Source organism: Buteo buteo, chromosome 1, assembly GCF_964188355.1.
Source record: "Buteo buteo chromosome 1, bButBut1.hap1.1, whole genome shotgun sequence".
Classification (NCBI taxonomy): domain Eukaryota; kingdom Metazoa; phylum Chordata; class Aves; order Accipitriformes; family Accipitridae; genus Buteo; species Buteo buteo.
This window is the reverse complement of record NC_134171.1, coordinates 68,323,517-68,611,874: the sequence shown is the minus strand read 5'-3', so window position 1 is coordinate 68,611,874 and position 288,358 is coordinate 68,323,517. Positions and strand designations below refer to the sequence as shown.

Sequence of the window (288,358 nt, the reverse complement as noted above, 5' to 3'; positions counted from 1 at the left end):
TGTTGTTTTGTAACTTTTATTTTCAGGTAAAAATTTACCTGCTGCAGTTTAGAGTAGGATTGAATTACGCACTTCTATAACTAGGTTTCAAGTGACCATTGACACATCTGGCCTCCATATTTTTGAAAAGGAGAAGGCATCTCTCCAGTTCAAAAATCCAGTAGTATGTCTTTACATCTGTGACTGAACACGGGGCATACTCTTCAGTCAGCTTCATCAGGAATTATATTTTTAGAAATACCATATATCTTTATGGAAGTAGAAGGATGGACTCCATGTTTTAGATTGAAACCCAGGTACTAAATCATGCCTGAAGATGTATCTGATTAATTCATGTCACTTGAAGCTTCCTCACTCCAGACTGAGATACTACCTTGTCATTCCTTTCCAGATGCCTGTTCCTGCACAATTTAGGCTATGTTTAAGCTTAAGCTGGCTTGCAGTTTGAGAGAACAGGTTGAAGACAGACAGTAACACTCAAGCTAATTGTCTTCTAGTGATAAAGGTAGGAGCAGCCTGAAACAGCACAGCTCACTGTGTGTTGCTGTGCTGCTTTGCTGTCTTGGCTTACTCTCGTTGGCCTCATCTGAGGAACATGACTGTGGTAGAGTAATAGTAGCTGCCTCTTGTGGTGGAGATGAGCCTTCAGATAATGCCTTTCACAGTACAAAAACATGGGGTCAGCTTTTAAAGACATTTAAGCATGCTGAGATTTGGACAGGCAGAAATGAGATTTTAAAAATTCATAGGTACCTCATTTAGATATTTAGAAGCTTTTGAAAAGTCCATTTAGGGACTGTCTGCCCAAATACACCTTAAAAGTCAGGTCCTTAGGGCAGGACAGACTACTGTTTGCAAACAATTGGTTTCTCAAATGTTAATTTTTTTCCTCCAATTTGTAAGTTATCCAGAAATATGGCTCTTTTTAACAACAGCAAAAAAGTAATAAAGTTATTTAAAATAGGTTGGTGAGCAGTTTTGTGGACATTTTTGAGTTATGAATTGCCATTTGTCAGCTGTTTGTAGTAAATATTTAGTTGTCTCTTTGATGTAGGGTTGGTGTTTGGCTTCCTAAATCACAAGTTCTGCATTATTTTCCTGGAATGGATGATGTAACCTTATAAATGATTTCTGTTTCTTTCCATAATGAATTTTCAACATATAATACATTTTGTTTGTTTCGTTTAAAAGGACTGCAGTAAGTGGGGCTTAAATTAGCTGTTTGGGATCGGTTATAGAGGCAGCACTTTAGTCATTCAAAAACTAGTAAAAACTCATTAGCAAAGGCACAGGGACAAAGTGATTTTAAACCTTTTTCCTTTTTGCCAAATGTTTTACATCTTATGGTTTATGACTACCTTTATCAGTTCTGTACAAACATTAACTGATCAGTCTCCAGAGACTGCTGAGAAACCAGTAAGCCTGGTGTTCGTCATCCAGTTTTACGGTGGGAAACACCTGGACAAAGGCACACAGAGGTCCTACACCGAGGGAACAGCAGGGACAGGTTGAGCCTGTGGTAACTAGTGCCGTACCTGCCCAGGGCAGGCTGCTGTGCTGTTGTGTGGTGCATGACATGCTGCTGGTAGGTCTCTGATAACATACAGTCACGTAGAAATGTTCTGCCGAGAGTCTAAATTTTCTTCTCACTGTGTTAACTTCCCACATTTTTGGAAACTGGTCAGAAGACAGTAATTCTCATCCTTGAAAACTAAAGATGTTTTATTATTTTAAAAATAGTCTTTTAACGGATCAGAAAGCATAACCTCTTTTTACATCGCACGTAGAGAAGATAAATCATTGGATGCCTTAATTTATAAGTACCCATTATATTCCAGCTTCATTGCCAGTATCTATTTACACATTTCCCACAAAGAAATTAAAATAGAAGAACATATTGTTCCCCAGACTTGTTGATTGACTTACTGATTTATGAGCTCGGTTTCTGAGACTCAACCAGAGCCTTTCCCATTGCACCACACTAAGAGTCATGAAAATAATGGAACAGAAATACCACATGGTTAAGCCATGCATGCTTTCTGTTTAAGCAACGTCAGTCTGACCTTGAAACATTTGAATCTCCAAACCTTGAAATCTCCAGCAAACCACACAGGAAATAGTTGCTCTACACCAACCAAGACATAGAAGAAAACCGGTGTTAAAAAGAAACATCAATTTATTTTTCTTTCAGCACTAACAGTTAAATTAACTTAAACATAGTACAACATTAACAAAATGTATGCTGACATTGAATGTTTTGAATTTGAATTTCACGGTAATCTTCAGGTCCTACTCTGCTTTCAGACACGTGGGAGGAAATGTACGGTAGATAGCCTGTGCAATCCATCCTGTTTCCTTTGCCTACAGCATGAACACCATTCCAGGGTATGTCTTGTCTTTTTTTTTTCTTTTTCTTTTTTTTTTTTTTTTTTTACTTAGCAGTGTGTACTTTTACTATATAGGTTTTCCTGCAGGTAACGCCTATTTATTTTTAGCACAGCTAATGGTGTGCTTACTTACAACATAACAGCCCTGCCTTCTGAATAAGGGGAATGACTCACATTCATTAAAATGAATCTTGATACATTTGGCTACTCATACAAAACAGAGGTGCATAATGTGGGGGAATTAGAGGACACAGAATTCATTAATCCATGAGGTGGCAGTGATGCCAAGCAGAGACAGGCATAAATTTCTCATATGTGTCTTGGTGACAAAGTGATTGTTTTGGGGAAAAAGAAAAGAAGTCTGGAATTTGTGAACATTTAACTCTTAGAGGGGGATGTTCCACAGGTTGAAAAGAAAAATGGACTGTGAAAATCAAGCTGATAGAGATTTTTAAGAAGAACATTCATGTGACGTCTTTGTATTTTTAATTTCATTTTGAATTTTGTTAATCCTTCAGACTGTTTTGATTCAGTAATTTCTTTCCTTTGGAACAATTTTGCCTAGGAAAATTTGTACTGGTGCACAGACTGAGAACAAAATCCATTATATGAGTAGCAGCAAGAGGTGACATCAGCTTTATGCTACATGGTGATTTTGATTGTGTGTGGGCTGCATTCAAGTCAGCCCCTTCTGTTTAAAATAATGGTGTGGCCAATACAAATAGTTGCTGATGTTGACAGTTGGGGAAAGCAGAGGAAGGGACAGAGAGAGCAAGTTCTTTATGTAACTTTTACCTAAGAAGAACACAGATCTCAGGGCAGCATTTCTTTTAGGACCAACCACCCACTGACTTCAAGAGGAGTTTGCAGTGTACGAGGGAGATGAAAGTGGTCCAGCGTTTTGAAACTGGGATGCTTTCCATAATGCCAGTCCTTCAAGGCTGTGTTAGTGTGGGAGAGGGTCATCTCCACACACTGGTGGTTGTATGACATCTACTGAAACAGAAATGTTTGCCTCAGTTAACTTTTATGCCAAACACATGGTATTTTATAAAGACAACTTGCCTGTGTAGCCCTCTCACGTCCTCCAGTAGCTATGACAATATGTTCAGTGTTGATATATTTTAATACAGACAAAATAATACATAATCACTAATAATTTGCATGGAAGTAGCACGTTTTATGCAGTGTCTGGTAGGCATAATACTGATTTGAATTGACTGGGTTTCCCAAGTCTTTTTTGAGACAAGTAAGTGAAAGCTGACATTTACAAAGTTGGAGGGTTGAAGTTAGACATCTAAATCTGTACTGAAGGCTCAGAAAGACTGTTGGTTTATTCAAAAATTCTGTGTCTCTGCAGTTTCCAATACCTACAGTATTACGTGAGTCATATAGCAAGTCAATGATACAGAAGGAAAAGGCGTCCAGGAAAAAGCCCTCATGCTCAGATCCAAGTCACTCACGTGCATATCCATCAAGCAATTACCATGTGCCACAATAATTAGAACTCAAGAGCAGGATTCCTCACACATCCCACAGGTTTCGTTTCGGACTTGGACTGCGGCCATGTCAGACCTTCTACAAGGGTCATAAGCATCAAGTCCTAAAGCATTCAAGTAGTTTGTGGAAGAAATTTGCCAGCTTGAGATTTGGGATGTAGTAACAGCTTTGGGAATCTCCATTTGATCTTTGTGTCCCAATCCATCTGCAGATACAGCCTTGATGGGATGGCTATGCAGGTAGATGACATCCATTGTGGACAAAACCCACCCCTGCTCTTCTGCACTTCCCTGCAGTACAGAGAAATGTAAAGCTGAGAAAGAACAGGCTGACTCTGAGCTATGTAGCAGCATGGTGGCACCGGTGGTGAGCTCTGAGATGTGGAAGTCACTTCTGCTGTGGATAACACTGAACCCAACTTTTGCAGCTTTCCTATTGCTGCCCAAGATTTACCACTGGAGCTTGCATTTTACTCAGCTTCTAGTGGCCAAGCCAGGGGGCTTCTGGCCTAACAAATACATCGGCAGTGACGTATAACTCGGCATCTTCAAAGTCTCCTTTATCCTGAAGGATAATTGTTTTTATTATTTTAAATTATGTAATAATGCCAAGACACTGCAGTAATAGATCCCCTAAAACACACACACTGTAATAATGATTCCCCTTTTATTATGTCTCTCTAGGATGCTTAAACTAATAATCTCTGGAAAGCTTTCCCTGCACCAGATGCAGCTAGCGAATGGTTTTATTGTTATTCCCACACTACCAGCATCTAATCCATGAAGCCAGGAAAGACTGTCCAGAGAAGAAGCAAATCAGCATTGATCACTGAGGGACTAATTTCCAACAGAATGGATAAATCCCCGTTATCTCTTCTAATGTTCTTCCTGGCCCAGGGCACCCTGACGAACCGCTGGCCTCCCTCCAACCGGCTGCGAAAGGAAGTCAGAATCACAGTGAGATGATTCAAGGGAATAGTCTCATCCATTGCACCCAGACTGCTTAATTTTATTGAAAAGCCCAACACCAGCTCCCACTGCCAAATCTGTCTTGCTGAGATATACATGAGCTGAAGTTGAGTCTGATTATGTGTCAAGGACAATAGCAAATCTGTTTCAACTGAAACTGTGAAATATCAGGAGTTGGCTGGGAGTGGAGTTAGGTCCATCTTCCCCCTCCCAATGCACTCACACCAGGAGCAGGTCCCTTCGTGTTGGCGTTAGCCTCTGTGGCAGACGTGATGCCTGTGCCAAAAGTTATCTTGGGAAAGAGGAGCCGTACAGACCAAGTTGCTTCCAAAATGTGAGCAGGTGATGGCTACAACTTGAGAAAACATGACCTCTGTTCTTCCAGCTCCATCTGCAGGGGCTGGGTTGGTGCTGGATGCCCTGGAAATGGGTGAGGGCGCCTGGTGCGGGAGGAGGCTCTCCATGGCATTGCTGAAATGGGTGCTGCAGAAGTGTGCCCCCTTGGCTCTTCAAATGTGTGCGGCAGCGTCACACACAGAAAGACAACGTTATGGATAGATGTTATCCCAAGGAGTCCAATTCTCCATTTTGGCCTTAGCATTGTTATGTGTGATTTGCAAAGTAGGGACTTCCAGGAAATCACATGCTAGAAGCCCTTCATCTTTGCATATGAAACCAAGAACAAGCTTTTTGTAACAGGACAAAATGCCTTTTTTAAGTGCTAGAGCAAGAAATACCCCACAGCTGTAACTCACTTAATTTTAATAAATTCATGCCACTTTTTGTAAGACTGTGTTTGACCCTTTCTTTTTTTCTGGGGTTTGGCTCTGGGTCTTTAGAAATTTTGAGAGTCTAAAGCTTTTCTTTTCATTTTTTTCTTTTCTTTTTTCTTTCTTTTTTTTTTTTTTTTTCCCTGAGCAGCATGTAAGAATCTGTGTCTAGCTCAAGGATAATTTTGAAAATAAAATATGGATGAATTTTCTGACCTTTATGAGTATATTGGAAAGAAGAAAGTCCTCTGAACAATGTGGTTTGACTAAAAGACTGATATTTTAGTGAAGCTGAAAGAGAGCTACACACGTATGAATACGACAGCAACTGTAGTCATACTAGCAAGAATTAAATGATAAGGTCATTAGTCCTCAAGCTATGAGGCCCTCCCAGAAGATTCTACCATGCTTAACTCTCTTACCAAAACCACTACATAATAGAATAGAATAGAATGGAATAGAATAGAATAGAATATGATATATAGACATTAAAAGGAGAGAGGAATTTGGATAAAAGTGCGTCCTTTATAAGTCACGCCACCGTTTGAATCTTTCTCATTGAGAAAATGCCATTTACATTATGATAGTCTGAGATTTCCTACCCTAATCATGGAAGCATGGGAAAAACCGCACAAACTAGAAACACAAGGGGGCCAGAACCTTTTTAAATTGCTCTGGCATATGTTAAGGAAGACGGTTAGCCTTTCAATATTGAAATTTGGGGCTGTCAAAAAAAACTCAGAACCTGCCTTCTGGAAGCTAACAGCTGCAACCAAGCTAAGTTAGGCACACACAGAGGAGCCTTCGTAAGAGAAACGTTTGGCTCGGATGCACCACAGGCTCTCAGGCCAGTTACTCCCATTATGCCTCAAAGCATGGATGCATTTTCCTCCTCCCACAAGCACACTGACATTGCTGAAAAGATTTGTTTAGCCCAGTTGCTGATGGTAATTTTTCCCTGCCTAGCCGCTGTGGACCCGTAGGTCTGTTTTGTAATTAAGAGTTGTTGCTCTTTCAGACTCAGAAGTAGTAAGGGATAATTGGGGAAATGTGTTAAACTAGCCCTATTATGTCGAGACTATTATGACTGGTCTATTACGACTTTACGCTTCTGTTTTCCCTGGGACACACTTAGCTGCGAGTTTGAGCTCCAGAGGGCTCCGCTGATTGCCTGACACCCAGTGATGGATTTTACCCATCCCGGACAGCAAGGCAGAGCTCTGCTTTTATTTGCAGCTAACCTTCCTAAAACAATAGCCCGTCCATTGTTTGCAGGGATTGCAGCTCGTGTACAAACAGGATGGCACGACAGTGAGAGGCCAAAGGGACAGCCTGCTCTCTATAAGTTCATTGGGGGTGGTAAACACAAGAGAGGGAGAGAAGCTATTTAAGCTACAGAACAATGTTGGCACAAGAACAAATGGGTCTGAATTGGCCATGAATAAATGTAAGCTGGAAATTAGAAGAATATTTCTAACCCTCAGCACAGTGAGGCTTGGGAACAGCCTTCCCATTGGGGGCAAGAAACTTAACTGGGTTTAAGATGGAACTTGATAAATTTATGAAAAGGATTATATGTTGTGGTTGCCTAAGCCAGCAGGGGACTGGACACAATGACGCAGGATGCGTTTTCCAAGCCTATGTTCTTCACAGCAAAACCAACAATAACTCTTTCATATGTGTGTTTTTCATGGCCTTCTTTTCCAGTCTAGGGCTGCACTTCTATTCATAACCACATTGAAGAAATTCAGATTCAAATGTCGACTCAACCTGGCACCTTTCTTGCAGCAGACAGTGGTGCTGTGTTGTGACCATGGCGAAACTCATTCTGGGAATGAAACCCAGCCTTGATTTTTTTTGGAAATTATTTGTTGCAACTGGAAAATGCCAGAGCCTTAATTCTTACAGTGCTCTTACTGATGCAGAGACTGCTATGCAAATTTGGCACAGCTTGTTGTTTCTCATCAAGAAAAGCCTAAGACTGGAATAATAAGGAAATTCCCAATCAGGGTGAAGGTGCATTGGCAAAACTGTTTTGGGCGGTTTAAACAGCTTATCACACACTGTATACCTGGAGGATGTGATAAAAATAGTTGTTCATGCTCATAAATTGAAATTGTTGCATAGCATTGTTAAAGACTTCTGTATTAACCAGCTGAAATTTAAGATCAATATTTCACATTAGGTTTTCTCTAAAACAAACGTAAGACAAGCTCATCATAACATTTTTACAGTAGGAAACAGTGGTGGTATCATTCCAATATCTATTATTTTGTTTCAGGAAATGCAGTTATCACATTGTTTTTGTGCTAAGTCATGGGCTAGGGATAGCAAAGACATTTCCTTAATCCTATCGGACTTCCTCCAAATTATGGCTATGTTCAATACAGTCAAAGTCACATTACCTGAATGTCAGGAACTGCGTAACAACGCATTCCTATAAACACTTGAGCTGTTGGGTAGAGCTTCAGTTCACAAAGAAGGAAGATGATCGCTCCTTAGAGGAACTTCCAATTATATGTTGATTATTGCCTGAACAAACTACTTACAGTCCAAAAGGGTCACTTCAGCCTCTTTACATGAGAGCTGTTCTTCTGCAGTCTTACAGCATTCAGCAGGTGTAGTTGGCTTCAGATGTATTTTTCATGACGGGATAGCTTGCCAGCCTCAGCATCCTGCTCTGGACAAGAACGGGGAAATATTTTCGACAATAGCAAAGGTGTCTCTTTCTGGTGACTTCCTCCGTGGGTAATGCGGTACAGCACACCCATGTCACATACGGTACCTTATTAACCACTTTAGAAATCCGAGATGGTTGCATATTATAGTTATCCATTGTCCTCTCACTGAGCTGTGTTTGATGTCAGTTGCTTAGCTGGTATTTGTAATCTCTGTTTTGGAAAGTGTATAAAAGCTTCATGAAAAACTTGGAAGCTGGTTGGTCTTACTTCTCTGTCTGCCAGTTGTGCCATTCATAAATTAGGGATAATGATATTTACCTCCTTTGTAAAGTACTTTGAGGTGCAGCAAATGAAAAGCAGCAAATAAAAGAGATTGTGATTAGTTGTTACTTTATGTTATAAATACAACCGGTTGCTTCAGAGCTGCATTAACTTGAATCTGGAGTTCTATAAAACTTTATTAAATCAAGAAGGCAGGTAATCATTTTACAAACACTATCTTCTACAAGTCTACGCTCACTCTTTACAGAGATGAATTCCAGATGCTTCTCCAAAAGAGCTACATTGTGCTTTATCTCACAGAACCTGGTGTTCAAAATGCCAAGGAAAAAAGTCTTCCAAGTACTAAGGGCCAAGCAAGTAGAGATATTTGTTGGATAGGGGAAGTGTATATGGACCAGTTCCAAAGGAAGTGTCTCAAAAAGTGATGGACTGCACCAGACCTCGAAGCCATTTTTGTCTGGAAGACCAGTCATAAGCAGCAGTGATGATAGCCAGAGAAAAAACGTTCAAATGTCGCAAGCTGGTTTGTGCATTAGAAAATAATTCACCCAAGAATCCTGCTATTAGGAATCCAGATTTTACACCAGGAATAAATGTAAGCTGCCATATATACCGTATTGCAGTATAAGCAGTAGTTGTGTATGACTAATTTCCATACCAAAGTGCAAAGTATTCTCTCGTGATTTTTGGAAACAATCACTTGAAAGCCCTGGGTGTTAACAAAACCTTTCTGATTGGCTCAGTGGTGCTGTGTCTCATTTCCTTGCTGCAAGATGGGTACTTAGATCTGTGCATTTCAAGACAATTTTTCTGTAAACTCAGTTATTGTTACTATATTTATATTTGTTTGGGTTTCTGTTTGCAGGCTGCCTACAGTTACTATGTCCATCAGTAAATAAGATACTCACAGGCCACAAAAGTGTCAGAAATTGTACAAGAGTAACACTACTGGTTTCAGTAAGATGATGCAGTGTTACCAGCTGGCACTAATGCCTTCATCAGCCTTTGCACTGTTGCAAAAAACAGACCGATGCAGTAGGAATGTGGGATTTACCAAAGCAGATTAGCGCTGTGATTCATCAAGTGCAGGATAGACACTCTGGTGGAGGCACAATATTACCCTCATTATTCAGAAGAAGATGAGGTTTGATCCTGCTTTTATTGGAGTCAAAGGTGAAATGCCATGTGAGAGCTAAACTATAATTCACCCTGTGAACTGCATCATGCCAGAGTGGGATTTGAGCAGTGTCATAAAATCATCCAGTTATTTTTTTCAAAATCTAGAGATAGTGTTTAACTCTCTGACCTCCAGCAGCAATAAATTACAGAGGCAGGAGGAAGAAGTGGACATATTTTGGTTGGTACATTTCGATTTGAGGTCATTGTCAGGTTTCCATATTTGTGGCAGGAGGCTTAAAAGCAGAATGTGCATCCCTTTAAAAATAAGTAAAGGGACATGTGCGAAATGCTGTCCCTTGCATGCTGGCTATTGACTTTGTAAAGAAATCTCTTTTGCACATTTAAAGCAAATGAATTTCTATACAGTTTAGGATTGTATCCTGATGGACGAAAAAGATGAAATCAATGTGATATACAGAACTATTTGGACAAGCTCTATCAGCTTTTGAAATTTATATGACATTAGCAAGCAGTCAGCAGCCAGAGGCTTTTGCCTTTAAATGCCATTTTATGCTACCTGTGACTCACAGAAAGTACTAAACTGTTCTAATAAGGTGAATTTGGTACTATACAAAAGGTTCTTTTAATATTTTTCTTTATTCATCAACATCCTGTATTTATTAGTAAGGACACTGCCTGGTGACAGATCTCAGCTGCAGATTTCTTGAGGTGATACGGTTGCTTGTTTTCAAAACAGCAAGTGAACAGACAAGAGAACAAATGCTTTTGCTGTACTTTGAACTCTGTTACCCTCCCCAAATTTCACACTAGCATCATTTCTATCTGTGTGTCTGCTAAGCAGAATCAACATACTTTTTAATACAGCTTAACAGTTGTCACTTGGCTGTTAATTTGCATTCTTAATGTTTCGACTTGCAGTCATCATCATTGAGCTGGCCCTTCACAATCTTAGGGCACTGATGTGATCTGAAGTATTTAACCTCTTGGATCAAGGGAACTGAAGCTCTGAATTTAAAACAGGAAAAAGAAGCTTTGCTAAGATTAAGCAGAATGGGGGGGCATGCTACTAAAGTATTTGTATTAAGCGCTAGTTTCCTTCCATTAGAGGCACACTGGGAATGGCTTTCTCAGCTGGAAGTGTTGTTATGTGTATGTAGCACACATCCCCAGGGAGAGATGCTATGTATGATTTACTTCTAGTTTTACAGTTAGATTTGCTCAACATAGATTGGGAAGCTGCTTCCAGCCTCAGAGCCATGCCGCAGTGGGGAAATGCCCCTGACCGGAGCAGAGCAGCGTCAGAGCAGGATCCCATCCTGGGGTGGCTCCTCACTGCCTCTGACTACACGGTATCCTACACATTTCATAAAGCTGAGATAAATAGAGTGTCTTCTTCCCAAAATCCCAGTCGTATTTTTTATGACTCTCCTATTTAATGTAGAATATTATGGTTGAGATAGGCACATAGAGAATACATTTACGTACCCAGTAAGGTACCTATGATATGAAACACTATACAATGGCAGTAGGTGAAATGTCAGGCGGGTTTGGTTTTTCTGTCTTTTTTTAAAGTTGCAGATTAGAAAGACATTTGAGCGGCATCCTAACGGAGACCTACGAATGGCTTTAACCTTGGCAGAACAGTGTCAGCTGGCGTTAGGCTTTATCACACAGCGATAACATTGACGCAGAGGGAGTCACCTCGCCCGTCCCCGCAGTGCCTATTATGTAAGATGCTGTCTGCCCTCCTGAGCAGTTTGGAATTCTGCCCCCATAGAGAGTGGCAGGTCCTGGGCCAGGTGACCCGGGGGGCAGAAACGCAGCCAGGCAGCTGCCGGCACCCGGGCAGCACAGTGGCCATACCTCCCATGGCAGGGAAAGTCATGCTGCAGCTGTACATTCCAACCAGAAAATGGGTATTACGGGAGGGTGAGAGTTTGCTGAGGAAGCCACTTGTAGCAGGTGGAAAAATTACCGAATAAATCTTTCATCACCGGTGAGATTTCCCTGTGCGATATGCATGTTTGAAGGTCACCTTAAGAAACCCAGAGGGCTGCAGGACGCAGACATTCCCGAGAGAAGTCTTTCCCTTTGATGAAGTTTCCTGCTTATGAGCTTATTTTCCCTGGGAGGCAATTTCTCCAGACTCCCTGTCTAGCCCCTGGCTCTTGGCAGGGATGGAAGGGGCGAGTTCAGTTTTTTGGAGCTGAATGTTACTAATTATTCCCCGAGTGAAGTACAGCTACAGGTACCATCTATCTTCTCTGTTTCTAAGTGACTACTCTACAAGACCCAGAAGGCTTGGAGAAAAGTTTCAATAACCTACTTCAAAAACGGCACTAAAAAGTATATATTAATACTCAAATTACACATTTCAACTCAAATGATGCTTTTAAGCTTCAAAGAATTTGAGAAACCCCTCACTCACCTACACATCAAGCCTCCTAGATGTGACTCCCACTGTTCTATAAAGACTGGAAAGGAGCAGAGAAAACCAGACTGGTTCTACCTGGGGAAGTCCGTGAAGGGTCTGTCCCACGGCAGCTTCCAGCAAAGGCCCCAGAAGGTCTGCTGTCACTGGGCAAGTGTACTCCTTTACTGCAGGTTCTTTCAGCTGAAAGTCTAGCCTGCCTAGTGTGCAGTTTCATATGTACTAATCCCGCAACCTCTGCCATGTTTTTCTTAAGCATTGCCTATAGATAAAGTGGGGGTTTTCATATTGCCTTATTCATATACGTTAACCAGCCCAATTTAAAACTTGTCTTATCCTAGCATGGAAAAGAACAAAAAGTTTCAGTGAGTTATTTGACATCTTTCATTAAAATAGTGGAACAATGCATCAGACTGAGTTCTCCAATTCTGTGCTTCTTCTAAACCTCCTCATCAGTAGACTTACGTGGATTTTAGCCTAGACATGGTCTTCTATGTCTCCTTCTAACTTCATCATCCAGAAATAGCTATTATCAAACAAACAAGTGGAGCATTAGCCCTCAGTATGCTTTTTCAGAAAAACAGCACCAAGTGTCATCTCTGTCACAGGACTTTCACAAATAATAAGCAGCCTTCAAAAAGCCTAATTTTGGACAAAGCAATGTTAAGTCACAGCAGAGAGGAAACTGAATGGTATTTCAGCATCATTTGCACTAAACTACTTTTACAAAACTTAACCTGAAATGTTGGAATGTTTTCTGAATTTTCTCTTGCCGTCCTTATGTACAAGGATGTCTGAAAGCTGATTTTATGGCCTCTTTGCAGATGTTGCTAACATCCAAAGAAGAAACATCGCGCAATGTAGTGGTGGGATAAAGGCCTGTTTTCTTTTAAATTAACAACTATTGGACAGGCCACCAACTATCCATAAGGCTAGTACTGTTAGTCAGAACTGATCTTGTCAGGATTGAAGATGGTGGACCCACAGTCTCAAGAATTCTGGTCACGTCTTGCTGCCGTTGAAGGGAAGCTACCTCTATGATTAGTTACACTCACATAATGTAGTGTCTAATTGCTAGTCCCAGTCCTCCTTTGCATCTTTGAGGGCTTATTTTGACTCTTAATGCCTCATAAATTATTTTCCCTGTGAGATCATGAAGGAGAGCAAGAGACAGAGGGAGAAGTCCCAGATAAGGTGACATAATTGCTTTCTCTGCAGACCGAGCTTTAAGAGAGCTGCACAGTCACAGGTATTATTTAAAATTTGTTATAAGAGTCCCCACTGTCAACAAAGGGAGAGGAAAAATGATTATTCGTGAACTTCAATATTCTAAAATAAAGGAAGCTAATAAAATAGCTGACAAGATGCTAAAAGCCTATTGGCCTTTTTGATGGATCACCAAGAACTTGCTGAAACACCACTTGACAGACATTATATAAAATATAAAATCATCAAATAAGTGAAGAGCAAGTTGAGAATCTATAACACTGAAATCAGCAGAAAAGACCCATTGACTTAAGTGGAAGGAAAACGTGGCCGTTAAACAGCAACTTCCCACAATCATAATATAAAACCTAATCAAGAAATCACAAGGCCCCTTACATTTTATTGCTCTTGTATTTCTGTCTCCTTCACTGACCCACAAATCTGACAACAGAATAATTACTATTCCTAAATGCAGTCCTTGTCGATAATGGAGTTGATGTAAGTTTTCAAACCGGGTCCTATGACATAATTATGAATTATAGCATTTTTATTCTTCATCTTCCCCCCCACCCCCAATCTATCAATGTGGCATTCCCGTGGTCTCTGACAGAGGTATAACCCCCCAGCACGGGATTAGTCTGCAATTGCTGCAGATGCAAAGTGCTTACTGAAGGGATGGAAGTAGTAGCAGACAGGAGGAGGAATACCTCCACCTGCACCCTACTGCAGAATAAATTAGTAAGATACTTTTAGTGACAGAGATAAGTCAACTGATATGTTTTACTTTGTCTAAATGGCTTCCTAGTTTCTTATTATGAGTAGCTCTTGGGGACATCTGCAGGCTTTTTTTAAGCAGACGATGGTTAGCTGCCTATTGACATCATTTTTTCGGTTGCAACAGAGTGAAGATAGGTCTCTTGGAAAGGGAGAAGAGTTACTATGGGACAAACACAAAGCTTTTTAAAGCAGCCTTTGGAGACTGCCCTTTAGTGTCTGGGCTCAGGAAAAGGTGAGAACCACAGCCCAGGATGCAATGAGGATGGGCTGAGGACACTCAGAGAAACATCTCCAGAGGCTGGTGGGGTGGTGAACAGTTGCTCCCCCTGGACTCGTAGGCAGCATGAAGCATGGCAACTTCATGGTCCTCACTGGGATCAAGCAACTCTGCTTGAGACCAGGCAACTCTGAGAGCCAGGGAGGGCCGTCTGCACAGATTGCTTAAGTTGCAGCTGGTGCTTCTGGCTACCGAACCTGCACCTTTGGGATGGAAACGGTGTAAGTTTAGCTCAGAGCCTTGCAGCCTAACTGCTATCAAACTGCTTCATCTCATGGATTTAATTCTGCGACAGTCCAGGACTGTGCACAAAGTTTCTTAGAGTCTTGGTCATCAACAAACATGCCACCGTATACTTCCTTCAGAACGGTGTGAACCCCCCCTGCCTGGCATGGAGGGGAGAAAACTCTCATGCTGCAATTTTGAGAAAAAGGACAATTATTACAATACACTAAAATGTTCTTGACCTGAAAAAGAAGAAGGACAGAGAAACATTTACATCTTATGCTACTATACAACCACCAAAAGCTAGGCCTTTTTCCAGATCCTGATACAAGGGAAACTCTCCTGCAACCTCACTGCTGTTTGGTGAAGACCATCTGCAGCTCACAGGAGCATACGGGCCTGTAACAAAGTGCATGGATTTCAGTCCTTGCCCTGGTAAAGAGGCAAGACATCCCTTTCTATGGGATGCCTCCTCCTATGAAGAAGGGACCACACCAGAATGTCTCCCTCCAGAGGAACACTGATGATGTTGCAAAAATACTGGAAAAACACATTTCCATTTTTCCTATCGTCTCAAGGGGAGAGGATTAGATCTTTTTGTATTATTATGTTACGCTGGTATGTTGTGTGAAAGTTAGTCCGAGGGAAAAAAGTGATATAAAGTGATTTTAAAATGTATTCCTATGTTATTGTTATTGTTGTTATTTCTAACATCTGTAGCAGGTCCGCAAAGCTACTCAGAGAATAGCTACCTCTTGTCTAATATCACAAACAGTATTATAATTTTAAATTTATGATTGCTTATCTTTTCAAATTTCATAATCACATCATCAGTAGAAACACACTGTTTATACCCCAGAGATAAGAATAATGTTCCCACCCCAAATGACATGATTGTCAATTTGTGACAGTAACAGAAGGTTTCATGTATGTAACTTCCACTGCTCTTGCTATTTTTCATTTTGAGAGCATGCCATTGCCTTGTGTCAGGCAGGATTTTCTTCTTTCAGTTCAGTTCCTCAGCAAAGCAACCATCTGAAGCAAGCAAATTATGTATGTAGCCTACTCCATCCACCCTTTCAGTTGGCAATGGAAGAGAAATAGATGGTTTCCCAAATGCATATGAAACTCTGTATTTCTGTAATTTCTGAACATCCTAATGCCATCTAAATGCAATCGTGTAAGAAAAGTTTATTTTTGGTCTTTCAGACCTGAGAATGGAGCATCACATATTTTAATACCTTGAAACAGTTAATATTTTACAAAATACTGAAAGTTGCTGCTGTCAGACAAAACTAGATTGAAACAAATATAAACCGGTTTTAAATTTGGAAGAAAAGCACCTAATTCCCATCAACTTGCAGGTTAAAGAAATTGCAGAGGATAAAGTCTCTTAAAGAGTGTTACAAAATGCAAAGAGCAGGAATATGTCAGTTATTTGCTTACTAAGTCTGTTTTTATATCGAAGTGGAAAGATGTACAGACTCACACATACACACGTTTGTCCATTTATTTTATTGTAGTTGTAGTGTTGTAAAACCTATGGAGGGATGGTAGATCAGTCTGAAGGTAATTATGCCATTACAATCACATACGGAGCACGAATCTGCTTTTATTTGGAATAACTGCATGGTGAGGGTTGTGGTACTTCAGCTATTCTGGTCTAGTTAAATCTGTTGGGTAGACAAGTTGTCTTGTGAACCATATATTGCACCTTCCTCAGGTAGACAGCTGTGTTGGAGGATTTTATTTGCCACTGCTATGCCTTGCATTGTAATTCTCCTCACAACAACAGAGCACAAAATAGTTGATGAAAATGAATGAAGTAGTATTTTATAACCATATTTAATGTCTTCCACCCACATGCATGGGAGGCTGTTCAAGAAAGAGCAAAAAAGAATAAGGTCACTACATTAACTAGATAATTTGAAACTAAATATATATTAATGAATCAATGAGCTTGTAAAACTAGTAATTCCCTCGCAGAAAGAGGTCTCCTATCCCCACTCCCCTTCAAAACGTGTTCATGTTATACTAACAAGACATATTGCAAAGATGCCTGGAAGACCTGGCCCTTTGCATATGTCCTGCATGCCTGTTTATAAAGTCACTTTAGAAAAGTCAGGAGAGTCTCCGTTTAAGAAAGTCCTCTCAAAAATAAGTTAATAGTAATAACTCTTCGCAATTACTCTTCATGTCACAATTTAACTTGTTGGATCTTGGGGATAAGCCAGGTGCAGGGGTTTGTAAATTCATGCACTCAGTAGTGTGCTTCCATCCTACATGTAGGCCAGCTGTTAATATGGATTTTCCTTTGATTATCAGAAATGGACCATCTGGGACTATTCTTTGTCACTGCATTTTCTACATTTCATATGTTCCCATTTTCCTTCATTTACTCCTGTCATTTCACCTCATCTTCTACTTGTACTGCCAGTGAGATAATAATTTACACACATGATCTTTTATCCTTGCAGTCATATTGAATCAGTATGCTCTTTTACTCATGCTCAGCCATATTGAATCAGTCACTCAGTCATGTCACATCATTTTCAGGTGGGCAGCCAGGCATATTTACTTCCAGATGTGTTCCCAGTCATATTTCCTGACCTGTTCACTTGCACTCATTCATTACCGCTAACACCTAAGCAGCAGCATTAGCTCAAGAGAACTTTGATTTGTAGAATTACTTCACCAAACTCTCTTTTATAGTTGTATTTCTCAGGCTTTTGTTAACTACAGGTTGCTTTATTTTTATCTCTTTGAAGGAAACAAACAAAGCGATTGTCTTTTGTAGATACCTTCTGTGCTCGTAACTTAAGCATGTTTATGAGACCACAGGATTTGTCTTTTAGTGGCTATATCCAGATCTGCATTAGCTTCCTAGCCAACACGACTGGGACCAGACTGATTGCAACTCTGAGGATGGTGTATAATATGTTTATATATGCATATACACATGCATATCTACGTGTACATAATTAATGGTGTCCAAATAAGAATTCTTGTTCTTTTCCTTTATTCCTCATCGATAGACAAGACAGCCAAGATTTGTCCAGGGAGATAATACATGTGATTTGATCAGCTGATATATTTGGAAAAAACCTGAAACTTTCTGAGCCACTGAAGCCCATTTGACATTCCCTCAAGTTGCCACTTCTTCCTGTGCTTTTCCCTGTAAATTCATCTAGTGAACAACAGCAGAGAGAGAGCAGTGTACGTGTAGTTTTGTGAAGTATGTAGGGATTCAGGGCAGACGACTGTTACCTATTTCTGTTCCTTGTGCAAACAAGGTCTGTGTTTTATGAGTGATCCCATGGAGAATATTTCAAAACAGGAATTAATTCATTAGTTCACTGCTCTGCTCCAGCAGTAGCAGCTACACTAGAAGCCCAGCAGCAATTCTCTTTGCAAAGCTCTGCCACAACGTATTCTCAGCAGTGCTAATGAGTGCACATTTCTCTTTAACAGAGGAGCTCTATGTGATATTGCAAATCAACTGAAAATATAAAGCTTTGATTATGGATAACATAGATAGCATCATATTAGTAGTAGCAGCTGCTGATACAAGGCGACTGATGGAGTAAGAGAGCTACTGCCATTTTTCTCTGCCTTGTACTTTGCTCATCTATCTTGTCCGGGTAAATGCTGTGATCACATCCATTTGCCATCTCTTGGCAACCTTCATTTCTCTTCTACATCCACGACTGGTATTCTGTGACTTAATTTTGTCCACTGCATGTCCTGGTTTTGAGCTAGCTGTCCTACTTAGTTGCAATTACATCTCCATGTATCACTGATGAATAATTTCCTAGATGGATGTTTGTTACAAACCCATTCATTGATCTTCCTGACTTGCCCTGAAATATTTAACACCTTATATATTTCTCTGTGCTAAAAAAAAAACATTCTGTAGAGACCTTTTATTTCTGCTCTATACATCATTGTTAGCAGGATGCATTTTTTAAATACTTAAAGAGAGACATGAGCTGATTCTTCAGAAAGTTACAGAATTTATTAGACACTACAACCCAGCTTTGTTCTCTGATCCCCTTTCACTCAGGACCTGTGCCTTGGACACCTGTATTACATTTATCCCTGGATTTGCTGGTTTCTCATTCTACAGAAACCAGCATTTCCAATGAGATGTATCTAGATTGTCCACGTTTGCTTCACGCTCAGACTTTAATTTCCGTGCAGCAGTTCCCTTACCACAAACACGAACCTCCCATCATTATCTCCTTGTATATAAATATAGTGGGAACTGTAAACATCAAGTGCTTGACCACTGTTATGCTTATGAACCACTCATGGAAATGCAGGTGGCATTAATATTTCTCACAGGCTTGCATTCCTACTTACAGTAGCTTGAATGTTTCTGCCTTCCTTTGCTGTCATTACTGGGACAATTCATGCTTGATATGGTGCCAGGAACCGTCTAACCCCAAACCAAGATACTTCAAATGTGAATGTTATGAACACAAAGTCAGGGAATCACATCCAGTATACAGGTAGAGAAGCTGCAGTTAAACAGTATATTTATTGGCCAGTGCGGGTAAAACCCACCCTGGCCTCTTCATTAAATATAGGAAGCAAACTGCAAGGACTCTTGCGATATTCTGCTACCACTTGCAGTGGCAACATAAGATGTGGGCACCTTTTGTGCAGCTAATCTCTTGAGAGGAGCTGAAAGGGGAAGGCTGAAAGAAGGACCTTGCATACAGCCCTTCTCCTCACCAATACACACACTATGATAGCTGTCATTGTGGTAGTAAATCTAAAAATGGGATATTGGCAGTGCCTGAGCATCAAGGTGAATTCTCAACTACTCCTGTAATTCCCATTCTCCAAATATTATCCCACTGCAAAGAGATTATGGGCTTGTGACAAAGAGCTGATTTCAAGGGTATCACTGAATCCTCTATCAGTTAATTTACAATGTTATATTCAAGTTGGGGCCATGACTTATGTAGCTGAATTTAGGGTTTTTTCACCCATTTGCAATGAAGCTTCCTATTTGTTTTTCAGGTTCTTCCATTGAAGAAATGTTCAAAAAGAAGGATGTTGCTGAAGTGTGACCTAACATGTAAGAATGAAGTCAAGATTTGCAATTTATCCAATAGGTAAATAATGTTCTTAAGTAGCATTGACTGCTGTTCTGCACCTGGAGGAGAAGAAACTCAAGACTGTCACTGTCCAGCTTCTCTTCTTTCTTCTCCCATTTATTCTGCAGAAGCCAAACTCCCTCTATACTCTAATTAAGAAAATGGTAGTTATCCAGATTTTACAATAGTTTGGGTTCTATGGTAAAAAAAAAATCTCTCCTATGCAAGTCCCTATGCAACACTGCAATATAGATTGTTACGGTCTGGATAGAAATATCAGTGATAGTAGTTGTGATTAATATACCCCATAATCAACATAATAGAGATATATTCAGATCAGTAAGACAACCTTGATGATGATGAATGGTTAACAGGAAGTTTTTCTCAACTCCAAAATCATGAAATCTGACCTCCTGTGCATTATTGTTTTCTTCATTCTCCTGGGTTGTATGCTGCTCAGGGCAGGGACCTGCTATTCCTCTTTGCTTTGTAAAATCCCAAGCATGCTCATGGGTCTTATAATAAATAATGCAAACCAATCCAGAGCAATAGAATTGCTTTCAAACAAAGATTTTTATGCTTTGCATAGCACCAGCTACCATGTGTTTCTGAAAGTATTCCTTGTGAACTTAGTTGCTTTTCATATTTACATTGTAGGAAAAGGAAACAGTATTCATCTGGCTACTGTGCAAATGTAAGCTAACGTAACAAATGCAGACTTTCTCTTCTTTTTACAGCATCTTTTTTAACAGTTTATATGCAGTTGCTGTTCTTCTATCCTGGCATAAATTAGCATTGAATAATTGCTGTGTGAGGTCAAAAATCAATTAAATGGAAATTACAGTTATTTGTTTAAAAAGTTCAAGTAGTATTTTATATCACAAGTATCTCAGGTGACAGGTCAAACAGGTTAATCAGCAACCAGTTTTCTCTGCAATCCTGACTCAAATTTGCCTTTAGCAGGAGTGATAGAAGAGTCTCAAATATCTACTTATGGTCAGTGGCAAAGATGTGGGGATTTGGGGGAAATTGCAAAAGTTACTGGCATCTACCACTGCTTTGTTATTAATGCTTCTTACTGCACCTGGATAGCACAGATTTTAAATAGTGGAGAACTATAGTGTGTGCTCCTGAATGAACACATCTAGCTTTCCGGCCCATTCAGAAGTTTGAAATGTCTCAGGCCAAACACTGTGTTACACCATCTTTTAGGATCTGGATTTTTCAGCTAAACCCCAGGTTTTCCAAGCAATCCTTTCCTGTTAGCAAGGCAATGCCTTCATTTCTTTTTCTCCTGTCTTTTGCAACAAAAAAATTGTGGTTTTTTCCAATTCCTCCTCATTTCCTGTAATCATCAAAATCTTAAAGCAATTATTGTAGTGCCAGAAGCAAAGATCCACACCTTTAATTGTAAAATATGATATTGCTATATCCATGATACTTGTATTGAAAGAGTAATAAAAATTTCACTAACTTCATGTTTGGCTTAAAAAGTGATTTTAACTAATCCAGATCTTGTTAAGAAGATGAAAAAGTGGCACCTTCCACAAACAACGAACTTAAAACAAAATATCTTTTTATAAAAAACAAAACAAAACTAAACTAACAAGCACAACTAAACCTGGCTTACACACTGTTCATAGAAAATTCATAAGATTGCTACAGAATAGTGTACATGTATTTCATCCTCTCATTTATAACCTCACTCTTTAAAATTGCTGGCTGGCAACAGCCAGCTTGGTTATTTCTGCACTAGTTTCTGATGGGATAAAAGGGGGTAAAACCTTCCCATGCAGTCCCTGGGGCAGAAGCAGAACATTTCTGCAGCTGCCTGTGCGGTAGCGGTGGCAGTCTGTTAGATGCTGCATGATACCAGCACAAGGAGTTTAAGCAATACCGATTCTGGTGACAATTATTATTATTATTCTAAAAACAAAGCTTTGACTAGTAGTTTGAATGCTAGGAGGCATTTTGAATTTAACTTCTTCCACATTGTGTCTCCTTGCTCTTATCATTGTATCTGCAAAGTTCAAAAGTAGAGGAGAACGTGGCCCTGCCTTTCAAATGATACGATGTCCACCAAAAAGGCTGCCAGTGCAGGCAGTTGGTATAGTTGAAGGTCTCAGGTGTGGTGCTGTTCGATGCCATAACGTCCCTGGAGGCAGGTCCACGGAGGCTGCCTTCTGGTTTGAGTCTGATGCTCCCCAGGTTTGCATGGCCAGGAGGACTGCAAGAAATAGTGCCAGGCAGCAGGAGAAAGACACGACCCAGGCTGCATGTGTACAGGGGCATAGGGTTGTAAACAGAGTCTTTCCAATCTGGTGTTACCATCTAGCCCTCTGTCTTTGTCTTGACCAACGTTTTGCCTCCACTGATAGCAAAGATGAATCTTAACACTCTCAAATCCACTCATGCTGGAACCTTCTATATTAATCCTCCATGCTTCACCCTCAGCTGCCATCAAGCCTCCCAGTGAAAGTACTGCCAAACTTGCATTTCCAAGGTGGTCCACTTCTGTTATGTGTTTCCAATATATTGGAGCACAGTACAGGAGATGCCTTGCTGAAGGCCTTACAATGTGCTACTCTTGATTTTGAGCCCCTTGTACTCCCCTGTCCTCCTTGTCTCCTCCATAGAGTCATGGTAAAGAGAGAAGATTCCGGCACCTATAGGGGATCTATCTGATATGGACCCCAGCAGCAATCTCAGTGTCAGCAGCTGAAATAGAAAATTAAAAGTAAACAAGGTGTTGTCTAGATGGTAGACAACTATTTTCCATGTGATTCTTGGGAAGATGTGGTGGTGGGATGTCAGGAAGTTTGTTTGATTATGCTAAATTGTTTACTGGCTATTATTCACTGAGTTGGTATATATTTTTTGTTGTTGTTGAAATGCAATTTGCAGCTGCAGACGTAATTACTGATGGTAATACAACTTTTTGTAATGAGTTGCTTCTCTCTAAATAAATAAATAAAGCATAGAGTTCTTTGCTGTACTGTATTAATATGATGGTGACCTCAGCTAGGTGCACAGTGAGATGGTTTCAGCTTGATTCAAAACACCAATAAATGTTTAAGATACCCAAATAGATTAGGGCTCAGAGGGATCTCCTGCATCAGCAAGTCCAGCCTACTGTCTTGGGTAGCCATGACCTCTGGAATACCAGCTCCATCTCAAAGCTTGAATGGCTTCTTGCCCTATCTGCAGCTAACAGGGTGATGCTCTAGAACCTGACACAGGAATGCTGCTCCAGTTATTGGAAAACTTATGCTATTTTTTAGACTATATTTGTTTTGGCGTCCTTTGCCTTAAATAGTGTTTCTCCGACTTACACATTTACCCAGAAAATAATTTCTACTATACATTACCGACCTTAACTGTCCACCCTAGGTGGGCAGCGCAGTTTTCTTTTTAAGCTTCTTGTTATTAATTTTGCTTTTCACTGTGGGTATGGAGAGGTGGTTTATAAAAAATAAGAGGGAAGATCTAAATTCTGTGTTATGGTTTAAAAGATAATGGAGTGATGCTTAGCTCCTCCCTTGCCTGTAGCCCCAACTGCAGTTGCTTTTCTATGCTCATCCTCTTAATCGTTTAATTTGTTTATTTAGTGGCCAAGAACATAGGCTTAAAATATGAAACTTGCATCAGTCATCAGGGTTTTCATTCATTGTTTCCTATAAAGGGAAGAGGACAGGTATGTGTAATATGAATGGGTAACTATTTGTAAGATTCACACACTGAGATGACAAAAGAATTATGTTAGTTATTTAAATATTAATAGCTAGGCTGTTATGGGTTTCCTTGTTTGCAGACTTCTTGGTTTTGCTCCCCTTTTCTTTGTTTAACATGAATCATTTTTCCTTACTCTTCTTTCTTCCTCCTATTTTTCAATTCCCTTTGCTTTGCTGACTTTACTTTTCTGCAAGACAATGCCTTAGCTTCTATTTATTTGTTCCTTTCTCTTTAAAAAAAAAATAATTTATTTTGCCATATTCTTTCTCTTTTTAGCTGGACAGCAGGAAAAAAAGCACATGGACTGGTGAAAAGGAAGAGCAGCAACATCCTCTGTGAAAGTTGCTAGCGAGGAATCCTCACTCAACTCAGTTTTAGACTGGCCCAAGAACGTAGAGGAGCCACGAAGCATCAAATTCCTTGCTTTTTCTATCATTCAGCTACCCACATGTTTATAGGTAATAGTGTTAAAATATTGCTGTTTTCTCCTTGTTCTTAAATATTCAAACAAATAACTATGTCAACTAATTTTTCCAAGGGTTTTCACTGAGCTACCACATAACAATAGAGCATTTCACTGCTTATCGTATGATCAGTTTTCTAAACTGTACCTTACATTCACAAGTACTGAATAAAATGAACAAATTTCACTGATAATATAATTACTTATGGTCTCTTATATTGTCACACATTAAATTAACTGAGAATATGTAATTGCTGTCATTAATACCTCCTGTCTCCTTAATGAAGCAAAAGGCAGAGGCAAAAGCTTATCCATTGTGTCTCCGTAGAAGTGTCTGGACTTGGCAGATGGATTGGGTCCCAACTCCAGGGATGCCTCCTTAAACCCATCAAGTCTCACTATTTCTACTTTGCTAAAAATGCGAAGATCTTAATCCCTTTAGAGAGGTCCCAATGTCAGCGGTGTCTTGCAAAAGGTGGTGCATCTCATAGCCACGTAGGGTGTCACGGGGTGTCAAACAGGATGATTTTCTGTCTGCAATAATACCATCGAGTAAAGCAAAGCAGAATTAAATGTGTGTTGCCTCTCCTCAGAGAATACATTTTCTGTGCACCAGACCATAGAGGGAAGTACAATAAGACCTTTTTACATGAATACTCAATAAAATAATAGACTTACTGAGGTAAGTTATTTTGAGGACACTAACAGGTGAAATGATACAAGAATGAACCCACTTAAAGAAACACCTGAAAAATAAATTCTGCATTGCAAACTGATATAAATTTCACATACCAGCAGGGAACTTCAATGAATATTAGTCTTGTGCAACATGCTTATGTGTGTAAAATGGGTTTCTACTGTACTTTGGCTTTAAAAACATTATTCACTGTTTCCTAGTACAAAGCCCCAGCAGGCATGCACTTGGCTAGCTAGTGAAGAACTCTGCCCCAGTTTTCCATAATGCATTCATGAAGGGATTTGTAACAACCAGTGGTTACTGCAGCAGAAAGACTAAAATGTTGTACTGTGGCACTTTTGAACGGAACACAAAAGTTCAATCGCTACAGCTCTTACAGGCTAATGATGTGCTATAAACAGTGGCATATTGCTAGCAATGTATAATCCATGCTCAAAGCAGCCATTCATTAAGACTTATAATTTCTTTCTATATACTCCGCTCTTCAGGTTAAAACTATGGGTTTCAGAAGCCTCTATTGGTGACTCAGCCTCACTGCAGTAAGTACCCGCACCCTGCAGGGCTCAATTTACTGAAAGCTTTATGGCGAGTCCCCAGCACGTATACCTCTCGGCTCCCTACATCACTCAGCTCTTTTCTGCACAGAACAGCTGTTGTCTCAGCTTCTGCGATGAGGCCAGGAAGGTCAAAGGGCTCGTTGGCATATCCACAAAATGTAAAGCCTGGGGCTGCAGCAAACAAGCCTGGAGAGCAAGCAGCAAACTGATTGCACTCAACACAAGGCTCAGGGCTGGGCTACGGTACTCTAACTGTTAAGCAAGAATAATTAGGTCATTAAATACAAGCTGGGCTTAGTTTAGGGTGAAGAACGGCACCTCCTCAGCCAAGAAAACTTGGCTTATCAGAATTGGTGTCGTCCCCAACCCTCCTTTCTTTCTCCCTCACTTGAACAGTACTGAGAGCTTGTTTCTCTCACTTCTGGCTGTTTGTTTCCAGCAGTTTGCAAGTCTCTCTTCCCTAGTTTCATGGTCTCCTCTTCTATTCTTGGATTTTCTTCTATCTTTCCAAAGCTCTCTGTATTAAGTAAAGGTGTGGCCTCAAGCTGTATTAGGAAGAGTGTGGAAAAAATTTGGAAGAAGACTATCGTACAGAAGATCTTTTCTAAATCGATATGGGAAGGTATATACAATCACAGAGAAATAGATGCCATTTATGGGCATGTCTCTCTTCACGCAGCTTAGATCTCCCTTTGAACCTGACTTCATCAAAAATAGAGCTCAGAAACCTGCTGAGATGGTACGGTACTCAATTACAGAAGAACACGTCTTACAAGTGACAGCATTGACAAGCTCTGTTATTGCAAACTCAAACAGTTGGTATAATGCAAAAGATGGCCACTCTTCTAGAACTTCTGCCCATGACCCCCAGCAAAAGAACAAGAGCAACATCCACCCCAGGAGGAGTCTGGCCACTACTCAGAAGCTCAAACTGGCCACGGCAGTGTTGGTCAGCATCCCCATATGCAAAGACATGACCAAGAATGGCTACACTGGTAGAATTTCATTCTCAGTATCAGAAGAAAGGCACTAAGCTGGATTGAATGAGCTTTATTCCTAAAAGAGGAACTAACAATAAGGATCGTCCAATGCAACTACTGTGGGATAAATACATAATGTTATAATGAAGAACTTTGTAATGACAGGCTATGCAGTTCCACAGTATTCACCCTGAAAGATGCAAATTCAGTCATTTCTGCCTTTGCAAGATTGGATTTAATCTATAATGACTGTATTTGTATTTGATTTCAACCCTTGCAAGTACTAGATAACAGCTTTTATCTGTGCTGTTTGCTGGAACTGACCTATTCCACCCTTCTGGAGAACCCAAGATTTAGATGAAGAATAAAAAATACTGAAATGTGTAAAAGAACTAAAAACTTCCAGGTGTGTGTGCATTAACACTGGCATTAGTGCAGACAGTCTTTCTGGAAACTTGAAATATGTGTGTATCTCTGGAGAAAGAAGGCTTGAATTAGAGGGAAACTGCCTGTGAGGAAAGCCTTTTGCTCTTGAATCTCCAAGAGGAGATGAAACAAATGAAAGGAAATTAAGGAAATGAAACAAAGTGTTTGTTGCTGGTCACATGTGGCAGCTATGGCAGAAATCAAGCTTCTTAATGTACAAGTTTTATGAGCTCATACCTTTCTCACGAGCCAATCTCAAATCAACTCTTTCATACCCTGCAATTCATACACAAAAGATAGTTTGAAACGTCTTATGTGTACTATTTGCCTCCATAACCCCTGTGTCGTTTCTGCACAGCCTGTGTACAGACTTTATTTTTATGGCAGGATGAGAATATGACAGTCATGTATTGGGACAATACCATATATGACGTGTTCAACTCTGAGTCATATAATTTATGAAGCAGAAATATAAGGGACAAGGGTGGGCATTTGGGGGAATTGGGGGAGAGGTTCAATCCAGGAGACTTAGCTGGGCCTCTTAATACTACTGTTATGTCAATAAATCCTAATAATAGCAAAAATGAACCGGTTGGGAAAGCGTTATTATCCTTTTTCACTGCAGGCCAAGGAAGTTATTAGTTTGATTTGCAGTCAAATCTTGAGTAGAGCTGGATGGTTGCCTGGATCCAAAAGCATTCGCCAAGCACATAGAAGGAGGGACACGGGGCCCAGGAAATGTGGAGACCCAACTGTGTGCACACCCTGTGGGGACTTCAGGCTATAGCAGTGGAGATGTTTAAAAGTCACCTTGCACTAATATCCACCTTGCACACACGCCTTTCTGACCTGAGTCACTGAGTCTTTTGTGGTTTTTTCCCTTGTGATAACAAATTAACTTTAAAGTGATAACAGTGCAGGGTGAAGTCCATCCCCAAGGCTTAGCGAAGAGTGGTAAAACAGAAGAAAATGCTTCTGGAAAAAGACAGTTTGCAAAAGTCAGCTTACATTTTTCCAAATGATTTGGTGCTTGTTTAATTATGCATTTCTGTTCCTCCCTTGGTGGATCTGAACTCTGCTGACTGAAATCCAAAATTATCCCTCCCCAATAGTGAAATGAACCCCCACATACTGAAGCTTAACAAAACCAGCAAAAACCTACAACTGGATTTTCTTTCCCTAAAATTACTCCTTACCTTTTATAACTCCTACACGAATAGCTGTGATATTGTAAATATGATAAATCCCTCTATGTGAGCTGAATAAATTGATTAGGAGCAAAATAGTCATGTAGGCTGGACTAGATTGGCTTATTAAGGATTCAATAGCTAATTGTTTGCAGAGTGGGATGAAAAAGAAGGAAGAAATAAATACAGAGAGAAATATATGTTTGTTTGTGGAACGGTTGATGGGCTGCTGGCCAGGGCAGGCTGAAAAAGACTGCAGGAGTTTTGGATACAGTGAGAACCTATTACCACTGGTTGCATGGAGCAAAATTCAAAGGAAGACATCCACAGACTGCGGTGCCTGGAACAATATAGCTGTGGTTCAAGGGTTTCTCTTTTATAGCCTGATTGCAAATGCAATATAATTAACCGCACCACATACTTGCACAGCTCCTTTAATCCAATGATTTTAAAGAACTTTACGGATTAAGTAAGGAAAGATATTTGACCTGGGAGCAAAATTTGCAGATGGATCTCCCAGCTTCCCACCCTTTCCCATCTTCTTTGTTAGATTCATCTCTGTTTACTAGATTGTGAATAGTAGAGCTTGGAGGCAAAGACAATAGAAAAAACTTGTTCGTGTGAGGTAAAAAGTGTAGGAGTATGTGCATTTGAGTGGTAGTCTGAAAGACAGAAGGTGTCAAGCAAGAAAAAAGAAACAGGTGAGCAAAAAAGGAGAGCTAGAGGCAGAAAAGAAGCAGAATGAGTTCATATTATTAAAGGAACTAAGGTGAAATGCGGCATCCTTGAAAGAATGCTGGGGAGACTGTTGCACGTCAGGGTGGGTTTTGTAATATTCATTGTCCACGGTAGCTCAGAAGAAGTCCTATCCCCTTTAATAGTAAACATGGTTGGTTTTTCTTCCTTCTAAATAAGAGTTTGGACGTAAGTGTAACTAGTTCTCACCAGCCAATGCAAGGCAAAAATCTTGAGCTTAAGGAAAATCTTTAAGTCCTCTCCCTACTATTCATTTTCTATAACTTTTTCAGCAACAAGCAAAGGACCATACACAATGTGCAGAGAGAAAACGATAGATTAATTAGCTCCCAGCAGATCTGCAGTTCCCCGGCCATGCAAAGCCTTCTGTTGAAAAGAAGTGCCCAGCCATTCTCCTAGCCCGAGCAAGCGGAAAAAGGAACAACTTAACACCTTCCACATTTTAGACAAAAATGAATAAAGCAGAAGCGAGCTGGACTCTTAATAAATGAGGAGGGAATTTAAAAGTAGCACAATAGTAGTTGAGAAACTGAAGTACATTTGAAAAATAAGTGGTCAGTTTTCACCAGGTAAAGTAAAATCCTAGGACTGTGGATGATTTAGGTTTTATGCAGGAGTAGCAATTGCTATTGCTGCAGAACAGCTGAAGAAACTGTCAAAAACTCTGAGCAGTTGCTAATTGGTTGATCTGATGAGACAGGCCACAAGTCACTGAGGTCTCTGTGTCACTGAAAATCCAGCTCAAATAAGGACAGTAGCTTTTTTCTAAAATGAGCATTCCAGGACCATAGGCTGCATGGCTTCTTCAGCAAACTGTCCCAGTGAAGCAAAGCAGAGCTTGAGCAGCATAAATCTGTCTGCAATACAGTCAAAAATATGGAATAAATATCAGGATAAAGGTACTACTGCAAACCTAGAGGAGTGCAAACTTACAAGCTGTAGAAAAATACTGTGTCATTAATTTTTAAATCTAAAAATTGAATGATAAAAAAGAGGCCTAATTCATAGCACTAGGACCTTAGGAAATTACTGAATAAAAAGTCTCAAGGAACCCAACCCAAAAAGTAAAGCCCACCATGCAGCCAGTGGAGCTGCAGGCAGCAGGGACATGCACACATCTGCTTGGAGCCAGGTGTGCTCCTGCAGGACTCTCTCCAAAAGTTCTCCCAGGAGGAGGTATCATCTGCAGCAGGAAGAGGAGAGTCACTCCATGGAGATGGACAGGGATGCTCCATTCAGGAATGCTCACAACGGGCTTGGAGATCCTTGATAAAAGGAGCAATGCAATATACACGTGAAGTGTTATTATTTCTGTTACACAGGTTTATTAAATTTAATGAGGACATTGAGGCATTCCATTAATCCTAACCACGATACCAGTGTCTCTCAACATTTTCTTGATTAAGCCATTGCAAACATAACAGCTCTGAGTGCCTTGCATTTTTATACCGTGAGATTGTTAAGTGCACTCTACGTAGAACTGCATTTACTCATTACACCTGAATTCTATTCTGGTACGTACTTTATCTGCTCGGCTTCTTTCACAGTAGAATAGGATCCTACGTAAAGTCCACAAATATATTTTTCACGTAACACTTTGCAATAAGTGAACATTAATTCATGCTAAATTACAATGGAGCTTCCATAGAATTACATATTACATCTACACGAGTATCCAGGGAGCAGCTTGATTAATATCATTATTACAATGAATAGTAGAGGAATTAATGTGATTTGCTGCTAACTATAACAGAGAAGCATTTAAATTTTACTTTTGGAAGACATTTTCCTTCTTTTCCTATACAAAGTCTTTCTAACTTGCAGGTAGAAAGTGTGGAAGTGATAGTCAGCTGAGTAAGGTCTTTCAGGAGCAGAGCTGTTGGATTTTCTTTTGGTATTAGGCCTTGCTTTTTTTAAAGGCCTGCTGTGAATGTATGCATGTCTTACAGCTACAATTTTTTCTGTAACTTGAAATACATTTTATAATTAAGTTTGCATTTGCTTATAGTGAATTTGAAAAAAAACTTCTCCAATACACTTGGAAGTAGTGATAATGACTTCTTTCCCTGTTATTAAAAAGTTATAAAAACTAAAAAAAATTAAAATGAGATACAATCCTGAAGTCATAAATAACAAATAACCATTAAAAAAATTCCTAGTAACCAACCAGCAGAAGCACATTCCAGTAAAATACACAATTACTTATTACTGAACATTTCTGTTCTGGTGGTACCCACAGAGCTCGGTTTGACTGGGTAACATACACTTATAGAGACACATCTGCAAACTAAGTAGATGAGCCCCATAAAAGTTTAGGAGAAAGGAATACAAATGAAAATAAATTTTAAATAATTTTGCTGCTTAAAATACCTTTTAATGAACAAACAACTTCTCTTAATATGTCACAAAACTAGGAAAATTTTAAGAATTTAAAGAAAATAAGGATACACAGCTTCAGTGTACAAAAATATTGGCTCTGAGATACTTAGTCTTCTTTTCAGATACACATAACCAATGAAAAAAGTGCAAGGGGTGGAGTGAAGATTGTAGAAGATGCTACAAGTTCTTGTTTTCTCTTTTTTTTTTTTTTTTTATTTTACTACATTCAAATTTTGAAGAATACTACTAGCTCATTTCTCCGGACTGTCTTGCTTTTGAAAGGTGAGAGGGCTGGCATTTGAGCAGTCTGGAGCATTGGTAACACCCATTACAGCTACAGCAGAGGGAACAGCTACTCCTGTCTTTTATGAATGACATAAATATAGACTTAAAACATCCTAAAATGGTGATCTTGGGGACATTATTGACCATGCTTAATCTCACTAACCCCCACCTACTTATGACTAGTGGCTGCTGACTTTCTTCAGGGATAACTGCCATTCATTGGTGAATTTGATAGGAATACCACTAACTACAGGGTTTATAAGTGTAACTTGCTCACTATGAATGTGCTCACTACTGACGAAGACCACGTTGTCTATTTAGGGATGTGTCAGTCATGTATGCCCATACTTTCAAAGCAGCATCCAAACAGGAGCCCTCACAGTCTCCTTCTGCAACACAGACCCATAAATTAAGCTATAAAAATAATTCAGAATTTTTCACAGGTCTTAGAAGTGTAACATGATGACAATCAGCCTTCTGCTTACCACTTCAGGGCTTACTTAGTTCACCTAGTACCTAGGTTTGTATCTAATTAAAAGGTCTTTGCACAGTTTTAAAGGGAGCTACTGCAAGAGGTAGTGGTACTGGAGCAGTGTCCTGCTGCATGTAGCATGGACATGTGGATTCACCTCCTGCAGAAATGCCCAGTTAGCCTGGTTCTCCTTCATGTGCTTGGGGTGAAGCTTTGCTGCCCTGAACTGCAATTTCTCAGTTACTGGTTTGCCTTCCCAACTCCAGGGATCTATGGAGTGAAGGGCCGCAAAGATGAGTAAGGCACTGGTATGCTCTTCTATTAGGAAAGGCTGAGAGCTGGGACTGTTCAGTGAAGAGAAAAGAGGAGAGGAGAGGAGAGGAGAGGAGAGGAGAGGAGAGGAGAGGAGAGGAGAGGAGAGGAGAGGAGAGAAGAGAAGAGAAGAGAAGAGAAGAGAAGAGAAGAGAAGAGAAGAGAAGAGAAGAGAAGAGAAGAGAAGAGAAGAGAAGAGAAGAGAAGAGAAGGCAAGGCTCAGGGGTGATCTTATCAATGTGTACAAATACCTGAAGGGAGGGTATAAAAGAGAAAGAGCCAGGTTCCTTTCAGTGGTGCCCAGTGCCAGGACAAGAGACAGTGGGCACACACTGAAACACAGGAGGTGCTGTCTGAACATTAGGAAACATTTTTTTACTGTGAGGGTGACTGAGCATGGGCACAGGTTGCCCAAAGAGGTTGTGAAATCTCCATTCTTGGAGATATTCAAAAGCCATCTGGATGTGGTCCTGGGCAACCAGCTCTAGGTGGCCCTGCTTGAGCAGGGGCTTGGACCAGATGACCTCCAGAGGTCCCTTCCAACGTCAACCCCTCTCTGATTCTGTGATTTTGTGGTCCACAAGGTACAACAGGCACATAGAGTCCACAAACAAAATGAGAAAAACAGGTAGTCACTAAGATAAAGGGCAGTGGGGCACTGGAATCACTGGAGACCACCACTCTAGAGACGTGTTTGGCCCATTAAGCAGTATGAAACTTTTTTTGTTGGTATGTTGGCAGAGCAGGAGTAAGGAAAAACTTTCAGAGTGCAACTGTTGAGACTAGGAATAGGAAATACAAATGCAGAGTGTTTAAAATGCTTTCAAAGTTTATGGTCATAAAATTCAGAGCCTGCAAGTGAAACATGCAGAAAGTCTACAAGCTGAGCTTCTATGCCTTTTTTTTTTCCTGAGGTGAGCTCAATAGTTATTTGCTTTTACACAGATTAGAGAAATGTCTTACAACAGATATTAATTTTCCTCCTATCACAATGACTATCAAATAAAGCAAGTTTCTGTATCTATTGCCAACAAGTAGTGGTATGTTCCTCTATCATTATGTGCTTTAAATATCTTCCCAGAGAAAAATTAATGATGGATTTTTAAAGCAGGTTTGTGTCTTAAGAACCAACATGATAAAAAATCCTAACAGTGCCTTCCTCCTAACAGGACTCCTATCCTCTCACTGCATCCATTGTGAGTTGGGTAAGCAAAGGCTAAATTAGCTCATGAGTGCACTAGATATTATTTTGTGTGGTAATAAGGAGTGAAACTGAAAACAGGATAAATTAAAGCTGAACTTCAGGAGACATACCCTGACTACAAGGTTTATTCAGCTCATTTTCCAAAGCAGAAGGCAGAACTGTTTCACAATTTTAGGCTGCATTTGGACAAAACACTAGAAAATATGATGTAATAAGCAACTCCGTCTTCGCAAGGAGACAGATCTAATGTGTTTTACTGATCCCCAGCTTCTCTGATAGCATGTTTACTTGCAGTAAGTTTTTGGTGGCGGGCAAAGAATGCCATTTACTTAGTTCATGGAATGTCTTCAACTGAGTGAGCTTTAGGTGAAGCTTCTGGACATTGCAGACATGAGTGGTTAGTTAGTTCACAGTGTCAAGGCACTTGCATTATCCAGCACAGAAAAAACAGAGAATCTTTCCTGTCCAGCCGAGCAAACACTTTATACAGTCCTACGCTTCGCCAGGGCAATGAAGTTTGCTGGCCCTATTCTTTTCTACCAGACGTGAATATTTAGTCTTAACACCGGGGTTACAAAGCCTTGACAGAGAGGCCGTGGGTGATCCCTGGCAGTGGGCTGGCTCTCTCGGGCAGGGTCTGATGGCAGCCTGGCAGCCCCAGGAGCAGCCTGCTCCGTGCGTGGACTTGTTGAGTCTCCTGGTGTGGCTACTCTGCTGCCCAAGCCGGGGAGAAGCAGGATCTCCGTTTACTGCACCTCGGCTTGAACAGCCTATCTGCGTCAGGATTTTATGAATGCTTTTATTAAAAGCATTAAAGGAAACTTGAAATTAGATAGCTCAGTGATGTGAAATGTTCTATGCACAACAACGGACTGTGCAACATTTGAGTTTCCTTTCAGCTTTTTCTTTTGTCAAAATGGATTCTGGGAAAAGAATGGGTTTTTAAATAAGGACAAAAAAAAGAGTCTTTATTAGTGTTTTTAGAAAAGGCTTGTCCTTTGGTAAAGGCATTGTGCCGTGTTTATGCAGCAAATAGTGTATTAATGGGTTTTCATGTACATTTCCCTGATAAATGGGCAGTATTGTCCATAAAAACGAGCAACTAAAAACATATTAAAGAGATACCTAGAAACAAAAGCCTAAAGCTGAGCATATAAGTTATCTTCCTGAAGCAGGATTGTTAGCTAGGAAATGATTGTACAGTTCCAAATGTAAAAAATACGGTCTACTGCCACGTCCCTCTTGTGGACTCCTATTTATAGTGATGATTGGATGGCAGATAGCTATTTAGCAGTTTGATGTCATAATTTATATTCCAAATGAGGTAGATAGCTTTTTGAATGTGAATAAATACAAATGCTGATTCCCATCTATCAACATGTATACATTCATTATCTCCCACGTTTACCAGAAAGCACGCGTGCTAGGATCACTGCCACAGTAGTAATTACTAATATGCAGCAGGCTCTGAAAGACCTAAAAAGTTTGCTAGTTACCATGAGAAATATTGCCCCCAGGAAATGCATGATTCAAAACCAGTTTGTACATGGTGAATGCCTACCCATAACCATGCATAATTCAAGTAATTCATGAACCATAGGAGCCTCACTTGTTACTCCTGAGACAACCAACAAATGTCATGGTATGAATAATAGAAGAACACGTATATTTGTATAGCACATTGAATTATCTACTGTAACTCTTCAACTCATTGCAGCTACTGGCAATTATCTCTGTGTTAGCAGACAGAGAATAAGCAGAATATTTACCTGGTAAGCTTTAAAATTCTGAAACCACTTGTCCTGAGCAGTCTCTGTTGCTTTGCCCTGCATAGGGGGCTCATCGAGTGCTATCTAATGCTAAGTGTTCATTTTACAGCTTGCAGCTCCGAGTGAGTCCAGTGCTCAGTTTCTTTTCCAGTGGGCTATTTTAACTTTGCAACTGTGGGTATAAATTAAATTCAGATTACATCATTGGGATGCAGCCACCATTATTTAATTGTGTAACTAAGCTGGTGGGGAGGAATGTATAAATTGTCAGGTGATCTACCTGGGGTATAATAAGGCTCTGATCTAGTGCACATCAGCACTCTGTGAGTTCGATCACTTGTATTGTCCTGGCTGGGTTTCATCTTCAACACTTCAGATTTCTGCAGTGTAGACATCAAGATCCATGTAGTTGTCTAGACTCCTTTTTACCCAATGGAAGAAACAGATGCTATTTGTTTCCACAGCTAGCAAACATAATGAAATAAAAAATATTTATCTTGAAGGTAGGTGGCTAACATAAGACAAATTAATTTCTCTCCAGATATGCCTATTCCTTCCACTGATTAGAAAGAGTCTAGAAAGAGCCCAGCTTAGATGCAGACATCAAGCTCGCAAATGTACAAATTTAAGGGAGATAAATCATACCTTTATGGTATACAGAACAATTATTCCAGGTGTGCTATGCTGAATTTGGATTTGTGTGTACTTAAGATCACAACTCCACTTTCTTTTTTTGGACTGCCTGTTTCTTTTCTCCAAACATAGGCCAGATGTTAATTATTCTTCTAAGTTACATGAATATGAAAAACTATATAAAAAATCTTTTTAGAAGTCAGGTCCTCAGTGTCCCAAAGTCAATTGCTGGTTGTGAAAGTGTTCTTCATTTTCTGTTTAAAAAAACCTGAGCAAACTTAAATTATTTTCCTTGGGTTTGATTTATAGAAAGCACAAAAAGAGGATGTATCTTCATATTTTGTTTCTTTTCTAATCAAGATGTTGATCTAAAAGAGTGTATTTTCCCAAAATTGAAAACATTTTTAGCTAATCTATATTTTTCCTGGTGTGAGCCATTTGGTGTTTTGAAATGAGAAAAATAGAGGTATTTGCTAGAAAATCAATGGAAAACCTTAAGCATTTGAAGAAACTAGTGTATTTGCTGCTTAATAAGACACAAAAGCTTGCCACTTGGCCAGATACTTCCTAGCACATCTGGGCTTTTCTCTGTAAATGCCAGGTGAAGTTGCCAAGGTACAGTAGTGTTTTGTTGTTGTTGCTTTTGTGTTTTTTAAACTGATTAATAAATGTATACAAACAGCCTGCCTGTGAATGCAAGTGAACCGTATTCCCTGGACATTTTTCAGCCTTCCAAAAATAGTCTCAATTTAAAAAAAATATGTGTATCTAAAGCAGCCCAGCAGTATCCGGCATATTCAAATGTGCAGAAAAATTGCAGTACGCCGAGTCTCAGGCACAGAAGTTGCACAGGGTGGAGTGATGCAACTGATAGGGATTTTGCCCCATCAGACTCGCAAAGGCCAATGCAAAGCCTGTTTGGTGACATGAAAAACCCCCCCCGCTACACACTAAGGAGAAACAAAGACGTCAGAGCAAGCCCTAGATTCAGGCCTGTAATATCTACTTGATTGTAAAATAAATGGTGCAGTCTCTAGAGTAAGAAAGGTTTTTTCTGATGTCTAACCACACATTCCATTACCCATTTTAAGCTTACTATTTTTTTTTGCTGCTGACAGAGGATGTGAAAAACAGATTATTTTCTACATGCCTTAAGTATACTTGAAGATAGCCATCAGGTGTCTGTCAGTCCTCTCTAGGAAAAGCCAAGTCCATATATTCATACAGACCATGTTTCTAGATTGCTGATGATTTCTTCCTTGCTGTGTTAGTTTCATATTTTTCCTAGGAAGCAATGTCTCAAACTGGGCATGGATTTCATGAGTAAGGAGTAAAGTGGAAGGATTACTTTGTATTTTGTACGTGGCACTCCTATTTATGTGCTTCAGCATGAAACTTGTTTTATTCCAACTGTAACTATTGGTTGTTTTACTCACATTGAGTTTGCAATCCATCAGGTTCTTTTTTGCAGAGTTACTGCCTACCACATCCGTACTTTTCCTGTAATTGTGTGCAGCTGATTATACCTATTTAAGTGGAATACTTATCACTCATCTCTACTGAAACATTTCTTATTGTATTTCAGACCATTTATACAATTTGGCAAGAACTCTTTGATTCCTAAACCTATACTCTGAAGTTTTTACCCCCTTTTGCCTTGTCTGAAAGTTTAATAATAGATTTTGTCACACAAGCAGTGAATGAAAACATTCTTCAGTATCAGATGCAGGACAGCTTCTGCAAAGAACCTGGCTTGATACTTGTTTCATGACAAACCATGGACAATTTCTTGTTGACTAAAGTTTTCAAATTGTTGCTTTTACTTTACAGCAGTTTCAACTAGACCATTTATTTCCAGCTTCCTTAAGAAGAATGTTGTGAGATGTTTCCCCTATTCACAGGCAAGTTACATTGGCTTTGAGAGGCAACCTGACAGGCCAGAGATTCTGAAACTGAAAATAAACGTTCATTATGGTATTCTGGAATCATTTTCTGTCTGGTTCCTCTTGACCCTGCAGATTTTCCTAGCAGGTTTCTCTTCTGCTTATGTACAGGACACGTGGCCTAACTCTACTGCTTTCATGTTTGGCATGTAAATGGCAGGAAGTCTGCATTTTGGCAAGTGTTTTTGTGCAATATACACATAGGAAAGGTAGATACATAAAACCAGGATTCCCAAGAGGGCGTAGCCAACAAATTGGCCGTTTGCTGAGGTTTGGGATGTGTCGTTTTCCTTTTGAGCTGCAGTTAGTTAGGTCTTCATGTATGTTTTTTTTTCCTGGTCTAGCCCTATTGTGTCAGTTGGGATTATAAATCTCTGGGGACAAGAATGGGCTGTTTCAGGGTGGTTGTGCAGTGCAGAGCACAGAGGTCACCAGCACTGCCTAAGGTGTGTAAGTACTACTTGAATGCTGAATTGATAATAATCAACCATGCTGTATATTTCCTAATGTTTTTCCAGGTCCTATTAAGCGGATCATGTGTCATGGTATCCATAGCTTTTCTTAAGAGATTTCTTAAGTAATCAGTTCTTCTTGTCTAGAAGATTTCCTTTATATTTAATAAGCACAAAGGTTGCTCCTGTGTAGCAGATAGCTTACAGGATTGGGGCCAAGTGAAATCCTGGCAGTAGACGCTCATTTGTTGGTCAAGATTTGGTGTTTGTAAAATCACTCTGCTTAGCATTCATGTTTCCACTACCCTCTAGTTGCATCCTCATTATCTAACATTTCATTTCCATATTTACTATTTCATTTTAAAAGCAAAAAAATTTTATTTTAAGGGACTTATGTAAATAAAGACTTCAAAATAGTTTTCTTGTGAATCTTTTTCTTTTTCTTAGAAAAACAGTTACTATAGAAGAAAATTAACAGCTACCACTGTATAGTTTATTTCATATGATAGTGCTTTTAAATGGTAGTTTTGGATTTACATCTTTCTCTGCTTTATTTTGGATAAGCTAATTAACTTTAAAAATAGTCTCTGTAAGATGCAAAACATGGGAGAAAAGATGGTGGAAGCCAAAAGGTTGACTACAGCAAGAGTTGTGTTGAATTAAATTAAACTCCAGCACAGAACAAACTCTGTGGAGTGCAGGAGGACAGTCTAATTTAAAAGGGTGTGTCTTGCTGTGCAGTCTCTTTAAGTGTGATCTGCTTTTGGCCTAATTTTCTGTGACAGTGTATTTAATAACAGTGGTCCCTTACTGAGAATACCTTCTGCCTGGTCTGTCACTGTAGAAATTTTGGCTCTGTAATCAGCATATCTTTGTCAATTCAACACTTAAACTTCCTTAAGGGAATTAAGAACTCTTAACAGTTAGTCATACAGCTCCAGATGAAGAAATTTTATGCTGTTATTAAAGCACCTCAAACCTAAGCCATTCTGGATTTGTTGCTCCTCTACTTTTTAGCTACCTGTTAAAAAATTAGGAATTTATAAAATAAGAAGGCTGCCTTGTAAGACCGATTATTTAAAATCCTAAAAAGGACTCTCAAGGGCAGATCAGGAGTTTCACAACAATATGGATTAATGTGATTTTCTTTTTTCTGGTGTGCTAAAAATAGGTGGGCACCACTGTTTGACAAGCTTTTTATGGGGAATGTGCATTTTTCATTTATGAACATTCATCATTAAGTGGCTTTATGTTTAAAATATTGCCTAATGGAGCTGCATGGAGTCGAAAGCCAACATGTAGATGTACTTCAGAGCTACTTGGTTTCCAAAGCAGCAGTCCTATTTAAATGTGTACATGCCTTCTGTGACCTGACATATTAGAGGTTCTGAATTTAATTTAGTTTAAATGTGCAATTTTCTCTTTTTTTTCTCCACTGCAATTATGCAGCATATGAAGTATATAGAGTAAGTCTATGAACACGCTGTGTCTGAAGAGCCCAGCAGACACGCTAAAGGATTATTTTTCTCTCTCCTCGCCATTGTACAAATAATTGTAGGATTAAAAATCAAAAGCATCTGTAATAACATCTAAGGGTCTTGAGTCTTGATCTTTTAGACTTCCTATAGATACAGCAGTATAAAAACGATGCTTGAATTAAGACAGATTCCTTATCTTAAGGAGTTCTGCATGCTGTATCCAATACAGCACTTTATGTACCAGTAGCACATAACCATTTTTGCCACTAGAGCCATTACATGCACAGCTCCCAGCTCGCAGCAGGAGTGCAAAGTACGGTGTCTCTTGCTGTATGAGCATCCTTGGTAACAGCAGTGGTGAGAGAGGAGGCACACTGGGAGACTATCCCTTCCTCTGAGGACAGCAGGAATGTCCCGTCCCCTCCCTCCAGCCCTTCACCCTCCTCCAGACTCGTGCTTTAATCCTTCAGCAGATTGTGGCCGCTCGCCTCAAAGAGGCTTAAGAAGCTGAAGAAGGTGGACCTTGGGCATGTCCCCTGCCAGCAGGGGATGGCTCTTGGTCCTGTAGGCAAAGGTCCGTGTTTGCAATCACGGCTGCAGAGCAATCTCCATCTGTGTCAGCAAGTCCTCTGGCGTAATGTATAATGGGAGCAGGCGCACTGGTGAAAGACCAGTTTAGTGGTTTCCCATAAATGCTGTCATGGGCAGGCATATAGCAGGCACCTAACTTGACAGCACCACTCAAGCTAAACTGTTGTCCATATTTTTATGGTTAAAAACCATTGTCACATTCTTAGTTGAGGACCAGAGTGAGATTTGATCAAACGAAATTGAGAAACGTAGATTGCTTAATTTCTGTATTTTCACTTTTCATTCCCTGTGCACAGGAGTGGAGGCCATAACAAACTTTATCTTGGCCTAGACCGGAGAAAACAGATTTCAGCACAACCCCATTTTGTCAAAGGGGATTTCAGTTCCTGCACTCTGAAGGCTTGTGTTCTTGTTGCAGACTAGAGCAAAACTGTGAAATGGCATAGTCATCCTCACATCAACTTTACCTGTCGCATGTCACTGTCACAGAAGGCTACGTGGAGATAGAAAACGAAGATGGCAGCAATCCTGTAAGCGAAGGTAACAGGTAGAAAGCACAGGCTTGGGGGATCCCAAAGGGAGGTCTAATTTTAAGAGGGTTCATTATGCTACTACATTTCAAATAATAGTATTTGGGCGGGGTTGATGTTATACACAATGAATTACTTCACATTCTTAAACCACTCTACTAATTCAAGCCAGACACATGAAAACTATATGCATCTTTTTATGAAGCTTGCATCTTGTCCAAATTATCTCTTTATTGCTCTCGCTAAGAAGTATATGTATGCAGTTCGGAAAAGAGAATGCACATAGCCAACAAGAAGGGGGAAAAAAATTATTGCGGGGGTTACTTTGTCATTTGCTTTGTTCTTGATGCATATGACTCAAGCAAAGACATAGGATGTTTTTAACACTTCCTGCAGTGTGTATGTCCCAGTGTAAAATAATCAAGGTGAGTTCAAAGGTGCACTCATCTACCTTCGGCACCATTATTTACCAATGAGTTTCACTCAATCTCAATCTTTTAAATATCTTTTCTAGAACAGAGTGCAATGACTTCTGGCTGGAAAAGAAAAACCTGATCACTCTGAGCTGTCAGCAATCATCTCTCAACTGAGAAGAATTTTTCTGTTATCTGTTCTATAGTGAATGCTGGCTTTATAATGACAGTCATAGCATGCATTAAATTTGCTTCGTGATACATTTGTATGACTGGAATACTGGCAATTGTCTCCCTTGTCCACATTGCCCCTATACTCTGACATTAACTAAGCCATGTCTTTATACACTCTTTTCTCTAGCACTGATTGTCTGCAATTGACACCTGTACTATGTGCCGTGTTCAAAAGTTAACAATAAAATTTGCAGGAGTAGATTGATGTGAAAAGGCACAAAAGTCAAATGGAGCCATTTCTGATTTTATCTTGCTGTCAGAACAGAGGGAAGGCTGAGATTAGATGAGAATAGTAAATTGTTTTTTGACAACTGGTTTCTAACTTTACGTTTCACACACATTCCTTCCTCAGCCCTGCAAAAGTGTGCTTACTGAATTCAGCACATGAAAATATAGGAAGCTAAGGCAGTGTTTTCCTGAAGCAGAATGAGGAACAAAGAAGCTGTATACAGGGACATAGCTAATGTAAAGCCCAACAGGAATTTTCAGCTCCTGCATTTTTTAATGCTTTCTTCTTGTTTAGGGGTGCTTTATTATAGTCAATTGCTCCTCCTCATTAACTTATAGTCTGGTTCTGATAGTTCTATAAACTGCCCTAACAGCCCCCATGAGTACTGCTGTAGTGAAGGATCTGGTTGTGTTTCCATTATAAAGCTAGTTTCAGAGATATTTATAACTCAGCCATTTTAATTTGCATCAGGCTTTGGGGAACTTGGCTCACAGGTCAAAGAGTGAAACAATTTTCAGCTTATGTATTTGAAAAGAAAAGATTTTAGCCAAGAGCAGTTTGCAGTACAGAAAATTTCATCATGATTTAGAAGCTTCCAGGATAATAAAATTTATAATATCTTATGCAGCAATTATATAATGTGAATTATATTTGTGTGTATAAATTCAGATTGATAAGAGACACTGTATTAATTGTTTAAGGTGTTTTACTACTAGCATCAAAATATGCTGGTTTTACAAGTTTTCCAAAAGGTAAAAGCATGGATAGTATAATTTCACCTTCAATTTTGAAAATTTGTAAAAAATTTTGCATTTATAACTGTTTCACAAAATGTAGAACAAGAAAATGTTGAGGAATATAAAAAAAAAAAACCAAAACAAAAAACTGTGAGGTCATCTAATTGATTAGTTCATATATTATCATGGTAACCCAATGCATTTGTACAAGAAAAAACTCTGACATTTCCTTTTTTGGGATCCTTACATCTGCCTTGAATGTATACAGTACCACATCCAGTCTGTATCCTATTAACAAGGAAATGAAAGCTGCTTACATCTCCCTTTAGTTTTGCTCTGGCTGATAGTTACCTTTACAGTTGGAGTGCTCTTCTAGTGTGGATGTATTTACATAAATATATTTGTAACACACATTCAAAGATTTGTTTGAATATTCAGTAATATTTGTCTTCTGGCAAATATTATTCTAACTTATGTTTATGGCAATTTTCTCAGTTATTTAACTTTAGAATCTAATAAACAGAATTTCTATTCTAGATTACTTCATTGAGATCCTTCTCTTTATTAGAGTTTTCTATTGCACATCTGCTTGATGCGTGTATTTCATTTCTGTCACTAATAGTCTCAGCTCTACTCTAAACCACGTAGTTTCTAGTCTAAGTCAATTTTCACTTGATAACAGGTCTTTCACTGTAGCTCCTACACTGACAGCGAGTTGCATTACCTCTTCTAGGTCACTGATATAAAAACTGAACAGACTCATCCTTAATGATTACCTTTGTAGAGGTCCATTAGTTGCATTCCTCTTTCTGAAGTTCAAAATTACCCTCTGTCTTCTATCTTTAAGCCTATTTTGTATCTGTGCAGCTACTTTATCCTTTTCACCATACTTGCTGACCTTGTAGATTAGCATTTTTTCCACTTTGTGTTGTCTGTCATGCTGCCTTGAAGTCCATGCATATTGTGATGATGGCTTCCTCTCTCTTTTTGACTTTACCTGCCTTTTCTTCCCCCTTTATCCTTACTTGCTCCACTAGCATCCCTTTTTAATACAACCTCAAATGTCTGATCAGAGTTGTTTCCTGCTTTATATGGAACCATCTTTAGTATTATGAGTGCCCTTTAGTTACTACCCTCTCTGTCCCTAAACATTGACCCAGCCATGAAAAAAACTTTTGTTCAATTTTATATATGCAGGGGCTTTCTTTGAAATAAAAGACCATATCCTACTGCTTTTAGATATGTGTACAAAAAATTATATTGCTAGTATTGCTAATTCCCAGGATAGTTTGGAAATTGTATATACTATTTGCAGATACTTTTACTTGGTTTCATTTTTAATGTGATTTTTAAATATGATATTTTGCAGTTCAGCACTGGTCAGTATTAAATACACTATTATCCATACTGGCCAGTTTTCAGTAATTACATATTAAATATTTCCCTGAATATTTTAAATCTGTTCAATAATATCTAAAATAGCTAGTTTCAGTGAGGAATAGTGTATGTATATCTGTTTTATCCACAGTGTCTGTGTGTTCAGGTTTCTGTGCACCTAAGCTTGCAGGTAGTGGTTGACATGGTGGATGTATGGTTTATATACAATTGCCAAATCATGCCAGAAAATATTGGTTTCATTTCAGATGGACAGGTTTTTTAAATTTCTGGAAAATCCCGATTCTGCAAACAAATATGTAATTAAGATCATGAGTTTGTCCATTGCCTATTGGCTACTTATGTGTTTAAAATTTAATGTATGCAATAGCATTTGCAGAACCAGGGTTGAAGTTCTGAAAACCTGATACCATAATTAACTCTGCTAAAATCTCAAATCTTTCAGTACTCAAAAGTTTAAAAAAGTTGCACTTCCTTTTCATCTTGAAATGTTACAAAAGATAGATAGCTCTTAGATCCCACAAAACTAAATTTCTGAGGATTTTCATTATCAAAACCTCAAAATAAACTTCTAAAAAATGGAGTGTCTGCTTTCATTAGGGTCAAAACAATTGTGTGACCCTCAGTTGGACTTCCATCATTCCTATATGGGCATATAATATGACCTGACAGCTGCAAAAGTCAAAACATGCACTTCAACCTTATCAACCCCACACACTCAACCTTATCAAGACTAATTTTTTCAAAGCCCATTCTCATTTTGACAAATCAGCATTTTCTGACTGCAAATCATTCCAATTGCTCTAGAAATAATCTAAAGTATTTTGCATAGTCACTGTGAAGTTTGATTCATGGCTACAGTGCTTTGAGATCCTCAAAGGAAAGTCTCTTTATAAGTGGAAGCATATTAGTACCACTGCAAAGAGTGCTACAGTTTCCTAGGTTCTTTTAATTTGGTTTTGAACAACTGGGGGGTTTTCCCCATGAAAATCCAAATTGGTTTTACAAATAGAAATTGGGGAGGACTTTATCTAAAACTTGGTTGAACTAAGTACTCATTTAAGAATTGTATGTAGCATCTTCCCTGGCTAGATCAGTGACAAAATGATCTCATTATCTTCACTCTATATCCAGTCCCTCTGTAACTTCCATTTCCAATGGGGATTTAAAATCTTTCTCCTTTGCCTCTTCCTGCTGAATTATAATTAAGCTTCAAAAGGACTGCAGAACTTGCCTGCTCAGAAAGCCCTAAAATAATAACATTGAATTTTGCAGGACTTCTCAGATTTTCTCTTCTGCAGTATCTTCTTAATCATTTCCCCAGCTGCACAAAGGCATTGGTGAGATAAAAGAGCCAATGATTTATTTTTTAAAGCTTGCTAGTCTTTTTTTTTTTTTTTTTTCTTCCATGACCATTCTTCAGGAATATGGTCTCTTTCTCACTACAATAAATAAGACTTCTGTAAATAAGATCTGTGTCTAATGAATGAGTGGACTGTATTATATTTTGACACCATAGTAAAATTTGTCTTCAAGGAGATCAAAAAAGACAAGAGGGAAGAAATGCCTAGTGTATGCATTTGAAGTTACTGCAAAAAGGGAATGTAAATAGTCATGGAAGAATACTATATTGTATCTTCACTAAATGGCAAGGGGCTTTGAGCTGTAGAAATGATGTACTAGACCACCCAAGAGCAAGTAATATGTACCATGTTCTGCGCCTTATGTATTCCATCAAGTCCTTAACATAAGGATATATTTACCACACAAAAATATAGCCACAGGAAAGATTGTTCCTACATTCATTTACTTTTTTATGCATGTATGTTGGAATAATTACTCATGTACTAAATATTGTAAACTAGAAAAGAAATGTTCAGCTGCAGTTATCTACAACCTAATAGCTAGTAAAATAAGCAACAACTAGATATCTTGAATAAACATTTAATTATAGTTAAATCTCTGGATCTTTTCAATATCAAATTAAGTTCAAACAAATGCAAATTCAAATAGGATAGCATTTTAAAAGCTATAGGAACAAAGATAAACAGCAATGGTTTGCTTCAAAAACTTAATCATCTGTTGAAGGAGAGCTATGGTGCTCACTGATGTCATTACATTTACAACAACACACAATTATTGAAGAGAGAATACATTTAAAAACCAAGCCATTCAGATGTAAAATGAAGTTTCAAAAGTAGCTGAAGGGAAAAAATAGAATGTCTTAGAATCAGTGAGTTAACATGGCAGACTGTTCTTTCACACCATGGGCTACAGAAAGAAGTCAAGCTGTGGAGAATGTTGTGCTCTAACAAGGTAACACAAATACTACATTATGAACCAAACTCATCAAGAACTCAAACATACTAAAAGAATATATGGTTGGCATTCTTTCCCCAATTAATTGAAAACAGGGTTGCAAATAAATGAAATTCTATTAACTGGTAAGCAGAGGGGAGAACATGCTGACCCTCGTCCGCAAGCCCCTTCTTTGACTCAGACACATATGGACAAACAGAAAAGCTATTGCATTTAAATGATGTAACGTCTTCCCAATATGAAACATCAACTTTTCAGAAACAAGCGTCCTTCATCTTGCAGATATGTCACTCAGAAACTCTCCTCCTGTCTACAGGGTCAGGATGCTAAACAGCTGATGCTCTTAGGAATAGTGTTGTCGTGAATTTCTGCAGCTGCTTAACTCTCATCGCAGGCTGCCTTTTCCCTATGCACAATCCTACTGGAGGTCCGTACATATTCAGAAACAATGAGAGCTACAAAGAGACATGAACCATGAGCATTGTTTGTATTTTCTGTGATATTTGCATGAACTCACCAAACCAACCGTGTCCCATTCCCATCCATTGAATCATTTGCTCCTACTCTGTACTGCATTATGTTTACATGGGATCACTCGCCAGTTTATTCCTCCTGTTTGGGTTGGTTTCAAAATTTTTCCTACTTCTATGCCCAGAGCCTCACAGCACCTTGTCCAGAGGCTTGCTAGTAGAGCAGCATCGAGAGGACTGAAGGGAGCTTTCTCTGATTTTGATGGCACCAGGAATGCACTGTCTGCTCAGTCTGCTTTAGCCCCTGGGTCTGCCAGCACAGTTTCTCCTAGGGATCCAGGGTGTTACACTCCAGAGCATCCAGAGAAATGCCCTGTATAAAAATGCCCAAGTGCTATACAGACCTTAAAACTGTCCAGATTTCCAGCAGGTCTCCTGGGGAATTTGTGTTTCCGTTCACCAAAGCTGATTCCTAATTGTACAGATTCCTTCCTTTAGAAACACCGCAGTGAGGATGGTGTACAGATAAGTCTGCCCGACATTTCCTCTGTTAGAAAAGTCTTCTTGATTTTCTTAGATTTTGCTCTGTGTTGCAAATACATCTCATTTATATGCTATGCACCACATACAACTGAAATGTGCATTAGTCCAAGCGAGATAATAAAAACTGGAATCCTTCAGTGTCCTTGCTCTCTTCATTTTTCACTATACTTTCAACAGAATCTCACCTGTCACAGTCTTCAGCATCCAGTTTATACTTTTTTTCTCTTTGCACGTTTAGACTGTCTCTATGGAAAAGGAGATCATACTAAGGAATACCTAATAAATGTAAGACATATTCTGTCTCTGTGATGAGGGACTTTTTCTACTTTCTTGTGGCTACACATTTCAAGAATAGTACTGCAAAAATTGAGATTGTTTCTGGTCCCGGGGGGCACTATAATACTTATATATTTTCATACCACTTTTCTTACTTACCCTTTTTTAGACTATATATATTACTCCCAGGTCTAACAACAATCTCATTTCTGTGTGTACACATACAAGCTCATGTAGAAGTCAGTTAGAAATTAATGTAACTTTTCATAATAAATATGATTTTCACCAGAGCTTTTTCATCTGAAATTTCAGGTGTGTATTTGAAACTATTTCTAGTAAATCAGAGAAGAAACTTCAGAAAGATTCATATGTCCATATGTTGAGATGATTTTAAATGATCTCTTTCTTTGGTGGTAGGTACTGCCTCTGCCTCAGATTAGCTCTGAGACCCCAGGTTGATATTAATTTTTTATTCCAAATGAAATGAGTTCCTTGAAAAGTGTTAATGATCTGAGTTGGGAGGGAAGATTGTATCTAAACCTCAAAGGACAAACGGACAAGGACTGCCAAATAAGCTAGCAAAGGGGAATTCCTCAAAAGGTACTTTACTACTTTATACCCTCCAGTTTGACAGTGGTATTAGAATGGAAGAAGAGTATGTCATATTCCCATAGGGAGGTAGCCATGGAAACACTACTTCTGGGTACCAGGAAGCTATGTGATCTCCCCATTGATAAAACTGGGGTCCATTTCATCCCTTATCTTGTACCTTCATGGTCCTTAAGACTCCTTCTTCTGTACCAACTGTTACACTCCATCCCTCCAAATGATTTGTCAGAGTCTCAGTCATGACTGCACAGCGTGAGGGTCACTTTTGTCCTTCCCGGTCCTGTCTCAGCTGTGCATCATGTAACACTGGAGGCTACTCTACTCCTGTTCACAAAAACTCTTATGAGCCAAAATAGCAGATGGAAAAGAGGGAGGCAGAGTCGGGTCCTTGCCTTCCCCTTTCTAATCCAGATACAGACTCTAAATCAGTAGCAGAAGACATGTTGTAGGAGAAGTTGCACTGGTTCTAATTTTGTACCGTGGTGGTCTTTTTCCATGGTTAGCAAAGAAGGCATTTCCCCACCATCTGGTTGTACAGAGTCTTAGAAATTAAGCCTCAGACAGATCCTAGGCTGGTTCTCCCCGTTCCCTACTAACTGCCTTCTCAAGCCCTTACTTATGAGACTCCTGGGAAGGCAGGAGTCTTCCAGGGTACTCAGCTTGGTCCAACACTTTACTGCACTGCCAGGTAAAAGTTGTTCCCAATATCCTCTACCTTATTATCCTGGGCTTTTTTAGAGTGAAGTAAATCTGCTTTCTCCTTGCCTGTCCTTTAGTCTGTCTGTCCCATGTCATCTCTATTTTATAAACATTTCAGGGCACTTTTATTCTCTATAATTCTTCTTGCTTGAATCCACATTTAACAATAAAAAAGAAATAATAATCATTAATTTTAATTAATGAGAGGTAGTTTCAAAATGGAAAGCTGTGCAGTCCCCAATTTCTCCCAATTTGGGACTGCACAGCTCTGGGTTTTGGCAAGTGTCCATATCTAATAATAACAATGCTCAATGACACAATGACTTTTAAAAATGAGGTTTAAAAAAATCTGTTTAAGCCAGTAGCCACATTTGTCACCAAAAATTCCCAGTATTACAGAAAAGATGGATTATCATGAGAAGAAGTAATCCCATCAAACTGACTGCTAATTCTATTAAAATTATGCAAGTGACAAGTACTCTCTTAAGCACTGAATATCCCTTTCAAAAGTATCCCTATCAGTCAGAGAATGTTGATTTTGCGCTAACTCTCAGCAGCAGGAGAATACATTACTCTCTATGTAGGTATATACAATGCTTATTTCTAAAAGGACCTAAAAGCTTTTCCCTTTACTGCTAGCATGTCATTGTCCGTTGAATTGCTTAAACTAAATGAATGATTTTTTTTTGCTCCCATGGCCAATAGATATGTGTTCCATATTTGCAAAGAGCATAACACTGCTTATAGTGTCAATAGGAACAGCTGAAGAATATCCTGCAATTGATATTTATCACATGGTTTTTTCTTGTGATCTGTGTGATTTTTATATTTTTTTTTACCTTTGGCATTCTATTTAATAGCTAGTGCTTTAGTTAACTTGATGAAATTTTATGATGATCTTATGGTCATAAGGAATAGAGAAGTAGGCATACATGAATTCAAGACCCTTCAAACGCTGATCTTGCCTCTTTTGTCATTGCATTGCCATTTCACTGAAGCAAAGTTAGTTAAAATGGGTGCAAAGTCTTACTAGCCCCAAAGCAATAAGAGTTTCCTATCTTGTTGTACTTGTCTAACTCCCACTGCTGCCAGCGGAAGGGCAGAGAGCCCTCAGACCATCAGTGGACTGAAAGCCATTGTGGTCTAGATCTGAGCGTGACCTCGAAAGGGTCATATTTGGAGAATATGCAATTCAGTAAGTACTTGTAATCAAAAGTTGTAGTATGCCTAGCTTGCATAATTTCAAAATAATTGGAAAAGGTGATTTATCTTCTGCCAACTTTTAAAGAATCTTTATAAAAGTATGCAATATATCTCAAAGTGTTAAACTGTGTCCTAAGGCTGTTAGATTTTACACATTTGCATGACTTTTTCAATCAGTCCTAAAGCTGTTACTTTTGGTTATTTTTAATGTAGTCCACAGAACAGATACTGTTCCATTTTTACCATTCTGTTTGGTATCTAGACAATGACAAGAATTGTATTTTTGACCTTTAATCGAAAGAGCATTCAGACAAGACTGAGAAAGTGCACATTTCAAAACATTTCCTTCAGAGATATGGGAGAGAAGAAAAAGAGAAAGAATATGTGTGAGGGGAAGAAAGAGAGAGACTGAGCAAGAGACCAAACAATAAAGGACCTCTTTCAGTCTCAGTCTCCAGAGTCTCTGCATTCAGAGAATACAGGCGTGCAAGTGGTCTCAGGCAAACATGAAAACACAGCAGACTTCTTGCAAATGAATCTATAAAAAGAATTAGAAAATGCTGTTATCTGCTGGTGCAAGGAAGTGGAAACAGACAAAATTACTAATCTAAACTCTCAATTCAGAGCAGTAAATACATCTTTTTTGAAAGTTGAGGATGTTGAGTTAGTTTTTTGCCACTGCAATCCTGTTTCCATCAGCACCTCCCCACTCTCTATTTCCATGCATTTCAGGCTTGAAGTCGGAGCGGGAGTAGAAGTATGGAAAGTCTGCTGGAAGAGCTCTGGTCTCATCCAAGGGTGCTTGCCTCATTTACTTGGCTCCAGTTGCGCACATCTGCTTTGCCAGCTCTTTCTCTGGTGCCTTGTTCAATGGAGCCCTCCTGCCTGAAATTTCCTTCCTGATCCAATCCACTATGCCTCCACTCCTTATTCTTTAAAGTCTCTTCTCAAAATACTCATCTCATAAAACCTCTAAGCCCCAGTCCTCCCATTGAGTCCATCAAAGAAACAGAGATAAAAAACAAACAACCCCCTGCAGACCTACTAAGACATGAAAATGAGCCAAGTGCAAGTGCTCAGTCACTCTTCCTTTTTAAACTTTCTTCCCACACTGTTTGTCTTTTTCTCTCTATCTAGGCCGATTGTTAACTGTCCTTCTGCACTTTTATACCCAAACCGTAAGTTTCCCAGAGCAGGGTCTTCCTTTTAATAAAATAAGTCCATAAAAGATATAACCTCCTCTTGGCACAGAAAGAATTTGTATTCAAGCATTCTCTTACCAATCACTCAATACCAAAAATGACTGAAAAAGCTCACGAAGGGCTATCACCACAAAATTACTATCACAATTTATTTAGCTGAGAAATGCAGATAAGCATCTGGGTTTTCGGATGCTTCTTGAGACAAAGGACTGTATTCATCAGATGCTAGGAGACACAAAGCAACCATAAACCCAACTTTTTCTGGCCAGGGAAACAGTTTTACAGCTGTTTTCTATTGTCAGAATGACTCAAACCATATGGGTGAATCTGGTCCCAAATCTTCTGAGATCAACCAATCACTTGCTTTCACCTAGACAGCTGCAGATTTAATAATTTGCACTTTTACTTCTGAAAATTTAAAACCACTACTTAAGTCTAGCAAGGCTCATTCTGAATCACCTCTTTTTTTCTCCCCTGTTTCAGGATAGCATTCACCTCTGCGCATAAGTCAGGCATAGGGCTGATTCACAAAGTCTGTCCTCCTTACTCTCCAGAAGGTTTCAGTAAGACTGACAGAAGTGAGGAAAAGGCCTTCTGCTGACCATTTGCAAGGCAACAAGTTCATTCTTTGTTAGCCCAGGATTTCATTCCAAATATATACAGAAGGGAAGCTGGAGTCAGACCGAGATCATTGCACTGTGATTTTGTTTGAAGATGGATTTTACTTCATGGTTTTGAAGAGCTTTGTGCCTTCTAGACTTGAGGCAGTTGGATTTCTCCGTAGTTACATGCTGCGGTTTGAAGGTAAATATGTTGATTTGTTCATTATTAAGAGCATAATGGAAGAAGATAATTTTCATGATCCTGGGTTTGCAGTTAATAAACATTTTGCTATTCTGTTTTTTAAAGATATAGGATCAATTCTCTAACCAACTTCAAAAAAAGTGAGCTTTAAATAGCAGTAGATTATGTCATAAGTCCCCCAGGCCATTTTGGGGGACAAAAGAGACAAATTTTTTGTTTGGTTTAAAAAGTGGTTTTCTCTGGTCATATATCAAAAACACATAAATCAGAGACCAGAGCTATAAAATCTACAAGCAAAACATGGAACTGTCTGCAAAATGCCATCAGATTTACAAAGGAAAAAATAGAGTCATTTCTTTAACCATTTCACTAATACTTGTATTTGTATTCCATAGTAATGTAATGCACAAAGTGTTCAGAGAAAATTGTGATTTTTTAAACTGATGAAGTCTTTGGGCTGAGTGCTAAATCAGTTATTGTTCTGAGGAGCCCATGTGCCAGATCGCAAGTGTGAAGCAGTGGAGAGCTTTCAGCAGCATGGTTCATGTTGATCTCTTCATAAAAATCTCCCCCCTTGGTTAGAGTTCAGATCTTTGTACATGCAACTCGAAACCCTGGTGGGCCTGATTGTTCCCCCATGGCACGTGTGCAACCACAGGTAATACTCATCCCACCAGTTGCAGGTCTCAGTGAGGCAGTCAGGAGGTGTTTTCACAGCTGCCTTCTGTCTTCTTCACCAGGAAAGATCAATATTCATACAAGGAGTCTGACTTAAAACCATCATTTCAGGCTACAGGTTCTGGTACCTTTCTCCTTCCTCTTTGCTCAGTCCTCTTTTTAAAACTATCCCAGCCTTCTTCTCACAGCGACCCTAAAGGTAAAATGTAAAATGATGATAAAATCTAAAATGCAAGTAAAATGTAGCTCTAAGACCAGATTAGATGGCAACATACTAGAGAAAACCATGGGGACGTCAGATGAAGCGAAGAGATCACAGTTCCTATTTGCTGTTCACCTTTGGCCAAACTCTTTGCAGGCAGATTTTGACATTGCCCAGAAGGCCAAGTTTCTTATACAACAGAGTAATTGGTCTGCCCAGCCTGAGAGCTGTAGCTCTGTCACATCTATCTTTAGAAACTGATGGATTTATTTAGTAATTCAAGACATTAGTTTTAAGGGGAGGTGGTTTACTGTCATGGGCCAACTGCTGCAGCATGTTGACTAGCTGAGCTACACAGTGTCTCTGGTAAGCTTGCCCGACTCAATGCTCTGTAAAGCTGGTTTTCAGAGGAATTTATCCAAGCCAAAGGCACAAGCAATGGGAAAATGGGAGGAGCAAACATCTTGTGCAACTGACCTGCTAGTCCACATTCCACAAAATAAAAAAAGAAAACCACTGTTTCATTAAAATACGGTACGCAAAGAAAGACACAAAGTCCCATATTCCCATGTAAACCGTCTCTTTTTTAATTACCTTTGCATAAAGTATTGTGTCTCTGTCCCCCCCATTGGGTTCCATTTCCATATAAAAGGAACTTCTTTAAAAGCACCTGCTGATCAGGTTCATTTTATTCAGAACAAAAACCTTCACTCAAGACAAACTCTCTTTTCATTTGGCTTGCAATGGCATTATTGACCGCTTTGTGCAGCCAAACGTATTGCACCTAACTGCTGTATGTGAGTGCACAAGGGTATATGTATTTAAAGTCTGCCAGTCCACTGGCAGGTGGGTAACTTTTTTCCTTTTCCTTGGCTAGGTAAGCCTGTTTTCCTTGTACAGGAAGAAGATAGAGATTCTGGTTATCTAAAACTGCACGGAGAGAAAGCCCTGGACCAGGTGCTACAGCTTTTTAATGCTCAGAAACCCTTCAGCTCCTGCTCTTCAGTGGCCAAATCCAAGCGTCTCAGGTGGCAGCACTGTGTTCTGTACCTCCCACGTTAGGGTCAGCCTTGCCAGTGGCTTCTGCCCACTGGTGATCCTGAAGTGCATTTGTAGCATGAAGAGGACATTACATGACACTGCATCATTCCCTTTCTCTGCGAGCTATGGAGATGAGACATAGTGAGGTTCCTGTGATGTGTTCCTGAACACCCCTGGTATTTCAAGACTGGGTAGGGTGAATGGAAATTATATTCTTAGGCATAACTACAAAACAGTTTGGGTTATTTGCCTTACTTTTCCATTATACTTTTCAGGTGCTTCTATTTTTTCCATCTTTTTTTCCACTGCTTTCCTACTGCCCAGAGGGCAAATATACAGCTAGTATAAGTCTTACATCTCTTTGACAAGGCAGTGACATTTATTTCCTATCTTGCTTTCAAAGCCTAGTTACAATAGCATCAATGATGCTGTGAACTTTCCTCAAGTTTCACTGATGTGAGAGAGATTAGTGGCACGGCTATTCATTTTATTTGGCCACCTCTTTGCCTAATTAGCCCTAGCTTGCAGCAGAAGGAGAACTGGTGGTAAAGTAGCTTTTTTGGTGTGTGAAAAACAATCTTTTCCAAATTTCACTTTAATCAAAATTTAACCAAAACCTAAAAGGTTTCACAATTTCCTATGAACTAGAAATTCTGAGAACATTTTTTTTTCCAAACCTAAGACATATGATACTTCCCTGATTAAATATTTTCCCCAGAACCTACATCTGCTCAATAAAATTGCCATTTTCCTCATTTCATTGATGCAAGGAAAGTCGGTTCTCTTGAACAGCTGCCTGAAACTCCAAGGTTTGTGGCCTATTTTATAGCCAAGGATTCCTGGGCTTTTCTGCTTCCCATGCCAAGCAGGGAAGAGCTAGCTTATGCTGAGCTGATGAACTTGGAATCCCAAGGTCCCCAACTTAGGAGCAGGACACCCCAGAAGTCAAAATTCCAAATGAAATCCTGGGCTGTATTTGGCAAATGTTTTGTGACAGAAATCTTTCGGGCTGAATGCAGCCGCATTTTTTGTTGGAAAATGTTATTCATAACACTAACTGAGAACAGCATGGGGTTGTCCTACTCCAGGGGAAATTCTGGGAGTTCAGAAGAAATCCCTGTAAATAGGTTACAGAGAAGAGCAAATACTTTCTTCCGTATCTGTGCCAGTGAAACTGGCAGGATCATGCCCAGGGCACATACTGAAAGAGAGACTGTCTGTGAAATGATGATAAGAGACTATTTTCTGGCGTCTATCATATGTCATGATCAGGGCTATAAAAATGATGCACAGAATACATGGCAAGTTTCCACAGTTGCTGAAGCCAGGCACTGCTGTTACACGTCTCATTTCCTCCCTGGCCTTTTCAACGATGGTAGGACTCAACCACAGTTGTGGCAGCATCCTCTGCAAAATTTCCACTGGGAAAGGTGGAGCTTTGCACTTTCCCCTTTTGGGATTACCCACACAACTGCCAGGCTTGACAGGGTCCCTGATCTCTAGACACCTAGGAAATGCAAAGACGTTGCTGATGGCACTGTTATAAATCAATTTTAGAATTCATTATTGTTTTTTTCTTCTGACCATGCATAAGAACAACCAACCATACCTGGAAAAAAGAATGTTTATACATTATTAATATTATCTTTAGCTAGTTTCATAATTGCCCACACCTAGTGGCACCATCAAGGTCATGTTCCTGTACTTACATATATATCATGTCTCTCTCCCTCTCTCCATACATAAATGTATGTATGTGTGTGTGCATACGTACATTTATAAAAGTACATACACTTTAAAAAAGCAGTCCTTGCCCCATACACCTTGTGGTCTGTTGGAATATCTATTAGTGAGATGGCACTTGGGTAATTTGGGGATGACATGCAGCTGCTATTTAGATGTGTACATACGCATGTGTGTGTGTGAGCCACCAGGTTCCATCTGCAGTTGCATTACTGAGACTGCATGTGTGATACCATGTGGCACTAATGGTGGTAGAGAAGCCCATGCCAGCCTTTGCTTCCCAGATCTGGGCCTGAAGGTGATGGGGAAGTAGTCATAAACTGAAATAGCCACAGTAGTAATGTGATCCTTGGAAAGCATGGCGTCGAATTTTCAAGGGACAGTTTCTTTTGTTTTCAAATGCGATTTGTGCTTGTAACTTCTGAGCTGCATTTGAACAAATGGGAAAAGGAGTCAATTTTCCCCTGTCTCTGTCTCAGAAGCTCCAGGCTCAATAGCTGGTCCTTCTGCAGGTACAGGTTTCTTACTATTGAGACTGGTGGTTAAAAAAGAAGGGATGTGCCTCAGTCTGAAGATGCCATACCCCTCTCCCACATTTTGTATGCCATCCGTCCCAGAAGAGAAACAGTAAACACTAAAACAGCAGGAACGTTGTCCCTCTCACATGGAGCTTTATGAGCTGCTGTAATATACTTTGAAGCCAATGCAAATCCCATTAGTAATTTCAAAATCCAGCTAGCACACAGTACAGTTTAGCCAAAAATTTTAAGTAGCCAAGGAAGTATCCATATTGAACTTGACTTTTCACTTCAGTAAGATGCCTAGATTTCATAAGAAGAATTATATTCTTAACACTAATTGTTATAAGGTGATGTTTCTTATATTCATCTTTTAATTATGTTCAGTAGTACTATTCTGCTTTATTCTGTTCCATTTTATCTTATTCTACACGTGAGACTTCTAGAGAAACATATCAACAGTGAACATGAATCTATGTCACCTCAAACTAGGGCTTCCTACCCTAGTTCCAGGGGTGAAGGTGAGTGTCCCACGTGTGCTGTGAATCCAGCCCTGGTTACACATCTCCAACATTCTTGACATGCTGGGGACAAATCCTGTGGAATTGGAGACTGACAATTCCCTTGAGTAGGAGAAGAGCCAAGGACAAGAGTGACTTTTGGGACAACAGAGAGGAAGGATTAAACATGGGAATGGAAAGACAGTAGCTGCAAGGGGGGGGAAAGCAGAAGAGGACTGAGAAAATCTGGGAGGATAAAATAAGAAGATACTATGTACACCAGAGCACACCTCCTCACAGAATATATAAAGAGCTCATAACTGTGTTAATGTTAAGAATTGTCATTGTTAATTATGTTCATTGTTATATTAATAATAATAATTGTAATCATTTTGATGGTAAGATTATTAGTGACATAGTGCTAATAACTCTGCTATTCAGTCCATTAATAATACAGATGTTCTAGCATCCTGAGCTCTGACATTGCTGTACTGCCCAGGAGATCACCCTTAAACCACTGCCGTGGTTTTGCTTGCCTCCAGGGCCAGTAAGTACCAGTTCATCACTGAGAATAAGCCTGTGTGGTGAATCCAGAAAACACAACTCTGCTGCTAAACTGATTTGTACCACACATTGAAATTTCAGGGTGGGGAATTCTTCATTTCAAGTTCTCCAGGTATTTAGGATCCAGCATTTAAATATAAGATGCTGAAAGACCTTTAGGCTTGCAAAATGCTTATAGAAGTGCCTAAATGGACAGATTTGTAGTTCTTGCTGTCCATCTAAGATACCTAAAGGGAACTTATTTTTAAGATAATGCTGAGCATCCTTCTAAAAGAAGGCTGTTCATCAGACAGCTCCCTGTGGCAGCAGCATACCATGAACTTCACAGTCCATGGAGGACACCAGGAGTAGCAGGTCAAGGTGGACACATTTACAATTATTTCAGGATGTGTTCTCCTGCATTTTTGACAAAGATAGTCTTGAATCTGTTAACCGTTTTGTAAAAAAAAAGTTGTCTTTAAACACTCAGTAACATTTGCTTTTTAAGGATAGAGCACCAGCAATGTCATTTCAAATTTCCTGCATATTCCCTGGGTTTCACTGAAGATCTGCATTTGTATAGGTTAATGGAGACTAGAGCAGCAGAGAGGTGCATCCTGCAACATCACTGCAACCATTACAATTGGGCGCCTGATTTTCTTCCCATGGTGACATAGTGCCAGAGGTAAAAGGGAAAAATAAGGAGGAAAAATATGCTTCTGGACTTCATCCTAAGATGGATCTGGTAGAGCATTGAGGGTCCCCTCTTTCAGTTATAGCCAGAGGTACCAAAACCTTTCCTTTTCTGAGATGGAAAGGCTGGGTGTGGGGTAAAAGGGAAAAGAAGGAGGATGAGACAAGAGCTCATGCAGAGACATTTCAGAATGTCTTAAAAGATGCAGAAAAATGAAGAGTTCATTTTTTTGTAGATCACGTTAACATTATTTTTAACCTCACTTCTTTTATAATGACCCCTCTGGAAGGGTGAAACATGCATTCTTACCAGCTCCTTTTATTCAACTTAAAACATGCGTGCTGAGTTGTTGTTGGCTTTTATACTCGGGAAATAAAAAGGAGCAGGATGTTAGGGGAAAATATATTTCTGAAGCATTATTTGTTAAAATGTCTACAAAGAATTTCACGGCCTTCACAAAGAGATGAAAGTGAAACAGCTCACAGTTTGACCTTCCAACCTTTCCTGGGGTCTCAGTAGGTGATACTGTAAAACCTGGAGCTGTCTGTTTCTGGCTGAAGCTGCATTATGGTAGATTTGCACTGTAATTTGCCTACTTGCTATCCCCTATATAAATGATGGGTTGCCCCATAGTCTCAGTGAGACTGTCAAAGATCATGCGTGCCAGGACAGCCCTTGTGAAACCCATCACCTCTGAATCTTGTTCCAGCAAAAATGAAAAATTTTTTAAAAAAAACAAAACAAAACAGTAAGTGAGAACAGGCAATGAAACTGGGGTTCCTGCAGCAGTCTGGGTGGAGAAGATGACAATAACATATTGGCGTATTTATGAGACGTGAGCTGAAAAAGAAGCAGAACTCTTCCTACCCACTCCAACCCCATAACCAAGCAGAAAACACAAGCACATTAGTGTTCATCCCTGAACAGCTGAAGACATTGTCAGACATATTCTGCACTCCCACGTGAGTGGAGACATAAAGCTTTGTGGTATTAATGGAGTAATTTTCATGCCTACACCCACGCTTTAAGGAACTGTGTTTTGATGATGTTGGCAGGCCCTTGAAGCTTGTAGGGCTTGGGCAGAGCAGAGCTGGGTCTACTTTCAAGACTGTCACTGGGAATCTAGACACCCAGGTATGTCCTCGATCCAGACTGTTTCAAAAATTTTTAAATTCTAAAGAAAGGCATAGTCCTGATCCAGGAGGCCTGTAGAGAAAGGTCTGTATAGAAAACTTGGTCTAGCATGTTTCCATATCAATGGGAACAGTGAAAAACAGAGGGAAAATTTATACACTGATCAGATATAAAGCCATGAAGACTTGCCAAAGCACCAAGTTTAAATATCAGTGAACAGAGTTATTTCTCAAAAACTTGGAAACTGAAGATTTTACTTGACTGTCTCAGACAATATTATTAACCTTTGATTTTCTAGAAGTTCAGATAAGATCCCTGGAGATATTTCATCAGTGTGGAATCTACAAAGTTTTTCCTTGCATGACCGTGAGTCAACAATACAATTACTGTAGCCAGAAATGTAGACTCAGGAAACCTGTTCAGCTAAAAACAGAAACAGTTACAACCAGGCATGAAATGTTCATAACATTTCATGTGTTTTTCAGCCACTAAGTGAGAAGAGGAAATTGAGACAACTCCAGATGCAAGCTCAGCATCCCCTTGTTCTGTTTTAAGATGGGGGTATTAAATACACATCACAATTACCCAAGCAGAATCCATAATGTAGATCAGTAGTCTTACTGCTTCAAAAACATTGGATTTGATGAGTGTGAAGTGTAGCTAATGGACAAATTTCACATCAATAAAATCTCCCCTTCTCCTGTCTGTATATGCATATATTAATTACTGATAATTAATATGTCAATTAACCTCTTAGAATTTAGCAAAAGTCATCATTCTTTGACATTTACATCATGTCTGACTATTTCTTTTACAGAATACAGGAAAAAATCCAGAAGCTGTAGAATCACAATGCTGGTCTGGCTTTAAGGTTTAGGGCAAGGCACGGTGTTTTCTTTCTGCCCCTTACCAAGGTCCAGAGAGAAAAGGAGAATCCACCGAGTGTAGGGTAATCACACAACTCCTTTAGTGGCTATTGCTGCTGGAGGTGAAACAGGGCATCAAGTGTATATTTTGGCAAGTCCAAGTGATTCTCTGTGCATTACATCCCAGCAAATAAAAACACACGGAATAAGATTGCCAATCTCCACCTGAAACTTAGTCAGTGGTATTTGAGGTGGAAAGAATAAACAGAGATGGTTGCAGAGTCCAGTCTTTGACCCCAGGAACGGTTGGAGATTTCTGGCTCAGATTCCGCAGGCACCTACTGCTAACCAGCCTTAGTATGTCTTTTAAAACATTGAAAGGTCTTCCAAGTTGAATTGGGTGTGTTTATTAAATGTACTTCTTGCCCACCTCTGTTTCCCAAGCACAGTAGCCTAGTGCCCTTTTTCAGCCTTGCATGGAAGGTACAAAGTTCATGCTCAGACTCCATGCTTTCCATTGATGATTTTTCGGTGTTGCATAATTCTACCCAAAGTTGCTCACGACAGACTTAAAGCATGTCCCTTATACAGAGAACTTTCAGTATGAATAAGAGAGAGAAAAAACATGAAGCCAGAAAAAGAGTACCAGAGCAAGACAGGAAGCACATGGGACAGTTGATAAAAAGGACTGTTAGCTGGAAGTGGCAAAGGAGCAGGTAATCAGACACTGCATCCTTGGATCACAGAATGTGCCAGGTGGCCACAAACCCTGGGGTTTTGGCTTGGCCACTGCAGAGATAAGGCCAGCTGCAAAGCTTGGATCCCAATCAAATGTTTGCAATCCAAACACCCTGAGAGTTGGGGTTATTTGGCGTGGGCCCATGTCTAGTTTATATTAATGTTTATTGCCCCTTGGCCATTTGGAAACTAACTTTCATAATTCACACCGCAGCAATGTATGTTTGGCTGTCCTGATGGCAGGCTACAAATCTGACTTCGCTATCTAGGAGCACTCCTTTCAGCTGTATGGAGCTGCCTTGCATGCGGCTTACATATTACAGCTGACAAGGGCTGAATGACAACTTCGTGGCTCACTGTTAGAAACTTAGCCAAAAAAGCACAAAAAGGCATGTCTCCTGCTAGGGCTTTCATCTTTCACATCCACTCAACACTTTTTGCAGTAACTCTTTGGGTGAGAAGATCAGTGTCCTCTTTGTCTGCCTTCCTTTCCAGAAGTCTCACTTGTCACCCACAGCTGTTTCATTGGTTCCTTGGTCACACAACTTAGAGGTTTAAGTAGGCTCTGAACTGACCTCTCTGCTCTTAAATATGGCTTAGACCTATTCTGTGATCCTGCAACCTTCACCTTAATGCTACTTAATGATCGGCATAGATTCACCAGCAGCTTCACACTGGTCAAAGAACAAGACCGAGAACAAGAGAGAAGTCTGGACTCAGCCTTCTCAGAGCGGGAAGACAAGCCAATCATCATAATGAATATACTTATTTCTTATACTTTAGAAGATAAAGAATTCAGCTCAAGATCCTCCTGTTTAATTTCACTCCTCTGGTAAAAAGTATATTTTATTAACTAGTCTTTTAGGTTTACGTCTGCTCTGTCCTTTCAAGCTGGGAAAAAAATCAGCAAAAGATGTATTTCACAGAGTCTATTTCTGGGAACATCAGCAGCCATTTCATGTATCAGACCATAATGATTGCTTGGATTCAGACTGCAGCACACATTTGCACTCTCTGTTAGATGCCCTTCCTTGATGCAGGAAAGCCAGAGTAAATGTTATCTTAATAATACTTTCTTCCTCTTTCCGCTCCTCATCTGTTTTGAGTATTTACCTGTCTTCCCTCCCCCTATTTATAGTATGTCTTACTGAGCATTGATGGGCATCTTCACAGACAGTGAAAAGTGAAGGAGGTAGTAATGCAGAGGGATACTGTTTTCTCTTGTGCTTCTAAGTCATCCCTGGAGATCACTTGCCTTTTAAAAAACGAGGTGTACTAGCCTGGGTAGTTGTGAGAGACTGAATTGTTGTCTGGAGCTGTTTGTCTCAAAGATTGTTAGGTGTGAGAGACTGGACTGTCATCTCAAGCCATTCATCTCAAGGATTGTTTGATGTGAGAGACTGAATTGTGAACTGCTTATCTCGAGCCCTTTGTCTCTGAGATGGCCTGTTTAAGCAGGACACTCCTCTGTCCATAAGGATGATTACCAGGCCACTGAGACATCCAGGAGAGGAAACGCCCGACGAAGCATGCAGGAATGTGCAGACTACCATTCTCATGGAAACTGTAGTCTTTGAGATAAGATACTGGTTTCTAGCGCTGATCACGAGAAGGTCGGGTGATAGACGAAACCTGCAGCCAGTGAACAGTGCATGAACAGTACGTATGTGTATGCATCATCGAACTATGCCCTATAAAAAACCGTGGAGACAAGCCGTGGTGTGCACCCACCACCAAAGAATTGAAGACTGACGACTAACAGGACGCCGCTGGAGCCATGGTGGTGACTATCTTTGCAACTCTATCCCAACTGCTTGCTTGATTTCTGCCTTTTCTTCCATTCTCTCCTATCACTAATATTTTCTACTTTTGATACTTTTGATAATAAAACTTTTGGGGGTATACGGCATTTGACCTTGTTTGTGTCTTAATCTCACTCTTGGGATCATATCGAAACCTTCCCTGACATTGGATCGGGACAGTAGTGCAAACTAAACTTACCTTAGTAGCTCCTCTACATATATCACATACTGGGGCCAGACTTGGCCCATTTCTGACCTCAAAGTCTATCCTAACTAGCATGACTACTGATGCTATACACTGTGTGAGATACCCACCATCTGAATCGTCCTGCCCCAACATTATCAATCTTTCCTTTAAGCACAAAAAAACCCCAGCCACGCCCAGTTCGGAAGAACTGATGTTACAATAACGAGCAGTTTTTCTAGTTATGAACACTAATACAAGGCAATTGCATCTCAGGCTCCAGAGGGCAGGATCTAAATAACCTTTTGATTGCCCTGTTGACTTCTGCTGTCAGGAAAGGGCACCTCCTCTGATTGGGGCACTGCTCAATTTATAGAGTCTGTTGAGTTTTCATTTTAAAAAAAGAGAGCCACCAGGGGCTAGATTTTCTTCTTTCTTGCCCATCTGGGGCCGCCTGCCCTAAGCACGACTGGTACAAAGGCCTCTCGGATCAGGCTTATGAAAGTGCTCATGTTTCACACCCAATCACTGGTGCAAAAACAACCGCACAACGTTAAAATCAATTTTCCGCTCATGGAAGTAAACTGGTGGGTGAGATGGACAGCTAAACCTTCATGATAAATCCCAGCTGAACAGCCCCGAGTGAAATATTTGCTACTCCTTTTTTTTTATCCTGAAACCGCAGTCCCAGAACAGCCCAGCGTCTTTTTTTGCAGGCCACCACCTTCACAGGCCTCTCTCTGCATCTGTGGCGTGGACTTGCCAGGCGCAGCTGAGGGCAGCTGAGGGAAATACCGCTGTGAGACATTTTCCTATTCTGATTACTCCAGCTCTTTCCTGGCCACAGGCCAGAACAGGCTCTGGCATAGTTAGGGTTCTCTTAAAATACTCAAGGATTCGACGTGTGTAGCTAACTGGTGGGAGACTCAAGGGGCTGCCAGGGCCCCGCTCAGCCCTGCTGGCTGCCTGCACCCCAGGCACCAGCCTCGAGATGCTTGGGGTCCCTCCAGGTACCCCCCAGGGCAGGGGCAAGGACAGGGCGCACATGGTGAGCTAGCCTGGCTTCACACCACCCTCTGGTGGCATTTCCTCAGGCTGAGGAGGCTTTTGGCTGCCCTCAAGTTCCACTCATCCTTTCACTGTCCCTGCAGCACAGAGAGGTCCCGAAGTGAAGCCCAGGGCACCTGGGTGTCTTTAGGATTTGGGGGGTAACACCCCTTTGGTACCGAGTACGATGAGTCTCCAGATAGTATTGATTACAGAAACCAATGGTTTGTAAATTGCATCTTTATATTCACTATTCATTTCAAATTCAGCATCTCTCTCTACACCACTTTCTGCAGCACATTTTCTCCACGCCTGGAGACAGCCCTGCTGCAAAGACCATCCCCAGATCGGACCCCAGGTTAGGTTTGGGTTGACAAGGAATACAACATCCTGAGAAAGGAAATACGACTTGACAATTACTCTTCTTAGATAGCTCCTTGTGAAGAGGACCCCTGCCTCCTACTTGATAATGAATCTCAGTTACAGAAAAATAGTGCTCTCCAGCATAGCATTGAGAGCTACATGGCGGTGTTTTCATTCAGCTCTGCTGAGGCCAGAGATTATTTGTACACTCTAAATACAAATTCCATCATGCTAATGAGTTCATAATAGTCAAAAGTACTCTATTCATAATAGATCTGAAAAGGCAAAATACATAATATTAGTATATTTTAAAGAAAATCTGTGTCAAGAATCTTGTAAACTGGAGTTAATTGAATATAACAATGCAGACAGTTTTAAAAGGATGCTTTCGACAATATTTACAAGAAATTTAGATTTTAACATTTATTTCATCAAAAGAATTCTTTACAATCTTGTGCAATGTACAGTCATTAGTGTCTTCTTTGCTAAGATGCTAAGCAATAAGTAGAGTTATAATTTTCCTGTTTCTGTCACAATGTACACCTACTTAGTTTGCATACAAAAGACTCCATATGTTGCGGTGCATAGGAGGATCAGGCCCTGCAGTAGAGGAGATGGTCTGAGTACTCATTAAACCCAATTAATAGTTAATTGGGTTGCTGCTTTATCACCAGCCCAACCTTGTAATCTCGAAGCCTCCTAATTTGTACGTGACCTCATAATCTCTTTCCATTAACATGTATAAGTTAATGATACATATTGTTTAACCAGTGTTTTAGCAGACTTTTCTTCTCAACTTAGGAATTTTTTTAAATAATTATATTTATTATTATTATAACTATATATAAAAGAATATGATTATTATGAGATTTTATGTTATTTTCCTTGTTTTATCTTTCTAGATCACTAATATACTTATATATAAAGGCCTAATTCCATCTTCAGTGACATCAGTGGCAAAATTTACCCTGGTATTGATAAGGACCCATAACATGTAGGGAGAAATATGACCCTGATTAGTAGGAGCCACAGAGGAATAAAAATATTCTCCCTGATAGGGAACTAGAGAGGGAGGAAGTAGAAAAAAAAAAGAAATAAAAATCCTGCATGGACCCCTTTTACTTACTAGGAGACTACGTTACTCTCACATATAAAACCTCAGTGAGATTTCTAAGTTTAAGCAAACATGTACCCTTCTGCATGCACACACAACCCCACAGAAGGCAGCTGAGCTGCAAATAGTAGCTATTTCAGATTAAAAATCCCTCCCCTTTTCCCTTGCTGATAATCCTTATTGCCGTTGTATATTCATAGGCAAATAGATTAGGTTCCTCTTATCCACCAGACGTTAACCTTTGGTAAGGCTGTTTTAATTTGTCATTTTCTTTCCTGATTATAACTTCCAGTGTAAAAAGCCTATCTTCACCTTTTTCCATAGACAAAATGGGACAAACAGGCAAAGTCTTACCAATAACTGTTTCTTTCAAAGACTATCTGCACTTGTTAAAGCAGTACAGGTTCTATGCTTGTTGCACCAAAAGATAACTTTGAATTAGAGTCTATGCCTCCTACAGCAAGGTCTCATTGAAACACAAGTTCTCAACTAATTTTTAGTTTTTGGGGCAATCAATGATGCTCTAATTTATAATGTAACCAGAACTATAAGAATTGCCAAAAAGGAGGGTAAGCATAGCATTCAGACAATTTTAGATGGATTAGCCCATACCCACTCTTTTACACAGACCTCCTCTATAATATTCCTTTATTCATATTACTAGGGAATTTGACCCTTAAAATGCATATTTCCTGCCCATGCTGTATGTCATTAGGTAATTTTGACATAAGATTCATGATTTTCATGTTAAGATGCCCACCCCCCAGTGTTTTGTGTTTCTTCTATTTTTTTTTTTGTAAAGTGAAAAGCATTTTCTTAATCGATGTGTCTGCAGTGGGCGAATTATCTTCCTTAGAAGCTTCTCCACTATCTGCCCATGGCTGAGACATGTCTACTCTTGATTACAACACAAAACAATATTTTAAGTGATCTATTTTTAACAAGGACAGTACATAAATGTTCTTGAATTTCCTGAGCATCTCATACTGGCACCTTTTTAATGAAATGATGTCACCAATCATAACCGTGTTTCAGAACTCATTCAAAAGAGACCCATTCCCTGCTTGGGACATTAAGGAGCACCCACACAGAGAGAAAAAAAGATGCAGCAGCTCTTAAAACATTGGCAATAGTGGGCAAATCAGGGGAACAGGGGTAAAGAGGTGTTAGGTGGGCAGCTTTGTGTGACTGCGTACAGCCTGGTGAAATCCTATCAAGTCTAAGCCACTGTGTTATCTCATGAAGCCCACAAAGGTACGAAGAGGCTTTGTTCTTAGCCTCTCCGAATGAGAGGACCTTCCTCAGCAATTATAGCTCACCTTTACATCCCCAGCATGCCTTTTTTGTGCATTGTGGCAGAATAGCTTCTGGTCTGTCAGTTCGTTATGTCCCCAAAAAGGTGGGAGCTGGGAAGAATGCACAAGTGTAAATCAGAGAAGCTGAACTAAAGCCCTAAGTTTGCAAAAGACTTGGCATTGATCACAGACTGTGTGGGTGGACAGTATCTCTCTTTAGGCACCAGGAACATGGAGTAATGATTAGGCTTCTGTTTTCTCCCCTCGCTTATGCTGCCTTGTTGGTACTGAACATGTGCTAAAATACTATGGTGCTTTACTCATAGTCATTCTCCATGTCATGCCACAGAAGGCAGGTAACCTGAAATCACCCAGGGGAGTGCACAACCAGAGCCGAGTTAAAATAAAGACTTAAAGGAGAAGACCGTTCTCTCTCTTTTTTGATGGTAGCAGAAATATTGGAAATAGCACAGAATATTAAAGTGGTTGATACTATAAAGACAACTGAGCATCTGCTTAGTAATAAATTCTGCACAGGCTATCCAGAAAAGGCTTTTATTTTAAAATGTATCTTTAAATAGAGCTGGACTACAGAACGAATTTTGACTCTACTCCCTTCCTTGAACTTTGGGCTGAGACACAGATCTAAACCACTCCCCAAATTATGGGCTACAAAGCCAAGAGGTGTCTATTTTCTGACCTCCACTCTTCTGGACTGTGGCTAAAGTCCCACAAAACCCATCATGAGTTTTCAGCATAATGGAAAGGTAGGAGCAAGGGTGATCATCTTCAGAACCCCAGGAATGGGTTTGCAAATGACCCTCCTGGCATCTTCTAAATTTTCAGGTAATTTGTCCAGAGCTGGAATTTACTGTGTTCCCAAAACTGCCAGGACCATCTGGCACTGGTCCCCAACTGTGCTCTGGATGTGGCCACGAACAGCTGGAATGTTTGGCCACTGTGTGACTTGCCTGCCTTATTTGTCCCCATGTATCTCTCATTTGGTGTTATTCCAGGATACCATGACAGTTGAATATTTAACAACATGGTTAATTTGAAATGTATGGAGCTCTTGATCTTGCTAGCTTCAGCCATTTTGGCTGGGGTAACTGTTGCATCTACATTATGGCTAGGGCACCGCTATACCATGGTTTGAGCTGATTCTCCTAATTTCTCAGCTGGGCTCTACTCTCTGTTCTTGAATCCCACGCACTGTAAACATATGCAGCCCTGCCCACACTGGCGATTCAATTCTCCTGACAGGTACAGCTTTGTTGGTACAAAACAACGTAGTCTTAGCTGTGCCCATTTTTCTAAGTCTTTGAAGTGCAGATCCTACCGCAAGTAAAGTGGTTGTGAGGAGAATAAGGGAACTGGCATTTTTTCTGTTTAAATCATATGCACCTAAGCATACCTGTTTACAGATAGATAATATCTTTCCTAAAAATGTAAACAGTTGAATCCAAAGAACATTTTGAGGGGGCTCCAATCAGTAAACCAATAGCTATTTGGGCACAGAAGGAATTAATCCTGCTTTCTGTGGAGCTTTTATAAGTGGTCCGTTCTGGCATGCATGAAACACAAACCCAGCTGAAGCTAACTCTGTGTTCGGGGCATTTACAGGGGCCCCTTTCCCATGTGGTTGTTCTAGTGCCTAATGATGTGAGATACCACTCTGCAGCTTTTCCCACAGTAAGGGCATTTCCAGCATCTGTCTCCTCTACCCATTTGTCTATTTTCATGACATTTATTACTTAATTATCTGGGAGAGCTTTAGCCCTCTGTCACATTTGGCTGAAATCTGCCACTGGGCTCAAAAAAAACCCCAAACCAACAGAGACGGACATCCAGGCAAACCCCACGCTCCTATAAGCCTCATCCCCTTAAGAAATAAATTAAAAAACAACAACAATGTCACCGACAACAGCAAAACCATACAGTGACAGAGATGACACACTTTCTAAAGCAATCCCCATGATTCTTGAGGAAAGAGTGGGGAAGCCAAGTGAGGGGCAGTGCCTCTTCCCTGTCCCATCGTCAGGGACTGCTGGCACAGAAACCCCAGGCACAAGGTACCGGGGCACCAGGTCTGGGATATGCAAGGGAGGGGGATGCATGAGAGCAGCTCCATGCGACCTGTCAGCCCTGGGCTTCGAACAACACCCTGCTTCACACAAGGAGAGAAATTTTGGCAGCCTGCCCTCTCCTCTGGCAGCCCCTTTCCAGGCTCACACCAGCTGTAGGTCTGGGCTTTCTCTGTCTCCATGCCCTGGCCCTGCCATCTGCTGAGCCTTACCGAGGGCACCCTGCTCTCCCCAGACACCAAGGTCCACAAGGAGAAGTCTTCTGCTGGACCAGGTTTTCCCTTGGCAGCCCCTTTCCAGCCCTGCTTTGTCCACAGCTCTGTGCTGTGCCAGTGCCCTGCAGGAGAAGGCACTGGGATGGTGGCTTTCATGGATATCCCCAGAGCTTATGTGAAAGTAGCACATGCATAGGTTAGGAAATTTATAGGCTGCTCTGCCACCTAATTTTCCAAGATGATGCGTATCTGCTGAGCATCCCCTCCCTCTTCTCAGACTAGGTGCTGAACAGAAAAATTGCTTTTTACATATTAATTCTTTAAAAATGCACCTTTCCACCATTGGCTGCTTAGATTAGACAAGGCTAAGAGTTGTTCATCAACACAAAATGCTTATTAGCTATTTTAATCTACGTGGTATGATAGATAATAGATTAATAAATATTTTTCTTCTAGTTTTTAGGAAAATTATTCCACACATATTTTACCTTTTCTTTTGTGCTTTTCACCCCTGCAGTACAACTGTCATCTGCAGCTTTCCTGTCGCAGGAAGTGAGATCCTTGGATTAGCACAAAGAAAAATAAACCAACTCCCACCAGCTACAGTATAAGTGTAAATTACCATGTGGATAGTTGGGAACTCAACACTTAAGCCAATTAAAATATTAATGAAGAATTCTAGCTGATTTTTCTATATTAAAAAGGAGGAATTTCTGGAGTACATGATTACTGTATAATATACAATTTTAAAAGATCTCTTTGTTACTTGTTTGGTGCTCTAAATCACATACTTTTGAATATTGGGTTGGATTTTACCCCTTGATCTTTCTGAGAGGCAGAACAAAAGATAAAAACACAGGAAAGAAAAAGTATGAGGCAGCCTAGCTTCCCTGAAGTGATGGATTGAGTGGGTGGTAGCCATTTGTCAAGGAAATTCATCTGGTAAATTCACAACTGACTTCATGTCAAAGGGAATAACTGCATTTCAGCTCCATGTTAGCCAGGCAGATCAGCATTTCAGAGATAACTGGACTGCAGTAATATTTCATAGCTCCCATAGCTTCTTACGTGGGAGGATCGTTTCGAAGAGCTCACCTGCAAATGCACTAGCTGGGCTGGAAGGGAAATTGGAAGGAAATAATGACAAAGGACTTTATAGGCTGATTTTGTTTCTAAGGCTTATATTTGTAAAATGCAACCAAGATATAGAAAAATAATTTTACCTTTTCTCCACATTTACTTATTTCACGTCTGAGCTAATAGCAGGTATGCAGACTTTCCTTATTCAGCTAGTGATTTGCTCTCTGATCAGTATTAAGTATTGATGTATTATGGATGTGCCCTGAATGGTGGCTACCAACTCTGCTGGGATTCTGCAGGTGCAGGCATGCTCTCCATTAATTGCCACATGCCAGAGTTTTTGTGGTGATAGAAAGACTTTTTTTTTCCCCTTAGATCACTGCATTATTCACTCTCAAAGCAGACTATTGCATCTTACATGGGTAAATATCCTCTTGCCTTTGAGCATTACAGAGAAAAGCAGGCAACTGCTAGGCACTTGCAGGGGTGGTTCAGACCTCTGGCTGTAAGGACAGCCGCAGCCACAGAACATTTTGGTGCTAGCTAGTGACCTTGAAATAGTTCTTTGTGAAGTTAGGTGGAAGTTAAAAGCAGATTACTTACACTTACAAAATCCAAAAGAGATAACCAACTGCAAAGACATGGATTATGTAGATGTAGGCAACAGAAATAAAAGCAAGCTGCACTTAATCTATTTGCACTAAGGATAAATTAAAAAGATTGCTCTCTACTCCACTGTATCCAGCTGACAGGCTACAGATGTATACCTAACCCATTTGGTAAGGAAAGCCATCCTCTTTCATACCTATGTCTTGTACCACAGCCTCGGAGTGCATTCTCTCTTGGCACTATGTGCTAGCTTGTATTTTAGGTTCCTGTCTTGGTCTCCCAGTCTCTTCCACAGACTGAATGCTGTATCTTAGATCAACATGGAAAATCACAGTTATGCTTAATATAAACACATAAGCAGAATCAGTGCATGCAGCGTATTTCTGGCTCTTCACTGAAACTGTATGCGTTGATTTTACAGTGACACTGGATTTGAGGTGATGGAATCCTACTCCTCCCTGTCAGTGAAACCATGATAACGACTTACTAAAAAATCAGCTGTGGTCTCTTAGGAATGTCTTTAGTTAGATGGTACCAATGTTTGCAAACAACCCAATCTGTGTGCAAAAAACTGTATATGGAAATGAAGCAAAGAATCTGCTGCTAAGAAATATGGATTTTTGGCCACAGGATTTACAGGAACTGTTTTAGAAGCAAGTATCAAACTGTGTCCATAATTACCTAACGCCAGCCTTTGGCATATAGTAAGAAGTGAGATCAACCCAAGGGAAAAAAAACCCAGAAAGACAGAAAAAAGGTAAAACAGCAATTTAGACAATCAGTTATATATGAGGGAGTAACTAAGACAGCAACAGTTACAGTGTCAGAATTATCAACAAATTGAAAGACAATCCGTGAATTATATTTATATCATAAAAAACTTCAGTTATATGGCCTTGAAAAAGCAGGACTGGAACTTCAGCACTCTGCTTAGAGACAAGCTTCCTAACCTCATTGGAGATCAACTCACACCAGCTGAGGATCTGCCCCTGTAAATGATGGACAACAAAGTGAAATGTAGCTTTCAGCATAAAAAAGGTGATTAATTCTTTTTCATTGGTATAGGGTAAAGAAATACTCTAATAAGCAAGAGCAAAAAACCCAAGAAATTGGTTTGATTTTGAGAAAAAGCTGTACTTAGGGTTTTTTCATAAATATATCATGTTCTTATGATAAAATTGAGAAAATCTATTTTACATTAAAATAAAATGGACTAATTATTTAAAAATACTAGAGGAACAGAGGGTGTCATTTGGCCTGTCTGCTCCTTTTGTCTGTTAATCATGTGAAAAATGAGTGTTTCTTGCAAAATTTCGAAGCCTTGAACTCAAGCATCGCAATGGGAGAAGAAGCTATTTAGCAAATGAAAACCATATTAAAGATGGAGACTTTACACAATTGCTTTAACGAACTTTTCCTTATTAAAAGCTGCATTTTTAGGTTAACATTGTTAGACAAATAAGTTTCCATCTTTGCCCTAGCAAATACAAACCCAACCTTTAACACAACTATGCGGAGGTTTTGTCTCATTCTGTGGGCTGCTGGTACAAGTTCTATCACTGAAGGCCATTCGTGCATGAGTAATCCTTACTTGCAAATGTATTTTCATTGACTTCAAGTAAAAAAGTCGGTCATAGCCAATGCTGAATGAGCTCCTTTTAGGAATATGTTCTCAAGTGTTGGTTCATCACATTGAAAATACCCACATAGATGTATTTTATCCAACAACATTAGGACAATTTGGGTGGTATTATTGGAATATTTGTTTATTTTTAATGTTTCTCATGCACATCTACATTCTTTAGGAGTCCACATTTTTTTTAAACATGGGACAAATTAACTCAAACATAACAAACAGCTCAAATAAACTGGCATAAGAGGCCTGCAGGCCTACTCCAAAATCTTTTTCCCAGCTGTTTCCTCTGGGATACAAAGAGAAAACCAAATACACAAACAAAAACCTCAAATAAACCAAACAAAAACCCATCAACAAAACAGACTCAGCAATAAGCCTCCCTGGCCACTGCATACATTGCTTGAAAGAGGTGCTGCCGCACATATACACACAAGCACTCAATAAAATCTCTCCCCAGGGAAAGCACAGAGCAGCTGGAAACCCTTTCTGTGTGCCCTGATTAGCCGCAAAACTGTGCAGCAGAGAGCTAAGCTGGCAACTGAATTCCAGTCCCAAGGACTATTTTACTCCCACATAACTTTCTTTCAGTAACAGGCATTATTCATTTCAGTGCCCTAGATAGACAAATATATATTCTTTTCAAATAGCAAGACCCAGCATTTAATTGCACAGCAACATTCAAGATTCAATGATCTGGTCCATGCACCTTTGTCGTCATGGTATTTTTGTGATTAAGATCAATGGGGAAAATGTCCGCCTCAAAAAGAATAACCCTCTCTCCTCTCTCTTTGTTCTCCGCTCCATCCCCTCCTCCTGCAACACACAAACCCTCTGGACACCTTCACTACACTCAGATACAATTTGGCTGCTGTTAAAGGTCAATGAGCAATGATTAATAAGGGAGCTGCACTAGCTGTAAGTCCTATCACAGTCATTCTGTCAAACTGGTCATTTGGTGAAGCTGCTGAAATGTAGGCATTTGGTTAAGTGGCCATTTCACTTAGGCCTTTAACCATGAATAAAAATTTGGGGTATTAGGTCAAATGAGAGTGACACGAAACAACAATATGATCTGAGTTCCAGACAGATACATGAGCAGACTTTTGGAAAAGAGACAATTACATGAACCACAGAAAAATTAATCTTATATGATTAGGCTAATTGTTGAAGTTAGCTATATCTAGAATCTATCTTTATATTGGCTACATCTTTTAATGCTCTTGTTTACAGCATGGATTATACAGCTGGATGTTGGGGGACTGAGGTGGGAAGCACCTCCAGTATATTGTCCCCAACCTGTTATTTCACAGACACTGGATTTAAAGAAGATCTTTGTTTTTTTCCTGCATTGCTGTCTCAGTTTCTTTTAAGACTACTCAAAAAGGGGCTTACCATCACTCTCCTTTCCTGAGACCATAAAAAAAGTGCATTTTGCAGCACCCCAAAAAGGCAGATATTTTGGGGGGGAAGTGTCTTCAGCTTGCACTCTCACAGCAGGACTTAGAAAAATACACCTTACGTATATGCTTTTTTTCTGCCTTACCTCTTCCTTCATTTCTCTGGCTGAGTAACCATTAGTAACCACTGAATCTCCAGGATACTGACCCCAGGCACGTAATAAGGGCAAAATCTTGACTAAATGTGACTCATTTGGTGGGACGGCAGCCAAGAAAAGAAGTTAGCAGTAGTCCTAGTTATCACACCTTCTGTATTGGAAGCACATGTATCCTTTAATACACAAAGACAATATTTATCTCATAGAGTAGATATTCTGATTTTGAAGATGCATTTTTCAGGTTGTCAAACTCAGAATTAAAAGCAGAGGAGGACAAACTGAGTCTCATTAGGAAAATAGCCAACTGTAAGATAACATGGTTTGACTTTTTTGTTTAACATGTATTAAACAAACATTATTTTAGTAAACTGAAGGGCAGCTGAAGAAGCAGGGATTTTGCTTTCAACTTGTATGTTTTCCTTTTCTTATCTCTTTTCATATATGTATGTGTGCATATTTTCTCCTTTTAACAAAGGATAACACATGTTCCATATACAAGTGAAAACATAGTCCTAAATATGCACTAGGGTAACATTATGAATTCACGAGTTCTGTTTGAACTAAACAAGATTACTTGTGTGTAATGTTATTTCCATATGTAAATTTCTGTAGAATCAGTCTACACTACTCCAGTAAAAAAAAAAAAAAAAAAAAAAAAAGTTACTCAACCATAAACAATGGAGATGTTCTATGATTCCAGAATTTTGTGGCATTCAGTATGTGAAAGCAATAAATTACTGATTCATCTCTGAATGAATCAATTTTTTTTAATATTGTGCTTCATTCTTCACTGTGTTTTCTGGTCTTAGAATAACTTACATCTATATATTTTGGTAGAAGTATAGTGGTATATGTTTGGAGGAAAAAAAATCAAACCTTTTGTTTGTGACAACCAAGTAGCTGTTGATAAAAGTAGAAAACAAGTAGAAAGATGAGAAGGGTAACATATTTGTAACCACTTTGTAATGAAACATCCACTGTAAATTTTACATCAGAAATAACATATATTGTGTGTATATTGTTCCTTCTGAATTAATCAAACCAAGTTGAAAGATTATAAATGAAACTCCATAGATTTCTTCATATAAAGCCTATATATAAAGAAATTATTATTCCACTCCAACAGATGGCAAAACTGAGTAACCAAGATTAAGATCTGAATCCAGGAAGGGACTTGAGTATTGCAAGAGTGACTGAAAAGCAGAGTCCTAAACACTCTTGCTCAGCTGCTATCTAATGCAGTGAATCCCCAAACTGGATTTTTTGCTTAAATCTACTCAAGGTACCTCAGGCAGCCCCTCTGAGCATACTGCTCTTGCCACAGTACCTCCCTGTGGTCCAAGTCCCAGCAGAGACCCAAGGTTACACCTTCCCTCCTACATTTCCCTGACAAATTTGCTCTGGTGGGAAAGTGTTCCTAGAGTGGGCCTGGCAGCAAAATAGTCAAAATGGCGTGGCTCCTCTGCCTGTCTCCAACACACTGACTGCTGATGTTTGGAAAGTTCAGGGAGGAATGGGGAGCTCTGGATGCAGCTCCCTCCTTGGCCTGAGAAAGCCAAAGCCCCAATGTTGTCTCCCTGCGTGAGCACCCTACAAGTTCATTTGGGAAGGAACACTGCCCTCTTATCAAAGCTGGGATGCCCTGTGCTGAATACCTTAAGATTCATGGGATTGAAAAGGAAGGAGGGGAGGAGCACAGCTTGGTAGTGCCCTGCTTCAGGCAGTGAGCTTGTAGTGGAGGTGTCCCACTCCATGAAATGTTCATGCATGGCCTACAGCACCCAAACTGGTGGTTTGGGCACATTCCTGGGGAAGCATTGCATGCCTATTGGCATCTGGCTCTTCCATTGTTGGAATAAATCCTGGACCGCAGGGCTACTACACATGAAGAGATGGCCTCTCAGCTCTTACAATACCTGCTAACCTCAGGTAACCAAAAGAGCTTTCCTTTAGCTCTTTGAGTACAAGGCTATATTTGTCTGACTTCTTGAAACCCAAGGGTTATAAGAAATCTCCATAAAGTACAAAATAAACCACTTATGTCCCCAAAACTGTTAGTATTTCAGTCTTTCAGCCATCCTATTAGCATGCTGTAGACAGTTCCTTGGGTTGTCCATGCTGGGGGGCGATGCTCTGCAGCACTCTGCTAGGCCTGAGCTCCAGGGTCATAACTCTTACAGTTACTTCAAGTCAGTGGAAAAGCTGGACGTAGAAATCGGAACTCCTGATTGCTGTGTGTGCCCTTTAAACTTTATACTATGCTCCACATAGAAGTTTTATATATAACAAGTTTGATGTATTATCCACAGAAACCATTAATTGTCCATTGGGCTCATTGGGCAATTAATGGCTTCTGTGAGGGTATATCAAAACGAACAAAGAAGTGAACTATATTTGTTCAAGAGGTTCCTAATCTAGCAAGCCAGAATTGACTAAATGCCCCCCAAAAAGCAAGTCCAAAAAGGCAGAAATGTAACCATCACGTCTGAGTTGTTCTGAAAAGGCAACTAGTGATCTTAAATTACTTACCATTAATAGTTACAGGATAATATATGCTTTGGAATATGTGGCACACTCCAAAAAGCATGCAGGGAGCATTTTCATAGTCAATGAGGTATGCAGCTATTCCTATGTGATTAAATACCTCATCCTAACATTCAGTCACGTTACTAAATTATTATGCCCAAATCTTTGCCTTTTAGAGTCATGTATGACCTCTGTTTTATGCAGGAAAAATTGCTAGCAACATAGAATAATTGTTTTTATTCACACTTCTTCTGAAGGCAAAATCAATATCAGGGCACAGTGGCCACTGTATTTGGTGCTAGCTGCTCTCCTCACCTTCCTCAGTGCCAACATACACCATACTGCACCTTTCTCGTCTCGGTAGAAAAATTAGGTGGGACTTCATAGGGAAAGCTAAAGACGTGAGGCTATTACCAATCTAGGGAAGAAAAGACTAAAAAAATTTGGGGTCCCAAGTGTGAGCAACCTGACACCTACCTCTTCTCTCTTATAATGATGGGACTTTAGCTCCTCCATGGTGCAGTTGCAGTCAGCTTATCATTAACTGAGGGAGGCTTTCTCAAACAGGTACATCACAGGCCATTTGCCTTTTACTCATCAAAACATCTTCACATTGATCTGGAAACCAAGCAGCAGCCAGAATGGCTGACAGAATACAGGTTCAGTAAGCTCCCAGGTGACATATAGCCCAACAAGCTCAACATGTCCTATCCTGCACATTTGGTAGTGATGTGAAATTAAGCCCTGGAAGTTATTTGTGGCTTTTTTATTTATGTTGCTATGAATAGAGAGGCTGTGCTTGGATGTAACTGAAAGTTACCCTGTGCACGTGCATGCTCTTTCCAGCCATTTCTTAAAGCCCTTTATGCCATCCAGATCATTGTATCAGCTGTGCTCTGCTGAACAGCACCTTCCAGAGAACATTTCTTTAAAAGGAAAATTACATTGATCAGTTCTGTTACATTAGACATAATTTTTACTAAACTGCTACTCAGCTGACTGCTCTGTTCAAACCAACCACTACCGCTCTCTTTAAAGCAGGGAAGTTAAGCTGGAAGAACCGGCCAAAGAACTGCAATCATTGTAATCAACTGCAAAAAGTTCAGAGCTGGCTGGAGACTGATTCAACATCGGGATGCAACTTGTACATCAATCCTAATTAAAAGAGGAAATGGATATGTTGGACAAATGTCTCAGGGCAATTCCTATCACAAACGATAACAGCTACCAAATTTTACAAATTGCCTGGTCTAACACCACCATCAGAAGAAAGCTGAAAAGGGTAGAGCTGCTTGAAGAATGACATTTGAGCTAGGTGGAAAACTCTGCTAATGATTTCTCTTGCAATTTCTTTTGTAGCCAAAAAGAACTGTCTTTTTCAAAGGAGTGGAAAACCAAAACTTAACAACTGAAAAAAGAAAGTTGGCCTTCTACTTTCCAGTTGTTGACGAAGACACAAAATTTCCAATGTATTTTCACTGAAGTATTTCATACTGGAGACAAAAAGAAAAAGGTGGACTTCTTCCAGTTAGCTTTACTGTCCAAGTCAGGCAGAGGAACTTTAGTCACTGCTCTGCTTTATTGCATAACAGATCTGGTTTCTAAAATCCCAGCTCTGGCTACAGGAAAATACTGACTGGGGCATTGTAGAAGAACAGAAACAGTTAATTGTATGAGTTCAAGCTCTCTGCGCTGGTCAGTCACCGCTCTGCAGCAAGGACCTTGGCAATGACTGTGTCATTCCCTGTGTCCCCTGTGCACTAGGTACTGCCCAGACAGTGCCGAGCACATGTCTCTGAACAGGCCAGATGCCACGCAGTTATTCCCCAGATCAGCCTGTGAATGGCAAGTGAGCAACGTTCACATAACACAGGATCCCAGGAACATCCAGCCTGTCTGCTAACCAACCTTAACAACAGTGTCCAGTTAGTCTCTGATGTTACTGACACCTGAACTTGTATGTCTCCTCTGAGACATGAATACTAACATCAAGAAGCAGCAAGTCATTTGTTTTGATAGCGCCACATTGTACCACATGCATCCCTCTGGTGTGACAGTCTCCAAGTCCAGCAGGATAATGCATGCAGCACTGCTATAGAAGTGGGAGGGCACTGTCAGCTCTGTAGTAGTCCAGCAGGGGCAAAAGCACTCCCCTCTGAGATGTTCTAAAGATATCCTTATTTATTTTGGCTTCTGTCACTTCAGGATCATACCCCTGGATAAAATAAAAGAGCTGGCATCCTTCTAACTCAAGAAGTAGCATTCATACACTTGTTACTGTTTAGCTGATGTGTAAATAACACTCTTCATGAGTTTATCTTCTATTTTTGAGGCTTTTCTTCAAGATTTTTTAGTAGAGTTTCTGGAAACACTGGTTTATGTGTCAGTGTGCAGCTTTGAAATAATAGCTGTCATATTTACTTTCAGGTTGACAGTCTTCATATTTTGGCAGAGCATTATTTGTTGCTGCTATGTAGCGTTCATCTGAGCTAGAGGCTTTGCCCGCACTGCCCACACTCTGGGAATGTCTGCAATCAGTTAAAAACATGGTACAACGCATTGCCTTTTTGGATATATATTTCTTTTTCTGGACACCATCCTTTTAAGTGGTCGTTGTCCAATGTATGCAAGTTGCTGTATTGTTCTTGTTTTGATCCAACATAGAGCTCTGCATCCTTTTTTACCTTAAGGAGTTGGGGGTTTGGTGACATTTTTGCATACCAAATCAGGCCTGCAGTGTCAAAGAACTGTGGAGTTCACTCTGTACACTGTCCTGAATTACTTCCTTCCTCACTAACATGCATTAACCAGCAGCTTATAAGAGCTTTGTTCAGCTTCACTCTGGATTTTCCAGTGTTTCTCTGAATTTTCTTCCCAGCTCCCATTAGGACCCAGTCTCCTCTTAGTTACCCCTCAAAATTGCAAGGCTTTGCTTACTCTCAGCCAATCTCACACATATGTTTCATTTTTACATGGAATTCAGGGTTCCTCACATTTCTGTACTACAGTCAGCCTCTGCTCTACTTAAGAGAAAATTATTAACTGCAACAAGCTTTTCAGAACCAGCCACTGTCAAAAACAAGACTGCCTTCTGAATGTCTTCATTTCTACTGGCACTGCTTGCTTACAAACACAGAGCAAAGTGCTTACTGAATTTCCTTCAGTTGTCTTCCACATTTCCGGAGAGTTTTGGCTCTGATAGAGATTTGAAGTTCTCCATTCTACTTGGGCTATTTTTATTCTTGGTACCATGTGGTGCTCAGCAACTAGTTAGAGACAAGGTGTTTAGCACAGATCTATTCCATTCAGTGTCTCTATTCTAGATGCCTCTGTATTATAGCGAGTCCTTTACAGATATAACTCCTCACATCTTTAACTGATTACAAACTATATTTGTGTAGATATGTTCTTTTTCTGATGGATAGCTTTTTCTGAGCAATTTATGGACTATGTATGTGTGGACTGCAACAATTCACTGTTCTTGCTGTGTGATTTAACATACTATAGTATTTGTCCCATAGCTATTGCTTCAAAACTTGTTAGCTATTTGGGTTATTTTTGCAAGAGTATGCAAGAAACTTCAGATTTTACAAGACAGTTTGCAATACCAGCTTACTTCTTTACAAACAAGCTCCTATGAAATTTACTAGAAAATACAATTAAAGATAGAATCATGGAATCGTTTAGGTTGGAAAAGACTTCTAAGATCATTGAGTCCAACCGTTAACCATGCCCACTAATGTGAAATGTTGGAACTGTAGCTGAAATAAATCAGTTATTCAAATGGAAAGCTACAGTCTACTTTTTTGAAACACATTTTTGCAGCACACATTAGCACATAGCTCTTATGTTGCTCTGGGAAAAGTAGAAGAAAAAGTAGGGACATCTTTGACTGCAAAGATAAAAGAGCAATCCCAATGGAATTTGAATCACACATCCTTCAGAAGCTGTAAGAGCAAACAGAAGGTGGCATCCTTAACTGGTTCAACTGCCACAACTCCATTGAATTTCAATAGTCTATCTCAGAAAGCAGTGACCAAAGCAAGAGAAAACTATGTGCTCTTTAAAAAGTCAAGGCAGTAATTAGCGTGATATGAAAGCAGTGACTCCACAAATCTTCCTATAGTGATAAAGATAGATTTCATGCAGCTTTACATCCCCTGCCAGCAGCTGAGCTGCAAGTTACATTGCATGACCCCCCTGACATGTTTACTGAGAACTAGAACTTAAAGTTCTTACAAAACGCTGAGCAATTTGATGGGACGCAGTCTTTTAAAAAAGGCTGGCTGATAAAAATGTACATGTGTGTTATACCTATATACAAGTAAACATTTCAGTGCATCCTGACCAGCAGAGACTCTGAAACCAAAGCTATGTATGAGAATCACAAGAGATGTCCTCTGGAGTTCTGGTTAGTCAGTGAAGACCACGGCTGCTCTAAGACCAGCTGATGATTTCCCACATCAGCATACTCCTAGACAGGACTCTTAAGTTTGATAAGACAGCTACAGATACTCCCAAGAATGTTTTTGGGGACTAGGCAGAATAGGGAACTCTCTGCATGCACATTTATCTACCAACTAGAAAAGTTCCTTTGTGAGCTCTTGTTACACTGAGTTCGATGGATGGTCTGTGCTTCATAATTGCTTTAAAGGGTTTCTTTTTTTTTTTTTAATCACCTCTTGCAATATTTCTTAATTTCCGTTATTCATAAACTAATTTTTAGGGCTACTTTATGTCTTTGTTTTATACACTGAGCCCAATGCTCATTTCCCTGAACAGCAAAAGTCTGGTGTTAAACACAGCCTTCACGTTACATATGTTACCCACTGCAAAGGCAAAAAGAAAAGGGAGTAAGAGGGACTAGATTGACTTGAAGGGGAAAGTAACAAACTGCACATTGAAAATAAATATTGCAATTATGTTGCTCTGGGAGCAAGCTGGAGGGCAACTGGTATCAATTTTGTACTCAGCAGATGTAAAAATCTGGAAAATTTGTCTATCATGTAGCCCACCCCACCCTAAGCTGGAATTAAAGTCCCCAGTTCTCTTCTGAAGGTAACAAAAGAAACACTTCCACATAAAGATGTGACTATTCAGAGTGTTAGAACCAGAGAAACTACTGAAAAAAATATTGTCCAAGTGGTCAGATCAGAATGTAGTCTCTGTATCAAGAGCACATTGTTCACGTGGATTAGTGGCAAAAGATGAAGGCGAGGTTATGCTTTGTTGGCTCTTTGCCAGGAGATTCCTCAGGCTGGTGGTAGGCACAACCTTGATGACCCGTAACATTTTTGAATACTCTTTTTATAGCAAGATGTATATTCAATGGAAGAGGCCTTGATGAGTTAGGTTTGGCTTCCATGGGGTACAAGAGGCACTGAAGCACCCCCTCAACCTATCTAGATTTGCTGCTGTGATGGGTGAGACCACCTAATTTCTTGGGATTTACACCTTTGAAAAACTGAGAACGTTTGTTACTAAGCAGCTTCTTCAGATGGTCACAAGCCTATTTAGCTGAAGCATTTTTATTTTAGATAACAATACAGAGAGCTAAATGCTCTCTCCTCCCTTGAATTAAGGTCTGACCCACAAGAGAGTCAATAGCAAAATTCCCCATACACTTCAGTGACCACAGATGGGAACCTCCCCTTGGCAAGTGGGAATTGAATCCTTTTCAATTCTGATTTACATTCTGTCCACTCTTAAAGATCTTGGCCTCAGAAGAGAAAAAGCATTATTTCCTGATAACTTGGAATAGAGAAATATTCATATTTTCACAGTTCTATTGACTCACTAGTGTTAATAAACACAAAAAATTTCAGTAGAATATGCAGCAAAAATTTGGAGGACTCCTACCTGACCGATAGATTGAGCAGTATGGTGCCATTTCACTGCACAAAGTTGCTACTTTTAAGGTACGGTAATGATTCCAACTAACAAGAGACAGCAGCAAGATTGGATAGAGTGACAGAAATTATGGTAGGATATTCTTTCAAGGTCTCATTTCCTACAGGTTTTCAAAGTAACTGATTTTGGAATGAAAGTTAGTGAATTTGATATTCAATTTATGAGAAATTAAAAAATTATGAGGAAAACCAACATCCTTTCTCACTATTAAATCACATGGAAACCTTTGGTAATGATTAAACCTAATGTTCATGTTTTGATATCAGCTAGGCTCAAACATGTTGAGAGAAATTGTGAATATAAATCAAATTGAAATTCTAGGCCAAAGACCTTCATTTTTCATGAAATGGAGATTAAAAAAAACTCTGGGCAAATAATGTCTATCAGTTTAAAAATGTCACATGGAGTAAAAAATACATCCATTTGTCCCCCTGCAAGAGGCTTATAAAGAATGATGATTTTATAACCAAAGACACATTGCCCTAAACAAAAATGGGTCAGCTATTCGGCTGCAAATTGGAGAGCTCCAACAGAGATCTCAGAATTTCCCCTGATAATGCTGGAGACAGCTCAAAGGAGTCTTTACCAAAGAGTTATGAGATGAACAGGTTGAGGGTTGGAAAATATAGAATAATTACAAGTAATTTCCATGTACTGAGACCCAGGGTCATTTCTGTGTCAGTCCTCAATACCACAGCAAATGGGTTTGGGCTATCATAATGCTGATACATTTAGTGCACTTGGCTTTCTGTTCAGAAGGTATAGTATGGTGCTGGGGTGGAATACTAGACTTTTGTAAAAAAAATTATCTTAAATGGGTTCACCTCAAGTATCTAATTTTTTAAGGGTTACTGTAAACCATTAGGCTTGTATAGACAATCATTTGCAGGTGATGCAAATGGAAAATAAAAGCAGGCAGTTATAGGGAAGACTTTCATTAAAAGGGCTGAAAATAAACATTGCATCAGACATCTTAAATGTGTTCTGGAAAGATCATGCAGAACAATAGATTAATGACTTAAAATGAGCTTAATTAATTATTAGCCAGTAGGCTTCATGAAGGCTCATATCTTTTAACAGAATATAAATCATAAGTAAACTAGATGTAGGGCCTGCATTATGCTGAGAAATAAAACTAGAGTTCATTTAGAAGCAGACAAAATTGAAAAGACTTGCTCAGTATCATCATTTACTTCATCAGGGACAACAACACAGCGTTGATTTTGCACAAAAAATGAGGCCCAGCAGTATGGCAGAATGACAGTAATTCATGGCTCAAATACTTGCAGGATCTCCCTCACAGACTACAGCTTCTGCTTCACAGCTCACTCACAAAAACAGAGAGATGGAAACTTAAGTACAAGTATAAGAAACTAAAGTTCAGGCAAGAAATGTGAAAGTAATTCTTCCTGGCTGATGCTGAGGCCAGACTATTGGGCCACTTGGCCTGTAGTGAAACTGTCACTTTGTCATCGATCCTTATTGCTGCAAATTGCAGCTGTGAAGGCATAAATTGCATGGCTGGTTAAGATACAGACCTTCAGGAAGCTCTCTCAGACTCCATGGCTCAGCTCTCCCTCTACCATACCCCTGCTAGCCTGTCACTGATGTTTAAGCGAGCTAATTTGGGAAAACGTGCTGAATAAATGGAAAGTTACTCTATCCAAGACCTGGGAATCCAACTCAAGCCTGTCTTATCTTGAGAAATAGCCATGCACAATGATGGCCAATTCAGGAAAACAGCATTTCTTCCCTGCTTTAAACGTACAGTTTGACCAACACATAAAAAAAAAAATCTACTCTGAATGCACTATTTATATCCATCTTTCAGAATCAAACTCCCATTCCTGAGCAAGACCTAAATCCTTAGCTTCATAGCTAGGTAAAGATCAACATCAAACTTCTCTAGCTGAAGTGAGCATAAGATGTGTCACCTTTTATTTCTCAGAGGCTTTGTCTATGCTTAAAAGATTTAGCATACATATGGGTATGTCTACATGCTATTTTCCAGGTAGTTGTTAACTCCAGCTGCCTGTGCTTCTCATCAGACAGATGTGAGACAGCTCTGAAACAGAAGCCATGTTGCTGTGGTTAGTGCAGAGCCCAGGCTTTTGTACTTCAGAACAAATATATTCCCAAGCTAACTGCAGCTATGTGCTTTCTTCTTCAGAGAAGACTCACACCATGCCACTTACAGGACCAACAGAAAAAAAATAATCATGACTTCCTGAAAAAAAGCAGTGTTGGCTGGCAATATGAAAAGAAATCTGTCTTTATGCAGTCAGAAATCTTACTACAGGCAATCAATAGGCAAAGAAAGTCCTATTGCTGATGTAGGTTATTCTGTTGGGTGTTTTTTGCCTCCTGGCAACATTACAGTTAGCAAGGTTGGCTTCAGGGGACTTACCCTCAGGGATGGCTGCAGGCAAGCAAGATCAACACAGTTGCAGTAGGCCTCCTGCTTTGTAGGACCCTGGGCTACATGCCCTTTCATATAAGCCCATGCTTTAGATGGATCTGAATTTAGCAAATGCTGCAAGTCCTGCCCTGACAGACATTGCCTTGTTAATTATGGTAAGCACTCTCACATGAGGTAAACCCACTGATAGACACCCATTTTGTCTCTTCAAATGTACTTTAAGAGGCAAAGCAAATTTGTGTTGGTCTGCATGTCCCAGCTTAAGCAAAACAAAGTGAATAAATAATAAATAGTAATCAGGGTTAGAGCACAGCTGCTCTGACTTCCCAGGTCTTGTCATCTGGGTCTTCCTACGCTGCCAGCTGACCCAGTTGGTTGTAGCACATGTACTGTGGACATATTTTATGAATGATGTTTTGTTTGCTTTTCCATCATCAAACCTTGGCAGACTACTATTACCTGCTAGACACAAGGTCTTTTGACTCCATTGTGAAAATCTCCAGGAAATAATGCTCAGTGCAGTTCAAACCTTCCACATTTGCCTCTTCTGTCCTTTCTTTTAGGTAGCTGTCTGTCTGTCTACCTACCTATGTCCCTCCTTCCTGTGTGCTCTTTCCAGTGACAAACATTTGTGACAGATCTCTTTCTGACAGTGGAAATAATGAAAAAGCAGAGTATCTGGGCTTCAGAAGCATATTCATGTTATTTGTTCACACATATTAATGTAATGATTTCAGTTTCAATGCTTGGCTTTTGTCCTTCCTCTATATAAGATACAAAATGCCAAAAGGGTGGCAGCTGAAGAGGCAGGAACAGATTCATATAGCAGGTCAGACTAATTGTTCTTGTCACATAGGATGGCTGAGACCATGTCTGCTTAAAAATGCAAATTAAAACATAGTGTACAATCGTTACTGCACACACCAAGAAACTACAAGAAATGGAGGGAACAAAGAGAGGTGCTGCTTCATAGCAGCACAAAGTGTCTCAGGGCCTGGTGGGGCACATAGGGTACCAGGCAAACAAGCTGCCAGCAAGCTGCACTAATGCTTAGCACAAAATACGATTTCCTATTCAAAGTACTCTACAAACAATAACCAAGGGAAATGTGTGTACGCTTGCATGCAAAATAGAGCTATTGTTAGGGGGAATTGTGTTTGCTTGCATGCAAAATAGAGATATTACAGGGTGGGGGTCGTGTTTTCCTTTTATGGAGGAAAAGAAAAGGCTTTTTCATCAAAATCGAAATGCTTCAAAAGAGTATTTTCCACTGAACTTTCACCTGTATAATCTTTCTTGTCCAGTGTGTAATTTTTGCCAAAGGAAGAGTGGAAAAGTCTGACTACAGAAGCCTTTCCCACCTGAGAAGCAGAAAATGACAACACAGTCACTGCAACACAGGCTCCCTAAAGACTGGGAAGATCCTCTATGGACCTACCTGGCAGGAATGACCTTCATGCTTTACAAAAAGTCTTTGTAAATTCTGGATTCCATTCTGGTGAAAGGAATGGGAAGAAGACAAATCTTATATTCTGCAGGATGGGAAAACTGTTTCCTAGCCAGCTCAAACCTAGGCTAGTGAAATTCCAGTTCTCAGGCATTAGTTCATCCATTTGCTGGATCTGCTTGATGCTGGTTGTAACTCTAGACAGGTTTTGAAAAACAAAGGCATTGTAACCATTTTTTTTTGTATTTGCTGTCTCCCTCTGAATATTTAAAGTTTTCCCAGTGATTCCTTCTATCTGCAATATATAGGAGTTAGGAGAGAGAAGATCTTCCATGACTAACCTAATCCTACCTCTTGGGTTTATCTGGGCATGTTCCTGCAAGATGATTATTTTCCTTCTCTCACTGACTTGATAGGAATATGTATGTTTCCAGTGGTGGTGAAATTTCTTGTCTCTGGCTACAAAATCCTGGTCACAGAAACCTCAGGGGGTTTGTCCTAAACACAAAAATGAATAGCCCAAGCTTCGGTTATAATTAACTCTGAAATTCAGTTATTATTAACTCCAGCTGCTGGTTAAAGTAAAGTAAAAATACATAAATGCATGTATTTTTATATTAATTTCATGTTGCTGCTTGATATATAAGATCAGTGTAATTGCTATAAATGTCTTTGCATTGCTTTAGTTCTAGAGTATGGCAAATAACGAGTTTACTTATAAGGGTAGCTTAAAACTTAAGTATAATGGGGTGGATATTATGTCAAGCTTGCCATCTGCAAAGTCACAGTAAAATATTTTTAGTGTAATAATGAGGGCAGACTGGAGATCCTGGTCTAATCCATTTAGACTCCAGTCAAATTCAGAGAATCAAAAAATGGTCATAAGCATCTTTGTGATTCCCTGCTCTTTGCTCATTACACAGCAGGCTGGACCCAAATTTCAACTTAAAAGACATCCGAGACTGTTACTGCGTGACTTTGACTGCAAGAAGACCATTCGGCGCCACAGGAGAGCATGCAGTACAACAGCAAGTCAGCTACTCCCTCTTTTCCGTAGGAACACAAAAGGAACCCTGAACGAAATGGTTTAAGGCAGCTTCAAGGTTATTTCGAGTCTTAAAGACCTACTGATTTAGTTGTCCTGCCTGTAGTTCCTGCTCTGAATATGCATGCTGGCTGTTGTCCTTTTCCTGTGTGTGGTGTTTTCCAAGACACTAACAGAGCTGAGCAGGATTTCTAGACAGCCTTTTATTTTACATGCTCAGTACCCTGGAAGCATCTTGACAAGGTTTGGTCTTATCTCAATCTGTCAGGCAATCGCTGACCCTGTATCAGCATGGAGCTGATACACAGCAGCCGTTATATGTCCTGCAAATGCCACCAGCTGCCATAAGCCATCTTTATTCTCCATGCAGCGAGTGTGGTATAGCTAGAACATATCACCCAGGCCATAGACAGTGATGGGGGTCCCATGCTAGTCCCGCTGCTCACTGAAAGCAGAAGATGATGTCCAAAAAGGGTTACTGTGCTCATGAACTCCCAGTGTTGCCATCACTGCTGGAGCTAGGGCCTGGTGGGTGCAAGTTTTTCACTCTGAAAAAGATGAAGTAATTGCTTGTGCTCAGCTTGATGATGCACAACTTTCTGATGTCAAATGGACAGCCAGTTCCCATGTAAGGGATAAGTGACTTAACTCTGTTAAAAAGAGATCCAATTAAAGTCGCCTTTTTTTCTCCCTACCAAAAGTTACACGGGGTATTTGCTTTCCAAGGTACAACGACTTTTAAAACAAGGCACGATAGGGTGATCGTACGCAAGATCCACTTGCCGTACGAAACGTGCCCCCTTGGATGCAGTGCCACCCTTTTTTCTTGACGTGGTCTCTGCTCTCTGAATGCAGGTGGGCCTTTGGGCCTGGGGCGGGCAGCCGAGGCGGCCATGTTCTGGGGAGCAGCGGGAGGTCCCGTATTTGCCTGTTGAGGGAGGGTGGTTGAGTCATAAAAAAAAAAAAAACGACCCCAAAAGCCATTACCAGCTCTCAGGAAATAAATTTTAAACTGTGGGTCCAAGTTTTGTGTTAAGCTTTGCCAGCAGCCCTGGAAGGCGTGCGAGAAGGGGAGGCTGGGCGGCGCAGGCCGCCTGCAGCCCAGCGGCGCAGAGCGGGAGGGTAGCAGGGCCGTGCTGAGCGGGTACGCAGCCAGGGCTGCTCCTTCCCCTCTCTTAGCCTGGGCTTTCACTTAGACATCTCTTTTAATCCACTAACCATCCATGCACAAAAACCTCTTATCCAAGGTTAATTTGGTCCTTTCAGACTAAGTTAGTTGGCTTGCACACAGCTACAGGCGAGATTTCCCCTCAGACTGTGAACATTCGCTCTGCTGAGAGGATTTAGGCTAAATCATGCAAGTGCTGACAGCCCTCCAACATTTTTCCACAGTCTCCTTAAGTGCCCCAAAAGTCATATAACTTTCCCACAGTTCACTTGGGAACAGCTTGGCCCGATGCAGGTCGAGGACCCAGGGGCTCCCTGACCACCGCAGCACTGGGTAAATTGGCACTGGCAAGGCTCACAGAGTGCCCCAGTTTGATTAGCACATTCATGCAAACCTCTGTACTGCTTACCTCCAGCTCCTGAATGCAAACATAGTCGGCTTTAAAAGCCTTTCTCCCGTACTCGAAGCCCGGGGATTAGCACCCCGTGTCAAGCCTGCTTTGGAGAAATCACGGCCCCACAGCAAGTGGCCCAACAACAGGAGGGGTGCAACCGTACAATCAAGATGTGACATGCACCACCCTGAAACAAAGGATCTAAAAGTGCGATACATGCTCTGTGGTTTTTGGGGATAACTTTGCTGGTAGGAGGACTGTCTCTGAATGTCAAACCAGCAGCTGATTTGCTGGATCTTGTTAATTCTTCATGCACACCCAGGCCTGTCCCTGCACAGGAATGCCTTGATTCATTACTAGTTATTGAAACAGTGCCCATCCTTAGCTGCTGAGCTTGTACTTCCACGTATGGATTTGCACTTACAGGTGTTGCTTTGTAGCTCTTCTTTGGTCAATAGCTGTTTGGAGTCCTCTTTCCCTCCTGAGCTCAGTGAGCAGAGGGTGCAGAGCATTTGGCTGTTCATACCAAGGGCCTTAGTGACCCCAATCCGCACGGACTTAAAAATATTTCTAGTCATTCTTGGCACCTGAGTTCAAGTCTGGATTACTTCTAAGTGTTTTAAATTCCTTGTATAACTTAAAGCAAACACTATGCTGATGTTTCCAGGATCCCCTTTGGAAACTCTAGGGAAACATGAGGAAAGTTATAGAAAATGGGAGTAAATCAGGTTTATTTAAGGAGAAAAGGCAACAATTTAAGAGCAACTATCCCAGGTAAAAATGACGATAAGCTTAGTTTTCAAAGTCAGTGTTATAACACCACTAAGCTTCCCATGCTCTTCATTTGAACCAGTTACTTTCCAGGCTCCTTAGGGGCTAGAGGCTCTACCACAGCCAGGAAATTCTTCAAGCCAGAGCCATAAATATTCCTACATATCTGCTACCATAACATAATACAAATAATGTATTGAAAAAGGAAAACCAAAGTCCTGCCCGGATAAACCTTAAACCAGTTGTGATCTGCAGACCACTATGGGTCAGGCCTGAGAAGTACCTGGAAGGGGCTAACTGGCTATGTAAGAAAAGAAACACTGTTCCCCACAGCAGCAATTGCTGCTGCCCATTTGTCTTATCACACCATTATAGAAGATGCATTGTACCCAAGTCTTCAGAGCTTTCAGCCAAGATGACTGAACCTAGATCCCATCTTCCAATTCTACCTACGGCAAAAATGGCCCAAATCTTTGTGCAGCCTTAGGGCAACCCAATCCAGTTTTACTAGTATTGCTAGGATGTCACCTTGGGCCAACCCAGGATAAGGGTGTAAGGTAATGTCTACCAGTGATTGGAGTCAGTTATGAGTGGGATGTAGCCAAAGCATTGGAGGGGTGTGCTGTTTCCTCTGCATCCTACTGAACAGTATCTTGAGGGAGTGGGTTTTCAGCTGTGAAAACACCACAGACCCCACTTCAGATGGGAGTGTAAAACAGGCCATAGTACTGCAGGGAAATAACTGGACTGGGAGCAGGCTACTAATGTGGCCCAAATACTGCCACAAATTATTTTGTCTATTATATTAAAGCAGTTGACCAGTTGACCAGATCTGCTGAAATGCCACAGAAAACAGGCTGGTCATAAATGGTGAGGACCTGACACTCCAGGGACTGATGCTCTGCCATCACGAACTCTTGCACAGAATAGGTGCAGAAGGCCACCCCTCAAATCAGCAGTATTTTCTACTCTGTATTATTTTAGAGGAAATGTGCTTGTTTTGGCTGGGATAGAGTTAATTTTCTTCATAGCAGTTAGTATGAGGCTATGTTCTGGATTTGTGCTGAAAACAGTGCTGATAACACAGGGATGTTTTAGTTATTGCTGAGCAGTGCTTACACAGAGCCAGGGGCTTTTCTGCTCCTCACACCACCCCACTAGTGAGTCAGCTGGGGGGGCACAAGAAGTTGGGAGGGGACACAACTGGGACAGCTGACCCCAACTGACCAAAGGGATGTTCTAGACCATTTCACATCATGCTCAGCATATAAAGCTGGGGGAAGAAGAAGGAAGGAGTTATGGCATTTGTCTTCCCAAGTAAGCGTTACGCATGATGGAGCCCTGCTTTCCTGGAGATGGCTGAACACCTGCCTGCCAGTGGGAAGTGGTGAATGAATTCCTTGTTTTGCTTTGCTTGCATGCGCGGCTCTTGCTTTACCTATTAAACTGTCTTTATCTCAACCCACAAGTTGTCTCACTTTTAGTCTTCCGATTCTTTCCCCATCCCACTGCGGGGGGAGTGAGCAAGCAGTTGTGTGGAAAGGAAACTGCAGGCCAAGCTACAGAGAGACCTTTCCCTTCATTTTTGAGGCAAGTGAGGACTATGTGGTCAGAACTTGTACATTTAAAATTGCCTTTTAAATACTCTTTTGCTCATCCAGCCAGAAGCCTCTCATTCTGACATCATAAGGCACTGCTGCGGGGCACATTTTCCTGTCACAGTGGGAAGATTAGAGATGAAAGAGGGCTATAAAGAGTATGAATTTGATGCAGAGGATGAATTTGCTCTATAAGTTGTGTGATTAGGAGAGATATCTGGAAGTAAGATATAGAGGTTAGATTTCTTTCTTGGACCAGGAGCAAACGAGACATAAAAAGTGGAACAGAGACAGTGACAAAGCGAGACACACATGAGCACTAAATGCAAACAGGCATCTTCCCAGCTTTTTGGCTTCTTATTCACCTGGCACAGTGGAGAGCCTTGAGCGTCACAGCTTTAAGCTCTGTTTACGCTGCCCACCCCTTCTGCACAAATACTTGAAACACAGCAAGAGAAAAATGAGACTGAGCACTAACCTTTCAGACACCAATAAAACCTCATATTCCATAGCCTTGCCTTTATGCCCTTTTGACTGTGCATTAGGGAATGCCTCTCCCTGTTTACTCCTCTGTTGTCATGTGAGTAGCCCTGCTGGGCTTATAGCATATTTATTTAAGTAAATCGTCCTTGGTAGAAAACACATTGCACTTTATTGTTATTCTTAAGACACTTGCATAAACATTGTGTCATTTCTATAATTACACACCTAAGTAGTTAGGATGCCTGATTGAGCAGATTGTTTACTGTTATTCTTTTATAAATCTTTTTATTTCAGTAGTTTTCTTTTTAGTAACATGATAATATGTGCTTTCACTCTAATACCATACAAGATGCATGCTAGGCGGAGCAGATTGTTGACTGTTGTTTTAATAAATATTTTTATTGAGCTAATTTATATTAAAGTGATCTCTTCTACTAGCAGGGGAAAAATGGTTTCTAGAATGACTAGCCAACTGCAACAGACATAATAATAGCCATCAGGTTTATAGTAGTACCTTCAATCACAACTGAAGACATATGTTTCACAAAAAAACATGTATTATGAAACATGAAATTGCATCATGTTTAAGGTATTCTGCATACAGTACATGTTAGTGAAGTGAAAGGGCACACCTGTGCTGTACTTATTCAGATGACTATTTTATTCACTGGATGATGGCAATTTATTCATTGATTTCTGGATCCCAGATTGCCAAAAGATATCAGATATCTGGTTGATGTTAAAACCAGTTGGACTTTGTATTTGAATCTCATTGTTTGTAGCTGTTTAAAAATCATAATTGAATAGCAACTAAATGAAAAAGAACAAGGAAATAGAAATAAAACATCATATATCATTCCCTCCTCTCTGATCCCTCAGAGAGAACAACATGCACAGACTTACTCACAGGAGATTCCCCACACACTTCATTAAAACTCACTTGGCCTGTGCAGATAATCAAGTTGAGGTCTGGACCATAAAGCAAAAATGTTACAGGGGATGGTCATAATTCACATTGCTGCCTTGCAGCGCCATAAGCAGGTTGCCAGCACCTAACAAACAAATAATAGACATGGTGGAGTCTTATAGACACTTTAATTTCCACTTTTTGCTTGGACTTCAGGAGAGGGGAGGCCTCATGACTTCCTTCCCAAGCTAAGAGCAAGAGCATCGATGGGTACATTCTGCCTGACAAACAAGGTGCAATATACACCGCTCTGCCAATGTGGTAACTGCCAGAGCACCAGTATCTCATCCTGGTTTCAATTCCAAATGTACAGCCTGGGTAGATGTGGAAGAATCGAGGCTGGTACTTCAGCCACCATGTGCTGGGGTCCTCCTCATGGTCTGCTTGGCCTCCAGGAGTGGCTGCCACCTCCCTGTCCCAGGGACCGTATCCAACCACCCTACCTTGCAACCTGAGAAGCAGAGTTCCCAATTCAATGTTCATGTCTCAGGGATAAGGAACCCACAGGAAACAGAACTTTGCCCAGAAGCATGAGAAGATCCTACTTTCCCTCCATTATCCACTACTTAACAGATTGTACAACCTTAATGACATTGAACTCAGAGCGACAACACCGAGGGATACATCAAAGGGACATTGGTGCTCTGTAAAAATAAGGCTAAGACGTGGTCCCCCTTGCTCTCATAGCAATGTGCAGTCTTTGTAAGCCACCTTTTCTAAGCCCACGTAGCAGAACACGACTTCAAGTTTTAAGAACAGGAGAGTATACTCCCAGCTTTCATTTCTGCACCTCAGAGTCTCCAAATATAACAAAAAGTGAAGTATATTGAACTGATATTTAGAGCAGAATATGAAAAGTTAATTTCTACTAGCATTCAGATATTTTTCTATGCAAAGTATTCATTTCATTGTGGTAGAAAGCATCAATGTTTTCTTAAGTTATTTTACTCCTCTTCCCCTTGGGAAAAGACCATGCAAAATCCCAGCTTTTCCACATCAAAATAGTTCTTGATGGAAATATTAAAGGTAGAGGAATGATATTTCTTCTGAGACAATACAAAACATTATATTTACCTTTGTCTGATCAGCTCTACAGAAGATACTGTTTATGTTTAGATATACCAAGCCAAAACAGAACGTTTTTCCATTTTTTTTCTGGCCTATGTGGTTAAGGCAATCTCAAAGCCATAGTGGATTGTTTCTATTAAGAGGAAAGAAGAATGCTATCAATCAGATAATGTGGAAAACACAGTGCCTTTACCACACTCTTCCTTCTGCAATGTCAAAGCAACCCATCCACCACCAATGCGTTTCCAAATATACTCACAGCTGAACAAACACAGAAGAAAACAAGGAGATGCAGGGAATCACAAGGCAACCTGATTCACTCCCGTGTGGGTCAGCCTGTGGCACAGGCACGCTGCAGAAAGGAGCCCCGGGGATGGTGGTGGGCACTGAAGGGCAGGAGTCAGGGGGAACCTGCAGCACCAGGGTAGGCAGCCTCTGCCTGCCCCACTGATTTAGGGCAGGAGCGTGCCAGCCTCAGCCAAGTAGCTGTGTTGTTTTTCTCTCTTTCCCTCATGTAAGTGTGTGCACATGATTTAGCTTCTAATTGTTCTGACCGCAGCAGGCTTTGCCTTGAGCTGTGGCTTTCTGCACTACCACTACTACTCAGGGCATTTAGTTGCCCTGAACAAAAGGTTGCTCATTCACTTTAACCACATCTTTGACTGCTCGGTAGACACTAGAAGTACACTCAGTAGACTAGAAGCCATTAACATCTTTCAGCCTAAGAAGAGGAGAAAAAGCAAAACTCCTCCACCTCACTGTGGATAGATTGTCATGAGTCACAGTTACACTTAGGCAATCACTGCTCTGCCACTAGCAATGGCCATTGCCCATTTCCCCAATGATAGAGCTGTGACTACTAAAAATTTTTACTGGAAGGGGACCTTGGATGTGATCTAGTCCAAGCCCCTGCCTGTAGCACTAGCTCACATCAGCCATGACTATGCCAAGGCAAGTCTTGAAAACCTCCAGGGACGCAGGTTTCACAGTCTCCCTGGATACCATGTTCCAGTGCTACACACTCCTCCTAGCAAAGAAACTTAGCTCTTACTGATTTCTTCCCTAAGTTGGGCAAAATAAGGTATGAAAGCTATGCCTGGCACACCAGAGATTATCTCTTCCAGGCACTGCATATTCCTGGTGATACCAAAAAGCAAGGAAACCAGGCCAGTGACCCCTCAGAGATAAGCCGGCACCCTCTCCTTGGTGTGACTCCTGGCATGGCCAGCCCACACAGGAACAGCACAGGATGCCTTGCAGCTGCATGGTCATGATCTTGTGAATGTATTTGAGAGAGAGAGGGGAAGAAAATTGGCATTATAGAAGGAAGAGTGTGGTAAAAGCCATAATTTGGCTGGGATTAAAGAAACCACTGGAAGTTCCTTAGTTTTAAATTTTGCACAGATGTCAACTATACTTGTTCCTACTGTCTTTAATTTAATGTCTGGAATATTGTGGTAATGTAATTCAGATGACATATGACTGGGAAACAGCCAGACCAACAGATTTGTGAAATTTTCTTTTTATGTTTAGATTTAATAAAAAAAAGATCTCTCATGTGCAGCTATCCTACACAGCAGAGTAAGAAAATGCTCTAGAAATCTATGAAAAATATCTGCGAAGTGCACTTGAACATGCCTGCATACCAACCAGAAGGCAGAGGTGCATTGTAGCAGTGGTGGCAGCTGCCATTTTCTTGTGTTTTCCCAGCTGAGCACGCTATGCCTCTTCCCCTTCCCACCATGGAAAAGAAGAGGCAAATGCTGACACGCTCTGCATTTATGCTTCAATCTCATTCAATCCCTCAATCCTTTCACCAGGGGTTGGGGTAAAGAAGCATATAGGCACCTATCCTGAACTGCTTCAGCCATTTCCAAAGTGATCACCCTTGCAGAATGCTGCACGGTTTACTCCATATTATGCATTACAAAGCAGTTAGGTATATTACAAATGCTCTGGATATGGTGTTTGGTGGTGCTTTTGTGAAAAAAGACTCAGGGAAACGAATAAACAGTTCAAACAACCGTAATCAGATTTTTGGTCGCATGACACAGATGAGCTAAAATCAGGGTCATCTGTATCTAACTAGGTGGTGCTTAGACCTGTCAGTTAAGTTTCCATAGAAAACAGGAGCTGAAGTCATCTTAGTCTCGTAGAGATCCAAGAATTTAGCTCACTTTACCTGTTAATACATGGAAACAGCTTCAGAAATTGTTTTTAACAAATAAGGAAATTTGGTAAGGACCAAGCATTTCCCATCTCACTCTCATTGAAAAAAAAAAAAAAAGGGATGATTTTAAAAAAAAAACACTCTCAGAGTGACCCTACACAGTCCCTTTTAGCCTTTCAGCTCCTTCATGACTTATTACAAAATATATTTGGAGGGCATCGTGCTTTTGGAAGAATAATACTACTATATAAGAGACTTAAGAAAACAAAATGAGTGCTGACTCCTAAAGTTGTTCTGTAAGTATATGAGATGATCTCACCATCACTATGTCTCCAGTAAGGTCCTGCTTAGCCTGGAGTAACATACAAGTTGGTGGCCTTACCAGATTACAAGTAAAATTACCCTCTCCACAATCCATTTATAACTACTTTCTCTCTGTCCGTGATGTTTTTACACGGTGAAGGGAGCACTGGTTCCCTAGCACAGTCCTCTGCATGCTGGAGGGAACATTAACTTACATGATACCCTGTGGCAGAGGTGCCCAGGCACAGCCAGTGCAGCACTGCCTTGCGGGAGTACGTTTAGATAAAATAAACTCCCTTGAAGTGATATGTTTAATGCTAAAGTTTGTGGAAGTGTTTGAAGAATTCTTCAATAAATGACTAAAATGCCAGTCTAGTCTCACTGTGCGTGCAAGTGACTCGTATTGTTTGGGATCTATTTGCATTTGTTGCATTATGCAGCTGCAATAAAACAAATTTCTCCTCAGAAAACACCTTTGAGCCCTGTTCACGTGCAGCAATAGGCTCCTAGCTCTCTTCATCAGCTTTCTGAGTTAACTGCTCTTTCACTTGCTTTAAATGGGAGTTTATTGACATATTTATTGCCAATTTCTCTTCTTTGATTTAAAAACATACAGTAAATTATATGGTTCAAAATTTAGCTGCCAAAAGAAAACCATGGCAATCCACATGTATCTTTCTGCTGATCTCTTTCAAGAAAAAGCAACATACACAATGACCTCAGCAACTTTGAGACCAAAAATGTTATTTCAAGAAATTTACCCTTTCCCCATATTACTGTAGGTCTACAAATGTATACATTTTTTCACTTGAAATGTTGACTCGGCTTTAATCTTAAAACATACGGATGTCATTCTTTTTTTGCTCAGAGGCACTGATGCAACTGAAGAAAAACATTAAGTTTCTGGAGGGAGGCCAAGCTGGATAGCAGCAGCATAGAGTATACAGTGCTTCCATTGACATCAGATCTGGAAGCAGATCAGATATGAATGGAAGACCCATAGTGAGTCAGGTTTGCATGTAAACCTCCAGTGCGTCTGGATTAGCTCCAAAAGCTAACGGGATATCAATGAAAGAACTGCACTATATCCACTTTCAGATACTTTTGCTGCAAAATCAGATTGGTTTTAGTTCATGGATTAAAATTCGGCCAAACTGTGGGGATAATTTTTTTACATGGACCCATCAAAACTCCATTAAAGTGTTGTTAAGACATTACACAAAACAATCAGAGCTCCAAATTCCATGGTTAAAGAGGACTTTGTGACCCGATTTAGTGAAAAAAAAAAAGAAAAAAAAAGGAGACATATTTTTGACTCTGCTTTCTGTAATACCAATTTTACATTTCTACATTTCACAAACATTTATTTTCAACAAAGGGTTTTTGTTATTATCTTTTATTTCCTATTGGCAATTTCAGGTGTTTTTATCCCTTGGTTGCTGATTGATGGATTTATTAGTTCCTGGAATCCAGGAAGATTTTTGTCTTGGGATTAGAACAATTTAGAGTGAACAAAAAAGTAATTCCTTTCTGAACAGCTTTCAATTATAAATATGTAGGCTATCAAGTATTCCCCTGCTTTTTAAAATATATTTGCTTTTATTGTTTTTCTGAAATGTATATTTTACATCAGTGCTGTTCTCCTGCTCTCTCAATTCTTGCACCAAGTTTTTGAAAAAAGAATAAAGCAAATAGAGAAGCCAGGAAGAAACAAAAGCAGCCCAATTCTCATTGATAAAGCACCACCTTCTCTTTGTTTTGTAGGAAGCAGCATGTATGTTATGTTCTGCAAACTCAAAGCAAAGTATATAAATGTTACCAGATCCTTACTTCTACTGGAAAGTTAAGGCTCTTGCTTTTTATAAGCTTGCAGTCTTAGAACTTCTTACTTACTGATTTCTTTCTGTTTCTGCTGAACAGGAAGGAAAGACAGATGAATCCATTCTTGTTTTAGTGGGTAGGTTTAAAGGTGCTCCTTACCCACTCAGAAATAAGTTGCTGCCTTGCAGCCCCATCCTAACCCACCATGCTGATGTCTCCCTGGGTCTCTCAAATGTCATTTGGTAGAGCACAGTGAACACAATATTTGCTTTTTTGTCTGTGCTGTACTGTGTGTCTGTTATATAATATCAAGGTATTGCAAAAACCTATTGTATTTCATGGCACCAAGTCAGGTCCAGAATAAATTTTGCTACCTTTGCAAGAACACAATACAATTTAAATGCGTTTAATTTGGGGCACATTTGCAGCCAGTAGGTTAGATGTGAGCAGAAGGTATAAACTCATTTGCTTGCATCCCAGGTCAGCAGTAAGTGGGTCGATTCTACATTGCCCCAATAATTTTGGAGGAACTGCCTCTGCCAATAATTACAGTTATTTATGCCCCTGTATCAAATCTGTTAGGCTTACAAATAATTAATAGTTCAAGCATCACATTGTGCATACGGGGCATTTGAGATTGCAAGAAGGTCAGAGAGACATAGTCTTCTATCAAGACCAGAAAGCCAACACGTTACTCTGCCCCCTCTTCTCAAGTTTCAGGTAACTATAGGTATCCCCTTCTGTACTCTTCTCTTGACCCCAGCTCTGGGGCTGCCCAGATGTTTTGCTGTTTGATGTCTATGTTGTAGTAAGGTGGCAGCCTTGAAAGACATGAATGGAAAGGCAGGATTTCTTGAATAATTTTGTTTTCATATTTTTGTAGCATACATAAGTATATGTTAACAGAGATTAATTCTGTCCTCAGGACTAGACCTTCAGTACCACATTCATTCATTCCTTTGTTCATTCTACAGCTATGAAATACTACACTCCCACATTTTAAAAACATGCTAAGCATTAGCCATGGTCCTGGTTTTAGAACCGTATGTATACAATCTGGTTCCCGAATTCTGCTGAAACCTCTGGGAAAACACCCACTTCAAACAGACTTTCTTTTCAGGAAGCAGCAGGGCTGTCTGCTTTTTCCAGTTTGTGAATTTACTGGGTTCTTCATTCCCATCCACCTCCTCTCTCCTTTCCTACTGTTACGCATGGACCCAGGGGATCCTTCCTGATGTGCCAGTCGGGTAGAGCCTTCCCTTCCTTGCATGGGAACCTGATGTGCACTTGTTACGTGCATTGCTGGGAAGTTTTTTAATGGTGCTTGGATTTCCAGACTCACTGCAAATGCCACACCTTTTCTTCACTACATTTCTGAAATTCAGCTTCCTGTTTTTATAATGCGGCATAGACAGTGTCTGACACTAGAGACTTTGCATGTGTGAACTTTCTAGGTAAATGCCAGCTTGACTCATCCCACAATTAAAACTTGTCAGAAGGAGATCCCAGTTTATATATTTGAGCAGTGTTATTGTTCAAGAGACAAGCATGAGCAATTCATCTTAATTTGAGATGGCAAAGAAACGAGTGAGAAAGACTAGCAACAGATGTACTTTTGTTTTCTTTGTGCAGTGGAAAAACAAAATAGAAACTGAATCCCTGAGTTATTATTTTTGTATGCATATTTAAAAAAGATATTAGACTTGAGTCAAGGTTTTGTCTAACCAGTACATTTCATGCATTAACCCACTCCTTTTATGCACTGCCGGCTAAATGATGTCTCCCTTCAGTTGTTCAGGAGCACTGTATGCAGGGGAAATGGTAACAATTTCCCTCTTGCCTCCTCAGTGTGCAGGAGGCATCATTCAAATACAAGCATAGGAATAACTAACCACTACTGATGACCATATTAATGCCAGAGAGAGATGGTATTATTAATAAAAGTCAAGGATGTCTCTACAGCTCCAAAAGCTTTCCTACATCCAGAGGTATGTCTACGCATACACGACTCAAATCTAAAACGTGCCTTATTTTATTAACTTCCCCATGCGCACCCTGGAAATACCCTGTATTGCAAAGGAATAGTGCCTTGGGAGTACATATCCTTTCTGTGGATTATGCATTAGGCTACAATGTACAACCCCTATACGTGAGGCGATAAGTGTGTAGAAACCTTTTGGCTGTGGTAACTTTAGGGTGGGTGTAATCTTGAGAGCTGGTCCTGTGATGCACAGTTATTTCAGTGTGGCTACTTACTTGCCTAAGAACATGAGACTATACTTTCGTCTCATGCCCCACATGGGCTGTAACATGAAAAAAACAAAAATCCTGTGGGGATAAACTTTCATTTTTTCTCTATATCTGTAGGAGTTAGAATAACTCTACTGACACCTACAAACCACCCATGAGTAAAACTTGTGTAAATAAAGAGATTTGACCCTTGGAATCAGATACAATAAACTGAGTTAATCTACTGAAGACAAAAGGATAATTTTATTCCTTGGTAGTAATTTTTAAGTCATAAGAAACAGTGAAAAAGTTGCTATACGGTGCCTTCCATTTGAGCTCTCAGAGTTTCCAGTTTCACCCATTGTGTTGATCATAGGATTTATGTACACCATCCTGATGATATCCTCAGTACTTTTATCCCAGAAAATACTGATAAAGGTGTATGTAGTCTTTTTTTCTAGGTTCCTCTGAAGTCTATGCCCTTTTTCAAATATATCACAAACTTGCTGTCTCCAATTCAAATGCTCTGTCACATTTTCCCTGTTTCTCCAGAGCCTCCTCTACATCTCATTTTTCTTTCAAGGCAGCAGCTGCTGGGTTCCTTCTTTGAGGCTCTCAGCAAAGCTCAAAAGCCAAACAAAATACACAGAAACTTCTGAACTAGATTTCAGTTTTTCTACAGGACTTTTGACCTATTGGTCTTCTTAATCTTAAGGGTCAATCACCACAAGAACTAGCTCTTACCCTGTAACTTAATAGTGACCCTTACCATAGACAAGTTATTCCTTGTCACCATTCTTCCAGCAAGCACACAAAACCTGCCAGTTTCACATCTCTCCTCCCCACATCACTAGCCCCTTTTTATTGCAAACACCCATCTTTCCCCAGCTGCATCCACAGCTGTAGGAGTGGTGCCCAACACATCTGCAGATGCAAGGTGGCAGGCTGAACCCTCAGGACTTATTTAATTCATTGAGAGCTGCCAGACATGGATGCCTGGTTGTCAATAAGGGGGGGATTCAACTTTGATATATAATGTTTTGAGTTGTAGACCTAAAATCTACCCTTAAGTCCTAATCTGCTAAACAAGTAAGTTTACTCAAGTGTTGGCATTTCAGAAAAAAACACCACTTAGATATCACTTGCGTAAATACTCACATCTGTGGGTGTTTATGGGATCACAGGCTCAGGGCAGAAAGGCATAGGTCCTGACTGCAGCTGAGGTCCAGAATTCACCTCTCACTGCAAAGAATTTGGTCCATGAGAAACAAGTAATACTTCTTATAAATGGGGTATATATACTCTTGACAATGCAGTATAACAACATGTCCAAATACTACCAACTGCTGAAGTTTAAGAAGTCATAAGAGTTGTAAAAACAATTGAAATGCCAGTTTGTTCAGGCCACTGCATGTAATTGGTGTGTTACCCAAACAAGTGTGTTTGTCATTAAACGAATGGATTTTCACTGGTGAACTAGTATTAGCAAATTCATTGATGGTACTGGTAACATCATGTTCATTTTCATACATGAGTGTAACACAGAGTGACCAGGTGGTTATTTCTAAATGAAGGTTTGCGAACACTCACTAAAATGGTTAGGCTGCAATACCAGTTGTTGATCTGAGGGATTTCTGTTGACTTCTCCAGAAAAAAGAAAGCAAAAAGATGGATCCAGGCATCAGTCCTTATAAACACAGTTTAAACAATGTGATTTCACAGTTGCTTAAAAGTCACGGAGCAGCTGCGTTGAAATTGTAAAATCTGCAGTTTTATTATGCCAATGACTTTCTATTGGCCTCAGTCATAAAATAACATACTCCTCACTGAAGTTCTCTGCTAAACAAAAAACACATCCAGACTGACTAAAAATCAAACTCAGACACACAAAAAACAATTTGGCCTTCATCTCACTGGGCTTGATTGGTCCCATAATAAACAATTTTATTTTTCTTCTTCACTGCTACTCCTACTGATAATTACCTTATTCACAATGGAGAAAATAAAGCATTGAAAAGTAACTATTGGTGAGAGGAATTCGCAAATAGTACTTTGTCCTCCTGCAGGAGTTTATGGCATGCTGAAATTTTTCTAACTTTTTCTATTACTATTTTTGTCCAAATTTCAAATTTGCCAACTGCAAAAGAGGATCTGCTGAGGAGGTTTCTCTCCAGCAGAGAAGACAAGCGAGTCCTAATCATTCACTACTGCTTGGGAATTCAGGTGGTGGCTTTCAAACAAATTATTGCTTGTAGAGTAATAACTATTTTTAGCCTACATCTTCTGTGCCCATGTCTGTGGTTAGAGGGTACATTAAGGTCTAGTGTACTGTATACTTTAGACAGAATAAAAATGGGTTCTAAATATAGCACTTACTTGAACGCAAAATAGATGTTCCAGATAATACTTCAGGTGGTGAAACTACTACAACAGTGTACTGCCTATAGGTATAATGTCAGGGAATAGGGCAAAACAGCCCTTTTCATGATTTCCATGACGACAGGTAATGTTTGAATCACACACTTCAAAACAAAGAAGACATAGGTAGGAATGTTGCCCTTTGCTCATTTAAAGATAGTGTTCTAAATCTGATTTCTTTGTGCTTTTTAGCCTCGATTTTCTAATATTACATGTGTTTTTTTCATTCTTTGTACTCTCTGACAATAGTGACTTGTCATATATTTGAAGGACTGCATGCCAGGATAGATGGGGTACAAAGCCTTCTTGAGGAGTCTGTACACAATCTACTGGTTTGCATCAATTATACTTGTATGGGATTGAGTCCGTTAATTTTGTATTTGTAATGGTATTTACCAGCCATATGACAGGATAAAAGATAACATTGTACACTGTGGCTATGATCAGAGTATCAAATATTGAATCAGTAGGAATCCCCAAAAGACATTCTGATTATCCATTTACATTTCTTAGATTTAATTCAGTCTGTTGTTATGCATACCCTTAGATTTAGAAAACAGTGAATATTAATCTTCTGAAAGTATAAATAAAATTGATCTCTGTGGACATTATCTGATGACTCATCTGTTGGACTATGTAGAAATTCAGTTACTATCAAATAAATTTTATTTTTGGAACAGCTACAGCTAATGCAGTCATCATGCTGACAATGTGTACCATTTAACCTTAGGGCTTATGTTAATTTTACAGTGGAACTAAAACCATAGACCACTATCATTTAATAGACTACCTAGGTAGACAAGCATTGAGCTGAATCTAGATTTCTGTGCACTCAAAGGGACACCAAACTGCTACTGTTGAGCTTTCAGGGTTAGTAGCTTATTGAATTGGAAGAGGTCTTTCGTACCTCTAGAGAGAAGATTTCAGATTGCTTGCAGACTCAGCCTGATCCTCTTAAACTATTTCTGGTTTTATATTTGGATGGCAATGGCAAATGGATTATCTCATTCAGATCACCAAGAATTATTCAGCCTTCTGTCTGAATCCCACCTTGACCTTCCACTTCAAAACTAGCACTCAAAGACTGAGAGCACCATACAAATCTCTGCTTTGAGACCCACATCACAGATAAGTTACACTCCACCAAGCATCATAAACCTGAACTGTGAAAAAAACCTGACAGCTAAAAAACCTAAATTTTTTTAATTATCAGATGCAATGTGTCACATAGATTCCCAGGCAGTTCATGCTTCCCAGAGCTGTTGTTTCAGGTATGTGGAAACACAACTGTGAATGCATTAATTCTCAGAAAATTAGTGACTAATGTGTTTCTTCCAAAGACAGAGTTTCCAATACCAAAGATGGCAACTGGGAAGAAATGTTGATAGGGTGCACCACCATGTGTTTCCATTTGATCTCTGTACAGATGGAAAAGGAAGTGATCAAAGGAGTGCCGTATGATTCCTGGAAAGCTGTGATAAATCACACAGAAGATGATTCAGAGCACTTTGGTGCTGGAAATTGATGCTTCACTGCATTGCCTTCTGGATTCTCCATTAGCCATACGGGTGACCAAGGTTCTACTTTAAGTACCCAAGCTCTCACATACAGTATTTATATTTGACATGTAAATTCTCTTGGGCAAAAATACTGAGCCCAAGTTACATAGACTGTGATAAAAGGCATAGGTTCACCCCAATAATTTTTTTTTTAAATTCAGTAAATCTTCCGAAACTTCTGGGTGGTAAAAAACTGACAATGATGATGACAATAAAATAATAATTTTAGTAACAATAATAGTTCTCAGGTAAACTGGATGTTCTGAAAATTCCATATCTTTATTAGAAATGCTGTATGATTTGCCTGCCTTAAAACAAGAGACAGATTCATCTTAGCAAAAGCATGCTTCAGTTCCATTTTGATTATTTCTTCCCCAAAATGTAGCATTTCACAGAATCAATCTCTCTGTTGTGTTTTATTTTCAATAATCAAAGAAAAAAGCCATTATACAGGAATGGACTATAAAGCACACTGTTATCTAATGCAGTGAAACACAATGCGTGATTTGTGTTCTCTTTAACTGATTTAAATCACAGCTGAATTGCAAATCCCTCCTTGTCAGAGAGAATGTAAAGTCTGGGCAGCTCTAGAGTTCTAGCAAACCTGAACGTTGACCTGGCACATCTTTTCTTTCACTTTTTGAATGCTCATGAACTTAATTTGAGTGTAAGTGTTTCAAGGATCATTCTGAAACAGTGTTTTTGAACTCAGCTGGGTCATAGGAACTTTCTCAGCACTCTATTCTAATTTGCAGTTTTGCTATAATAAAAGCCCCAAATATATTGCTACTGTCTAGACATTTTATCTGAAACAAGTGTCCTTTGTAGTCTCAGAGGACTTTTCTATTTTATTTCCAGTAAATCAAAGTCTGTGAAGAGCTTTGGTTCTTATTAAGACATACCCTTCACAGTCCAGCGACTGCCAACGGAGGCAAGGCATTGACAGTTCATTTACATATAAGTGATGACTTCCATCAGGTAGTTGGCTCAAAAATACAATGGACATTTAGAGCACATCCAATATTTCTTGTTCTTTGATGAGCATCAAGTGCCAATTTATACATCGAAACCGACTATTGGAAAGTGAAGGCTTCTCTTCACTGACCTTACACTGTCTTTTGCAGATCCGGAGTGACATATTGTCATTCCACTAAATGCACGTTTATTCCTCCAAAGAGGCATGTAAAGCAAGCTGGTATCAATAAACATCAAAACAACTATAAGTTGCATAGAAAAATGCCCTGGCCGTATTCATTGCTAGCGCAAGCCACCGCTTTTACTGTAAAGCAGCCAGCAAGGTTTGGATTTGGGGTTGGAGGCTGACCCACAGCACCCGAGCCAGGCAAGACAGAGGTGTGGGGGCTGCTGCTCCCTTGAGCACAGCTGGATGAACAGCCACACTCTCCCCTGGGGCTTGAAGGAGTGGGGAGAGAGGGCAGCTGCCTGCCGAGGTGTCGTGGTTTAACCCCAGACAGCAACTAAGCACCATGCAGCTGCTCACTCACTCCCCCCCACCCAGCAGGACAGGGGAGAGAATTGGGAAAAAAAAGTAAAACTCATGGACTGAGGTAAGAACAGTTTAATAGAACAGAAAGGAAGAACCTAATAATGATAATAGTAACAATAATAAAATTACAATAATGATAATAGAAGGATTGGAATATCCAAGTGATGCAAAATGCAACCGCTCACCAACCAACACCCAGTTAGTTCTCAAGCACCAATCCCCCTCCCCCCCAGGCCAATTCCTCCCCAGTTTATATACTGGGCAGGACATCCCATGGTATGGAATACCCCTTCGGCCAGTTTGGGTCAGCTGCCCTGGCTGTGTCCTGTGCCAACTTCTTGTGCCCCTCCAGCCTTCTTGCTGGCTGGGCATCAAAAGCTGAAAACCCCTTGACCTAAAGGATAAACATTACTTAGCAACAACTGAAAACATCAGTGTGTTATCAATATTCTTCTCACACTGAACCCAAAACGTAGCACTATACCAGCTACTAGGAAGACAGTTAACTCTGTCCCAGCTGAAACCAGGACACAAGGGTAACCTGGATGCCACTCCTAATAGTGGATGCTAATGCATTCACAGCTGGAACAAATACAGCTTGACAAGTCAGAGGGAGACAACCAGCCTGCTGTGGGCTGCAGCTGGCTTGGGCAAATGAAAAACAGGTTTCAGTCCTTGATACAGTTTTGCACTAGGGTGCTACAGTGAGTAATGGAGCGGAGGAACCAGTGGTGAACCATACCCAAAGGTCTGGCAGTGATAACTGATGGCAGATATGCACCCGCTGTCTGTAGAGGATGAGGGAGTAAACCACTCAGGTTAACGTTAGTTTCTTTACTTAGGGTGTTCGGTGTTAGAAGGCATTGTTTACAAGGTCTAGAGCATGGGAGAAGAATTTTTAGAAAATAATAGAAATATAATAATAGAAAAATTTAGTTAATAATAAAAAATAAGAAGAAGAAAGAATAGAAAATAGTAATAATTAAAATATTGGAAAAGACTGAAACAGACAAAGGGGAACACAGGTACCCTCCTTCTAGTAGCTGGACAGAGCCAGCGTACATGTCCCACAGAAGCATCTATTCAGATAATTTTTTACATCTGTGTTAAAAAGGATGAAGGAAAGCAGAGAAGAAGCCTTCCAATTACCCCACTATTTCCACTGAAAGAAAGCAGGCAGAATCCATGCAGCAGCAGCAGCAGCAGCAAACACTTCAGCTCTTCTCCAAATTTTCCTCTGCAGCCAAGTTACCCTCAAAGCTGCATCAGTTATTCATATGCAACATGTTTATGTCTTCAAACTAATCAGCAGGAGGGTGGGTAACTGATAACCTGGTAGGTCATTTTTCATCTCAGAAATGATAACCGATTGACTTCCTTCTGCCAGATGCTTAAGCACCTTGTTTTGGCAGAAGGGGCATGAACAGCTGGGGATGGACATTTGGCAACTCCTAAAGGGCATCAGCTGGCAGTGGATAGACACTTCTCCCTAAGCAGCACATCTATTTTAGGGGGTCCCCATTGCCTCTCACCTCCAGGTGGGCTGAGTGCTGAACCAGCTGCTGGTGTGCTTGTGCAGCAATGGGGAAGAAAACTCTGTGAGAATAATATCCCTTAAAAATTTTCTCGCCTCAGTTGTCAGCTGTGCTTACAGGACAAAAGAAACAAGCCCTGCCTGCAGTCCTCAATACTTGCCTCCCTGCTGCACAACAGATTTATTCCAGTTCCAGGGACAGAGGTACCACTGCACCCATTGAGAAAAATTAGAGGCGCCATTTACTCTTCTCGGTCCCAAATTCTGAAATATTTACTGAATTTTTACAGAAGGATATTGCCTCTCCATTTACAGGAAGACTGTCAGAATAAAGATTTGTCCCTTATACAGGTTAAAGAAAAAAGACCTAAAAATAGAAACCTACTGACTTATGTGTTGCCATAGGGAGGTTACTGATTGGTACAATTTTACAGTTTTCTTATGAATGTACTATGTCATGGTGTTTTGATGTTTGAATCCATGTCCTGGTTTCAGCTGGGATAGAGTTAATTTTCTTCCTAGTAGCTGGCATAGTGCTGTTTTTGAGTTAGGTATGAGAAGAATGTTGATAACACTGATGTTTTCAGTTGTTGCTAAGTAATGTTTAGTCTAAAGTCAAGGATTTTTCAGCTTCTGATGCCCAGCCAGCAAGAAGGCTGGAGGGGCACAAGAAGCTGGGAGGGGACACAGCCAGGACACCTGACCCAAACTGGCCAACGGGGTATTCCATACCATGGGATGTCAGATCTAGTGTATAAACTGGGGGGAGTGGGACTGGGGGGATCGCCGCTTGGGAACTAACTGGGCGTCGATCGGTGGGTGGTGAGCAATTGCACTGTGCATCACTTGTACATTCCAATCCTTTTATTATTGCTGTTGTCATTTTATCAGTGTTATGATTATCATTATTAGTTTCTTCTTTTCTGTTCTATTAAACCGTTCTTATCTCAACCCATGAGTTTTACTTTTCCTGATTTTCTCCCCCATCCCACTGGGGGGGGGAAGTGAGTGAGTGGCTGTGTGGTGCTTGTCTGCTGGCTGGGGTTAAACCACGACAATCCATTATGTACATTGCACACTGATTCACCCTATGATATGTAAATTGATACATATATTTTTAAAAAAGGTCTAAAATTATGTAACCTGCTGGATTTTCACATTTATTTTTATGTCCTCCTTAAGGAGGTCTTCAATATGAAGGAGCCCTGTGTCCTGCTTATTCTCAGATGTAATATTCTTTCCCTACAAAAGTGTCTCTACACTGGAACTTGATTTCTAAAGACTTCACCAGCTACTTTTGATGCAGTGGCACAGGAAATCCTGATCAGAGAGGTGAGTTTCTTTTCCACTCTCTCAATGAAGAAGTTGCTAATGCAGCTGACACTTGAAAACCAGCTTTCTTTGACTTTTGATAGGAAAATGCTGCAATAAAAAATAAACATTTATTAATTAGAAGTGTATGAGAAGTTTAATAATCAGAAGTTTGACAACAAAGACCAATAAATTTCAACACCAAAACCCTTAAATTCTACATTCTTGGGAGAAGACTGATAAATGTCTTTTCCCAGCTGAGATTATTCAGAAAACCTAGGATGAATTTGCAGACTGTTTCAAGGAAACCAAGCTCACATTCTAAATAAACAAATTATTAGCCAGAGAGAATTGACCTGCCTCTATTTACAGAACTATGTTGTATTTGCAAGCAAAGGTCAGTTCAGGTGTCCAACTAAGATGTGAAATTGCCAAGTTACTCCTAGTTTCAGTTACTGGATTCCCCTAAATCAGTAAGTTTGCAGGCCATGTGGAACTATTTACCATGTGAGCAAAGACAAGTTACCACTGCTTTGGATAACTCAGTTCTTTATAAAACTTTTCCTTTTTAACTTATAAACCTCATAACACATCCTTAATTTGGCCATGCTGTAACATACAGGGTTTTAGTTTCAGCATTTGCTAACACAGTTGCTCAGTAACATTTTTTATTTTGTAGAAAATGAAAAGTTGAGCCAGATATGTAAAATGCAATCCTTTCAAAAAGAGAAAGAGCCATTTTCAACTTTTTATAAATGGAATGGAAAAATAATGGAAAAGGAAGATATTTAACATGTCATTCAGGAATCTCCCTATTGTATTTACTCTGGCCTGAAGTGGGGCCTTGTTTTGATGTATAGTAGAGGAACGGGAGAGCTTGTTTACAAAATTTTTCTCATCCTGACCAAACCAAGGAGGAAAAATATCACCGGCACATGGCAAGAGGAAAGACTTATTAGCACCCAACCAAAGGGAAGAAAAATGGGACCAAAAATACACACCTGTACATCAGCCAGTTATACCTACAGAAGGATGTAAGAGTTGACACAGAAGCTCCTAAGTGCTAACACTTTACTTCCCCTAAACCGAACACTTTTTCATAAACTTTATGTCCCCTGGAGAAACACTCCCTAAATGCAAGTGAAAGCGGCGTACTAGGGAGTCAGGTATGACAGCATTAGGCGCACAAGGTCATGTTTCAAATGGTTTGCCAAGAATAGAAAAATAGGTATTTTTACAATTAAAAGGTAAGTTCACAGTAAGAGGAGGAAGAAATACTGCTTTCTGTACTTTATTCATAAAGCAGCCCCTTACCAACTCAGCTTGTTGCACTGAAGTGCCTCACACAGTAAATACTCATTTGAAAATACAACCAACACCATCCAGAGCTATGTTCTTGGTATGTATTTTGGCTTGCTTTGAAGTAAAATAAAATAACATATATTTAGCTTTAAAATGGCACATATTTGGCACAGTTTTAATGAATAGGAGTTTACCATGTGGATATTACTTTCTACAGAAAATAGACTATTCAAAAGAAATAACAAGAGCAGGATGCTTTAATATGTTCCAAAAGTAGAGAAAACAAACACACACACACACAGAGGCAAACAAACAAACAAACAAAGGACTTAGTTCTGCAAATCCTTTTACATGTGAGAAAACAGCACTTCGCTGCCTCCATGCCAGTCGTTACTTTTGCAGGAAGGAGGACCGATTCACTTCTGACAAGACTAGAATTAATGCCATCAGAGTAACAGGTATTCAAATGACTTCCGCAGATGTAAACCAACTTTTTCCTTTTAAAACTTCCATTAATACAGCAGAGGATTCAAATGATGCACACAGACACATGCATGCACACCCCTATTTCATGCACTGAACCAGTAGCACACCACTGAAGAAGGTTGGGTCAACAAGTCCCACAAATCCCATGATTGCTGTTGGAGAACTTGCAGGGTGAGATTGGTAGGAGGCTTTGTGTTGCAGACAGACTTTGTGGGGCAGGTTAGGAACTAGGCAGGAAATGAAGAACTGTTTAAAGACTCTTCTTTCCTGCATCACTCTGGTCAACGCAGCCAACACCATTATGGCCACTGTGTTACTCCTGCTGTGTCTCGATGTCAAACATGTTCCTTATGAATTCTCTTAAAAAATTATTTGCACCTTTAACATTCTGACTGAGAAATGCAGTCCTCAGTGATGGTCTCCAACTGGAAAATACAACTGGAATAGCTAGAGAATAATTATAAAGAGTATAGAAAGAAACAATTGCCAAGAACATTTATATTATGATTTCAAAGTCTCACCAAGCCTCTCCTCCATCAATAGTGAAAACAAGGAGACAGGAGGAGAATAACAACAGAAGGGATAAGAAAGAAAAGCAGCTGGAAGAAATAAGCAGGAAGCCCCAGAATGGAAACTCTCTTGGCAGGATCGGTGGAAAATAGACCCATATCCATAAAGCTTAACTGTATAAAATAATCCAGTACCAAATAAAGATTTAAATAATACACACATTTAAACTTTGCTATTACCTATTCTGCTCAAGTAAAGAAAAAAAAATGGACCTTTGATAGTTCAGAGAACAGTCCAAATAAGAAGGATCAAGTGAAATTGATTTCTTCCTCTGCATGGTGCACTTGGTCTCTTCAGGTTTTGCACATGGAGACTGTCTCACCAAAACTCTCCATGTTGGATAGAGTACTTGTGGCTTCTCAAAGTCTCATCAGGACTGAGATGTGTCAAAAGTGGGACTGGGTAGTGGGAAGTACAGGAAACAATGCCAGAAGAATTTCATTAAAAAACCTCCAAGAACCAGAATGTTGTTAAACCAACAAAAAACTGACCACACAAAGTATCCTTCACAATTAGTCCTGAAGATACTTATAGAGCAGGTAGATAAATAAAAGAGCCACCTCTCCAAGATAAATCCATGCTACCTAAAAATTAACTTGTAGTGTTCACAGCTGAAGCTGTACAAGTATACTGCACAGCAGAGGCAGCCACTTTACAACTTCTTAATGACACATTGCAATGAGATACTGATACTGAATATTTTTCCTGGGGGAAAAAAAAATTAGGAAACTCTAAACCAGATCATTTAAGTGAATTGGTTTTGACATGTCCATTTCTGCAACTGTTCATTGCTTTTGATAAGTGCCTCAAACACACTTTGTGACTGTGGTAGTGCACTGTAACAGATTGCCTCAGTCATCTGCCTCAGTTTCCTCATCTTGAAAGTTAGGATAATGCTGAACCTTTTTGCAACCATTTATTTTGATTTTTGTTTTTTTTTAAAGCTACAGAAAAATTACATATCACTTAGTGTTAAAAATGCAGCAGCAAATATACATGTTACATTATTCAGCATCAGCACTACAGCTGCCTAACTCACCCTGGACAAAGTTACCCCAAACTGAATAAAGGCAGAAGTGTACAACTTTGTCACATGGTTGGCTGCAAATCTAACTGCAAGTTCTAGACACAGAAGAAAGATAAAGAGCTACAAATGATTCTTAAGGGAAAGCATTTTTAGGTAGCATCGCAAATACAGGTATTCAGATTTTGGATAGGTGGCCACTGAAAACTGCTGAAATTGAAGATAAAATCAAGCATAACCTAGAACACTGGAAGGTAAAGCAAACAGGGTCAGTTTGGATCCTTCCAGGAAAACAAAGTTATAGGCTGAAATCTTGAGTGATACCTCTCTTGAGCTTCCTAGCTAATTCTTCTTAGCATGAATGTATCATATTTAAGTTTCAATTTTAAGATATTATGTGCTTTAGTGAAGCATAAGTCACCTTGCTTTTTTAGATGGATGCTATTGCATGTTTACGGCCATTCGAGATTAAAAGTACAGTTATACTCATTAAAAAGGACTATGAAGACATGCCATTTTATTTTTAAACTACTGATGTTCCTGTAACTTCTTAGGATCATAACTATTTATTTTTATAACAAAAATAATTTCTTGGTTTTTTTTTTTCTTGTTTACGTCTTTCCTTTTTCACTTCAGCTCTTTGCAGAAGCAATGGAGCTATAAAAACAGCCTTAGTCCTATGCTGGCTCAATTTAGCAGCAATATTGTAACGTCAGTTTTTGTGGCAAAAAATTCATTAAAAGCAAAGATGACAGCTTGACTTTCAGATCACAGGCAGAGTTACAGGGCTGGCATGTAAAGAAAAAAAATCATATTCTTATTGGGTATGGAATTCTCTGAGATAATAAATATGGAAACCTGTAATGACATTTTTGGTCAGCCTCCTGAATATAAGTAATAATCAGATAGTCTGCTGTTTCATAACCTTGGCTGCAGTTTACAGTTACACATCGGCAGATTTCCCAACTCACCACACCGGCAACACAAATAAAAAGTGAGATGTGGAGATGTACAGAGGGATGTGAACGATGGGAAAAAGCTAAGAATTCTAGCAGAAATGCAGAGATGGGTGAACGTTAGGAAGCTTAGACCTTTTGTCTACATTTGTTAGCTAAATTTGGGGCTGAGAAGAGAGGGCTGGCCCTCACCCATGAGGAATGGCATTGCCCGCTGAGGGTCAGGGAAAAGGCTGCCAGCCCATGGAGACACACCCTCACCTTAACTTCAGAGAGCACCAATGACCAAAACTTCAGGAGTGTTGCCTGCCTCCACTGAAAAAAGGTTCCTCTACCTTAAGCATGTCTTTTAAAGTTGGCAAATCCAATGTAACAGCGCTTGAAGACAGGCAACTGGAGAGACCTGAGTCTCTGAAAGCTCCTGAGAGACAAATATGGTACTTTTAGAGGAAGCCTATACTTAATATTATAAGCCAATTTCAAATTCTCAAAGTTTGAATACATACAGTGTTATGTATGTGACAAAGTCATGGGATCCTCTTAAAATATGATTCTATGATTCTATGATCCTCTTGAAATACATGGAGTTGAGTACCAGCTCTCCCACTGTCCAGTTCCCCCAGTGGGCCCAGTGATTACTGCGTATATAAGATTGCATTATGATCTAACAGCTTGGAAAAGCTGGTGTCTCAAATCATTCATTATTATTTTAAATCTAGAAGCACAAAAGCTGGAAGAATGTAATTTCAAAATGAGTAGGAGTGAAAAAAGAAACCAACAAACAATAAAAGACAAATGATTCTGAAATATTAGCTAAGTTACAAACTTGAAAATATTCCATTCTATTTCTTTACATATAATACAAAGCTGCTTCATCATGTCTCCATTAACACTTCCCATACAGTATACGTACGCTGATATGGGATTGTGTTCTGTGCGTTATGGTTGATTATATATTTCTCAAAAGTTAATCCACTTTGGAATTTATTAAGCAGTAAAACTAAAATTCTATTAACCTTAATGGGATTTACACAAGGGAATTCACACTTAATATGGATGCAACACCGATGCTTAAAACTGTTGCCAGGAAAAAAAAGACGGGCTTACTGTAGTTAAAGCAAAGTCATCACATTTTCTATTTATGTAGTCCTTCACAAGGGTAATCCTCTGTGTATTAAGGGGAGAAGAAAAAGCCACAGACTGGTTAGTATTTAAGCTTCTCAGATGCCAAGCGAGATAACTGCATTTGCCAATAAAGGGTGGTCTTATTGGTGTGGGACTAATAAACATTGGTAGAAGGATGAAGAGACATTATCTTCGGTTTTCTTACAGGTCCTGAAAGTGCTATTGCTCACATTTTCTGCTGTATAATGCTGTACAATAACACTGCTGTTGGAATACATTCCCTGTAATATAGTATACATGTAATATAATGAATACAAATTCACGTTCTCCCTGTACCAGCCATTTCTCACAACCAAACTAAAGTAAAACTCCTTAGATTTTTCTCAAGAGACTATTCATCTCTATTGTTTCATGCCTCATCTGTGACAGGGATGAATGGCTTTGGGAGCAGACCCTGCTGCAGGAGTGACAGCAGAAGCTGGAGAGCATTTTGGCTCCTGCAGGTACAACCGTAGGACTCCCTGGACTTTCAAGCTTTGTGGGATGACACACAGGAGACAGTAGCAAGCAGTTAACTCTTCTGAGGATGGCCACAGTTAGTGGTTTCATGGGTTTCAAAGTGGCGCAGCAAATACATTTTGCGTACTCCTGTGATAGCAAGGTTGAATTATTTGTCCTGGCACTTTGTCCTAGGAATACATTTCACTCAATGCAAGCAATGTTACCCAGATGGTATCTTGCCCTAGCAGCCTCATATACCAGTCCCAATGAAAACATTTGTAATATTAAAGTCTAATCTTCTGCAGAATAAAATCAAATAAAAACCCTTGGAACAATCATGAAGGAATTAGAAAAAGAAAATCTTGTGTAAATTACTAGAAAAATCTCAGATTTCACAAGGTTCCAAATTTGGATTCCCTGACATTAAAATAGCAGCCTGAAACAAAACTACAGAAAAAATGCTGTAGTACAAATAAATTCGTACTTTTAGAATAAACCACATTGTAAATGCACTTGGATATACTGACATTAACATGCAGTCTGAAATGATGAAAAAGAATCACTTCCTTTCTTATGCTACTTTTCTTTCATTAGGAATTAAATACTCACAAAATAAAGCCTTTCTCAGGCTCTTAGCATCTTTGCCCCTCTTTGACAATGCAACCCAGATACTCTAACACTAATATAAAGCTTTCTAATACAGATTTGGAGCTACAAGTCTGGGTTGTTATTGCGTTTATGTCATTCTGCCCAGAAGTGTTTTGAAGACAACCATTTTAAAGCCAGTAAAGTTGAGTCCCTCTCTGCACAACATGATTTGCTGTGTCAACATTCTTCATTAGCTAAGATAAACTATGCAAAAATCTGAAAATGAAATTAGATGGTGCAGAGATTAATTTAATGGTAACTATCTTGTGAACACAGAGATAATTTGATTTTGGTCTTACAGCAAACTTTCTCACACATAGAATCAGAGCCAGGCTACATACCATGAATCTAAGCTTGGATCTTTTCTCTCCATATGGGTAGAGGGTTCATTTGCAAGGGCATTTGCATTTGAAGATTTGGGGCTTCTGTATTTTGGATTGCATTCTCCTCTTCACCACATAACTGCAATAAAAGAAGCATGACAGAAAGTGATTCATCTTTACATATGTGTGCCAGGAATCTTGAAATGGTGATTGGTTTTGGTCATAGCAACTGGTCTTCCTAGAAAAAAGAACAGGAAGCACAGGAAGAGAGTCCTGAGCCAATATTTTCATAAAATGTCTGAGACTGGACAGTCAGGTATCCTAATCTTCATTCGAAAAAAACACTCGCTACAGCATGAAACAGAACAGATTCTTTTCATAAGCCCACCAAACTTAATGGAACCTTTCCATGACATCCAAAACCATAGGATCAAGGATCTGTAAGCAGCACCTGTCAGACCAGTGGGGCCTTGGAGCCTTTCAGCACTGCAGCGCACAAGCGCACCAGCTACAGACTCCATCCAAGAGGCAGGACTAGGCATGAACCCGCTAGTTTTGGGACTGGCTGCCAATGCTGAGCATGCCAGCTTCTCATCAGAGCATAAACTCATTTGTTGATGGCCTAGATTGGGTGGGCGGGCGAAGTGCCTGTGTGGTGGGCGAGGTCTCCATTCACTTGCTGCTCTCGCAGAGGAACATTCAGTTTCCCACCAAACTCCTTTAATACCTAGTCGCATGTTGGATATGAACAGCAAGTAGTTCCCCACAGTGGCTGCACTCTCCAACCAGGGGTTAGAAAGGATGTCTACATACCTGTCGGGTTTGGAAAAACAGATTAGCCATCCCACAGAACTTTCTCTTGAACCCTCCAGCATGCAGGGTGAGAAAACTGAATACCTCTGAATATTTATTCCATAGTCCCTTGCAGTGCGCTGAACTCCACGCTAAGTTCATTGAAACAAATACTGCATTGCTCATCTTGCATTTCCCTTTTTTGTAGTGATATTGAGCGATATTTTACATTCACATGCTATCTATCTTGAATTAATGAGGATAAGAAGCATGCAGTACATTGCTACATATTTTCAGTAGCCCTTATGTTGTTTTCACCCTGTGAATGTTCTTGAGGGGAAATATACCACAAGAAAAGACATATATGAAAGGAAAAAGTAGTTTTACTGAGTTCCCTCTCCCTTCCTACTCATATATCTGTCTTTATTCTTTCTGCAAAATATCCACATGGCTGATGGGCCACATGAGAAGGGATAGAGAGAAATATTGAGCAAGAAAAAAATAAATTGAAAAGGTTTATTTCCCTTAAAAAACTGTGCAGCAAATGGAGAACAGACACCGTAATTCTTTCCTAATATTCTAAATTCTTTACTATCTCAAATCATACTCACTGAGGACACAGCCACTGCGTCTGTACTTCCTTGCTAATTTTTCAGGCTATACCATGCTCCAGTAACCAGCTTTCCCAAATGTCCAGCTCAGGCATCAGTCTGGATCAACACATATCCAGTCATAACTTCATGCTAAAACCCACATACCAGGAAATGGAGGTGCTAACAGGTTCATGCACATGGATGCAGGAATTCAGAAGGCCAGTAATCTGGACAAGCACAGATAGGACATCTGTAGACTAGCTGTCCAAGGCCAGTTTATTTTCTGCTTTATTTCTTGGTTCACCGGTCATGTTTATCTATACATATATATGTGTGTGTGTGTGTAACTTCCACACATCCACACATATATATATATATATATATGTGAGTATATATATGTGATCTTTTCTTCCAAAGTTTGTACCTATATTACCCTCAAATATAAAATTAAATTATTATAAGCTTCACTGCATTATTTAAAATACTACTTACAAGTTTCTATACATTTCATTGCATCCCTTTTTAAATAAATTCATGAAATTATTTTTACATAGCATTGCAATTAATTTTAGTTGAATATTCAGCCTTAATGGAATTAATATTTAACAGATTTCTGCAATCTGTCCAAGACTGTTTGCTAAAGAACAGTATTATTTCTACTGCTGCATTTGAAGCAAGAATTCTTTGAACTCTGAGAAACTGAGAAAATTAGGATTCATAACAGAATATTAGATCATGTCCTCATGCAACGCTCCTGAAACATACAAACATAGCCCCACATCTGGGAAGCTGTTGCTATAAAATCTCTCTCATGTAAATAATCCTTACTCAGCCTTTAGTCAAATTCCAACCATTCAACAAAGCTCATAATTTCCTGAAAAGTCAACATTTTCTTTCAGAGAAAGTGGCCAGGGAGTCAGGTGATGAAATAGAAATGCTGAAATAAAAATGCTAAACCAAGAATTTAAGACATAATGCATACTACTCAATTAAATCCCTTTGCACTTTCTTCCTTTTTGCCAAAAAGTATTTTTCAATAATTTTTATACCTGGGAGGAAAGAGGTCCTCATCAGTTGAAAGCTGGTACATAATTAGCAATGAACACATCTTTTGTCCTATAAGGATTTACTATTTTATCAATGGGTGAATCTTGGGAAAACAACACTCAAATCTGTCAGAATTAACTGACCTATATTAATAACTATAGATAAAAATATTTTATGCTTTTGGGGCTTCTAAATTTTATTGTTCTCTGTGTTTTCAGCTCTCATAGATACAAAAATTTATCTAGATTAATTATGCTCTGAGAAGCTATGAGGATGAAACACTATCATCTGTACATTCATGACATCAGACATCCACTGTCAGAAGATGGGAAACTTCTGTGCAAACTGCAGACACTAGTGGCAATTACTTCTATCTCTCCTGATCTTTCCAGAGCAAGCAAAGACATGGCAGCACAGTACAAAGCCTCCTTTTGGGGAGGGCAACTATTATTACTAGTTGATGGAAAGTTGTCTTCAGAATTACTATGATGGTTATAAGTCATGCATGGATGTAATCCAACCAACTAAAAATATATTAGATTGGGTTTCCTTGTTAAATCACAGTAACTCTCTCCTCTTGATGCACTCTGTTTATTTGAGCTGACCTCAAATACTGTTCCATTTATGGTCTGTATTTAGCCCTACAAATAAGATAGTTAAAATAATTTCTATACAAAATCTGTAGAGAAATCTAGGATCTTTCCCTGTTAACATGAAAAACAGAAGGTGATGTTATTTGAGGAAAGGGGACAGTCACTGGAAATGCAAATTAGAGAGTTACTCAGAAGCCCACTTCCGTGAGCAAGTGTATTTTTCCCTTCTGTCATGCCCCAATATTTGCTGTATCCTGGGCATATTCTCCAATCGTCAAAAAGTAGACTGAGAGTAGAAACTGAGTTTTTCCACTCATTGTTATTGAGGAAGCCTCCTGAAAATTTTACTTCATCCTTGCCAAAGGTGCGGCAGGGAGCCCACTTCTTTCAGGACAATCACAATATTTTGAAGCCTTTCTTTTTCGATTTTCTTGTCAGCTCACAGAATCACAGAGTGGTTGAGTTTGGAAAGGACCTCTGCAGGTCATCTTGTCCAGCCCCCCTGCTCAAGCAGGGCCACCTAGAGCAGGTTGCCCAGGACCATGTCCAGATGACATTTGAGTATCTCCGAGGATGCAGAATCCACAACCTCTCAGAGAAGCCTGTGCCAGTGCTCAGTCACACAATGAAGAAGTGTTTCTGATGTTCACATAGAACCTGCTGTGTTTCAGTTTGTGCCCATTGCCTCTTATTCTATTACCTTCCCAGGAATCAAGATAAGGCTGGCCAGCCTATAGTTCCCTGGGCCATCCTTTTTGCCCTTTTTGGAAACATGAGTCACATTTGCTTTCCTCCAGCCCTCAGGAACCTCTTCCAAATGCCATGATTGTCCAAAGATAATTGAAAGTGTTCTTGCAATGACATCAACACTTGTGGGTGCATCCCATCAGGGCCCATGGACTGATGTATGCCCAGTTTGCTTAAAAACTCCCATACCTGATCCTCTTCCACCAAGGGTATGTCTTCCTCGCTCCAGACTCTCCCCTTGAACACCAGGGCCTAAAAGCCGTTCTTGCTAGTAAAGACTGAGGCAAACAGGGCATTCAGTACCTCAACCTTTTCCATGTCCTGTGTCACTATGTCTGCCCCATTCAGCAGTGGGACCATTTTTTCCCTAGTTTTCCTTTCACTACTTATGTACTTGTAGAAACCCTTCATGTTGCCTTTGACATCCCTCACCAGATTCATCTCCAGGTGGCCTTTGACTTTCCTCACTGTGTCCTTGCGTACTCAGTGTCTCTATATTCCTCCCAGGTTATCTGTCCCTACTTCCACCTTCTTTCTACTTCCTTTTTGTGTTTGAGTTTGGCCAGGAGCTCCTTGCTCATCCATGCAGGCCTCCTGGCATTTTTCCTTGACTTTCTGTTCTTTGGGATGGACTGCTCTTGAGCTTGGAGGAGGTGATTTTTGAATATCAACCAGCTTTCTTGGACTCCCCTTTCCTCGATCACCCTATCCCATAGGACTCTTTTAAGCAGTTCCCTGAAGGGGCTGAAGTCTGCTCTTCTGAAGTCCAGAGCTGTGATCTTGGTTTTTTGCTCTACTCCCTCTTATCTGTTTTCTAAACTCCACCATTTCTTAGTCACTGCAGGCTGCCTTTGACCTTCACATCCCCAGAAAGCCCTCCCTTGTTTGTAAGTATGAGGTCCAGCAGACCACCTCCCTTCATTGGTTCCTCTATCACTTTTGTCAAAAAGTTGTCATCAGTGGTCTCCTAGAATCTCCTTTTGCCCCGCCGTGTTGTCCCTCCAACAGATAGAAGTAGAAGGCCTCATCTACCTGTTCTTCCTGATAGACAGCCTATAGCAGACACCCACTACAATGCCTTCCATCCCCATAAGCTCTCAGCTGGCCCGTCACCCATTCCCAGGCAGAACACCATGCACTCCAGCTACTTTCTCACATCAAGAGCAACTCCTTCTTATCTTCCCAGTCTGTCCTTCCTAAAGACCCCGTATCACTCCATTGCAGCACTCCAGTTACGTGAGCCATCCCACCATGTCTCCATCATCCCATCAAGATCACAGCCCTGCACCTCCATACAGACCCCTAATTCATGGTGCTCATTCCCCGTACTGCATGTGTTAGTGTACGGGCACTTCAGAGAGGCACCCCGGCATGTGAATTTCCCAGAAAGGATCGGGGAGGGGGTTCCCCATAATTGTGCCTTGCAAGCACTTCCTTGCTTACATGCAAATCCTTGAGTTGATTCTGCTTAAGTCCTGTTTTGTTGATTATGTGTTCCCTTCGTTCACACCACTCCAGGCCCTTGCAGAAGACCCAAACAGCACAGTACAGCCTTGTCATTTAGCTGCTGTAGTCCTTTTTTAACACAGGCCCTGAGTAAAAAGTCCCAAAGCCTCTGGTAGGGACATTGCCAAACTACTTCCAAGCATCACCTCAAAGATCTGCCTTGCTACCACATTTCAGAGCTCTACCCTGTTCACAGTAGTCACTGAGCCTTTGCAATAAAAACTCCTAATGCCCATATGTGGCAGGCATTTGCTGTTTACATAGCCATTAGCCAATCTTTCCAGAAGATTTCTTTCTTGCATGCCATTTTCTTACTCGGGTTACAAGTGCAAAAAAAAGAGGCCTGTAGTAATATGTTTTAACAGGCAAAAACTCAAACATGAAGTCACAGCCACAATTTTTTTCAGATGTGCTTTTCTACATAGTCTTAGGGCAACAGAAAAAAGCAATATTTTTTTTTCAGGTTTCATGGTAAGATTTAGCTTAAAAGATCTTTTCTTCAGGCTGATATCTACATTGAAAGCAAGATTTAATCAAGAATTACATTGCTTAATACTGCTTTGCAGAGCTTTGATTGATTGATTCAGCCTTCCCTTAGTCATATGACAAATGAATCGAATAAAGGATGAATAGTCTCCCTATTGGGTCTCTCCATGCTCTGTGGTGTTCATGGCAGCCTTAGCAAAACCGCTTTTTAAGATCAGTCTAAAAAAACAGGTCAGAGCCCATCACAAACCATTGTATCAAAGAAATATGTAAATCTTTCCTTGTTCCATATTCTCCTTAGCCTCCCACTACAATTATAAAATTACAGAGTATTAATAGAAACTAAATAAAGCGCTCTGAAAAGACGAATTCCAAAGATGCAAAATTCAAATGCCAAATAGAGAGCATATAATTAGGTTCTTAAATAATTCTTATCACATTTCATGCTAATATTAGCACTTCCAAAAAACAATAGAAAACTGCAATATTCCCAGTGACGCTCCACTGAAACAGCATAGTGAGGCACGGAATTTTTGGTGAATTCTTATATTTTGATGTTATGCACAAATAACATTTATCTCCAGTTACAATAGTTAAAATCATTTTGCACTCCACACAGAATTCGTAATATTTATGTGGTGATACAGAGAAAAAATTGTAGGTTTTTTTTCTGAACCAATGCAATAGCAAAAAAGAGGCTTTTCCACTTAGATTTTTCAGAGAGCACAAATTAGCACAAACTTTTACTTAATTGGGCTCTTCGAGTAAGTATGCAGCAATGAGCATTAGTCTCTCCTCATTGCTTTTTAAAACCTTTATGTCTATCCAGGTCCCATAGCCTTACAGATTTTAATGGCCTTAATGAAGAAAAAGAGCATTGTTATTCAATTTGACTCAAGCAGATCTCCATTCAGAATGACAATGTCGCCATTCACAATGCTATTGTTAGAATTGTGTCATCCTTTCCTTTCTATTTTAAATCTTGTTTTTCAGGAGTTTTTAACTTGCTGGCAATTTTTCTTCCTTGAATCTCAGGCTTAGGAAATAAAGTTGGTCAGTTGGTTGGTCAGTCTGTCTGTCTATCTGTCTGTCTATTATCTACACATATAATCTACATTCCTGCAGTACACAACGCTGACTGACAGAATCATCCATTTGGTGTGTTATTTGGAATATCATTTTATATAGCTCAAAATCACTGTTGTTCTAAAAAGTGGGGTTTGGCAAATGATTTACCCACCATACAGTCAAATTAATTTGGATTTCCTGATGATAAAGGAATATTCGCAGAACCGAGGTTTAAATATTTGCTCCTTATGGCTTGTGGTTCTTTGCATGTACTAAATCTCAAAGATCTTTCTCACCCAGAATGGGTATATAACAAGGTATCAAAAACTGAGCGGACATTTTTTCTTTTGCTTTACTATCTTATAAAATATAAAGCAATTTTACCACATTCAGGAGCATATTCTGTACTGGAGACTATTACATACCAGAGCAAGTTCATGAAAATCAAGTTTACATTTTGTACAACTGCAAATGTACAAAGGCCCAAATCCTCATAATTCAGATTACCAGGTTACATCAAGGAAGGCAAAGGGAATACAGGTCCCATCTTTTTTGCTAAGTGAAAAAAAAAATAAAAGCCGTTGCATTTCCAGAGGAAATGTAGGATCAGCGGATCCCTAAACTATGCAGTATCATTTCTCAGAGATCATCTTGGCCATTACTCAATTCCTTTTGAAGACGGTCTTGCAGGCAGCCCCAGAAGACTGATGCTTTGGTGCACCATGTCCACAAGGTCTGTGCACCATCTTCATAGACATAAATATTCCATCTTCTTCTTTTCATATTAGAACTGCTTTGGCCTCAGAGACAGGGGATCTTCTGTGATTGTGGATGCCTGATCGCCATCCTTGAAGAATGTCAGCACATCTACAATGCAGCTCAGCTCTCACGCCTTCTACATCCTACATTCCCACAGGATTTTCTTCAGCTAACCCAAACAGATCAGCTGCCTTGCATGTGGTTAGAATGTGATGAACTTTTCTGTTTCATTAAACTGATCATTACACTGTTGCTCCTACATATTAATGGTGCTGGAAGAGATTTAAATCTCCTTTGTTTCCATGTAACCCTAAAATGGATTTTCTACTTTCTAAGTGGGCTGTGATCCAAATCAGGAATTGACCATAACCTGGAGTTAGATGCTGTCTCAGCATGATATCAAATATTCACTTTGGCTTACACAGTTTGCAATAACATACACCAAGAACTAGCTGGAGCAGGAATGCAAGTCGCATATTAACTGAGCATCCTCAGCAGTGCTTCTTAGAGAACAAATTATTATATCTAGAAGAAAATATTGCTTTCTAAATGCTGGACCAATTGCTGGGAAAAACTGGGAGCTGAGAGGAACAGATGGTTCTCTCTCAGGCCAGGGAAGACTGAAGGGAGACAGTAGGATTCAGAGCAAGTGGAAGAAACCTAATATCTGAACTCTCCTTCCCTCGTCTTCCTCTCCTCCCCCTCTTCTCTCAGGAGAACTGACTAATGCTCGTTTGGAATAACTAGTATACTGCAGAAGTCACCAAAAGAGTACCAGAGTCCAGTGAGAAAGCTTTCAGCCCATGAGAATTGCACTCAGGGAGCCACACTTGATCCACCCAAAATGCTCAGTAAATGAAAATGGGTTTCTGGAAGAAAAGAATTACTTACTGGTTTAGCCTTAGATCCTTGCTCTGGAGCTGACATCAGAGGTCAGATTAGATACAGACTTCTGTATCCTCCTTCATTTAAGAGTTGCCTATAACGGAGATTTAAATAATCTCTTCTTCCCTGAAAATTATTTTTAATATCAGATAACCACTATATCAGCTGTTTTACAAAATAACGTTTCTACAGACATAGTTGTACCAACTACATATATCTATGAAGGTGGCTGACTTGATTTTCTAATCAGGAAGTTTTTTAAACATGATTTCTTCCTCTAAAAGGTGATCAGTTTAAGATCACCATTGCAGAAGTGAAAGTTTCCCATTTACTAGCTGGCAGTATAGTCAGAATATGCTTTGAGCTGACTAGATGTATTATCACCTGTCAGCTATTTAGAGCTCCTATTAAGTTAGAAGATAGACCCGCACTGAGTTGGGGAAAACTACATCTGCTTCCAGACATCAAACTGACATTTCCTGGAAAGAAAACGCCCCACCTGTTCACTATAGTCTTTGGAGCTGCCAATAGGGCAAGCAGACATTATTTTCAGGATAACCAACTGAAAACAGATTAGCGAATATTAAAACTCCAGTACGTTACTTGGGAGTGGAAGCATTTGTATTAAATATGGCACCTGCTGGAGACTATTCAAGAGAACAAATCAGATACAGGAATAAGGCCAGTAACAATGACTCTGGGGGGAAAAATGCCCTGAAATGAATGGATTCCCATTTTCCTAGTACCTTGACTAGAAACTGTCTTCTCATTGATGCCTAGCACTTTCTTATATCGTGGCCAATTTTTTATTGATCTATGAGTCTATTAATCCCAGAGCCTGGTTTTATGGGATGTAGCAATGAAAAATAACTGCAGGTATGCAGCTTCTTATGTCTCTGTGGATAATTTCTCATACTCACCAACCAGTATTAAGATGTAATCAGGAACTCAAACAATCAGATCACTAAAACCATTGGTTTGAATTTCTTAATTTGAATTATATCTTCTGAAATGTCTTTCCTGCTAATGAAGGAAGGAGTTTGCTAAGCAACAGATTCAGCATTTCTTCTTGTGATTGAAACCCTGAGAGCAGTTATAAATACATGGAAGTGGAATGCCTGGGCCATAGAAGATATTCAGCAATTTGATTCCTGTTATATTCAAAATTTCCATTGGCATCAAGGGAAATAGCTGTAAGCAATGTTTTGCCTACAGTACCCAAAGCAAATGCAAGCAGGAATTTTAGCAGGATTACAAAACATGTAGTGTATATTGATTTCAAAGACAGGCAATTTATTCACTAAGTATTTTGAATATTTTTAAACAATTTAATTTTTAAACATTACAGAAAAACAACATAAATGCATGTATGAAAACTAGTACATTAAATAGTTAGAGCAGGCAAAAAGAATATAAATAGATGTGTGGTAATAAGTTATATTAAATATATTTCAAGAGCCAAGAAAGTAGGATTTAAAGAATTTCTATTTTCATAAAATATAACTTACTTTTAGGGTTTTAGAAATCAATCTATGGATTGATGTGGATTTCACATTCTAAGGACTGCAAACATGAATCACAGATTAGACAGTACCAAAGTTCTGGACTGTACACATGAAGCTACATTTGTGTTTGCTTAATTGAAAAAGAATTTTTAAAGCAAAAGGCCTCTCTAGTACAATCATCTTCCCTCCCCCCAAGCCTTGTTTTTCTTAAAATTATCAGGAAGATACTAAGCTATCTCCAGATATCTATATGGTGGTAATTGTGATGTCAAAAAACAATTGTTATTTTGAAACCCTATCTTGCTTACAGCTTCACCGTTCTGAGTAACCTGTTCTTTGTAAAGTTGCGATTTTGGTTTCTAAGGGATCTGATTTCAGGGTCACACTTGTATCATTCCCAATAGAATTTTGAAACACAGCTCTTCTTTCTGTGGAATTCCAAAGTTTTTAAGTTATTAAAACTGTATGTCTTTGTATATTTGCTGTAGATGTAATACAGTGCAGCAATTTCATTGAGGTAATTACGGTCCTCTGAAGTCAAGGCTTTGTTGCAACCACTAAAGTAAAACCTGAATGCCTTTTAGAATTTGCTCAGAATTTTCTTCTGCTGTCTACTCTGAACTGAGAAAAATGTTAGCAAATCAGTTGATTTACTGATTGCATATCTATGCCAGTAACCACAAGAGCTGAAATTTAAATTTTCCTTTTGTATATAATGTTTTAATATAGTGACTAAAGGTGTTCTTACTCTACAGTTCTTCATAAAGAACTGCATGCATTTTACTATTTTATGAAATCCTTATTCAAGGGACCTCTCAAAAGGTAGGCAATAACTATAACAAAACCCACGTATTTTGCTAGTATGTCTAATGAATGGACTAGTAGTGTTGTTAGTAAATGTGATAATTTCATTATATTTCCTCTTCAGGACATGAATTTAATTCAATATTCTTGTAACTAAAGGCAGATTTTTTTTAGATTAAATTAACTTTCCAGCATTCTGGTTAATTTGCAAGCAAAAATGATTTTCACTCCTTTTTTTTATAGCACAGATTTCTGCATGTAACGGTTGGGACACAAATTACCTCCAGAGTATTTGCAGAGTAGGACAAATATTTCTTGTTCTACCATGAATTCATCAACAATGTTTCTCAGAACTTTAAATCCCTAATTCAAGGGCAAAATTCCAGCTATATTCATACTGGAATTCTCTATGACTTTTTTGTAACATCCTTACAGACCTTTAAGACACCTTGATTTTATAAACTCTCTAACAAAGGCTGACTTGACTCTGGATTTCAGTTAGGATTCATGTTCTTGGCCCACTAGGTTGATAAGTAATTCCATTAAATAATGTAATTGCAAATAAAAAAAATAAACCTCTTTATGATATTATTTGATTATCATTCCTTAGAAAGGATTATACCTTGCTTCATGATAAGCAGCAAATGACAATCCAGTAATAAACAGCAGTTAAGAAAAGAACATACAAATATTTTTGGCTGTTATCTTTGATATTTTTAAAATTTGTCTTGGTTCACAATGAAATAATGATACTTCAGTTAAGCAGTACTTCAAAAAAGTGACAGCTTGATTAAAAATTTTCTATTTTGTATTGAAGGGTTTGAAATTTGTATTTCAAATACATTGAAAGAGATTTTTAAACAAAAAAGTATCACTGAAGAATACTGACATCTTTCACTCAGAGGATGCCGAAAAACTGATGCCAACTACGTCAGTCAAACATAAAAACATTTTAAAAATCAGTAGCTGCACTCTCCTTAAACAATTTGATGTGATAAAATAAATAATAATTAGATATGTATAAGTTTCATATGTTATATATTTATACATAAATGCATGTATGTACGTACATAGATATACAATTCTTTATTTCTCATTATTAAAGTGTTTTGGAAAGTTTGTTCTTAGCAGATGCATTACGTTATGGTTTTTTTCAAAAATTGAAAAAGAAATGCTACACTAATACTAGCCCTCACAAGTTGCAATGAGTTATGTTTTACATTTAAAAAATATCAGTTTAGTCTAGTAGATGTAGAACAGTTTAGAAATTATCCTAAATCTGCATTTCTAGGGTTCTAGATAATCCTAGAACACTTCAAAATGGTTCAGGCTTCACACTGCTAATACACGCCTCGAATAATTTGAGTACTTAGTGGTATTTTTCCATAAATTTACCTTGGGCATGTCTCTGCATCTTTTGAGCAAACTTTCAGATGAACAGGCTTGAGTAATGCATAGCCTATTTGAAAGTCAATATGAAGTCTTCATGCTCCATTACTTGTGTTTCAGTGAGCTCAGTTAATCAAATCAGGAAACAGAAATAAAACTGTGAGATTTAATTGACTAGTCACAAACATGCATACAGGTCAGATTTCAAACTCCGACTTTGCAATGTGATGGATGAAATTTTAGAAAACTGTAGCCACTCCAAGAACCTCTTAAGCACAAAGTGAGACAAGGGTTGACTTTTCTTAAATTATGGGATATATTTAATAGCCAAATTATTACCAACTCAAGTGCCACATTCACAGAATCATATGAAAATAGGACTAGAAGAGATGTGACATCTCCCTTTTGCCTTGTTCTAAAAAGATTTCAAACACTGTTTTCACTTTTTATGAAATAAAATTCTTCCTTTCTGAGCAGTCAAGCTGTCATTTCCAAAGTTTTAAAAGGAATTTTAGGCTGAATTTTACTTCAGATTCCTTTGATATCCAACACAGCTCAGGAAGCTAAGGTGTGCTCTAATGTGAAATGCCCCATAGTAAAAAAACCACAATTCTCACCTTAAGTGAGGCACTAGGATGTCACTGCATTTTCTACAACTTCTGCAAACACTCATGTTGATGTGGAGCTTTTCTGTCCTGCCGCATACCCTGCAAACATTTAGAAAATAAAGGCCTCACAGTAGAGAGCTTGAGCTTTCATTTGTGAGTCCAAATGCTGCATTCCAATATGAGACAGCTTTACAATCCCCCAAACTATAGCAAGCCATACTGCCAGACTAAGACAGAGGAAGAAGTAGCCTTGCAAAAATGCAAAGGAAAAAAACGTAAACATACAGTCAATATAGCTATCCTAGCCCACTGGGCATATATTGTTGGTCACAGCATGGATCTGACACTGTGGGGTATATTTACAGCATGGGGTATGGAGAACTACACACACAAACAATCGTGAGAACAGTATATTTTTTCTTATGTGAAATGCATTGAAAATTGACCCTGTTGGGATGTAAATGGGGAATTGGATTGTTGTGGAAATTCTACTGGTTTCTGTGTTTTTAAGTGTTGAATTTTCTTTTTAAGTGATCAAAAGTGTCTTTGAGTCACAACAGTCAAAGATGGCAAAGACCACATATTGCTCTAATTCTGGTCTTCACGACATCTTGCAGAGATTAATGCTTGAAAGATATTATTAGAACTTTTTGTTCCTTTATCCCAAACTGACACCATATGAAAAGCTTGCCTTGATAGCTCTTCAATATCTTCTCTTTATTTTCGAAGCTATACCATGTAAATTAAACTGGTAAAATCACATCAAAGCTAAAAGAAAGAGCTAATATGCACCACAGACAGACTTTTAAACACCTGCCATATCCTCTCTTGCTCAGGTAGTAGAATAATCCCTCTACCCCTTGAAGTATGAGTGCTTCAGCCTTCCATTTTACATTGCTTCCTCTCTGCTTCTTTCTTTCCCCAAGGAATTGCTAAGTCCATATTTACAAAGCTTCTTCTCACATACATGATAAGACTGAATGATATTACAATTCTCCTAATCACAGGACACGGTATATTCAGGGCCTTCTTATCACAGTTTAGTCTAGCAGCGAAAGGAAATGTCGATGGAATTGCATCTCTTCTGAATATCACCAGGAAACCATCCCTGGCAGAGATTCTTTACACCTGTGAGATAGCTAGTGATGAGTAAACAGACTGCTGTGGACATCCACCAGCATATCATAAGGGACTGATCTACATCACCACTGAACACTTCCATTGACTTCTAGAGGCTCTGGTAGTAAACAGTGGGTTTCTGAATTAGTTTCTCAAGGAAAGACTTCTCTTCAAAACCCTTTTGCAACCTTACTTCTCCATTTGAATTAACCACACTAAGCCCATTGCTGTATTACCAATATTGATAATTTCAAGGTATATATATATATCTCCAGCAAGCACAACAACGTTAAGTTTTTGTGGTATTGCTTCTTTGTTGCAGTAAATCATTGAAAAAAAGTCTTATTTTACAGCAAAATAACCCAGACCATGTCCTGGTTCCATAGAGGAACAAGACTTTTGTAAAAGATAAAGTAAAAAACTGTGTCCTTCCTTTAACTATCGAAGGGAAATATTGTACCACAAGCCTAACAGAGAAAAGCTGACTCTATGTTATCATTGATAGTGTAATACAGCTTAGTATTTATTTCAAAGTGCTCACACAGCAAAATAAAAGGATTGATCAATCACCCATGCCTTTATTTAAATAAGGAAACCATGCTTTCTTTCACCTAAAAGCACTTCAGAAAAGTGAATTTTAAATACTGTCCCATTTTCAAATATTGACACTGGGATATATGGAAAGTTGAAATGCTTGCAAAACTTACCACAGTGAAAAAATTCAATGTGAATTAAACGTTGATGTCCTGACTCTTTAACCAGTAAAGCAATATGAATACAAGACCTGGCAAATAAATTGAGTAGGAAGATGCATTTTCATATAGTCATTTTTCCAAGGGGAAATTAATATTATCTTCCATTTTCCAGTTAAAAAATACAGTGAAGATTACTCATCCATAAAAGAGATGTTAGCACACTGGTAATATAGGAGCAATAATAGTTGATATAAATGCAGAAGTGTTATGAAAACATGCCTTGTATATCAATGATATGAAAAAAAACTATTGTTTTTCAGAAAGTTTCAAAGCTTAATTCCTGCTTATTTAAGCACATGTACAATTTTTATACTTAGATTAGAAGTTAATGGTACACTGCACCAGAATCCGTAATTTACATATATGGTATTAATATATGCTATGGGAACTTCCACTTCTGAATTAAATACAATCACTGTTGAAGGATTATTTATCTTGGCTTAGATCTTTACCAAATAGTAAAAGCCCTGCCTACAGATGAGCTGGTAAGTGGGTGTTCACTGCTTCACAGTTACCCGCTCAAAGCTCAATGCATCTCAGAAGCCACAAAAACAGACACAGTAAGCAAAAAGGGGGTGTATGAATCTTGTAGTCTTTATGAGTATTAATGGTGGAACACAAAATAAATTTCCAGGGCTATCCAGAGCTAAAGTGCTTATTGGAAGAGGAGTCTCTGAGCTACAGAAAGTCCTCCTTCAATAGACTAATGTCTTTTCAAGGCAACTACTGCATCTCTCTTGTCAACCAGTTTAATAACTGCTGTAACTCAAGAAGATGCAATACTCTGGTCACTGAGCAAAAAAGTTTGAAAGCCCTGCAGAGGTAGATCTTACCATATACATCATAATCTCATTTGAAAATCTATTTTTGTCTCCTCCACTGTTCTTGTCTAAATTATAATCAAGATCTGACAGACCGATACGCTACCAAAGATCGGAATAAGCATTTTAAATGAAAAGTCATTACCTAGAATATTGACTAGCATGAGAGCATTTAAATACTTCAAGTCTTGGCAGACTTCAGTAATCTCACAAAAATGGCACCTGTCTTCACGTGTTGTATACCAGCCTTGCTGCATTAAAATCAATGAATTTATGGCTATTTCCAGGAGACAGGGATCTGGCCCAAAGAAAGTATAATTCAGCATATCATAGTACCAGTTCAAGCACAGTTAAAGACAGTGATAATGGCACATCAAAAACAGGGAAAAGCTTTTGTATGTTTGCCTTAAAAGTGCCTTTTATGTCTGCAGGCAAAAAAAAAAAAAATCCTTTTACGTTTCATTTTCAATCAGAGGCTTACAGCTGTTAGAATCATGAATTATTACTTATGAAAAGATAGTAATGAAAAATTAGTTTAAAAACAGATCCTGCAACTTAAAGTTCGAGTGAGACAGAAAGTTATTTTTTGAATAATAATTTCTTCAGCACAGCAGCTGTCACAAGGACACTTGTGAAAAGTGACAGGAGAAGGAGACTATCTTGTTAACACATCAAGGATGAGCACAACTGTCTTAACTTTAATCCCGTGCTCTTTTCATCTGAATGCAGCACAAGAACACTAAAAGTTCTCCGGACAAGGGATGGCTCCCACTCTCCTCTGCCACTTATTCCTTCTTTCCAGCAATCTTCTGATTTATATACACATTTGAAAAATAATCTATGCTTGCAGAGATGGATGTTTGTCTTTCATTGTCCCTAAATTCCATGTTTTTGTGCAACCTACGGAGTGCTGTCTTTGGGCCAGCATCCTAGAAACAGGTTTAGAACCTAAAAGAACTGCAGGAAATTCCCATGAAGGTGTGAACCGACAAGATTTTGGCCTTGAGTTTCTAACATACAGCTTGGCCATTACATGTCAAAGGGGAAATGGTATAACAAGTGTAAATCGTGGACCATTTCCCATACAGACCTTAGTCTGACACTTGACTCCAAGCTTGTTACAAGCTTCTTATTCTGACATTAAGGAACCAAAAACCCAGCCTGCTACACACTTCATAGTTTTGTGGAGGTTTTTAATTTATTTTTTCGTTTTATTTTCAACTCTCTCCTGCTCACACAATCCCTGACTGCAGTAATTGTCCCTTTCTCTGTGGAATCATGCCCTGACACACGCTAAATGTATCAGCTTAGACTCTGTAGTAGCACTATACCCTCAATGCTAGCACAACCCAGAGAGGCAGCCTTCTCTCCTCCATCCTTTTCACTTCCCCTCTTCAGCACACACACTGAGGATTCTTTGTGCACATCCAAATTCATTTGCATGTAAATGTGGAGTTCCTCTGCCTACGATTCTGAGGCAAAAGTGGCAGAAAAACAGCTCTGCCCCTGGATTTGAACCTTCAAAGAGACGACAACTGAAAATGCCCTTCTTAATATTAACACACATAGAAAAAACGTTACCAGTTACGTGTGATGCTCATTGCTGAATTAGTAGGTTTTGTGTTGGAAACTACCAAAAACTAAGGACTTTATCTCATCCTATGGAAAGCCAATAGGCAAACTAACTCAATTTTGGAAAGCATACATCAGTTCTTCGGTGGCAGGGGTGGTCGTGGTGGTAAATTTGTTTGTGGAGATGTATATACCACATATACAGGTTCTAATAGATGATGTGGAAGGTGCAACACCTTTGTGCCCTTCGTTACATTAATATCCTTCTGTGGGGTTGAAATTTTTACCTAATTTCTTGGATCCATCTTTTCGATCCATGAGAGTGTGCACCCATGGTAGTGGCACTGTAATTAGGTTCTTCACTTTTGCACCAAGAGGAGGAAATAATGTGAAAGCCATTTCAATTGTTTGATGCTTTTTGATGCTTCTTACAGCAGCAGTGGAACCTGAAGAAGACGAAAAAATATATAATGACCAATATCTTTCCTCTACTATATATAAAAATGCAATTGACATTCACAGTAATAAGCTGTACGGATAGATTTCCTTTTATTACTTAACTGAAACACATTAGGATGGAACTGTGATCTTCTGCAAGTTAAAAGGTTGAGATGTATGTAGGCTTATAAGCTGTGGAGCTGCTGGATGTGATTAAAAAACAGGACAAGGGTTTCCAGTTTGGAAAGATTTAATTGATTACTGTTCTAATACTTCAGCTAGTTCAATATGCAGATGTGTTCTATAATGACACTCACTAAATAATACGTTTCAATCTTTTCCGAGTCCAGCAATAGGCATGACTAAAATTTTCAAAGGCATTCAGAACTTAATGGGAGATGAATATGTAATTATTCTCCAGCCCCTCTGAAAATCTCAAGCTTGATTCTTACTGTTTATTGATCACAAACTGTAGCACACCTGAAGTTAGACCATTAAATTAAATGGTTAAATGAAGTATTTGTTAACAGTACCCTATTAAAAAACAGAAGGAGCTAAAATTTCAAGTAAGAAACTGTTCTCACCATGCTTTATACACTGATCTTCAACAGCAGCTGATCATAACTTATTTTTTAAAATGGAACAACTCTGACATGAAAAAGGAGTCCATAAAGGACTCTGATCCTGTAATGTACCTCATGCATGTCCTTCTACTGCACTCAGGAAGCGTGAGTCCTCATGAGACCAAGGAGCTTTGGCACTCACACATGGAGGGCTCACTTCCTTGGAAGCTCTAGCCTTGTTCCTGACTGCAGGATCAGTTAAAGCAATGTAAATTTCTGGATGTGACCTTTCTGTAGCAACAATCAGAATGACCTCTCCAGAAGCGTGTCGGGGATGGGCATGGGGTGGGAGCAGTTTTCCTTTCTGATTAACATCCAGCTGCAACCTGTGCCCAGGATGCTGATACTGACGCTCAGGGTAAGAAGACCTGTCGCATCCTTTAGCAAAGGAAAATGAGCCAAACGCCTTATAGCACTGCATTGCTGGCAGTCTTGGTCTTTAACCACTTGGGCTATATCTGAACCTACGCCTGGAGGTGAAAGAATCTAAGGTCAGTTCAGCTCTGAACTTCCAATGTTTTGTTGTTACAGTTCAACAAAACCACTTTGTGTTACATTCGTTTCTGTATAAAATAAAGTGATTGTCACACCTTTTTGTCATACCATTTTTATTTAACAGGTTTTTTTCTATACCCATTAGTTAAAAAAGTTATAACAAGGCAAATCATTTATCAAAATGAAAAATGCTGTACTCCTTGAGCAAGGAAAGGGGAGTCTAAATAGAATGTCCCTGCTCTTAAATTAATGGAACCATCTTACATTTAATATTTTCTCTTAAGTAGTTATGTAAGCACTCCAAGATCATTAATGAAGAAGTACAGAATCACAATTTACAGCTGAAGGGCAAAACTGTTAAAAAAGTGTTTCAGAATCATGTCGTCGAGTGATACAGTCTAGGAAAATAAATGTAAGGATCATTGATCTCCGATATCATAATTAAATGTACAAAACACATGACAAGGAGAAAGGACAACAAAGTTCATTTAAACTTGACTTGGAACCTAAGATGCAGAACTAATCAAGCAGATGTACTAGAGAAGAGTCAGGTTTATAAACAAGAAGCGCTTTCATTTTAATAAAAATAATTTTAAAAATAGATATTTGCCACTATTCCAATTTTAAATAAGAGTAATGGTTAATAGCTATTTATAAAGACAATTCATTTGTGTGCAACATCTCCAAATGTACCATTCACCACTTCATCTGCTGGTATTGTGATACGTTACATTTCTGTCCCCTAGAATCACTGCAGCAGTTCAGTTGTCCTTTGTAAATTCAGCTCTCACTTGCCATCCAGACACTAAAACACACATTCCTAGCCTTCTTCCTAAAAAAATCTGGTAGAACAGACTTGCCCAGGCTCTCTTAAGTAATGCAATAACTGATCTTTTAATATATAATACATTTATTGCAACAAAAGAAAATTCGCAGAAATCAGATGGAATTCATCCCAGCGAGCTAATGGAACTTGCAGAAATAGTGTTGGACCCACTGGCTATTATTCTCCAGAAGTAATGGAGAACAGCCAAGGTCCCAGAACTGGGAAATGACAAACCATATTACGTATTTTGAAGATAATATAAAATAAAAACAGGCAACCCACCAGAGGAATTACAAAACAGAGAATTCAAATTCAAATTGCCAAGTTAGCGAGCAAAGCAGTTAGTTTGCAACCTGCTACAAAGGCATGCTGGGTGATAAACAATAGAAATAGGAATTGGCAAAGACAAAGCATGTCTATGATATAAATATTATTGGCCTCCTGCTCAGTGCTATTTCTCCTATTCAACCCCTTAGTACAATTAGGCTGCCTTAAGACACTTTCACATGCACCAGCAAGTACAATAGTCACCTTTATCAGACTTCAGGAGGAACAATCTACTGGTCTAATTCCTTATTGCTCCCCTGCACTTTGGCAGAAAAACTTTATTTTGGTAATGTCCCTTTATACCATTCAAACATTTTACAACATTAGACCATGTTGCATTTGTCAAATACTAGGCTTTAAATTGCATGTTGATTACACTAAAAAGACTTACAACATATAACAGAAGATGGAACACAGATCTATCACACTCGTATGGGAATATTCCTATCTAGGATAAGGTCCACAATCTCATCAGTTACAAAAACAGTTTAGGAACCAATTGCCAGGTTTTGATTTGCAGTGGTTTAGGAAGGTCATTTCCCTGCCAGTTACAAAAAGCTTCTCATGTTGAAAATCAAACAATAAAAATAGAATCCTCTTTGTTCCCACAGGACATGGGAACTAGAAACCAGCAAACACAGAAACACTTAGAACAGCCAGGTTTATCAGGAAACACACAAAAAATGATTCCCTGTTCATTTTAGCCCTAAAGTACTTGGATAAATGATGAGTTCATCTTTTCCAGAATACATCACAAAGTTCCAGAAAATAAATCATTTTCTCCACTTTAACAAACATATATATATCTCTTTCAAAAAATCCATCAGTTGAACTGTCTTCATTTTTAAAGCTTCTTTACATGAGCATACATGCCTTTTTATGAACAGTGAGACAAACCATTTTACTTTTGCTTCTTCATTACCCATAGCCTGTTTTCTGGCATATCATAGCTTCCTGTATATTCCAGAAGTAAATTCTATATGTAGGCACTCAGTCTAGACTAGGGACTCACATCCTAACTCTTGCTGTTCTAATATATATAACGGAAAAAAGCATATAGGGAGTTCCTTTTGCAAACTGACAGAGGAAAAAAAATTCTTGTGTGTCTAAAAGCAAGTGAGGCAGATCATCACAGCCATAAGCAAGGTCACAAAACAAAGGGAACACAGATACCTTACTAAGCTATTAAGAAGTGCAAATTCAACTAGGCAGACTTACGTTGCTGCTAACTTAACATCTTTTACCCCATTCCAGAAGCAGTGAGTGAGTGAGTGGTGTCCCTCCAAGGACTAGAGCAATTGCTCTGTAATTCTATAAAATATAAATACTTTCTACTACTGGAATGAGGTCTGTATCACCTGACCGTAAAAGTCACAGCAGCATCTTTTACCTGCATTATTTCTCACTGCTCTTCAGAAGTTCTCTAGTTGTTATAATTCATTTTGAAGTCTTTACTTCTGTTAGCTATCCTGTATTCAATGTAAATATCTAAAAAGTGCAGAGATATGTACGCTTATCACTTATTTTAATACAAAATAATAATTATTATTATTTTTAATGTAAGAGAAAATAAGAAGCTAGAATGGTTAGAGCTGATTAGAATGACCAATAATACAATAAACATAAGAATGCCTGCTTGGTTTGCTTACCATTAGTGCTGCATCTCTTTTGAAAACTGTACAGTGATGTATTTGTAAAAATGTATCCATTGTTGCTTGCTTTTTTAAATTTTATAATTATTCTCATCCTAGATTTTAATTTTTTCTTTAAATATGCCTTTGTTATTAGAAAAAACGGGTTTACTTCTGAATATTCATCTGTATTTTCTGAACTATGATTCCAATGAAATACAAGGTATTACCATTTTCCCCTAATACTTGTAGTTATTCTATGTGTTATTTGCTTCAGAGGTAAGAAAGCAATCCACATCTGGTACTTCACACTGCATGCCACTTTGCATTTAATTTGTAAATAGATGAAAAAAATGTGGAATCAGGAAGATCTACTAAAAAGAAACATAAACAGGAATGTAAGAGAGATTCAAGTTAAAGAGACTAACATACAAGAGAAACAGATGCAGGTTAGGCTGGAATCTCGAAAGTGCAACCTCTTGATGGTGTATCCTGGGATTTTATTTTGCTTCCCTCCATTGCTTTTCCTTCAGTTTTTCAATTCAAAATGTAAACAACCTGTGGAACCAAACAGAATCTTCAGTTAATTTTAAATTATTTTAAAATGTTAATCTATGGAACCAAAATAAGACCTTTAAAAGCTTTTGCTTCAAAGTGGAATAACATGGTATAAATGCTAGCTCTTCTTTGTCCACTGTGCAAAAAAGAAGAAGCAGAAAAAACACTAAAATGACCATGAATTCCACACATTGGTTGCCTTCTCTAAGTATTTAGAACTACATTCACAGGATGAAGGACTCCAAAAAATAATTGCCTGATAGTATTGGAACAGAAATCTAAGGAAATCCACAGAATTTGCCAAGTCCAGACCAGAGCTCCAGATATGCAGAGATACCAAGAATATAATAAAAAAAAGAAAGGGGGGGTGGGAAGAGAGATTTCACACTAAAATTGTGGATTTTTTTTTTTCTTATGAAATTACCCTTTAAATCTTAAACCATGATTAAAGTTTGGATTCTGTGTGAAATGCCATGCACAACTCTAAAATACATTTTCATATTCCATACAATGAGATAGTTGGAACAGATATACAATACTCCTCTAAATGGATTGTGCTTCTGAAGCTCTGTTAGAATAAACTTTACATTTATTTTCATCAACATGGCAGACTTGTCTCATTATCCAGATTCATATTTGTTTTCCAGAGGATTTCAGTTGTAAGTATTGGTAGCCAACTCTGAAAAAAGAAAAAGTGCATTCATCACTCCCCTAATATAGATATATGACAGCCTGAGGTGCAATAAAGCTTGTATTGCCTCCAGTTTAGGAAGACTCTATTAATAACAGGTGGCAGAGCTATAAGTTAGATATATGTATTTTCCCAAACGACTGTCAACCAAAATTTTATAGAATATTACATATAAAAGAACTGTGTTCTGATATCATTACTAAGGTTGCAAAGTCAAATATTATTCCAGCATTAGAATCCCTTTTGCATGTGCATTATGATAAGGTCCTTAATTTCACGATCCACATGAGCCCCTGTCTCCTTCACTGCACCAAGCTGACGGTGTTCACTTTATGAGCAGCTATTTGGTATTTTGTTTTCTCCTTTTTCAGTGTGTTGTTCCAGGACTCGATTACCACACAGTACTCATGCTCTGAGCTGAAGATGGAATTAGTAATTTCCTCATGAGCTTCTTCATGAGACTCATCACAAGAGTATCAGATGTTCAGAGACATTAACAAATTTACCTTTGCAACAACCTGAGAGAGGAGTAGGTTTTATTATGGCCATTTTCCACATTTTCTTCTTCACTGCGTAAGAGCTAAGGCACATAGGATCAGTTTTTTCACAGTTAAATAGGTACCCAAAAATGCATGAAAGAGCCTAATAGTTTTCCCAAAAGTGCTAAAACTCTTCATTTCCAGCACTCAGGTGCCTTTGAAATTTCTTCTGTGAGAGTGTGCTCATCACTAGCCATGCAAATACATTTTAAAATTTGACCAAAACAGATTAAGGATGAGGGTATCCATGAATTGTGGGTTGGCACTCTCAGCCATTTTGGATCTCATCTTCAGAGTGTTTGGCAGTCTCCTAACATTTTATATGCTTTAAACACAAGCTTCAAGCTGCAGCAGAAATCTGAACGTCAGTTGTAGCTCTGAAGCCTCAGCATTTCTGTGTATCAGTCATCAAGATCCCAAGTCAGGCATCCAAAAATACTGAACACCTCTGCAAACACTTTTACATAAATGAACTATCAGCAAAAAAACTCTGTGGAGCTGCTGTGGGCAATTTTCAAATACTCTGTGTAACCATTCTTTCCCTGTAATTCTCATCATCATTTGCTACATACCTTCTAGCTTCTGCAAAAAATGGAGGAGTCTTGGCTGCAATCTCTCACCATAAACTCTGAATCTCTTGTACAGAATGGGACAGCAATTTCTCACAAATATGTACGTGATTGTGCAACTGAAGAACATTACACTATGTATATACGTAGAGGCTAATTTGCATGTGCAGTGCAGCTGATGTGCAAACTATGAATCACTTGACTTTGCAACTCCAGCAGAGTTCTTTTAATGCTTTGTGGAGTTGTTGGGGGTTTTTTTTGGTAACATTTAAGATAATAGAAATAACAAACAGAAAAAAAGTGCAAGACTGCCCTCATGATTCAATGCACTGACACTCCAGAGTTTTTAACAAGCGCTGAGCCTTTTGATGTCCACATACACACAGGTGACCATTATCATCATTACCATAATAAGAAGGCAGAATTCATGGCCTTGCCTTTGTGTTAGATGTGCCCAAATGAAGCTTCAGGCTTCCACAGTCCTCGGAATAAAACTGCCACTTCAAGTCACTTCATTTCACCTATAAACATCATAGAAATCCAGTTCTGTGACTAAACAGAAAGCCTTTTCTTAAGATAAACAAAGATTTTTTTATTATTGCTTTATTTTCTTTGACATATATGAGTTATCCTGAAATAAAGTTATATTTGTAGTAGTGATATAAAGTCAATAGAACTAGTTCCACACATGGAATCCAATCGAAAATCCAAGACCTGCAGCAATTTCTTCATTTATTTTTGTCTCTCTTGTATAAATGACCTGAAATATTCCATCCTATAAATTCTTATATTACACTAGAGATGAGCTGGCTTTTTAGAATTATGTAAGTGGTAATCATGAAGTGTTGTAATTATTACATTAAATCATCAAACTAAGATCTGTCATATAATAGGACAACAAAACTTGAAGGACATTAGAGGACATTTTTGTTCTTGTAAAAGTATTTGCTTATCACATCCATTGCAGACATAGATGTACAGAAAAAATAATAAATGAAGAGTCATAATTGAAAGCAATAGAGACTCCTGAATGCCCTAATAAATTTCCAGTGTATTGGAAGGATACTTCAATTGTTGGCTAACACAGAAACAGAGAGTAATCATAAGCATATCTTCACCAACACTGAAATATGTGTAAGGACAATAAAACTATATATATTCTTTTGTTCAACATCTTTGATGGAGAACTATCATTTAGGAATAATACATAATAGCTCTATAATGTATAATATATAATTATGTAAATAATTAGTATAATCTTGAGATGAGATGAGGGCTATTAGTGGCAGTGGATACTTTGAACCTTGCACATTTAGTCAAAAAGACCAATGACATCCAATCAAACTTCTTTAAAATTAATTGCAACAAACAATGGCAGCACAGCTGCTATTAGAATTATAATTGAGTTTAGGAGGGAAACAGCAGCTGAATGCAATGCAGATAATTAAGGAGCAAGCTTTTGTTAACACTATCAGTAGGGTCATGATTCTGCAGATTGTGAACTTATTATGGCTGAACAAACTAGTCTATTTTTATAACAGAGGTATATTTCTGCTTTTTATACCAATAAAGTATATTCTGGCTACAAGATAGCTGATCACTTATTTATTTAAGCTATCCATTTAGAGAAATGCTAAGCGTTTACAAAATCTAAGATTACCATGGAAACCTTATTCTTAAAAGCTGAGGATTATGGGAACAATTGGTTATACAATTGGTTGGGTAAATAACAAGCCTGTAAGTATGACAAAGACTGTAGCTACAAAATTACATTAAGTAATTTATCTTTTTCAGGCTAATATACATTTTTTGTTAACCCAGCACTGAAAAGGAAGCAATATACCTTCCATGGGTAAATAGTGGAAAGAAAACATTTAAAAACATAACATTTATGATATACAGACAGAAACTGCATAAATGCAAGTTCTTGTGGTCCTAACACCTAGCCCAGGTGTTAGGGAATTACAAAACCCAGGACTGGGAATTACAAAAGTGATCTAAAATTCATATTTCCCATTGTGTGTTGACTACTCTTGGAATAAAGCTTACCCATGTAGAAAAGACAAACAAACAAGAGTCACCAAAGGATTCAAAGTCACTCTGAGCTTTGGCAACACAGTCAGGCAATGCGAGATGCTTGACCATTCATAACCACGAGTCAGGGTTCCAGAAGTGGAAAGGAGGTCATTAAAATGCCAACAACAACATACGTGCTGTTAGCAGTATTACTGTTATAGTATCGTATTGTCATAATAACTGGTACTCTTTAAACAAACTGAAGAGTGTAGGTCTACCAAAGATGTTGTTATCACCATTATACTAGTGACCCCTTTAACTCATGTAGGATGGACTCAGGATCTTTGGTTTAAGACAATCGTGCTGACTACATAGGTCATTTCACTGGCAAATCTAAATTTGTTAGGGACAAGTGAGTAATCCTGCTTTGGAATCTCATTGACCTCAATGTGTAAATAAAGCAAACAGAATGTGTCTGACTGGCAGCAAGCCATTACTGTGCTATGTGCAATAAAAACACTAGTATGTCTAAGTGATTTAAAAAATATGCTTTGATATTTCGACCTGCTGAAAATTCTATTTTTGACCCTGCAACCTCCTAAAATAATATAACAAACAACTTTTAAAAAATACTTTAACATTACCAAACATTTGCCCATGGCAAAGTCATTTGCAGGTTTTCCATTCCTGGTTCTGAACCTTCTAAGGTCTTATTTCACCTGACTGTGGAAAGAGTAAGCAAAAGCTTGTCCTGATTTGAAACTATTTTTATCTGTTTCTTCAGAAAATCCACTCCCAACCTTAATATAGAGAAGCTTAATTTGGTTATCATTACAATGGAACTCAAAAGTGTTTCTGTAAGACTCAAGAATGGTATCATTTCTGCCCAGTTCCTTTCAAGGGAATCTGGAAAAGAACAGGTATCAGCCAGGTATAAAAACATGCCTTTCTGCTCATATGCACAGCATGTTGCGATCTCTTTACTTGCAGATTAGCTCTCATCATCTGCCAGCAGAAATCTGAAGCACCTTTCAAATTTTATAAAAAGTAGTGTTGATAATTTACTAAAACTTTCCTAATACTCTCTTCACATTTGCAGTGGGGGTAAATGCATGGATGTATACCTAGAAACTTAAGAGACAGTCAGATGGAGGTGAAACAAACTTGCAGGTTTTCAAAAGCACATTATAATGGTGACTACTCAAGCCAACATCTGTTAAGAGTTATGATAGCAGAACCGGAGTATTTCCCAACTTTCACTCTATTTACAAAGGAAATTTCAGAGGAAATTTGGCTAATATCATCTATACCCTAACTGTAGATAGCAGGTTTGGTATCCTACAGAATTAAGATCCCTCACTTCAAGTGGCCACCAGTATTTTCAAGATTACCATAATTAAGGACCACCTTCCTGAAAGGATTCTAAAAATTAAAAGAAATTGGAGTCCCAGACTTCCCTGTTGTAGGTAAATTCTGGAACACTCTTTTAAAATGGGTAGTTTTTCTAATTTATCTTTTAAAAAGTGCTATCTATTCCAGCTGAAGAGCAGCCTGAATGAGGAACTTAAAATTTTAGGAATTCCATATCTAGTAAATGTAAGGAATTATGAAAATAACTAATGGACTAACATTTATTTTCTGGACACTTCAGAAAATTGGTGTGATTCAGATGTGAATGGGGCAATGGCATATAAAACGTGAAGCTAACATTTTTCTAAAGGCCATTAATAAATATATATTTTTAGCACCTTTTTACTGGAATATCTAGAAGCTTTCCTCAAGATTACCAGATTTCATTAAGGCAACAGCACTGGGGACCTGTCCCTACAAAGCAAGGCCTGTGTTCCTAATCAACCTCTATAGTCATCATTTCACAGTCTGCCACTTCAAGGACTTGGAGCATAACAGAAAATCAACAATATCTCCTTTTAGCAAGAAATTTTTTCTACTAATTTAAAATTAAGGAGTGTTGCTATGATTGTGTATGTTGTTATGATCACCACTGAAGACAGTGATGCAAAGCAACAAGCAAGCTAGAGTTGCACTGTTTTCCAACTTCATTAGATACTGCTCTAACGCAAGGCTGATATATTTGAATACTTTAACAGACAAAGCCCTCTGAGAGAAATATGCTGCTCACCAACCAATTAAATCAGCTAGCTTTGAACACCTTTACATGTCCTTTTCTCTCCAATTGGATATGGTTTTTACAGTTCTTCAATGATAATAACAATTTCAAATACTTTGCACAAGTTTTGCTGTTGGAGTGTCTGCCAGAGGCAATAAACTGCTGGGACCAAACCCTCTTCACTCCTGTCACAAACTCCTAGTGTCTTCTCCATAGTACCATCATAAAACAGCAGAGCATTCAAACAGACATGTCCAAAATTCTCCTACTGAAATGTCTTCTACTTTTGTATGATAGCCTGATTCAAAGTGCAAATGTTTCCTGTTTACGGTGACTACAGTTACGACAAAATTAATGGAAATTCAGCATTTCAATGAGAAAGTAATTTTCAAAAGAATAAACAGGAGTGCTTTTTTCCCAACACAAAAGAGAAAAAATAATCAGTCTTGCTAGATAAATAAGCTTGTAAGACTTAATCTGCTGTAGTGGATGCATGCACGGCAGCTTATGGACTTCTTGGTAGAGACAAAAGTGTCTAGAAACAGAATCAACGCATTTGTAGGTTCTACCTAACAGTTCACTGCCTACCTCAGCTGGCCTGATGTCCCATCATCAAAGGCCAGGCGAATTTCACTTTTTTTTTTTTTTTTTTTACATTTCTCTCTTCAATTAAGAATGCAGGTTTAGGTCTCCCATTCTTGCAGGGACAAAAATCCACAGTAAGAGTCAACAGAAGACAATTTCAGCAGTATAAAAATCTGCAGGTTTAGATTTCTTTCTGTCTTGTCTTCCACTTTCTTCTTTGGAAAACTTTGAGGGGCTGTGATTGAAAGGACTATTATGCTGTGGATGATTTATACATGGAGGAAACTTCTGTTTTGCACAACTGCAGTGGATGTCCTGAGGCACGGCATTATCTACCGGCATCCCAACACCGGATGGTCAGGGCACAAGCAGCATTTCACTTGAATAGATACCAAAGAAAAAAGAATTTGGTCTTCAGGATTTTTATTACCATGAAAGCATGATTTCTAATAAAGCAAGAGGGATAAAAACCAAGCCTGATTTCCTTTGCTGTTGTGGAAATAAAAAATATAGATTTACCGACAAGCAGAAAAGGTTTGCTGCAAAATAACTGACACACGATTAAACATGGAAGTCGTCTTAATGCAATTTGACAGGATGATTTTTCAGCTGAAACCCAAGTTTACTCCTCCCTTTCCTCCTCAATAGCAGTTAGCACTCATTTTGGACTGATCAACAGGTCATATCTGCAATTTCCTTTTTATTGATAAGAGGTTTTTTTCCATAGTGATGTGATTACTACTCCATAAAGTGGTTAAGAGCAAAGCCTGGAAGTTGAACCTCCCTGATCATTGTACCATACTGCCACTGAGCCCTCCATGGATGCAGTGGTCTGTAAAGCTCATTTGGAGGAGAATGACTTCTGTCTGGAAGTCTTACAGTACACAATTCAACCCTACTAGCGTAACGAGCTATAGTACAGTACAATAATATTTTTCACTTATATATCACTTTACCATTTTAAAACACCTTATGAGTATTAACCAAGCAACCTCTTTATTATCCCAAAAGGTGGGATAACACCTACTGTAATCAATATTATGTTATGTGATCTGTAACTCCACATATAATACATAATTTAATAAAATTTACTTAAGACCTTGAATTCTATTCAGATTCTCATCCTACCTTCAGCTGCACGGAGCTGAAGTCCAGAAACTCAAGTATATTTAGGCATGCAACTTCCATTGATAGTAGTGCAGGTGAGGCAGATAACCTCTGAGAATCTGAAGTGAAATACTTTCATGACATCCATTAAAGGACAGGAACAGCATTGTGTTTCCCTTCTTCTTTTTCTCTGGGTTTTTTTTTCCCAATGGGAAAATTATGTAGCAGTTTTCAATATTATTTTTCATTTATTTATTTTATGTCTGCTGTGCTTCACATGTTTGATATTGAGGCAAGGTTAATGACATGCAGCTTGCATTTGGAATTGAAAGTGGAGATGTTTAAGGTGGTTCCTACATCCTGTGGATATATGGTAGATATTGCCAGAATATACAAGAGATTAAATGATGCTTATCAAAAATCAATGTATACTAATTTTTCCTACCTGTGCAAATTTGCTGGGTTCACAACACAGTGGAGGTAATGCCTGCATTTCATATATACTAGCTAACCAAATTCAAGGTCAAATCCTAAATTACTTCTTGAGGCAAAACTCTCAGGTAGTTGATTAATGTTTTGGCTGTGGTAGCATGTTAGGTATCACCTTATGCAATGATTATATATGAGCCATCACTGAAGTCTTGTATGGAATCAAGGATGCTTGACTGATTCATTTAGTGCCTTTAAGGTGTTTCCATTTAAAAATACTTCTAAAAACTGTAGCCGTAATTAAAGGCAGGACAATGGTTGCCTCTCCCCATAGACCAGCAAAAGATGAATTGGATCAGTAAAAAGAGACTTCAAATGCATTTGACTCACATTTTGTGAGAGATTTCTAAACCTAATGTGTGCTATAAAGAGATATGAGAGAGAAAACTGTTAACACAAGTAAAACATCTGATTAGGCCACAGGAGAATCTCTTTCTATTGATGATTACTTGTGTGACTGTTCGTAGATCCTTAATTCCTCCATGCCTCCATGTTCTGGTGGTAAGCTAGGCATAAAAACTCGGGTTTTTTTCAGGGAAGTATTGTTGAATTCAGTAGTGCTTTTGAGGTATTCACAAACTATTAATATGTAGGGGTGGGTGAATAAGATTTTCCTCGACACTTCTTTCCCCTCTCATGACTGAGATCTAGGCTATATCATCCAGGAAATTTATTTATGTCTGGAAGCTCTCAGAAGGTTTGATTTACAATGTGAGTGTGGCTGAGTATAGTGCATATCTCAGTTATGAAGCATATTGAACAAGGAAGTCATTGCAGTTGAAGAAAGAATTAACTGCTCTGATGGAGGGCTTCATAAACTCATTTGTTATTACTGTTGCTCCACAGAGCCCCAAATGTCCAGCACAATCTCCTTCTGACTGTATTGTCTGCTAGGAACTGGAAAGCTGTTTTACTGAATGATGAGTCTTTTTTTTTGCTGTATAATAATGTGCTTAAAACAACATGCTGGGAGCTGTTAGGCATTTATTTACCATGGTGGGTTAATCTCATCTGGGGAGGTATAGAAACTCAATCATGAGTGCTACAGTATATAAGCTAATTGCCAGGATAAAACCAAATGAATTACTTAACTTCAGAATGAGGCCTGGGGGAATTTTTCTTTAATAAAGGTTTAATTCAGCAGTGATAATGAATGCAATCTCACATACTACTGAACAACACCATTAGCATAATGGCTAAGATACAAAAACTATAATTAGAACAAAACAGAAATGTTAATTACAGCCACGAAGGTACCAAACAAAAAGGGAGTTTTCCTTTACCTGTCAAATGGGTTCCTGCCTGTGTAGCTTTAGTAATCCCTGTGAATGGGTCATCAATTCTGCTTGAGTGACTGACAGGCAGAAATTAAAAACCGAGGCTTCCTTTGCCTTTTGATTCCAGAGAGGACTGCGATTCACACAGGAGACTTAAATAGTTAGAGTACAGGTGAGGGCAGTAAAGACTGTACGTCTAATCATAAAGCTTAAAAATTAAGCTCCCATGTATCTGAATCCCACTCTTCAATTCCTTTTCACAAAAAAGGCAGGCACATCATGTCAGCTCAGGAATATTAGATCTCTTCCAAGTTTATTTACTACCCCCAGACGTACTTGCTGTACACAGCACCATGTAGCTGGACAAGGAAATGTGGCAGCCTGTCGGCTGGGCAGCTGCTGAGAAGTTTACTGATAACAAGCAGCTTCATTTCCGGCACTAACAACAACAATAACAAAAGCTCTTTGTACATAAAAATTTGCACAAACTCTTGTATCTTGCTTAAATGAAATCTGTGAGATGTCCTCATGGAAGAACACTCTTTTGTGCCATTTCTGCTGTGCATTTTCTCTAATCTCATGCTACACAAATATTAAATTTGCAGATTCAAGAACTCAAAAGTTATAAAATATGAGAACTAATGTTGCATTTTTCCCCCTTACAGGACGTATTCAGTGTATAATATGGACACTAACTGAATGGGGAGCTATTCAGTTTTTCTTTTTATCTTCATCCTTCTATGTTTGATTCCAGACCTTATTTAGCACACATCATCAAAACCCTGCACTGAATACAAAATTACCAATTTCTTCATAGGCTTTTTTGTGGTTTTCTCAGCTTTTTTGTGGTGCTCTCAGCTCTCACTATAATTAATCTATCCTCCCAACACCTCTAAGAAATCATATAATGAAGCACAGAGAGATGAAGGCCACTTTGCTAAATATGCACTAATTTGGGTGCCTGCTTTGATATAACTAAGTATTTGGGGTGGGGGTGGGGGGGAAGAAGTTGCAATTTATGTAGCAGCGCACACATTTAAAATACAGCCCCTATTAACTTGTACTTTACACATGAGCTTTTAGCATGTCCGTAAACAGAAAAAGTCTGTAAAAAATCTGTGAAACCTCTGATTGAAGAAATCTGATGATGATTGATCCCATTGCAACATGGTGGTGAAGGCAGGAGAGGAACCCAGTCCCCTGCAGTGGCACTTGATCACCTGAACCAGGAGACCAACCCTTCCAGCCTAGCAGTTCTGCACCTTGCACACTACAATTTCTGCAACAAATGAACAGGCAATCAAAAAAGGGTGGGAAGGAAGGAACAAAGAAGAATAAGAAGAAGAAGAAGAAGAACCTGAGAAATTCGAGATGTTTTTGTTGTTGTGTTTTCTAATTTCCTTGCAAATTGGAGAACCTGGGGGCAGATGTTCATCTAACACCGTTGCCATTAAAGATAATGAAGGCTGACTTAAAAACCTAAACCTGAACCAAATTCACAAACCTGGCAGGGAATAAACCTGCCTCATGATGGAGCCAGTCAGTGGCTGTTCTGTGAGCATGGGCTGTGTGGCTATGAATATGGCACTTTCACCAAGGTGTCCAGGAGAGGGGTTAGTGAAAGTGCTTTCTGTTCTGTAACAGGCAAGCCATCAGAGCACTAATGCTAAAGCGTTGGCTAAACCACCTTAGGGGGTGGGGGCTCAAAGTCCATCTGTTTGAATAGATTTCTCACCACCTGGCTATACAGGATATGATACCTTTCCTGTTTAAGCTGGACAACCTCAGCAAAAAATATTCAAGTTTCATTAGATGAAGCTGTGGAAAAAAAAAATCCCAGGACTATGGCATGACTTTTTAATGCAGTAAACAGGATAATTCTGTGGGTGGCAAGAAACCTGAGCTATGTTTCTGTTCATGTACTTTATCCAATGACTATTTAACATGAAATGCATAACAGTTATTGCAGTATGGATCAGAAACCAAATGCCTCTTCTTCCTAGTCCCTTTTCCCCCTAGCTGAAAGACTAGACTCCTGCTGCCCCTAGATTTGTTCCTCTAGTCTAGCGATCCATGGAGTCCTTTCTGCCCAGCAGAATGATTTCAACAGGTAATACAGTCCAACCCACCCAACCAGTCTGTATCACAATGATTATGAGATTAATCCAAGAGGATGGAAGCACAGATTCAATTTTTTTTCAGGTTAGGTAAAGCATTGGAACTTAAAAAACCATGTCCCAGGCAAAAAAACCCAAAGTATATTGACTTGATAAAAGGAAAAACTTATTGACCATGAGGGCGGTTAAGGAGGGGAACAGCCTGCGCAGGAAGGTTGTGCAGTTTCTATTCCTGCAGGCTTTCAAGATCCCACCGGATTAAATGCTGAGCAACCTGGTGTGACCTCATAATTAAGCCTTCTTTCAGCAGGAGGTGGAACCAGAGACCCCCTGAGGTTCTTTCCAACCTCAATTATTCTATGCTTTCACAGAAAGAGTGGGGTGGTGGCCTTCCTCACCAGTTACTCTGTGGAAAAAGCAACAGTTGAAACCATGCCTTGTGAGGATCTCAGAACTACCTGCAGTAGAGTAGGAATGCTTACTAGACAGAGTCCTTCGCTCTTAACCCATCTGTCTCATTCTTTCACAATATCTAGAGAAGCTGCTTACAGGCAATTTCCACTTATAGTTCTTGTAATGGATTTTTATTTTCTTCTTTTATCTCAGTAATTCTGGTATTAAAGATATGTTAGCCTTACTAGACAGTAAGAATATTTCTGTCTAAACTGATTTTTACATTTCAGAAAAGACTAGTTTTTAATTTTGGACAGAAATTACCTATTAGGCTAAACTGCCCACTCCATCAGAATGCTGTGCAACTTTAACAGATTTCGATTCACTCTGTTTAAATTATGATGCACAAAGCTAAACAATCTTCTCGTATGAATTTGTCTTTCATGCAAAGTAAGGTTTTCTAGAAAAAAATGCTGTAAAACTAACAAAAAAGAACAAAGGAACAGCTGTAAGTCAAGAGTTCTTATGCCAACACTGTTCAGCTGGGTTCCACATTCATTTCCATCCCCCACATCATGCTGATTATAAACTTAGATGCAGTTCTAATGTTTTCATTTAATTCATTTTTTCCATATTTTAAATTCATTGTATTTAGCGAACATTCAGTTTGAAACATGCAATATCAAAAGAAACCCCCGCAGGTGCAAGGAATTTGAATAATCAGGTCCACATAAACCCTGAACCTCAATCCACTGAAGTCTCCCTGGGACGATTTTAAATGTGCAAAGGAAACAAATGTCCAAATTACTCTAAATAATTGTGAGATAACAGATGAAATAAAGCAGATGATTAAAATATTGATACTTATATTACAGTAATGCCTTCAGTCCCCCACAGAGATACCAGCTCTATTGTGCCAGGCGTTGTACAAGCGCACAGGATGGTGCTCTGCCCAGGGGAATTTACAGTCCAAACCTTAATTTCCCATCGACATCCGTGTTGTAACATCAGGTCGGGAACAGTCAAAACTGAGCGTAGGGAAGAAACAAAAATATGAAACAACTCTTCAGGTTGCCCAGTAAGACTGTAGCAGAACTGGGCATAATTCCCAAGCTTCTGCAGTTCTGTTTTTGTGCCCTGCTTCCCAGACCTGACTGTAAACTAATCTTTTTGTATGTTCTTCTGCCATCCATGGCAGCTAAGCACTGGCTGGCTGCAATACATTTTCCAGCTTTGTAGGTGCTTCAGTTTTCCTCAGACTATTGCTGTGTGTCAGAATTACTTATGTTACTGGATTCTCTACACTGCTTCTTAATTTTAGGATGGTTCTTTTACTTTCTTCTTTTGCAAAACTGTAAGTTTTCAAGTTCACAGTTTGGCCTACCATTATCTAACGATGTCCTCTAAGGCACTACTACATTCCAAAGATTAAGAACAAACAGGGATATGCAAAATGAACAATGTGGTGCACGCTCTTTTGATAGATTCATCTTCTATGCTCAGATTGCAGAACTCATTTGATGTATTGTTGAAATATAGCCAATGACTGAATATAGCCCAAAGAGCTGAAGGACAGCTTTCTCCTAAAAACTGGCATAGTCTGAAAAAAAGTGCCATAAAGTAAAAGTTGTCATCTAATTGAAACCTTGAATTCTATCCTGTGGTATGTCATACGACACACATGCTGATGCACTGTTAAAGATATAGCCGTGGAAAATCAATAGCTGAACATCTGCAAGCATCCATACCCACATTACAAACTTGACAGACATCTTGGAAGTGGAATATTTAAGCAGTTTCTCTTGACAGTTTTATCCATGGGCCTTAAAGGGCTCCCAGTTTCATATCTGTTACAAGTGTATAATCAAATCTGACTATTTTGTGCAACGGCAATTTTTATTTTGTCCATTTCCCATTTTAAATGAAAATCCCTCTGGATGGAAAAGAGAAAGGCTTTGACACATGATAACAGATATGATCTTGATTATTCCAAGGAAAGAAGTCTTTTTAAGCAAGGACTGCTTTATTGAGGTGAAGCAATATTATGCATCCCAATCTTTTGTTATCAGCTAAAGGCTTTTCAAGTTAAAATACCAAGCAGAGGTTTATTCAAACCAGATTTGAACCAAGTGTCATCTGCACAGTGCACGTGTCCTTCTCTGCATCCATATCATGGACAAAAAACAGCAGAGGTGCATAAAAGTACCTTATGATACACCATGTTCCTTATTTATCAGAAGAGTTTCTTTAGATATGGCTAAACCATTATTTTTTATTCGGTGTATTGTTGCAGTATATCCAATGACTGAATATAGCACGTGCCCAGTTTGCCTGTAATGCAACTAATAACTCTGTCTCTTTTTGGCTGGGTAAGTAAGAACCCAAACAGCTAAATTCTTTAGTCTCTACCTGTAAGCCAGGATATATCTATTGGTTTTTAACCATGTCAGACCATTGCCATTTTTATTTACTCAATATGCCAAACAATTCCATTGCCACAGTACATTTTGTTACATCTTTTTCTTAGACTTTTTTGGCACTTTTTGTTTGGGGATTCAGGATGGAGAGTTAGGATGGTAAGGATTTTTGGCTCTGATTTCATAACAAGCAAGAATAGAAAACTATGATTCCTCTTTTATCTCTATATTTACTTTATTACACAAGACACTCTCCTTTACTTGGTACTAAGCACTTCTGAAAATCAGACAGGTTCCTAAATATGGATTTAGAAGCCTAAATGTAGGCTCTCGAATCTGAATTGTGTTTGCCTTCAGGGTACTCTAGCTCAAATTCACCCTTAGTATCAGGGAGTGCAGTTTCTCTGGCTTAACTTTTACTATCAGTGAATAAGTTTATTCAGTCTTGAGAATGTACTTTACCACCTGTCAACACAATTTTTTGGTTGTGATGTTTTTATAATGAAGCTTTACCACCTTCCACTAATTTCCAAGTGAGCCCAACCTTTTCTGAGAACAACCGAAAGCTTTACAATTAGCTGTTGTTGTTTTGTTTCTTTTCAGCAATGTATCTTGCATCTATACTGATTGCTGGGCTTTGGAAATAGACTGAACATGTATTTATTGACTAATCAAAAATACAGTAAAAGTAGAAAGACACAGCAATATTTAAAATCTAGCTGATTACCCTTTGGTGGCAGATGACTAACAGCTTACCTCAGCAAAGCAAAAATTGCTGCCAAAGGTTTCTTCATAGAAATAATCCTTATTTATTATCCAAGTTCACAGCTGTATACACTGCAGGCAGTAACTAAAAACACTTAAAAAGCACGATGCTAAAAAAACAAACCCCAAGCTTACGTGACTGTGATGCTTATTAAAGGTCCAATCCTTCCTCATTAAAACCAAGAGGAGGGGTTCTGCCAATGACTTTAGTAGTAAAGGAAGTCATCTCAGGGAAAATATTCAGACAAAGTCATAAAGCTGCATTCTGCTCATTAGCAGTAAATGTGTGATTCTCTCTGGCATGAACAGGGAAAGTGCTAAACAGCTCCAAGAATTCTTAGGTTACTCAATAATCTCCTTTCTTGAAATAATAGGACAACAATAAAAGCTATTTCTGCCCCCAGTGCACACACGCAGACCCAGCTGTCCAAACTCTAGTATTTCTTTCAGAAAAAAAGTGATTATACACAGCTGTTGTAATAGCACTTTTTGGGCTAAATCAGCAATCTTTACATGGAACAGTATTTTTATAAGACCTATTAAAAATCTCACTTATTATTAATAATCACTGTTCAGTTTGGTAAAATGTATGGAATAAGACCAGATGAAAAGAGTAATATTCACTAAGCAATTCAACCACTTAACATTGTTTGCCTGGAGGGAAGAACACAGGGAAATAGCCTACTATTCCGCTCCTACTACACACCCTGTCTTCCCCTCACATGGCTTTTTATTTGTCCTTCCTATGCTGCAGTCTGCAACATTTTCATACAGTTCGCAGGAGCCAAAGAGAAAACCAAGCAAGGTTAGGTGACAAATTACCAGCCAGTGATTTGAAACAGACTGAAATGAGGTAGAATCAAACAGATTCTATCCTTTTCCTCTCATATCACTACTACAGAAAATAATTGTCTTTAGACAAAAAAAATCTGCTCCCACTTTTCCTGGTGCTGGGTTTGGGAAGGATATGGTGAAGGACACCCGCGGTAGGTGCCTGATCCAGCAGTCGACCCTCTGCAATGCTCACTGTCTCAGCACTCAGCTGCTTCACAACGACCAAGCCAAAACATGAACGCTGGGAACAGTAATGAATAACGTCCCCTGCACCCTGCACAGAGCCTGTGGCCTTGTCAGGACTGGAAAGGGGACTCTGCCACTGAAGATCCACCTGCCAGAGCCAGCAAGACAGAGAAGAGTGGAAAGCTCAGGAGCCTGGATGAGCAAACGGGCCTCTGATGTGAACTGAAGAACAGAAAATGTTGGCAGACTGAATATGGAAACAGAATTTAGAATAAGGAAACCATCTTGGACGTGGACACCTTTGTCGGTGCTTTGAGGTTAAACCTGATGAGAGCCTAAGAGCTTCCATGCCATAAGGTCTCCCAAAAAGGGAGCTATCTGAGAGCGTAGGTGATGACCCAGTCCACTCAGAGGTCCCGCAGAGAGCTCTGAATGAATTAGCAGGCAGACATATCACCATGCAGCAATACCAGCTCAGCTCACAGAAGCATGGTGAGATTTGTGTCAAGTCTGGACTAATTAGCCATGTCTCTCAGCAAGGCTAATTAGTCCAGGTTCCGCAGGTATGCTGACGTGGTAGTATTGTCCTGGTTCAAGAGCTAACCCTGCAGTGCTATAAACTATATTCCATCATGCAGTAAAAGCAACCCCTGAAGTAACACACACACCAGACATTTAAGATTTTACAAGTTCAAACTGACACTACAAACGGTACTGAAACAAATGCAGGAATCGGTACAGGTTGTGAATGAGAAGTGCTGGGTGCATCACAAGAGAAATGTGCCATACAGGGATTACCACAACAGAAATCAGTAGCTTGTGAGGCATTTGTTTCTAGGCACAGCAGTATTGCCAGCCTGGAAGCCATTCACCTGCAAGCCCTCTGTATTAACTAGAATTAGACCTGTGAGCAATGCACGGGTATAGCTGTGCACACCCTATGCTTATCCACACCAAATCAGTCCAATAACTCAGAGAATTTAGATATAACCATTGCTGGGAGCAGGTCCCTAGCGGGTACCATTTGGCATCATGTCAAAGAACCAACTGGGATCCCTGAGACAGCTGGAGCCCCACAATTTGAAGATTTTTTGAAAATGTTTTGAAGTTACTAAGATATCCATCATTTTATTATTGTGCTGATCTTCCATTCTGTTCTTTCACTCCAGTTCTCTTTCCTACAGATTTTCCAGTTCAGGTTTTCTCTTAGCCTGGCTTTTCTGCTCTCTTCAATACACTTCCCATCTATGTTTATAATGGTCAAAATGACAGTCAGACCTACGACTTAATATGTTGCAGCAGCAGCTGAAAAATGCTGTTCAGACATTTATGGCCAGTTTTCAGACCTCCTGGTCATGCCTCTGATGAATCACAAACCTCCTTAGGTGCTTGCATAGGAAGCCACTGATGAACCCTAGCAAGACTTTGCAGTTGCCTACCCAGCAGCAGTATACTTCCAAAACTGTGGATATGCCAGTATACCCTTTCAATTCATCTCCCCGTTATTTCAGTTGCACTTTTGTTTCTGTATACACAGTGTAGTGATTTCTGGTGTATAAGTAATTCTTCATACAGTACACACGCTTCATTTGCATGTTCACTTTTACTGTGGCTAAATTTACAAGTTAGCTCAGGTAAAGAATAGTTTTATATTACAGTATGCATATAGAAAAATTAATTCCTAAATGGGAGAACATACCTAGTAATTGTTGAAATAATTCTGAGATTATTTTTTTTTTCCAGTAGAATTCTGGAGTACAAAACATCTACATTGTATCTGTGTTGCTTAACAAGCATATGCGTTTCAAGTATATATGTTTTCTTGAAAGGTAACTATAAACGAAAGGACTCTGGGAGAGTAAATTCATATTTGCCTATTCTGTTATTATAAATTATCTGATCTTTCCAAATAGAAGCACTGGAATAATTTAACTAATTTTCCAAAATTATTCTAGTATATTCAATTACAGATTTTAATTATTTTGGAGAAATAATTCACAGTGTTAATGAAAGAGACAGTAGTTAGAATCATGGCAGAGTATGGGTTTCATGTTTCTGCATTCAATAAGCCTTATTAGAAATGTAAATCAAATATTTGATGAATACTAAGAGCCTATTGGGACATTAAAATGAATATTACCATTGTGACTCTGAGAATCAGGTTGAAGTATAACAGAAGTCAGTTAAGGTAAGTGGATTTCAGTGCCAAAGGGAACATTAGCTGTTTTAAAGAGGCCTCTAGAGTATTATCCAGTATTAAATATGAAAAAATAGATTTTTAAATAACACTCAGGTTGTGACACAAACCAACAAAAGACACCAGAATTTCAAAGTTTCAGCTGTTACTTCATATAAATTAACCTCATCTCCCACGTTGATAAAAATTAACAGGACAGCAGGGTGGTGGAGAACATGTAGATGACTTATGGGAGTTAACTCTGAGTCTCCTATGTTATCCCCTAATCATTCACCATTACAATTAATGAGAACTTTGCCACTGCTTTTGAAAAGAGCAAGTCCTAATGCTGGCCCTGGCTGATATCTTAAAATATGATTGTGTATTTAATGTTCTGTAAAAGCATCCAAAGCTCACCATATTCTATAAAGGGCACTTTGATAGCCTGGAAGGTTAAACAGCTTTCAGTAACTAAGCCAGTTCTACATATTTATATTTCATGCAGTATATAGTATTTTCAAAACTGTGCAAGCTGAAATTTACTCTTTGTAGGAGATATAATGCTTCAGAGAAGGGGTAAATGGAAAACATATGAGCTACATCTCCTAAGGCAACAGACAAAGGCTATGTCAGGGAAACAGCTATTACACATGTTATTCCATCTCAGGTTCTCCACAAAGCACCATGGCCCATTACTTCTTGTGAACATTTAAGAAAAGATCTACCCCAATTTTATGTTCATTTAAAGGGATGGAGGAGTTACACCAGCTAGAAAAAAAGTATAAAAATTCTGTATGCTTTACTACCTCCTAACTGGGGTATACAAACAAACACTATCAGCAGTCTTGGTGTGAAGAGATAACTATATGTCTTCAAATTTGTTTAGGCCATGGATGAAGTCTGAAGATAAATTACGAACATGTTTGCATTTGACAGAGCCAAGGTTATAAACAGTGATGCTCTAAAACTTAATGAAACTTCTACCTTTCAAGGTGGCAGAAGATAAGCTACAATGCCAAATTTTTCACTATTTCGCTGAAATTTCATACAGGTGATAGTTATTGTGAAATTTGAATTATGTACGAGCTGAACTCAGAAGAATAAAAAAGAATTTCATGTTGTTCCAAATTGAACTTTTGTACTTTTTGTACCAAAAAGTCGATTTACCTATTAGGATTCATATTCAGACAATTTTGGGTAGTTATATCCATTTTCTACATTCTTCCCTTTCCCTGTCTTTTCTATAATTACATCTGTGACCAGTACATTTCACGAGCTGTTATATTAAGGTATCACTGACAACCTATTTAAAAACAGAAAAAGTACATGCAGATTTCTTCTGCATGAGATATTGCTTGAACTACTCCGTATTTAAGGGAAAGGAAGAACCAGTGTAGCAAGCACTTTTTTTCCTAGTGCTTTGACAAAAGGCCTAATTGTGGCCTAGTTGATCAAGGGTCCACAGTTCTGAAGAGTGCCAAACCACAATCTGTCACACAGTCTAAACACAGGTCTACAAGCTTTTGAAAATCCCACTTCTTCCATGGACAGACTTGCATATGAACTTGGCAATATAAAAGCAGTGGCTTATATTTAAGAAATACAAGTTTACACATAGCAATGGCTTCCTGGTCATTTCTGAAAGTAAAAAATTTCTTTTGCTGTATCATTATTGTCAGCAGAAGATTTGGTTTCAACTGCAGGAAGCATAGGATCAAGCTGTGAAAGTCTAAATAACTTTTGTTACCCAGGTGCAATTTTATTTTAAAATGGCAAAGACTTTATGCCATGACAGACAGCAAAATTTATGAAAATGCAATTTCTATTCCAGATCATGCAATTTCAAATGTTTACATGTGCCTTTAACACAAAACATACCATCAACCCTGTTAAATCCATACAACCAAAACAGGGTGGTTCCCATTAATTCCTCTGCAGTGAGATTCTTTTCTGACTCCTCATTGGAAGAAAGTTCTGGAGAAAAAGCAGTCCTGAAACTGTCAATAAACCAGAATATTGTCAAAATACTTTCTCGTAATAGATTGCCAATTTTCTCCTTGACCTGGAAATATTGATGAAATTGATAAATCTTCATAAAATATCAGCATTTTCCAGGGACTTTACTGCAAAGCTGTGTAACACACGTGCTCCCCTTTTCCCCAGAATAAAGACAGGAATAAAAATCTTGGGTTTTAATACTTAGTTTTTTGCCTAGACCCTACATTCAAATACCCTTTCAGTACTGGAAAAACAAAGTAGCAAAAGCAGCTTTACTAACTGTATTCATTTTACTAGCATAAACTTACAACTTAAGTTTACAGAGATTTAATCTGATATCATGAACTGTTTCAAAAAAGGGATATAAGTGACTTAAGTTATTATTTAATTACTTTCACACAAATATTTAACTCAGTGTGACAGTATTATGCCAATACTTAAATGAGAGTTGCCCATATGTCTCTGAACCTACAGCCAAGACCAATTATTTGGAGTGATGAGCTTAATTTGAATCAGTTTTTCTATTGATGTCATTGGCCTCTGGATTAAACCCTACAAGTGAGGGTCTGTCTGTATATTTAGAAGACAATACACTTTGAAATATCTATTTGAGACTTAATCATTTAGTCTGGAATGTTTTCTAAGAAAAGAGTTACAGATATTTTATCCATCATTGTATTAAACTACATATACCATGATTGCATGTTCTTGAATAAGAAACTAGGAAATCTACATATAGGTATTATTTTTTATTATTACTTTCCATTTAAAAGAAAACATTTATTAATATAGAAATGCATAAACCCATCATTTCTTATAGTTTGCAAAGTGGCAAAAATATATTAAGTGCAGTTTTAAGCTGACAGTGTTGATGACTTCCTTTAAGAAAATGCTGTCTCTTGATGGGTATCTTAAAGTATTCAGTCATCTGCCACACAGAGATTTATTAGACACTGTCTCGAACTACAGCAGAGAAACATCTTGGATGTTATCCTCCACACATGTTCTAAAGACTTTGTTTCAAGAAGTTGGATAGTTATCACAACATTATATAAAAGACATCCAACACAAGGGGTGCAGTTTCAAAAAATGAATTAAAAAGAAATTACCACAAATATGCAGCTTTCAGCAAAACTTAAAGGAATTACAATAATAATTCATGAACCAGAGGGGAAAACTCCAACAATGATAGATGTCCCCAGCACAGAAACAGCTTTTTGCTGGGTGACAGACAATATTAGTGATGATACTACACTAAACCTCAATTTCAGATAAAATAGCAGAACTGAGACTAATGTAATCCCAGCAAGCCAAATAACAGAAAACCAAAAAGTTACTCATGATCAAAACCAACAACCGAGTCTCTACTCTTTAGGAGAAACACAAACATTGTTAGCCAAATTACATGCTGGTAGAAGGACCAGTAGTTCTCTAGGAGAGTTGTATGGTTAAAGAGGATGTTTTGTGTTGGTTTTGATAGAGCAGATATAACAGTTGATAGCCAGATGAGTATTTAATCCTTCTACTGAATAGAATGCAAAAGATAATTTAGAGAAAAAAAAAATAATTACTCACTAGAACGAGAAATACTACTTCCTATAAAGTTACTACAACAGAATGCAAAAAGATCATAATCCAAAAGGAAACAAAGGTCTTGATAAGTCTTGATACACAGAATGCCTAAATGGTAGAATTCACATAACTATCGAGACTTTAATTACATTTTTTGTAGTTGTGTCATTTTTAAATCAGGTGTGAAAGGGGCAGAATCTTAACCAAAAAGCTCAAGATATTTGTCTGGACAGGAACTTAGCAGAAATGGTTATTATCAACACCAGTTGTTGGTATCACAAATGGTTGATATGATGATATTGCACAATATAATTTTGCTATCGAATTCTTTTTTGTTTAGGTTTGAAGGGTGGATGAGTTGTTTTATGGAGGGCTATTCTTCAAAAAAAGAAGCATATCTATGTCACTCAAATGATTGATTAAGTTTATGTCATCTAACCTGAGAGCGCCTTAAATGCAAAAATGGATTACAAGAACGTGTGACAAGACATTTTAAATAACAAAATGTTGTTACTCAAATAATTTACGTAGCAGCAGAAAGCAAAGACTAGCTTTGCTGAAGTAAGGAAAAATTTAAGAAAATACTACAAATGAAGTGTCGAGCAGATGACAGCATAGAACAATCCCGTTATTTTAATATAAAGTTGTATAGACCAATATTACAGTTAAAACCATTTTGCTGTAGATCCTATTTCTTCCATTTTACAAGCTTTTTATTGTCACTGCTTTCAACTGGAAAAGGATCCTGTATAATGACATAGAGTTAATCAGCAAAGTAATTTTAATGGGGCAAAGCCCCTATGCTCCTACTTTTGTAATCGTGACAAAAAGCCAAATGTTGTTATACTGATAGATTGGAATTTGCCTAAAATGTGTCAAGTTATCAAAACCTAACAGAAAAAAAAACCCCAAAGTTAAGGTTTTAGGGTTTTATTAAACAAATCAGGCAGTTTCTCTACTTTGACAACTATTTTTCATGAGAAAAAGCAAGTTCTACTTTTCGTTTAAAATCCTTTGTATCTTAGTCTCCCGCACACATTCACTACTGACAGAAAGAATTCAAGGACCATTTTTTCATGACTAGTACCTGTCTCAACAGGCAACAAGAACTAGCTGGAGTTGAGTACATGTGTGTTAGGTACATGCCTGGGGGAGAGCACTAAATATGGATGTGTACGTGCATACACATATGCAAGACAGACAAAAAAATAAGCTGCTCCTTAGAAATCACCTATTTGATGAGCATGGGCATAAGAACCAATTCTAAGCCAATTTTCAACAATTCAGGCCAAATTTCTAACACCAATTCAGTATATGGTCACAGACAAATAATTTAAACTCTTTTCCTTACTTGTCCATCTAAGAAATGAGAATAATATTTACTTATCTACAACACAGCAGCATTGGAAAGATTATTGTGCTTTTAAAGTGTGGATAAAAATTGCAAAAAAAAGATGAAACTAACATAATTAATAAAATAATACATAACTGGATATTAGAATGATTGTCCCTTCATAGTTATCAAATAAGGTGTTTAATCTCTTTACACTCATTGCCTTGTCAAGAGATCTTGGGGTATGGGAGCAGCGATTATTCACATTTCCTCCTGTTTAACAAGTGATTTCTATTCTCTGGATATAGATCTTTTTTATTTCAAGATATATTATGCAAGTCTTCAATTTTATTTTTATATATTCTATATGTACTATACATACATATCCACATATCAGTATAGAAGCATTGTACTGTGCATATACTAAAATATATTGTAAATATTATAATATATAATGTAGTAGGGGTGATAGTTAAGTCAGTTTATATGGTCCATCTCCTCACAGACAGCAAGTTCTTCAAACTTTTAAAAACTAATATATATCTTTATGACCAAGAATACTGCAATGATAAATCTTTTCATGTATTATTGGAGAATAAACCTTCTTAAATCATGTAAAAGACATATTTGTAGCAATAAATGCTGAACATTTAATTTCTCTCCCACATACTGCTATTCTATGCTAGAATTTGTGAATCTCTTAATAGCTACCTAATCTTTAAGCTCATATTTTCCACTGACTCATTTTTTCTTATTAGGGATCAAAATATCCTACTCAAAGGGTGGATAAATACTCTCTTGTCAAAACTGAGATGAAGTATAAAGTGAGGTCTCGGAGAGGTCTGTCCTGAGTCCGGTTCTATTCAATATTGTCATTAAAGACTACTAAGATAATGGAATAGAGAAGACACTTATAAAGCTTGTAGGTGACACCATGCTGGAAGCAGTTACAAGCACTTTACAGGAGAGCAAACTCAAAATTATCTTGCTAAATTGGAGAAATGGCCCAAAGTCAATAAGACAAAATTCAATAAAGACAAGTGCAAAGTAGTAAACTTGGAAAGAAATAATCAAGTGCTCAGAAATGGTGGAAACTGTCTTGGCAGCAGTAAAGGGTTGCGCTATAGAGGGGAACAAACAGAATGGCAATAAAAAAATAGAATTGCAAAAAGAGCAAATGTCATCCTGAGATGTTTTAACAGATAAGCTGCCATTCAGGCATAAGAAGCGACAAACCTGCACAGTCAGTATTGGTGGGCCTTCAAGGGCAGTTCATTCAATTAAGGAACTAAAGTCAAATTCTACATGAAAAAAAGTTTTAAAAGCTAATGCTATTAAGACACAAGTGAACTTGATGAGTTGTCTTAATGGATGGCACTTCATTTTTTACTTCATGTGGATACTAACACACCAATAGTCAGAGATTTCAACAGGTGAATAGGACTTAGCCACAGCAAAGAGAAAACTTGAGGCAAGAGACAGATGAGGATGAGCTGGAGACAAATCAGTGGGTGCACACTGCTACAACACTTTCATGTTTGTCCATAATAATGAAACAGGGACTGCCTACATGTACCAGTTGGTGATTTGGAAAATCTCCTAGATAAAGAGCCCACAAATGCAAAATAGACAAAGCAGCATTATGGTTTTTTGTTAACTGTTTTAGTGTGGCACACATGCTAATTTACTTACACCTCTAAAAAGGTTTTAACTGTGTGTGCTATTTTATCAAAGGAATGATTTGCACTTGATGTTATTGCATGAAATGTATTAACAAACTGAGCCACTAATATTTATAGAAAAATACAAATTCCCTGTAGTGACACTAATGAAAACACAAACTGCCAGGTGGAAAGGGATGTCATCTGACGAAATTGTCCTTCTGGGCCTGAGACAGGCCAAAATGCTAAGAGAGAAAATGGGCAACTTGATCAAGCCACTCTATTGCAGTGATCCGAAAGGATGTCATTAGAGAGAGCAGGGAAAAAAACATCCTAAACTTCAGTGAAGAGGTTACACCCCACAAGTTTGTGATAAGCATTTGTAATGAACAAGGCTGGCCCAGGGAAGGTCCTTTCTCCTTAATCTTCAGCCAGATGGTCGCAGAAGCAGTCAGACCAGCATAAACATTGCTCTGTGTTCCACCACTGGCCATACACTGATGGATAAGTACTGCAATCCTGTCATGCTTCCCACGCATAACCTGCCACTGGATTCACTGTGATAGGTGTCATCCTTCCTATATTTGGGGGTAGCGAGATGCACCTGGCATAGAAAACTAGTCAAATATAAGGACTTAGACTCTGCCTATATGGGTGTAGAGAAGTTCCATCACTTTTATTTAAAAATTTCCCAACTTTCTTTAAAGCAGGTTTGACAATGCATCATTATTTGTACAATCTATTAGTATTAGTACAGTGCTCAGGAGCCCTAGGCACAGAACAAGACCCTCAGTGCCAGATTCTAACACAGATGGAACAAAAAGCCAGTCCAAGATTTTATAGCTTAGGTATAAGAGGAAGAGACAATACAGGAGAATATAAATAAGGCAGCATCAGTCTGGATGACAGGCAGCAGTGTCAGCATGCTACTAGTTCAACTGTTGTCAACTATTCTGTAGACATCGTAGCAAAGGAGAATTTTAAGGAGAAAATTTACTTCTCAGATAATTGCATCGTTGTTCCAAAGTAGGTTTTTAGAATAATTCTAAATGTGATGCAAAATGTGAACAGACTTGCAAAAACTCTCTTCATCAACTAAGTAGGACATTTGTTTTGTTTAGGTCTGAACTTCATTATCAAAACATCTTAATAAATCCATAATGATGTTTTGGACTATTATTACTGTCAGAAAGAAATAACATTTTAACCATGTTAAAACAAGGTTGGTGGCTGGCCTAGGGTACTCTAGGCTGCATGGGTAACCTAAATTGAATTTCCTGTTCAGATTTGCCAACCCCAGGAGGAGCATACTGATGATATGCTAACAACAAAACACTCAAGCAAATTAAGTTCTTACGCATGAAATTTACCTTTCTTTAAAAGGAAAAAAACAAAAAGAGAAACATAAGCTTATGTTTATATATATGTGGAAGGTTAGAAAGGATGTTTGTGGACAAACATTGATTAGACAGCTTTTGGATCCAGCAGGGATCCTTGCATGCTTGTTGACAAACATTCCAGATGTCATGGGAGTTCTTTAACCTTTTAAACTCATATTAATCTGTAATTCTTTTGGGTGAGAATCAGCAAGGAGAGGGGTATACTATACATATTTTATTTCCTTTTGCTGCAGTCGATAGTGAATGACCCGCAGTCTTTAAGACCTGAAGAGATCATTAGATCAGATTTGCATTTAGCCTTGATCCAGCAACCATTATGTAGGAAATGCAATGCTTTGCAATAGCTCTATTAAGACATTTTATTAATGCATCTATTCATTACTACTAACTCACTTGTAGAGTTCTTCCATGGGGGAATTTAAATTTCTTGATGTTATATTTGGTTTAAATGGTCATAATGATAGCCTACATCTGCCTCAGGGCTCATTACCACATATGTGTGGAGAACATTATTAAGCAACAGTACGATGAAAGAAACTCCCCAGTATTGTGTTCTGCCAGATGCATGAGAGCTATTACACCTTTGTTCCTATTACAGCATTCATGGCTTCCTGTTGCTTGTCCTGTAAGATTTTGTTTAACAAAAAGTAAACAGGTTTAGGAGGCAATTGCCCATCAGTGATGCAGGAAGCATATTTTTCTTCAGAAAGTGCACGGTACTCAATACAGAAGGGTCCTGCTCTATAAATAAGGCTTTTCTGGCATGACTGCAACTGCAATTGCTCTTAGGTGTTGTTTATAATTAACAATTTATGCTTAAGGTGTCACAAACATGAACCACAGTAAGGAAGAATTGAGAGAGGCAATAACTGCAGGGTGCATCGCGGAAAGCTTCAGTCAGACAGTGCCATTTCTGAGCCGAACATCCAAAAACCATGAGAGCTTTCCAAAAGCCCCACTAGCAGGTACAAGTTATCAGGGAACAGCCCAGTGGGCCTGAAAAATGATGAAGGTTCAGCACGAGTCAAGCTCTGAACCGCAGGTTGTGACAAGGGCGTTGTGGGACTGCTCTACTACCCACTACCAGCTTCATGCAAGGAAGCATATCCCAGGAACCTTCTGCATCTGCCCTCCCTGCCTGCAGCTTAAAAGGGAATTGGCACTGACTTTAATGAAGACACATTGCTTTGACATGCCTGTTAGAGTTCATTGTTTTGCACTACCATTTGCTGCTTCAAATCAAGCCAGACCAGTCTGCAACCTAAAAGCTCCTGTTAAAAACCTTACCTTCCACTAATATATGAAAATTATGGACACTTCTGGACTAGAATGAAGAGATGGTTCACTACCTCCCCGCAAATATAGAACAATCAGCAATGAGGCAAGGCTGATATAAATTGATGTGATATTTCATATTTTTAGCCTAAACACTGGATATTTTCTATAAATACAAGACTAGTTATCAAGCTCACAAAATACAGAGATGGGAAAAAAATGGGTTTTAGTGGAGGTAGCTTAGAAGGGCTAATTGCAGAGAAAATCCTTACTGTGTTTACTTCTTATTTTATTTGAAAATACTCCCATTATCAGGATGCTGCAACTGTGAACAGTTTGCCTTAACAACAGATACCAGGATCAGCTCATAACTATTTACCTAACCCAATCTCAACCAGCACTGACACTAGTAATTCCAGTGACTGCAGAATACATTAAATAACAAGATATTACTGCTGGACAGCAATCTAGAAGCAAAATAAGTAGCAGTCTCGATATCTAACCTACATGTATACATTGTTCCTCTGAACTCAATGGAAATATTTACCTGAATAGAACATGTAGCACTTGGAATCAATCAGAGAAAAAACGTGTATTTAAACATAGGCTACAATACTGCTTTCTGCAAAGTATTTAAAGACATATTTTTCATAAGTTAGGTATAATTTCAATGGATACTTCAAATCACATGGCCAAAATTGATTGGTTCATTACCTCAATTTTTCCTATTTTCTTCAAATGAAGCACAGCAGTGTTGCACTGAGGTTTTCTCCTGACTGCATAGTGCATGGCATTCTGCTTTTCAATAGCAGAATGAAGTAGCAGCACAAACTGGTTTGAAATATGATGAAATAGCACCTTTATTTGTGTATGAATTCTAAAAATCACTGCACTATGACCTTAATTTTAATTGTTTTTTTCTTGAAACCAGCAGCTAAACCTCACCACTGACAGAAAAGCATTCAATTATTTCTAGTCAGTTCCTAACTCCTCAGTGAGCAATGTGTTAGCTAGTAATGCAGTCATTTTTCCTGACACTGTGAGGATCAAGATATGTATGGATACATCTAGAGAATCATCTGTGGTTAAATTTGTTTGACCTAAAGGAAGCTTCCTTTGTTCCCCAGGAGTTAAAAAGCAGATTTTAAAAGGAAATCGCAAACATGTTTTTCTGTATAAGCCTCCATTCAGCACTCACAAGTCCACTCCAGGTACCAATATCTTCTTTAGTTCCCGAGAGTGTCATTAATATAGTCTCGTTTGGTCAAAATATTGTATTAGCTTAGCTTGTATAAACACAGACACTCAAAAGAGTATGTCTAGTAGCCTTATATATATTCCATATTTTTTTCTATTCCACCTAGTATTTCTAATTCACATTTCACAGGTATTTTATAACAGATAGCCTTCTTTCTTATTTTGACAACAAGCTCTTTGTTATATACTGATGAATATTAGCATTTTGCTACAAATATTCTTGTTTTATTCTGATAATTTTACTACCTTATCTTCAGTGTCTAACCTTTACATCAAATAAGCAGATCCCATACAAATCAGATTTGTAGTTTATATGACTGATGTAATTAAAACTCTCAAAAGAACATGTAAATTAAAAAGTCTTCAAGTTTTTCCTGCCTAAATTACTGTTAGCCAAAGACAGTACTCATCATTTCATTACTGGAAATGGACAAGTGACAGGACATTTAACATCTGGGCACTTATTTTCACAGGCCTTGTTTTTTCAGCAATGTTTAGATTCATAAAAAAAAAAACCAAAAAACAACAGTAAGAGTAAAATGAGACAGAAAAATTTTCAAGATAAAATCTGAACCTTTTTTTATCCCTGTGCTCAGACTAAATAGCCATAAGGCCAAGGTCCTTTTTTCTTGTTTTAACCTTCCATGGATTGGTCACATGGCCATACAGGATGCAATGTTCACCCAAAAAAATCTCAGTCTAGTAATTACCAGTAGATCTCTCCACCATTCTGCCCAGACACATACACCCCCACTGCCCCTTATCTTTCCATTCCTGAATAGGCAGTCTGATGGTATAGAATGTTCTGCATTGGCACAGAAGACAGTTACATCAAATCTGTATTCAGCAATTCAAAACACTCAACCGGTTGCAGTGTCTCTCCCAGGCAATTTAGCAAGGTTATACTCTGTTAATAACTTATCTTCAGAAATAATGATATTTGTATTATAAAATTGAGAAAGAGAGGGCACTTTACAGATAAGTGCCATTTATTCAAAAAGCTTCCATGTTAGAAATCATTTTATAGGTGCCCTTTAGACACAGGCACATCTCCACGTTTCAGCAATTATTCATCATTTACACGTTCATAATTTGGGAGAGTTTTGAACTCAAAATGAATAAGAAGCCTACACACTGCCTCAAATAGCCGAACAAGCCTTGATAACAATTCATAGCTAAGAGATTCTAAATAAATTAAATAATGAATAGGGAAGCATGAACCTTTCCTAGTCTGTCTGTGAACACAGTGAAAAGTAGCAATAGTCTCTCAAATCTAGGATGTAAGACAGAAATCTGTCTCACAGTCACAAAATCTCCTGTTACCATAGTGATGGGGACTGAGCAAACGACTAAAAATACCTGGTCTTATTCACACTGTCTTAGGAATGTGACCTAAACGACATGTAATACATGATTTTCCACGAGAAATTAATTGCGTTTATTAGGAGCCAACACTGAGAAGCAGATAATGTGTGAGTATGATGTGTGGTCAGACACTCAAAGAGACCACCTTCTCAAAGATGCAGCTTTAACAGATAACTGGCTGGAAGAAAGCATACAAAAAAGAAACCACATGTAGGTCATTAGCAAATCAAAAGCACCAATTAAACTTGGGTTTCTCTCACTAAATAAAGTCATACTTTTAAAAGCATTCTTTGGAATTGCTGCTACATAAAATTAACTGTAACCTCCAAAGAAGATCACTGTCTGCAAGACTCTCCCAGTTGTGAGGACTGTCAAACTTGGGAAGACACAGAGGTAATATAAATTCATGTTTAGACCAGCTTTGGTTTACAGCACCTACATATGTCAGTACAAACCAAAAGTGTGCTAGAGGAGAAATTGCAAGTGGCGTCTCCACCTCAACTTGTGAGGTGCCCAAAAAAGGCTGTCTCCAAAAGTCTCACCCAGGAGCTGCTGCTGCTGCTCCACACGAAGAGCAGAGCATTGCAGGCTCCTCCACTGACTGCCCTGGGAAAAAGAAAAGCCAGAAGAAAGGTGAGACTCTAGATTTATTTGAAGGGCTTAATCGGTTACAATTTTATTTCTATTTTTAAAGGGTAATGATCTCCCTCCTATTCACAGTACAGGATATCTTGATTCTTGCCTTGTGACATCTTATTTTATTTATGAAAATTCACCTATAAATGTTTGTAAAAGTTTGTTGGGCTGAGCTGTTTAAGGATGTTGGAAGGCAAGCACCTCCGACTTTACAAAGGGGGCAAATGTTTCGCATGGAGACATTTGCAAGTGCAGACCTGCTACAAAATCACTCTACACCCTCTTAAGTATACTTCAAGATAGTATGGGATTATATTCCAGCATCATTACACACAGTGGAATTCTAGAAAATGTAGTTTATTTCAAGTATAATGATAAAATGCTCCGTTTTGAAAAAGATCATCAACATCAGGTAGGGTTTGTCCTAACTATGCTTTTAAGAATAGTAGCTTTACTCATGCAAGTAAAAAAACAAAAAAGCAAAAAAACCAAAGCCTGCAGCATCTGCGGTTGAAATCTTGTACCATTGCAAAGCATTTTTAAGAGAACACTTGCCTGGACAGACCAACTGGAAGACATGCTGTATTCCACCAGCAGGTATTGAATATCCACAGTCTCTCAAAAATTCAGGCAGATCACTTCTGTCCATCTTTTTGTCAAATTCTCTCTTGGAAAACATTGTTTCATAAACTGAAGAAAAGAAGCTCCCATCAGATATATATTTGCAGTAAGTCATTAGGCACTGATTTTTTTTTTAGAAATATTTTCTTCAGATTCAAGTTAATATGCTTGATAAACTTTGGATGAAGACTTAGGCCTATGCAGAGGTCATATGATGGGGTGGTTTCCTGCTGATTTACTCTTGCACTAAAGTGAAACTCACACATCCTTACTGAATGCAAAGGGGAATAGTCAGGCTGAAAAACATCTCTTGCCCATATTAGAATTTCTCAATATGGAAAGTTGATGGACTCTGCAGAGCTAGGGTGGTAGAAAGAGGTCAAGGTAAGTAGATAATTATAGTGGTTAACATTCTTTTTTACTTGGCAGATACATTCAACCTATCTAAAGCAGTATATTAAACTGCTCCCCCTAGGGTAAAAGGCAAGGGGAAAACTCACAGTGTAAGACATTGTCCCCAGTATTATCATAATGGAAATGCTCATAGATGCCTTGCCACACCTACTTAAAAAAAGAACAAAGAGGACTTATACCAGTAGGCTAACAGTCAATTATTTTCTTGATAAATTTAATGTATTAAATAATATAGCTTCAGTCAAAGAGACTAACTCAGGGATAGGTATTGTGTGATTTATTTTGTACTGCTCAGGGAAGGAAAAGTACAGAATAAAAATAAAGAACTTTACAGTCTCCAATACTTTCATGTCCACAGAACATTTCAGCTGATCTACCTAGCTCACAGACTTTTGCAGAATTGGAACAATTCTGCAAATCTTTCTCCCTGAGAGACAGAGGATACTAGTCTAGTTGATTTACTACTAATTAACAAAACCACCAGTTTTCCTGTAAGGGTTAACAGCAATAGATCATATTACACTCTATGTTATGCATGAAGGTCTATAACATGTTTCTTTCTGTCTTCAATGCAGAGCAAATTAATGTCAATTTAACATTTCAGAAAAACAGCATCTGCCTTTTAAAGCAGAGATTGCATTCTAATCTTTGAAGACCATAAAGACAAAACAACAAAAAAAGAGAATACATTGGGAGGCAACATCTTATCACATCTACAAACAAAGAAGCGTTGAAGGTATAAATTTAAGACTTCCTGTTAAAGCAACAGTGACACAACCATCAACCAGCATTTCATTACAATATGAAGAGTAGTACAAACTTTTCCATCAGCCAGCATTTGACAGTATGTTATGAGTTATGCAGCCTAGGATAAGCATGTACCTTTTAAGGAATTAATTAGTTTTACTGATTTATATATATTTTTTGTAGCATATGGGGAAAATCAAATTATATATTGTTTTGGGTTCGTGTGGTGGGGTTTTGGTAGCGGAGGAGTTGCTGCAGGGGTGGCTCCTGTGAGAAGCTGCTAGAAGCTTCCCCGGCTTCAAGTCGGACCCACCTCTGGCCAAGGCCGAGCCCAGCAGCTATGCTGGTAGTGCCTCTGGGAGAACAGATTTAAGATGGGGAACCTGCAGTGAGTAGGGGGATTGGAATGTGAGAGGAACCCCTCTGCAGACACCGAGGTCGGTGAAGAAGGAGGGGGACGAGGTGCACTGGAGGAGGGGATGCCCCTGCAGCCAGTGGTGAGACGGCAGGCTGTGTCCCCCAGCCCATGGAGGGGAGTGGGGGAGCAGATGCCCACCTGCAGACCGGGGAGGAGCCCACGCCAGAGCAGGGGGATGCCCCTGAAGGTGGCCATGACTCCATGGGAAAGGCCGTGCTGGAGCAGTTTGTGCCTGAAGGACTGCAGCCCACAGAAAGGACCCATGCCGGAGAAGTTCATGAAGGACTGCAGCCCGCGGGAAGGACTCATGTGGGAGAAGTTCATGGAGGACTGTCTCCTGTGGGAGGTACCCCATGCTGAAGCAGGGAAAGAGTGAGGAGTTCTCCCCCTGAGGAGGAGGGAGCGGCAGAGACAAGGTATGATGGACTGACCGCAACCCCCATCCCCTGTTCCCCTGCATTGCTGGCAGGAGGAGGTGGAGAGAACCAGGAGTGGGGGTGAGCCAGGAAGGAGGGAGGGGTGGGGGGAAGGTGTTTTAAGATTTGGGTTTACTTCCCATTATCCTGTTTTGATTTGATTGCTAGTAAATTAAATTGAGTTTGGTTTTTCCCCATGTTGAGTCTGGTTTTTTGCCCATGACCGTAAGTGGTGAGTGATCCCTCCCTGTCCTTGTGTCGACCCATGAGCTTTTCTTTATATTTTCTCCTCATCACCCCACTGCGGGGGGAGGAGTGAGCAAGCAGCCTCATGGTGTTTTCCTGCCAGCTGGGCTTAAACCACAACATACATATATATACATTTCTTTTTTTTTTTTTTCCCTATGTGATGTTAGGAATGTAAGACCTGATTATGGAGTTTAGAAGTCAAAACTGAAACTATGGCATGAATCTTCAGATTACATGGTTTGCATTAGTAAGGTATGTGGAGGGAACTCAAAGCCTACCCACTGAATATGTTCAAATTCAGTATTACAATCCTCCTACTTTATAATGAATTTTAAAGCTTTATGAAAGCAGAATTAAAGGACTGAGTGGAAATGGGAATCAAGATATAAACAATATATATCAAGCTGAAAAGGTGTAAAAATCAATTAGAACCTAATTCCAGTATTTAAACAGGTGGTACATTTTTACTTCTCTGGAATGCTAATGCTTATTTAAAGGAGAGGGGGGGGAAAAAGCAGTACATTTCTAACCCTTAGGTATGAAAATGGTCACCTAAGTCCAACTTGCAGTATTGCGTTTTGATGCATGTTTGAAAACTCGTACTAATTCTCTTTTTCTCAGCTTTTTCCCATCAGGAAGGCTATTTTCTAGTGTACGCACTCATCTAATCTTAAATATCCTCTGTGATGAGACAGCCACCTCTTACTCTGGAAAAGGAATTTGAAGAGCAATGGGTCAGACAAAAAGGAAGTTTAGATTAAATTTTGCAGCCTAAACTGCTTTTTATTTTCCTTAATATCTTCATATAATCCTTGGGGTGCTAAGAACTACACAAATAAAGACATTCAGAAGAATGCAGCAGGCAGTGAGTAATGCATCTGGAGCTAAGGAACAGGCAATTTTGGTATTAGTCAACTGTTTCTTCTTCTTTCAACACTTCTCTGCTTCTGTATCAGGAGAAGCAGCCCTTGTGTCTGTGTCTTCTTGATTATGCCTTCAAGCTATTGTCATTTATGCTTCTCCTGATCATTGCTGTTTATTCTATTGTGTGTGTCCACGAATTTTCTACCATACAGCTGAACAGCAAGATCTATCTTCTCTACCACACTTGCTTGACTGTACAGTGAGCCATCAAACTCATGAGGAATCAAACTCATGAAGACACAGGGGAAACAAAGGCAGGTATAAAAAGTAGTTCCATGAATAAAATATATAATACATTGCTCAAAAAAATCTGCAGAGAGATCTTCTTTAAAGAGGCTCTCTAAATGTACAAGTTATTAATTTCATTATGGGAGATGTCTAAGTGCTATTCATTTTCCACACAAACCCCCAAAAATACAATAGCGCAATAATATTAGGGGAAAAAAAATCTTGGCAAGAATGAATGCAAAGGATAAAGTGTTAAGAAAATTGTGATGACACTCAGTTTTGCACTTTCTCACCTACTATCTCATTACAAATCCTTCTTCCTGACAGTTTGTGACACTGCCCATCATTTAACAGTTAACAAAGTTACAGTCCAAGAACTGCAACACAATGACACAATCACAAAGTGCAGCATGCAAGAGATAAAATAGTTAATGATAATAGTTAATTATTAATCTCCTCATCAAGTGACCAGTAGAATCTCTTTATTCAAGCTAAATCCTACAGTTCTGTAGTGCCAGAATGACATCTTAGAAATGCGGCTGTGCATATGGAGACATGAAAACTTCCTTGCACCAAAAATCACTTTAAAGTAATTGTGTTGCAGACACTGAATATTACGTAAGAATAGACAGACCACTGAAATTAAAATAAAAGATAATTTTATTTAAAAATGGGATGACTTACATTTTTTCTTGTCCATCCACTCCTCTAATTCAAAATATCCAAGTGGTGTAGAGAGATCCAAAACACCAGCTTGACATTTAGTGCGGGCTATTATTTTACAGTAGTACCTTACAACTGCTGGTAGGGATGGTCCATGACTTGTAGACTCTAATTACAGATATGTTTCACTGTCAATACTGTAAGAAAAAAAAGGAAAGGTGACTAAATAAACAGATGAGGAGGTGGAACCAAGAGGTGTGCAGCATATAAGAAAATCTTAAAAGAAAGCAAAACCAAATTCCATTACTGTAAACTCATATGGACAGATATGTAAAAACAATTACTTCATATTGCTGATAAGGGATTAGCCTTTCCAAAGGTGATTGGATAAAACTATTTAGGGATAAATACATTTTATCCCAAATTACAGAAGTAGATCAGAAACTATGTGAAATACTATCCGCACATAATCAGAATCTTGGGGAAAGGCAAGGTTCTGTATCTCAGCAGAGGAAAAGTGGAACAGTGAAACTTGGCAAGGTGAGAAACTGTATTCAACACTCATTTTTTTGATTAAAAGTATGTCATGGGAGGAAAAATACATATTTGTTTTCTACTGCCCAGGAGTAGATATCAAAAAAATGCTGTCTCACCTCATCATTAATTATATCAGCAGCAAAAACTCCCTCTCCTCCAGTATATAAAGGGAAGGAATATTTTTAAAGGTTGATGATTACTAAATAATATGACCTGATTTTTATTACCCTATTTTAAGATTCTGGAAAACTAATAAAATACATTATTTAATAGATGACTTAGTTCCTAATTGACCCACTTATTTGAATTAGGTACAAGTTTTCTTATGGTATACTTCTTAGACAGGAGGCTTAGACATCGCCAGAAAAATGATATCTTAACTGAAGTTATGCAGCCTCCATTAGCACTCAACCTGCAACGTGCATAAACTCTTTTAACTTGGTATAAACTCCTAGATAGAAGGCAAAAGTGCATATGACAGCATTCTAGTATGTCATTTCTCAGGCACTACCATTTCACTTAGCAATACTAGATGACAAACATGAAAAACAGTAATTATACTATAGCATCCATGATTTTTTGTCCAGTAACTGAAGCTTAAAACAGAGTGGGAGAAAAAGAGTGCAATAAACAGTCTGTTAGTTACAGCCTGTTTTGCTACCTGAAATACTGCAGGCCCCAGAATTAGCAGTGCAGTATGCATGTACAACAAGACTATCTGAAGGCAGAGGCATCAAATGTCACACAGCCTCTTCTAAAAACTAATAGAGAGCCTTCTTGAGATCAAGTGATGGAAATGGGTCCCAGCAGAGCATTCACTATCACTGAATTCTCCTTCACCTTGAAGGTGCAGACACAGCCATGCCAGACAAACTAGCTGAGCATCGGGGGTTTTTCATAGCAAAATAGTAACAATCAAGAATTCTTACACTACTAGAATGTGCGGTACGTGGATTAAACAATCGAGACATTATCTTAATCTTTACTCTCTTGAATGCCCTGTGTTCAAGCTACCCTCTCACATCTCTTTGAATGCAAATGACTGCTTTAAGTACTTCTCTACTGCTAGGATGCTTTCTACTACCATGGGAAGCTTCAAAGGTGAGTTACATTTTTCTTCTGAGTTTGAAGGTCAAGGCATTCGTCACTAGAAATTGAAGTACAGAAGATTTGTTTTTCAGTTAGGTGGACAAATGCTTGAAATATGAATCAAAATTCTAGAAAACACATTGTAATGTGCACCTAAAAAATTATAGAATCATGTAGAATCCCTTTATTTACATGAATAGCTTGAAAAGATTGAAAAGAAACTGTTGGTCATTTACCATCTACAATTACAGAATTAGCATCCAAATCTGCTTGCCAACTGTTCTGCTGCAGCTGCGTAGATTTGCACAATGCCCATGGCTTTGTAAACTATAAGGATTAAGTTATTATTTTCAACATTGTTAACATTTTGAATTCCTATTCAACTGTACAGTTTTTACAAGATGGAGAACACAAAAAGTCATATGTTGTGTGAAAATACATTATTTCAAAAAAATTAATTTGAATAAAACTAAAAAAATAACTTACCTACCAGCTCTTACAATTGAACTGATAATACAAACTATAGCAGATAGACACATTGAAACCTTTAAGTGTCTCTTCCATCTGAATGCTAACGTCCATGGATTTCATTAATGTGTATTCATTAAAGTTGTCAGGAAATTTCCCCCACCCAAAAAAAGAAGATTTTAAAAGAACATAGAAATTTATTGCAACCAATCCTTTTCATAAGAACACACCATGAAATGCTGTATTGGATATTTTCCTGTCAAAACAAGACAGCAGAAACACCAGAAAAGCCAAGATACTCAATAACCTGAATTGTACGTGTATTTGCTACAGTTAAATTACTAAAAGCAATTTTAAAACCCTGAAAGCTCTCAACTTTGTCTTAATACAGAATGAGTAGAAAGGAACTCTCCAAAGTTTCATCTCTACAGTCCTTCTGTGTGATCACTTGACTGTGTCCCAACTGAGGAAATGATCAAAATATATATGATGAATAATCAAAATGCTAGATTTTGCATTTCAATCAGTGTAACTGGCAGAAATGTAAACCAAAACATAGCTGAGGATTTTTCATCGACCACATTTAGGGCTTTCTTTTTTTCTGAAGGTACAATTGTGAACAGAAATAGTCATTTTATAGTTAAGGTCATAAGTAGCTGTGTGCTGTAAAGTCAGTTGTAATTTTATTTACCACATCCAGATTGTGCCAAGACTAAACCAATCTGCTTGAAATATCATTGAATTGAGAGGAAAATGTTTTTTGATGCCTGATCTTAATTAAGCAAGGTGCTAGTCAGATAAAATGCTTGAGAAATTGAGATCTGACTATTTCTCAAAATCTTGTCTTTTGCTGGGGTTTTTTTGGTTGGTTGGTTTGGGGTTTTGAGGTTATAATATATTGGGGGGGGGTTAAACAAAATAACTTAGATGATGAGTTTCAAACTGGTTATTTTCTGGTATTCTGTAGCACTTTCTCCCTCTAGCCAAGAGCCTGCAGGATTTCTCATCAGACCATCTTCTTATAATTAAAAAATATCATTTGCACTTATTCATCATTCCACTCTATGCCACAAAGACAAATCTGTTCCATCAATCTTGATCTCTCTACTGGCTAAAAAGTCTTCCAGGTATTTCATATAACCTCACAGTATGGGACCACAATTTCACCACTCACTCATAATCTGATACATCCTCTAACCTTTTCCACTGAACAAAGAATTGAACCCTCTATCAGCTTAATTCAGCTCCATAGCAGCAGAGGCTGTGCATTTATTATTTAGCCCAAAGATTCTATCAGAGAACAACAGCTTTTTAATTTGCTTGTAGGGTTTCAAAGAAATTGCACTTTCATAGGTTGCACGGGGAATACCCTGAGTGGACTCATCACCACAAGTGTTTCTAGACAGGTCTAGCCAGTTTGCAGGTGATGCCTATCTACTCTGAAATATGAGAATGTGTCAAGCATAAGGATATCCAAAGGCCACATCTCCGGACTGATCAAATCTACTGTCTTCAAAGACCAAGGAACAACATTATGCCAGATGGACAGGAAGGGAACTACCTGACTTATTAGATACATGGGTATACGGAACATACACAGTATTTCTATAGATAATTTTCCAAATTTTGAGAAAAAGTTTATCAGAGACAATTATCTATGTTGGGAGGGCAGGTCCCATTGTGCTATCTTACAGGAAAAAAGTTTGAAATGTTTTCTTAACATTGTTTTCAGATTTATTTCAACTTCTAGATATAGTTTGTCTTTTCAAGCAAGATCCTCAAAACACTATGTAAGTTGAGGTAGAGGTAGGTTATGTTGGGAAAGCAGGGCACTTGGATGGAAGGAGAGAAAGTGTTCCTAAAACCAACAAATTTTTAATTTTTTTTAGATGAAAACATATTTCAGAACAATTCTGAATTTGTAACCATTACACTTTTTTAGATACTTGATAATAAAAATTATATGAAAGATATGGACAAGTGGCTGTTTGAAAGATCAAGTGTACAATCAAATCCTCACTTAGGTACAGCAGCTGTCTGCACTACAGATGTCTTTGTAAAATCAAATTCAAGCTGCAGATCTGATGGCAATGCATTGAATGGCTCTTCCTACTGAATTATACATGGGGTAATTTTTTCATAATCTCACAATTTAATTTTATGCAATTTACATATTCTGATTAATAGTGTTGTGTAAAGAAATACTTAATATGCTGGAACTGCTGTATAAATAATGTCTTCTATCAGTATTTTGTGCTGTTCTTAAAGATTAATTTATTTTAAGGTTGTGTTCAAGTTACACTGCTCTTTCTCTTATATGCCACAAAAAATGCATACTAAACTACCTCTTGCTTAATGTACTTTCAGTTACACTACGTCTAATGATAACTTTTACAGGCAAATTTCTTATTTTAATAGAAGAAAATAGCTAAACAGGAAAAAAGAGTGTGGGTTGTTTTTTTTTTAATAACTGTTTAGAACATACTAGAGCAGAACAAATACCAAGCATGATGTTTGAAAAGGAATTTCTATCAAACAGTTTATCTGCATTAATATATATTCCATCACTTACAAATTTCAGTTCAGATAATGCTACTAATTAGTTTTGGCTGATATTGGAGTATTTTGTATACCCCATTTATAAAAGCTGTTTGCCCATCTGTTAATAGGTTGGAAGTGATTAAAGGACACTTATTTTGGCTGTTGCAAAGGCCAAATCATTTTAAAGCTGCAAATATGTGACAAAACCAGCTAAAGGTTTGCCAAGTTCAGGACCTGATTTTCTTAAAGAGTTGTGGTGTCTGCTCCCTTTCCCTTCTGCCTAAAGTATCTCTGAGTTTACGGTATAAAAAAGCAAAAATTCAGCCTACTATGATAGGCCACACTTACTACCTATTTGTTTAAACAGAGTAAATAAACTTTGAATGTTTTTCAGATCTCTAGCTAAAAAGCAATTCTGCTGTTTGTATATTAACTTTGGAGCATTGCTTCTGAGATCTTAACTATAATGTGGCTTACAAGAATACTAAGTATCACTGTATTTTAATACCTGTGCCACCTTTTCCTGTCTATTGTTTCATCAGTGTGCATAAAAGAACAGGAAAATGAGAAATAATTTAATATGGGAAATAGCAGAGGAAAAAGAAGATAGAAAAGAGGGTAAAGAATTTGGATGAAAAGGACAGTCATGGGCAGTGAGCTGGGAATCAACAGCAAACCAAAAACCCTAATGGCAAGAGATTTATCTGTGCCATTATTGCGAGATAATTATAGACTTCAGTTTCATCTGGGGAAGAGTATTTCAGTCATATGTTTAACTTCAATGAAGGCAAGAATTAGCCTTGTACAGAGAGCTGGAATAACTCCTGTATACCATTTACATCCTATGGCCTACCTGAAGGCAAATCTCATGTATTAAATTATAACTTGCTTTTTCTCCACATGCTTAACTTGATGCTTTACAGTATCAGGACAGAACCCAAACTGACCCTTACTCCAGATGAAAAGTAGCAATGGAGTTGCAAAAAGAGTATTCAAACAGATATTCTAACCCTGGTTTGTCTGCAAACCCTTGAATATATTTTTTTTCCCTTGACTGGATTTGAACTATAATACCAAAGGGAAAGACCAATAACTAACCCTAGACTTATTTGCTTCATCTGCAAATTTAATTTTATAAATGAACAACATAAAGTGCTACCAACATACATTAAAGACATACCACCTGCTTTGTACTACTTTAATGGAAAATCTGTCAAGCACTTTCTTTAATGATTATATGTCTTAAAAATTCAACAAATGAAAGGATTATCACTGAAATCATATTAATCTGCAAAGAATTAACAGCTTACTGTTGAAAGACTTCATGAACTGCAATAGGAGAGGATCTGAAATAAAAAATGCAAAGAGCTTTTCACATAAATAGTGCAGAAAGATTGTAGAAATTGAAGCAGCAAAAGCAAAAATGGACTGAAACAGAGAATGGTTTAGCATTCAAAGAACACTTTAGCATTGAAAATAAAACAAAATCATAGAAAACGTGCTATAAGCTGTAACATCCTTACCACCTGTATACAGTTTACTCATTTTCTTTATAAGTTTCTGTGACCAGTTGCACTCTCCTTATCATTCGTAATTTTAAACAGATTTAGATACATTATCTGAAATGTCTCATTTAAAGAATGAAACGGAATTTTATTGAACATTCTGAACTTAATGAAACACTGAGAATGAAGTCTTGATTTCCTACTGATACAGTCTTCTTTAAGGGATAGAAAGACCCCCTGCAGTTTATAAAATACTTTATCTTGAGCAGTACACAGCTTAGCTTTTAGAATTTCAAGACACAAATAGATTGTTTTATTTCTCTGTTATATTTTTGCTGCCTGTAGGACATTAATGAAATCATGGCCAGGCATTTCTTGTTATTTAATGGCCAACAGAGTTCATTTCATCAAACCACATTCAGTAGTTATCCATATTCATGAAGACACTTAAGGATGTGTTTGATTTTAGCTTTAGTAGGATTTAAGGATATGCCTAAAGTTAGGCACATACTTAAAACGCTATTCTGAATTTGGATGGAGGCAATTGCATGCTTACCTGAGCTAAAGTTAAAATTAAGCTTAAGTGTTTTGCGGAATACATATGGAGTGCTGAACTGGAGCCCAGTGATTACTCATAAGTGTCAGTATGTTCTCAATCCAGAAATTATCACTTTACAAATAAAATCTGAAGATATGCATATACATAATCAATGTATGGCTGAGTAGAATTTTGATGACCAGCATATTACAATTCATGCCGACATAAATTAAGGTGATGAAACACTGTTTAAACTCAAAAATACATCCCAAATTATTCACTCAGGATGTACACAGAAGACAAAATATGACAGTAAAACAACATGGAGACATAAAGACAAGCCATAAGGACAGGCACAACAAAGCTTTCACTTTCAGTTGAAGACACCGTTTTCAACCTCAGTGGGCCCAATTTAGTTGGTCACAGGGCCTGATACTAAAATTTTCCTAGTTTCCTGAGGCTGCAGTGATGTTAATGGAATATTAATATATACATCAAACAAACAGATCTTGTTCATCACACAGAAGAACCCAGAATCACCATTCTGAGGTTTTGCAACTTAATGACATTGAGAATCTATGGATTCTACTTGGAAATAGTGTAAATGTATGACTAAGACCTATTCATGCTTTCTAATGCCTTTGTCAGTTTCAATATTAATTTCCAAATGAAAAACTTTGAAAAATAAGTTTGAAGATAAGTACATCAGTTTAATCTGTTGTCATTTTTACAAAAGATGAATTGGAAAAAAGCAACTTATATTCCTCCTTTCTGACTTAGCACTTGATGCTCTTCTTTTTCTTGGCTTGGAAGTCTACTGTAATCTGGAAAGACAGAAGAAAGACCTAGTGAATTAGATAGGTAAAATCTAAGACAGATCAGCTCATAACTGCCATACATGTCAAGAACTGTACATATACTTTAAAAGGTTCTAAATTTAGACAGGACTTACAGCTTTACTGAGTAAAACTAAAAAGTTTAAAGAAATAAACCCAACCTAATTAGTAACAGCAAATGTTAGGGGTGAACCTAGCAATACTTTGCTTTAAGCCCAGATGTACAGGTTCATAAAGGGGAAATAATTGCTTTCTCCTTTCCATCTCCTCAATGACTATCTCTGTCCTGCTACCTTATAATTCTAACAGTGTTTTCATCTAATGAATTATGAAAACACAAAACCCACAAACATTTACTATAACTTGTATAGATCATGGTGTTTGGCTTTTGTTGTGATGCATTTCTGATCTGCCTAGCTCTTAAAAAGGATACATCATCTCTAAAAGACTTGGATAAAATAAAAAAAAAAAAAAGAATAACCCAGTATATAACTGAAGCAGGTAACTGTAACTCCCTCAGATGTCCTTGTCATTTTAATTCCTGTGTTCCTGAAATGCAGCGATAAACAAAGCATCTTAAAGAACGATATCTGACATCACACCAAAATTCCACCCATCCCAATATGCTCTTCCTAACAATGGCCAATAAAACAGTATAGGCAGACATAAGAAACATGACACTTTCAAGGGTGATTAGTCGCCACTCTAGACTTCTGATTATCAGCAGTTTAGTGACTGAGCTAAAGGCAGCATATATACCGTTATGCTTAATAGCCACTGAATAACCAATCAGACATCAAATTGTCTAATCGCCCTTTTTGATCCCTTTTCTATTTTCAGACTTTGCAACAACTGTGGCTGCCAGATCCACGATTCAATTATGCATTATATGAAAAAGATTTTTGTATTGTTGCTCTAAATTTGCTACCTGATGATTTCATCAGGCCCCTCTAGTTCTTGAGGTAGGAAATAAATGTATACTATTCTTTATTAGCCTTTCCTCTACTGTCAAGATTTTATTCCTGATCCGTTACCTATCGCCTAGATTTTATGATACTGAATCTACAGATGGTAAAATAGTATATGATATCCATTATCAGTAAATACAGCATGAAACATTTTCCCACCTGGCAATCCCCAGTTTATTTAGTCTGTTTTATGACAGAAACTATTTCACACCTCTGGCAATCCCATACACTACCTCCTAGATTCCTTTTCTTTTTTAGGACAGTATGACTGGCATGTAGTATTTAAGACATGGATGTAGTAAGAACTCTGTCCTGATCAACAGCCAGCTACACTGGTATTTTGATATTCTTAGTAAATTCCAATTAGATTATCAGTGCCACAGCTATCCTCAGGAGTCTTCCTGTCAGTTAAGGACCTGACACATTCAATCAGCTGAAGGGAAGACTGCATGCCTGACAGTGATTTGCTCTTATCCACTTCATGAAAAAGTGAGTCCTACTGGTTGCATGTTTCCACATATTTTTGGCTACCTTGTGCTTCAGATCCTGCTCCCCAGTCTCATTTACTCAAACCAGCGTCTCGTACTCAACTGCAGGCTAGCCTTGCTTACTATCTACTACGTTAGACCCTATTGTGTTCAATGGACATTCTGATACTTCAGCCCAGCTCCCAGCCATGCTGTTCTCCCAACACTTCCACTGATTCTTCTTTTGACCTGACGTGCTTGGCTTCTGTCACTAACTCCTGACTGTAGCGTCTCTCCACACTGCTACCTCGAGGTACACAGACATGGTGACATTTTCTGTTAAGCCCTAAGTTCTTTTCCTTTCCATACCCAACTTCCTACTGTGTTTTGTACTCCCTTTGGTTAGCAATTTCAGACAACTAACCACAACGGTCCCAAGTTCTTGCCTGTGTGAAAATGCCAAATTCAGAGCTCATTCAGGTGTATGTTATAGAGCAATTCCCTCCATCAAATGTTTTCATTACTTTTTCAATTACCAGAATGTTTTGATGAACAAATAACAAAACATGACTTTGACAAATCAGATGTGGTAGATGCTAGATTAATGTCAGCAATGTATTAAGTACAACTAAACCACTCTTTCAAGCATTTTATTTAGCAAGTCTACCCAGAAAGCCTGAACGCTAGACACTGATTATCATTTTTTAATCAAAGAATGCAGTTTTTAAAAGCTGTAAGTCAGTGTGCTGACTTGTGTTGCAGATTTCAAGCAGTGAGGTATGAGTTACCCAACTGTTAGACAAAAATATTCCTCTTAGGAGGCTGCTAATGCACTTCAGGCAATCGCTATTGCAAATAGAAGACCTGGCTCTACACACCCGTGTATATTTTAGGAACATCAGCCACCAGTGCAATTAACTGTTATCTGGTGGCAGAGCTAAAAAGCATGCACATGCTCAGGAATAGTCTTAGTACCTCATTTTATAGGTTGTTGTGGTTTAAAACTAGCCGGTAACAAAGCACTATGGAGCCACTCGCTCACTCCTCCCCCCCAGCCACAGTGGGATGAGGAGAAAATATAAAGAGAGGCTCGTGGGTCGAGATAAGGACTGGGAGGGATCACTCACCACTTATGGTCATGGGTAAGAGACAGGCTCAACTTGGGGAAAAAACAAAATCAATTTAATTTAGTACAAAACAAAACAAAACAAGGATATTAGAAAGTAAAAACCAAACCTTAGAACACCTTCCCCCCACCCCTCCCTCCTTCCTGGCTCAACTCCAATCCCAGTTCTCTCTACCTTCTCCCTCCACAGCAGCGCAGGGGGATGGGGAATGGGGGTTGGGGTCAGCTCCCCACACCTTGTCTCTGCTGCTCCTTCTTCCTCAGGGGGAGGACTCCTCACCCTTTCCCTGCTCCACCGTGGGGTCCCTCCCAAGGGCTGCAGTCCTTCACGAACTTCTCCAACGTAAAGTCCTTTCCGTGGGCCAATCTTCAGTCACAGACTGCTCCAGCACAGCCTTTCCCATGGAGTCACGGCCATCTTCGGGGGCATCCCCCTGCTCCACTGTGGGGTCCTCCCTGGGCTGCAGGTGGGCATCTGCTCCCCCGCTCCCCTCCATGGGCTGGGGGGACACAGCCTGCCGTCTCACCACGGGCTGCAGGGGCATCCCCTCCTCCGGCACACCTCCTCCCCTCCTTCCTCACTGACCTTGGTATCTGCAGAGGGGTTCCTCTCACATTCCAATCCCCCTACTCGTTGCAGATTCCCCTTCTTAAATCTGTTCTCCCAGAGGCGCTACCACCATCACTGTTTGGGTCGGCCTGGGCCAGAGGCGGGTCCGACTTGGAGCCGGGGAAGTTTCTAGCAGCTTCTCACAGGAGCCACCCCCACAGCCCCTACCCCGCAACCAAAAAACCCACCACACAAACCCATAACATACATGTATAGTTATTTGGTAATTTATTAATTAAGTTCTGTGTCACCACCGAGTAGCCTTGTCCAGTTTGGTTGGCTTTTATACTAGCTTGCTATATTTTGGTCTTTGCTTCTGGTTTTGATGAAGAGATGTGAGTCCTGAAGTTGCTCCTCCCAGAACGAGAGTGGCTAAAGCCTATCATCTTATCAATCCCATTCATCCATTTGGAAACTCTGTCAGGCATGTAAGGTATATGCTGAAAGGCAATCTACATTTTAGTTCATGTGGTCTAAAGCCAAGCCAATGCCTAATAAAGTGACCATTTATGATTTAATATGAAGATTAAATTACACTTCTTGTGCAATCAAGTTGTGACTAGTTATTTTAATGCAGTCTGGATGTTAACACCAGCTGTCTGAGAGAAAACATGAGAAAAGAGTGGACATAGAGGTGCAATAAGCATACTATCTGCATAAAACCTCAAGAGTCATTCTCCAAAAATGAATTTCTGGGCACAGATCCAACACTACAGTAAGTGCCTTTGCACATGTCTGGGTATAAATGTATGAATTCAGAGCAAGATAGATACTCGATAACTTTCTAAGTTACTTCCAATGTATCTTAATAATTCACATAAAATTTCCCCATGGAAATACTCAAGACATTGTCCAAGGGACTCTTAGGTCCTCCAGCTGTGCTTATCAGTATGTGATTCTGATTATGAGCTGACGAAAGAAACTAAAATCCTACTATGCATGTGATCATTATGTGCCAGGACCAGACCTCTGAATATCTCTGATATTCGTCAATCAAGTTTCAAACACTTACAAGTATTGTTCACTTAAAAAATGAGCATTTTGAGAAGATAAACCCTTGATCAGCAGAATGCTACCCATAAGGCTTAATACAGCTGAGTGAAAACTATTTTTCACCTTACTTTATTAAGTATTCTTTCTTAAGTAAGGTATATTTTCCCTTACTTCCTTAAAGTAAGTTGACCACATAGCTTGAAGTATGTTCCCTCTTAACAGTAAGGAAAATCATATCATCAACCCCTGAAAAGTGGGAGGTGAGAAATACACGCAAAGGTTCTTTACAATTTGCACTCGCCAGGCTATCTGATACACTGCTATAACAAAGGAGTCAAATGGCTTTATCTTCTCAGAATCTTCCATATAAAACAGTGCAGTGAAGCATGTGTTTGACTCGGAATGAGCTGTTCCCACTTCACACTCTGAGAGCCACTTGCCAATTGAGTTCATTCTCCTGCTTCCCACTTGCAAAAGGAATTTAATTGGCTGCTACAGCAATCTGTACTCTGATAAGGTTGCTGAGAGAAAAAAAAATAAAAACAAACTACCTCATCTGAAGACCTCATAGAGTATTTTTCTTCAACAGCCCTCTATTTGCACTGATCCACCATCTCAGTGTGTAGCTACCCTTCAAACAGCCATTCCTCCCTCTAGATTTCCAATATTTACCTAGGGTCATCCAAAAGTTCACAATTCTTTTCCTTTACTTCCCAAACTACCTTTCAAGTCTCCAGCGTGTGGTCCAGTAGGTTGCATATACTTTCATGTGAGGCTACCTCCCCCCTTTGAATTCAAAATTTTATTCTGCCTGAGACAAGGGTGGCCTGCAATGAAGACCTTGCTTCCACTTCACAAGCCACCTGTTAGCTTCTTCACCAACCTGCCAACTCCTCTATTGCTTCCCAGTCCTGCTGCTCCCCAGCCCACTGTGCCATCTGCACAGCAGGAATTCAGAGATAAACTTACAAAGTGTTAGAAGTCTCAGCTTTGTCTCAGAGCCGGAGCTGCTTTGTGAGCAGAATAATTATTCTGGAATAAAAGTAACTTCTATTTAAGAATAATGTCTGCATGGAAAACTACTCCAGAATCAGGGGCAGCAAACTCATTTATTCCATTCTAGCTCTGCTAGTCTTCCACCTCTTTTGTACAGGGCCCAAGACCTATTTGTGAATACCTTAAATTTTCTTACTAGGACAGATATATATGGATATAATAATTACATTAATCTACAACAAGGAAAATTACTCAAGATATCATTTTTAAATTTCCAGCAATTTCTGAAACTGGGAAGAAGCTGAAATGCAGGACCCTGATGACTCAAAAGACTGTTAAGACTTCTGTCCCAAAGTATTAAAAAAACCCCCACATTTTTGCAGTAAGACCACAGATCACTGCAGCCCAGAAGAAATTGGACTAAGGGTGTCATATGAAAGACTGGAAGAGGTGACTAGGTTGCAACCAGAGAAAAAATTCAGCTCATCTATTATAGTTAGTGGTACCACACCACAGAAACTCAAGACCTTAGTCTTGTTCCCTATGCCCCATAGTGCTAGACACTGCTTAAATACAAGAAGTATAGAACAATTACTATCTCAGATAATTCACAATTGCAATAAAAATTAAGAGACAACAGAGGAATACAGACAGATGAAGTAACACAAGGAAACAATGAAGTGATTTTGATTGGCATGACACAGAGTTGTCACAGTATATCAGGAGCTTAACGGTTGTTACTTTAGAACAGACAGTGCGGTAAAGGTTAAGATTAAGAATGAACATAAAGTGCATTAAAGAGGTTGTTTTGGACCATCTACAAAGAGTTTCTGCCAAGCCCACAAGGTAGCACAGGAAAAACACCTGCAGTTGCATGCTGGAACGCTGAAACTGGCACCATTCATCTATGGGAAGAATAGAAGCTGATCATTCTATTGTGAATCAGATAGAGTGGAAAAGGATGTTTCATATTTTGTTCAATTCAGATTATTATGATATTCTGTCTAAACTGGTGAATTTGAACCATGAAACCACTTTGCATGATAAACAGTAGAACTCTTTATCAGCCTTGAATCATAATGCAGAAATGGGTAATTCACAGCTAGCTTTGGAAGAGCTTTTGATTTAAATAACTGTCTCCTATTTTAGGTCAAGTGCAAAATCCTACTAAAGTGCAAACTGCAAGCAAACCAAGCTATCTCAGCTCTTGAAATACCACAGCTATATTCTATCTCCTCCCAAAGAAAATAAATCAATAATTCAAAATAATGGCATTCTGGTAACGTAACACCTTGTCTGTAACCTATTCTTCCTCATGTGTCTTTTGGGGAAAGACTGTATTAAGCATATTTTAAAGTTTAATGAATCACTCTCACTTTTTTGTTTCTGTTAATCTTTCAAAGAGTACATGAAAGCCATTCTGAAACAACAATACCCCTTGTGTGTGGATGTAAGCAAAGCTACAGGCACTTTCTGAGCACACTCACTGTTTTATCCAGATTCATAAGCTACAGTGAACTCTGTTGCCTTTTCTCATTAAAGAAAATGCAATCAGACATGGAAATACTCTGCAAGGTGATTCTCGTTCACATGAAATGTTCAGTAACAAAGATGTCTTCGTGCATGACATGCTTTCTACTTATTCTTCACCAGTTCTTGTCTGTATTTTAATCCAGGTTAGCTTTTCTTCTTGGTAGATTAGACATTGTAGCTGGATTTAATCAAATAAAGATGCCATGAAGCAAGCACATAGGTTTACATGGTAACTTACCTACCAGGAACATGGGTATTGCAAATAGAAAGTTGAATTGATGTTGAAAATAATTGAAAGGATGTGCCCCAGATTCAGTTGTGAAAACAAAATGTAACTGCATTGGCAATACAGGCCTACCATCGAAGCCTCTTTCGAGAAGGTAGTTTAGCTATGTTACCTATGCAAATGAAGAGTACTGTCCTGTCTTTGGATAATGTGTTCATTACAGGCTCACTCATAACTTCACATGACATTTTAAGATTTTGAAGTTCAGTTTTGTTTTGTTGCAGAACAAAATCAAGAGATTCTACACAGTGGCTAAGGCATTCACTTGTGATGCCAGAAACTTATACTGAATAAAATGCCCTGAATGAATCAGCAAAGTTATTTTGACTTTACTTTTTCATAGCCTACCCAAAACCACATCTGCATGCTTGGTTTCATGAGAGGGTTAGAATTTCTGTTTTTCTCCTTTCCTCCCCACAGCAGGTATTCTAGGTCTGAGAAATTCTGACAAAAATGCCATTGAATCTAATTTCGGGGTGGGGGAAACATTTCAGCTGTAGAGTTTCAGGATTTGCCTAGAGTCAGGGTATATTTCTCAGTCATTTGCTCCTTGTAGAGGAAATGCTGGCTTGTCCTTGCTGAAAAAAACACTTTTCAATAAGTGCTACACAGTAAACTCAGCCCCTGTTCCTAATACAAGTGTTTGCAGTGTAGCAGGAGATACTCTGGCTCCCTAAATTCCATAAACTCACCCTAGGACATAGTTTCTCAGCAACATCTGCTCGTGACACTTAGTCCTTCCTTTTACTCTTCCATGGAAGTAGCATTCCATGCTTATCTCATTCTTAACATCAAGCAAACTTAATAATCAAGAAACTCTTTATTAAATAAGGTCAGGCATTTTGATGCAAGATTAGAAACAACACACTACAAATAAATATAAAATGCAATTTTAATTTAGACTTAATGATCAGATGCCTCTCTAGGCAAGAGGTAATCTGTTTTATCTAGACTCCCCAAGACTCTTACATGCTGTCAAAGGTGAAAATTTACTGCACTCAGCAATACTTCTTCATCTGAACATTATTCTTGATCTAAAGCTGGACAAGGACACTAACTCCATCCCATCCCATCTGATCTTTATTTCTCTTTTTTCTTTTTTTTTTTTCCCCATACTATCTTTTAAATGTGAGTGTAGTCTGTGGACTTTTCACTCTTCCTCTGGAAGGCTTCCTCAGAAAGGTTTGCACATCATCAGCTAGCAAGGGTTACTTCACTGTCATTGCATACATGCACAGGATTCTTCAGTTAACGCCTTTATTGCAGCTTGAATATCTTAACATAAATTCCTAAGAGATTCCAATTGTTAGAATACTCTTAAGGCTGAATATTACATTTTGCTTTTAGTCACCATCAGCCTAAGTTTGTAGCAGATACTAAATATGACATCTTTGGGCATACCATTAATATAGACAATCACACTTTCTAGTACAGTTTTCAAACCAGAAACAATATGATCACCAATTTGCAGATAATTTCTGAGGCCATTTGTAAAATACAAAGTTTAAGATGGAGAACAAGTAAATCTCAAAATACAACCATAAGTTGTTTAGTATGCATAGGTGCACAGTTATTTACACTTTCAAACTTATCTTTTTCAAATACAGTAAAAAATTCATCTATTAGCTGTGCAATTTTTTATATTCAACTAATTCTGATTTAGTTCCTAGCTGAGGTTTCTCATTATTTGTAAGTGGATAGGGAGTTGAGTAAAGGAGAGCCAGTGGTGCACTGATCTAAACAAGAAACTATGGGCTACCAGGAGGTTACTGCTGGATTTCCTCCAAAATCTGTGTCACTAGTGAACATAATAATACTTCTATTAGTATTCAGCATAGAATAAGAGTGTACCAGTGAAGTGATACATAGCTGGAGTACAGCACCAATAAACCTGGAAGATCAAAGTGTCATATAGGAAAAGAAGAACTGGATAATATTGCAGGCTGTAGTTGTAGAAACAGAGCAAACAGTGAAAGTGCAAGTTTATAAACTGATTAATGAGAAGAAATTCTATGCAAGTTTTTTAGTTAGAGATAATGGTAGAGGAGGAAGACCTGGATGTCTAACCAATTTTCAGCATGACAATAAAGCCATAGCTGAGTAGAAGTAAATTTGATCCTAGAAATGTCAGACAAGGTAAAGCTTAATGCTGTTCCGCGAATTGTTATATTCTGTATCACTGTGGTCACCCAGCATTCCAGCAAGGTGAATTCTGATTGGTTAAAGTGCAGAGAAATGGCTGTTAGGACAATTAGGGCAATGAAGAATGTCTCATATGAGAGGAAAAAAGAAGTCGTTTCACCTTTTTCAGCCCAGAGAGGCAAAGGCTGACAGTGGACACAACTGATTCAGGCAGGAGTGAGTGTAAAAAGTCAAGGAGGGAGAAGACGTGTGAAGCCAAATGGCAATGTTGACAAAATAGACTAAATACAAACTGGCCTTGCCTAAACTTAGGATGAAAACTGAAGGTTTCTGACCACCAAAGGAGACAAGAGCTGTTTTTCCATGGAAGCAGTAGGAGCAAAAGAAAAATTAACTGGTTGAAAACTAGTGCTTAATAAATATCTAAATGACACAGTTGCCTACAGCAAGGTCCTGGATTCATTAGGTGAAAACACCCTTATCAGTCCAGAATCACTCTCTTTGTGAATTAACTGACTGTTAGAATTTACAAAGAGAACTGAACTACAGTACAGAAAGAAAAGTTCTTGTTTATACAAAGGCAAGGTTCACAGTGTTTTCCAAAGAATACAGAGAACAATTATCTGACTGTATCTATCTGAGGATGACTCATTGTCCTGGGTTTGGCTGGGATAGAGTTAATTTTCACAAGAAGCTGAAAGCCAAGGGGATAGTCTATACCATATGACATCATGCTGAGTAGATAAACTGGGGGACCTGGCCAGGGGAAAGGAGGGATCACAGCTTGGGAATGGGCTGGGCATGGGGTTCGAGGTGGTCAGCAATTGCATTGTGCATCACTTGCATCACATTTTCTTTTTTTAATTATTATTACTGTTATTTCTTCTCTTCTTGTGTTAAACTGCCTTTATCTCAACCCACGAGTTTTTACCTTTTTCTTCTGATTCTCCTCTCCATCCCACCGGGGAGGGGAAGGAGTGAGTGAGTGGCAGCATTGTGCTTAGTTGCCAGCTGGGCCTAAACCACAACACTCATTTGAAAGTAACTATCATTATAAGATGCCTTTAGGGATAATATCTCTCAATTGAAGAGGTGCTAGAATTTCAACTGTCACTATCCAGAATCCTGTCCAATTCAATTTAAGGTACCAAACCTTCTGTCTTCTTTTATATTCTGCTTTATTCACAGATAGATGCTACTTTTTTAAGGACAGAAGAAATAGTTAAAGAAAAAAAACTTCTACTTTTGTTTCTTGCAAGCCTTTCAGTCTTCATAAGTGTTTTCCAAAAGGCTAAAATATGTTTAAAATATTTTTATTAAATAGTAGGATCTATTCACTTCTAAGGTCAAACAGAAAACTTTAAGTAGGGAAGTTACTCCAACAGCTGCTTGCTACCTTAAACTACTTTTAACATTTAATCTTTGTACCTCAAAACCATATAGTTTCTAAATCTTGTATACAGAATGTGTAAAGTTTTGTTAAATGTATTTATTGCTTTCTGAGCTTTCCCTCATTTTAACAATATGAATATGAGAATCTGTAATCTTTGCAGTGTTCGGGATTTTTCATAAAATATTTGTTAAAATTGGTATAAAGGTATGGTAATTTAAATTACCCAGTTTCTGCCTTACATTACATGAGGCTATGTCAAATAATTTCAGCCTTTTTAGGGAAAAAAAGCTTACATTTCTGGATAGCATGTTATAAAAATCAAGTTGATGAAACAATGAGAGAGCCATGACATAAAGATGCAAATCAAATACCAGTTGACCTGTCCCTCTTCTTAAAGAAAAGGTACATCTAGATAAACTTGTTTCAATTTTGAGATTAGCCTGTGTTATCAAACACATAGTGACTATCAGCATTTAAAAGCCTATGTATTCCACCAATCTAGATACAATGTTTGGTTTAGTTTAAAACAGGGATCTGTTCTTTATACGACGGTCTGTATGTAATATGTCATATTCATGTACATAATGCAACAGACTTACATTCATGAAGTTCTACTCATGGTAGTGCACCAATTTTGAAGCACTGCTTTGTCCATAGTAATGGACTAACAGGACTCATAATAATGTAAGGATGTCCGGTAAGCTGAGAATTTTCTGGACCTAAAATCTTGGCTATTGCCCCAACTATAAACTTTGTTCCCCTGTTTTGATAACACCATTGTTTATATTATAGATCCCTGACATAGAAAGCAAAGTTCACTACTAAAATGCAAGAATTTCTAATGTACACAGAGCTGATCCTTCCTGACCAATACTTGGTCATTTTACATACCTCCTTGCCCTTCACGCTTTTTTGCCTTGCCTGGCTGTACTCCTTCACAGGATTTGGTGCAATCACACCTCTCCAGTCGTGGTATACTTTGCCTGTTGGGAAGATAGGTGTGGTTTTGAAAAATACATTATTTATGCAAATTACTTCATGTTATTTATTTGTACTGAAGCTATCGAATTAGTAGTTTCAGTTCCCAGAAGTGGAGTTGACATCTGCTTCCTACTGGGTCAGCACTTGCCTTTTTTGATAATGCAGAATGCAAACTTTCTAGAATGGGAACTACCTGTGCCCACAGCAGCTACCACTGCAAAAATTACTGTTTCTGTTCCCAAGCTCTTTCATCTCAAAGCTTCAACCTTTGTCATTTCTACTCTGAACTTTAACCCTATGCCATATCCTTTGGACTGTTGCAATTTTACTTCAGGGTTACCTATGTAAACTAGATTTAACTAACACACCATGAAAGTGCTCGTTTTCATTTTCCCTTGCAGATACATTTTTAGGCTACTTCAGAGCTTGTTAAGAGTTTTCAAATGCAATAATTCCATCTTTGTAGTGTAAACAGTATGGAAATTCTCAGTCCTTTTATTTCTACTGATTCACAACTTTCATTTCATTTTCACTGATTTACATGTCATTGCAGAGCAAGCACTTACAACCCTGAAATATGTTTTCTTTCTACTAACCTCTTTTCTCAACAAAAGGAGGTCTGTTACTCTTCCTAATAGTGTAGTTACTGCTGGTAGCACACTTCCAGTGTCAAGCGGGCAGTGTAAGGTGTAATGATTCATGGTATAGAAATAGCTATTAAGTCAGCACTAATTGTACTTTTGGTGTCAGGTTCAGTGGCAAGAACAAAACCAATCCCCACTACCCCACAGATGTGGAAGTGGTCCCTGCCAGACATGGAATATTTTCTAGAATTCATCTGTTGTGTATCGCAGTCACATTTTAGAAACCTGATTATTTAAAACAAAGATATATTCTGCATTTCCTTTCATTAAAGTATTATGAAACATCCTCCTATATTCTAAACAAAGATACATATTTAGCAAATAGTTTAATACCTTTGGACAAACATGAATTTGTTTACTAGAAATGTACCAGACAGACTGTGAACAGAAAAGAATAAAGCTTCTGAAAGTGCACCCACAAAGGTTTGCTTTTCAGAGTTGATATTACAAGTAATTAGCTTGACATTTAATAAATGACATTTCTAAGAACTGCTAAAGCTGACTTAACAAGCAAACAGAACAACCTTGTTTTGTTTAGAAAAGGTAGTTGCATTGTTGCACATTTTATGTAAAGTGTTTTTGCCAGCTCATGTTGAAAACATCTACATGCAAGAAATACTTGAAATAAACATGCTTTCTGTAAACTGAACTTTCTATTATGATCCTCTCTGCTTAGCACAAACTCTGATAAAATGTCCTTTGGTAAAGCTGGTATATACTGCAACAGAGCAGGCCCATACTAGAGTTATAATAAATTTACCTTTCTTTTTTCCCCATGTTTTTTCTAAGCATGTTTCAAATCATAAAAAACTCAGACTGCGTTTTACATTTTGGTCAAAATAAAGCAGAAGGTATGTTGAAATTACATATCCTTAAACTTTTCCTAGGCTTTAGAATTGAGTTTGATACTGGCAAGTAAAGCAATCGCTTTGAAGAATCAAGACAGCATGTGTTAGTCCAGTTATCCAACCCAGAGGATAGGTTTGTTTACATGCAATGCATTTCAAGGGCACTTAGAAAACCACAGTGACATCTAAAATTGGGTGTCTTTTCCTGCATGTGTTAAGAAGAATATTATGTTTGTGTCATGACAGTCTCATCAGCTTTATTTCTGTGCAGTAGAAATCTTGAAATCTCTTCCAAGTGCCTGTAAGATCAGAGTATCATTCATCCAGTTCAGCTGCTTGGTTAGCACACCCACACCTCACCGAGGAAAAAAATGGAGGCTTCAACCCAAATGGCAGAAATCTAGTTAGAAATAGTGTTCCCATATAGCATTTGGAGACAGCATTTTTGATAAGCCTGGGGTTTGGGAGGGGAGGGGCTGGTTTGGGGTTTTTTTGGTGGGGGGAGAGTGATGAATTTTACTTCACTGGTTAAAGGTGGAGTGAGGCAGATCTACGAAGCTATCTTCTTTAAAAGGAAATGTGAGCAAAGCCACTGACCCATTTTTTTTCCCTAATGCCAGAGTTCAGTGATGACATGGTCTACTGAACCAAGCAGTGGACCTGTCTCAAGGCAGTATTAGCGTGTATTAGCATGTACACAAAAGTTTGTTTGAGATCTGGAGTGCATAATGTATGAAAGAAAGACAAAATGTGAAATGCTAGAATGAGTGAAAAACATATCAAATGTCCTGTCTTCTCTATCCTTAAGATTTGGGGACAAAAGGAAACATATGCCTTTTTCTCTTTCCCTACTTCCTTCACTAATTCCTTTTATAACCTAAAAGAAAAATATTGTGAGCTCCATAAACGTAGAAAATACTTAAAGAGATAAGAAAAATATATTTTTTGGCAAAAACCAAAATAAATCCTTAAAAGACTGATACTTTTTCAAGAAAACTTTCATTTTGAAAAAAGGGAAAAGCTTAATAAAGTCAACGGTTCTTAGTCTGCGGCAGTCTTGAAAGAGCAGAAACATAACGTGAAAAAAATAAATTAATATAGAGTTTTCCATTGCAGTATACAACCAGTTCTGGCAAATAATGAAAACATGCAGCTACAACAGCTCACCTCCACCAAAGCAATATTGGATTTACAAACAAAACAGAACTTAAACCAGCACACACCTGAATACCTTGGGAGTCCCTCACTGTCATTGCACTGGCACAGGGATATTGATGGAAGATGGCCCTAAAGTTTCCAGTTCAGAAAAGATACTATGTCTTCACTGACACTCCTTGACTTCTCTCCTGCTACACCTTGTAGGTCTTTTCTTGTGCCCTGCTACTCTCTAAGTCTGATCCCACAGTTAATCTTTTCCCTTCTACCCCTTATATAGCTGGTCCCCTCCTAGCTGATCCAGCTCATTTCCAGCCTCCCAGCAGTACCCTATTTCACAGCCTTTCTTTACTTCAGTCATATAAACCTTTCCATTACAGAACTCACTTTCTGCCCACAAGGCACTTCCATGGACTTATTTTATTGTAGTGAAAATGCAAACAACGGGGAAAAGAATCTTGTATACACATGAATGAATTATGCTCCCTCAGAAAAAGCCCTTTCAACTGCAGTTTCTTTCCCTTCTTCCCCATCTCTTGTCACCATGGGTTATTTTTCAAATGTGCTTTCACAGCAGCTCTTCATTGAAGTAAATGGTACTACTTTGGGACCCTGGTATTTGTGCAGTAATTACTATTGTTAAGCCCTGTATTTAATAGGCAAGTGAGAGGACTACTAAAAATATAGCAGTACTCATAAAGATTGCCTACAAATCCCTTTAGAAATACATACAAAGCTGTAGTCCCAAACTAAACCCTGTTCCATTCAGCGAAGCTTTTCTGTTAAACTGTAATGCAAAAGTACAAGATGAAGAAGAAATAATACTAGGTCAGAAGAAACAGAGGAAAGAATAAAGACTGTAGTTCAAACAACTATGGCCTTGGTTGGGAGAGCAAAATTCTGTTTTATCACTGCTGTAAACTGTTCTCATTTTTTCAGTTGCTTCAAAATCAGGCTAACTCTAATTTGCTCTAAACAGCTTTTGATTTTATCAACAAAGCATCAAAGGGCCTGAGCAATACGTAGTGTGAATATCTTTTGTAAAGGTCAAATTGTTTTCCTGTCTTAGAAAGTGAAATCTCCTCACCTTTTTTATTTTATGATTCAAGCTGCATTTGAAAATGTACTGTTTATTTGCAGTGCTATAGCTCTTTCTTCTCCTTTCCTTCCTGCAAATCTTATTTCCAGCTAACACTGTCCTTTATGAAATGAAACGTTTTACAAGCTTTCCCATAAAAAAGCCCCATCAGTTGTGTACCTTCATGCTATTAAACAAGTGTATTTTTTTCTGATAGATGGATGACCATGAACTGTGATGAATAAAGCAAGAAAAATAATTGGTTCCAGAGTTTCCTGTTGTAAGATGGAAGTGAGCCATTGTAAAACATAGCCCCCACAAATTGTGCTAGGTGGTTTGAAATTATACTTGTAATAGTGTTAATTACCAATAGCCCCACCATTTTAGGAGCACATAATTGAAAACTGGTTACACTGGAATCTAAAAAGGATAACACCTCCTCATCTGAAACTATTTTTTTCTTTTTGACAGAAAAATTGGTCATTTCTCTTACACAATAAGAAAAAATTAGGTAAATGTGCCTGAAGCAGACAGGAATAATTTGATTGTTTCTTAAAAACCCATTTATATTGCGGACTTAAATTGAATCCCAGCCTTGATTTTTTTTCATTCTACCCAGGTATGACTGACTACAGATCACCTAAAATGGTCACACAAAAGAGAATTAGAGCTAGACTTATTCTTCTGCTGAAGCTCAGCAACTGGCCAATGTTCCTTTACAGAGGAAAAAGGGGGTGCAGATGTTTTCACACTGGGTGAACTCAAGAGAGAGTGTGATTCTGCAACCCCTGTTCAGTAGTGAGCCTGAGCAACATAGTAAGGCCTCCAGATTTGGCAGTCCTTCGGCTCTAAAGATCAGATTTTCAAAACTGTTCAGCTGTCATAGATAAAGCAGTACCATCCAACACTTGGCCTTTCAGTTTCTGGCCTCTATTGCACCAAGTCTTTCATTCAAAAAATGAAAGATTTCTTATTAGCATTATCTGTTAAGCCAGGGGAGGAAAATTGACTTTCATTGTAAAAGTTAATTTTCATCAGGGCATTCAGAAGTGCTACTATTAATGTATTTTTTCATACAGGACCTATCTGTAGAAAACATAGGCTTGAAAAATATTTATAGATACATGGTTCCTGAGATTCTATTTTCTTTCCAGTACCAGATCTGTCATAGCCTTGAGTAAGTCCAACCATTAAAGGTGGGTGGCCTTGCAAGTGTTTCAATCATAGCATTATTTTTTCAAATTGTATATCAGATTGCTTATGTGAAGCACCTCACACAATGTTGAGAGTGCTGCTAAGATGTTCAGTGAGTCTTTCTTCAACAATGTTTCTGCATGAATGGGCAACAAGAGCGTTGTTACCAGCCTTTCCCATCAAAATTGGTCAATGCTTTTCCATTACAGTGCTCTGTTTTCAGCTACATAGAGGAATGTCAACTATTGAAGCTGAAGTTTATTCTTTGCTGAGCATACGCACCTTTAAATAAACAAACAAAAACCACAAAAAAAACCCACACAAAACCATCAAAACCCAAACCAGCCTACTAGGCAAAAACTAAATTCCAACTTGCCTCCTTGTATACTGCTAGAAAATCATTATTCCATATGACAGAAATAGAGGTGGGCAACAGAATGAAAAAGCTGAACTAAGTTCAAACCAGTGCCTGATTGTGACTCATCTCTGTTCATGAATAAGGATGAACCAAGTCAATGCAAGGTTTCTGGCATTATTTCCTTATCATCAAATATGTTTGATTTCTCACATATTTGTCATCAGCTCCTTTGGCTTGGATTGTTTTTGGCTGATAGAGATAAGCTAGACCCTTGATTTAACTGACATCTTTAGCTATCTAGCTCATTGAAAGAGAAATATTCTGCATTCTATCACCTTTATAGGAGGAATAACTTCTAGCAGAAAACAAAGAGAAAAAAACAGGCTCGAAGTTCTGTTCAAAAGATTTCACACTTTTGCTGAGAGGAGGAGGAATGAAAAACAGGCTCCAGGTCAACCTGCAAGACGCCTGGGCTCTTGCAGGCCACAATGGACTACCAGAAGAAAAGAATCAGGGCTTCTCCACAGTTTACACTACTTCAGATCCATCCAGTTCTTCTGCATCCTATTACTCACATGAACTTTATTCAACAAAGGTTGGTAGAAGACAGCAAAAGAAGCACACCTCATCTTCCCTCAGTCTCTCCTCACTTGCACACTTCTGCTCTTGTGGAATGTCTCTCCAGGGCCCTGGAGGAAGACTGCCAGCAAGAAAAGCTGACAAAAATATGTGTTGCCTCTCCATCATGCAAGATGGTAGTATGAACCTTAAGAGGGTCATGTAAATACCGTAAGGAGCTATGTTAATAACCTCACAGAACATTAGTGAGAGTTATTCTTCTTGTTATTAATGTTTAAAAAAAGGCAGATTGCTAATTATTTGGCATTAACAAATAAACAGATCATATCCATTCTGTACTATCAACAAGGTATCTGTATCCACTTTGCTGTATCTGTAAGCAAAGTGGATCAATAGATCTTAGGAGTTCATATGCATTTTTACATATGCCTAGTGATATACACACAAACACTGATGTTAACATACAAGAACTCATGTTTGCCTACAGCCTTAAAGCTCTTGCCTCATATTTTTAATTGAATGAATTATTTAGCTTTTTAAACAGTGTATCAAGCCTTTCCTACAAGAGGTTTGACAATATTCATAATTTAATATGCAGTTTAGACTCAAAGGAATACAACCAAATCTGTACAAACATTTACAGAATTAGTCAGGGTTTGTTCCCAGAAGATATGGAAAAAGTTCTGGTCCTCTTACTTTACAAGACAGCTGGACTAATGTCATTTGCTAAAAACATTTTAGAATTAATCCTGATATTTTTTATCAAATAATTTACTATTTTTTACTGAAGACTTAGGTATTCAGCTAGTTTGACAGTTGCTTGAATATGGTTTGAGGAATATTGGCACTAATCATTAAATAAATTATTAGAAAACATATTTTTCTTGCATATTCCTAGCCATTTTCACTACTATTTATCAGTTCTTAGCTCTTAATGGTAAAATCTATTCAGCCTAAGGAAAGAATCACTTTTACCTCAAAAAGTAGTATAACCTGTAGTTTCTGTTCTTTTAGTATATTGTACAAAAAAGAAAACATTTTTACAAATGCATGGACTTAAAAGGTTTAAAAGCATTAAATAGCAGATTTTAAAAAACTTTTTCTTTGAAATCAACATTTTTGCAGATATTGTAAGGTTATAATTATGAGGTTTTTTAATAAAGATATGTAACAAACATAATCTCATAGCTGAGCTGATGCTCAGCTTCAACTTTCTCTACCTATAGTACAAATGTACAGGTAGTACCAATAAAATGATCAGTTATTTTGTTTGAAAATATCCTGTCAAATTATTTTCCTCTCTCTTTTCATTCCTGACACCAGCACTGTAATCTAATCTGCCATCATTCGCGTAGGGAAATTTGCGCACATCTAGGACTTGCTCACAAGTACCAGCTCAAAGAAGCAGAGTACATATTTTTGACTAATAGACCCAAATAGGAGACTATCATAAAGTAAAACCAACTATATCCTTTAAAAAGAACAGTTACAATTTCTTGCGTGTTTGCCTCACATTTTTCTGTTCCACTGAATAGCATCACAGCTTTCTCAGTGACTCCACAGAGGTTTCTACTCTTCATAGCTTACAGCGATGTGCACAGCATGAGTGGTGGGAGCAGGATATCCAGTCTTGCTGGCCAGCAGATCTGGACCAGCTAGGAAGGAGAAGTAATCCTGTGCCGAATAGACTGTAACAGATTGCTTCCTCCTTGTAATGAATGGAGGACCAAAGCACAAACTGTAATTGAGAGCTAGCTCACTGCCTGATCTGATCTGGGGGTGGACAACTCTAGGCTGCCACTGAGTCAGTTTAAGGCAAGTTGTCATGCTGCAATTTAATCCTGAAGAACAATCAAATAAAGGTTTTCAGAGCCTTTCTTTGCCTTTTTAAACAATATTTGCAAAAACACATTTTGGATGTAGTCTAAACATTCCCATTCATTGAGACAGCAGTATCCTATTGATAGTAGCTTAAATCACTTCTTTTTTGTCTGCTTGCATGAAAATTTAGATTTTGAAATGTGTAAAAGACCTAAACAGAAGGCATTGGAAGACAGAATGGATGCTAACTCATTCTCAATACCTGGTTGTTTCAGAATCCATTGGCTTTTCATAGTCTTACATTTCCTTATACCAAGATTATAGAGTGCAGAGAAAAAGGGAAGATCAAAGCAGACAGATCATTTTGCTGATAGCAACAGCCTACGTGGGGACTTTTAAGTGCAGTAGGTTAAGAAAATATTCAGCGACTATCATGACTCAGAGCCCAGTTAAGTCTGTGAAAGGCCCAAGAAGCATTTATGGCAAACACTTTTTTGTTATTGCTTCTGTTTATCAAGGAAAATTTGTGTCAGATAAGTGTCTTATTTTCACAAGAGTCAGATCTTTGTATCTATTTCTCAGTGCCCTTTGACTGAAAGAGATGGAACTGAGTAAGTTCCTTAGGTCCCAAAAGCATTAAGTCTCCAATTTTGCATCAGGAGCTTTTAATGCAGATTTCTTTTCAGTCACCTTATTTTTAATGAGTTTCCACAGAGGAATAGGAGTTCAGGCTCTCAGCTGGGCTTATAGTACAGCAGCTTAGGCCAGTGAAAAGCTCATACAAGTTAAGTTTAGTGAAAAGCTAATACAAGCAGTCAATGCTGGCAAAGGGAAGACTCAGCTGAGGGTTACGAGATCCATCCTGCAAGACGGACGTGTCAAGCAAAGAAGGCTGGAGCAGAATTAGGCTGGCTGTTTCGCAACAGAAACAGACTGGGACAGGAGGCAGGATACATATCTGTGAGTCAGGATCAAGAAGCAAGGCTGGAGCAGATAGAAACAGGTGTTAGGTCTCAGGACCACAAACCAGTTCTACACCCAAGTGCCTGATGGGGAAACCTGACTGATGGGAAAACCATCAGCCAAGCTTTCAAGCCAGTATCTAAATCCCTGGCTGTTTTGGGTTTCAGCGGGGAGGGGAGAGCAATGTGAGAGAAACCCCTCTGCAGATACCAAGGTCAGTGAAGAAGGAGGGGGAGGAGGGGTGCCAGAGGAGGGGATGCCCCTGCAGCCTGTGGTGAGACGTCAGGCTGTCTCCCCCAGCCCGTGGAGGGGAGCGGGGGAGCAGATGCCCACCTGCAGCCTGGGGAGGACCCCACGCCGGAGCAGGGGGATGTCCCCGAAGATGGCTGTGATTCCATGGGAAAGCCCGCACTGGAGCAGTCCTGTGCCTGAAGGACTGCAGCCCATGGGAAAGACTCACGTTGGAGAAGTTCGTGACGGACTGCAGCCCTTGGGAGGGACCCCATGGTGGAGCAGGGGAAGGGTGAGAAGTCCTCCCCCTGAGGAAGAAGGAGTGGCAGCGACAAGGAATGATGAACTGACCCCAAACCCCGTCCCCCTGCGCCACTTGGTGGGAGAAGGTAGAGAAAACTGGGAGTGGAGTTGAGGCAGGAAGGAGGGGAGGGTGAGGGGAAGGTGTTTTAAGATTTGTGTTTACTTCTCATTATCCTTGTTTTGATTTGATTTGCAGTAAAGTAGATTGATTTTGTTTTTTCCCCAAGTTGAGCCTGTCTTTTGCCCGTGACGATAAGTGGTGAGTGATCCCTCCCTGTCCTTGTCTCGACCCGTGAGCTTTTCTTTATATTTTCTTCTCGTCATGCCACTGGGGCCGGGGGAGGGGAGGAGTGAGCAAGCAGCTTCATGGTGCTTTGCTGCCGGCTGGGCTTAAACCACAAAACGGGAACAGACCGTGGCCAGGCTATTTGACTGTTGTTTGGATTGACAGTGATTAGGTGCCCAAGTATCCAAGTAAGGTTTGGAAGGGGTTCGATGCATGCTAGAATTGCTCAAGACAGGAGGGGGCACAATGAGATTTGACAGTAGTACTGTCAATCAGCCAAGTTCTTGGTACATGTTCATGTATGCGAAGAAATATGTGTAATCGCTCACAAGAAAACAGATACATTTCACTTTGGGTTTGAAGGACAGAGCATAAAGTTTTTCAAGCAAGCCAGCAAAGCCTATTCAGTAGGAAGGGATTAGGAGATAAACATGGAGTGTTGTCCCTGAGATACATGGATTTACAAAAACATCTGAAATTTAAAAAAAAAAAAAAAGATAATCTAAATTCGTCTAGCATCAATGTTGTAAACCTTTGGAAGTTTTGCAGAACCTTAGAAAGAATACACTCAACATGAGGAATTTTTTAAAAATACCTCTCCCTCCAAAAACTTAAGATAATTTTTCTTTTCTAATACTCAGTATAGGTTAATCAGATTATATCTACTCTCTGCACCAGAACAGAATTTACTTCTCTTTACCTTTGTGTGTGATCTGAAACCCAGGAATACCATATGGTCTAGGAGAAGCACAGGGATCCAAGAAATCCAAGGATCTGCTTTAAAAAAATAAAAACAAAGCAAAATTTTATCTTTATCTCTACAAGCTTACACTGTAGGCTAAAGTCTCATACTGTGTAAAATATCACTTCAAAATATGTTTTTAAACACTTAAAAGTCAAAATTAACCACTTGAATAAACACTAGCTTTTGGGTTGGGGACTTTTTAATACTAGAGACTTTAATTTCTAAATTAGCTGTTCTTATTAGATGTGCTTGAAGTCATTACAATCCAAAAACTGCTTTGTGATAATAGGAAATAAATTGATGGCTTCATTCTAGTTCTTCACAGACTGACTTCTGTCCTTGTGACTGTAATCAGCTGCCACTCATGTTGGTATTGTGGGTATGGAAGTCAAAGAATGAAAGTAAACAAATATTTTCTATGGTAGCACTGCAAAACACAGATTTGTCCATATTGGTAAAGAAGACTGGGCAAGTGGCATTGCCTACAGGTATGCTGTAGCTGTTATGGGAATAATAGGTGTCAGTGAGACAAGAAGAATGACTTCTGTGAAGCTTCATTCTTTTTTGGATGGGTGGGAGCAGGCTGGTCTGGCTTTTGCTTCTTCATAGTCTTGCCAATCTGTCTGCTCATCTGTTCACAGGCTACTCTGTGGAATAATTCTGTCAGTTCCAGATGTTTCATTTATTTTACCATTAAAACAATGTGGTGTGTAGCAGTCATGGTGGGTAGTTTTCAGAAATAAAAAAGTATATTCTATTTGAAAAATCAGTTACTGAAAACTACTCACTGTTCATGAGTACCAGTCGCATAGTTGCTGAATTTTAATTCAGTCATGGAGATTGTGCTTTTGGGCTCCATTAAATATATAAATACATTATATTACCATAAACAAGTTTATCTAATGTGTTTTAACCTAGCTGCTTAACTATGCTTAATTTTGCATAATGCCAGATGCATAAAACATACCCATCCCAGGGAACAAGTTTGTTCCCACGGCCAGTTTCTAGAACTGCTGTGAAATAACTCTACAGGATAAGCACAGCTCAGTTTCAGCTCTGGCTTGGAAAGAAGGTTGTTAAGAATTGCCATAGTCAACAGTAACACAAAGTGCTTTTAAAACTTCAGCACTTTTTTCCACACCTACTGTGCAACCACAGTCACAAGGATCCAGATATTATCAAAAGATCAACAGGAAATTCATGGAAAAGAAATCACTGTCACAACTTATGTATGTAATTGAGTTTGGTATTTAAGTATGCTATCTTGTAAAGAATTAATTTTTTTTTTCCTATTTTATTTATTTAATAGCCAAATTCATGTTCATGAAGATCTAGGATACAGTATGTACAGAAAGTTACTACAGGCTTATCAGATTTCATCAGTGTTAAAGGTATTCAACCTTTTGCTTACCCCACTATGTTGACATACCCACCAAGAACAGTTATCATCCAGAAGCATAGTGCCCAATTCTGCTTTATTACTGCGATATGTTACATTTTCCAAAAATAAAATCCAGATTATATGCCTTAGTTTTAAATCACTCAGATTCTTTTATAATGTACTCCAGGAGTGATCAGGGGGCTGATCTCAAGTTGTTTGTGAATTCCAGGTGTAAGGAAAGGTTACATGAGATACTCAGGCTGAAAAGAGGTTACACTGAAAGCAACACAAGATAAAATCACAGCTATAGCTATAGTTTATTTTTCCTTGGAAATATCACCACTGGAACCTTACATAAATTCACAAGGATTTGGGGAGACTAAATGGGCTTTCCTGGAATTCTTGAAGAATCTTAAGAGTCAAATGTAAAAGAAGGCGAAAAAGAAATTCTGAATAGGATTTTGCATTGATTTTGAGTTTAGGGTTCATGTACTACTGATGATGGTGGGCCACTATCAATTTTATTTTCAGCCAGGTCTCTACACTTGGATAGATACATGCAATTGCAGTGGGTGTGCATGTGCCCTTAAAGTAGCTAGGCAATGTGTTCATGTTACTACCTTCACTTAGAAAACATGTAAGAAGGTGCAAATGCAACTACAGGTGTGGGAGATCGTAACAGGCACACACAAGGATTTCCAGTAACTGGGGTTGTGTCTACAAAATGTCGTCACAAAAGTGCAGGTAAACCCAAGTGATAAAAAAAGCAGCCCAAAAATTCAGGATTATAGACCTCAATGCAAAATCCATTTGCACATAGCCATCCTTCCCCCCTTGCTTTGTCTGCTTTAGAGTGCTCTTCCTTGTTTGTTACTCCTGACTTCCTCCACTCATTACGATTCCACTTCTCTTTTCTATCTAGGTGCACACAAGAAAAGGGGGATGGAGAGGGGATACTAAACAGTGGAAACCCTGTAAAATCATCAAATAAACATTTTAGTAAATATATTAAGGATTGTGCTCTTTGGATGGAAGCAGGAGCAAATGAAAGGTCTTTCATAAGCTAGAATTTTGTCTTCCTTTGAGGATATGTGGAAAGAAGCAACTAAAGCTCACTGTTAGAGCTAAACCATTTTCTGTGAGCAGCCATTTCATTATTCTCATGCAAGGCAAATATAATTACCCTGCTAAACAGATAAAATTATAAACCTCTAAAACTACACACTTAGATTGCTATGTTCTCCTACCAATATTTTAATCTCAAATTGAAATTGAAAATGTTCCACTAAGAATGTTCCTTAAAGTGCTAGAATTCAGATGATAAAAGGAAGGTATTGTCAACAGTCTTGAAGCATTCTTAGAAGGGTGTCTGAAAGAGTAAGAAGGATGTTTGAGAAATCTTTAAAATTATCAAAAGAATAAAGCAACTTTGGGGAAGATTCAGCTCACAAAGAACCAGCCAAGGTTGGAGTGTGCTCCATTACTCATGATGGTGGGTGGGCATGTGTTCATACACATAGTCTCATAAGAGCACATGGGCTGCATCCATGAGTAAATACTTACCAAACAGTTAAGAGCTGTGCAGCCGAGGTCTATGCAGATTCACAAGAAGTGGTGCAGAAATGGGTCAGATTTTCAGCTGCTGTAATGATCACCACCTTGTTTAGGTCAAGGCAACCAAAGATCTTGGGATTTTTGTGGATATGGTAGGTTATTGCATTGATGTTTCAAAAAGGCAAAGTAGGTGCTCTAAAAATTATATAAATGCCTTTTTTAAATTTACATTTCAGTAGTGTTTTACTACATTTCAGTAGTGTTTTAGTTTCAGTATAGGGTCTGACCAGAGATCACAGGATGTAAATATGAATTTGACCACTAAGATCAATGGGAAAAAAAATCAGGAGTTTAAACTAGTAAGTTTATGTGTATAAAAAGGAAGGTTCAGTTCATCTTACTATAAGAACTAAAGTTGTTAAAGTATACCGTTGGAAAGATAGCTCATCCTGCATTTTTCAGTGAGATCTTAGGAATAATCTACATATTGAAGACGCAATAGTGAACTTCATAAAAATAAATGTAAACAAGCAATCAAACAGAACTTTTATTCCTAGATTTTGTAGAACTTTATAATTTCTCAAACAATTTACAGTTAGAAATTTACAGTAAATATAACATGTAACCTGTAAAAAGGCAGAGTCAACTACTTATTTGGCCTTGAGAGGAAAAACAATTCATAGTCTAGTCAATTATCCCAGGTCTTACCTGAAAGGTGAGTTGTTCTCCTTTTTCTCATTCTCCAAAGCTCTACTCACAGAGTCAATCCCAGACAACAACTCAGTTAAACTTATTCTCTCTATGAAAAAGGCAAGTGATATAACAAAAATTTAACATATATTTCTTTCTATACATAGAAGCACAGCCAGCTCAAGAGACACACCAAGTCATCATGTTTTTCTACAAGAGTATGAGAAACTTCTCAGGAAAACTACAAACACATGCACATACTGCAAACAGATATCTTCTCCAATGTCACTCTGCATTTAATTTTGCACTCCAAACCATTATGCAAGTGGACCACACACTCCACATAGCTCTGTTTTATATTCACAAACATGGAGAAAACTAAACCACTTTTAAGCCTCAAAATTGCATTAGAAAAGATCTTGTTAGGAATGTACACATAGAGCAATTGTTTTAGAACTACCAAAGATAGCAAAAACATTCAATAGCCTTCAAATATGTACATTGTAAGTACTGTTCCTTTCCCCTCACTCCCTTCAGAAGATTTCCTTAAACAATAAAAATATTGCCTCTGTATTTACTTCCCCAAATTAACATATTCTAATTTTTAAAACTGTTTTACATTTTGTACTGTGTTCACACACACAGACAGATGAATTTGGAATCTTTCTGTTTCTTTTAGTACCCACATAATTATACCACAGTACACTATAGGCAAGGTAGAACTGAAGATGCTCATTCCTCCAAGCCCTACCATACCAGTTTAGTACACTGGCAAACTTAATTATTTAAGTCTCTCTCTTGAAAACACTCATACTTTTTAGAGAGAAGCAAAACACTGGGAAGAAAACAAATGAACTCCCTTAAATTCAGTAAATCAAAGTGGAATACAAGTGTGGACGGTAATTTGAAAGTAAAGAATATGGGGGGATTCAGAAATCAGTCAATTCCAACTCATCCTGTGAACTCCTCTCACCTCGCTGCAGCAGATGCAATGCAGTGCATGCAACTTTCAACCAGTAATAGCTCACTCCCATTAGCCTGGTAATATGCCCAATTAGTCTTACCACAGTCAAGTATCAGACAGAAAAAAATATCACCAAAGCATGTATCTGTAGCAGATGGAATGCCAAACCCAGAGTAGCAGTGCTGATGTCTTGATTTGTACCTGCTTAGGAATATAAAGTTCTCCCTGATTTATATTGTACTTCATAATATATCACATTGAAATCAAAGATCACTCCTCTTTTGCATTTAAAATGTGTACATGTTGATTTAACACAGGTAAAAGTTGTTTCAGTGCCATAAGTGAATTCACATATTCCACAGGGGGGAGTCAGGCAGGCTGCATATTTTTGGCCTTCTCTTTATTTTGGATATTTCCTCAGTTTTGTGTTCAACACATTCATGCATTTTTGCAAACTCTGTTTTAAACAGAATGACCCTAAACCCATTCTCCTCCGAGCTGTACAACTTTCAGTCTCTTTGTTCTTGTGATTATTAACATGTCATTAGTCCTCAATCAACAGAGAATTTTCCTCAGAGAATTTGAATTTCAAATGTAGAAACCAAGCAGAAAAATTCTGTCTCTGGCATAAACCTTTCAAGATTTCTTTATGTGTCATCAAGTACACAGAAAGGCTTTACAGGACATCTGTAACTTCCCCAGCATGCAGTACGCTGCTGTTCCAAATGCCAGGTACACATCTTTTATGAGAAGACTTAATATTTGCATTGCCTTTTCCAGCTGATATTGTCTTTCCTCTTTGCAGGCAAGTTTGCAACATCTCTCTCACACTTTGGCACTTTCATTTCATACTTCACAGTTTTATTAGCACTTTGAGCTTTGAAAGATAGCTCATTTATTTGCTATATCTAGATGCCACAAAACTTTGAATTCACTGTATAAAGATGTAGACCAAGATAGTGATGGAGTACAGTCAGACACAGATAATTATCCTGAAAGCATTCCAGAAATCAATCTAGTATAATTGCCCTTTGTCTAGAGTAGCAAAACCAGCAGTCCTGCCAGGCTGCAGATTCATGTCTGACAATTTGCAGATTGTATTGTTTGTTCAAAGATCAGCCATTCTGATATTAATACACAAGATATAACGTCAGGTGATGACAAAAGTTCCATCAAGACTATGTGTAATTGTTCTTTAAGATATTTATCTTATATACCCTCTATACAAATACACATTTGCGTAAGTACAAGCAAGAAAGGTTGTAGGCTTCCACTACTAGATTACTTTTCAGCCGTCTCCTAAAGGAGGGGTGTTTTAGGTCACTACTGTCCCCTGAGATCTGCTCTCTCCTTTTCTCACTATCTATCCTCAAGCCGGCCTTTTCTTCACCTCTGTCTTCTCCCCTCAGCCAGCCATCATGGTATATGGCAAGCCGAAATAAGTGGGTCTGCAAGAAGATCCAGAGGTGTTCAAATCCGGAAGCATTATTGTTTCTAAATAGAGGTAGAAAGTGAAAGGAAGGGTTTGGTCATGACTTGGAGGCTGGGGGGGGAACATTTATCAGTTACCTTTGAATATATGGTACAAGTTCTAAACAAACCTGTATGGTTCTGATAAAAGTAGGTCTGTTTCTGCAACATTGCTGCTGTTCTGCTCAATGAAATATTCAATAATGGTAGTTCTCTTGCTTCTTGCAATGTGCAGGGACCCTACTCTCTAGAAGTACAACCATTTAACAGCCAGAAACATTGGCCAAGACTAACGCTAAGGCAGAGCATGAAGTCATAAACATGCACAGATGTTACTATTTGAAAACATTAAAGAGGTACTGAAGTTCTGAGCACATCCCAAGTTGTGTTGATTTCAGCAGTAATGAGTCATAAGGGAAGAAGATACTACTAAAATTACATGCCTGGGACACTTTTCTTTGCCACTTACATTTAGAAAAAAACCAACAGTGTCTTTAGAAAAACTTAACGGGGAGGAGAGCACTCTGAAAGACTGCCATTACCAAGGGCTAAAATGAATAAATCTGCTTGCCTGTATTTATGTAGTTAAACAAATACAATGCTAATGCATTACACTTTTCTCTTCACAAGTATCTAAAAAAGGTTAGTGCTGAGAGGTTACAGGAAGTTATGAAACTGATTATTTTAGGGACAAGTTTATTTAGTGGAATTTGGGCAGTTTTATAAACAGAGCAAAGAAAGTGGGACTACTTACACATTCTGTTCCAGTCCTGCTCTGATTAATAATTGTGTTGAGTCTACTGAAATGCTTAGGTGAACAAACACACTCAGGAGGTCTTATTTTTTTAGAAGTCCCTGAACCTTTTCTGAGTTCACTTTAGTAGCAGCTCAAGCCTACTCCAACATGTGGAAACAGGGATTTCATGCTGAGCATAAAAATTTACCACAGTGTGCTAATATAGTTATGTTCTATCCATTCTATCCATTCTGTAGCTATCTTATCCTTGTATTCCAAAAGAAAGGGCTCCCAAATTAAGAATATATTAAAAGAGATGCAACTCGCTAACTCTGTTCACTTTGGGAAGTATAATTCAAGGTTTCAGAAAGCTTTCTTTAGGGAAGAAAGTAAAATCTCTGAGAGCTGTCTTGGCCCATTACCCACTAGAGAACTGGAATTTTAACTGAGGCAGAGAAGAGCTACTATTGTCCATTTTGCACTTTTACCAGTACAAGAATAAAGACACATAGAAAAAGAAATAATTTATGCTATCGCTATGTTACTACCTCAATGAATAGAGTACCAAAACTGAAAGAAATTTCAGATTTTTTTTCCCCCTTTTTTGTTGCTGTTGAGAGACTAATTTCTTCACTTTTCTCTGTTGTTTAGGGATTCTCTTTGTGGAAACAACTTTGCCCTAGACTTTCTCTCCAGAAATGCTCTCATTTTCTCTCATGCCTAGAGAGAACTACTTAACAACACATATGTCAATAAGATATCAGGTATCAGTCAACAAACTTTGGGCCCAAACTTAGCTAATGAAATGAACCATGTCACCTTTTACAAACTGGTCACAAATTCACCTACGTATCACAGTATCAGTCTCCTCTACCTATTCCTGTTTGCTGTTGTTCAACTCTAGATATTTAGATATCTAAATATAGATAAATATATTTAGCTTTAGCTATCTATCTAAATATCTAGATGGATACTTAAGGAGAAGCTGGTTTGAATCAGAGTATTTGCAATGAGGTGCAGTCCACCAATGGCAGGTACACTCTTTCTTTATGGGGGAAAAAAAAAGTAAATAACAAACGTAAATGTAAAAGTGGATCTTTGGGGCTTCAGAATTGTCAGGTACACTTTCTCAACATTCTTATTAAATTGCAAAGATCTTTTTTTTTTCCCTCAGAACTTGCCAAATTTCATAGTACTGTGGGACTTGGGCCACCTGTACAGAATACAGATAAAAGTCTATAGGTTAAAGATGACAGGAAGCTGGATTTGGTTTATATCTTGCAGTATTTAGTGGCTTCATTCCTTTTATCTCTAAATAAATACTTGACAAGGCCAAAGGAGTAAAGCTTGAAGGCATTTTCCCCAAAATGCAGTTTTCTCAATGTTGAATGTCTTGAACATTTGCTCTACAGAAAAGGAAAATCAGACTTACAGATATTTTCCTTAGAGATATGCATTCAGCAGCCCTTTATAACCCTATGTAAGTTTTGTTTTACCTCAAGTAGAGCTAGTAAAAGTTCTTAAACTTATCAGCTGGCTAGGTCTGAAAATGCTGGAAGTATTTCTATGATGTCTATTATTACAGTAGTTTTCTTTTTTAGCAGATGGCAGAGGAACACACAAAGCCAGGACATTCATGTTTAAAAAGGTATTAAATTCCAGTCTTCAAAGCAAAATCACCACAAAGATGTGTGGAGAATGTGTCCCCTTCTGATATACAGAGATCAGGGTCTTCAGTGAAAAAAAATTCTTTAACTTCACGAAAAGTGAAGTTCCATTCCACACCTTGGAATAAATAAATTAAGCCCAAATCAGGACCAATCACATGACATCACATGAATGCCACAGAACAGTCACAGGATTCATATGCTATCTTGCTTAATTTTCTTCCACATCAGAGCAACTCAGAGAGTCATTGTCAGAAAAATAAATAAAAAACTGTTGGCTGAAAATATAACATTTTGATGGAAACTGGAGCTTTTGGCAAACTAATATTTTATATTCAAATTATCTGCTTTCAGCAGAAAAACTTACTTGTGAGAAACAGAAAACAAACAAAAAGACCCCTTTCCAAGATTGTGCTCTGTTCGAGATTTTTTTCACTGTGCAGTTTTGCTAGTGCTTGTTTTTCATAAACCAAGCTACACCATGCTTACAGACCAAGAAGATTATAATGTAGCCCATCAGCTGCATAAATCTATTAATGGACATGGAAAAGTACCAATGTCAAGTCACATGAGAATGTGGCCTCATGACAAAAAAGGCAGCAGTGGGCAAACACCAAAATACTGAATTTCCTCCTGTTTAAAAAATTACACATGAAAGGAAAAGCTTCTCACCTTCTTGCTCCATAGCGTACTGTGGAGTTAGGTAGATGTGAGCCTTATAACTCTTGACAGGCTTCTCAGGGAATGTAGGGCTGAACGTTACAGAAAGTGGTCTTTCAGGTAACTTGTACAACGTTTTTTTGAACCAAGAATCTTGCTGAAAAACTCTTTTCCGGCTTGCCTTTCCAAAAGCTTTGCTGTCATAAAAGCTGGCATTATCTTCCAAAATAGAAGGAGCACTCACAGGAGTCTGAGCTGTGCCCCAGCTAAAATAAGGTACGGAAAGTTGCTGGGAAGATACGGACACATTGCATTTCTGTTGATAAAGTGAATATATATGTTATTAAGATGGTGATAGTTTTTAATTGTTTCTTTTGCACTGAATTATCTCCAAGCTGATGATATCAAATAAGATAACAGTGAAGTAAACAGTTATCTCAGAAATGCCACAAGTACAACAGTGGCATTTCCCTTCATTTCCCTTATGAAATGAAGCTGCATCATTTGACTTTTTATTCTTTATTTCCATTTAAGTGAAATTGTTGGTTTTTTTGAATGACATTCACTAGCTTGTTCTTAAATAAAAAATATGAAAAAGGAAAATTAATAAATTGAGCTGCAGTTTTCAGATCTTGAAGCTTCTTCTGACCGCGGAATTTTTATATATAGGCTAAGTGCCCAAATATGAAAGTCTTTGGCAAGAACCCATCCATCCTTGACCCAGAACTTTGAGATTAGATTTTGCACCTATTTAACAGCTGGTCACTTAGCATTGGCCTATTTTATGCAAATAGTCTTCCATTTAAATAACAGTCATTTCCATCTATTAGAGTAATTCAATTTCCTAAGGACAGCCTAATAATACAGCTGCCCCATTATGCCATGGATGAATGTAGTCAAATACTTGTAATTATATTTTAAATATGTTACTGCTATTTAGTATTCTATCACACCCACAGCATGGTTGGTAGCTCCCAGATAAGAAGTACAGAGATCCCTGTCTTATCTAGAGAACATACACTGTAGGTCCCTGTTCTAACAAGGATCACTATATTGGTGCATTTTGTAACTCTCACATAGGTAAAATTACTAGAGCTTTTAATTGACAATCATTTTACACACGTATCTATAGGTAGTTCAACAGAGGTGAATTACTGCAGTAATTACACAGTATTTTAGAGAGTCCTTCTTCCATCTAAATTCTGAGCCTGGTTTTGCCGCAGGCCGTAATACCACAAAAGAGGCCTGCACTCACAAGGATTCACAAGGCCTCAGCCACTCTTGTCAGCAGGTGAAAATATTCTAAAGGTCTTTTATAACTAAGCCAGTTCCTACTGGAACCAGTAGGAAGGGGCTGTAGAAAGAACCAGTCTCTGTGCTGGAACAAACAGCTCAGACCAGACTTGAGAAGGGTAGCAGCTGAGCAGAAAAAAAAAACAGAGAAAGGTTTTGTAAGACAGATGCAAAAAGAAATGGGTCATGTGTATCAACGCATTCAGTGTCCCAGAATTTCTAGCTTCAGTTAAGGACACAAACAAGTTCCCACTTTGGTGTTAAATGACACTTAAATTCTCCCTTTCCTCTCACTCCCCTGAAAATAAAGTGTCCTTGATAAAACGTGCCCAACACCTCAGCCATCCATCTGAAGTTCTCCCCAACGTACATTCTGACATAGCCCTGCAGTGGCGTCCTGGGCCCCATCCAAGGACCCAGTGAATAACACATAAGCTCCTGCTATGGCCACACCACCTCACAAATGAGTACCCCAAGCACAATCCTGGGGAAGGACACCCTTCCTGGCCATGCCTGGAGTGTAACCCATCCTTCTGTCCCTGCCTGGTGATGGCAGTTGCGGGCTGCCCTGCTCCCCAAACCGGGGTGGAGGGATGGGACCTGCTGGTGGTCCCATGGCGAGCTCCTGGCTCCTCTCCTTTGGGAGCTGCTGGCCTGCACTGCACCCCAACAAAGGCCACATTTGTGCTGCTCTGTGTGGTGGCACATGCTTCTCCAAGCTGCTACAAGCAAGTTGACCCCATCTTTCCACGGCACAAATACAGTAGACTAATGTGCTCAAGCTATGCCTGGGCTCCCCCTCTCCGTTTGCACATATGTTAATAATTATTTGGTAGTCATTGGTGGTGGAAGGTAAAGGAAGCAAGGGAGGTAACTTTTAACCAGTTCTATGACAACTTCTATCATCTGAGACCTTCCTCAAGAGGTTTATCCTTAATCTGAATTTGTTGTAGGCTCCTTGGAGCTTGTGACTTCCTCGCCCACCAACCCTCTGTTCAAGATGCAATAAGAGAGACTTTTCATTCTCCTGTTGACTTTATCCTTTTGAAGGGGCCACATTCCTTCCTTTATCCCTTCTTTGTTGCCCAGATGAAAAAATTTTCACTGATCAGAAACAATGTTGTCTTCTGCTTGGTAACATTTACACTTCAAGAGCTTGTTGGCTTAATGGTGCCTATTTGGATTCTAAATCAGGAGAATCGTGAGTTTTCAAGTATTTTAACAAAATCCACCATAACAATGCACTGTTTGGAGAAGGCAGCTAACAGTTTTTGGCTGTATGTGCTAAACACAGCAAGTAGTAATATTTTAAACATTTTACGATGATGATGGTTTCGTTCTTCGTAAGTCAAGAGAATCTTTCCTAAAAACTATTTTCTGCATCCTGGGCTAGTCGCTTTCCAAACTTGTGTACTGATTCAATGCCAAATTCAAAGCACTTACAATCAAAGACAAGCAACGCCAAATGAGAGGGAAAAGGAAGAAAATGCAGCTATCCTCAGCTGCCTTATCCCTGAACATTATGAATTAATTAATTTCATGAGACATTTAATTTGACACCAGCTTTAGAAGGGATGTGCAAAAGGGAGCAGTTTCCTATATAGCTTGTCTCAAGAAGGTTATGATCTTGTCAAGCATGGAAGAGGCACAAATATAGCACTCATAAAATTTGTTTTCATTAGAGAGGCTTAGAGTACTGATGATGTAGTAGAGGTAAAAGTACATGGGACAAAAGTAAAGCTGTGGAAGAAACTTGAAGATAATGAATAGAAACAATGTAATTCAGCAAGAAGGCAAGAGACATTAAAAGGATTGAAAGGGTATGATGGGCAATATAGATGATCTGGAGAGATACACGGTCTGGGAATAGTAAAGCTGGAGACAGGAGGACTACCAAAATGGGTAATGAGAACCAAGATAGATAGTTGCAGGACATGGGTCAGAAAGAAGTCACCAATATAAAAATGGTAGTGGATGCAGTGCAGAAGGAAAGCCCTTTAGGGACAGATAGAAAGCCCCTGGCATTCTCACAGTATGAAAAACAACATACTGAAAGATGAGATGCTGTAGAATTAAGCAGAGAGGTGGGCAGAAAATTAGAAGAATGTATCACCAAACCCTGCAAAAGATACCATTTTCAAGGGAAAGATTGAATTGAATGTTAGTGGTATAAAGAAAATAAAGGAGAGAAAAGAGTGGACGACATTCCAAGCAATTCCAAGATTTGGCTAGTTGAGAGGAGTTTCAGGAAAGTGTTGAGAGAGAAAGTTGACTAGAAGTGACTTGAGGTGTAGTTACAGGAATGAAGTAAATAATTCTGTTTGCAGAGCCAATGAATTTATATTTCTAAAGAGATGGAGCAGTGGAAATTACTGAAGGGAGACTTGCCTGCATGTTACAGCTTGAGGTATGGTGTATAGATAGATAATTATGTGGCCCACCACATCTATAAGCTGTTTAATCGGATTGAACCACTCTTTATAGTATATGTTTCTATGGAAAACAACATCACATATTTAATTTCGAATCATTTACCTGTGCAAAAAATTATCTGTGAATGAACATCACTTCAGCTTGTAAATGCCCGCTCCATCACACTTCTCTGCGTAATTTCTACATTTACTCACATAGCACAGATTTGTTCATTACAAATAAAAAATTATTTATCACCAAGATGGTGCCTGCATGAAAAAAATTAATGTGCAATATGATAAAGAATGGTTTATCTATTCTCTTTACAGCTGCTTATACATTTGAACTATTTTGTGAGCACTAGCTCCATAAGGAAATGTTGCAGTTGAGTAAATAACTCCTTCCTCTCCCAGTCCATCATTAGCAGGAAGGTAAGTCCCATTGACTCCCGCAGAAAACAGAGCTAGACAAACCCAAGTATTTTTTAAGATCCTGCCAGTCTACGAATTGGAAAATCATGGGACTCCAGTTTACAAAACAGAGAGGCACAACAGACCTAAAAAAAATTGCACAGGCTTCTAAATCACATTTACACTGATGCTGACCTTCCTCAGCTCAGACCATGTTCTCACACTCCTACTGCACAGTTGAGCTGGCCAGGTTCCTGCATCATCATCATCATCATCACTATCCTCATAGTTTTGAGCCAGTTTAATTCCCAAAGCCTGCTTACCACAGATCCAGGTGAACACTAATATTGCCACAAAACATGCAGCTCTGTGCAGCGGGAGGGAAAAAGGACTAGAGAAGCTCTGACTTAGATTAGCTTACTCTGTTTTGGAGCTCCTTTGATAGGAACAGACCAACAAGGAGACAGAGGTGCCACCATCCCCAAAACCAAAACACCTGACACCACTTCCTAGCTTCAGATTTCATTCTTCATGGTCCAGCAGGGACATCATAATGCAATAATCCTCTGCAAGCTTAGAATGAACTGCTGTTTTAAAATTTAAATAACATTTTGGAGCTTATATCCTACTATTAGAAAAAAGGATTGTGAAATGTGGCTTTCTTATCTCCCCCAAAAGTTTAATTGATTTTATGGAAATGGAAGATTGTACCTTGAGCACTCTGTCTGCAAGCTTTAGAGTCTTTCTTGAGAGAAGATAATTGGTTAATATACTTTACTTACATGACTGTAAAGCATTTGACTTATTTCCATATCCTGAGCTACCACATTCTTGCTGATTTCTTGGAGTGAGGGGTGGATAGTATTAAATACAGTAACTTAAATGATATTTAAATGATTAAAGTTTATTTTTTAATGATTAATTAGTTATTAGCTATAACTGCTAGAAATATATTCTACATTCCTCTTCAGCTATAAAAGAGGAATGCCTGTGTAATCACAGTATTTCTAATATGGGCTAACCAGTATCTAAATCTTAAGTCCTAAGTGTAATTTTCAATGATCTGGAAGAAAATACAAAGCAATTGCTGGTAAAACTTGAAGAGCACGCAAAAATTGGTGGAGTGGCAAGTAATAAGGCAAATGTTCTATAGAATGATCTGCCTTGATTTGTTAGGTGGCTTCATCTGAACAAGATAAATTTTGATAAGGACAAATGCAAAGTCTTAAATTTAGGCAGAGGGAATGCAGGTCATATTTATAGGATGGGATGCTGAAAAAAGTGATTCTGAAACTGTAGGTGGGTAAGAATCTGTGAACTCCCAGTGCAAAGCTGTTGCTAAATGAACTAATTCAATCCTTGAAAAAGTAAAGCAATATTGAAAAGAAGTAGATGTTTTTCATTATTTCTATACTCAAAAACTGATGTTACCAATGCTGGAACACTATGTTTAGTCCGACATTTCCATTTTTAAAATCATATTTAAAAATGGAATATCTTCAGAATCAATTAAAGCATATTTTGACACCTGAAAAATCTACCTTAAGTCCAGAGAAGGTCAATATTCTTAGTTTAATCAAGAGAATGCTAGAAAATTATTTGCTCATGTTGAGAGAAGCTAGAGTAAATCAGCAGAAAGTGTGGAAGGCAATAAGCTTAAAGTCAGCTGTTTAGAGGAACATACGTATGTTATGTATACAGAATTCATACAGATAGATGGCAACTAAAAGCTGTTAAATAGTTTGATTATGTACCTGCAGAAGGTGTTTTCCCTTGCTTTCTGTTAATACTGCTCAATATAAAGGGTATCATTGCTCTTAAAATGAGAAATTGGCAGTGTTACTTTCCAAGAAATCAGGAAAACAGACAACACCACAGTTAAGGAAGAGATGTTGCCTTATAACCACTCATGTTCAGACCAGGCAGAAAATAAACAAGTTTAGTCACCAGCTGAAAACACTATGAGGAATATATTTTCTTTCACCGCTCCTTCAAAAAGAAGGGACAAAGGAATCTGGATTAGCCAGTCAAAGAAGGATTAAGACAAATTGAGATCTGAAAAGAGGATGGAACAATATATGGAGACATTAAATGGGGTTCGGGGGGGGGGTGTTCTGGTTTGGGTTTTGGAGGTTTTGGGGTTTGGGTTTTTTTAAACAGCCATAGCATTGGAAATAAAGAAAAATTCAGAGAAAGTTGAAAAAACAATTCCTTTAGAACCACCTCACCAAATACAGACAATATCTCTAAACAAATCAATAAAAATTGAATTGTTTCTTTGCTTGCAAACCAAGAACACTCACTGTGCTACTTCTAATAAACAAAGATGCAGTAAACCTTGTGTGTCAACTATCAGCTTCTCATTTCCCTATTTACAGTGAGGGAGAAACTCTTCTGTAATAACAGAAGGTTTGTGCAACAAACCATAGTCTGTATGTGCCTACATGGAAAGATTTCAAATAGTAACTGGCTTTTTAATCAGAGAGGTGTAGGAAAACCCAACATGTAGAATTAAAATTAAGTGCACTTGTTTACACTAAAGGTACCTGTTGCAAGATGAGAGGTGTTAGATTATCCATAATCTGAAATCTTTAAGTCAAGATTGGATGTTAATCTAAAAGATGTATTTCAAAAGTTGTGGCAACATGCAAGAATTCCTCAGCAATATTATGCAGGAAGCCAGTCTAGATTATTCTTCCAGCTTTGAATTCATTGAAACTGCGAAGAATAGAGGGATTCCTAAATCCCACTGCAACATAAAAGATAAATTGCACCAGAGAGAAATGGCAGCCTATACAGACAGACCATATACTAAATGAATCCTCTTCTGCTGGAAAGGGGTAGGTGACCCAGTACTTTCTGGCTTTCTTGAAAATGTGTTTTATAAGAGGAATGGGGGGGAAGGAAGACTCAAAAGGGTAAGAGGGGCATCAGAAATGAAAATGAACATCCATATGTTTTCATATTTCTTCAGACTGCATCTAGTAATTCCAAGGACACTCATAATTAAGCAAGGACATAGCATTTCATTTTCAAAGTACTGTACACACATTGACTAATCACCTAGAAATACTTTTAATTTGTTAGGCTTTTGGCATCAGCTTCATTTTTGAAGGTTTAAATATTGTTTATTATAGGCTTGAAGTATTCTGTGTGATGTTTCCAAATAAATTTATTTTCTATCTTTAAAAGATTCTCTGTTACAGAGAATGGTATGAAATATTAAGCTGCAGTAATGTATTTGAGATTATGCTGATTTTATTTTGTCAAATATATGTTATTGTTTATTGTAATAAATAATAATAACAACAATGTAGATAATTTCTGCAGGGAAAGAAAAAATATACAGAGAAGAAATATATAATTATGTAAAAAATAAAATGTAATATTTTCATGACAGTAGGTTCCATGATAAACAGCCAGTAGGAGGCAAATTGGAAGGAAGCAAAGGAGCCAAAAGAAAAATTATTAAGTTATTTAGATGTACAACACAACCATTTTCTTCCCGAATATGGACTACCATATTTGAAAATAGGGCTTTGATCAACATCCCTGTCCCTGAATTTAAAGCTTCATGGGTTATTTTTCTCAAAAATCATCTTAGAAGTACAGCACAGGTGAAAATAATTTTTCAAAATGTGAAGGGGAATGCAGAAAGTTCACCTTCAACCTTCACATTGTGGCAATTCCAGGCAAAACCAACACTACTTTATGTAACTCTAAATTCTGCAGAACCTTTACTTCTCTCTTTTCCCAAAGATATCCAGAAACATAACCTGTTCCCTTATCCTCTTATCTGAACAAAAAATAATCCTATTTTCTTAGGACATCAATTTTTACCTCTTTCGTGATGATTTTTATAAGGTTTCAGTTTTCCTTTTATTCTGTCAAACACACTTCTATATTCTCATTGCAGCTGACCTCTGAACGCACCATAGGAAGCAGAAAAGTTTGATACCACCACCGCAGGGTAACTTCTTGTTATTGAAAAAATGACTAGTCGAGCAGCAGGAGACTCTGTGAGAAACCTCTTAATTCTAATCATTGAAAAGACTTCTTCTTCATCAAAATGAGCCTGGAGTTCCTGATCTGATTCTTGAAAACGACAATGATGAAGTAGCAGTGTTTAGTCAAAGGAGGATTTTACTATGAGCAGATGCGGTAAGCAGGGCCTTATTTTTCTGGGATGTCTCTGAGAAATGAATCTGCAATTCTTTATAAATTCACCACACTGTTTTAACTCCAAACTATTAGTTTAACCAAGATTAGACTCACTTTAACTCTGCTCCTTACTGCATTCCTACCAGTTATTAAATAGCAAGGAATAACTTTGGAGTGCTGTCATTAAACATATTGCTTCTCACAATATGTTTGGAAGTTAGGTAGTGGGAAGGTACACAACAGGTAGGATGAAAGCAACAGCAGACTTTTGGGGAGACTCCCATTTAATTCCCCTTTCTCCCTCCAATCCTGTTCACAGAAAATCACTTTTATTCATACATACATGCAAAGATGCCTTAACTTCACATGGACAGTTAATAAAATGATTGAATAGGAAAAACAAAAAGCTTTTGTACATAGTTGTCTGTAATGGGTATACTTTATCAACAACTGACAAGACAAGAAATAAACCACTAAATTTGCAGTAGGGTAGATATAGGTTAATTATGAGGAAAAACAATGTAATAGATAGGAGACACTGGAATGGATTGTTATAGGAATCTGCTGAGCATCATTGTTAGGGGTTTGGCAAGCATTTAGTGGATGGTATAGCTACAGCTGATCCTGCTTTTGGATGGATACTTAGATATATATAACTATCTTTGTAATTAATGAGCAGATGATGGATCTGAGAAAAAGAGGGTCATCTTGTATCTGATTTACCTGGCACATTCCAGAAAAATTAAAAAAAAATTAAGTATTTAGCTTTTAGGTAAATAAACTAACTCCTTTGTAAAATGTTCTTCAGTGGAACATTCTGATCTTTTTTAATGATCATACTTGAGCTTGCATTTCAGCAGCTTATGAGTATATGTGCAGGGTTTTCAGATTTGGGAGTCATTTTGTAGATCACCTTAAGAAGCTTTATGAACTACCACAGATCAGGTGCTTGGAGGTTGAATAATACTGCACCAAAAGTCCTCCTGAGGGTCCTTTCAGCTGTATTTTTCTATGGCTTTATTTAAAAATAAAATTAAATAAAATAATTTCTTAAAAGACTGCTTGGAAACAGTATGACCTGAAACTCTTGGAAGGCAAAATCTCACTTGCCATTACTACTCCTTGTTAAGATAAAATTGTGTTACAGATAGGTGGTATGAGACTGAGAAGATCTACCTTAACACAGGACTACCAGGTAGTCTTCCTGGAGTTCCTGTCCCAGCTCTGGCACTGTTTTCAGGTGGGTCCTCAACACTCACTTTGAAGCCAGGGGAACGTCTGTAAGAGCCTCTATGTCTACATATAAGTAAGTAAATGGTGGTCCAGGACCAAGCCCCACCTTTGAGGCCAGGAGATGATGTCTTCTCTTAGAGAAAGCTTTCTGGAGTAGTACAAGCCATAGCCAGAAGGAGTCCAGTGTTTGAACCGGACTGTTGCTCTTTTATTTGACAGTACGGATAAACACGAGCTCAGGGGAGACTACAGCCAAGTGCCCAGGATTGTGGATGTGGCCTGTCTGTTCCATTTGACCTCAAGGACCAGAGAATAGATCCTGGCCTCCATTTTATTTAGTAGTACAGAAACAATCAGAGGTGCAAAGAAATACACCCAAATGTGACAGGTGTTTCTCTCACAAGTTAAAGATGAAAGGCACAAATAGGACAAAAGTAGCTCCTGCAAGAAGACCAGCATGAGTCAGAGGTAGCAGGTGGGCTGAGCATCTTGCAAATTGAACCCTTCTTCCCTTGAAGAAGTTCTTTGGGTGATTGGCTCTGGTGGAGCTCAATGGCAAAGGGCCTGGAATTTGCCCAGCCCCCTGAAAAGAGGATTGGGGCAGGGGGAGTCCCTGACTATTCACAGGGCAGACAAGCTCGATACTTAAGCTTTATGACTGAAGTACTCTATCTTGTTTTCATCATCTGTACACGAATGGTGCTACAGACACCACCACAACCCCTGGAACTGTTGCAAAGCATTCTATAGCTGTTATAATGTTAACAATAGTCCTAAATATCACCCACAGCCCTCCTGACTTCTGTTGGGTCTGCACGGGTTTTTCATGCTTTTCCTGATATATATAAAATCAATTTATTACCATTTACGAAAGACTTTGCTAATCTGGTATATTTAAACAACCAATATTTTTAGTAAAGAAGTTTCTCTTAGTTGCTCTTCCAAGAGACCTGTGCTCAGCTTTTTGGTTTGTTTGGGGTTTTTTGTTTGTTTAACAGGGGAGCAGCGATAAGAATACTCAGTGGCCCTTGCAGGAAAATACAGCAATGACATCATGGTAATGCTACCTTCTGCAAAGTTGCAGATCAATTCCAAAATGGTATTAGCTCTAGAAGTCACTTGGGAAATAAAAGTATTGGGTTGACTCATAACTGCAAATGTTAAAGGCTAAGAAAAAAGAGGACACTATAGGGTCAGCTGCAAATATCTAAACCTGCTGGAGAAAGAAAAGCAGCATGAAAATACTGCATGTCAAAAACATTGCTGGTGAATATTAAATACTGTGCAGGTCAGCTGGATCAAGTGGCTCCTTTCCAAAAATAAAAATTAACAGGTAAGAGAAGTTTCTCTTTCATTGCCAGAAACCTGTCTGCCTTTCCTCATTTATGGGATATGACTAGCAAGAAGTGAAGAAATACATTTACATCTAGATAGAGCTATGACTTCCAAAGGAATAACTGAAACTCTCTCCTTCTGTGTATAGCATTGATAACATAGGTAGTAACACAGATTTGAGCACTGAATTGTCAGTTGAAGGAACATGCCATAGGATGCTATCCTTTTTCTGCTCTCTGATGATTCATGTTTGGGGGAGCTCTAGGCCTCCAAAATCCTATGCCACTTTTTCTTTGGCTGTATCTGGGGACTTAGGAATCTCGGTGTCTCCCTTGTTATCTCAACAGTGGAATGAATCCACTCTACTTTTCTGTTTATCTTCCAAGTGATGAGGTGCAGATATCTACAGCCATCGGTCCCCAACTCTCCCTACCATAAACAACCATTCAAAACAAGTGCCAGGCTGTAAACATCATATTGGGGGGGAGGGAGGGGGGTGTCAGTCTAAAGATATATGTATCTATGGAAAAGGAAATATAAGATAACAAGCAGTACTGCAGGAAAACATCACAAGACAATAGGTATCACACCACAAATACATCTGAGATAGAATGGTGTTAGCAACAAGGCACACAATGAGAAAAAGTAAGTCCAGCATGGGAGAAATACAATATCAAATATAATGGATATGGCTGACAAAGGGAGGAAAAGGCAAAGCAAAGGTATTCTGAAGAAAAAATAAAGTTTTGAGAGATTTTAGTAGCAGCTCTGAGCACCTGTAGTTTAACTTTTCAAAACAGAACTTTTGAAACTTTTGTAAGGGTGATTTGAGATGATGAAAATCATCACTATTCAGAGATGTATACAGTTGTTTCCATTTGACAGTGTATAGATGGTTTATCTCTATGCCGTAAGGATATGCAGAGTAGTCCTTCATAAAGAAACACCAAGTTCAAGACATAACATAAAAGACCTAAATTTAAGTTTTTCAGAAACAGTATGCACACTCAGAACTTTATTACACTGGGACTTTCAATATTCAGAGGTGCAGAATAATCTTCTTTTCAGAACCCCAATGTTGAGATACTGCAGGTTTGCTCCATTTTAAGTCAATGCCTCTGTTTATCTAAATACTCTAACAAATTAAATTTTAAGAGGTGTGAACTTGAGATTACAGATCAGTTCAACAAACATTTGAAGTAATATTACTTTCACCACTCTGTGAACGATATCAGAAGTTATGATAGCATATCTTATCAATAGAGAAATCCCCCACAATGACAGTAAATTAGCTACTTTAAATCTCCAAGCAGGAGACTTACTAAGCATTTTGTTAAAGGAAGTAGAAATCGTTAACTATAAACAGCTTGTTAGCACAGCCAGGGACATGTAGATATCTTAAAATCTAATTGTCAAACAATGTGTAAAGGACACTCTGCCAGTCTAGCTCTTTTTGGTCAACCAGATGCCTTCAGTAACCATTCTACCACACACTGCAGAATCTGTCCTACCACACAGCGTGGACCATCACATTTCCTTTTATTATCAATTCTCTGGAAATCAAAATGTCTCTATGAAGTCACAATAGCTATTGACTCATTCTGAAGAAACCTGCATTGTTTGCTCCGCTCTTTCTTTAGCACAACACCATTTAAAGACATCATTGTTCTGAGGCATACTCCCAAGTACCAAATCAAGTAAAGCCCATAAATTTCCCTCTTCTGCAAATTTCACTCAACCATTCATTTTTCTCCACACCTTGTACCAAAAAAATTTAAAAAATAAAAATAGTAACTGCAACAAAAGATGATTAGGACATCAGAAAGGTTACCTCTTTTGAGATCATTTCTGTGAAAATGGAATACTGAAGCAGGACAAAGACCTCTGGCTAGTTCTGGAGAGGAGAGAGAGAAAGGATTAAAAATATTTATTTTCCTACTCATCTGTTCTAGTTTTAACCATTGTGAACTTTTCATTTAGGATTATTCAGAAACAATTTCACTTATGAAGATCTTTCCACTTAACATCTCAAAGCCAAATGTGATGAAAATTTGAAAAACCAAAAATTAATTAAAATATAGGAAGATTCTTTCCTTAGAGCCTCTTTGCAGGTTCCATGCTACACCTGAGGAGTGGATTCACTGTCCAATTGACTACCACCACTGGAATTTCATCCTTGATCTAAAATAGCACTAAAGTACTACATTAAAAAGCACAATAGCTACATCAGTCATAGTCACTGATCTTCTGTACAGCCTTATAAAACAATGACATGGCCTTATATACCAAAAAGAAACTTCTAGCACTGGTGTCTTATGTAAAAAATTATAGAATCATAGAATGGTTTGGGTTGGAAGGGACCTTAAAGATCATCTAGTTCCAACCCCCCTGCCATGGGCAGGGACACTTTCCACTAGATCAGGTTGCTCAAAGCCCCATCCAACCTGGCCTTGAACATTTCCAGGGATGGGGCATCTATTATTATTATTATTATTATTATTATTATTGATATTATTATATATCTATTGCTGTATATTATATATCTATTATTATATATTATTAGATGTTTTATATTATATATTATATATCATACACCATATACTATATATATTATATATTTTATATTATCTCTATTTTGATATAATATATTATAGGTATTATTATATATAGATATTATACATCTATCTGCAAGGCAGCAGCACATTTTTCAGTCTGAGATCTCCTAATAAACAAAAAGATACTCTAAACTAATACTCCGTTTTACCAGTCCTTTTAAGTCTTCTCTCCATTTATTCTACATCTCACTTATTAAACCACCAACTGGGTGGATACCTAGATGGTGTAATACAAGAACTTAGTTTGCCACAAATTTTCTCTGCCAACATCAAAAGCAAAATGCATGAGAAAGACCAAAGTAACTAGAGCGCCTGACTTCACTAAATATGCAAGTTGTTCTGCTTCCTAAAAGGTTGTGTACTTCCAGACTGGGATACAGCAGAAGAGAGCTGGGCCTGCAAGGAGGCAGAGTGCAGGGATGGTCACAATCCAAAGTGGAGAGGGATCTGGGACACACAAACCAGGGGCTTGCTCAGTTACAGAGATCTTTGTGTATTTTTGGTTTACACCCATAAACCAGCATCTTCCTGTTATTCTTAGACCCTCTGTCCACCATTCATCCCCACAATGTAAGGAAATGTTTCATTTAATTACTGCATAAGGACTTCTGCTTTCTTTGACATTCTTTACTTAAATGGCTGAATTTTGTATGAGAGTCTACAAAGAATTTTGAGGGGGTTTTATCAGATAAAAAAGTTTAATGAATAAAAGCCTATAGAGACTGCATGACCCTGCTTCAGCAACTATATTATTTGATTCACTGGAGCTGAGCTAAAAATTGTCAGATGCAACTGATGTTTACGGACATGGTGAGCTAACATTTGTAGTTGCAAGTTAAAAATATAATCATCACTTCTTCAGCTGAATTTTATGAATATTTTAAGCGTTAAGTGTCCAGTATATTGTAACCTGTCAGTTTTACCAATACAGTAACTAAGGAAAGATTCAAACTAAAATCATGGATTTCAAATTGTGGGGAGTGGGAGGAGAAAAAAAAAGGGAGAAAACTCTCATTCAAGTCCAAAGACATTTTCAGGGACATTGATGCTGGAGACGTAATGTGAAAGTCTGGACCTCCTGGCAGTAGGTGTCCTTTCTCTCTTTTCTCCTTGCATTTGGCAGGAAATATTACACCCTTACATGCAAAAGAATAGGAGGCAGAGACTTAGCATCCATAACGGTCAGCAATAGAATCTTGGTGCACAGGGGATTGTGCTGTATCTTCAAAGCACTGTACTAATTTTTCAAATTAAAATCAGAAACCTACATCACTAAAAAGTGAAAGTATTGCCTAGAGTTTCAGCTTTTAAATCACCGGTTGGCAAGAGAGCCTATATATGCAGAACATCTAAAAATATTAACATTTCTATGGCAAATTAATACTGAATATACTAACAGATCATGTTAACCTGTTACTCCATCTTGTTTCTGTGACTTCAGCAAGGTATGGCCATAGTTGCTTATGATATCATCAGAACACATCACTGAAATCAGAACCTCCTGGAATAAGTCCTGGGAGATTCAAGTTAGAAGTCAAGCAGAGCTTCCTAATCAGTAGATTTCTTTTTAAAGGCTACTTGGATTAATAAAAGAACAATTACTTTCACTCTCAATCTTCTTCTAAATTGTTGTAATCTTGGATAAATAGAGTATAATGAGATCACCTTATGCTAAATTGATTTTTCTATTCTACAGAGCAAACTGCTTTTCAGTTCAGAACTCAGCAACACTTGCAGTGAAGTTATCATGATCAAAATATTACTTTCAGTATATGAAACGTGAAGACCTGCACAGTATATTGCTTTGCTATGAAATTTTAATATAAATGTGGGTAATTTCTATATTCAGATTCCTAAAATGAATGTTTCATTTCTTACAATAAACTAATTTTTTCCCTTTTCAGTGGAGGATTTTTCAAAAACAGATACATTGCTTTTGGAAATCCACATATCCTCATAAGACAGAGAAAGTCATCTTATGTTGAATTGAAGTCAGGACCTACCAAATCTAATACATCTTTTGAAGCAAATATATGATCTACTAAATCTTATCAGTATTATGTATATTGAAAGCTAAACTGATGAATCACTGGATAAATTACATAGCAAATGTGTGACAATATAGTATTTATTCAAATGGATCACTGATTCATTTCAGTTTCCAGAAAATATATCAACTTTTGAAGAATTCTTTAAAATCACAGAGATTTTTTAGAATGAGAAAATACACAGGTAAAAATAGACTAGAAAAGGCCAATCACTGGGTGATGATAGTGTATGCTTTTGTTTTGCTAGGGAGCTGGTTTCACAGGGCTTTCAAAGAAATGCAGCTATTCCACTATTAGTTGGACCTAGGCATTTATTTGGGATTTTACATTTAACAGGTAAAAAAACGGAAAAAGGAAAAAAAAGGCAACAAACCAAAAAAATTACTAAATATTTGGAAAAAACCCCTTAATGAAAGGCTTAGTAAAGTAGATACATTAACTCAAGAAAGTAAGAATAAGACATGGTAATATAACCTTACATATGCATTTTTTAATATTATTAGACACTTAATTAATTTTAACATTATTTAGACACTGTGTTCAACAAGGTAATGAGCATTACTTAAAATACTCCAGAAATTCTTAAATTGAATTCTAACTAAAACTGCCTACCTCAAAAGCTCTATAGCCACTCTACTTCCAGAATATTTGTTCTGGAAGTTCTAGGAGAGACCTGAGAACTCATGTGCTTCACATTGTTCACTAATGATGAGGACATCTCCACCATACCAAAGCAGCAAAGCACTCCTGATTTTTTTAAATATAAAACAAGGTTACAAGTAGGACATAGATCAAATTCCTTCATGAGCTAAGAAAAGCAAGGAAAACATCCATGAGATTGACACGAACAAGATAAATGCAAGTTCAATATTTAGAGAATTTTAAAAGCCCAGTTAGATAATGGAACAAGTGGCCATGACTAGCTGCAGAGTTGTCACTGGTAAGAAATGTGAAAACACTTTGGACCAGGTCATATGACATACCTGAAGTTCCTTAGAGCTCAGCAGAACCCCGGGTAGATATTCTTTTTAACATCCACTATTTTCCTGGGAAAACTGAAATTTGTGATTACGCCGGAATGGTAGTTTCCTTAGCATCACTCCGTTTCCGCCTTTGTGAGGATTCAAGTATTACTGAACTATCTGCCAGAATAAACGTTCCATGAATTCATTCCAATTTACACACCTGCTATATTTTTCAACCTTTTTAATTAAGAGGACAGGCAAATAGATGTTTATGGTTGAAATGAAAGACAGCAACATGATAAAACCCAGTAAAATATTGCCAGGCATTATATTTCTGATGGTTTATCTTAGCCATTAAAAAGAAAACATTCAAAAATATTTATATGGATAATACACCAGCACTATTTTCTGTGTATTTGGAGGCCAGATTATGTTTTTAAATAGAGGCTGACATAGGACTGGTGCATCAAGGGCATTAGAGACAAGCCCGGGAGTCAGTCTTTTCTGCTTTCGCCCTTAAGTGGAAAATAAGTTCCTGAAGATCTGAAGATGTCCTTTTTGCTTACATAACCTATCTCCCAACTTCAATCTGCCTGTATAAGAAACGGAAACAATTTTGCCTGGTCTGGCTGATGATCAGGGATAGGGTCTATTTTTCCACAGAGACCTAACTCCCTTGCTGAATTAAAAAAGGACCTAAGTGCGCAGCTACATATTGAAGTCGGCCAATTAGCCCTCCTGTCATGCACAAGGGATCCTTACTTGCTCTGCTGAACACTTTCTTGGAGTAATCCCACTTGGCAGTCATATCTTAGCCAACCACAACAGAAGTCTGGGGTCTCTAAAAAGGCCTGCCTCTTTTCATCTCTTGTAATCGCCTACATTTCCAGTATCCTGTAAATAACTAGGCATAGTTAATTTTACTGAGATTTTTCACAACTCTAACAAGAAGTATTTCAAAATGGAAGAATCACTGAGTATAGATATGCTTTCTCTACACAAAGCTTCCCTTATATAAAATAGCATAGCGTACCTTTACTGTCATGTTGCAGTATTTCTAACTTTGCAGTCACGTTGTCTACCCATCTTCCACTCAGCTGATGTATTGGTGCAACCAGCCTCACTCGTCAGAGGAAACCGAGTACAGTACCCACCCAATTTCATCCTTACTTGCAAAAGAGACTAGGCCACGTCAGATCTGGCTCCCTTATACCCCCTCAGAGTCCTCCAGCGTTGTCCCGTGAGGCTTCACCTGCCTGCAGGGAGTGTTACAACTCAGTGAAGCAGCCAGACTCCCTGGAAGAGCACTGGCGCAATTGGGAGCTGCCCAACCCTGTCCCATGGCCAAGCCCAGCCCACCAGCAGCCACAACCAGCAAGGGCTGTCCCCCAAGGCTGCTGGGATGAATGCTCATGTTAGTAGGAAAGAAGAAATAGTTTAATAAAAAACCAAACCAAAACAAAACAAAACAAACAAAAAAGCACACCACACTTGGAAACAGGAGTAAATAGCCTGGCAAGGAGACATGCATGGCCTGGTACAGCAGGCAACTTTGCCAAGCATGAGACTAAGGTCAGCAAAGTCTCAGCACGCTTGGTTAAGGCGCAAGCTGTGAGAGTGCTGCAGTGGATGGATGAGATTTTTGCTCAGCATGGGACAGAGTAAACTTCTTATGCTGCAGAAAGCCCAGTGTCATAGTTTAACCCCAGCCAGCAACTAAGCACCATGCAGCCACTCACTCACTCCCCCACATCCAGTGGGATGGGGGAGAAAAATGGGAAAAGAAGTAGAACTCTTGGGTTGAGATAAGAACAGTTTAATAGAACAGAAAAGAAGAAACTAATAATGATAATGATAACACTAATAAAATGACAACAGTAGTAATAAAAGGATTGGAATGTACAAATGATGCACAGTGCAATTGCTCACCACCTGCCGACCGACACCCAGCTAGTCCCTGAGCGGCAATTCCCCACCCCCCTCCCCCCAGTTTCTATACTAGATGTGACGTCCCATGGTATGGAATACACCGTTGGCCAGTTTGGGTCAGCTGCCCTGGCTCTGTCCTGTGCCAACTTCTTGTGCCCTTCCAGCTTTCTCGCTGGCTGGGCATGAGAAACTGAAAAATCCTTGACTTCAGACTAAACACTACTGAGCAACAACTGAAAACATCAGTGTGTTATCAACATTCTTCGCATACTGAACTCAAAACATAGCACTGTACCAGCTACTAGGAAGACCGTTAACTCTATCCCAGCTGGAACCAGGACACCCAGGCAGGTAAGGCCAGACAGTTCTGGAGCTGCTATAAAGAAAACATATTTGCATGCCACCACTCAAAACAGGTCACCAGAGCTAACACCAAGGCCCTCCCCATGCCCAGGGTGGGAACCTGACTATTCAGTCCCATGCTGCTAACAAAGACAATAAAAACCTAGTCACTGTGATGTTGCCAGATGTAAGCGAAGAGGGAAAACTAACAGGGCAGTTGTATAAAAGGGTTATTTGTTTGCATCAAGGTTGTTTTATGCTCAAAAAAATCACAATGGCTGGCTTCTCAACTGACCTGTCAGGGCGTACCAGAGTATGCCTTTAGGCACCTGAATTTGAAAGAAATGGCTAGTGTATGTACGCTAATTAACTTTGCATATTGTCTGTATGGAAAGCCAAAGGGAATATTCATACGCACATATTCACATTGGGATGTGCTAGAGAGCCTGGCTACACTAAACTGATTTAATCTTCCATTCTGGGTTCTCTTATATGTCTGTACAAAGATTTCCACTACTAAAATGTGTAAGCAGACTCCTACAGATTATAGCATTATAAATAGGTGATAAGGCAGAACAAGAACTAGCTCAATGGTTTCAACATCTCCAAAATCTGGTATTTAATTTTCTCTAAACTAAAGCACCAAGAATACTGTGAAAGACCACTGAAAGAGAAGAGATAAGGCCAGTTATTCCACCCAGCTGCCAACATGCTGTATGAATTTCTGGCTTCCATATGTTTTTGAATTTATCTTCCCCATTTTTCACCATTTCTGTGTTATTTCTTAGAATGAAGCCATTTCTATCAGAAAACATTCATTCTCATGCTGCTGGATTCTCATTAGTTTTCCTGATCTCTGAGTATTTTTTGTGGTTCAGATGCCCTAAGAGATTTTTGTTTTGTTTTGCAGCTTTTGAAGTCCAGCATGGGATTTAAGAAGCTAATATGTATCATAAAAGGCAGTTATTTTGAAATTACTCTCAGCTGTAGTTTATACCTTTTCCCACAAGTCTATTGTTCAAACTAGCTCACAAAATAATAGCAAGATGATAATCTCTAAATGGGTGTGTATCGCAACAGCAAAATGAGAAAATGGGAACATTTAGGCCAGCATAATTATAGTTAGTCATCAGTATCTGTCCTTCAAAAATTACTGCTTGAATAAATAATCGCATGAGAAGGGGTCAGTATTGCTGGCATCTTAATTGTGATACATTCCACAGTTTTCTTAATGGCTGTTGCCTATTTGCCAGGTTTCATCATTTCTGCAGAAGTAAAGTGGTATCGCCAGCATGGGACAGCCAGCAATCAGAGTTGGCCACCTTGTTTTAAATGAATGTAGATCAAGTGAACACAACAGACTGCAATGGCAGTATATGTGATGCAGTACAAAAGCAAAAGAGGGGCTTGAGAGCAGTATTGTTTAAAACTTTTGAAAATTAGAGAACAGAAAAACAGCATACCATTAGACAATATTCAAAGCTGAAGATGTTTCAACTTACTGATCAATTGAATTGCTTTAATACAAACTGCTATTTGGAAAGACCTGCAAGATGTATGACTTAAGTAATTTTTTTTTAACCCTAGTCTGATTTTTATGGTTATAATAGCCATACATTCATATACTCATATATATATAACATACATATATGTATTACAATATATGTAATCCTTATCTCCCTCCCTGCTTAGAATTAATTTACCTGTGCCTTTCTCACTCAAATTCTGTAAAAACATGCTTACACATTTACCTAATTTAATGACCTACCAAACATTTCCGAGTCTTTGTAAAATGACATTCCTTTTATACCTCTTTTGTTTCATGGCTCCTACTCTCTTCTTCTGTAATTTGCTAATAATATCCACTGGTTTGGGTTGTTTTGGTTTTGTTTTATGTGGCAGTTAATCTGAAATGCCTTCTGCTTTCTGATAGCCAAGGAAAAATTCATATTTGCCTGGTAAAGAAATTTAACCCTTACTTCCAAAAATGCAGCATATAACATGTTTCATGATCCCACTCTCAATATAATGTTGGGATGTGTCAGCCTATCATTCCGAAGAGCTTGTGTTTTTCACGGTCATCTGTGGGTAAAACTTTTTAACATTCCTTAGGAGTCTATATCACATTTTCAGATGTCAATTATGAGTTTTGGAGCCTAATTCTATTTGCTTTCAGTGGATGTTAGGTTTCTTTATTTCCTTTAAAGTTAGAACATTGGATACTTTTGAAAATTTTACTCCAATGTGACCATTCTTGTTATATTTAGTGCCTGATAATTAAAGCAATTAGAATATCTTCTACACTATCACTAGCATTTTTTTTTTTTACATGCTCAACTAATTTTTGGATACTGAACTACTTTATTGTCCTGGTTTCAGCCGGGATGGAGTTAACTGTCTTCCTAGTAGCTGGTACAGTGCTATGTTTTGAGTTCAGTATGTGAAGAATGTTGATAACACTGATGTTTTCAGTTGTTGCTCAGTAGTGTTTAGACTATAGTCAAGGATTTTCAGCTTCTCATGCCCAGCCAGGGCACCTGACCCAAACTGGCCAACGGTGTATTCCATACCATGTGACGTCCCATCTAGTTTAGGAACTGGGAAGGGGGGGGAGGCAGGTTTTTTTTTGGCCGCTCGGGGACTGGCTGGGTGTCGGTCGGCGGGTGGTGAGCAATTGCCCTGTGCATCATTTGTACATTTCAATCCTTTTATTACTTACTGTTGTCATTTTATTAGTGTTATCATTATCATTATTAGTTTCTTCTTTTCTGTTCTATTAAACCGTTCTTATCTCAACCCAGGAGTTTTACTTCTTTTCCTGATTTTCTCCCCCATCCCACTGGATGGGGGGGAAGTGAGTGAGCGGCTGCGTGGTGCTTAGTTGCTGGCTGGGGTTAAACCACGACATTTATATTTCTGAATTAACATCCACATTGTCAAAAGTGGCATCTTCTTGATAAAAGCTAACAGCAAGCTTTGAGGTACAGCAAACTGATAATACTGTTCCTGTTCACTGCGTGGTGCAATTCACGATGCGCAATGAACAATATGGTGATAAACTTGTAAGAGTGACAAGACAGTAGTCCATGTGTTATGAGGTTTTTTACTTTCTTTTCTACTAAGTTAGAGGGGGTTTTTTTAAGGTGAAGTTGTAAAAATTTTGCATAGCAAATAGCAACCATAGCTCAAGATAAATCTTATATTCCTCATAATTTATGTTATTATATTATCTTTAGCATAGCTCATCAGAGGAGCACCTTTCAACAGTTCTATTTCTTTAAAAATTCTATAACGCAGATAAATGAAAACATATGCAGTAATGATTTAGCTGAGATGCAACACTGTGTCTACAATGGAGTCCTTCTGTGACCTTGCCAAGTTTACAGAGTGTGCCAATAACAGAGCTGGGATTAGAAAACTGACTGATTAAAATTTTGCTCACTAGGATAAAACACTTGAAATGAATCATCTAATTTTCCAGCATGTCCTCAGGTTGCTGCAGGCACAATAAATTACATTCATATAATAGCAAACAACTATAAAAAATTAGAGTTAATACTTTTCATATATACAGCAACACTAAGTCCTATTTTTAAAATTCTCAATTACCTTAAATTTTGATGTTCAAAGATAATGAAATATATGACCAGTATTTTTCAGGGTGAAATTTCAGAACCATCAGCCTGATCCAAAATACATAGAACTCCACTAAAATCTTTCTCCTGACTCAGTAGACTCTGGAACAAGCCCTCTCTGCACATTTCCGATTAACATCAAATGCTGTCCCTAGTATCTCCAAAAAGAATAGACTTGCAGAGATGCTGAATGTTCTGGGTATAACCTTGCACTCCAGCGAAATGAGCAGAATATAAATAGAAAACAGCAATAAGCAATTGCAGTGGAAAATAACCAGCAGAAGTAGTAATGGAATTAATGGCTGCCAAAGCCTTGCACATCATGGCAAAAAATGCAATCTATCACGCAGATGTTTGTCATTCTTGAAAGGGGTTCCAAAGGGCTAAGGTTCACCTAAGGAGGCAAATCTCCTAAGTTTCCTCTCTAGTAAAGAGGTGTCAGGTCCTCCAGAGGGAGATTTAGAGAGGATTCTTCCAATTTCCTTCTCTCAAGGAGCCCATCTACTCCACCCACTGTAAAGAAAGCCTGAGAAGATTAGCTGCTATGGGGTAAAAACCTAGCATTTGCAAAGGCAGTTACACAGAACTCAGTTTTTCTGGCTGAGTGAATAGATAACATCTACTTTTATGTAACAACCTCTAACTTTTGTCAAGATACTGACAGAGCTACTCAGCTAGTTTGGTGGGCCACTAAACAATGTAATCAGCAGCATAGTCTATTTTAAGGTTCTTAAATTTTAAATTAAATCTTTTTACATTACCAAAAATATTATTTTTAATTTTATCTATTTTTACAACATCTGTTACAGTAGTTCCCAAAAATTTCAGAGAGAATTATGGTGGATGCTCTATAAAGACATGAAAAAACCCCACAGTATCTCCTTAAACTTGTTGGTTTTTTCTGTTCATCTGATGCCATAAGTAACTCCCACAATTGCTGAAAGGTACAGGAGTTACATTTTGCACTCTGTGCATTAATTGGATTTGAAAGCACTTGAACACACATATATGTCAGAATGCTAGCTATCAGGCAAATTGGGGAAATGCCAAACCTAAAAGAAAAACGTAAAAATGAAAGCATTGCAGTTCTCATTGCGCTCAAAATTTATAATAGTCTTTTGAACTGGATTTGAAAGCATATGAACACTCTTAAAAGGAGCATCATAATTTTTTAACTCCTGAAAGGCAACTTGCACTCTTCAGAATATTGTACCATTCTGCTGCACTGGGAACCTGGTACCTCCAAGGTAACTAAGATTGCTCTGTATCATGAAATACTCTATCATCATTCCAGAAAATGACTGTGGGGGAATGAATTAGATTACAGAAGTAATTATGCTGAAAACTAACAAGACAAATTCTAAAATAAAAGTAAGACAAATTCAAGACAACTTGAAATCCTAAACCTCAATCTAATGTATAGATCTAAATCGCAATGACTTCTCAATCATTTTGTTTGTTTCTTTTCTAAATGAGGTACAAACTAGAATTCCTTATATAAACACAGACTGAGATTCACTGGACTACTGTTTTGCAGAGTCTGGCTCCAATCAGTGTGCTTTTCAATAGTTTTCAAGAGTACAATATTAGAATTTCATTGTAGACTTTAAGATACCTGAATTTTGCAAAGGATACAATAGGATTTTTGAAAAGAAATATGACAGACTCACAGATGACTTTTTTTTTTTTTTTTATGAGGGGAAATATTCTATTGGTGCAAGTAATTTACAATCTCAAATGCATTTTCAGGAAAATAAACGTTCACGATAAAAAAATTACATACAATCTTAAAAAAAATTATTACAGAGAGACTCCTAGAAACAATGTGTATTCTTAAACACCTTCTAAATTTTGATAACTGATATTAGATTTTTTAACATCGCAAATTGCATTACTATAACAGGGAGTCAATACATTGTCAATTTTTTTGGATCACCACCACAAAAATATTAGCAAGTTAAAACTGGCTGCTGGGCTTCAGTCGTAAATACAACATATTTCATGCCACAAATATTTGTTTTCATTTTTAAAAAATGACAGCCATTGTTAATCAGAGACAAACAACAAGTTAATGCTAAACAGCCATTTATCTAAGTAGCAATACAGTACAAACATATTACCTTTAAAAAATGCATTAAAAAAAAACCAAAAAATCAAAACCAACACTACTTCACTGACTTTGCTATATATTACCTTTAATGTTTTATAAATGACTGCACAGGTCACAAATGAAAGAGGCTTCTGCAGAAAATAACCAAAGGTAGACAACAAGCCGTCTGAACCAAATCTCTAATATTCATGTAAGTTAATAAATTCATAGACCAATGATGAGATGCTAGTCCATTTTAAAGAATATTTCTCTATTCCTTTGCAGCCCTGAATTAGAGGTTTGCTCTAACAGTAATATAATGTGCTATAACTACAGAAAAAATATGCAGTTAAAAAAGGAATTCAATCCATGTGATCTAATATTTCTTTCCACATTAACTAGAAAGAAAATATATTAACAGAAGCTCAGACTTTGGTATTGCACTGAACAATTACATGGAAAAAGATGTTCACTGTTCACATGGAGTGCATTCATTTTAAACTCTCATTCAGGAAAGCATCCTTATTCAGGAAAACACTTAAGCACATGCTTGACTTTAAACACATGCTTTGGGCCCAGTGAAGTAAATGAGATTTAATCACATTCCAAATAATGATGGATATAAAGCCAAAAGATATTAACATGAATGATTTTTGGATTCGGGCTTAGCATTTTTCAAGTCTTAAATATACACATACAGACACGTACATACACATATACATACACCCCCACACAGACACATACACAGAGAGATCTGTCTCTATACTAAGCCAAAACATGAGAAACTAGAATACAAAAAAACAATTTGCTAAAAAACCAGAATTAAACTGAAAACAGAGATTTTTAAATACAGTGGCCACTTCATCTTACTGGCTCCTTAAATCCCAAGTGTACTTACTCTAAAGTAAACACTTATGAAAGCCTGAGCATCTCCTATCTGGAATCTTTCTTCCATACCCTCATGCCACAGGTTTTGATCTTACAGAAAAGAAATGGTTTGGCTCTAACAAAAATCCAGTTTACATAGCTTCTTTGTCATGTTTTGATACCAGAAACAAGAATCAATTCCTCTTCTCAAGAGATGAGTCTCCTGATAAGAGGCTGATGTTGGCAAAAGCACAGAGTTTGCATCAGATTCCTTCATGGGGTTTTTTTACATGAGGTACAGAAGAAAAAATATGGCACAGTTTATAGCAGTATGATAGATCTTTACAATTAGATTACTCTAATCATTAATTATTCAATCACTTATTGGGTTAATCACTATTTTCCTGATAAAGACAATGAGGATTCCCCTTCATTTTATCTCTCAAATAAAGAAAAGATGTCCTTTTAGAAGCAATTACTAAAAGGGGGGTGGGTGAAGTTTCATTGAAACTGTGTAGCACAGTAACACCCTTTTTCTGGAGTATATTTGAAATGCAGTTAAGCTCTTTTTAAAAGCTTAATAATAACTGAAGCTGTAAGACTTTCTCCCTAAAACACAGCATTCACACAAATCTGCCCAGTAGTATGACTCTAGTTTGAGGAGGCTTTTACTGTGGACTGAAGATAAAGACCTGATTATTACTTGATAAAGATCTACAGATGTGTGAACAGAGGCAGCCAAACAACCAGAAAAGCCAGGGGAACAGCAAGAGAAATACTTACCATCTGACTATCAGACAGTCTGTGCTATTTGGAAATCAGAATGAAACAGAAAATAAACTGCCATCTCTTTCATTCCTTTTGTGCTTGAGGAAACAGTTACATCTTCAGTAAACAAGCAAAGTGGCATCTAAGAAATACTGCTTAATACCACCAGCTTCTCGCCATAACAGGAAAGGGAAAAGCATGCAAAAAAAACCCCAACAAAAAACCCCGAACCATAAAATTATAAATAAACAATTTCTAATTGTTTAAAAGGCTCACAGCTGAATAGAAGGACCTGCTTCAACAAAATGCTTTGCAAAAATAACTGGACAAAGTTCTGTGCCTTGCAATTTTATAAAAATTATAAAACCAGGATATGTACCTCCAAAGTCATAAGGAGCCCACTTCAGCCAAACCATATGACGGAGGAATACAGAAGACAAAGAGATAGAAAGTGAAAGAAGAGAATCAGCTCCCTGTAGAGGAAAGCCTACACAGTCTAGAGGTCTGACTGAGCACATGTAGACTGCAACTATGCCAGGAGTACACACAAGAGACTTTTCTTCTTACCTGTGGCAGAAGACCCCATCTCCAAGAAACATGATGTTTAGGATTCTATCTAAAGACCCTTTCCACACTGTTTTTTGTAAGAAAGAACAGTATGATATCAGTTGTGTTCTAACAGCCTGAGAATGAAATGCATTGCAAGTAATGCAGTAAAGTCTGATTCCTTTTCTATGTTTCCACAAAAGCAAAAGATGATCTTGTCCCACTAATCTCCCCCTATCTGGAGCACAGATGAAAAGCTCATCCTGCAATCTATACTAATTTCAGTAAGCTCTGCAACAAGATGACTTAACATTTGCAGCATCGTAAAAACTTAAGTGAATCATTCCTGTCTTATTTGCAAAGCTGCTAACTTCCAAGGATGGCTTAGTGAATATGTAAGGAAAACACAGATGAAAGGCATCCAAAGGGCATTCTATATCATACACAGAAAAGATACAAAGATGTCCAAGCTGGTAAATTCACATATCACATACACAACAACAATTTTCAAGCTTGGATTCAGAAGCTGTGCAATTCTCAGTGCTTGAAAATAGCTGCTGCTCTAAGGACTGAGATGAAGATAGTTTCTGGGGATATGAAAGACTTTTCTACTTGCTTTTAGTACATTTGATAAGTCCTAATACACAAGAGTTATCAAACTTTCACTTGTAAAGGGTGTTCTGTTAAGATCAGCATTATAAACCCTTCTTTTGGCAGAGAGTTATACTTGAAACAGGAACAAGAACTAAGAAAGACAGCATTTCAGGTACAAATTAAAAATCTAGTTTCTATCTATACAGCTATATAAACATTCATATCAATGACTAGAAGTTTGGGATCCATAACCAAATGGTGTTGGAATTTTAGGTATTATTGTGATGACTGATTGTTCCATTTCTATGAGATATTGAACCCAATTTGCTGTTTGATTTTATAATTGTTTTGCTTTATTCTTTATGTTAGCACAACATAAAGAACAGTAGTTCTTGAAATATAATTTCTTCAGTGTATTCATATTATTCAATAACACTGGTCATTACCCCAAAATTTATTTATATTGATGTAATTTTAATGAACTTAAGCACATTTACAATAGTGGATTCCATTTTTTTTTTTTTCATAAAAATATGTGATTCTCTATTAGACAACCCAGAATTTTCCCTAAATCTTCTATTTGCCACTTGTATCTCAAGTATTACTTACATGGAACAACAGAGAAGCAGGAGGACACACAGCCTACAGCCAGCTTAGACACTTAAACTGACAAGCATTAGGACTCCAAGTGCCCAAAGGAAGTTTCCACCTGGAGAAAGTTATCATTTGTCTCCTTCCCAGAGAGAAAAAGAAACACACTCTTTAAAAGCATAGTATTTTGCAACCTGCCCAACTAAAAACTACACTATTCTTTTTTCAGTTTCCTTCCCTGCCGCTCCCTCCACCCCCCACCCACCCCCCCCCAGCTTACTCTATGGAGCATGATTACTACATGAATTCAAAAATATTTTATCAAAATTTATATAAATATGCTTCAAAGGCTTTCAGTCTTACTGAAATAAAATGTTTCCAGAACATCTTTTCAGTATCCCCAGAATGAAAGTTTCAGGAATCTTTTTATTAAGCCTTTCAGTTTTTTATTTTGATTCAGGATGAATGGACAGAAATTCTGAGTTTTGACCAGCTTAAAAACAGCTAAATATTGTTTCCTATAATTAAATGTTACCATCACAACTACATATCTTTAGAGACTCCAGGATGGAAGTACTAGGAACTGTATTAATGCCATTTTACTTTTCATCATCTCAACTAGCACACCTACTGACAAAGACCTCAGTTTATCAAGATCATTTTCCTCAAAGCAGATTTATCAAGCTGTTTTGCATTTTGAGTTGGAATTTAACCTCAAAACAGTAAGGGCCAAGCAAAGTACCTACAATGGCTCATAAGCTATCCCTAGCCAACATTGTTAATGTTTTGCAGAAGTTTATGACATTTCATTTACATCGTTTTCATTCCTCAGTACTCTCAGTGCACACTTCAGGTAGGAAGAGGCAATACTTACCCAAGTACAGGACACATTAAAAAAAAAGAAAAAAAGGCAACATCAAGATCTTTTGTTTCTGATGACATCTGTACAAAAGAAGATTCTCTGTGCTTTGCATGCAGATTTATTGAGTTCTGATACCAATTATCCTTGACCGGTGACCTTGGCCAAAATTTCACTAGTATTCCCTCCCCTCTCTCTCCCCAGTTTGGAAGCAACTGATTGCAAAGGCCATTTCAACTCTTTTTGCTGTATTTATGTAACAGCAAAGGATAGGGAATATTTGAGCTCTGTTAGGATGAAAAGTGGAACATACTGTGCATGCCTTGAAAATTGGGTGCCCAGTGCTTACTAGTTCAGCTTTTTTAAGGATGAACAGGGAACCTGCACCCAGAATCTCTTAATTACATGGATTATTCCTCTGTTTGTTAGGCACAGCAGATTCCTGAGAGAGAGAAATAAAAAGTGCTCAGACTGCTGGGAAAGAACATAATTCAACAGCAGCATTTTATTTAAGTCAATGTCCCTAAAGTGTTTTAAACTAAGCCAGTCGTTAGGGTCTTATAATTAAAGCCCTGCACAATTACAAAATAATTAGGGTCTGATCTTGTAACATCTTCTCTCTGGAGAACACACACATCAGATTCCCTTGGAATACTTGTACACCAGGCACAGCTGCTGCTAGCATTGATGTGTCTGAACTCGCTTTACACAAACTAGCTTGAGTACTGGGTAGCAGTAACAGAGCAAAGCTCAGAAAAGGCTACCATCTTAAGGATTTACATGTCTCCTCAAGCACATTTTTGTAGTCCACATGGCATTCTGTCGCTGCAGCTACTCTGCTAGCAGAAACCAGCCTAGACCATTTAAAACTGCAGTGTAGCTCTATATTACTCTGATAATTATATGCTATAGTAATAATTCTAAGCCTCTAGTTTTCCAGACTGCCTAAGGATGCCAGATATCAGTTCCCATAGTATTAATAAACAAAAGTATTTTAATAAAAAGACTATGTCCAACTAATCCTTAGGGCTTTACTTACAAAAGCCAAATCAGAATTGGGGAAGTTTAACTGAATTATCTTTGGTAACAGTTTTTCTTAGCTACAGTGAATGTTAAGAGAGGGAAGTAATGTTTGTTTTCCTCCATTTCTCTCGGATTCTAATGGACTGTCTTTGTAAAAAGTGAATTAAAAAAAAAAAGTCTATCTATAGCTATGCAACTGGTTGTCAGGTATCATTTTAAAAGCTTCACTGGGCATTCAGAGCATAATCATACTTCAGATGATGTCCTTATTTTACACCACAGAAATGGCTGCATGAAAATGTAGTAACAGCCTGAGAAATAAAACTCATGGTCTGTCGGGGGATGCAACGAGCCCACGGAATTCCTGACAGTTCGAGAACAGCGCAACCTTGAGCAGCTTGTAGTGTATCCTTGAGAGTCTGGAAAGATCCGAGAAGACCAGTACAAAAACAAGATAGTGATAAGAAGAACCGTCCTAACGAACTCACCAATCATGAATTGTTAGTTACTAACCAAACCAATCATATACTAACACATACTCAAAAGAAGGGTATAAAAAGGTGTGTTAGAACAATAAAGTAGCCATTTTGCATGATCTATTACTTGTCGTGTCCGTCTCTACCGCGACAATGGTCCTCTGAAATGCTTTGGAAATTGTCATTTTTGTATACAGATTTTACACAATGACATTAGACTGCATATTTTATAACTGAGTGAAAACTAAAATACTAGAAAATACAGGTTAACCTCTCAATATCCTTTCAGAAATGGTGATCAAGGATGCCTTACGTTAGTAATAAGACTTTGAAAACATAAAATACTGCTAAGACCTAACTATTGTTCTGAACCAGTCTGTATAATAGCCCCCCCAGATGGAACTAACTAACCAGAGATTCAAGCAATTCAAAATATATGCCAAGCAAAACTACATTTCACTGCCAAAAGTTTTCCCCAAGAGGTGAGTAACGTTTTCCATAAGACTGTGGAAATGACTGAATTAAGTTTGGTAATGAAATACTCATAGCTACTTTTTATGTATGATTCAACATTTCATTTCTCTACTGAAAAATATGGGTTGCATTAATTACATAAAAGGGAAGCTCATATTTATTATTCAATGAAAAGATTAACAGTCTAAACCACAATATTTTAATACACTAGGGAATATTTATCTCAATGTTTAAAGCATGAAATTTGCTTATCTTAACCTACTTTTTATCCTGAAAAAAAATTATTTATATTATTACAGTTTAATTTTACAGAATTTCAATTACATATAAAATATACTGAACACATTTTGTATTAAGTGGTGCTAATTATACAGTTGGTATTTTGTAATTAAAATAACTTAGTCCTAATTTTCATAAAGTTCTGTACATAGACCAATTCAACAACCACCAATCCTAACACTACTAATGGGTTCAGAAACAAAATATTTTTTCATGTCTCTTCCCAGCAAGAAATATTGAGGCAACCACTTGTGTATGATGCCCAGCATTTCACTTGGGAATCTCTGCTTTGCTTTCTGACCTTTTGGGGGTTACTTCCTACACACATAAGCTTCTCTACTGATGTTGGCTATTCTGTTGTCCCACTGGAATATAGCTCTTACATGAGGTGAAAGCTATGCAGAAAGGCAGCTTTTCAGTTAATGTAAATTAATATAGCAGAGGCCTGCAATTATGAAAACCCTATGCCTGAATTTGACCCAGTGGATTAAGAGAAAAGAGCAATGAGTTGAAATATTCTTGGTGGACTTCATTGCTGAGAAAAAGCACTGAACTTTCATACTCAACTCAGTTTAGCATTTTATATGCGTATCATTTGATTTCTACAGTAGATACACGGATGTTTACCATAAAGCTTACAGGTAACATCTGCTTAGATCATACTACTAAAATCCAACAGAAGACGACTTCTGGTTCCTCCCCACCCCCTGCAAAAAAAGGCATTTTTCCAATTGTTAGTATTGAGTGGCTGGAAGGAATGAGGAGTCCAGATATCAGTGGTGGTGTTAATCTGAAAATTACTTCAGCAGTAAATGATGTTATAAACTGGCAATAACCGAACAACATCAACTCAGAATTTCCATGATTATCTTCAACCAGAGGCTTCTCATCCTGATCACAGCCAAGCCATTGCATGGTTGGACAATCATTCTCAGAGTTGTGACTGTCAGTCTCACTGCTGTTGTTGACGTTAAACTAGCACATTCACCTTCTGTGAAGGAAAGATACATTCATTAAAGCGGAGGATGGGAGATGAGTCTTCCTGTTTTCCTTCTGCACTATTATTAAAAATGCAGTCTCTGTGGGAGAAGAACTAGCTGAGAAGACATTCTGGAAGTTGAGAAGTCCTGAGTGTCAACACGATGACATGGGGCCCTAAAGAAATCTACCCTTTCTTCCCATTACACTGTGAGTTTATATAAGTTGTGCTTCTGATTGGCTTCCCTCCTGATCCCTAGAAAATCAGGACAACCTGAGATCTATAGAATTGGAGGTATGTAGGTGGTGGCCCACAGTGATACAGGGGAATAAAGTGAGTTAAATGAAGCATTTCTTCCTCACAGCAAAGAAGGAGACCTGAAAGAATAGAGACGTGTTAAAGAAACTTTACAAGATGTTAGGGGCAAGTAATTAGTTTTGCTTTTTATTTGGCTCTTTATACAATTGTGTTTACTTAAAAGTACATCCTTCTGGGAAGAGGATGAGCTAATATTGGCTGTAATTAAGCTGTGCTCCTCTGCCTGATGTAACGGCACTGAAGTCAATAAGAAACTTAAAGGCCTCATTTCTGGACCCATTTGAGAGCTTCTTCTTCCATCCGGCACCATATACTTACTCACATATTCCTTCTCCACCCATTCTCTAATTTAAGATTAATCTGAGGAACTCATGTAATTAGTTAATTTCTTTTGAATTCCATGTCTTTTTGTTTGTTTGTTTGTTTGTTTGTTTTTAAAAAAAAATTTATGATAAGCTCTGTAAAATAAACTGTATTGCAAGGTTATGTCACAGTTTATTCAGGATAAAGCTAATGAGTTTTCACATTTAAGTTTTACTGCTTGCAATAAATTCTGGTCACAAGGCACACCTAAGTACAAATGCAGGCATCACTTTAATTTACAAAAAAAGTGGACAGTATCAAAATAGAAATATCAACAGCAGCACTCTTCTGGTCTGGCTTTCTCCATGAAATACAGAACAGCTAAAGTATTCAAGCAATTCCTCAAATTTATGTGCTGAAAGCTATTCAAATATAAAATAAGTACTAACAAACGGGCAACCTTGTCAGTTGCAATGCTAATAAATCAAATTCACCAAGGTAAGTTAGCTACATTTTCCGTACAAGTGGATATATCATAAGGGCCTGATAATGATACAACTACCAGAAAAATAAATGTGCATTCTCTGACCTTGACAATAATTCACTAACAGCTTGCCTCACAATTTTCCTAACATTGAGCCACTCTTCACAGGCTATCTAAAAAGTGTTTATATTTCTGTGGATGGAGAGTTTCATCTGTGTCATCACTACTCTATTAGGGATTTTAGTGCAGTATTAAGATAAATTATAGAAAATAATAAATTTCAGGATAATATTCTATGAAACTGCCATGGGGAATTTGCAGGATAGGGGTCAAAGGAACACTAGGGGGTTTTGTTGTGTTTGGATCTTTTTTTCTTTTTCTTTTGGAAGACTGATCTGATGCCCTTCACAGCATTTCACATGACTCTAAACCAACCAAAGCTGGATTTCCCTTACTGATTTGTTACTCCCTAAAACAGGTAATGATTGGGATTGCTGCTGAGCTTGTAAGGAACAAGCACCTTGCCAGTATTGGACCCTTAGTAAATCATGCTGGGACCAACTTGGAAGAAGTTATTTCAATGAGGGGAGACCAAAAGAATGTGTATTATTTTAGATTGGTAAAATGATGGGATATGCCCTTTATTATTACTTTATAGGGTAAATTACAGACAGGAAGAAGAACTATTTAAGCATGCGGATGGTGTCAGCACAAGAACAGTTGGTTATAAACTGGCCATGAAAAAAATTCAGCCTCAAAACTAGAAACAGAAGAGTATAGGTCTTGACAAGGAACCTAAGCAGTTAGAAGATGGAATTTGATAATTTTGTGGAAAGGATTACATGATGCAGTTCCAGAAGAGAATCTGGAGGTCCTCACATTTTTTCTAATGTGAGCTTCAAAGAGGGGATAAAGGAATAATGCCATTCCTTTGCATGCTATTTAACCCTAATAGGCTGTAAAGAAGGATTACTTTGTCTTTACTAATATAAGTATTTTATCCCCTGGTGACTTTTCTCCTTTTTGGTAAGTAAGTTTAAAACATGCACAGTCAGGCTTTCCACAACACAAAGTAGCAGCTATCACTGCCTCCACCATTTGCTCTGTGCTTTCTTGTCTTCCCCATGATCCTGTGTTGCGAAGAGGTATTTGTAGTGAGGAACCCTGTCACAGAACTGTTCCTAGAATCTGCATTCAGCACCACAAAATGACCCAAAAGAAAAACCATCAAGTAATCAATATCGCCCACCACATCACTTTAGGGACTTGAGCCACAAGTTCAGGCTTGGAATTGTGGGTATAGAGCAAGATGCTGAAAGCCAGCTATGGGATTGCTAACGTTGCCTCAGCGTAGACTGTGGATGTACATCTCATCTCCCTCTCTTGTCTCCCTTCACCCACAAAGCACTGAGCACTGTTACGACTGTAAAAGACATTAATAAACTGTTAACAAAAAAAGTCTATCAAGGAAGAATGGGGTTAGATTTCAAGACCAGTATCTCCTCCAGATGTACCTACTTTAATGGTATCTGTTATTAAAAATAACATATAACCATTAGTAAATCATATTGATTACAGTTGCTTTCACAAAACTAGAAAAATGTTGAGAAATGTATTTGCATTGCTCTTTGAAGAAGCCATGCATGGAAAAAATAATTTTGTTTTGTGTTTAAACTTACAAAGTTAGCATACTATAGAAAAAAACTCAAAGGCCAGTATCTCTGCCCTGACTGGAAATATATCAACATGTGCAACCAGCTTTGGGGGTACATAACGTGATTACAAAGAAGGCTTGACTCACTTTAGTACGATTTTTTTCCATTGTCTAGAATTTTAAAACAATGGGAGAGAGGGAAGAAAGTGTACTTATCTAATTTTAAGATTTTTTTTTTTTTAAACTGAGTCAAGGAGCATTGCTTTTCAAGGGAGGGTTAGATTTTTTACTTTTCAGCAAATGCATTTTTCTCTTGCAAAGTGCAATGTGTGTAGGAGTCAGCTCACGTAGAAAGTGGTTCCCTGATCAAAACAGATGGCATGCTGGCAGGGTAAGTTTTAAATGGCAGAGTGTTGATGTTGAAAGATTTCAACAGCAGCTTCCATGACAGGGACAGAGACATAAATGACAAATACAAAATACAAAGACATTTCAATAACTTACCAGTGTATCACTTTTTAAGTTAATATTTCTTTCTTGGTTCTCAAGATGCTAGAGGGAGTCTTCCTAGCTGTGGGCACAAGACTATACTCTAGCTCAATAAATCTCAAAAAACTAATGAGGGTTCTATTTTTAGGACAATAAAGCATGAAAACTAAGGCTTTACTGGCACTGGGAGGGAATAAGCTAGCTACTGGAAAGGTTTTTAGCAAAGCTCTTGGTGAAACAGAGTGACCAAGTAATTCTTTTCCTGACTTACTGATTTCATCAAGTTCTCCTGAAAGACAGTTTTTATTAGACTCTCTGAGCTTTTGTCACATGTGTTTCAGTTATCCATCCACTAATCTGTGAGGCACAGCAAACAAAAGTATTCAAACTGGGGAATCTGTGAGGGGGTTTTTGTAAATAATGTATGTGTGTAAAAAATGTATGTAAATAACATGTTCATATTTTCCAAATTTTAAAAAACATTTAACCAGAGAAATTATTTTAGATATCCAAATTTACTCTTGTCTTTGTTCTTGTCTCTTCAGTTCTCATTCCTTGTATATATATCTGTAAGTAAATACTGCTTTTAAGATACTACGTCATCTTTAAGAAGTTCTTCTTGATATTTGTTATTCTCCAAACATTTTCTCATCTCCCTGTGTTTTCACAGGTTCCTCCCTAAGTCTCAGTTTTTTCGGGGTTTTTTTCTTGGGTTTTTTTTTTTAAGACTGAGGTTAATCTATATTTTCTCTCTCCTTCTTATCAGTATTCTAATCCTTTTCATTTTTTTCCATCTTTTCAGATTCAGTTCTGCATCCAGCTGTCCATGAAGCATTTACTAGCAATAAGATATGGCAGGAAGTTTTGTGTTTTTCAAGGCAAAACCGAGAGCAATTGAGCCTTAATTCAGCTCCTGGCTGCAGAGGAGGATGCACAAGACGGAATGACAGGTCTGGGAAGCAACAAATCATCAAAAGGAGATCAACGATTGCTTTTTCCTTTGCAATGAGAAAGGTGTGTAGATGTCAGCTTGTACAGGAGGTACTCCCTGATCAAAAGAAGTGATATACAGCCAAGGCAAATTTAAAGTATTTTATAAAAACATTTTTCTCATAAAATAATCTTGATAGGAACTTATGCAGAGGCCTGACATGAACAGCAGTATTAAGTAACTTCTTTGTAGCTTGCTCAAAGAGATAATGGTGGGGGGGAAAGGGAGAAGACATGATAGCTGTTAAATTTGTCCCTAATTGTTATATCTGGTAATGCTTGTGGCCAAAAAATGAGCAGTGAGCAGATTCTGTACAGTCTCCAAGGCATTGGTTTTATGCCTCTGATAGATTATAGATGACCATTTTTATAGTCTGTGCTTTCTGTGAAATACACCAGAAAAAAGTACACAAGCTTTTTTTTCTTTCTTTCTTCTTCTCTTCTTTACCCTCTAACTAGTTCCATGGAAATAATCCCCTCTTTATATACCATTGATATGAACCAAAGTGGATTAGATTGAAACAGGAAGTCTATGCAAAAGTAGATTAATAAATGCATAAATACTAAATACAGAGTAATATATAGTAAATAATAGTAATGCATAATAATTTTAATACATAGTAAATACTAAAGAATACAATGGTCCCAATTTAAAATTACTCTGAAAGGCATGTATAGACCACATATATAAAATAAGTTACTAAGGAAGGCTCCATTCCTCTTTGTAAGACAAAATATACTGTATCTTCAAGGAGCTACATCCCAGAAATTGAGTTGTGCCCTTGTACTGTTAACAAGTTGCCACCTACCACCACAGTAACAGTATTATTGAAGGGGTATGATAAAATATGGGGTGTTGTCTCACCCATTCAGCTAAAATGATGAAAACAAAACTACAGCAAATTAAAAAGTTTTTTTAATTATTTGATATGAAGAAACTTGAACTATTTTGTCAATAAGATACTCATTCACTGACATGAATAAAGCAAGGCTAGGGAACAGCAAAGTAATGAAACTCCCAGTTTTCAGTAAACTTTTCTTCACTTACCCTTCCAAAATAATTTGCTTAGTGTTAATAAAAACATACAGCCACAAGCAACCTCAGTTATTGCTCTACAGAGCAATTGTTAGCAGTTTTCAAATTCAGGTGTGGAGTTACATAAATATAAGGTTTTGCCTTTAAATATATATATATATATATAAACTAAGGTTAAGTAAACTTGAAGTCTCCTTGCCAAGTGCTTGCCTTGGTAGGAGTTAGAACTGCTAACTAGAACTTTTAGACAAATTTGGCTAGAATTAATCAGCTATGTGCAGCACAATATTAGACTTCACAGTTACATTCCTAACCAAGAATTCATACATTAGTTTTTAGCATGCAGGTTTGAATATTCTCTGTTTCCAGTTTTGCACATAATTCCACTATTTTGCTTTGGTTTGGATGCTCAGACTTTGAATAACATGCCACCCTTTCTACTAGCATGATCTGAATGCACAAAGATGGAGCCCACAAACTAGATTGCCAAAATCAGTACAGTTTTCCCCTTGAGTGATATGTTTAAAAAGAAGCCTTTGCAGACAACCTTGTAGAATGAAATTCAATGAGAAGCTTTGTGATACAATTTTATTTTCATTTATTTGCCATTTCTATGCCAAATAAAAGCTTTATTTTATTTAAGCAAAAGGAGAATTACTGATTTTGCTCTGGGTTTACTACTGCTAAGTGTCCTAAGAAAAAGCAAAGTACTTTCTGAGTAGAATTTGAAGGCAGAAAGGGGGAAATCAGAGGCAAAAATGGAGTACATTTACCACAAGTCACTGCAATTTATGGTCATAGCAATACAGTTTGGCAAATTATCAGTATGTCATGAACTCCCCTTCAAAACCTGACTGTACCAATTAGTGTTCCACTACTCTTTTCAGGTTTGCTGTTCACTGTCTGCAGACCTTCCTCTACTAGGAAAAGCTTAGTGATTCATGCCAGAATGTCTCAAAATCATGAGTCACAGTCCAATGTCCTGAGCTTTAGAGAACAATCTGAGGGATCCTCTTATTTGCCTTCCGGTCATCGAGACTTAAGTAGTATTTTCAGGCTTTTCTCTACAAACCCAGAGAATCTTGAAATGTAACTTTCAGTAAATAAATAAAATACAAACATAAGTCTTGAATTTAGTCACTCTACTTTAATAAAAGCACAAAACATTTAAAGGCTTATAAAATGTCAAGATCTGGCCATTATGCTAACCTGTTCAACTTCAGTCAGCACCCATTCTAAGAGAGGAGAAAAGCACCAGTCTGGGCATTGCAACCCTCCCACTTCTTCTATGAGAGAGTGAAGTGTTAGTAAAACAAAAGCAGTTGGCAGCTAGCAGTAGGAACAGCTAAAACAGCCAGTGTGGGACAAAAGGAGAAATGCAAGAAAGGAAATAAAAAGCTGCAAAAGCCCCAAAACAAACCATGAAAACCATAACCCTAATAATTGCTTCTAATGATATTTATATCTGGATCTGGCAAAGTCTGACAGAATAACTATATAATAACTCTTGGAGACCTAGGAGTCCAGGATATTAACTGAATGCTACCCAGATCCCCAGTATTGAGGACCAGTGTTAGGAAAAGCTCACCATTCAGCTCTTGGTGACATAACAGTTACTGCTGCTTCTGACATCAAATTGTAGAAAAGGTTGGTGACTATTTTAAAATGCTTAGCATCATTTTTGCTCCAGCTGGCCCCAAGATCAGAACTCAACATGGATCAAGATGAAAGTGCACTTAGAGGTACTTCACTTCCAACCAGAGCCGCCCTGATTGGGCAAGACTGCTACCACTGAGCCTCTGGCCCACAATCATCATAAACCCCTCAGTCTCTATGCTCATTTCAGTGGCATAAGACTGCTTGTTTGCTTGTTGTACTGTTACCCAAATATTCCATCCATTCAACCCCAAAATTTTACTCAACAGAACCCTATTGATTTTGCAAAAGAAAAAACCCCAAAACCAGAAAAATGGAATAGGAAAATGGGAGACACACAGAATCAGACACCTGACTAGCAGAGCCATCGTCACCAAGCAGGTGTATAGTCAAGCTATTCAGCAAGGAACTGGGTGATGGCACCTGCTGACAATTTCATCATTAGACCTTCTCCCAATGGTTTAATATGATGACATCCTGATAGACTAATCATCCAGAAAAGAAAGAAAAGAAATAATATTAGTTAAAGTGAAGGGGAAGTAGAGAGGCAACACTACAGAAAGGGAACCCAAATCAACATCTGAGGCAGAGAAACACACAGAGAGCACCTATTAACCTGGCAGGTGGAAATGGAGTATGTGAATACAAGGATGCTTGTAAGTCAACACATGGGAACAATGAAACTCACTTAAACATACTCCCTTATAACAGCTTTTACACCTCTACAAGAGGCTGATCAATTCCTTGACTATTACAAGATCTAAGCCATTTCTAGACTGAGATCCTAGCACTGTACAAATTGATTTGATCCCTAGCTCCACAGCATCATATGGGAGACAACAGCCAGAGAAAATGGACCCATCCCTCTTTAAAGGGGACAGCTAATATGCACCAGTGGGATAAAAAAATTTCACAAGAAAACAAGAATTTCCCATATCATGTTGAAATGAATGAAGCAAATAGGAGAGTTGCTGTTAAACCAACATGAAGCGTTCACTGCTCCAAAGTAAAAACATGTGGTAAGAGACAAAGATGAGCAAGGATGCCTGTGGTGGGTTGACCCTGGCTGGGTGCCAGGTGCCCACCAAAGCCGCTCTATCACTCCCCCTCCTCAGCTGGACAGGAGAGAGAAAGTACAACAAAAGGTTCGTAGGTCAAGATAAGGACAGTTTAACAAAGTGAAAGCAAAAGTCACACGTGAAAGCAAAGAAAAACAAATGATGTTATTCTCTACTTCCCATCAGCAGGCGATGTCTAGCCACTTCCTGGGAAGCAGGGGTTCAGTATGTGTAGTGGTTACTCCGGAAGACAAAAATGCTCCCCTTCTCTCTCCCTTTACTTAGCTTTTATATCTGAGCTGACGTCATATGGTATGAAATGTCTGTTTGGTTAGTTTAGGTCAGCTGTCCTGGTTATGTCCCCTCCCAAGATGTTGCCCAGACTCAGCGTGCCGTTGAGGGGGGGCAAAAATGTCAGAGAGACAGCCTTGATGCTGCGCCAGCACTGCTCAGCAGTAGCCAAAACACTGGTGTGTCATCAACACCTTTCTGGCTACCAATGCAGAGCACAGCACTACGAGGGCTGCTATGGGGAGAATTAACTCCATCTCAGCCAGACCCAATACAATCTCATAATATAAAACCTAAATATTGTACGTGTGACTTCCTTGACCAGAAAAGCCACAAACATACCTTCCTCTTCACCTTTTAACTCAGAAAAAGAACTGAAATCACAAAGCAGCTCAGAGTTAATACTGAACTGTAAGCCATCTAAGTATTCCCAAAGATATTTTTTGTGATCACATGCCAGTTCTACAGAAGAAAAATACCCAAGTTGTACCATATAAAAACCACTTTATTTCTATGCCATGATAGAACCAAGGTTATTTATAACACTTGAGTAACTACAACCCCTACTTTATAAAGAGATAGTATCACTGTTGCTCTAACACTATTGCAGCATGTATTGTACTGCTGGCACTATCTGGAGGTGGGCATATTTAGCACCTTGACAATTGACTCTCCTAACAGCCAAGTTTTGTATGTTTAGCTTCCACTGGTGAACATATACTGGAAATCTGAAAATTGTAAGACTGTCACTATGAAATGCCCATTCCTATTTGCCTACCATAGTAACATTTTCAAAATTACATGCATCATGAATAGATTAATCTACAACAAAATGTCCATTCAAAAATAATTTGATGTTCCAGGAATCTTCAAGAAGTTCTTCATATTCTGCAATACATCTTTCAAAAATGCTAATTTTATAACCTAAAAAATTAATCCTTTTGCTGTATATAGCATAAAATTCAATACACATTGACTACCAGACAAGTGGTCTATTACAAGGAGGTGTTGTTCATGGCTTATAGTACATAATAAGTACTTACAATGACACAATATATTGCTCTGATAAGATTATGAACACAGTATCAGAAGAAAATCCATAAAAATCTAATTATGCACACAAAAGTTACAGCATGAAAAGCTAGCTGAGGCATTTGAACTGAAGGTTTGAAATTATAATTAATTTTAAACATATAACACTACTGGTGGACTTAATTCCTACAGGAATTTAATTTTAAAATTTTACTACTACATACTGATTAGAATAGAGCTCCGAGGCCAACATGCTTTCAGTATTGCTTTTAATTTAATACAGATGTTTAATACAAAGCCAGCTCAGGTTAGCAGAAATAGGGAGATCAGATGTTTAAGAGCTTAGTGATTGAAAGTTACCTGTAATGAACTGCTATAAGTCAGTCTGCAAGAGGCTTTTCAACTACCACCTTTGAAAAGTTGGGAACAGGGAAGCACAAAAAGCAGTGCACAATCCAAATTGCAAAAGGAATAACAGAATGAACTCATCACTCATGCTGACATAACCACAAAACGCAAATGCTCTATCCAGATTGCCACAATCACCTACTTGGCCCCATATTAACATGAAGGACCTGACGCATAAATTTTTCTAACTGCTAGTAACATGATACAGGAGTTTCACTTCTCTATCACTACCATGACCTCACATGAGTAATGGTAAAGTATCTGGATGACAAGTTAAGAGTAATGCAGAACAGAGATCATTAAATAAACTTTTAAACAGGCAGGTCATCCTTATATGTCTTAATCTGTTCAGCTGCTACAGGAGTAAACTGGAGAAAGAGAACATTGTAACCTAAGGTAGTATAGGGATGATATGAAACATTTATTTGCATACTCTCCCCCTTCCCATCAACAACAACAAGAGGATAGCACATACGAAGGAAAACAAATACTCACCTTGCCAAGAGGTAGGTTCGTTAAGTTTTTAACCTCAAATGCTATGGAGTCAAACCTATTAAAGTTAGTGACAAGATTTTCATTGACAAGGTGACTGAGCACTAAAATCTCAACAGGACAGAAGTGAAAGAAATCCAATTCTTTGTTCTCTATGGTAAACATCAAGACCTCTGAGAGATATATATACTTTTTATATATATATACATATAAAACCAGCATATATTCATATATTTCTATATATCCTGATGATGAAAAATGCAAAGACCTTTAAGTCTCAAGAGAATGCCACAATTTGAGCAGAAAATGGAAACAGCAGGAGAAAAGGTGAAGTTAAGTTCTCTGCAAAGGCTGATAACTCGAGAGTGTAGTGCTGAAGAAGGTTTCAAACAGGGAAAAAGATTCAATGAAATTGATGGATTATATGTACAAAATCTTGCCGTGGTGCTCTTAAATTTTAAGAATTATTTTTTCAGGAATACTATTAAAACCAGGAACAACCAAGACAGGAACAAGCAACAGACATGCTACAAGTGCAAACAAAATCTGACTGCTTTCCTATCACAGTACTCTGAAGATCTGCAGAAAGACAAAAGAATGAAGAATTTTTTAATTTTTTTTTTTTTACCAAACAGGCTTTATTTAAAACATTGGAGTCTCTCTGTCATATTACATTCTCTTCCTCTTGCCTATCACCCTATTATCACTTATTATCACACAACTGTATATGTAAAATATAATTAAAATATTTTAATGAGAACCTAGCAATAGGAAATTTGGGTATATTACTCAAGCAATATAAAGAGTCAAAATAAAGCCATCAGAGCTATCAAAAAGTAGGTAAGAAGCTGAAGAACTAGCTGTCACACAGACATGAAGTCTAATTCTCCTTTTAACTACACTATTGTGAACCTGTGATGTTGCAAAAATGAAAGTGGTAGAGAATGTATCCTGTAGCCTGTGATACCCAAGACCGAAATTCTGCAGAGAGAATGGAAATCAGGACAAAGGTGAAAAGAAAAGAGGAACTCTGCTTATTTTTCTTTCAATGGGAAGGAGGAATGCAAAATGGAGGTAAAAAAAAAGAAAAGAAAAGAAAAAAAAGGATGGAAAAATCCCTTTCTCCAAGAGATACTGTGAGTAACAGAAAAGATGGGACTGTTCACCTCAGGTGTTACAGCCATTTTACTGAAGAAGTCACAATCCAGAGAAAGGGAAGAGAAGACAGTACCACATATTTCTATACCATCCCAGGACAGCAAATAAAGCAGGCAGATCAAAAATATTAATGAAAGTATTAAAAAGCTGTATGTATTAATTTTGTAATTTCTTGATTTAAACTCTTTGGTTTCTCTTTTCCAAGTGACAAATCCTAGAAGTCCACAAAATAGTGAATTTTCAGGTGAAAATTTGCAGAGAAGTTTTCATTCATATCATTCCTTCATTGAAACTTTGTAAAAAGTCACATCACAAAATGCATGGCTTGAACCTTGAAAATAGGAAAACAGAGTGGTGATGCAATGAGAAAGTAAGAACTTCCATTACTTTCAGTAAGAACTCCATACTATAACTGTTGTACATAAGGATAAAGAGCCATGGTTCATAGGCAAATGTGTATTTCTTTTCCCAACTTATGCTGGCACTAAAAAAAAAGAAGCAGGAAGAGCACAGGACAGAAAACACTGCACCAGCTCATCAGAACAGCAAATTATTTTGTAGCTTTGCAGACAGAGGGAGTATGCTGCACCCATAAACTTTAGTGTATATGGCTCTGCAAAATGGTGAAGACATTATAATTGTGCTGCTTGGTTTCTATATGCATTTCTTGTAAATTGCCATAAATGTATGGATACTGAAATTTTTGTAATGAATCTGCCACATGCTTGATTCCATTGACCCAAGCAAGCAGTCTTTTGAACCCATGTATTTTCATGTCACTAAGTGAAGAGCTTGAAAAGAGTAACACAATGGTAAAGTGTCGTAGTTACCTGTCTGCAAATTTTGGAAAGGAATATATTGCCTGTTACAGCTGGCTCCCAATTAGGAAGACTCTTTCAGAACAGTAGAAGTTAAATTACTGTTTGTTTCTTTGAGAGAAAAGTTATGTTCTACATACATATGTCCTTAAGCCCACACTCACCAACCATCTACCTCAGTCATAAATATTAAGGTTTTGCTGTTTCAAGATGCTGCAGTGAGAATTAGATAAATACTGCACTCCCCCAGCAGAGCATAAGCTCCATTTACTTGCATGTTGTTCACATACAAATCTATGTCGAGTAGGTTTAGGCTGAACTACAGAGCAAATCTGCAAGGGGACCTTTCCATAGTCTCAGCACACATTTATTATTGACAAGTCACGCATCAATAAGGCCAAACATATCAAAATCTAGGCCAGTGTCAGTAATGTCAAACACAGAGCTTCCTGGCTACAGTGAATCTGAGAGCCAATTATTTGAACAAAATGACATCTAATTAAGCCTCCTATTGGACTAGTAGATCTAAACATAGCCTACATTTGGGAGATGTTAACTTTAATAAAATTTAAAAAAAAAGGGGGGGGGGGCAAAAAGTCTGTTTACCATAGACATGTGACGTTAATAACTGTATTCACTAGGAATAAACTTTGAACTTCATGCAAATGCTACATGCATATGGTGATTAGATGGCCACCTCAGAAAATCCTGCCTCACTTAACAGTAACACACTGTTAAACTCAGTGATTTGTTCATCAAGACAGACATGTTAAGGTTTCTTTTGCATTCAGTTATTGTATTGCCATTATCTTGCTACAATACTACTTTATTCAAAGTAAAAAGCCAGAATGTAAATCAATATTTACTTTAATATGTCTTCTCTACTTGTTTTCTTCGTCAATGCTGCCATCTTCTGATAGTCAGAAGTTTCACCAAGCATCTCAAGTCCAGTTTTTAGGTTACAGCACGGTGGACAACTTTGTAATAGCAGTCTTTGTGGCCTTCAGACTCAGGAACCTTCTCTCCCCTCCCTAGTCCCATCTACTTCAGTGGGATTTTTATATATGGACAGAGGAGAGGATTTGCAGGATATAAATTTGTAACACAGCAAATGTTTATGAGACCAAATCTGAAAGATGCCAGGGTTGACATTTGTTCATCAGTCTGGTTCTGAACTGCCTGCATTCCCACGTCACTGAAGCCACTGAGAACTTTTGGAAGTTGCTGGAAACTACGCTTTCTGTCTTTTTGCCCTCTCTCCTGGAACACTTACTATGGAAAGTCCTTGGGTTTGTGAGTTTTAGCCCCTATTTACTGTTTCTGTGCCATAACATAGTTTTCCATTTCTTTTTCACTCAGGGGCCTAATGAATATTTAATGCAAAGTGGAACCACTCTGATCTGACTCCAGAGCAGACAGATATTTTAAACTGCAGTCTCATACCCCAGGCAAGTAGCCTGATCACTAAACGGTTGGTAAACAGGGTGCCCACGTGCTTCCCTGTGTTGAGGGTAGGCATCAATGAGTGTTGGCCTCCAAGTGAAAAAGGCAGAGGAACTCTCACTTTATGAATGGTGGCAAGATTCAAGTAACAAAATGCCCAGCCTTGTCAGAATTTGACATTTCTAGGCATAGCCAGAAGTAAAAATATATGTGATACATGGACTTTATTGACAGAAATCTAGGCAGTCCTGGGATTAGCCAGCTTCTTCTTGTACCTAGATTTTGGACTAAGGTGCCAAACTTAACAGTAGCAAAACTAACAGGTCTGTAACACATGACAGTGCAATATAGAGAGGGCTTTTACATGCCATTTGCAGATCCAGAAGCAGCATAGCTCTTGCTGATGGCACTGCACCAAAGGAAAGACTGCTGAAAGGAATTCCTTTTCCTTTAGTTCTTTCAATTTTTTTCACTTTATTGTTGAGAATATGTTCACAAGGAACTTAGTGGTGTAATATTGTCCACATGTCTTTAGGCTTGCGTATGCAGCTATAATGCACAACAATATGATAGCCTGTAACTTGTTGAACATCTGCTACTCTGATGAATTATTTTAACAACCCAATAGAACAGTGCACTCCGTTGGCTTTTAAGTGCTTTACAACATTTCTAGGAAAAGAGGTTACTCTCATAGCTGATCATTCACCAGAGACAAAAATGCTAGGTTGTATGTCATTAAAAAAAAATTCTCAAAGTTTAGCAAGTTGAAAATACCAGATAAGCTTTTAATACCAAATACTGAAAGTGGTTTGTGACACAGAAATCATCTTAGTTGAGTACATCTCAATTCTCACTGATTATTTTTACAGGAAATCTTCTGGAAGAGCCACAACTCCACATGAACGGCCTATCAGTAGTGCCAGCTGGCTCATCACATTGAGAAATGAAAAATAAAACATCTATAGATTTTTAGGTCATTTTAAGACACAGTCTGAGTGCAAACCTCTGTTTGCTGCATTACCAAAATTTCTCTGATAGAGAATGCAGGTGCAGAGTCAGCTGCTAGAAAAGTTTATACTGTAATAAATTTCCAAGATTAGTAATATTCCTTTTAGAAATTAGCAGTAATACTGTTTTTAAAGAGAAGTTTCCACAGAAGTTTTTTGAACTGTCTGCATAACAGACAATAGCATAATTTAACTCTGGGGACTTAAATTACTGCCCAAATTCTTTATTCTACTCATTTTAAATTTATTTACAAAGAACAGATTCCACTCTTGAGTAAAGCCTTTCCCTTTAAATAGGTTCAGAGAAATAAGCTGGAATACTCCCAAATAAAGGTATTCTGTCTCTTGAATAATAGTTACAGAATAGAATAGTTCCAGACCCAAAGGAAGAAGAAGAAAAGCAAACGTGTCTTCTCATGGGGCCAGTAGTGTGGTGTAAAAAAAAAAAAAAAAAAAAAAAAAAAAAAAAAAAGAGGCATGTACAGTATGTTCATTGAATGCCACAGCATATAATAAAAAAAAGCCTGAGCCACAGATGTCAATGACTACTGAATTAGGTCTAAAATATGTCAAGTGAAGGAAAGCCAAAAGCTGCAACTCTCATTCTTGAGAACAATCTCCTTGAATTTCCTTAACAAAAGATTTTTAATGTTATGTCAGTATTTTTGACACTTTCAATTGCATTATTCTTTGAAGATACATGCTTTTAATTATCAAATATAATAACTATAGCTGAAGCGTACAGTAATGCAATAAAATGTGAGTTGTAATACTTAAAAGGTTGCACAAACCCACTGGAAAATACATGTATTTACTTCTTTAATAGTATTTAAAATATATAATTATTATTTTGTGTCCTCTAAAAATCTTTTTGGAGGACATATTTCTTCACATTTCTTCTGCTTCAAGTAAAAGATAGTAATTTCCAAAATATCTTTATAAGAATTACAGTTGACTGAAATAGCTTTAGGAGAGGGATGAATAAATTTGACAGCTAGGCAGTGAACCTAAATACTGTTGCCTTAGAAAAGGGGTTAGGGTTTTCCAAGCCTTAGACATTTGATTTATCTTTTCATACCTAATCATATGTAGAGAGAAAAAGGATTGTGCAGAAATGGGATTTTGTATGTGGAAAAAAATGGTGAGCAATTCAGAAAACTGAAGAAGGAGGAAACTCATGTAAACAGAGAAGGCAAGGAGTGAAAATCCATATTGTATCAGTGCAAGGGTGATATCAAATCTTGAGTGCAGATTATGAGCTCTCCCTCATACTGGTCAGTAGCATCTCCCAGAAAGGAAACCCACCAGAGTATCTGTGTGAATAACTGCTCATTGCTGCAAGGCAATCACAAGGCAGCACTAAAAAGAAGTTAGCCTGAAAAGCCTGCTGTACTGGGAAATGTATTCATACCCAGCTCCTTATGCTCCATTTCTCTTCCAGCAATATATTTTAGGAGATCTCCATTAGAAATGCTGTATGGAACCAAAGATGAAGTTGCACAACCTGTTGCTGAGTTGTAAGATAAGTCTGCACATGTAAGTGAAAATGTAAATACAACAAAGGTAAAAATATTTGAGTTAATTCTAATCTATAAAATATAGGTACCACTAGCAACCAGAGTACACACCAAGAGCAAGGCTATCTTCTCTAGGGTAACTCATACCTGTGAACTTGTGTATTTACTTGAACTATCTGTGGTAAAGCCATCACAAATAAGCCTGTCTGCTTTACATTCATTCACATGACCATTTGTTTCTGTGACCTGATCTACCGGAAGAATTTAGCAATGTACATTTGCCTGTGGAACCACATGGAAAATTTGAGCTGAGCAGTCTGACTGCACCTCCCTCACCTGTAAAACAGAACTCACATTAGCACTTCTACAGGAAACAGTCTGCAAATTATTACCCTTGTTTCTGTATTCTCTGATTGAGAATGGACCTGTGAAGGTTTCCTTGTGCTCAGACGAGGGAACCTTTCAGGCTATTTCTGTAACCTTTGTGATTATGAAGAAAAATCTTTCAGATGCGCAAGATGATGTATTGTCTTCTACCTAAAACTGCAGGTAGGAAGACCCGAGGCACACAGAATCAGCAGTAGTAACCCAGATATATCAAGTACCCCTGCTCTCTCAACAGAATTGCCATTTATTGAAACTAGTACCGCCCTCACTTCGTACGAGGTGTAACAGAAGAAACTCCTTCTGAACAGCAAATAGAGACTACAAAATATAGTGGAAGATAAACATGAAGATCTGAGCAAGAGGAAGTGACTGGAAGGTAAGGAAGAACAGATTTGTACAAACAATTTTCTGAAAATGCTTCTGGATCAGCAAGTGTAGAAGAACTTCATTGCCACTAGGTGTACAAGAACTAAGGAAAAAAAAAAAAATCCTTCCAGCCCTTAAACAAGTCTACTGGTATTTCGCCTTTGCCTCTCCTCCCAACCCTTCTGTTGTGTTGGCTTTTGCTGTATCCAAGTAAGAATCTCTTATCTCACTCTTAACTGTTTTTTCCTCAACAACTATTTGTTCTTTTCAAACCTTATGCTGCTCCCCAAATCGGTTGCTTCAGCTGTTTGCTTGCTAAACCTCTGGAAAAAGAAAAGCAATGGTCCCTGTTACCAGGCAACAGCCAGTTTCTGCTACGCATGGTTGTGGCAAGGTGCAGTCCTGCTGCCACTGGTACTCCAGCTCCGTGGACTTCACTCAACAGCACCTGAAGCTGGCAGGCAGCAGTTGGTCTCTTTACTTTGCTCTGACAGAAGTTTTATAATTAAATCACATAATATCAGCTTTCTGCAGCCAGATTTCTAAGCAAAATTTACAGCAGCAACAGGCCAGAAAAAGCGCTTTACTTAAGTGTAGTTTTAGTAAAGTTATTAGGTTAACCAGGATTGCATGAATAAAGTAGTATATCTAAATAAAATCTCATTCTTCAGCATGCAAGCTGATTGCTTTGGGCAACACAAATCATTCGTTCTTTTTTTTTTTTTAATTAAAGCCAGGTGCCTTGTTCACTTCCTTTTCAATGGAGCCTAGCAGATAAGGCTGGACAGGCTGCAGTCTATCTAGATGGGGAGTTCATGGTGGGTCTACCCATGCCTTGTGCACAGCCAGCCTAGCCCCAGAAGTTCTCCAGCCTCCAGCACTGCCTGTGAAAGTGAAATTCAGGTCATTCTCCATTCTTCTGGGTGAACAGAATTCAAAGTTTAATATTCTTGTGAAATCATAAGACACGGGATCCAGAGCACGAGTCACAGAAAACTTCTATCTGCCTCTAAAACGCTTTATCCAGTGTGTATGGGCTTAGAAAGATGAAGGGATTGTATTCCCTGCAACACTTGCAAAACTCTTTACAATCTGAAAATATCCTACTGCTCACAGAGATGGTAACATATCTTGCACCATAGAAACAAGACTTCACACTTCAGTTAAATCATTCCTTTCCTTCATACCCCTTTGTATAAATTGCACCAGATAGATTCAACCTGTTCCTGAACATAGGCTGCAAATACTAATCAGACCTCCAAAGGGGCCTTCAGGATGATTGATAGGGAAGCCCTTAATAAAGGCTTTCTGGTTTTGGCAGGCAAGCAGGAGAGCAAGCAAGAAAAGAAGCAGCTTGAATTACTTGAAATGCTGAGGTGGAGGCGTTTGAGAAACTGTGAAGGAAGAGGTGTTTGATGAGCCCTGAGCGGAGAGCAGCTGCAGAAATTCTGATGGGCCTGCTGAAATGGCCATGGAGTAAGTGGTTGTTGAGTCTTGATTTTCCATTCTTGCCATTGGCAGAGAGGAAAGAGACAGAGTACAGTCAGCAGAATACAGATGAACAGAACCATCCTAATTTTCAGTTTCCTGTGAAACAAGGGGCCTGGACACCTCCCTGTGTTTTACAGGTCATGTCTGAAATCCTTGCTTTGTCAAGGTCTTGGAGATGGACACTGTTTTCAGAGCTCTCATTGAATTCTGTGCTAGATTACTAAAGACATGAGAGGAAGATGATGATCGGGGGCTGGAGCACCTCCTCTATGAAGACAAGGCCGAGAGAGTTGCGGTTGTTCAGCCTGGAGAAGAGAAGGCTCCGGAGAGACCTTATAGCAGCCTTCCAGTATCTAAAGGGGGCCTACAAGAAAGCTGGAGAGGGACTACTTACAAGTGCATGTAGTGATAGAACAAGGGGTAATGGCTTTAAACTGAAAGAGGGTAGATTTAGACTAGATATTAGAAAAAAATTCTTCGCAGTGAGGCACAGGAACAGGTTCCCCAGAGAGGTTGTGGATGCCCCATCCCTGGCAGTGTTCAAGGCCAGGTTGGATGGGGCTTTAAGCAACCTCATCTAGTGGAAGGTGTCCCTCTGCCCATGGCAAGTACATTGAAACTAGATGATCTTTAAGGTCCCTTCCAACCCAAACCATTCTATGATTCTAAGAGAATTTATAGTTTTGCTTCCTCATGCTGCAAATAGTAGAAAGTCTAGTGAAAAGTCTAAGAGCATCTCATAACAGTACCAAGGCAATAAGGCACTGAAAAGTCACTGAAGAAATTGCCCACAAAGCAAAGAAATGCTCACAGCATCAGGCATCCTGAAGAATTTCTGAAGGAAGAGTTATATTACAGAATAGCCTAAGTCTTTACTCCAGGCCAAGAGGATTTAGAACATGTAATCTTGATTGAGTAATTCACAGCAAATGGAAATGCCTGAGACCTCCCCTCAAGTTTTAGCAGTGGGAACTAAAAGCATTTGATAACAATATGCCATAGATAAACAAGCAGAGAGAAGATGCAGAAAAGTATAGGGAAAGATGCTGGCACTACATTTTGCCAGCTATTGTAACAAGAAACTCTTAGTCTGATGTATTCTTAAAACATTATTCAAATTGAGACTTAACTAGATTTCCTGATCAGCACTATTACTGTATAGCATGAGGGTTAGAACCTGATTCTGTGGTGCTGGCCTCAAGTGTGCTTTTAGAACTCTCTCTTATTCCAATGCTTACATTGACCCCAGTTTTGCAGTATTGGTTAGCTGTGACACTGAGTGGCCCCATATATTTCTCACTATCAAGGCAGTTTACTTTGTGCAACACCAACAGACACTGCTTTGCTTAACCAGCCTAGGAGTGGAAGTAAGTGATGATTAACAAATGAAGGTTTATTCAGACTTCATTTTGCAAAAACAGATGGAATTTGATTTTCTCACAATTACTATGAGCTGAGAATAGCTAAATTGTTGCTATGGAAGTGGAAAGGTACAACAACAAAATAACACACAAGTCTAACAGTCTTGAGGCTGAAACATAAAAAATATGGTTTCTCACACAGATTCACAACAAACGGCATATTATAGTAAATCTCAGGATGATTACGCCTAATATAAAATGAGAATAGGTTACTGTAGCTATACAACTGTGTGTGTGATTTTTACCAACTCTCTTCCATTCTGCAAGACGAAAATGGTGAGGCATACATGACACAGCATTCATATCCCATGTAAAAGACATGAGAGTACTGCTGAATGTATGTTATCAGTAACGAGACAAGTTTTTCCTCAAACTTAACTCCTCATATTATGTCAGTAATGCATCTTCGACAGCTTCCAAGCTTTACACGTGGCTTGTTTGTGTCCATTCTTACAGCAATTACAGGTTATGCTCTCTGATTTAGCCTAGAAAGGGTTTTACTTGCTTCCTTTCAAACATGGCGGGGAGAAAAAAAAAATTAAAAAATAGGAAGTAACTCCACTGGGCATAGTTCAACCTCAAACTATTCTCTTCAGCCTATAATTTAATTCCCAGTACAGATCCATATACACTGACCCAAAAAGTCTAGCCTCCAGCCCATGGAATTTTGCTACTAACTTCACGGGGATTTTGCCTGAAAGAAATAATAAGTTCTTTCACCAGATTGAAAGGCTGAGGTGCAGAGGGCAAAAAAACCTCATTGAAAATTCAACAGATGCATCGCTTTTAGACACAATCAAATTAGCCCAGATAACCTCAGTTTGCCCTCTTTTATGACCTAGTTTAATGAAATCTTGAGTAAAACTTCACATCAAAATGTCTCAGAAAAAATACAGATGTACTCAACGTTTGGGACTTTAAGGTGGAGAGGCTATGGTGTTATCTTAGAGGATATATCTTACTGGTACAAAAGGTGAATCTCTTCTTATTTTGGCAAGTAATTTATTTTGAACTTAATATTAAGACCTGTTTGGAGATAGAAAGTTTTAGCTGGTATCTAAACTGGCTAAAACAGTATTTACATTTTTCCAGTAGTGTACAATGGAATCATTGTTAGGAGATGAGTCACAGCTTGGAATCCCTTTATCACTTTAAAAATACACATTTTGACTGACATTTCTAAATGCTGACTTCTCTAACTAATGAGGGAAGCAAAAGAAGTGATTAAGAATCTAACACTAACTTTATGGATACAGGTTTCTTCTTGAAATATCAGGTGTTAGCTAAGATTTGCCAAGCACCATGGATCACAGTTCCAAGAAATTCTGAAACATGGACAATATTCTTGAAAAAACTCAATCAAATTCCCAAATTTTGTGTTATTCTAATTTGTTCTGTGCGCGTGGGAATTTTCCAGCTGAAAATTATTTTTCTCTTAAGAACATTTTCTCCATTGTTAAAAAAAAAAGCAAACCCCCCCAAAACAACAAGGGGGCAGGGGGGAAATCCGTTTGAGTGTTGGTATTAGGCAAATGGATCTTCTCATCCACTCCTATTCCCAATCCTCTGCCAAAATTTTCACACTTTATAGCATAATTCAAGTAAGAACATTATTTAATTTAGTAAAACATGTTTTATCTTACATAATATATAATATTCTGATTATTATATATAAACATATGTATATATAAGAATAAATGTATTCTTATACAATTTTACACATAAATAAAAATATTTTATCTACATCAATAATATAAATATTATTAAATACTTATTAAATGCTCTGGTTTCATTCATAAGCATGTAATATATATTATGTAAAACTATGCTTTTGCTCTTTAATCCTATTCATGGTTCTTTTGTAAATATAAAAGTATCTATAATTCTGTTGTTCAGTTCAGCTCATGGCTCAATACTACCCTGTGTCCTCCAGATCAGCTACATGATTTGTTTGAAAGAGTACAAAGATCAGAGAAGATGGAATTAGGAAAATCAGGATACTAATCTTAAATAACTAGAAAAAAAAAAAAAGGATGGGGGTATATGGAACCACATAGCACACTAACATATTAACAGTGCCTTCAAACTATATTAATTTTTCTTGCTTTAATATTCTGTGTATTTTTAAAAGTTTACTTTAGAAATAAACTCCACGGGGTTCCTGGCAGAGCTGCTCTGCCACAACAGTTTATACCGACCATCTGTGGTGTGCCAGAAGCTTCCCGAATGTTCTGCCACCTGACTCAAAATCCTGAAGCTTTTCACATTTTTCTGCCAATTTTCATCCATACTATGTCTGTTTCCAACACTGAAAACCTAAAAAAGCAAAATATATATCTAAAAGATGCACAGGGTAGTAAATGCAGCCACAATATCATGGCCAAAAAAAGACCAAAGACTACATTAATCTTCATCTGTGGGCTTTAATCATCAAGGACAGTTGAACACATTCAAAACAGAGTTGTTAAAGAGCAAGAGGGCTCCTGCCTTTTCTAGGGACACCGACCATGCAAAACTCAGTATCACTTCCTTTTAAGCACATAGTAATGTCAGGCTAGATGTAAGGCTGATTTCTATTGGTGTAGGTGACCAAAACCACTTTTTTGTCACCACAGACATTTCTTCTGTTAATGTTTCAGTTTCTCAAGTGTAAAGCATAAAAAAATATAACTATGCTTTGATAATGCTTGGTCAATTTGCAATAAATGAAGACCCTCTTCTGGAAAATACAGCAGACGATCAAAGGAAGCACAAGAAAAAAAGGACACTAAAATAATTGAACTGTTATGCTCGCCAACAACAGGAAGGGCCATGATTCAGGAAAAGATTCGTATTTATGCTGCATGGAAATGGGCTACCAGGGAAACAGATCAGCAGCATGTGCTTTAGCTCAGTTCATGGAAGTGTTTCTACTGAAGAAGTGACTCTTGAAAATGAAGCCCTATTTACACTGTGAAAGCAGGTAAGACTAATTTCACTGAAGGGTGACACTGAAGGATTTAATTAGTACTGAAATAGGGAGCTTACTCAGAAACATGTAGAAAATAGATATGATGTGGTATGAAAGAGCCATCAAGAGCTGGTAACGGTGTGGAATTATCACGCTGCCAGTATGGATGTGCATATAAGCTTTGCTTTTCCTTCTGATTTAAGCACCTTGAAATGCTGTGTTCCAGTAAACAAATAAAAGCTGCCTTGTTTGTAAAGATCATCCTGGTTTTCTGAAAAGTGTCTGCTCTCCACATGGTCTCAGAATAAAGTCCCTAACAGGTCCAAATTCTCATGGAGTCTGTCTCAGCAATAATTGATACCTACATACAAAAAAGTATGAAAGCCTAGGATGATGTACTAAAAGAGCATATAGTAGAGCAGCAGTATAGCAGTCAGAAGCCAGTTTGCTTCTGGATCCATGTGAGCAACTCTACAATAACTTCCTTTTCAAGACCTAAGAATAAACTTCTATCAAAGATTTGGTCCAGCTGTTTCTGTACAATTCTATTAAGGTTAGACACATGCTAAAGTGTGCATATCTAGATTCAGATTAAATTTTTTCTGGTTAAGTTGTATTTTAAAGCAGATTATAAAAAACACTTTTTACTAACACAACGTTATAAATCCATCTGACATTTGAGTAATAATATCCAACTTGCTTTTATGAATAGCTGCCCAGTAAGCATTCAAAAACCACTTCTGTTTTTAAATCAAGATGCTGTAAAGTACTGCTCCCTGGCCACTTCCAGCACAGACAGCTTTTTTTAACAGCCCAGAATGACTCTTTAATTGTGATTGTCCCAACACCAACCTGTTGAGTCTGCAACTGTCTTCCAGATGGGCACGCAAGAATAGATTTCTCAGAGCCCCCAGGTGATCCTTTCTAGACCTTGTCTACACTTGAGCAACACTAGCAACATAATTTAAAGAAAAAAAAAAAAAAAAGAGAGGGGGGTCATTTCCTAGGCCTTGATGGAATAAGCCTCCTCTTTCAAGTGTGATCAGAAAAGGGCTGCATTGCAGATTTGTTTTGCCATGGTATACCCCAGATCAATGTCTATCCCTAACCAGGATGTTTGGATCCCATGGTTTAAATGCTTATCTCTGACTGGGGGCTGCAGAAACTTTCCAGATGTGCTTTTCAATCAATACGTTTAAACAATACAAAAAAGGCAAATAGATATTTCAAGCACTTACTGGTACTGGAGTTTGGGGGGCAGGGGGCTGAATTGTTAGTGGGTTTGGGGGGAGGGGGGGAGTTCCTTTGTCTATCTCAGCTAAAGGATTTTGTCAATTAGCTTGGAATTCATACCTTGTATAAGCCAAGCTTTCAAAAGTCATTTAGCTGAAATATTCTCGCATGCATTCTTATACAAGTTTATATAACTCCTGAAGATCCTGTGAAAGAGCTGAGTGTTCAAAAGCCAAAGTCTTTCTAACTTCCCTAACATACCCTTTGAACTTTTTAAATGGGTAATGATTTTTCTCAGCTACATACTTCAGCTGGTTTCCTTGGATTTGGTGCTGAAATTAAGAACACCACCAGCTGTCACTTGCTTTACCAGATTCTAGACAATGAGTCAGAAAAGTGTTGGCCTTTGCATGTATTATCCAGCTTTTGCCAGTGTCGTGGTCTCAAACTTGCATTGACAATTTCCATGCTTCCAGATTAAGTGTTGCCTTAAAATAATACACAGATGAGCTTCCGTACTTTCTACTGAGCCTTTCGCCTTATATTCTCTCTTCTATTGTTGTCACCATATTTCTCTCTTTACCTTTGCTCTTGTAAAATTTACCATGGTCTTTTAGATTATACCAGGAGTTTGCAAGTTGTTCAACAAAAGCCTATGAGAAGCAGCATGTCAACAACAACAAAACATTCTAACATTCTGGTTTCAAGCCAACACTCACTGCATGTTGCACAATAGCCAAAATATTTCCAAGAGCTAAACATGTTCTCCTGTCATTAACAGCATTCTATTCCCTGTGACTGTACAAACATGAGTTACCTTGCTTTCATGCACAGCTGGCTGACTGTCTTCTGTCATAAGCAAGAAACCTGCTGCCTCTAGTAACAAAGTACTTTGTCCATGTCAAAAGCTACTACTGACTCTTTTCTCCACATAAAAATAGCTCTCTCTTCTTTTGGCCCACATGCATCTTTTCTACTGACAATTTCCGCTCCCCCCTCCCCAAGAAAGATTCCAAATGTTTACATTTCTTAATTGAATTTGTGTAGAAAGGAAGTCCGAGTGAACTTTGGCTTATGTTCAACAGTAATTCAGATAAGAACTAGAAGGAAGTTTGAGTTTAAAGGAGATAAATTAGAAACTCAAGCCACCAAATGTTATTCAGTGGCATGTCAAATGCTTATCAAGATATCATTTATGACATATTTAATTGTTTCTTGTAATTTAAGTAATATGAAAGACTTTAGTAATAACGAATGTTTCATTGTGCTTCTTTTTGAAGTGCTGTCTGAAACTCGGAAACATTTAAAGAGGATGCTATAATTAGACTTGGCTGGAAACTTCTTGATTAAACACTTTTCATTTGAAAAATGCTGATTTGTCAGAAGTGCAACTTTTTGCAGAAATGTATGTGTTTTAATGAAACTTTCACGAGAAAAGCTTCCCAAGTCAAAACAGGAGATAACCAGAGATAAGCCATGACAACCCTCAGCTAACAGAGGTAAGACGTTGTTCTGCTGTGTCCTGAGACAGTGGCCTAGCCAAGAGGCTGTTTCGGCCTGGGTTCCCTAGTGAATGATACAGGATAAACTGCCATGGTATTGGACATTAACTGGCAGCTTGTCTTTCCTGCCACATCTGATCTTGTCACCTACTTCCTTCATAGCCATCTATGCATTTACTTATTGTAGAAAGTTTGCCACTTTGGCCTTATCAGGTTGTCCTGACTGTTTCGGCATTCTCCTTGGCTATCCCAGTTCATTATAATCTAAATTTTGAGTACTTCTGAATATGTAACATTTCATTCCACCAGGTCACCCCCTACACTGCAACTAAATTAAGGAGAGCTTAATTAGTTGGCTAGCTTTCTTTAACTGGTGTTTGTCAAAATGTTGTGGTTTAAGCACAGACAGCAACTAAACACCACACAGCCACTCACTTACTCCTCCCCGTCCACCTGGTGGGATGGGGAGGACAATCAGAAGAAAAAGGTAAAACCTCGTGGGTTGAGGTAAGAACAGCATAATAGGACAACAAAAAGAGAGGAGTAATAATAACAATATTACTAATAAAAGAATATATGAAGCAAATGATGCACAATGTAATTGCTTACCACCCAGAGCCCGATGCCCAGCCCGTTCCCAAGCCACGATCCCTCCTCCCCCCAGCCAGCTTCCCCAGTTATATACTGAGCATGATGTCATATGGTAATGAATATACCCTTGGCTAGTTCAGGTCAGCTGTCCTGGCTGTGTCCCCTCCCAGCTTCTTGTGAAAATTAACTCTATCCAAGCCAAACCCAGGACACAGAACCAGTTCAAACTGATGTTTTCTTCATGTCACTGAATGAAACCAAAGAAACACCCCTCAAATTCTGCATGACCTTAAGAGTTCACAGAGCTATCTTTAAAGCTTCATCTGTAATAAAAAATACAGTAAATCAGTCAGTCAGTTAATTAAGACTGAAAAACCACTGTGACCTTTTCAATCTACTGATGAAATTCATAAAGAATTGCTTTCCAGAATGAGTAGGATTGTATGATATAGTGTAATAAATTGAAGCCAAAACTAACAGGATCTTTGAAGGTCTTGAATAGTCTGCTTCCAGTGAAGTCTAGAGTCTCCCAGACTTGTTACCTGGCACACGAGCTATACCATCAGTTCTCATGAACAGATTGTGAAATTTGCAATTTCCTAGGAAAATTTTTGTACTGCAATCTACCCTGATTTTTTTCTGTTGTCAGGCTGCTCACTTCTCATGCCAGCTGCTCCACCCACCTGTTCCCCTGTGTATAACTTAATAATCTCCATTTGATATAAACTAGAGCAGACCGAGGAAGTGTAAACTTTCAGTGTAGGATGCTAGCACGGGGCGACTCTGGGGGAGTAGAATGTCTGGCAGTATACATACAGCAAGCACAAGATTTTGATCAGCAGTAACGAGTAGATCGGTTCAGGGATAATGCTCATTAAGTTGGTTGGTGTTATGGGGATTGATTCTGCAAGGTGCTGTTCATCTTGTAGTCGCACAAGCATTTTTGAGCAAATATTCTTCCCCACTTTCCCATCTTCTAGCATTCCTCAGAAGTCACAGTAAGGATTCTGTACCCAAGCAGGAATACTAGCTCCTACAGTCAGAGGATGAACAAACCGACAAAGAGATCTTCCAGTCTTTGACCAAAAAAAAGCCCTCCAAAATCACAATCCGCCCAAAAAACCACCCTACTCCCACACTGCTGTAAATTTTCTACGGAACTTCCCAAAGTCTCATGTTGAAGTGATGGTGGGGATTTCCTAGAGTTTTAATAACTTACTGTTTCAATCCAATGGTATAAATTCTTTGTTAAAAACAGTGATTTAATGTCATAGAAAATGGTTTTTTTTCTCTTTTCAAACATCAGCTGCTGAGAAGTTAAACATCAAAGGTAGAAGGCAAGCTGACCAGACTCCCCTCCACTGACAGTAGAAAGAGAACTTTCAAATTGTGGTTCATCCCATCTTTCATAAGATGGCAAGAAAGACATTTTAGAGTTCCTTATTTCTTTTCATTGACTAATGAGGCAATCTAGATCAGCAGGTTGGAGTAAATGTCTAACTTTAGAGAGTTAAACTTTTAAAGTTGGATTGTGACATGAAGTCCACCCTAGAAATTTCCTTGTACATACCACCACATACATGTACAAATATCTGTATAACATTATATAAGAAATGCCGATGCACTTTCATGTCACCATTATAAAGAATCAACTCTTTCGTTGAAGACCAGCTGTGAGTACATTAATTTTCAAGATTATCTTTGAATAATTTATTAATTGAATGAGAAAGTTTTCATAGTTTTCTCAATCTAGTGGCAAATTTTTCCCCTTTAGAACCAGGAAATACAGCACTAATTAGTTTTCTAATTTTAGATTTGTATATCTTGGTTTTGATTTCACATTTGTTTAATTGCATTTGTAAGTATTGGTAAGGCATTTAGATATCGAACAAAGGTAGTTTAGCTAAGTAATTTAAACAACTTGTTCGTTTGTTTGTTTAATTACATGTTATCAGTCTATAACCAAACACTTCACCTTATTTAGTCAAGCAGTGCCACTGCCTTTGCTAATTACTTATGCAAGTAAAATTAGCAGAAGTTGTCTGTCACGACTCTTAATTAGATGGCTTACTCATCATTGAAATCTATGGGGAATCAGAGGTTTAAATCTGGACAATTAAATACCTTCATGCACCTGGGCCTCAATGGCCTCAGCTGAGACTGCTCTTCTCTTACTGATTCCAGTGTCAGCCAAGGTTGCTCAGCATGTCACATTTCTCAGCATGGATATGAACTCCATTAAAAGCTGTCAGTAGCTCTAAGGACTAACATTTGGGAAACAGCTAAGTAAAGAGGTGCAGAGTCCATTTGGACTACAACAATGGAAGCGGGAAACATATCTTGGGGCAAGAAAAAAGATCTCAGCTGGTATCATCTAGAGCACTTTGGAAGCAAGATACAAAGAGCAGATCAGCAGAAGCTCACTGTGGCACTGTGGACTTAGAAATTACAAATTAAAGCCTATGCTATGCAGGCAAAAATAAGGAGCATTTCTGATAGGCAAAACATTACTAACTTTTATTCACGACAGGCTTAAGAGAAATAGCCCAGAAAGCAGTATGTTCACACCACTATGAAAATAATAAACTAAGGTTACCAAGGAATTTAGAGAGAAAGGATAGGATATTTTTATCCCTTTTGAAGGCAATGGTAGTTTTCCAGTTCCCCTCATTTAAAATCAGGACTGTGATCTGTTAGCACTACAGGTATCTGTATTTCCTTTATTGCTTTATTGCATAGAAATATTTTAGCCTGGTTTTCCTAATCATTATGGATTCAAAATGTGTGCAGGTCCTTCTCTCCCTAAGTTTTCTAGCACTCTGTAGGGTATTTTTTCCAAGGGAATCCATACCTCAATGATATGAAGGTACAGCACTTATTTCTAAAATCTGACAACCACTGCTACTGGTTTTCCTCCAAATATCCAATTCTGTATTTTGGACAGTGTTACACAAGGTGGCAGACAGGAGCTCTTTTTTACTGTAATGAACCTGGAAGAATTATTTCTGTAACTGTGACAAGATGCAGTCCTACAACCCCAAAACTTTAACCACACCCAAACACACAAGTAGCATATTCCAGCTAATTTTACAGTACAACACATGATGGGTGCTTCCAAAAACCTTCACTTGTGGTATACTTCCACACTTAAAGACATATATTGACATGGATACTTTTTATGGATTACAGTTCTAAACTACTAACAGCTGTTCTGTGTGGGCCTGATAAACACGCCTTACATGTATGACACACTTTGTTAAATTATTACACTGTTACACTTAGGAAAGAACAAATACTGCCAACATTTATGTATGTGCTTGACTTTACCAGCCTGACTACTCCTGGCATCAAGTATGATGTTCATAAGATCAAGGCCTAAGATATCATATGCAATAACTTGGAATAGAAATGCCTTCTAAAAAAAAATAACACTTTCCCTAGTTGAAAGCTACTGAGATTTCATTGCTATTATCAGCAGCAGCCTGGTGAATAACCATGAGATGCTCAGGAATCTACTCTGGTCATGCATCAGGGAGAACAACAGCATGAAACAAAGGAGGGAGGAATGAGGCAGAAGCAATTCTTTATAGCTTCCAAGTGTTGTAATTTATTTCGAAATGCCTGGTTACTCTTAGTGAAGAGTCAGGCAGGCCTAGAAAAGGGCCAAATGCGCATGCCGGGACAGAATTTAGTGCTAGACAGATTTTGGAAGTAAAGGTCTGGAATCACAGTAGCTTTGCCTCTGAATTCTGCGCCTGGTTACTACAGAAGTGTAGTATCTAACAGGAAATGCATCTAACAGGAAAAGCTGATCTGGGGCTAAAGTCTTTCTCTTTATTGTTAGTGTAGTGGAACAGAGGATGAAATAGGATACAGGTGATTAACAAAGAATCTCATGCTGCTCCATATTTGAGATGACCTAGATTTGGGAAAACCAGATATTTACTAAAATGAATTATTTAACATCCCAAAGAATATAGGGAATCTGTGTTATAGAGTGGCTTGGAAATCAGTCCAGCTTATGCTATAATTGCTTTTATTACAAAGAAAAAGTTTCTTTCTTTTTTTTTTTTTATAGCTTTGCTGCTTTTCACCAGCTACTTCCGAGCTTTGCACTACTACTTCTCATTAGACCTTCTCTTGTTAAATCACCCTGTCATTTTCTGTCAAATCCTGATTTCCATAAGGGATCCGTTATTAAATCCCTGCACTAAGTGAGAGGATCTGAGGAAGGTACCCCATAAACAACCTCAAATTACTGAGATAATTTTAAATGGTAAGTCATGGCAAGCTAAACCAGTGACTTCTACTATTTCTGCTAAAATTTCCTAAGTTTTTGCATCTGTTAAATAGGACTCCAGACTGTCACACTCCCTGTACATGCTGCTTTTAGTAGCAACTTATTTAATAGTTTCTTATATTCAATATTTCCTATATCTAAACTGCAGAACCTGGGAGCCCTTCCCAGCCATTTGGTCTACCTACAGTCTCTGTCTGCATCCTGATCCCATGTTGAGACAGGTGTTCACAAACTTTCTGGATCCCTCCACACTTTTCCCCATACCTTGCTTCTCATGGGAAGAAAAACAGGCATGAAGGCTGGAAGAGGGTTGTAGTATGCCGTGGCCAAGTCTTCAAGTAGGGCAATCATGTGATCAGGTCTCTGGGTGTGTATCCCAGTGTTTAGACGTAGTCATTATTTATTCAGTGTTTAGAGTAGTACTGTCACTTTCCCTCACATAAAATGAGAAGGTGTTGGAAGTGATCAGAGCCCAGTTCCTTCCTCTTATGAGGGACAGACCCAAGACATTGGAATATCATCCTGGAAGATCTGTGATAACAGAATCTTTGACAGATGGATCACAGGCAGAGCAATTAATGTCACTAGGACTTCCCCCAGTGTTGAGGAAGTTATTCTTCATTGTTAATTTCTACATTAGCCATACTGGAATTGTATTATAATTTCCAGATGTATGTAGGTGAGATGAAAGGAAAAGGATTAAGGGACTTAACATGAAGGTGTTGCAACAGTTATCTGGTGGGGTAGCTTGCAAGGGCTAAAGCTACTGCAAGGACAGCTTGATTAGCCATGGTCCTAACTCTGAAGGGACTTGTAAAACTGAATCAACAATAAAGCTTATCATTTTTAGATTATAAATGACATTTTCAACAAGGTGTTGAAGGAGAAGGAATAAAGTTTATTGTAATTGCCCACTGCTTGTGGAACTCTTGAACCACTTTCTGGTTCTTTTTTTTTTTCCTTGCCTCTTTATTTCTCCATTAACATTCAAGGAGGTTTCTAAAAACTATACCACTGCTAGAGCTTTTAACTTCCTGCTGTGATTTGTGGGCAGCAAGATTGTTGTATTCTTCTATTCTTCTTTGGCAGTGAAGAACAAAGAAAAAGATCGGATGTTTCTGTCTGAGACACTACAAGAATTGACAGAAGAGAAGGAATTGCCTTGCTACATAAGGTAGTAAAAGACTGCAAATTCTCTTAAAACACTCTCCTGAGACAAGCAAAGGCAGTAGGATCACTGAATAAATGATCTTTTTCCTGAAAACTGCTAGGAGAGACAATCACAGAGAGAATATTAAAGTTCTTAAAGTGTTGATAGATATGGCATTACCTCAAGGAGAAGATCTGGTTTGGAAGGAGATACACTGAGGAATTGAAAGAGTGAATAATACTATCAAACCAGCTGCTGAACATAGCAAATGGAAGTCTGTTTCATCCGACCTTTCTGTCTGTACAAACAAAAACACATACTACACTGTGCTTGAGAGACCTAAAATAAAGATAATTTTCCTGGGCCTTTTTTCTCTAGATAGTAGAAACAGATTTTGAGCAGGAATTCAGGCAGTTCAAACCTTATCCTAAGATCTCAAAGTTGAGAGAACAAGTAATAGGAATTGAAAAAAGTTAGTGTAATGCATGGGTGCTACTATTGCTGTGAATTCTTTAGGATAGTACCTAGCATTTTCTAAACTCTTTGCTTTCATACCAGTCATGGTTCTCCTTAGATGCATTAGAAGTCTTTTAGAAAGGAATTCTCATTTTGTTGTGCAAGAGTTCAAACATACTTGGGAACTGGATTCACTTCACCCTGTTCAGTAGCTATTCCAAAATGACAACTGTCAGAAGCTGGATTGACAGCCTGCTCTTATCTACCCTATTCAGTCAAGTACAGTCAACAACAGCCTCATTTGGAGATCTGCTGATCTGCCACTCAAATGAGCTATTCAAAGTCTAGCCCCCAAAGAGAATTGCTCCTCTAGTTCCTCTTGGTTTCTCTCAAGTTATTTCAACTTTTCTTGACCAGCAGCCACACCATACTGGGGTATAACTCTGCCTTGCTGAGCATGTGGTGCAGTAGTAGTGGTAACAAAAGCCCAGAGTCTATCTTCAAAGTGATCTGACTCCTAAGTGAAGATCCCCACTTCTGCCAATGCAACAGTACTCCTTCCTCTCCCACCAGACTGGCTAGACAGCCAACAGAAACAGCCTATAGCTGCAACAATAACAGCTTCTTGGAAACACAAAATAGTTGGATCAAAGGAGAAGGGTACAGTGCGACATGAGGCTGAAGAGGCCCCGGGTCAAGGACAAAGAATATTTAAAAAAGCACAGTTGAATCCCTGAAGAATTCTACCTCTGGATAATATTTTTTGGTAAAGAGGTCACTGAGGCAGACAGCTTGCAATCATTTTAATTAAAGCAGGCAAGTAATTGTGAACAACTAAATTCACAACAGGATCTTTGGGTCAAGCCAACAAGCTCATTATCACAAGACTAGACTCTGGTTTGCTATGCATGTCTGAGACCAGAAAGTAGTCGCTCTCATGCTGACCAGTCTGCTCTTAGCGCGTCTATCACACAAATGCTCATGGTTTTGTTAGATTCATTGAAACAGAAATTTCCAAATAGGTAGGGAAGGGTGAGGGCATAACTGCTGTTCCACTCCCACGCACACCATGATTCCTTCCCTTCCTGTCATTGCAGTAATGTCAAACTCAGGCTTTCAAAAATATCATAAACCAGGACTCTCTAAAGTAATAGGAATGACTTCATAGAAGCAGAACTAAAAAAAAACCCAAACACCACACTGCATAAGTAGGTAGTGAGTGTACAGGGCAGAGAGTTGTTTCTTGTTATTCACCTTTTATGGTGTATTGTTCCAAGTTCTCTTAAGAAACATTTTTCTAAGCATACTTTAAAATTGGTGGCAGATGATACTATCTATAATTAGTTAATTCCTGGAGATGTTTAGAAGAGACATCAGCTATCTTCAGACTGTTTCTTTATAGCATTGTACTTCCATAGCCAATACACAAATGTTCTCCTGTTTCATGCTTTTCTCAGAATACCTTCAAAATCAAGATTCAACAGGAACCAAACAACATGGAAGAGAAAAATTGGGCAGACATCTTTTCTAATTAAGTGCACTCAACAGAACAGTTAGAAAATTTTCAAAATGCACTTTCTACCTCTTTATCTTGGTAATATGTACTTGGAAAAATATGTATTTTCAGTGGAATACCAAAGACATGCACAAGATTAAAGGTACAAAGTCATGTGTATTCAGATGTAGGACAAAATTGATCACTAACACAGGAAAAGGAGAAAAAGTTGTGCAAGTATCTGTGGCCAGTGACTGTTAAAAATACAAAACCAAAACCGAACTAATCAAGTATTAGTTACACTCACATTCCATACAAGATGATTTGTTCTGCTTTTAATAGACCCGACTGCCATTTGCCATTAGAAATGTTTTATCCAGTGTCCTTTGCCCTGCAAAAACAAGACTATATTATTAGCACCCCTCTTGAAACATATCAGATAGAGTTTAAGCATGACCCAAAACCCTGAATTCAGTATGACACTACTCTATTGTTCCTGAACTTTAAGATACACATACTGGAAGTGACAGAGCTTTGTCTTCCTCTCAGCTGAAGTAGACGTAACAAAAAATTCTTCCTGCTATTCCCACTAAGCTATCTCCTCCTAAATTAACATTGAAACATCCATAAAATTTTATTGATACTAAGAGCAAGTTGGCCAGTACTGTGCAAATGCAGAAGGACAGCCTCTTTGCAGATAGTTTTCCGCTTATATTTGCAGGCCTTTCAGATTGTTCAAGCAGGGGCAAAATTTGCTCTTTGCCATATGTAACTGTTAGAATTATTAATTTCCCAAATCAACAAGTCTTCTAAAACAGCATTGTTAAGGGAGTTATAACAAGAAACATAGCTTAGCAACAAGGGAAAAAATTCCTTTTGTAATTTAAAAGAAACAGTGCTAGCCATTCTGCTTCTGTACTTTTTCTTGTATATGTATATTCTTGCCAGCTCATGGAGAAACTAGCTGAGAGAGTTGAACCCCACAGGAGATGCAGATGGCTCTTTGATTTAGTTATTGGTGAAATAAAAAGAAATTCTGCCTGTGGACAGAAAAGTGGAGTTTGTTCTTTATTTTCCATTTACTGAAGATGAAAGCTCCCATGTAAGAAATGTAGAAATCCATGCTGCACTTCTTGCTTATATAGTCATCGATGACCCAGCATGCATACAATTGTCAAAACCTAGATTAAACATTATAAATGACCACAGCATTTTCTTCCTGGAGCTAAAGCTATGATGTGATCTACGGCCATTTTTCCCTTATTTGGAAACTGCAGGGTTCATACTCCGGGCACAGTAAAACCACAACACAGAGCTATCAAGCAAAAGTAATCCTCTTTATTTCAAAACAGATGACTAGGTATTTGCATGGTTAAAAATACCAGAGTTTTCCCTGGGTAATCCGCTAGCCAGTCTGGTCTATTTCCCCCACACACACAACTCTAGGTCATACTTGGATTAAAAACAAAAGGCTCCACCCTTACTAAAATTTTCTTTAATACCTTCACATTGTAAAACAAATAAACAAAAATTTAAAAAATCACCTAGACCTTGACAAGTCATTTACTTTTTTCTTTCATTAGTTTTTTTCCAGTTATATTTTTATGTAATGTTATAAATATTCAATATTGTAAACTTCTTACGTATGGTAGTTCAACTTTTGCAACTATTAGATTTTTGTGCTTTCTATAAGAGTAATTAAGGTTTCTGCAAGCCTAAATTACTAGCAAGATGTCTACTACAGAAACTGCAAGAAACTAGAGGAAACCACCCCATCACTTCGTGAACTGTAGAGAGCTGGCAACACCCTCGAGAATGGGCAATGGTAGTTGTCAAAGAGGCCGGGCCATACCAACCAAATAAGGATTCAGCACCTCACAGGAGCCACATCTTCCAGCAAGGCCCTAAGAATTGTTTCAAACTCCTGTCTACCAAAGCAAGCAAGCTACTGAGGACGTGGTGGTGGACACAGCTTGCCGCCTTTGCTGCGCACAGAGCAAGGACTTTGCAGAGGAGTCCCACTTCTATCGCAGTGAGATCAGTGAATATAACTGTAAATAACTGAATGTTCCTGGTATGACAGTTTAGATATTCATTGTAGGAATAGATGGATCATGGCAGGTAAAATAACTCTCTCTTTGGCAATTTTACAAGTTTTGAAGTTGTATGCCAGAGTATACAACAGTCGCATGAAGCAGGAAGAAATTAATGGGCTTGCTTAGAAGTCAGTATTATGACCCAAGCCATCAGACAGATGGTTTGAGATAAGAACTAATTCTTAAGTAAACGCTAAGTGCTGACAACAATATTTTTTCCATCACTAATATACATAAAAATTTATTATTTTTAAATAAAAATAATTATATGAAAGAAAAGTTGACCTAGAAAGGGAAAAATTCATCAGAATCTAAATCTTTCTGAAGTAAAACTGAAGAGAGAAAAAAAAATAAAAAAATTAAAGGGCACACAAATTAGCTTTCTGAGAAATTTCATGCTTACTAGCAATACCACTCTTTTTTAAGAAAATAATTATATACAACTATTAACCCCATTTTAAGACATAACCCACACTGAGAAATTACTGGCAAGGTATCTTTTAGAACATTGCACTAATATAGAACTCTGGTAACAGCCTTACACAGGCTGTCACTGCTATTCTCTGATGTAGGAGGGAGACAAGTATGTGAGGCAGCACAGACTGGCAGAGCAGGCTATACACACTGCACTTGCCAAGATGCCTGAAGTATAGAGCAAAACTCTGCCATTCAGCCAAATATGGAGCCTGTGGAAGTCTAGCAGCGATAAATAGTGACACCTAAGGGAAGGAGTGAACATTTCCCAAGGCAAACAAACATTCAAGTAACGGAAGACAAAACAGCTATCCAAGTCCTCTCAAAATTACCTTTACGATTCCCAGGAAAAAAGCAGTTTTAAAAGGGCAAGTTTTCTATGACACTACCTGCCCAGAATAGGAAAACTGGCAGAAAAAAACCTTTAGTCATTAGAAAGGCCTCTAGTCATCCAAAAGGACAAAGCAGCTGCTTCCATTATCACCTAGGGCAACTTCATCCACCTTTGTCCTACATGTAGTCTTTAAAAAAAAATCTACTATCCAAGAAAATTTCCACATTCAGAACATTAAAAGTAATATAATATAATAATGTCAATATTATGACTGATACCACATCAACTCCACAGGAAAACGATCTCCTCCAAAAAGGTCAAATAGATTCATCCTCTCTGTAGAAGAAATTACTTCCCCCTCTGGAAAATCATATTTGTAGCTTCATATCACACAGAAACAACAAAGCCTGCACATCCTCTAGACAATCTAGGTGCTAGCAGGGAGCAGGTGTATTTTCTGTTTTGCTGTTCCATGGCCTACACTTTCCTCAGGAGCGTGCTTCTCACTAATTTTCTGCTCCTCAGCTCTGATCACCAGCAGATCCCCACACTTGTCCCATTCAGCAACCATAATGCTTAAAGATGTTGTCACCTGAAACAGAAAACTGTACTGGCAAAAGGATTAGATAGGTTTACCAGAGGGTAGGAGACAAAAATCTCCCTTACTTTCTTGCATTAAAGCCTCTGAACTTAATTTTAACTCAAGCAATTCCCTGATGACATAAGTAAGACACTTTAACTGAGAATAAGACCTCAGAGAATACTGCAGAATTCAAACTTAAGTCACAGCCTCACCATTCTGATACATCTTCTGTATCTTACTGTGTCATGTTCTTGTTTGTCCATGTCCCACAATATAGCATCTGTGTGTTTCTCTATCTTAATGTCACCAAATGCTAGTTTACACAGAAGGGCTTGCTTAGGTTCTAGCTAGTTATATACTGTACAAACACAAATTAGCAGCTTACAAAAATTACTCTGCAATCTTCAATATCTGAGAACATAAAAATAGTCCATTTATTCTCTCCAGTACTGGTATAATAGTAGATGCTTAGGGAAGAGCACATAAGAACAGAGCAAACACGCAGTGATGTGCCTCAGTACTCCTCCAGCTTCCAGTGATCTGTGACTTGGGGAATTAACTTCATCAGCTAGAAGTCTTATCATTGTGTTTAATAAACTTAGATGAGTTTTCTTTCATGACTTTGAACCTGTGCAAACCTTCTGGCATGCATGACATCCTTCAGCAGCAAACTCCACAGTTCAGATGCACACTATGTGAACACATTTTCTTCATTTGTTTTGAACCTCCTGATAGTTCCTTTTGATGCCCTTCTTTCACAGACCAGAAAAGACGATGATCACTTGGACCCTATCTGTTCCCTCAACGTCACTCATCATTTTATAGGTCTTATTATATTCCCCATCAGCAGACTTTCACAGACTGTAGAATCATTAGGTCTGTAGTCACTTCTCATGTGGAAGTCATTCTGTAACTTCAGTCTTCCTTTTTTCTCTTTCTCCTATTGAGTTCTGGGATCAGGAAAGTTATGGTATTTGTTTTGTTGTCTATTCCATCTTTGTCATTCCTAACACCCATCTGCTTTTTTGTAATCATCACAGAGCACTGTGCTCACATTTTCATAAAAATACTCATAACTACAGTATCTCTTTCTTGACTTGTAACAGCTAATTCAGAACTCTTCATCCCATAAATGATGTGTTGCTTTACCTTTCTCTACAGTGAATTTAATCTGCCATTTTATTCCTCAATGTCGTAAGACCTTTCTTCTCTGCAGTAAGTTTTCTTTTTCACTGCTCTGTACAGCTTAATGCCATCAGCAAATGTTGTCACCTCTCTCCTTACTCTCTTTCCTAGATTGTTTACATTAATAACATGGGCCTTAATGCAGATCTCAGTGGAATTTGCCCAGTGAGAATCCTACAATGAAAAAACTGAACATTTGTTTCTACCTTCTGTTTCCTATCTTTTCAACTCTTACTAGTGCATGTGAAGACCTTTCCTTTTATCCTATGGCAGTTTGGTTTCTTTAAGTATTTTGGGGGGATTTCTGAAGGCTTCTGAAGTCAACCTTAGTTAGATGACCTTTGTCAAGCACACAACAATGATTTCTTCAGGGAACTACAGCAGACTTGTGAGACATGACTGTCCCCTGCAGAAGCTACACTAGCTCTTCCTGAATACATTATATTTATATACAGCTTCACTGCACTGTACAGACATCAGACTCAACAGTCAGGAATTTTCCACATCTTGTCCAAAGTCCTTTTAAAAACTAGCAACGCATTTGCCACCTTCTCTGCTACAGAAGCATTTCTAAGTGGTAGTTTATATAACACAAGTAATGGTTCAGCACTACTTAAACAACAACCTCCAACTGTTCACTCACTCTCATCTGTATTTCACACTTACATCACTTTTTTCAGAATAGCACAGTAACCTTTGCTTTCCATCCTCTAAGGAATGCCTAGAATCTACATTAGCAACAATTTCTTATTAAAAACTTTTATTTTTTTTTTAAATTCTTTTAATTCCTACATAAAGAAGGCCACCTCCTATATGAAGAGGGAGGAAGTTTCTATCCCGTACACAGCAGGTGCATTACAAACAGAAATGTCAACCTTTTCAATGTTCATTCAGATCTTGACCTCAACTAAAGGATGGTGCTGAACACCAAACAACAGCATTTGCAGTGATAAACATCACATAAACAATGATCAACATCCATCTGCAGGCAAATTTGCATGCAAGTAATTCAGCAATGATAAAAACATAACTATGAGGAGCTACAGGTCTGATCAGCTGTAAAGCGCAGGTCCCTTCTGATTTTAATTTTTATTTAGGTTTTGTTATGAAAATCTAAAGGAGGAGAATAGAAAATTTTCAGTGGTATTACTTTTAGTGATGTTTAGGCATCAAATGCTTATTTTGTACACTTGAAACGCCATCTCCTTTCAGTAATCTTCATTATTGAAATAAATTAAAAGATCAGTACAACAAGAAAATTGGTACAAGAGGTCTTTCCCATCAAAGTTCCACTGTTGACATTCTGTTACGGCAGACTTAGGACTCAGCACAATGGAAATGTGCCAGAAGTAAACTGTTCTTACATGATCTTAAAGAAACGTAGCAGTTTTTAAAAAAAAATAAGTAGAGATATAAGCTGCTGTGTATCCTAGTGAAATGGTGAGTTTGGCATTTGCTATAAACAAATGAAGGTGGTATCCATGTAGCTCATTGAATTCTTATGCATGTTTTACCCCCTTATGTAACTAACCCATCTCTTCTCTGTCTTCTTATAACAGTCTGATCCACACAGCTTGCCAATGAAGCGTTTCCAACTTCCCTCTCTGCACGCCTCCTCCCAAATCTAGTTCTCCAAGGTATATAACTGATGCAACCCAATACGAGACCAGTGACAGATCAGAATTTAACAGTGTTCTGATGCACCACATCCGGAAGATGGAAAGTTTTCCTTCCACCAGTCTAAGAAAGCCATTTCCTTCCTTACTGTGAGCATCTTATTTACAAACTACCTTCTTACTTTGGCTTTCAAGTACCTGGACATCAAAATATGATGTGTGTTGTGTGCAGCAACTATGTTCAGAGACATTTAGAGAATCAGTAAAATTATAGTATTAAAGAAGTGTGACTTTTCACACGGAGTAGTACAGGAGTTAAAGCCAATTTGAGAAGCATATCTAAGATGATGTCTTCTCTTCCACTTGCAGAGCAAAGATACCCAGGGAAGAAGACTTATTTACAGAATACATAAATTAGTACCTGGATTAAATTAAACTAGTTTGACTGAGAGTCTAAAAACTGCATGAGCACACTTTAAATGATAAAATTGTTCACACAGATTCAAAAACCAGTTTTATTAACCCAGGCTATTTATATAAGATTATAATACAAAAAAATCTCCCATAGGGATTTTAATAAATAATTGTATAAAGTATTATAGAAAATTTTATCTTAGTTATAAACAACAATATAAAGTCTGTTCTTATAAATGGTATAAGTACCACTTGCTTTCATCTTTATTCAAATCTATTGGCTTTTTGTATAGGGCAAATATTCAATATTCAGTGATTTTTTTAATGAGTCATGGACGACAATGAAGGTAAGTCATCAAAAGGGACTCCACAAAGCAGAGTATTCACACCTTTTGGTATCAAATTTGGTGCCTAACTTAGAAGTTTAGGATTTGACAGGTATCTCCCTGACTTGAACACCCCCAGTTAAATGAGCTGAATCTGCTGTATACTCCAGCCACCTCTTTCCAGCCTCCCACTCATCAACACACAATGGTGTGAGAAGATAGTGACACAAGTTTTTTCAGAATTAAGTCATTTTTGAGGTATTGTGCCCTTTTCTGTAGAAATTCTAGGAACATAAATTGAACCTGTTTAGAAAGGAATCCCTAAGGTAAAGTCTCTCAGAGTCCCATCTCTCATGCTCCTTTATCCTCTGATAATAGCTGAACAATGCAATGCAGACTTCTGAATCTCCAGCAGGTAACGTGCAACCAAATCCCCTTTCCTGGGATATTTACTTACAGCTAGCTATCTCCTTTTGCCTGGAAATTTCCAGACACAATAAAGAAAAAGTAAACTGTTTACAGGGCAGAGATGCTAAAACACATACCTTTAAAATAGTAAATTGGTGCTGACAGTGTCCCATTTAATTGGAAGTTTTGTGAAATGAAACAAAAGGAAACTTAGGCTTAATGTTTATTTGGCTAGAAACTAAAGAGACTCGTTTTTCATCTATTCTGCTAATTTGCATAGCATTTATTTCACTCCTCAAACATGCAAACAGTTCATTATTTGGGGAAAAAGAAAAAAAAAAGAAAATGTATCAACCCTTTCAACTTGCTATTTGTCATCACAAAGTTTCCTAAACTCTAAATTCAAGACCTTTTCCACTGAGCACAATCCTCTCAGAAAGCAAAAAGGAAGACAGATGTCAAAATAAATCTAGCAGAGTGGTTCACAATGTAATCCAAGTGCCTAACCAGGGCAAACATCAGTGCTATGTAGAAGATCTTCATGAGGATCTTGGTATTCTCTGTATTACAACAAAGTGCTCTGTTAATGGTGCTCATTCTGTAATGCACTCCCCCAAGCATACCAGCTTTCTAAGAGAGGCTTTCCTGAGTTGTTGACTCATGTCCTTGGGATAGTCCCTCTCCCTGCAGTTTTGCAATGGTTTAGTCCCTCCCCACCAAGTTTTACATAACCCTGTCCAGAACACCGATATGACAAATTTGAAATTGTAATATGTAATAATGATCACACCTCTCCTATCATCACACAGTCCTGACTTGTCTTACCTTAGCACTGGCTGATACAACGCTAATGTCTAATCTGCTCAGTTTGAAAGCTAACTTGAGCAGCATGAGCAAACAGGTCTTCCAGCCACTCGCTACACTTTTCCTGCAGCTAAAGAAATTTATAATCCCTGCTTGCCTGACCATAGCACTACTACCTGTAGGAGAGAAAGGAGATGGAGGAGGAAGGAAGGAAGGAAAATATGGAAGAAATTGAATATAGAATAGAAGAGGCAGATTCAACAGCATTCAGCTGATAGAGGTTTGGCAACAGGTGTCTGATGATAGACAGTTGCTCTATTAATTCAGTAGAAGTCAACCCACAACTCCTGTTAGGTTTTAGGATCAGCTGGGGACAAGTTGTTCCCAGCTCCAATAGTTAGCACAGCATAGACAGTTCATCCAAAGAAAAAACTAATTCTTCCCATAGGCAGGGAGTCTTGGTCTGAAGAGCTCCTATTAAAGCCCAGGTGGAGTGTAAACAGCTCTCCTAAATCATAAAACACATGCAAGGATTGCAGTAGATTCTTAACCTTTTGTCCTCTCCTGGGGTGAGCACTTGCAGCAGAGTAGCTGTCCATCTGCTGTTAACACCCTCTACGTTTCAGCAGCATACAACATTAAAGCTATTCAGTACCAGGCAGTGTAAAGCTCACCTAATTTAACACCTGGTACAAAAAGCAGCCAGCTATTATTACAAATGGCAAATACACTGGAATGCATTTCAAGGAAAGCACAATACAGACTCATAATAATAGACTAGCTATGCCACAACTAGACAGTCAATTACCAGTATCTTTCTATTTCTTTTGATTTTTAAACAAAAAACAGTGACAATAGTAATCTCCATTTAGACTAACTAGAGTAACCTCTAATCAGAGTACTAGCCATTTGGAATTATTGACTCCCATTGACTTGTCAAAAAATTGTCATTTCTGTAATTTCTCATTTAAGTTTGAGAAAAATGAAATGGAACATTTTGTGAACACTCCTTTGCAAGCAGGGATATTATCAGCTGTATAGAAAAATTTCTGGAAAAGAATACAAGGAATAGGAAGCAACCAGGGACTAATTGTGAATCTAAGACTAAAAGAAAATTGAGTAATGGAAGCAACAGAATACAAATATACAGAGTGTGTTACTGCGGCAAAGAGAAGGGCAGCCAAAATGCAGAATGAATTAGTGCAGTCAAATCATTTAAGAGAAAATTGGATGGGTTATAACAAATCATGAAAAGAATAAAACTGGAGACAACGAAGAACTTTTAATAAACGAGGAGGCTGCTGAAATTAATGAGGCACATCAAACAGTTGAGATATTGCACTGCTTTATAAAAACGTGCCTTCTGTGAGGCAAGTTGAGAACAGAACTGGCAAGTCATCAAGTGGTAGAGATATGTACTGCATTGTATTGACTGTAGGTAAGAGAGGACTTTTAAACATGACCATATGTACCTAAGAACTTCTGAACTCAGGAGAGAGGTATTTCTTTTTCAAGGCATGCATGCCTTGAGAGATACCAAGCTATAGGAGAAAAAAAAAAAAAAAAGGCAAATATGGTATTTTAACAAATAAAAAAAATCTTGTGATTATTGTTAGCAAATTCAGCTCCAGTTACTGGCCAAATAATGAAACTAAACCATTTCCTGTGCAGGAGGTAAGTGAGCTGTGATCTAGAAACACCATGGGTTATAAACTGTACCCAATCATCATTTTAAACATATCTTTAAAAGAAAAAAAAAAGGGGGGGGGGAGTGGGGGCAATAGGAAATAGAATTTTTGAAAATTATTTAATAGAATCTTCTGGGATTTCAATTCGCATGTGCATGATAGTATTGTGTTAAATCACCAGAAAACATAAATCCAGATGAGGGAAAGAAAAAGACTAATGGCCACGTTCATTAGGGATTTGCCTGAACTGTTTCACCTTTTGAAAGTCAATCACTGGAAAGCAAATAAAGAATATTGATTACACTTCTGTTTATTGAGCTGAGGAGGTATATCAGGAAATGCAAGCGTTACATCTACACTTAAATTTTTTCCTAATTATAGGAAACATAAACCAGACTTATTCCTGACAAATGTGACTTACTCTACAAGTCTTGCCATTAATGAGTTGGCAGGGAAGTAAAACAGCATAACAATTAAATTTCCAGAAGAAAATAAATTAGGAAATATTGCAAATACCAGAAAGAACAAAATAGCAAGGCAGAGGACAAATAGCTCAGGGGCAGGAGGAAGAAACTGAAAAATCCTGAAAGGAAATTTAAACTATCTTTCAGAACTCTGATATGTCATGGCCAAATCATGGCAAAATTTTTGCTGAGAACACTGAAGAGGTGAGTAGCAGATATTAAAGGTGATCCCTCATCAATCCTTCAGGCATCCTTTGTCCTAACTCTGCTTTTCAAAATCCCTTACATACACTTCATACCTAGCCCCCATATTTTGTGCCAGATGATATGCCTGCCCTGGCCTTGCTCTGCCAATCTACTCTAGAAGGGTGAAATGTGAGTTAGAACAAGACAGAGGGTATAACAATATTTCTCTCTTCTTGTCATTGACTGACATTATAATCTGAGTCAATTTACATTCTATGGATTTCCTCACCTTTGCAACATGACTGAGGGCTAGTAAAACAAGAAGGGCTTTCAGATAGTGTTTTGAGAATTAATTGCTACATGTAGAAGACTTAAACCTTGTGTTAGCAGTCCTACAGAAACCCAGAGAACTGTAACCTTTTGCCCAGTCAGTACATGCAACTCTGCTTTCAGCATGGGGATTCTTGTTTAGATTTAGCTGTCTGTTCAACCATTGTCACTAACATGCACTATTCAAGTCTCCTTATTTATTCATCAGTGTTCAGGGAGAAGACTAAAATCAGCACAGTTAGAATATGACCTTTTTGTTTCAGTTCATATAAATAATGTCATGAGATCGTATTTCTGCTCTCCCTGATGTGAATAGTTTCATGAACTGAACAGAAATAGAAGCTTTCAGAACTTTTGCAGTCACAAACACAGCATCTCCCCTAAGTGGCTAAACAGCAAAAAGGGCAATTCAACCTCTGAATAGCAAGAATGCTAGCAAAGGCAAATCTGACCTATTTACTCAATGAAAAGGGTATTAGTAGTACTTATAATCCTCATTGATACTGACAGGAAATGTAAGATTTCTTTTTTACTTCCTCCACATCTTCAAGAACAGGGGGAAAAAAAAAAAATCATTATACCCTAGTACTGAAGAGAACCACTCCTGTCTAGAGCTTTTATTTTACCCAGAGAGATCAAAATACTTTACAGGTATTTATGCAAGACTTATCTCTGCTTCACAGATGGAGTATGTAAAACAGATTCTGGTGACTTGTTTAGCAGCTTTACATCAAAGGAATGTCAAAACTCTAATTCTGGCTGTGTAATTCTCTGCTTCATGATCTTGACAAAGTTGGATCTAACTTTGAAGCTGGTCCTGCTTTGAACGGGAGGTTGGACAAAATGACCTCCAGACATCTCTTCCAATCTAGTGGTATTCTGTGATTCTAGTTTGCTTTGTACCTTTCAGCTTTCCAGCCTGAACATACAAATCACTGTGCAGAATTCAGACCCCAGATACAACATATTGCTAGGCTCTGTGCAAAGTCAGTGCTTAATCAGGAACCTAGTAGGACATAGAATTTTAAATAGCAAAATCTGCTCCTTAGCATTTGAGCATCATAGTTTCTGTGGAATGACAATTGAATATCATTACAAGTTTTAAAATAAGTGCTAGCACATAGCACATAATCATCCTCCACTGCACAGAGCACCCAGCTGTTCTCAACTAGAAGAAAGCACCCCCTCACTAAATGTAAATAAGGGTATCTTATTTGTAAAGAACAAGACATGTTCAGAAAAAAAGATCACAAATCTAGTTTTAAAATATCAGTTTCATAAAAGAATTCTAAATTTCTCCACCAGTACTGAAAGGGGGAGATCTCTCCTG

General features: G+C 38.4%; 1 protein-coding gene across 1 annotated transcript; it reads right to left on the bottom strand.

Annotated features, from left to right (window-relative positions):
* Positions 1 to 107,990: 107,990 nt before the first annotated feature.
* IQCM (IQ motif containing M) lies at positions 107,991 to 268,757 on the bottom strand. Its single transcript, XM_075040170.1, is given in 14 exon segments — positions 107,991 to 108,053; positions 108,055 to 108,128; positions 132,289 to 132,447; positions 168,241 to 168,375; positions 172,387 to 172,553; positions 173,872 to 174,003; positions 174,005 to 174,049; positions 183,348 to 183,490; positions 191,285 to 191,376; positions 201,535 to 201,611; positions 205,223 to 205,313; positions 210,714 to 211,017; positions 223,377 to 223,439; positions 268,738 to 268,757. Coding segments are annotated over 13 exon segments (1,497 nt in total). The 5' UTR covers positions 223,392 to 223,439; positions 268,738 to 268,757.
* Between the last annotated feature and the right edge of the window lie 19,601 nt (positions 268,758 to 288,358).